Source organism: Carya illinoinensis, chromosome 7, assembly GCF_018687715.1.
Source record: "Carya illinoinensis cultivar Pawnee chromosome 7, C.illinoinensisPawnee_v1, whole genome shotgun sequence".
Classification (NCBI taxonomy): domain Eukaryota; kingdom Viridiplantae; phylum Streptophyta; class Magnoliopsida; order Fagales; family Juglandaceae; genus Carya; species Carya illinoinensis.
Window position 1 is genome coordinate 42,441,659 of NC_056758.1, and position 240,216 is coordinate 42,681,874.

Below are 240,216 nucleotides of genomic sequence, written 5' to 3' on the forward strand. Positions count from 1 at the left end.
TTCATATTTGTGTTTCTATCTTCTGGTATATGTTTTATGTACTCCATTTTATTTCTTTCAGGGATTTTCATATATATGACATGATCCAATGACTCATATAAATATGCATTTAATCATGCATATCCAAACTCTCAGTAATCTTCAAGTTAATAAAAACCTCAAGGAGTTCTACTGGTCTAGGACTAACTTACTTCTTTATAATCGCAACAATCAGTCATCTTCCTAGGTGGTACTTTGATAACTGACCAGTTAATAACTTAAACTTGAAACTTTCTCTCTTATGATTGTCATAACTCTTCTATCCATCATAAGTTATCAATTATTCTAACTCTAAATGATTTGTTCCTAATGTTCACATAAATCCTCAAGACCAAGATTTTACTCTCCATATAATAGTCTTCAAAAGAAGACCGATCTATGTATCCATAAAAATAGTGCTTTGTCAGAAATCATTTACTGGTGGCGTGGTAATACTATTATCATAAATAAATCCTACCAAGGCTAAAGTTTCTCCTAATCAAATTACTCTTCCAAACACAATTTCTATCGTATTCTCAGAATCAAAACAATTCTCCAAATATGTGGAATACCATTTATCAATCCTACATATCCTTTCTCATATTACTAAAAGGTATTCTATATCTACATTGGTATGAACAATAATACTTCTAATGAAAATTGTTACTCTTACTACTAGGGTAACAATTTAGCTTCCAAGCTGAATTCTCAAGCATCACAATTAATAGAAACAATGACTCGTTTGAATCAAACAATGTACAATTTACCAACTCCAATGACTTGACCTACTCCAAAATAACAATAATGCAATACTACCATCAATTGCAATCAGATCAACGTTAACTATGTTTACCTCAACTAATTCTTCATCCATCGGGAAATTCTGATCCTCTTGATTGTTATCTCCCTTAGGATTCCGAAATATTCTATCACGAGTCATGTGTCCCTTCTTGAAACACACGAGTATATATATTACAACCACATACTACCCTTTATACCTTAAGAAATTCAAGCCTACTGACGACTAAAATTTCAAGTCTAATGTTTGGTGCATTTCTTAAGGACATGTGGATTTACTGCCCAGAGACGTATTGCTCTGATACCACCCTGTGACGCCCCCAAATTCCGTTTGGGATCGGACGGACATTTGAAGCGTCGAGACATGCAACACAAGGTTACCTGCCCCCGTTCATGACATATAAGATGCAATAATCCTAACATGCATCTAGCATTATGCAATATTCGCAGCGGATAATTTTTTTTTTTAGCAATACTATGCACCAAACTGAAAATATCCCAATACTTGAAATATACTTCATACATAAAGATCCATTGAATAACTAAGATCACAGCACTATTCCAAAATAGTTATGATCCAATAGTACTGGAGATGCAACTCCATCGTACAAGTAGTAATTTAACTACTATATTAACATTAACGACGCACCGTCGTTCAGTCGACTGTGTCTAGTTGGTCAGCTCCTGATCCTCCTTCAGGTCCTGTAACAAGATCTACCATTCGGGGGGAATGGTAGTTGGGACTACCACAGTGAGATTTGATTACAAATCTCAGCAAGTTAACAAAAAACTTCCATACAGACTAATGATGCATGTATGACAGTAAAAGCATAAATGCATAATCAAATTCATAAGTAATTAAAGCATAACTTAGCGTACAACATAGCATAATTGACATAGCTTAAATTGAATCATGAACTGAACTTGACTTAGCATGAACTTGCTCTGAAACTTGAATTAACATGAAAAATACATACTCCACAGTTGTTGTGGCCCCATGTATTCTACGTGTAAATACATACTCCACAGTTGTTGTGGCCCCATGTATTCTACACAAACTTGACTTAACATTAAAAATACATACTCCACAGTTGTTGTGACCCCATGTATTCTACACAAACTTGACTTAACATGAAAAATACATACTCCACAGTTGTTGTGGCCCCATGTATTCTACGTGTAAATACATACTCCACAGTTGTTGTGGCCCCATGTATTCTACACAAACTTGACTTAACATTAAAAATACATACTCCACAGTTGTTGTGGCCCCATGTATTCTACAAAAACTTGACTTAATATGAAAAATACATACTCCACAGTTGTTGTGGCCCCATGTATTTTACGCATCACAATTGTAGTTAAATACATACTCCACAGTTGTTGTGGCCCCATGTATTCTACATAAACTGAATATACTCAAGATGAAACGTGACTGGAATATGAAAGGACTGAAGTTCTGACGTAACATAACGTGACTTGAACATAATTTGAAATACATAACCAACTTGAGATAATAACATTTCGTAACATGGCATAACATATAACAAACAACATATTTAGCATGACATATTTGTAATGTATAGTATACATGACAGAATGTATTGTGTAACAGAAAAAAATTGATGACAGAATAAATTCTGTATAATAGACAATTACATGATAACTTGGTATGGCATGACATATATGATAACATACATACATACACTGTAATTCTTTTACTTAGCACACATACACAGTAGACTGCTAGTAAGTTAAAAGCTAACTTACCTCGATCTCCGCGTTTCTTATAAAACTTCAAGTGCGATCACGAGGAACTGTAATTAGTGATTCTAAAAGTTAGAACTAAATCACTAATAATTTGAAATATGAAAAATACTAACTTAAAGAGTAAAATTTTCATTTTACTCTCTACATGTGGGAAAATGACCGTTTTACCCATAACTTAAGGATTTTGCATACTAACTCTAAAAGTTTCTAAAATTTACATTCCTCATGTAAATTTTATCCTAAACTTAAATATCAACCCAGAAAAATTTAAAACAAAACACAACTATGAAGAACACACTATGGTTGAAACATCCATAGGTCATTTCCCTTTATTTTTGTTGCAATTCCTTCCAACTTCAAAACTCATGCTTAAACCAAAATTTTGCAACAAACATCTTCCAATCATCAAAAACACACTTCTGATACCATAGTAAATAATAACACTAACTATGTAGTTAGACAAAAACCTATATGATTAATGGATTCGTGAAAACTTATGGGGTTTTCACGAGGTTCTTAAAGTTAATAGAAATTTCACAATTAAATTTCTAGCGGGCTGTTACACTTCATATTCAAATTTAAAAATATTCACATGTCAAAGATAACATCATTCACTTTTTAAAAAATTCAAATAAATGGTTCTTCTTTTTCAATTGTCAAAAACAACATCATTCATTTTTAAAAAACTTTAAACCTAATTTTTTTACGTTTGATATATGACAAAAGGAGCACACTTTACTTTTCAAATATTTCAAACCTAATTTTTTTACTTTTTGCATATGACAAAAGGAACACACTTTACTTTTCAAAATTTTCAAATCTAATCTTTTTAACTTTTTGCATATGACAAAAGGAGCACACTTTACTTTTCAAAAATTTCAAACAAAAACATTTACCTTTTGTATAAGTCAAAAAAAGGCATCAATCACTTTTGAAAATATTCAAATAAAACATGCACATGTGAAAGATAACAATCAATTATCTTTAATATTTTCAAAGTTCAAACCTTTAATCATGTAATACATATGTGAAAGATGACAATCAATCATCTTTCATAATTTTCAAATTTAATTTTCAAAATATCCATATACATGTTGAAAATGTATTTTAATACTTTATGATAAAATATTAATTTTAAGGCTTAATCCTAATTTCGAATTTTTAAAAGATTTACAACATTAGTCTATGACTTTAATGTGAACTTGTTCCCTTCTTACTCATGCTTGGTTCTTTGATGTGCTTGACTCCATTGTGTAGACAACTTGAACTTGAAACTCCTTTATTATTTGAATTTATTTGTTATCATCAAAATTTATGTGTAAATATATAATTACACGAAACTTAAAACCTTGGATTCAACAAGTACTTCCATAGATTCTCTAGATGGGGGAGCTTTGTATTTCATTAGCCTTAGTAGTGTTTTGCATTCCACGATTGACTCTTTTTTATCCCCGAATCCTTAAGAATCAAGAATCATCAATTCTAGTATATGATTCAGCTCGTCCAGCAACTTAACCATAGATATAAATGCCTGGCAGTTGAAAGCAATACAATATGTATGCATGCATAAAAAAAAAAAAATTAAACAGAAAGAAAGAGCGAGCTTAATTTTACTCTAGCCTAATTAGGCTCAATATAAGTACTATTAGTACATAATTCTTGATCAAAATGAAAAGGACTTTGTGATGGGTATTGATGATTCTCACCAGAATTCGTCATTACCAATATCAGGCCTTATTACTTCCGTGAAGCTTTTGAGGGAATCATAGTTAGAGCCATCTTCAATTGCAAAGGCCTCATTCAAGGGACTCGAAGAATTCGGTCCAATGTAGCCACGATGAGGTCTCGTTGCATTTGCTCCTTTCTGCTTGGCATCCACAGGAAGGTCAAAAAGCTGTCTGGCCTCTGAGAAAGTCTCAGTTCTTAATTCTATAGGTATCTTGTCATACATTACTTCGAAACATCCACAAGCCTCTCGAACTCTCTTGCACAAGTTGTGCCACCCTTCACTTCCTCGATTCAAGTCCGAGACCACTCAGAGCTTGATGACTGGAACCTGAATCTGAGAATCTGAGCCCATTTTTTATTGCCGCATTATTACAAATTTTGATCTCATATAAATAGATGCATGATGTAGCCTATGCCAATCTACAGTTAGAAGGCTTCCTTCGTTCCTTCACGGAGCACGTACATGCAGTACTTCTGATCAAGTTGACTATTATGAGATAAAACAGACGAGGGACTTGGAGAGTAAATTAATCATTGATGACTATCAGCAGCTAACTCACGACGTAACACCGATTGATTGAAGTGACAAAATAAATCACTGTTTAATTACAATATCCCACGTATATAGCTTAATTAAGCATCTCGATTGATCGGTATTTCTTAAGCAATATATATCTTCTATATATAAAAAGTGTGTATAAAACGAAAAATCTTGTTTTAACGGTTTTTCTTATTTTTCCGTTAAAGTTAACACCGTTTGTTTTAACGGTTTGACACTTAAAATGAAGACATAAATATTGAGAGAGATAGCATTCAATGTTGTTATATGATTTATTAATCTCAATAATTATAATACTTAATAGTTTATATAATAATAAGTAATTAAAGATTAGTTATTATATTTTTCTCTTTCTCCTTAACATATACACATGTATTAGGTGCATAAGACGTGAATCCCTAAATATAATATACGTGTATTATACGTTTCATTAACTCAAATTATTGAGTATTTCAAATTTAAAAATCTCATATAATATATAATATAAGTGTATTTAATCAAAGTATTTTTTTTTCCATGGTAGTAGGACGTAGCTTCCGCTAAGTCATATTCCATATGTGAGCTTGCTATGATAGGCACGTGACAAAGACCGTGATCCTTGAGCTAATCAAGAAAGAGTAAATTCGGCCAACAATTTCAAAATATATTTTATGATTTATATATATGCTATATATAGAAAATATTATACCACAAATTTTATAAAAAGATTATGTTTTAACTTTATGTTGTCCCTGATCGACTCAACCAACAGCAAAATAAGAATTTCAATGTTGTCTCTATTGATTGTCTACAGGATGACATAAATTGATAAATTATAATACAAACATCAAACGACACATATTTTGAACTACCATTTGTGTTAGACTTTTATTAAATTTTTCGTATATATTTTTGCTAAAATTATAAATGTTATAAACATGTATTGGATTATATGATACTTTGAACTAATTTTTTTTATTTTCTCCAATATGCCTTAAATTATTAAGTGACATCAATAATTTCTATAAAATATATATTATTTTTTACAAATAATCATTTCATAAAATTAGACAAACGTATTTTACACGTTACTCCCACCTAGTATATATATATATATATATATATATATAAATGCCTGTCAATTTTCATGTTTTAAAGATCGACCACAGCATATTATAATTCCAAAGTCTAAAGATATGCTTTTATGATCATGTTACGCATCTTGTTAACATATAGAATCATATAGTTCAAAACACATGGAAATATGAAAATATTTAAAACCAGGGTCCACTCAAGAAAAGTTCAGACAACCATATTATATATATATATATAGTAATAGGGCGCCACGTCATATATATATATATATATATATATATAATCATGTATACAGATATAATGCCTATTAATAATTAAGATATAATATTTTTTATATATATCAAAGACGTACGTTATAAGCTTAGATGATATATTTTTATTCGATAGAACAATTAGATCATGTAATTAAGGGCACATATATATATATATATATATATTATATATCGAATGCATGGCTAGCTGTTACAATTAAGCTGGGTTTCTTTTACGTTTTGGCATGGTTCACAAGTTGACACAGATAGAACCAAATTGCCGATTGGAATCTTACATCTAATCGCAGGACACGTAAGAGTGACGCCATTATAACACTCTAATTTAAAGGGGGGCCAACTAGGGTAGGCTGGGACTTGGAGAGTAAATTAATTAATTGACTAATGTTATACAGTTGTCAAATATGTAAGCATCGTATAATTATTTTGAAAATAAGTGAAATTTATAATTAAAAAATTAATATTTTTTTATTTGAATCTCGTATTTATTTATTTTTTTTTTAAATAATTATGCGGCGCTTACACACGACTGTAATGATCATTTCTTTTTTAAAAAAAATATGCTTCTATAAGCAAAAGCTGAATTCTAAAATATAGATTGAAACGAAAAAGACATGAAAATGAGTAAATATTTTACATTAGCAGGTTGATTCATGACAAGTTCAGACAATATATAAATGATAAACATGCATAAACATTTTATATATATAATGGTTACGGTTTTCTTGCTGATCGATCAATTCATGATTAATACATCCTAGCTATGCGTTGATCATATTTGATAAAAGAATGATTTCGGATACGTACCCAAATGAATCTTTGCTACGAATAGCACAGACACTTGCTCTTCTAATTCCCTCCAACGACTCATTGATATAACAACGTTATAAGTTAAAAATAAAATTAAAAAAAAATAAAAATAAAAATAAAATAAAATAAAAAAAAAAGAAGAAGGAGGAGGAGGAGGAGGAGGAGCAATATTTATGACGAGTTATTTATGGCAAGAATTATAACTACTTGCAATGAGATTCAATTCATATTGGTAGAAAATGATCATTTTTGTTGTTGCGGACATATTTCATATCACTGTCAATGATCTCCAGTATCTACTATCAGAAGGTAAGTGGGCTTGTGTGTGTGGGCCGGCCGCCGAACACCTCCGATGTCTAGCTAAGTCAGTACATACTCTGGATCAGAATATTTTAAAATTTCAAGGTGATCATAAGTTACCTTATGCTTTTTCTTTAACCTTTATTTATATGGATTGGTCATGTGATGAGAATGCTTGTTAGACAACATTCTATTGATCCTTGTTAGGTTACGGATCGTTAGGCATCTCAATCAACTGTTATGCTAGAGGGAATTAATATCCCAGGTGGGAATTATGGGCGTATATCCCGCTGGAGATTATTCGTCTATTATGTCATTAATCAGTATTTAATGACAGCTAGATTCGAATATCGTATTGGCACGCCTAGGTTGTTGGTCCTTTGATCACCGGATCACGTACGGGCCTTTAACCTTTGATCCGTGGCCTTCACAGTTGTGGATACGGCCCACTCTTTAAGAGAGACTATTTGACCCTCCATTTGTAGTAAATAACTCACCACAAATAAGTATTTTTCTTGCTTGTAGTTCGAGTGTTTTGCATTACGGTTTGACTCATGCATGGAATTCAAATTCTTATCTTTCAAGATCAATCTGAACAAAACCTTTTGATAATGATAAGTGGACACATGAACAACTAGTATAATTAACACACTCCAAAAACTCAATTTAGCCTTTTTTTTTAAAACGGCCTTTTAGTTGGGTGGAGAATTATATTGACAGCAAGCCCATTAACATGTTTTATAATTTAAGTTGTATGTAGGGGAGATTGTAGTAGCCGGATGATGTGAATTAATACTAAATATTGTAGTGATATATGGTTGTGGTTTTGTGGAGTCATGATTGTATTTATAAAGCTTTGTGATTGCGCTGTGTATATGTATAAATGATATGGATAGATCTTATGTATCAAATATGGAGGTTTCAATGAACTATGAAGAATTGAAGTAGTGATTTGAAACTTATCGTGGAGTACTATGTGTGTTTGCGGTAGATTGTGATTTTGAAATAAGTATATATATTACCAAGAGGCAATCTTAGCTCGCTAGGTTCTTCATAAAAAAGTGAATTCTAATATTATAAAATATATAAATTTTTTTTTTTATCTTTTCCACTGACCCCAATTCTCTTCAGAGAACTTATGCGAGACTCACACACTTATTCTTACTGTTATTAATTAGACCGACCACCTTTATACATGTTACATCCTTGTAAAACTGATCGAGCAGCACCATATGCCAGCCGCTAGTATTATTTTACTCATGCTTATAATAAGTCCGTAGTATGGCCAGTTTATTTAGCCAATTACTAGCGCTATATATATGTTACACGCATCATGCATGCATACATGCTTTAAACTGAGTATCACAGTACTGCGCGAATATTGGCAGTTCAATTTATAATATCCCTGCAAATGCGAAAATCGTCAATTCTGGGAGCTTGGCCCATTTAACTTCGAAATTTGAATTCATGAAGAAGTTCAAATAATCCGCGAAGTCAAACTCTCTAAGAACTTGGGGATGTTCTTCATCAATAAACTCTTTTGGTGCCTTGACAATGGTGCCATCTACAGGAAGTGCAAAAGCTCCGAAAGAATAACGGTCTTTATCCCCACCCATTGTCACTCTGTGCTTTACGGCATGCATTCTGCAATTACTCCATGCCTGCAAAATGATCGATCAATACCCACTATCAAACATGATGAAATATTTTTATCTGGCCCATATATTTTGTAACGTCTGGGTTAATGCCACTTAAGGAAACAAGCTGATTAATATATATAGAGTAGAGAATTATATGTACTTGTACCATTAGAGAATCTCCAACAAAACAGACGAAGGAGCTAGGAGATGGAGACAGTTTAATCCATTGCCCATCCTTGGTCTCAACTTCAAGGCCTGAAATTTGATCTTCACAGAGGATTGTAAACAATCCTTTATCAGTATGAGCCACGAATCCTTCCATAGATTCTCCTGATGGGGGAGCCTTGTATTTCATTAGCCTTAGTAGTGTAATTTTGCATTCCACGATTGACTTATTTTTCTCCCCCAAACCATAAGCATCAAGAATCATCAATTCTAGTATATGTTCCAGCTCGTCCAGCAACTTAACCGTAGAAGAAAATGCCTGGCTGTTGAAAGCAATACAACATGCATGCAATATGCATTATAAAAGATTAAATATACAGAAAGAAAGAGCAACCTTATTTTTTATTTTTATTTTTAGTTTAATTAGGCTCAATATAAGTACTTTATACTGGTACGTAGTACGAACTTCGAGTTCTTGATCGAACATGAAAATGACTTGTGATGAGTACTGATGATTCTCACCAGAATTGGTCATTACCAACTGGCCTTATTACTTCCGTGAAGCTTTTGAGGGAATCATAGTTAGAGCCATCTTCAATTGCAAAGGCCTCATTCAAGGGATTTGAAGAATTCGGTCCAATGTAGCCGCGATAAGGTTTCATTGGATTTGCACCTTTCTGCTTGGCATCCACAGGAAGGTCAAAAAGCTGTCTGGCCGCTGAGAAAGTCTCCGTTCTTAATTCTATGGGTATCTTGTCACAGATTACTTCGAAACATCCATAATTTTCACAAGCCTCTCGAACTCTCATGCACAAGTTGTGCCACCCTTCACTTCCTCGATCCAAGTCCGAGCCCATTGAGATCAGCTTGATGACTGGAACCTGAATCTGAGAATCTGAACCCATTTTTGATTGCCGCATTATTACAAATTTTGATCTCATATAAATAATGCATGTAGCCTATGTCTGTCAGTTAGAAGGCAGCTTCCTTCTTTCCTTCATGGTGCACATGCAGTTGATCTGATCAAGTTGACTATTATGAGATAAGACAAAACTGCCGGTTGGAATCTTACACCTAATAACAGAGATGGGGCAGTTGGAGAGTAAAGTAATCATTGATGACTGTCAGAAGCTACACCACTGTTTAATTACAATTAAGATCCCACTTATATAGCTTAATTAAGCATCTCGATCGATCGGTATTTCCTAAGCAATATATATATGTATATAAATGCCTGTCAATTTTCATGTTTTAAAGATGGACCACAGCATATAATACCAAAGTCTAAAGAAGATATGCTTTTATGATCATGTTACGCATCTTCTTAACATATAGAATCATATAATTCAAAACACATGGAAATATGAAAATATTTAAAACCAGGGTCCACTCAAGAAAATGAAGTTCAGACAACCATATTACATATATGGTAATAGGGCGCCACGTCATATATATATACAAAATCATGTAGACAGAAATAATGCCAATTAATAATAATTAAGATATTATATATTATACATATACCTAAGACGTACGTCATAAGCTTAGATGATATATTTTTATTCGATAAAACAATTAGATGTAATTAAGCGCACATATGTGTATTATATTATATATATCGTATGCATGGCTAGCTGTTACAATTAAGATAGGGTTTCTTTTACGTTTTGGCATGGTTCACAAGTTGACATTGAGATAGAACCAAATTGCCGATTATCTTAGTTAGATCTAATCGCAGGACAAGTAAGAGTGACACCATTACACTCTAATTTAGGGGGGGGGGGGGGGGGGGGGGGGGCTCAACTAGGGTAGGCTGGCACTTGGAGTTGGAGGGTAAATTAACTGACTAGAGGTATAAAACTAGTACTGGCTGTTTACAAGATCCAAAGTAGCTTAAGCTAGCAGATTTTGTTACTTTCCCTGTAACATTCCCTTTCGTATGTCAATTAATTTTATGTTTAAAATTTAAATGGCCCCAGATATTACAATAATATATATATGCTTTCAGAAGCAGCTAGCTAGAAGCTGTTCTAAAATATCGATTGAAACGCAAAACGTACACATGAAAATGAGTAAATATTAATTTGGAGCAGGTTGATTCATGACAATTAAGTTCAGACAATAATAATTATGATTATGATATAGATAAAGTATGTAATATATAAATGATAAACATGCATATATAGACATTTCATATATACAATGGATATGGTTTTCTTGCTGATCAATTCATGAATACATGCTGTTGATCATATCCACTGAATAGGGGTGTGCATGTGACATGCAGTACTTCATATAATATATATATACATACAAAATCATGTAGATACAAATATTAATTCCAATTAATAAGGTATATATTATTCTAACACGTACGTCATAAGCTTAGATGATATATTTTATTCAATAAAAAAATTAAACGTAATTAAGCAGCAGCACTTTGTCTTTTACATGAAGGTCAATGGTCTTCGTTTGTATTAATTAATCCGATTGATCAGTTATATATTTATGTAGTCGTGTTTCGGTGATATCATCAATTCCCATAAAAATATATTTAACGTACGTTATGTTAATCGAGTAGGTCTTTTTTCCACGCTATTGTATTATCTATGAATTAATATAGTACTTATGAAAGAAATAAATATTCTGTAAGTAACGTTGTCATCAGCGGCGCCTCAAAATATTGTTGACTCGTAACGCCTGCACAGATAATGCTCATTATTTGAGACAATTATATGTTATAATATTTGTTGATTATTTGGGAACAAAAATATCTTAAAAGGATAAAGAGGAATAAAACAGAACAGATTACAGTGAACGTTTTCCGATCTTGAATTGATCAGAAAGTAATAACCACATCAACCATCCCTAAGACAATTTTTAGATCCGGCGAGATAAACCTTCTATTTCCGACGATATTTTGATTTTATATAGTCTTGCGCAAATAAATATTTCCGATGGAATTATGAATCACCACAAAAGAGCTTTCCCAACGGTAAAAATCCACTGAAAACTACAAATCGCAGCGGTTGCAAAATTAGTTGTAAATATACATTTGATCATTTCCGTCTATGTCATTTCAACGATAAAAAGCTTATGCAACCACAGATCAGATTGTCAGCCCAACTATTTGTGTCGCTTATTATTTTTTTGCATCGCTTACTATTTTGTGTCAACAGATTAAATTAAAAATTGAATAAAATATATTAGAATATTATTTTTTAATATTATTATTATTTTAACATTTTAAAAAGTTGAATTGAGATTTGAAAAAATTAAATTATTTATTATATTTTGTGTAAAAATTTAAAAAACTTGAAATGGTAAGATGAAAAAAGAACAAGGAGAGAGAGAGATATATATGCTGGGTTTTGTAAATTTTTTTTTTTTTAAAAAAAAAAAGAAGGAAAAAAAGCAATTCATAACCATGCTGGCACCCGGTGTGTGGTGTAGGCAAATGAGTAACAGGACTGATCTATACACAAAATCATGTAAATACAAAAAATGCCAATTAATAATTAGCTGTATATATTAATATCTAACACGTCATAAGCTTAGATGACGATATATTTTATCCAATAAAACAATTAAATGTAATTAAGCAGTACTTTGTGCGCCCATTGCTAATTGCAATCTCATCTTTAATTATCATGGCAAGCTGGGTGTGAACTTAAAGTGCCCGAGCGTTTCATGTGATCTATCTTGTACGTGAAGGACGTCAATGTCTTCGTTTGTATTCCGATTGTTCATCAGTTATATTTTAGTAGCTAGCGGTTGGGTGATATCATCAATTCCCATAATAATAATAAAAAATTAAAAAAAGAAGAACTAACCTTTATGTACATGATGTTGTACGCCTTAATTTGTTGCCTAACCTGAAAGCTCCTTAATACCAATTTTTATATTTATTCAATTTAAAAAAAAAAAAAAGATTTTTTTTTTTTTTTTAAACTAGGTCGCCTCTGCAGGGAGATCAGTCAAGACACGAGACAACCATATAATACATCAATGAATACATAATCGTGATTGATGAATAGACATGATACTATATGGTACTGTCTTTTAACATGTTATGAATTTATATGATACGCCAAATTAGTTAATGCAACAGTACTTAATTTGTAATTAGGTCCGTGTGAATATAATATACCTTGTTGTAATCGCTTTAGTGAAAATTAGTGCCATGTGATTAAGTTCCTGAGTGAGTATGATTTTCTGTAAATTAGTACATTAATGGTCTTCGTTGCCAAATAATCTGCATGCATGCAGCTTGATGCTCCCACAGTATTCAGAAACCAAAAACAAAAACTTGCTACACGAACCTCAACCGAAAACATCTGGCTCATGACCAGTTCATCACCCAGATCATCCCCAATATTCAACAATGACCATTGAAGGCTGACAAACTTGGGCTCTCAGGCCCTTTAAAAAGCCAACCACCTTTAGTTTGCATTCTTAAACTACGTACCATCAACAGTTCCTAAATTCCAGCAAATGCGAACACTTGCTTATCTGAGTCTATGGCCCTTCCCTCCTCTGACAGGTGGAATCTGAAAAAATCCGTGAATTCAAACTCTTTAAGAAGTTGAGGATGTTCTTCATCAACAAGCTCTTTTTGTGCCTTGATGATGCTACCATCCACTGGAATTGCAAAAGCTCCGAAAGAATAACGGTCTTTATCCCCACTCATCATCACTCTATGCTTCACGGCACGCATTCTGCAATTACACCATGCCTGCAAACCAATGTCAACTATCAAATATCAGAAGCTGTTAATCTATGATTGGTAAAGTTTGGGTAGCTTAAGCATGCTCCAACCTCTACTTATGGTGTAGCCCAATAATGCGCCAGGACACACAAGTGATCAATCTTTTAAATGAAACCGCGAGTTTTACATACCATTAGACAATCCGGGACCATAAAGATGAAGGAACCAGGAGACGGAGACAATTTAACCCATTTTCCATCCTTAGTTTCAACTTCAAGGCCTGAAACTTCATCCTCGCATAGGATTGTGGTCCATATTTTATCAGTATGAGGTTGGAGCCCTTTCATATATTCCCCAGCTGGAGGAGCTCTGTATCTCATTACCCTCAGAAGTGTCTTACATGAAATAATTGACTCTGTTTTCTCTCCCAACCCATAACCGTCAAGAATCGCCCTTACTATTATATGATTCAGCTCTTCCAGCGACTTCAGTATAGAAATAACAGCTTGGCTATTGGAAACAATACAACATGCATAAAAAATTTATAAAAGTAAAGAAGAGTAAAGTAAGTTGAAGAAGTGCAAGAAGAATAGCTTTTTGCTTTTAGCTGTCTCGATGTAATAGTGCTCGACCTGAGGCCGAAGATAGTGAACCATTTTTGAAATCTTCTAAGAAAGAAAAGTGATATTCAAAGGGAGATTCTCACCAGAACTGATCATGACCACCAGGCCACATTAGCCCCGTGAAGCTTTTGAGGGATTCAAAGTTAGAGGCATCTTCAATGCCAAGGCTCTCGTACAAGGGAATTGCAGCAATCTGCCCACGGTAGCCAAGGGTAGGATATAGATTAACATTTTTCTGTTTTGTATACAATGGAAGGTCAAAAAGTTGTCGTATCGCTGAGAATGTTTCGGCTCTTGATTGTGTAGGTATCTTATCATACGCTACTTCAAAACATCCATAATTTTCACAAGCCTCTCGAACCCTCTTGCACAGCTTGTGCCAACCTTCAGTTCCTCGGTCCAAGTCATTTGAGCCCGTTGAGAACTTGATTACTGGAATCTGAGACTCAGGATCTGAACCCATTTTTATCGCCCTGTTTCAATGCATATATGTATTTTTGTATAGAGGATAATGTCTAGCTGTTAGAAGGCTTTCTCGAGTTGGATTGGATAATTTGTTTAACCAAGCAGTAGTTGCGAAAACCCAATCGACCAAATAAGAAAAACAGCGAATTAACCAAATTATGCAGATCAGCCAAGTGCTTGATGTTGATATGAAGATCAATTTCTAATAATAAAGAAGTCTTGAATGCTAACATAGACAAGCCATAGCTGGTGTATTTAAAACTCTTTCTAGTTAAGAGCAACTAAAAGCTAAATTTACAACCAATTTTACAAGGAGTTTTCAAATATTGATAGTTGAAAAATACATAACAAACTCAATTAATAGTTCAAATGTTTAACATATTTTTAGAGGGACCATTAGAAGAGAAATACCAAAAGCGTCATGATTTTTTTTCTCTTGGTTTTTCACATGTTTAGGGAGTCAGAGCCCTCTAGCCCTCTTTGGCTTCGTCCCCGGGATGGTACACGAGACATGATTCGAAGCGAAAATTAGCCCAAACCCCTTGGTTGGGCAGACGGTAGACACTAGACAGTCTTCTGCTTCAGAGAACATACGATATTTCATTCAAATAAACTATTTGGACACTCGGTACCCAGAAAGAAATTTAAAAAAAAAAAAAAACATGGAATCGTTTAGAATAGATCGGGTCTTCAGATGGGTTTGTGTGTTTGTGTGGTGCCCCAAAACAAGCGAACCTTGACGAATCTAAGCAGGCGAGTTGATGACGTGAACAATGAGCGGAGAAAGTGATTGTGTTTGACGGTGAAGACTCTTGAGTCAGAGAAACTAAGAAAGAGGGGAGAAAAAATCATAGAAGAAAGGGAAGATAGAGAAAATAGAATGTCCTCGCCTCTGTGACTCCGTCGGCGTGACAACCGTGACTGGCGAGAGGCTAGAGCTTGTTTCTGAGCGGGGCCGCGTCAGCTCCGCTTTCACGATGTTATGTTTGCACCGATTTTTGTCCAAGGCCCCTTTAGCATTGTCCTTCGAGATGTCTCACTTTACTATCTGAAATCGACCGCATAGTCAACGCGAATGAGTTTACCAGCTATTAAATCCTGTTCGAAATTTACAGTGGGGCTCTTTGACACCTGAGAAATACTTTTTGCAGTCAGGAAATACAGTCGACGTGCAGTCGTGGAGAAAAAAGTAAATTAATACGATACCTACATGAAAAAAAAAAAAATTATTTTTATAACTTTTTTTTATTCATGTAGGTCCTCCTGAATATAAAATAATTTTTTTATAATTTTTTTTATTCATTCCGTACAGCCGACTGCACGCCGACTGTATTTGACGACTGTATCTAGCAAAGCCCTTGACACCTATTGTGACGTCATCTACATTGACCAGATTTATTGGACAACATCGTAATCTACGATTTCTTCTTTGTAGTTTGTAACAGGTTGATAGGAATGGAAGTAATGTAACTAAGAAGATGAATGGGAAATTGATAGAAGTTTGTATTAATTCTGTAAATTCAAATGAACTACAGATGCCTTCTTCGAGGGAGGCTCCTCTGATTGTAAGAAAATAGAGAATTCTAGAATGTTTTTGGCATAATCGTTCTGTCAGAAGACAGGTGTTAAATACTATTGAAATTGAAAAGACTAAAGTGCCCCTTAACAGTTTATGAGCTTATGTTATTACATCATATAATTGCTATCAGGAAAATGAAGGGCGAGCTACGTTGAAGCCTGTGACCCACTTCTTCTCCTACGGCCCATGATGGCCCAACTCCAATTAACCTTCAGCTAACTCCCGTATGCCCCTTTTCTCGTAATCTCTTCTGCACTTTAACACTTCCGCCTGTCATCCACTCAGCCACACACATGCCCTAAGTCTTCTTCCTCTTGCTTCACTCACTACCCAGTTGTGTAACAAATCCCCCCCTTAAAGAACCTTGCCCACAAGGTGAGGGAAGTCTTCGGATAGCTGTCGGTATGGCTCCCATGAAGCTTCCTCTGCTGGTTGTCCCTGCCAATGGACAAGAAGCTCGACTACAGGTAAATTTTTTACCTTTCTCAACCTCCTGCTTATAATCTCTGCTGGTTCTGGTTTGAAAACACCCTTAGAATTCACTGGGGGTAACGTGGGAAGAGGGTTTATATGCTGGCCGAGTTTTTGCTTGAGTTGAGAAATGTGAAAAACATTGTGGATCTGTGTTGTCGGTGGTAGATGGAGTTTGTAAGCAACCTCCCCAATTCTCTCTAAGATTCGGAAAGGGCCATAGTAACGGAGAGACAGTTTAAAGTTTTGATGTTTATGGATGGAGGATTGCTGATATGGCTGTAGCCATAGATAGACCCAGTCCCCCACTTGGAATTGATGCTCTTTACGTCTTTGATCTGCATATTTTTTCATCTTATGCTGAGCTTTGGTGAGATTTTGTTTCAGTAAATGCCAAATGTGATCTCTTTGTTGCAATGTCATTTCTACCTCTCCTACTCTTGCTGTGTTGGGGAGATAACTAGTCTGTTTTGGGGGTTTGTATCCATAGAGGGCCTCAAATGGAGTAATCTTAGTTGAGGCATGTTGGGATGAATTGTAACACCACTCTGCCAAGGCAACCCAGTTAGACCAATCCTTAGGATTATCACTGACATAACTTCTAAGATAGTTCTCAACCCATTTATTCACGGCCTCTGTCTGACCGTCAGTTTGAGGGTGGTAGGCAATGTTGAAAGCCAGTTGAACACCCTGTAACGAGAACAGTTCTCTCCAGAATTTGCTAGTGAAAGTAGGGTCTCAATCTGAAACATTGGACTGAGACATTCCATGTAATTTGAAAATGTGCTTAACAAATAGTTGGGCTACCACCTTAGCTATGTAGGGATGGGAGATGGGTATGAAGTGGGCATACTTTGTGAATCTATCTACCACGATCCATCAGGCATTAAATCTTTGAGAGGTAGGTAACCCTTCCACAAAGTCCATTGATATACTGTCCAAGGGCTGGAAGGAATCGGGAGAAGCTGTAGAAGACCACTAGGAAGTGTATTGTCCACTTTAAATGTTTGACACGTGTCACAGCCCTTTAAAAAAACTTTCAAGTCCTTTTTGAATCCAGGCCAGAAAAAATCTTTCATGAGCCTGTGCAGTGTTTTATCAAATCCCAAATGACTCCTTAAAGGGCTGCTATGTACCAAGTGCAAGACTTTGTCAACAAGAACTGAGTTAGCTGGAATGTAAACTTGGTTCTTATAGAATAAAACCCCATCCTTGATCTCATAGGGAGGTGGAAGTTGGCTGTCTTGGTGTTTAAGAAATAAGGACTTAACTACTGAATCCAAGTCATATAGACTTTTAATTTCTGTGAGCCAATCGCAATTAGGAAGTGTAAGTAGAGCCAAGGTCCAAACCTTGTCTAGATAGAACATCTGCTACCAAGTTTTCTCTCCCTTTTTTATACTCCACTATAAAATCATATCCCATGAGTTTCAATATCCACTTTTGCTGCATTGGAGTGTCCACTCGCTGGTCCAGCAAAAATTTTAGACTTTGGTCTTCAGTTTTGACAACAAATGAGTGTCCCAACAGATAGGAGTGCCATTTCTGCACCGCTGAAACCAAGGTCATTAGCTCTTTTTCATAGGTTGACATAGCTAGGGCTCGGCCCTTGAGAGCTTGACTGAAAAAAGCTAGGGGTCTCCCTTCCTGCATCAGCACAGCCCCAATTGCTGCCCCCGAAGCATCACACTCAATTACAAACAGTAATTGAAAGTTAGGTAAGGCCAAGACTAGTGGCTGAGTCATGGCTTTTTTAAGCTGTTCAAAGACTGTTTGAGCTGTTTCAATCCACTTAAAGCTGTCTTTCTTTAGTAGTTCAGCGAGTTTGGCTACAATGGCTCCATAGCCTTTCACAAAACGGCGATAATACCCAGTGAGACCCAAAACACCTCTCAAGGCTTTAATAGATTTGGGCACAGGCCACTTGGTCATAGCTTGCAGTTTATCCGGGTCAGCTCTAATGCCCTAACCAGAGATAAGATGGCCCAAATATGAAATTTCTTGTTAACCAAAACAACACTTACTTAACTTGGCAAACAGTTGATGTTGTCTCAACAATGTAAAGGTGATTTTTAAGTGAGCTATGTGTGTCTCAACATCAGAACTGTAGATTAGTATATCATCAAAAAATACCAAAATAAAGTGACGTAAATAAGGTTTAAAAACCTGATTCATGAGGTTTTGAAATGTTGAGGGCGCGTTAGTTAAACCAAAAGGCATAACTAAAAATTCGTAGTGGCCTTCATGTGTGCGAAAGGCAGTTTTAGGGACATCTTCTGATCGCACCCTGATTTGATGGTAGCCCGACCTCAAATCAAGTTTCGAAAAAATTTTGGCTCCATGGAGCTCATCCATCAACTCATCTACAACTGGAATGAGATATTTATCCTTAATAGTAACACTGTTCAGCGTCTTGTAATCCACACATAATCGCCAAGATCCATCAGCCTTTCTCACCAAAAGGCATGGGGAAGAGTAGGGGCTTTGAGAGGGGTGAATAACTCCTGATTCTAGGAGTTCTTTAACAATCTTCTCAATTTCTTCCTTTTGAAAATAAGGATAACGGTATGGCCGGACAGAAATGGGTTTGGTATCGGGTTGTAGGGTGATAGAATGGTCATGGGTACGGGTAGGAGGAAGGCCTTTTGGAGTGGAGAAGATGTCTTGGAAACTGTCTAGGGGGTTTGTATAGATGGAGGGATAAGATGAGGGTTGTGAGAAGGTGATTCGTCAATTAATTGTAATAACAGCCCCTTATTCTCCATACTGTTAGCCCCATGTAGCACCTCCTTCTCAAGTAAGTGATGAGCATTCAGCCCTTTGAGGATGACAGCACTATTATTGTGTTGGAATTGCATTGTTAATTCCTGAAAGTTCCAAAGAATAGAGCCCAATCCTTGCAACCATTGGACTCCTAAGACCATGTCACAGCCAGCTAGTTCCAGTAAATACATGTCAACTAGAAAAACAGCACCCTGAATACTAACTTTGACACCCATTACCTTCCCTGCACTTTCAAGTTTATCACCATTAGTAACTTGAACCTTCACTTTCTGGTCAGATAAAATGACAAAGGTAACCTTGATATCAATGCAGCATCTAAGAAATTGTGTGTATTGCCGGAGTCAATAAGGATAGTGACCCCATGGTTGCCAATTCTTCCTTTCACCCTCATTGTTTTAGGATTAATGGAGCCAATAATAGCATGGAGTGAAATTTTGGGTTCTTTATCAGGTTGGGAAATGGTTTTGGGTGGTGCTTTTTCAGTTTGGGATAAATCTAACCAACATTCATCCGTGTCTATAAAGGAATCAGGGGGTCTCTCTATGAAGGTGTTATCCTCAATCACCTATTCAATGAGGTAGAGCTTTGGGTTTTGGCACCTATGGCCTGGGTGCCATTTAGAATCACAGCTGAAACAAAGGCCCTTAGCACGTCTCTCCTTCATTTGTGTTGAACTAATCTTGTGGACAGGTACAATAGCTTTTGGGTTGAAGTCAGGTGGGATGGGCTGAACTGGGAGGTTGGAAGGAAGTTTTAAGGGGTTGGGTTCATATGGGTGGAAATTATGGAACTTGGGAGTAAATTTCTTTTGAGGGAGATCTTTTCTTCTTGGATCTTGGCAAGGCCAAATGCAGAGTTTAGGTTGGTGGGATTGAACATGCAAACTGTCAACCTTATCTCATCTCGCAACCCACTTAAAAAACAGCTTAGTTTATACTGTTCAGATAGTGCCCGTAACCTGTTTGATAAGGACTCAAACTGAGCCTTGTAATCCTCAACCGAACCTGTTTGTCTGAGTCTAGTAAGCTGTTCCATTGGATCATCATAGCTACTTGGTCCAAAATGCAACAACAAAATTTTAACAAACACGTCCCAAGATCTTAATGCTCCAGACTCATCAAGGTCTTGGAACCATAGTAGGGCCTTGCCCTCCATATGGAATGAAGTCAGCGTCAAACGGTGTTGAGGTAGTGTATTATGAAAAGAGAAAAACTGAGTTACCTTATACAACCAGTCATGTGGATTCTCACCATTGAATGAAGGAAAATTCAACCATATAGCCCTTGTGTGTATTTCACCAGTGTGTAACACCATACCATTATTGTTATTAGAGCTTTCACCATTAAATGCATCCATTGACTTGTGAGTAACCAATTTTTGCAGATCTAAAGCCATAGTCGTAAACTGGGAATTCATATTTTGGATCATAGCCTCCATTTGCCATATAAGAGTTTGCATTTCAACCCCCATAGCTGTGAACTGAGAATCAGTGTGCTGCATGTGAGTTTCGGATAGGTGCTTGAAGGAATGGAATTCCTTGTGTAACTCCTGGGAGCAAGTACCTTCAGCCATTGTTTAATAGAGTAGGAAAGGGGCTCTGGATACCACTTGTAACAGGTGGATAGGAATGGAAGTAATGTAACTAAGAAGATGAATGGGAAATTGATAGAAGTTTGTATTAATTCTGTAAATTCAAAGGAACTACAGATGCCTTCTTCGAGGGAGGCTCCTTCGATTGTAAGAAAATAGAAAATAGAGAATTCTCGAATGTTTTTGGCATAACCGTTCTGTCAAAAGACAGATGCTAAATACTATTGAAATTGAAAAGACTAAAGTGCCCCTTAACAGTTTATGGGCTTATGTTATTACATCATATAATTGCTATCAGGATAATGATGGGCCAGCTGCGTTGAAGCCCGTGACCCACTTCTTCTCCTACGGCCCATGATGGCCCAACTCCAATTAACCTTCACCTAACTCCCGTATGCCCCTTTTCTCGTAATCCCTTTTGCACTTTAACACTTCCGCCTGTCATCCACTCAGCCACACGCATGCCCTAAGTCTTCTTCCTCTTGCTTCACTCACTACCCAGTTGTGTAACATAGTTAGCCTTTATGTTCCCCAAATCGGTTTCCTTTGACACCTACTACCACGTCTTGATAGTGTGCTTAGGTCATTGTAGTGGATGCTGTTGGAAAAGCAAATAGCGAGCAAAGTCGCGGGAGGAGGGTGGGGTTGCTCGGTGAAGCCCATAAACTATTTGACAAAATGTTTGAAAAAAAAAGAGAGAGTTGAACTGTACTCTGGGACACCAGGAATCATGATTGTGGCTAATGTGAATTCTAGAATGTCATCTGAGGCTGGAATATATTTTGATGAACTCCTAACAAACGATTTTTGCTTTTTAAGTTGTTGAGAAAAATGCCGCGAGAGGGTCGTCTATAACACAATTTTCAAAACTTTTTTCCCCCCCCCCCCATAAAATCATTATTTAAATACAAAAAACGTTTTGAAATAAAACATAAAATTCAATCCAACTTTTATATTCTTCAACACAAAATTAATATTAAAAAATTATATATCAAAAAATTTTTTAACTTTATAGTATTTTTATTCCAACTTTTCTCTCCCCTTTTTCAAAACTTTAAGAAAACCTTTTAATTCAAACAATTTTATTACCATCATAATCACGAGATTCTCCAAGCGTCCAAGGAGCCCAAAAACTGAGTCTAAACAAGCAGAGAGAATTGCGGATAACTTGAATTCTTGTTCATTTTGTTGTCATCTATTATATGTTTGCTATCTGTTGGGTTTTGAAGAAAATGGAGGACAGCTAACAAAAAGAAAATCAAGCTCTAAGCATGAAGGCATGACGAGAAACTGTAAAGATGGGGAAGAGACTGGCAAGGGACTCATAAAAGATTGTACTGAACGAGTCTTCTTCGATGAGTTCACTCTCCAAACGGTATAAATTTTTATAGGGAAAAAATAAACAAAGATCAACTTTATTGAAGATTTGAATCGGCTTGAAACCCACAGTTTTAAGCTTAACAAAAAGCGAAACTAGCTTTATTTTACATTCATAAACAGAGTAATTAACGCCAAGTCGTCCTATATTCCTGCAAATGGACTTTGGCAAACTGGAAGTAGAGGGAGGTATAGCAACTGAAAGTATCATATTCTTGACAGAGTACAGAATGTTGCTGGCTTTACTTAATAGAGTACAACATTTTACAAGCAGTCCAGAAGAAAGGGTTCATTACCCAGTCAAGACAGCATTAAACAAATCTCCAATTTAAGACAACAAATACAACTTGCATACAACAACAATACTACAAGGTTAGTTTCTGGGGTAAGTAAGAAGGAACGAGCTCTAAGTGATCCACAAGGAAAAATAAATATGTGAGCCAGATCAAGCAGCTGCAGCAGCAATCAAGAGACAAAACTACAAGCATCTGATCCACAGCCAACCAAAGAAAAATTAATCTCGTATTGCAAGTGCAGTTACTTGGAGACAATGTTATCACTTCCACAGCTTAACGAATTTGTCATGACTAGCTGAAGCAACCAAACCCGTCACAGTCGACACTGCCAATGCAGCAATAAGTCCTTCATGAGCCGATAGAGTCATTGTCTTATTCTCGGTCATGTTCCAAAGCTCCAAAGACTGCAGCAGTAAGGAATGTGATCATCCCGTGCATTGAACCAGACCGTGAATCAGGTAATAAAATAGAAAATAAGCCAGTGTCAGAACCCCCATTTCCAGCCACATTATTACTATTAGTTCATTTTACAGAAGAGGCCGCCTCTGTAAAATCACCAGATCATTACTTTTTCCACAAACTTCCACCACCAAAATAAGAGAAAAAATAATTTAGTTTGCAACTTATATGATCCCAATACTTAAAGCCCATATTCCTCTCAATAACAATTTATAAATGAGAAGCTCCAAAGACTTATGCGCACCTCAGCTTCAAGATTAAAATGGGCTGGAGAAAGTATACCCATACAATTATATATGCCAACCGAAGAAGATTGAAGGCCAATTTCAACTTATACATGCATAATATAGCGATTTGACAATTCAAGAAAGAAAAAGAGTCACCATAAAAATCTATATTGCCAACCTAAGAAGCTATTAATCATATAAAACAAACTAATACGAAGAAAAAGAGCCGATGCTTGCCTGATAGCAACCAATGACCAGCAATGAAGGATATGTAGGATGGAAAACACAGGAATGGAATAGATTGCCATTACAGCTGAGCTCATGTACACATTCTCCTTCGCTCCCTGATCCAAGGTTCCAAACTCTGACAGAGTCCTTGCTGACAGATGCTAAGAACTCACCAGAAGGGTCCCAGCACACAGAATGGATCTGCTTAGTATGTCCCTGCAATTACAAATCCACAATCAGGGGAAGAAGGTTAGCCATACCACATTTTAGGAGGTAGAATGCAGGAGAGAAAAGAATATAATCTTAAAAGACTGAAAAATCCAAAAAAGTGTTCAAGAACTTGTGAAAGAACAAAGAATCAATTAGAGTCACCAACAACAACAGAGATGCTTGCCACGAACGCATAAATTTTCTTCCTTTAACAAGCATCCCTGTTCTCAGTGAAACAAAACTGGCTTGCCTAAGAATCCAAGAAAGTAGATTATTGAAAGGAAAGAGAAAGAAAAGTAGAAGGGGCTATTAAAACTTGATTTAGTTTCATTTAATTCTAGAAGATGGGGGCTTTTGCTTTTTTAAATTTCTAGATATGGGCTGTAATTGCGGCCATAGGTCTCCCAATGAATTTTCACATATTACTAGGTTTTATTATTTACTTAGATTGATTCCATTAAAATCAGGTACCATATATGTATCCATATACAAACATCTTTTTTCTCATGTAGTTTGCTAGATTCTCTAATCAATAAAAATCTTGTTTACCACCAAAAAAAAAATCAATCTTATTAAGATTACACAAAATTAATCTACATATCAAATAGATTAAGATAACATTGTTTTTAATAATTGGTTAAGATAACATACGGACACAACATTTTATGTATAACGAATTTTTAGCATGAGAGACTCGAAGTGAAGATTTTAAGAGACAACTCCAATCAGTAACTATCCTACATGAAAAAGACTAGAAGTATTTGTAGGATCAAGCAGCACTTTCCATCTATTCTGCAGCATATTACTTCACATCTGCTCACAGAATTCATCCTTGGTCCGACTCAAAAATAATAAAAGTTAAACGGACCTTTAATGAGTGCCGACATGCTTGTGTCTCCACGTCCAGTATAGATAAAACGTTCTCTGCAGCTGCAGCAAGGTACCTTCCAAGGCGGGGTTGAAATCTCACTTGTGTCGTACCACCCTATTATATGTATAAAGTATTAATATTTTCTCCATTCACAAAACCAATAAGTATGTGGAAACCACCACTACCCAACACCAATCATACAAACATAGGCCTGCATCATAAGAATATTCTTTTTAAATTGGTAAGTTACACCCGTCCATTAGGAGACAAGATTCACTATTGCGTGATTGTGACGCCCAAGTGGAAGACCCAAACCACATGGCCTATACTCCAAAATAACAAATCAATGATATAATTAGAGCCTCATTAGAACATTATAAAGAGCAAGAACTTCTCCTTCCCAAGCAATGTGGGATCCTGTACATTACTTACCCTTATCCTTATCATATAGGGTATCGCAATCTCCCCCCTTAAATTCCCAACGTCCTCATCAAGTTAGTCCATCATAAGTGGCATGGTTCAAGTCCCACATTTTTAGTTGGGATAGGCTTTGGTACTATTTGTAACACCCCAATTGAAAGCTCAAACCACATGGCCTGTACTCCAAAGAATAATTCTGCTTATTATCCCCACACAGCGCACACACCACACCTGTTTTATTTTTATTTTTTCATTTTTTCTATAATAAATATGTGGTATATGGATGATAAGTAGAACAACTCAATTAGTTTAACAAAAATAAAATAAAATAAAAAATAATAAAAAGAAAAAATAATATTAAAATATGTAAAGTATATAGTGTGGAATTATTAGTAGCATCCCTCGTATTCCAAAAGATAGTCAATGATACAATTGGAGCCCCATTGGAACATTATAAAAAGCAAGAACTTCTCATTCCTAAGTAATGTGGGATCTCATAAACTACTTACCATTATCCTTATCATATGGGGTATCACAGTGATTAACCCCCATTGGTCTTTCTCGAGATCAATTATATATACATATATATTATATTAATATAATAAAAATTATTTTATACCGATTAAAAAAAAAAAAACTACATATTAACCTGGTGCGTCTTGAACCCACAGCCTCAATCTCTACCATATTCTAATGGCAAAGGAGCTGCCATTTGAACTAAAGCTATTTTTTTTTTTTTAAGAGAGATATATTATTGATCTGAATGAAATAGGCATAGCCTGTGTACACAGGAGAACTAAAGCTTATTGAACCAATAGTACATAAGACTCTACCTTGGACACCCTCGCACAGCTGCCATTGTTAATACTCCAGTATCGTATCTCACCATCTTCATCACAAGAGCAGAAGAGGTCATCTTTATTTGGGTGGAAGTCAAGTGACTTAACAGCGGCAGAATGCCCCGTAAATGTACGAAGTGAATAACCAGGCTGCATATAAGACATAAATAGAGTCACAAATATATCTGGTTCATTGAGGCATCATACTGCGAAGATATAAAATGCAAGTTCCTAGTAAATTTCAACCACCATAACACTCAACAAAGAAAACTAAAATAGCAGGCATTTAACAAACATTAAGATTAAATGATCTGACATATGATATGCTTTCATTATTGAAGCACAACTCATGAAATCTATTTTGCTAGATATTAAAGTAGGAAGTAAATTGAGACTAAGCACGAGTTTTCCACAAACATGATCAACACCAAAGCACCAAAAGAGCTAATTATCCACCAATATCTTGTTAGCAGGAACCGAAATTGTATACCTTTACATGCTAGTGGATTCAAGGTGACTATTATCCTAATTTAATTCTGAACCACCTCTTCACCAAAAATAGGCATATCCACAAGCCAATACCACTATACTTATCACCGGTCTATCTTAAATTGCTTTCAGAAATTTGAAATGTGAAAACTCAGTACCTTTTCAAAAGCAGCATTTGGAATATTTCAACAATTAAGGTAGCATATACATATTAATAAGTAGTTAAGTAGCTTGTATTGAAGTAAATCAATAGCCCCTCATGTAGATAGGGAATGTAACCCCTAGGGGTTGGCTCAAGTGGTAAAAGCCTTGGTCTTGGTGGTATACTCCCTCCAAGGTCTAAGGTTCAAATTCTTGGGTGCAAACAATCTCTAGGGGGCATTAGAAATAGGGAATTTTCCCATTGAATTACCAAGGTGCATTTGCAGGGAACTCCTTGCCGAGGGCCTGTGCACCTCCGGAATTAGTCGGGAAACTGTTCTCGGACACCCGATGCCAATAAAAAAAAATGTAGATAGGGAATGTGGACCAGAATTTCTCAAAAGATCGTCAGCCTGCATCATATAAGTATCAATTGATACTATCTATTTATAGTGAGTTTCCCTTGTCAAAACAATTCATAGTGAATTCCCCATTGTTGTGTAGTGTCTTCTAGAACCAGCTTTCATGTTGCAAACAACTACACAATTATTATGGAAGAAAAGTTGAGCAAGCAGCAACAAAGAATCCACAGTTTCATTTTTTTTTATAAGAACCCACAGTTTCGTAAACAGCAACCCAAGCCCATGTCCCTTTATTCCATGTCACCCTTGGATGTACCACCATTAATTTTCCATATTCTCGGTTCATAAGTTATAAAGGCACAGTTTTCTACCTTCATGCTGCTAATTGCATTAATATGAATTTTAAACCCCTAGATCCAAACCCACACTAATCTGCTCTCTCAGTAGTCAGCGAATGCTCTTTTTTTCTTTTTCTTTTGCAGAGAAAACCTGGCCAGGCATTAATAGCCCAGGGAGACGAAACTGGAACTTATGCACATCTAATTTTATTTTCTTTAACCAAACATCCATCCTCAAGATACAAGGAAAAAGAACCTGTAATTCAATAATTCACATTATTATGCACGATTAAACAGAAGAACATGACAAAAATGTAAGGCAAATGGCATAGTCAAATGTATAAAGATCAATACAAGAGAAATGAAGTATGAATTCAAATACTATTATGGATCAGGAAAAAAGGTTCAACTAACATTGTCGGCATCCCAAACCCTGACAGTTTTGTCAAATGAAGACGTTGCAAGACGTGGCATGCTTGGACTGAACCGGACATCAGTAATAAAAGAAGAATGCTCTTCAAGTGAGGTTTTTTGCTTTAAAGAATCCGTGTACCACAGTACAGCCTGTGTCACATGATCATCAAGTAAATAATTTCAGATGCTCTTATCTAGAAACAGCAGAGAAAAAAATCACTTATTTTTTTAAATTGGCACCAGGTGTGTTCAATTTAACATTCAGGAAATAAGTTTTCTAACACGGCAGCCACAGCACATATTTGATTATTTTAGATAATCGTTGCTCAATACATCACAAAATATTCGTCGAAACTCTTGCCCTCACCTTCTTATCGTGGCCACCGCTGGCAAGCAATTTCCCATCTGATGAGAAGTGGCAGCAGATGACTTTGCTTGTGCTTGCTCGAACAGAATTTACTTCTGAAAATGTGAACCCTAAAGACAAATGAAAGTAAATCATGGTAAAAACCAGCCCAAATTCAGATTAAAATCCAAATTTCACCAACTGCCCACCACCTACAGGTGGATGGGTTCGGCTAACAACATGTTTCATCACTAATCTTATGCTCCTGCTCCCATGAAAGCTTGTTACTCGCAGCACTGTAAGCACCATTTTGTCCTACTATGATCCTTTTCTAGGGCAAGAATTAAACTCGACCCATGAATTAAATAATTTGCAAACAGTTGTCACAATTAAGAAAAATATGGTACATAAACAGCACAAACTAATCATAAACTCTTGATCAAAAAATATATATCACAACCGCACCTTTGCTAACGTCCATACCACGACCCACAGCATCCCTAGGGTCGGTATCATCATGGGATAAAAATGATTCGACATTATCCTCATCCTCTACAAAACGATCAATGTCAGCCTGCAATTCAAGATCTTTATCATCCCACTGCCAAAATGGAATGCCAATGAGAATACACTGCAAGGAGTTTTTGAGGTCCTCAATACAAGATCACAACAAATACACTCACCAATTGATTTGATGGTGACGTAAGGGTGCCAGTAGTATCAGCACCAAACATCATCAATGGCTTGGAAGAACTACCACTGTGAGGCAAAGCAGGCATCGATATCACATCTCCAGGTGTATGCGTTGAAGGAGTTGAGGGTGCTGAACTTGGAGAGGGCCCCGCTGTGTTAGCAGTTCCTGAGCTATTGGCAGGGCCAGAAGATGACACTGGCTGTTTTCTCTTTCTCCCAGTCTGGGTTTTAGACGCCTTAAAACGAATTCAGGAAAAATGTTAGGAACCTCCCAAATTTTACAGAGCATATTTATATTAAAACTCAGAAATATCCCCTCCCCAAAGAAAAACACAACTATATTTTACCACAACCCAAGGTTCAATAACTGACCAATTCTAATTCAACCCTCTCAACCAAAAACTGGATGTAACCCCAACAATTCAGCACCACTGTTTTAGTTTCATCACATGAGATTTCAGCCACAATCTTTATATTAACTAGCATGGGTGAATGGAAATGGCTTCAAAAACCTGAAATCTTAGGGGAGAGAATTTATAAAAAGACGGCCGTATAGGACAGACATTACATGCGATAGGAACAAATTCTCCTCTACCTACTTTTCAAAATAGTAATGCTTACAATTCATACAGCTAAAACATGTCAAATGCAACCCTAAGAGAGAGTTGGGCACAGAGGTTTAAAAAAAAAGGAAGCGTTAATACCTAACAAGTAAAAAAAAGACATCATTCATATTGCTAAAACCCCAGTTAGATAATGTAGAATGGATGGCTGTGATCAACCTGTACAGATATGTCCCACAAGAGAGTCCAGATTGCTCCCACTAGGGCATTACCATATCATGGAACGTTAATTATTTGCATGACTGAGATTTTGCTAAGCAAGTCGTGTTGTACACATGAACAAGAAGGATTTCAAATCCAATCCAAAAACATGTTGATACGAGCGCAAGACAATGTGCAATTTACACGATCGTGGCACACCAGCAGACGGTATCAAGAGCAAAACATATCTCAAGCATATATTGCTAGAGGTGATATAAGGACTGACCTGATCATTTCCTCGAAAGGAGTTCGACATGCTACCATCCACAGTCCCACTGCCAGCACCTCCCATTTTATCTTGTTGGTGAAGACTCTGATTTGAGCTCTGAGATTGCTGATTTGAAAGAGCATGCTGCTGTGGATTATTGTTATGTTGCTGCTGTAGCCGAGCCATTTTTAACTACAGAAATAAACTCTTTAGTAACATCTTAAGCCCCCACTCATGGGGAGGGGGTGGACACAGAACAACCACGGTAGGCAACTAATGTAGGAAAAAATATGCCGAAAAAAGTTGTAGGAAAACATCTAACTGCAGATGAAGGGTAATTGACAGTGAAAAGGAGAACCTTAATTAGCATCTCTGTATCTCCACGAACCAAAAGAGGACCGCCAGATTGAAGAGGCGATCCAACGTTCGGAATCACATCACCAACAGAGTTTGTAAGGCCATCCTTCCCAAGACCAATGTTTCGATTATTCAAAAGCATTCTCAGTCTCCTATTTTCATCACTTGCAGATGGTGATGTCACGTTTTGCTGTGCAAGCATTAGCTGTTGCTGATGTGGTGACAACATCTGAAATTGATGAAAGGGCTGAGGTGCCTGCATGAAAGGCTTTTGTTGCTGAAGAATCCCAGTGCGAAGCTGATCAAGTCCCTAACAAATAAGCAAAAACGTTAAACTGTTACCAAATAACAACAATAATGGCAACAGCAGCAATAAAAATAATGATGATGATGATGATGATGATAAAACAACAACAATACGATGATCATAACTGCAATAAAAACCCAGAAAAAATAACAAATGTAAAGAACAGATATTTCAAACCAAAAAGAACTCACGAACTCGATACAGAGGGATAAACAATTGCCAAAAAGAGGAGTGGGAAGGGGATAAAAAGGAAAATCCAATCTTTAAAACAATGAAACAAAACAAAACAAAACGAACAAACATACCGTTAGGGGCCATCCTTTTAGAGTCAAATTATTACTACCTTGATTTGACCCTGAAACAACAGGAATTTTAGTATTAGATACAAGGATATTAATGCAATTACAATTAAAAATCTCATAAGATGTTGCGACTGTTAATTTCCAGAAGCTGTTCAGTCAACCGGGCTTGTTAATTAAAAGGAAAGAACACAGAAGGATTCATGTTTAATCGTGTCACAAGTGTTCCAATCATAATTCAAAGAATTTTTTTTATAAGTATTCGAGAATTGAAAATTTCAAAAGGCATAGCGCGCAAGTACATAGGACATGCACACAAAATTATTTCTAACAAAATTCAAAAGAACATGAATTAAATTAAAGAAGATAAAGAAATCAGGCAAAGAATACCAGGAATTCCCATCAATGATCCTTCAGGACCTGCAGCTCTGGGATTTAAAACCGGATTAATCTCACTCTTGATATCCTGATTCCACATTAAGTCAGAACAACACAAAGAATAAGAAAAATGAAAAATAATGAGGTCACTTGCATGAAAATACGATACCGGCATGGACCCTGGTAGTTGCTGATTGCGAGCTTGAACTTGTGGAGACATCCCACCAGCTGTGCCATGCAACACTTGCCTGAAATTAAGAATAATTAAATGAATATTGCTGCTAACGGGAACAGGAATAAGATGCTACATCTTTATTATTTAAACACAACATGGATAGGGAATGATTCCCTCAATTTTTATTTTTATTTTTATTTTATAAGTAAAAATATTATATATATCAAAAGGAGTAACCAAGTAGACTGAAAGAATACAAGAAAACACCTAGCCCATATTAGAGAGCCCCTAATAACCCAAAAAAGCCCATGAAAAACAACCCAAAATAAACTAATCCCAAAATACCCAAAAAAGTACACTGAACCTCAACCCCTTGTTTCCCGTAGAACTAATACCCAAGCCAAACCCCAACCCCAGCCCCAACCCCTTGTGTTTCCCATCTTCACACTGCCTGATTCCCTCAAATTAGCCATAGAAATTGAAGGTGCAAACACACATTCACACTTCACTGCCAAAAGACAAAGTAATCTTTATCAAAGATTCCAATATCCATCTCAAGCATTGTTTTTGTATGGTCTAAAGTTCTTGCACGTTCAGACAAATACAAGATCAATTAAAATTTTATGCAGAAATCACTTGATTTTATTTCCGACTGTACCCAAAGGCTATCAAGTACATATCTAGGGTCAAATTACATTTTAATCCCTCTAATTTTGGTGTTGCAATCAATATGATCTCTGAGCTTCTAATTTGAGAAATTACACCCTAAATTTTGGTTTTATTGTCAACATGGCCCATCCATCTGGTTCCATCGAAGCTTGGGACATTAAGCACCAAACCTTTCCATTCCTTTTTCTTTTCCTTCAACCCATCTCTCCTCTTCTCACAAACAAAAATCTTCCCTTGTTCCTCTCTTCTCAAACACCACACCCCCAACCTCCAAACCTTGTGTTCTCCGGCAGACCACCCTCACTCCACTCTCTCCTCTTAACACCACTAAACGCTACTCCAATGGTGAGTCCACAACCAGCCCATCTAGCTTTAATGCACCTGATAGTCTAGGGTCTTGCAGCAATCCAGTCAATATGTCTTAAAGACAGCATTTTGTTCATAGGAAAACAATTCATGGCCCTCCTTGAAAAAGCTACAGGAGCCTTAAGCAGTATTATAAGATCCAGCCTCCAAAAAGAAAATGCACTAAGCACAAGTTAGCATTCTCCAAGAGCTAACGTGTGCCTTTAAGATTTTCCTTAATACAATGGTTTCTCAACAACTCTTCTGAACCCTTAGGCCATGTTTGGCTGCAAAAAATTTTGGGAGTTTTTAGTTTTTTCATGAATATCAATAGACCTAATATTATTTTACACTTTTTTTACAACCAACCATTGTGATTGTGCCACCTCATCAAAAATAAGTTTACTTTATATGAATCTTTCAACTTACATAATTATCCTCAGAATAACAAGAAGTTGTAAGTGTATCATTACTCATTTCTTTTCACTTTCAATCCAGACATCTTCAAAATTTTCCATCCCTCAAAAAATCCCAATCTAATCATTTGACTCAATTAGACAACAAAAACACAAAAACTAGAACAAATTTCACAAAAAAAATCTCACAAAATTTTCTGGTCAAAAATATTTTCAATGGGCCCAACCACTTCACAAACCCCAGCATAACTTATCTCAATGATTTGAGAAATTTTTATGAAAACCTCAATCTTTCTATTTCTTGAGGTGGACACTAGAAATCACAATGTTTTGGGAAAGGACGATGTGGGTGTTAATAGAGGAATGGGAGGGAGTGCCTTTAGTTTAGAAAGGGTTGAAATTTTTTTGAGAATGAGAAAGGAGGGCCACATGAACAATAAACCAAACTTTAGGATGTAAATCTTAGAGACAAGTACCCTGAAGGCTGGCCAGTTGCTGCAGCTGACTTCAATATCGAGGCATGATTTGGATCCAAAAGCTGGCTCACATTGTCCCCAAATCTTGGCTGTAACGATTTCCTAAGATGGTTAAAGACTTAAATACAATAATAATCAGGCTATCCAGAAGACTAAATAGTCCACCAACCTTCATTGCTGCATCATCCAGAGAATCCCTCTGAAGAGGCAGTTTTAATTTTTCCTCGTACATCTTTGTTGCCAAGGCATTTGCAGTTCCCGGGTTCTGTCGCATAAGAGGGTCATTTCCAACAAGGCCATTTGTACTGCCATTAATAAGGTGAACCCCATCTCTTCGCTGCTGTTGCGGCGTTGGTGGCTGCTGCTGCTGCTGTGACTGCTGCTGTTGTTGTTGCTGCTGCTGTTGTTGTTGCTGCTGCTGCTGCTGCTGCCTCTGCAACAGGAGCTGTTGCATCTGCATATGATGCTGCTGCTGCTGCTGCTGTTGATGCTGGGGTTGTTGGGGTTGCTGCTGCTGTTGTTGATGCTGTTGTTGCTCCCTTGCTTTAAACAACTGTGTCTGCAATTTAATTTTTTTGATAAGTTATTTTATTGATATAAGGATGGGCATAGCCCAGGTACACTGGAAGTATACATGTGCATACACCCATTTAAGAGCTACATATAGATACAAGGAAATCATAAAAGCTGAGGCCATTAAAATCTAAAGCACTGGTCCACAAGAACAAAGACTTCCAGAAAAAACAACGATACTCTTTCGAGGAACGATCATGATCCTCAAATAGTCTCTCGTTTCTTTCATTCCAAATACACAAAAAAATACATATTGGAGCCATCTTCCACACCGCTGCAATCTGTGGTGTCCCAGTGATCCCTTTCCAGCTTGCTAGAAGATCAACCACCCTACCCGGCATAACCCATGGTATTCCCATTCTGTTGAAGAAGTAATTACATATCTCACTAGCAAACTCGCAATGTAGGACTAAATGGTCCACTATTTCACCATTGTGTCTAAACAAACAGCACCAGTCCAAAATTATTAGACCACTTCTCCTAAGATTCTCAATAGTCAGAATCTTCCCTAGAGCCACTGTCCATACAAAGAATGCGGCCTTGGTGAGTGCTTTACTTCTCCAAATATTCTTCCAAGGAAAATTGTGCCTTTGTTGCATGGTAATAACTTCATAAAAAGCGCATACCGAGAATTTCCCTTTTCTAGGACTCCATACCATCACATCTTCAGTTGTGCCAACAATAGGAATATAATACAACAAGTTAAGAAAATCCACCAAAGCATTCACTTCCCAATCATGTACATCCTTGATAAGGCTAAGATTCCACTCCTATGAGCCCTGATTTCTTTCCCTCAAATCAGCCACCGTAGCTTCTTTTTCGCATGCAATACTAAAAATTGTAGGATAAACATCTTTAGAGCCATGTCACCCACCCACCTATCCGTCAAAAAACCAATCCTACTACCATCCCCCAAACACAACCTGGTATTACTAAAAAAGAAGCCCCACCACTTCCTCATATACTTCCATAGGCCCACTCCATATGTCCCCCTACCCTCTTTAGAGCACCAACCCCCTCGTTCACTTCCATACTTCATGTTAATCACCTCTTTCCATAAGGCTTCCCTCTCATAGTTATAACGCCACAACCATTTACCCAACAAAACCTTATTAAAAGCCCTTACATTTCGAACCCCCAAGCCACCATCTCTCAAAGAAGAACATACCTTATCCCATCCCATCAAATGAAACTTAAACTCATCTCCTATACCACCCCATAAAAAATCTCGCTAGAGTTTCTCCATCCTCATCGCAATGCTAACGGGAAGTGAAAATAAGGATAAGTAGTATGTGGGAAGATTGGATAAAGTACTTTTAATGAGTGTGATCCACCCCCCTTTTGATAAATACATCTTTTTCCACTCAGCCAACCTATGCCTGTATTTTGCCAGCACCCCCTCCCAAATTGACTTTGCTTTGAAAGAAGTCCATTTAATAAGTCCATGAGTTCCCAAATAGCACTTTTTTCAAACTTTTTTTTCCCTTTGATACTTTCTAATTGTCGAAGAACTTCAACAAACACCATTGTACCATACAGGCAAAGTACAACAGACACAAAGTTCCACTTTGACCAAACTCCGAAAGCCATCAACTAGCCTAGGCATGTTGCCTGTTTTGCACCACAGCACCCAGGTACCCTGGTAAAGATTGACCTTAGGAGAAAAAATAATAATAATATAGACAAATGTGATTTTACTGGTACAGATTCCCACTAGGGGTAAGTAGGCACAATTCATACACAAGGCTAGAGACTTGAGCACAAGATGTGTATCAATGGGTAGTTGTGTGATGACTTCTCTGAAGATAACTAATGAAGCTTCAAACCCACAACCAAATCTTAAAAGACCAATTTCCACCGCATAACAACTGCCAAAGCAAAAGAAAGGCAAAGAAGAGAGACAATCAAGATATTTATCAGAACCTGTATGCATGTTTGACAGAACAGCATAGAGAAGTTAAGTGACTATTCTTTACTCAAACATCAAAGAGCAAATGATGCTTGAGCAAGGACTTACCTAGCACAGGTTTGTGAAGAGAGATGAGGGCGAGAAGTAACTACTGCCATAGTTAGGAAAAGAAAATAAAAACCAAGCAAGGAGAAGGAGAAACCACATCTCAAAAGGTACCCTTGTTGGGCTTCTTAGCATGTTAAGTATCCATCACAATCAAGGACAAACGCAAGAAAAAATTATCTAGCAACAACTGTAATTGGAGATGCAATGCCATAAAATGCCAAAAGCAGACACAGGAACCGAATCGGTTAGTCTCAATTTCTAGCAGCTGAGGGACAAAAATGAAGTGATTAATCAGAAATCCCATACTATTAACTACTACTGCAATAAACGCACGAGTAGCAGGAATAAAACAACAAATTTAGAACTACTGAATCAAAATATCAAGTATCAACTGATATCCAGGATTCCAATTTCCAACAACAACAAAATATCTAGGATACCATCAATAAACAATATTCTTTAAAATAATTTGAGTAACTTTGTTGACCCAAAAAATTAATCTACATGTAAAAAATGAGAATCTTGTTAATTCTATTCAAGAAGCTCAAAATCCATGCTTTTCATGAAAGCATCACGGCCTTAAGATGAAACAGATTGCATATACGTGGAAAAAGTGTTCTAATGGCGTTTGAACAGCAAGTTTCACTCCTCTCATCACACAGAATAGTTACCACATTTCCTCAGCAGCACTCTCTTCGTCGCAAACATAACCTAAAAAAGCATATCCAAGAATGATAATAAAATTTTCTTTAACCAACCTCAATGTAAGACGCGGCCGGCTCTGAGTGCTTTTCATTGGTCCTAGCAATGAATATATCCCAGAATACTGACCACCACTCAAAGAGAAACCCACCCGGGGCATCAATAGCTGTAAATCCATTTTCCAAAAACTTAAAGAGATCAAAATGTATAAAAGCAAAAAAAAATGTCTCAGAACTGAAAAATGTCTGTTTATGCACAAAACTCTTCCTGACTCTGGTTTTTTATAGCTAACTCTTCCTGACTATACATACCGACGGGATCAGACGATACTTTCCCTTCAGCTTGAAAAGCCTGTGCAGAAGCCTTTAAGTCCCTCTTCACTAGATAATCGTGGATATACACATCTAACCTGTTATTTAGCGGTGGGAAGAACATATTGTATCAATCATGCGTATTTGGGAAAAAAATAAAACTTTATGAACGACAATATCTAAAATAAAAATTAACCCCAAGTTTACTGTCAATATAGAGATGATAAGAAGCCAATAGAAAACAGTAACAAAAATTCAGAGACGAACCCCAAGCCAAGAGTTAAAATAACATATAAAAACATACATATGAAAGAACTACTAAATAAATCTAACTGCCTAAGTACGGAAAAAAACCCTAAATTACCCCCCACTTACATATACATAGTATCCATGGAATAAAGAACGAATCTAAAAAATCACACTCAGAACTCATAAATCCCAGTAACACGGAGCCCAGATCAAACAGGAGAAGACACGAGAAGAGCATTGAACGAGAGGAGAACAATACCCATAAATAACGAAAGGAGAACAATATGTAGAAACGAAAAAGCACTAACATTTTATCCGCTTCCCAGTTCGTCTGGGACATGGTGCTGAATTTAAGAGTTCGCACAAGCAGACGATAGTAAGGATTTTTGGTGGAAACACCCGCTTCTGCTTCCCTCTACCTCTGACTAAAATCAAGCCCAGAATAGCAGAAAAACAAATTCTTATCACTAAACATGAAAACCTGTTAAAGAAAGAAAGAGACGGTACAGAGACAGGGAGATAATCAATGTGAATGAACGGAAGCAAAGCCTCAAATCGTAGCGAATAGAATCGTAGAAAATAATCTAATATAATACGTCAAAACATTAATCTTATACTAAATTCAAAGAATAAATAGACAGTGAACAATGGATAGATATCATACACCTACAACTGCAACCAACCCCTCCCCCCGAAAAAAAAAAAAAAAAAAAACAGCTTTTTTGTTTGTAAACCTTTTATTTTATCTTTTTCTAAAAGATTTTTCTCATATCCCTTTGGTGGATTGAGTTGCTGTTGAAGGTACTATAATGCTTCAACCGAAATTACCAAATCAGCCCTCAAACCAGTCAAATTTTCGAAACCAGTCAACTTTTTACTTCCATTATTTTGTTTATAATTTTATTGTTTCTTATGATTATCATCGCTATACATTTGATTATAAATTCTTTTAAAATAATGTTTATTTAATTGAGCTGTAACATTTTTATATGTTGGGATTAATGTGTCAGAAATTTTGTCGTGCCCTTCATTCTGTTAATGTAATATGGAAAAAAGTACTTGATTGGAGAAAAAAAAAATGTCTAGCCTAGATAACGAAACAATAATATTGAAAATCTAGTGAAATAACACCCCTGTTTTTTCTATATTTATGAATTGATCCCTTTTCATTTTGGTTGTTACACTTTACAAGAATCTCCGTTTTGCCCGTCCTTGGACCGTGACATAACGTTAATCATTGGTTGGTAGCCCTTCCCTTGCTTATCAAGCACGAAATTACTATTTTGACAAAGTGTCGAGACGACTTATGCTTTTACAGTCTAAAATGGTTGAATTTTTGAGATCAAAAGTATGATTATTCAAAGGAAAAATGTCAATGGTATATTCTAATAAAATTGGGGCCTAAAGTTAATTTCAAGGAACTGAGGGATGAGTTTCGAATAATTTTATGATTGCGGGTCGCAATTTGTAGTGTATAATTAAGTCTTATAACACTTCACGACATGTTTAGTGCTATCCAAGCTCCTCCTCCTCGACCATGCGGTTATTAATCAATATAAATAAAAATGCACTACTTTACAATATAAGAATCAACAAATGCATGTGCTTCTTTAATTAATATGTTCAATCTTAATTGTGACGTGATGGATGGCAATATTAAATGAGATGATCATGATCAACATATATTTGTAAGGTTCCAAAATGTTATGCATTAAACGACACATTGTTGGACCCACAAAAAATTTTATAATTCTATGTAAAATACGAAGACTTTTAATTTATTTTATCATTGCACCCATTAAAAAATTTATTATTAAAAATAAAAAATTTTCACGCGAAACAAAAGTAGAATTTAAATTAAGTTGATATTTTTAAAAATGTAATTTCAACCCCCAAACAAATCTGCCATATTGTGGATTTAGACGGATGATAATATTATGTTTGAAAGCAACCAACAAAATATAGATGGGCCATCTGGATACCAAAATAAGTTGGGCTTTCTCTATCGGCCCATATTTTTCTCACCAATGAGTTATCCTGGGTTGGGCCAGTCAAACCCAATCTTGACTCGAATAGATTCAAACCAACTATGATTCATCATCAAACACCCTCGTTAAATCAGATTGATATAGTTGTGTCCAATATTCCAAATACGTTATATCAATACCTCTCTTGGAATTGCTTAAGATTGACATAATACCGTTGGACCGACTCTACAGAGTTGTTTATTTCATAGCCATATTCTCGTCTATTTTAGAGTTCCGATCTCAGACTTGAGAATCAATCCAGTGTGTCATGTTTTGGCCCCTTATGAACATTAGGATGCCAGATTAAAAGAGTGGGTAGGGGGCGGAAAAATCCAAACAGGCAACGTGGAAGAGAACAAGAAAGGGTTACCATTGTTAGGTCTCTCTCTTCCTATAGTCTTATATATATAATGGTAACCTTTCTCAATGTGTCAGCACGAGCTAAGCTGCTGCAAAAGCAACATGCCACTGAGATCCAAGTGGGCCCGAATCCAAGAGAATTCTCTCGGGGAACTTTTTCTTATATCATCATCGTCTCATCACTACTAAAAAAAACAAAAACACAACAAAACCAAGAATGCCAACAGTAAATGGCAATCTTCAATGTTGTCAGCGTGCATGTGTGTAATTTATTTATTTATTTAAAAAAAAAAATTGTATGGGGGATGGCATTGGCATGCATGCACGGGCACCAGTCTCTGATCAATACAATTGCATGCCATGTCATGCCAACCTATACTTGCTATATAGATACGCCCCCTGCAATATGCATCGAAGTCTGAGTAAATCCCACACAACGATTGATCCCTCCCTCAGCGCGTCCCCAACAACGAACGGCCTCGATAGCTCCTCCAACATGACTAGAATCAACAAAACAACACAACATTAATCCCATACATTATATTGGTCAAAAGTATGATCATAAATAAATAAATATAAAAAAAAAAAAACCAAGTAAATTTAGAACAATCCCACCGTATAAGTTAGGATCGAGAAATTAATGGAGACATTATCATGATCAAGCTGTACGCGTAAATTCTTTTATTTCGACCAAACTCAAAGAGTAATTACATTAGATAGCTAGCATCTTCAAACTTTAAATCATAGGCACGATCAAATCTAAACATGTATATATGGTCACCTGATATTTTCGAAACCCAATATTTGAAGGGCTTTAATCGTTTTGAAGTGACCTGATAATTAAACTAAGGATCAGAATTAAAGAGGAGAAAAACAAAGAAACAACCATATGTCATCTATATTCTATATAGTTTCAAGCTGCAAAGATAATAAATTTGCGTACCGCACACAGTTTTTGGAGAGAGTGCGGCGAGGGAGGGTGACCTCAGGTTTGCATGCAAAGAGTGATGAGATGAATCTATCAACGGTTAGAGAGAGAGAGAGAGAGAGAGAGAGAGAGAGAGAGGCTTGTTGAGGTTCTTCGATAAACCATGCAATCTGCCTCTCAGTCCTCTCTCTGCAAATTTGGGTCACTCGACTGATCAGCGGGACAGCGAAGGGAGGGAGGGAGAGAGAGAGAGAGAGACAGACACAGAGAGAAGATGCATGACGTAAGTGACACCGAAACGCGTGCTTGGAAGCGTGTGATGAGGATTTCGAATTCAATGCCTAAGAAAACCCTTCTTTAACTCACCCACTGGACCTTTTTCTCCACCCTCCCCAGAGTCTACCAATACACGAGTATTCAGTCTTACATATTCACCCCACTCCTTGTCTTATGGCGGCACACGCACAGAGAGATCAAGAAAGAAAGAGATTATAGACAATATTTTCTATATCCCAGAGAGAAGCTTAAGCTTGCATCAGCACCTAGCAGAGCAGAGGGGAGGGAGAGAAGAGGTACTGCAAGACTGAAACAGAGCTGTCAATCCGTTTCTGAGGCTTTCGTACATTTTTCTCTCCATGGCTTGAGAGGGCGTCAGAGCCCCATCATTGTCTCAATTATCAGCGTGAGAGAGAAGGAGAGAGAGAGAGAGAGAAATCAAAGGTAGCTAGCTACATACTATAAGGACCTTGGCATGCACCGTGCGTCATGCTTTCCGATTGATGCAAAAAAGAAAGTGTGTGCAGGAGCAGGCTTATACCCATGGGACCGCTTGCCCTTGGAGGACACGTACATGCCCTAATTTCTATTTCAAGACAGGGACAAAGGACACCAATCGTTTATAAACATGAAGAAATTGTTGCAGGTGGAGACAAAAATAGTGAACAATGCACCGTTGCACCGTTTACTCCTTTGTATTGTTAGGCACCGCCCCACCTTCCCAAGAATCATGCAGCAAATTGCTGCAACGTACTGATCTGTTCTCCTATAAATAGGAGAGCTTAAGTGTGTGGAGTGGGCAGCAGAGAAGTGCATAGAGAAAACAGAGAGTATGTGCTGCGTGTGTGCAGACAGTGTGTGAGAGAAAAAAAAAAGAAGAGAAGAGAGTGGGTGAGCAGAGAGAAAATTTTTTCTGTAAAAATCATTTCATAGTGAAATAACAGCAGCTGTGGACGTAGGCAATTGCCGAACCACGTTAAATTTCATCCCTCCTTTATTTAGAATCGTCTCTGTGTCAGAACAGCTCCCAACAACTGGTATCAGAGCACTGGTTCGAGCTGTCTGAAAATTCAAGTTGTTCAAAATCAATTTTTGACAACTCCACGGTGTTCCTCACGTCGAGACGAATCCGTTGCCACAAACGGAATAAAAAACGGAGGTCGGACGAGGCTACACGCCCCCCTAGAAGATCGGCGCGTGCATCTGCTGAAACCCACGCACCCCACGCGCTCCGGAGGTTGAAGACGCGTGCACCACACGCGCGCCAGAGGTTGAAGACGCGTGAAGGACATGTGCCCACACGCCCCCACACGCCCTAGAGAGGTTCGGCGCGTGTGTCACACGCGCCTCACTCTCCCCCACGCGCCACAGTACTGTATGCGCGTGTATTACACGCGCCCATGCGTTGCCCACGCGCACTGTGCAGCGCGTGTATCTCACGCGCCAGACAGATCAAAACCGTCCGTTTTTCAGATCTGTTTTTGGCTAGATCTAAGCCATTCGGAGTCCGATTTCGACGATCAAATAGTGTTTTCCAACTATTTGGATCATTCTGGACTCATCCGTACGGTCGAAATTTTGAGATTCGGCATCAGTACATTGGATCTGAACCATCCACGTGTTGCAGATCAATTTGGGCTAGATCACGTCAGTTGGAGTTCCATCGCGACGATCAAATAGTGCTGACAAACTATTTGGATCATTTCGGACTCGTTTCCAGCTAATTAGAGTGTTTCGGACGCAACGGTGATCTTTGTTTGTTTGAATTTGAACTCATTTGTAAAGTTATGGCTGGAGAAGAAGCTAAAGGTGTTGGTATCGAGAAATTTGACGGTACAGACTTTGCCTACTGGAGAATGCAGATAGAGGATTATCTCTATGGGAAGAAACTACATCTTCCACTCCTAGGAAGAAAGCCAGATGACATGAGCAATGAAGATTGGAGTTTCCTTGATAGACAAGTGTTGGGAGTCATTAGACTAACACTGTCAATATCAGTTGCACACAATGTGGGAAAGGAGAAGACCACGGCGGATTTGATGAAAGCTCTATCGGACATGTACGAGCAGCCATCAGCCAATAACAAAGTGCATTTGATGTACAAGCTATTCTACTTGAGAATGGCAGAAGGAACTCCAGTTATTCAGCATCTGAATGAGTTCAATACCATCATCAATCAATTAGCTTCAGTGGGGATTGAATTTAATGATGAAGTACGTGCACTGATTGCTCTAGCTCAATTACCAAAGAGCTGGGAGGCCATGAGAACAGCTGTCAGCAATTCTTATGGCAAAACAAAGATGAAGTATCAAGATATCCGGGACCATATTCTTAGCGAGGAAGTTCGCAGAAGAGATACAGGAAAAGCATCAACTTCCAGTTCTGCCTTAAACCTCGAGACGAGAGGTAGAGGAGCTAGTAGAAGTTCAAATCGGGGCAGATCGAAGTCCCGAAGAGGCAGAAGTAAATCTAGATCCGGAAAACAAGTACAGTGCTGGAATTGTGGCAAGATTGGCCACTTCAAAAATAATTACAAGGAAGTAAAGAAGAAGAATGAGCATGACTCTGTTAATGCCACAACAGAAGATCTCCAAGATGCCTTACTCCTTTCAGTCGACAACCAAATTGAATCTTGGGTGTTAGATTCAGGAGCCTCGTTCCACACTACAGCACATTTAGAAATCATGCAGAATTATGTCACTGGTGATTTCGGGAATGTGTACTTAGCAGATGGTGAAGCGTTGGAAATCGAAGGCATGGGAGATGTACCAATCAATCTGCCCAATGGAAGTGCATGGTTGCTACAGAAGGTGCGACATGTTCCCAAGCTCATGAGGAACCTGATTTCTGTAGGAAAACTTGATGCTGATGGGCATTCGGTACTATTTACCGGTGGCACGTGGAAGATAACAAAAGGAGCTATGGTAGTAGCTCGAGGTACAAAAACAGGTACTCTATACATGACGTAAAGTATTATAGATACTATTGCAATTGCTGATGCAAATGCCAACCTATGGCATCAAAGGCTTGGTCACATGAGTGAGAAAGGAATGAAAGTACTATTATCCAAGGGGAAGTTACCAAAGTTGGAATCCACTGATTTCGACATGTGTGAAGGTTGCATTTTTGGGAAACAGAAAAAAGTTAGTTTCCTGAAAAATGGTAGAACTCCAAAATCTACAAAGTTGGAGTTGGTGCACACAGATTTGTGGGGGCCATCCCCAGTCGCTTCTCTTGGAGGATCGCGGTACTATGTTTCATTTATTGATGACTCAAGCAGGAAAGTATGGGTTTATTTTTTGAAAAATAAATCTGACACATTTGATACTTTCAAGAAGTGGAAAGCCATGGTTGAAAATGAGACAGGCTTGAAGTTAAAATGTCTGAGGTCAGACAATGGAGGAGAGTACATCGACGGAGGGTTCAAAGAATTCTGTGCTGCAAATGGGATTAGATTTCAGAAGACTATTCCCGGGACACCGCAGCAGAATGGCGTAGCTGAACGCATGAACAGAACTCTCAACGAACGTGCCAGAAGCATGAGGCTGAATTCAGGATTGCCTGAATGTTTTTGGGCTGATGCAATTAACACTGCAGCCTATTTGATTAATCGGGGACCTTCAGTTCCCTTAAAGTTCGATCTACCAGAGGAAGTCTGGAGCGGAAAGAAGGTAAATCTTTCCCATTTGAAAGTTTTTGGCTGTTTATCATATGTTCACATAGATTCTACTGATCGTAACAAGTTAGAAGCCAAATCTAGAAAATGTTTTTTCATCGGTTATGGTAATGAAGAATTTGGCTATCGATTTTGGGATGATAAAAATCGCAAAATCATCAGAAGTAGAAATGTGATATTTAATGAGCAGATTCTGTACAAAGCTAAGTCACAAGCTGAATCTGAGGAACAGCCAAAGAAACCTGAGGTTGTTGATTTTGATGTTACTCGAGTCAACACTGATCAGAACGAGGATCAAGAAAATGATGATACACAGATCGAACAACGTACACTACTCACTGCTACTCGAAGATCTTCAAGAACAATTAGGCCACCACAGCGGTTCTCACCATCTCTATACTACATCTTGCTAACAGATAGTGGTGAACCGGAAAGTTATGATGAAGCTCTACGAATTGAAGATTCGATCAAGTGGGAGAAAGCCATGCAAGATGAGATGGAGTCACTGATGTCAAATCAGACATGGGAGCTAACTAAGCTTCCAAAAGGTAAGAAGGCTTTGCACAATAAATGGGTGTACAGAATTAAAGAAGAACACAATGGTAGCAAGCGCTACAAAGCCAGAATGGTCGTGAAGGGGTTTCAACAAAAGGAAGGTGTCGACTACACAGACATTTTCTCTCCAGTTGTAAAATTGACAACGATCAGGTTAGTGTTGGCAATTGTGACTGCAGAGAATCTACATCTTGAGCAGTTAGATGTGAAGACTGCATTCCTTCATGGTGATTTGGAGGAAGACATCTATATGCACCAGCCACAAGGATTCTCAGTGAAGGGAAAAGAGAATCTAGTTTGCAAACTGAAGAAGAGCTTGTATGACCTAAAACAAGTTTCACGACAATGGTACCGGAAGTTTGACAACTTCATGTGCAGTAATGGATTTACAAGACTGCAGGCTGACCATTGTTGCTATATGAAGAACTTTGACAAGTCTTATATTATCCTACTGTTGTATGTGGATGATATGCTCGTTGCAGGGTCAAGCATCGAGGAAATCAATGAACTGAAGAAGCAGTTGTCAAAGCGGTTTGAGATGAAGGATTTGGGTGCTGCAAAACAAATCCTTGGTATGAGAATTATTAGAGACAGGTCTAATGATACTCTCAAGCTCTCGCAGGAGGAGTATGTGAAGAAGGTGCTCAGAAGGTTTAACATGGACAAGGCGAAACCAGTGAGCACACCCTTAGCTAGTCACTTTCGACTAACTAAGGATCAGTCGCCAAAGACGAAGGAAGAGCAAGAATGCATGAACAGAATACCCTATGCATCTGCTATTGGTAGTCTTATGTACGCCATGGTCTGTACAAGGCCGGACATTGCACAAGCAGTGGGAGCTGTGAGCAGGTACATGAGTAATCCAGGAAAGCAGCATTGGGAAGCAGTCAAGTGGATTTTAAGATATCTACAAGGCTCTTCAGATACGTCACTATGCTTTACAAAAGCAAGTTTAAAACTACAGGGATATGTAGATGCTGATTTAGCAGGTGACGTTGACAGCAGAAAAAGTACTACTAGATTTGTGTATACGCTAGGTGGTACAGCTGTATCGTGGGCTTCTAAGTTACAGAAGATTGTTACTCTCTCAACTACAGAAGCGGAATACGTTGCTATAACTGAAGCAGGGAAGGAAATGGTTTGGTTACAGTCATTCTTGGATGAATTGGGAAAGAAGAATGAAAAAGGCATTCTGCACAGTGATAGTCAGAGTGCTATTTTTCTTGCAAAGAATCCAGCCTTTCATTCCAGAACAAAACACATACAGTTGCGATACCATTTTATCCGATCTCTTCTCGATAGTGGACAGTTGATACTTGAGAAGATTCGAGGAACAGAGAACCCAGCAGACATGTTCACAAAAGTAGTTACTGCTCACAAACTGAAGCTGTGTATAGCTTCAGTTGGATTTCGTACTTAAAGACATGACTTGAAGTTGCTGTGATAGTTGCTATGAAGATATGTAGACTCATTTGTCTCCAAGTGGGAGATTGTTGCAGGTGGAGACAAAAACAGTGAACAGTGCACCGAAAGACACCGAATGCACCGTTGCACCGTTTGCTCCTTTGTATTGTTAGGCACCTCCCCACCTCCCCAAGAATCATGCAGCAAATTGCTGCAACGTACTGATCTGCTCTCCTATAAATAGGAGAGCTTAAGTGTGTGGAGTGGGCAGCAGAGAAGTGCAGAGAGAAAACAGAGAGTGTGTGCTGCGTGTGTGCAGACAGTGTGTGAGAGAAAAAAAAAAGAAGAGAAGAGAGTGGGTGAGCAGAGAGAAAATTTTTTCTGTAAAAATCATTTCATAGTTAAATAACAGCAGCTGTGGACGTAGGCAATTGCCGAACCACGTTAAATTTCGTCCCTCCTTTATTTAGAATCGTCTCTGTGTCAGAACAGCTCCCAACAGAAATAAGGCGCAGAAAAGGCTAGATTTTAGTTTTACCTAGTATCATACTTTAAAGTTTAACTTCAATCGTTGTGTTGTGCTAAAGTTCTTGAAAATAAAAACTCTATTATTTGACATGGACATGTTTTTTTTTCCCAGTCTCTCGTCCCCTTTCATGTGGCTGTGCAGTTTTGTTTTGGTCGATAATACATGGAATTGAAACTATATATATATAGCTGCATGTCGTAAACAAGCTAGCTATCGGAACACCAAGTGTAGAAGTAGAAAGGTACACGATGACGACCTGCACCAACCTCTGAATAAAACGAAGCTATTGCGCATGCATTCCTGACCCTTCTGGCTAGAGGAGTCAGAACTACTACTGTTCTTTCAAATTACGTACGTGAGCTGTATTATATGTCTCTCTTTCGCCATGATTTTGAGTTTACTATCTTTATCCGTCTCAATATTCGTCTCACGTACGTACGTTACGTTGTTAATCTTGGAACTGTACGTATCATTATATATATTATAAGCTAACTTCAAAATATATAATTAACTGAAGTACTATTAATTCAGTTTATATCTTTAGAAAATAAAACAATTTCATTCATACTAATTTTCTATCATATTTTATTATTTTTAATGTGTTCCACCATTTTTTCAAATCCTGATTATTATAAAAAATTATCCTCATCACGTTTTCAAAACTTTATAAAACACATGTATAAATAAATTTCTTGTAAAAACTAATTCAGAACTTTTCAAATAATTCTTACGGGTCTAAGAGAATTGTTAATGGATTATGTATATATAAATGATATTTTTGATCATGAATATAAGATTAATTTAGATTTTAACTATTCCATTTCTATAAATCTTTATATTAGAATAGCTATTTTTTTATTATATAACAATAAAATAATATGAGATGAATTTAACTTTAACTATTCACATCAAATTTTCATATTGAATTATCTATTTATTTATTATATAGTAATGAGTAATTAATAATTACAAAAATATTTAATTTTTTTAATTATTAATTTATTTAATTTTATTATATTTTACTATTCTACCTATTATATGTTAATTAGTACTAATCATATTCTAATTAAATTATCTAAATATTTATAGATATAGATAGAGAGAAGGGAGATTGTTATAAAAAATAATAAAATATATATTTACTCATTCAATAATAACCATCAAATTTAGATTTCAATTTACAAATAGTGTAAGTCATAATCAAATTATTTAAGTTTGCATAATCTATTCTGACCCATTTTTCATCCCTAATAGCTAAAAAGTACCATTTGTTTTAGATATAGACAAACCAATGAAACTTCAGTACTAAACATCCATAATTTTAGAGTTAATTATAACTCAGCCACCCTAGCGGAAGGAAGAGGAACGATGAGAAATTAAATAGAAGAAGAATGGAATTATGCCTGACAATACTCTATGTCGATTAATGGGCATTGAGTCCCCAGTAATAGATCTAATTATGGACAATAATAAAGATCGTACGTTACACCCATATATTAATTAATGGGCATTATTCTTAAATTTAACCTTCCTGCTAGCTAGATACAGTCAGGGAAATAAAACAATTTAATATGGCATGTTCCATTGTGAGTAAGTTGAAGAATTGACATAATTTCTTGTAATTTTTTAGATTATATAGTTATTTTTATTATAAAATATATCTAACACATCATATAAAATCATATCAGTTTATAATATTATTTTTATAAAATTTATTTATAGCTAAAGAAATTCTTTAATTCGAACGAGACTCTAATAATTAAAATGCATGATAAATAGAATTCAACAAATTAACAATTTACCATTCCTTGTGCAATGAAAAGGCATTGATCTATTGATTTAATTAATTGCATTTATACAAAGTTACAAACTAACAAAACCTCGTGATAAGATAAGGGGATTTACACCGCCCTGGCAAAATTGACAAATATACAAGTCCTGAAAAAGTGAAGAAAAATTATCCCATTTTACAACCAACCCTACCCTAACCCCCGATTTATGTTTCTCTGATCTAGATCATCTACTTCTTCTTCAACTACAAGTTTATTTTTGTTACGATTTTTCAGTAGGATAATATGGGAATTACAACAGTCCTTGATTGTCCTCCACTGATCAGCAACGTCGTTTGCAATTCTCACGGCGTCCGAGGCCGTCCCAAGAAGACCTCTTCTCGTGAAGCCAACTGTATACAATCCGTTCTCTCCCTTCCAACCGTTGGGAAACGGCGTTTGGGGCATCCCATCTTTTGTGAAGAAGCCACAGCCCTGAGTTCCCAAACAAAAATGGGCAAAATATTAATTAATTATTTCAAGAAATTAAGAGATATCAGAATCCTTTTTATGTAATATATGCTAATATCACTCAGGCATGCATAAATAAATATTTTGTGAAAATGCTAAAAACAGAATACAGAATCCTTATTCTCCAAACTAGAAGTAAGAGTTAAAAAGGGATACTTTCTAAGGCTATCTTTGTTGTAAACTGCAACTCTGCGCGCAGAGCTCAACATTTCACGATAGTCACACATCACAAAAATCCACAAAGCAATACTTTATTTTTTTTTTTCCCAGAAAAATGGAATAAAAAAAAAGGTATATAATATATAGGATGACCCAAGCAAACCAAAATAATTTTATTCCTTTTTGCATGGAGAAAAGAAGAGGTGTGGAGGTTGTTACCCTCTGTGCATGAGCCCAACGAAAGGGATAGGCGATTCATGAATCATAACACGATAGAAGTAAAACTAAAAAAAAATGCAACAGGCCATGCTTACCTTGAGCCAAGTAGGCACATTGCTCTTGTACCCAGTTGCTAAGATTATAGAATCGAACTCCTTTTCTTGTCCATCCATAAACTTGGCTCCATTTCTTGTTATCTCCCTCACACCTTCCATCACCTGATGCCCTAAGAAAATCAGCTGAAGGTATAGAGAAATAACATGCGCAGAGATAGGCACAGAAACCGTGTTTATGGGTATTTTTACCTTTATTTTACCGGATTTAATTTGAGATAATGCTCCCACGTCGAGGACTGGGGTCTTCCCGGTAACGTTTTTTAGCTCAATTGGACCGGTTTTCGGCCGGTGGAGGCCTAACTGGTCTGTGTTTCCGATGGTGAAGTTCGCTGCTAGTAGGAGGAGTCTATCTACTAGCTTTAGAGGAAACCATCTGAGAAGTGCCATTATTATTCCAAATGTTGAGAAGCCAAACATTTCTCGCGGGAGTACATGCACCTTTATCATCGAGATTACAGACGAAAGTTAGCAAAAATCGAATGTTTTTCCTCATTTTCCTTTTCTTTTATATGGAAAGTAGGAAGCATACGCACCCAGATTGAATGAATAGCTCTTGAAACAATGTAAAAAAAAGTGAACCTATATCTATTAAATATGATTTTGATGAAAGTGTACAAAATTTCAGAACAAGATCAAAGAAGAGATTTGGAGAGGAATAAACCAACTCACAGTATTTCTCACAACCATATGAGGTACAGCGCTGTGTCTGCAGAGGTCCAAGCTAACTTCCATGCCAGAATTGCCACAGCCAACAACCAAAACCTTCTGGTTTGCGAAATCAGAGCCAGACTTGTACGCTGTTGTATGAACAATGGGACCACGAAACCGCTCCATACCAACAATTTCGGGTATCACCGGTTCGGCATTCTCGCCAGTAGCGACAATAAGCCACCGGGAAATGTACTCCAAGTCATGAGTCTTAACCCTCCAAAACCCACGGCTGGAATCGAACTCAGCGCTCTGGACGGACTGGTTGAACCTTGGCTGGATTGAGAAGTGTGCGGCATAAGACTCCATGTATGAGATGAACTGATCCCTTGTTGGGTACATGGGGAAATGTTCAGGGAAACCTAGTAATGGGAGGGCGCAATACTTCTTGGGAAGGTGCAGTTTGAGACGGTCATAGGTCTTGTGCTGCCAAAGAGAAGCTATGCAGTTGCTTCGCTCAAGAATCACAGAAGGAACCCCATGTTCATAGAGGCAAGCAGAGGCTGCTAGACCAGATGGTCCAGCCCCTACGATGATGGGCCCAGGAACCCGCACACGCTTTGCTGGTTCTTCTTTTTCTGTGCAAGAACCCATGTAGGAGAACCGCAAGAAAAGTGAGAGAGAGAGAGAGAGAGAGAGAGAGAGAGAGAGAGAAGAAAAGGAGAGAAAATAAAAGAATCCTCTGTTTTTTTGTTCTTTTTACTTGCCCTGTATTTTTTTCCCCACTCCCTAAAGCCTAATAAGCATATACTGGGGGATGGGGTGGGAAGTTTAAAGAGAGGAGGAAAGCGGTGAAGTAAACAAATTTCGAAAGACTAGTCTCTGGGGAAGAGTCAATGAGAAGAGAATCAGGGGGTGTGGTCACTGTGGTGTGGTCTGTGGACTGAGGCTTTTAAATGCACACGCACACGCACAGACACACACACATATATATATATATATAACGGAGAGATAAGCAGAGTTTTTATGAGAAGTGAGAGGTGGACAGAGAAAAATCTGAGGGAGATTTAAATTTTACGAGAGAGAGAGAGAGAGAGAGAGGGAGATTTGTTTTAATGGAGGCGTGAAGGTTAAGGAAAGGATTTGGTTCTCTTTCTCGAGCCTTTCTTCACGGCGCGTCTGCGCTAGGGTGGGTGTAGGAGAGGGGCCATGGGCAAAGAGAAGATACAATATATACATCGATCGGTATGAATATATGCCGTAATTTAGTTTATTAAAGTTAGGAGCTGGGATTTCTATCCTACTCGCATTTCTCAAACTGAAATTTATACGCTCTAGACAGACCCTTTTACGCCCATTGTTTGGATGGTCAATCTCTCTCTCTCTCCTACGTGAAAAATTCTATACATTATATTCATCTTATTTTTATCTTATTAAATATAATGTAACATATTAATCATTATTAAATAATTATTTATTACGTATTTTTTTCATTCAATAATAATAAATTACTTACATCTTATTTAATAAGATAAAAATAGAATAAGAGTATAGTATACAATATTACTCTCTATATTTTTATATATTCTATTATAATAAGTGACTATCTAATCATAGATAATAATTTTTCTTATTTTTCTATTAATTTTTCTTATTTTTTCGTTAAGTCATATTTTACCAAAAGGCTTTGAAATCCTTGACCATTTGATGTATAGCTCCCTTATAAAATTTAATGAATGACTATTTTACTATTATTACATATATACCCTTTAGTGTTTAAGACATTGCTAAATTGTTTCTGGACTAATGGTTTACGCGGGCTTAATTTCTTTGATCATCTTAAGTTTTTACAAAATTAATAAGTTATTTTATATTATAATCGAACTCACGTATTTTAAGTTAGTTTTATTCCGTCGTAGGCATTGTCCTGAGACTCAATATTTGTATTTGCATAAATAATAGTTTTATTTAAGTTATATTATTAATTATTATTCTACTACAACTAAATTTAGTAGTAATAATAATAATAATAAATTAAAAATTATTTGAATAGATTAGTCTATTTTGTCAAACAAGATATTTACTGTATAGTTTAATGGAATTTGATATAATTATTTACTATGTTGTTAATTGAAAATTAAGATATATTATTTTCTTAAAAATATTCATTTCACCCAATTAAAAAAAAGTACATTGCACGTTGATCATGTCCTAATATATGTATATGGTTAAAAATAAATAATAAGTATGGCAAATGACTTTTGCTATCCAACATTTGTCTCATATTAATCTAAAAGAGTTCATACCAAACTGATATAATATTTTTGTCATGTTATCTTTTTTTTTTCTTCTTAGCAAATAGGACATTTATAAATAAACTAACGGATATAATATATAAGTTCAATTGGGTAGAAGTCCCCTACAGTCTTCTTAAAGTCAGCACACATTACAACACGGATGAAAAAGAAAAAAATGGGGTAATCAAAGCTAAAATATTAGCTCCCATCCAATTCCCAAAAAGGGAGACTGTTAGGTGACGGTTTTTAAATAGTCTGATAAACAGATTATAAAGCTGCAGCTAAAAGCCACAGTTAAAAAAGGTAAGCTCAACGTGTTGGTCTGGATTGACTGGAAGGAACTGCAACAATCACTTTCACTCGATCTTTAATTAGGGAAAGTGGGAGTATAAGAAAGTAATAAAGAATTGAGACAAATCGCCAGTGAGAGACCACCACTAGTGGGAACATTATCTAACATAGCTCATACCAAGATTATATGATAATTATATAATATATTTATCACATTATCTATGAGCCTTCCTTATCTCATCACCAACATATATAATTAGAAGGATAGCAAATCCAAAATGTTATCACATTGTCTATGTGCCATTTTTAACTCAATATCTCTTTATATATGAGATTTACAACTTTTTTCATATTCTTATCAATAAATTTAAGCCTATCTTAACATCCACACACATTTAAACTCACTTAGGTAGCTCCATAAAAATCACTCATTCATCTCAATTCACTACTATTCATAAATAATTTAACTTATTTCAGCTCAACTTAACATACAAACGCTGTCTTAATATCCAGGATGTCCAATCATAGTGTGTATACATGTGTGTGTGTGATGATCACCCAAATATTTTATTCTAACAAGTGATCTTTATTCCTAAAAATATGGATGAAGTCATAAATATTATCTAGAGATTGTCCAGATATATATGATATGAGATAGATCTAAAAATAATTTTTTAAAAGTTGATTACTGCACAAAAGCATGACGTTAATATACTATTACTTGTATCAAGAAATTATATATATGTGTGTATTTATATATATACATGTTTGCTAAAACTCAAATTTCAAAATCATGTCAAATTATTCTTTTGAAGCAAAGATAGACAGATTACATTTCTCCATTTTACCTTAGCCAGTTAGCCAGCTTCCCTCAACGTACGAAACATCTTACATGCATTGTTTGCCAGTAGTTAGCGGAAGAAAGCAATGGGGTCGAGGTAGTTGATCTAGTACTATATAACGGTGTATATATATATTATATTGGCAGCTAGGGGTGTCTAAATTTAGTATACGTACGTAGGTATAAGATTCATATATAGCAGTAGTACTGTAAACGTAGTTATGGAGAGAGTGACACGAAGACATGAATGGAAATTACAGAAATTAGAAGCGAATTCAGTGTACGTGCGGACCACCACATCAACATGCATCGTTCCGATATGATGTGCGTTGTTTTAAGAAATAAATAAGTCGATGTTGATTAATTTGGTGAATATTTATTTATTTATCCAGGTGATCTATCTAAAAAATAGCACACTTATACAGCCGCCAGCTTTGATCGATGTTGGTAGACATGTACACGACAATATACATAATCAAAATGTGCTTGTCCTGTCCAAAGCTCACGCGCAGGGACAATATCAAAATTAAGACAAGCAGAACAGAGTTACGGGTCAAACTTAGATATAAGATCCAGTTGTTTATTATTCTATTTTATTTCTTTTCAGTGTATTATTGTTTTGGACTTTCCATTTGAACTCTTTGTACTTTTGTGTATTTGGCACTTCAGCTATATATATACATTCTCAGTTCCCTAGTAGTTAACCGCAGTTTTTATGGAAGACGACATCAGGAGATGCGAGCGCATCATGTCGATCTTCTGGAATATGTCGTGATCCGCACATCCCACGCACCAACTATGCGATATACATGGCTAGCATATAATAGGATCGCGATCGTTATTGGTATCCAAATTCCCGGACAAGACATGATGTGGAACATATTATTCCAATAAAAATAAATACTTTAGTCAGTGGTGGCATCACGAATTTTTTTTAGAGGCGAAATTTTGTAGTGTGATACATTAAAATTTCAAAATGATAAAAACATAAATATATATAAAATTTGATCTCGATAATTTACTATATATACATAAAAATAAAATTCTAAAAATAAAATATTTTAATATATGTCTTAAATTTTTGATGAAAATATTTTATGAAATAATATTCATCTATTATTATTTTTATAATAAAATATTTAAAATTTGTTTATTTCATATAAACTATCAAGTGAATTTTTAGAATGTCATCTTTCATTTTAGTATACATGTAAGCTAGTTAATTAATTTTTATGTAAAATATAGATATTTTCATGTTACATTAAGCATATAATATTATAATAGAGATCTTAAATAAGATTTTTCTTACTCAACGAAATCTAGAGGATAAACCTCACAACTATTTTCCATATGGATAACCAATCTTAAATATTTTTTCTTATATTTTTATTTTTGATTCCAAATTAAGAAGCCTACTACTGTATAACAAAAAACTTTTGAATTCATATTAATAAGTTTATTATTTCTCATAAACTTAGTTTTGATTTAATTTTGGTGAGACCATGCTCTTGAAAATAAATAATATATATGAATTATACAAAATTTTGAAACTATAGAAAAAAAAAATTGGAAAGACATTTCTAAATATTAAAATTTTATAGAATATATAGAGATTATAAATTTTTTTGAAGGGGCTATTTTCTATATTTATAAAATTATAAATAAAAACTAAAATATATTTTTATTTTTTTTAAATGTTGGGGTGCCATGATCCCCTTTAGTTGCATGTGGTTTCGCCATTGACTTTAGCCACAAAATGTTTATATATAAAAATAAACTCATAAATTAATATATTTTAATGTAATATGTCAAGTTGTAAAATTACTGTTATAGTAAAATAGATATAATAAATCATATTACGTTACGTCATGAATTTATATTTATATTTATATGTAATTTTTTTATATTTGAACATCTCTATTTAAAAATTCTTCAACCAACAAGCGTTACAAATGTTTTTGTGCAATTGAATGTCAAACTTTTGGAACCTAATAATTTTTGCCAATAAAACTGCCACCCAGCTACTAGCTGTATATATATATACATACATACAATATTAGTTATCATTATTTATTCACAAGCCTTTGAAGGCTTTGATGACTCAAGGTTCATATATATTAGGGAAAGGAGAGTGAGGGGAAGAGACCGGGCCAACCCTTTGGGCGCCCTATCATCCAATTCGCTCAAATTTTGTCACTTTTGTGTACCTACTGGATAATATTTTTTTTTTAGTACTATATTTAGATGTTGGGTTGAGTTAAATTAAGCTTAATTATTTATGAATAGTAATGAATTGAGATGATGAAATAAATTCTATAAGATCCATCTAACATGAGTTTATATGTGTTTAGATGTTAAGATAAACTTAATACTATTTTATGAAAAATTATAAAAGGTTGTGGGTTTTACGTGTAAATAAGTTTTGAATTGAGATGAATTTAATAACTTGAGAATTGTGTGTTTAAATATTAAATTCAATTTAAAATTAAATTATACTAAAATTATCTTAATACAGTCAAATAATCAAACGGGACCTTAGAATTCCTTATTTAGCACCACATAATAGAGGTTAAACGAATTATACTTAAAAAGACGATAAATAACATTTTCATCTATCTTTCTCTAAAGTCTGCATGTTTGCACGTTGCATACAATATATAATTTTATCTTCTTTTATAACTATATAATATATTATATAAATTCCTATCCTACTTAATTTCGTTCAATTATAGATGATGATGCAACATCAATATGAGAAGGATACAAATGTTGTACGTACGTATGTAATAATTTTTTTTTTTATATATGTAATATATAAAATGTGTGATGTGTAATGTGTGTAGATAATAAATAATAAAATTATTATAAAAAATTAGATTTATTTGAGGGTACAAAACTATTTTCTATTTAATTTGTCGGCCTTGAATCGATCGATAATCGACACCGGACAGATTACGTGAGACAGATCACTTGGGCCTTGGGAGAATTTAGACCACAGTCAACAGGCGTCAACGTGTCGTCTGCACCCAGGCCCGAAAGGCGAGGATGATGTCACGTGATCTATCTCCACAGTCACTCCGGCCTGTCACGTGGTAGGTACTTGACTCTCTTTTCTTTTTTCTTTTTTTATTTGCACACGTGGCGTGATTTATTCCTCTCAACCAAAAGAATCTCTGTGTGTATTGCATCACCGTTGGGCCCACCTCTTGAATGACCGAAACGACCCTGACACCATCACACGGTCACATTGACAGCAATACAGCAAACAGAACACGTTTTAGACTGAGATGACCCGAAAATATCCGTAAAAGGATTAGAGCATATTGATTTGACGGTGAGGGCATTTTCGTCACCTTGACAAGACGACACGTGTCACGACACTTTGATCGAGTTCTTCGTTATGAAAAGATTTTGACCGAAAGTAAGGCTGCGTTTCCGCGATCCGCGATAAGTATAGTAGTGGTATTGAATTGGGATGGAAGTAAAAAATTAAATAAAATATTATTTTTTTAAATTATTAATATTTTAAAATTTTGAAAAGTTAAATTATTTATTATATTTATGTTAAAATTAAAAAAATTATAATAATTAAATAAGATAAATTTAGATGAATTGAATAATCAAACTGATTGACTCTGGGCCGTCCGATTTTACTGAAAAGAATATACACGGACCCAAGGCCGATCGCCCGGCTGGGGTTACATTAGGGCTTTTCCATGAGGCTTTTTTCTTCTATCCTGACATACTTTTTGATCGGCTTTGTTAATTAAATGGGATGCCGTACTTAGGTTGTTCATGAATCATGCACACAAGGTGATGACATCACACCAATTTTGACTTTGCTGATATCTTGTTTTTCGGGAGAATCACAATATTTATTCACAATTTGATCCGTATCAATTTATTTATTGATTTTTATGAATATTAATTTTTGTCATTAATATATCAAAGCTCGTAGAAATTCGAAAAAGAAAAAAAAAAGGCCTTAAAAGGCCCATTATATTCACGGCCCAATATGAGTTGTATTTACAATCTCTTGACGTTTCAATCGTGAGCAGTTCCTCAAACCCGCAATGATCTAGCCGACGATCTTTTAAATCTTAAAAAATAAAAAGGCCAACGACAATGAACATAATGAAAATCGGCTATAACTCTGTAACATATTACATCTATACAGGTTTATAATGTGCAGAACTCGTATTAATTTTGCACGTGAGCATGGTGAGGTCCTTATCGGGGGCCAGAATCATGACACGTGATCTCAGACGTTATTATATGATCTAATTAGAATATTCATGAGAAAAATCATACCGAGAAGAGAAAGAAAGAAGAAGGTTTGCTGGCCTGAAGCATCGATAAAAGTAGTAATTCTTCGTGGTGATCATGCATGGCCGCGTGATTCATGTCTTTTGCGACTGTCGAACAGTTAGACCCCACCGTTGGATACACAAGAAGATTTTTTGGACGCAATGGGTGATATAATTTTTGTCGGATTAGCAGATTGGGAAGGAATATACTCTCTAATGGGATATTGATCACTCAAAGTTTCTGCAAACCTAGGTCTGAGTATTTTAGGCCATATCTTAGCCAACCTGCAACCCTTCCAAGCTAGTGGGATACGCACCATGCAGCTTGATCTGCCAATATTTCGCAAAACAACTGTGGGCAATTAATGACTCCATCACCATGGTATACAATATTATAATTATCTAATTTCTACAAGTTGCGTACATGTCAGTGGCTTTTTCTGTTTTTGTGGGGCCACATACCAGGGAAAGATAAATCTAGATGACCTATAATTAATATTATTTTCCATTCTGTTCATCCTGATCAATTTATTATTGTTTGGGTGATCATTTGCACGTACTCCATCGATTTGAAAGGAAACGAGAAAGGAAGGAAGGAATGAAGACTGTACTGAAGAAGGGAAAACTTGATGACGTGCATGATTGCATGCATGGTATATCGATCAGTATTCTAACCTAATTAATTAAAAATCGATCGTCTGAATGAACAAGGGAAGCTGGTTTTGTGGGAAAAGTTCATTGACGTTGGAGGATTATTGCAAGACTTAACCCCCAGAAAGAAATTATTAACGGCGTGCGTGCATGCATGCTTTCAAAGATGAATCTATTTGATCTCATGCATGAATGGTTTCAAAGAAAAAGCCTTGACGCACAGCTCGGCGGGGAGTTAAGACTTTAGATACCTATTCATAACGAGGGTAACAGATGTATAAATGTGTCAGCTTTGTTTCTCGTGGAAAATCTGAAATCCGGTGCAAGTGGAGCTGTAGCAATTAATATTATTGTCAAAGAAGTAGTACTATAAAGGTAGAAGAACGAACGATGGAACAGCATTATACAAATTTACTTTGACATAGGGTTTTCAGTTTGGTACGTGATAAAGAAAAGTCATTACAGGCGAAGGACAATCACATGGTATCTAGCTAGCCAGCTAGCTAGATATAATGATGTACAAGCTAGATATAGAAACTTATTAGACGACGGGGTTCGTCCAAAGTGGCTGGTCATTCAAGTCTTCTACACCGAATTGGGCAGACAGATTCAGAGAAATAGGGATCACTGTAGTAGTGGCGAAAAGAAGACCTAAAAATTCATAATTTGGGTGATCTATGATAGAATATTTAGCTTCCATCGTGCTTGTTTCAAAGAAACAATCACCTCAAATTGAAGTGCTTGCTGCATGTAGACAAACAATGCGTGCTAGATTTCTCTTTTTTTTTTGCTTTTTCAATGGAAATATCCTACTTTCAGATTCCTCCCATCATTTCCTACCTAAGCTTAGCTAGCTACAAGAATCTCAAAGTCTCGCATGCAGGAAAAGTACTCTCGTTTATTTGAAAAAAAAGAATCAAATTAATGTTTAACGTGACAAATTAATCGATTAGTCGTGATACATGATGAGTTTGTGAATACAAATATAGGAGAAAAGAATTCAAAAGATAGATGCGTTAATTAAAAAATAATAATAAAACGAATTACTAATCCGTCGTTAATTAATTTGAGAATGGGCTGTTGATTCGTGAACTAATTTCGTTTCGGGCAAGCCCAACATTCCGAAACATATCAGAAACGTTGTTTAGGCCGACTAGTCTGCTATTATCTGTCGCCTGTCGGCCACGGGATGAATCGCGGGCCAGACTGCTATAATTCAATGTTATGGGTTAAATATCATCGTGGCCCAGCCAGAGTGATGCCCAAATTTGCAAATATACAGAAAGCCAATCAGATTTAGAAGCCCTCCTGCATTATCAACTGTTATGGCAGGTCGATTTTGTATGCTGTCCAATTTCAATAGGAGGAGCCGAGCTGTGTGCATGGTTGAGCTCAATAGATTTTGAAGTCTATGACAATAAGTTAAAATGATGTCTTTTTCTTCTATCAAATTAAATTAAGTTATATCTAATTATATTTTTATTTAAAAATTATTTTTCTTATTTTTTGAGATGCAAAATTGCTAATTAAATTTTTATAATCAAGTTCTTCTAATATCTCATTATCAATTGATATTATGGCCAATCTATTTAATCTTTCATGAGACGTTATTGATCTTAGATAAGATTTTATCAATTTTAATTTATAAAAATTTCTTTTTGTAGAAGCCACAATAATAGATATTGTCAAAAAGATTATATAAGCGATACATGCATTTGGAAAAGAATAAAGTCTTTTTATATAATTTAATATATCAATTAGATTATTTTCTTCTATTGGTAAAATTTATTTTAAATCTTTTAGTTTAGAAAACAAATCTAAATCATCGTTATCATATTTCAAAAAGCTTTCAAGACTGAGATCCTTTTTTTTTTTTTTGCAAACGACCATATATCTTCAAGTAATTTCAATTTTTTTAAATTAAATAAAAAATAAAACATATTTTCATATATTTGAAATTGTTCAAACCTTTTTTGAATTGAAGAAATTGTTTGATCTACTATAAATAAAAAATAATTAATTCTAAAAAATTCTTCGACATATTGTGTGGTTTCTCTATTGACATTTTCATCGAGCTATTTTTTTTTATGAATTATTCGCTTTTCTCTAAATAATATTCTAATTCCAGACGAATTGTAATATCTTTCAATGAAATCATAGCAGATTTAAATCCATTTTGTCTATAATCTTAGAAAAAAGAAATAAGACCTTTTAATTGATTAGTGGGAACATCTATATGCATATATTTGGATTGCATACTTTTACTTTAGAGTATTGACCACAAATAATATATCATACCATATGGTCATACCTAATATGAATTCAAAATTCTCAATTTCATATGCTGCTATACAACTAGCTTCATTCTTGGCTTTAGGATTTTCAGTTATTTTTGCTAGTTGCAATAAAAATTATATTATTTGTGGAGTTTGAAATTTTATTACTTTGATACTTTCGATTCGACTTTCCCAACATGTTTGTGAGAGTGACTTAAGAGTTAGAATCGACACGTTATATTGCAAAATTTTCCATCGTTTTGTTGATGAAGAAAACAAAGAATAAATATGTTAGACCATTCCAAAAAATGAGATAGTTTTACGGTAAGAATTAGCTATGTCACATATAACAAAATTAAAATTATGACAAGCACATGACATGTAAAATGCTTTGGAGTTTATATCAAGCAATTTTCTTTGCACCAATTGCTATTTGTCTTTCATATTAGACCTATTATCATAACCTTATCTTCGAAATATTATTAATATCAAGTTTAAGATTTTTTATTGTATTTAATAATTCATTGAAAATACATTTTTCACTAGTATCATCTACTTTAATAAATTTTAGAAAATGTTCTTCTATTTTTATTGGGCTTATTGAAATATTAACACATCTTAGTACGAGAGACATTTGTTCTTGATAACTTGCATCTGGGGTATAATCAAGTATAATTGAAAAAGATTTTACTTTCTTGACTTTTTTAATAATATGATTTTTAAGTTTAGTTGCTAGCAAGTATATTAATTCATTTTATATATTATGTCTAAGATAATGATTATGAATTTTACTATCTTGAATATGTCGAATGTGTTTTTGCATTACTGGATCAAACTCATAAATCATCTTAATCAAACTTAAAAAATTTCCATTATTTTCTTGGTACATCTTTTTATTTTGTCCTCGAAATGAAAAATTATGTTTACCAAGGGTTTTTACTACAACAACGATTCCCATTAATACTTTTTTCCAATGATCTATATATCCTCAATATTTTTATTTTCTTCTACATTTTTCACAAATTCTCCAACAAGAACTGTAGCAGTACATGCTTAAGCACTATTATCAGATCCAGTTTGTTGGATTGTTTCATTATCCCAATATCCTTTTTATTTCTTGATTTATTTTGTTATCTTTTGGTCATTTTTTGTGTATTTCATTATCATCTATAAATGTTTCATCTAAATTTTATGCTATATTTTGTTTATTGCTAGTAACAAATTATTTAAAAACAAAATTTTGGATTCAATCAAATTTTCTATTATTCTCTTTTTAAGTTTTTCATATCCAGATGCATATTTTCTATTAAATATATTTTATAGTAAAAAAGAACAATATCTACCTATATAAATTCTACTATACTTATGAATATTTTAGAATAAAATAAATATTAATATAAAACAATTAAGCGAGAAAATAGGCTTCACTTTAATATAACAAATGAATATAAAACTGTTAATCTGTATAATAAAATAAAATATATTAATATCAATATACAAAATCAAAAAAATAGATTAACATTAGAGAAATTGGAAAAAAAAAAAAATGGTAAAAAGTCAATGAATGCATGGCCGCCATGTGAAATCGTCGGTTGAAGAAGAAGACAAAAAAAAAAAAAAAAAAAGATCAAAGATGTTCTAGACTTTAGAGACTAGAAGACAAATGTGGCTATTTTATTATCACAAAATTTTACTGTATAGTGTACATATAAAACAAAATTTCTAGCTTTAATTTACATTCGTTGACCATAACACAATAGAGATGTTGCTCAACATCTGCAAGTGCGATGCAGTGATGAGAGAGGTTGCCAATGTCACATACAAGCAAGTTGAATGTAGGACAGTTCGAGATTAGAGACTGGAGTCTAAATTACAAGAAAAAAGATGAAATAAAATTTATAAATTTAAAGTATAAAAAGAGAGTATTTAGATGTTCTGAAATTTTGTTTACAGATAAATTGCAACATATTTTTTTAAAGTTCTTGTGACTTTTGATTTTTCCAAATGAAATTATAGAGATTATCTAAAATCTGTTAATATTTATTTATTTTTTAACCCACGTGGAGTTGAGAATTGATTTTTTTTTTCAATTTTCAAGTTTAACCTAATTTAGTTTAGATATTTTTTTAATAATTAAATTTTTATTATTTTTTAGACATTTTTGCAATGTGGGGCCTTAAGCAACGCCTACCTGACTTATGGACCGATTGAGGCCTCCAATTTTGTACTGCACACACGTACTTGTTGAGTACTGCTTTGTACTACATCTAGCGACATTTCAAATTATGTCTAGTGCAACAGAAGAAAAAGAAAAATATCTAAAGAACCTTACAGACGAGAATTAATATAGTGATTAGAAACTTAGAAAAATAATATATCATAAATTCATAAGTTATTAGTTTCCATTATATACAAATATTATTACATTTATAATGTGGTGTACGTGACACATTGTAAATTTGGTCACAGAGAAAAGCAGTTGGGGCTGCTGCTAGTTTGGACGACAGCCACTTTAACCGGAGGGGCAGTCTTCGAATCGTACCCAATTGCCTCCCATCTCCTGCGGGCCGACGGGCGGGGGAGGTTCTCTGGCACAATGGTCTCCAGCGAATTCACTCGCCAAGCTGGGCAACTTCGTTTATCGCTCCATTTCGTGGCCTTCCCGCGGCCGTTCGATTCTGCTACGACCAACGTCGTCGACGACGAAGACGTACTGTATTCATTGGCGGCAATATGGGTCACCGAGACGTTGCTCATTTCTAATCCGATTATCATGCAAGCTGAAGCCATGCCTATTAGAACACACGGGTTCGATGATCTGCACGATTCTAATTCATTCTTCTTCCTGCACCGTAAATGCACACATGCACACAGATATTGGTTTATTAAGTAGTTGGTTAAGGAGGGTGCATACTTAATAACTAATGACCAAAATTTCCAAAGCGGTCTCACTTACCATGCAACTTGAGGCGCTTTTGAAGTAGGTGAGACATTTAGGCAGCAACTGGTTGTAAACACCATCTCTCTCTCTCTCTCTCTCTCTCTCTCTCTCTCTCTCTCTCCCCGAGTTAAAATAATAATAATAATTATTATAGAGGAGAACGATTGCATTATTATATGCATGAGCGTATGTTGAGAGAGAGAGAGAGAGAGAAGGGTTTCGTGGTTGGTCAGATTAAGGTAGCTGAAAAGGACGGCAACGGTGGCCCTTTGATTCAGGACACGTGGGTTTGGAGTCTTTGGACCCTGTGGCTGTGGCCTTAGTCAGTCGAAGACGCTACCTTGCTTGCCGTGACTCATGGTACACCACTTGGGAAGGTTCTCTTCTCTTGTCGCACTTGGGAAGGTTCTCTTCTCTTGTCGCAAATCTTGGGTAATTTGGGTCGGCCCACTAAAGCCCACTTTCAACTCATTTTGAAGATCTTATTGGATCGGGGAAGTAACAGATAACACACGACCACAGGGTTCTCTCCGTGCTTTTTATTTTCCCCTTAAAATGTAGTTTTCGTCCAGTTAGGAGTATTCTCATTTTAGAAGAATGTTGGATAAGGTAGTAAATAGAGTGATGTGTAAAAATTAGGAAGTTTGTCTCTCTCTCTAGTTTTGGAAAACCTCTCCATTCTTTCTAAAAAACACCCACCCACGTATCTCGATCATAGGGGGTGGGAGCTTCGGCTCCTTTCCCCCTCCCTCCATCTCCCCGCCTCCCTCCCCCTCCTCCCTCTGTTTTTGTGATTTCATTTTCTGTTTTTTGTTTTTTTAGCCAAATAAGGAAATCGCAGATCTTGAAGACTCTGGCGACCACCGACCAACACGGGCCACTTCATGGCGTTGCCCAGCCATTGAATACGGTGCCAAACGGAGCGGCAAAGGGCCCGCACACGCGGGTCAATTTTTCCGGCGTTCCTGCGCGTGGCTCTCACGCGCCACCGGGAATCCCTCTGCCGACGTCACGAGCGGCGTTTCTGGTGCTTGTGAGTCGGGGACTACCAAGATCTGCTGTTGGTTTCCTCCTAGCGTGGCGCGTGTACGACACGCGCTACAGTACTCACTGGTTCACTGGTTTTTCGTGTACAGTGATTCCAGTATTTTTTGTCTTGTGTCTTGTTTTTTATTTCCTATAAATAAAAATTCAAAAAAATAGTGCCATCGGACTTTTGTCCTGTTGGAGTAGTCCCCCCTCCTCTTTGCGGTGCTTGGTGAGGTTTGGTGCCCCATATTCCGCTTAGTCGGGTATGGAGATTTGGTAACTCTATTGTAGATAGAGTTGAGCTGTCTCTTAGACTTAGGTCTTTAGAGTTTAGCGTCTGGACTAGACTATGTCAACCACATAAGTGTGTTGAGAAGCTATTAATGTTTGTAACTGACTTGATATTTTAAGTCAAAGTTGTATGTCCTCTTTAAATGAATGGATGTGATCTGTTATTCAAAATAGAGTGATGTGTAATACCAAACTTTGTGTTGATGGAAAAAAGGATAATGTCGGCCCGTCGGGTATAAATAATAGGCACTGTCGTTGATTTATTACATAACAACTTAAATTTTGCAAATATTTATCACCAAAGAAATATTGTATTCATCTTAATGCTATTATTTTATTTATTTCTTATCTAATATCACATATTAAAAAATATTATTTTATTATTATTTTTATTAATCATTTGATATCATCTTTCGATATAATATTAAATATCCAAAAATTTATTTATTAATTATTTCATAAAAGGATAAAAGTATAAATTATAAGATAAAATTAATAAATGATAAATAATATTTTCTTTTATACATATTTTTGATAAATCAACCACCGGTTATTGCAGAAGCATAAAAAATAAAAATAAAAACACAGTGAAAACCACTCCCCTCATGCAAATCATCTCATATCTGTCTTGCAAATTTAGGGAGATTTTGTTCTCTTTGGTGACCTTGCATTGGTAATGGGCTAGCCATTATTTAAAATATAAGGAAAAATCTAATTATAAGTATAATTATGTATTAATATGTGTATCAATTTATTGTGATTAATAAAAAAGTAGATTTTATTAAAAACAGTACTAATTTAAATTTTAAATATGAAAGAATCAGTATTGATACGCAGATTAGTACGCGACTTTATTTGTATGTAGCAAAACTCTAGATAGAACTCTAATATAGTCTTTTAGTTATAATATGGACTCCTAGCTAAATTAATCCATATTGGATTAACTATTTTAAATTCTAAATAATAATATAATATTATATATTTTAATAATATTTGATAAATTTTTTAATATGTTACAAATGCACTTCATAAATTAATTAATAACTTTATTAAAAAAAATAAAATTATTCTTTTTCAACTATTGTTTCCCTCAATCTAATTATTCAATAAATATATTTTACCAATCATTTATCCAACAATTACATATTTATGATGTACTTTATTTAATGTGAATTAATGTAAGTATAATTTTTTGAACAATATCATATAAATATTAAAAAAATCACAGATTATGTGCATCATCCAAGGTCAATGACTTGTGTATAAATATTAAAATATTCATTTAACTTAGAATAATCATTCTTCAAACATAAAGAGATCCTAACATTTACTGTAGCTAACATGTCAAACTTTCACATTATAACTAAGCCAATGCAGTAAGTATTTCTCTTATTTTCATTTAATTTGGACTTGCATTGGGCAATGAGGCCATTGCCAATGCTCAATAGGCGTTCCGTTCCGCCTTTGTCTACGTAAATTGTAGTCTTGTAAGTTTTCTGCAAAAAGTGAGAGAAAGAATCGGAATAAGTAGAGGGCAGAGTATAAAAAAAATGTCCCGGCGGCCCCACTACCCTATTTTCTATGTGTTCTCCTCTTCCCCTCTTTCTGTACATATATATATATATATATTTTATTAAGGTCTTTTGAATCCTCTTGAAAACCCTTGGTACATTTTTTTCGTTTCAATCAGTGAAAATTTGAGTAATTGCCTTCAAATCACACCAAGTCGTCTCATTGATGAATTGCTTAATGATTCGATTTCAAATCCCCAAGAGTGCTTCTGCTTCTGCTTTTTTTGTTGGGACTGGAGTTTTCTTAGCAAGCAGACTGCTATGGCCACCGCGGGGGGCTCCCGTTGGGAGCTTCCGTTAGGCTAATTTTTTTTTTTTTTTTTTTTTTTTTTTTTTTTTTTAAATTTTCACATCATTTTTTGAATATTTTTAAATATTTAAAAAAATATAAAAAATTCACAATAATATTAAATAATTTTTACTTAACCATTAAGAAAAAAAAAAAAAAAAAAAAAAACTGGGAGCCCAGCAGGATCTCCCAGCGAGGGATATAGCATTTTCCTTCTTAGCAATCTCCTGATTTGGAAACTCCAAAAACCCTATATTCGAAACTCGAGCTTTTATCAAGCTCTTATTTTGCTTTCGATTTTCCTGGTCGTGCTAACTGAGTAACCCACATTGCCCGCTTGGGTCTTGACTTGGAGGATGTGATGGTTGAAAAAAATGGAGGGGGAAAGTAAGGGGCGTTTTAGCGGAGAGAATGGGAGTTCGAGCATTTTGGCTGAGAATGGGCGTTGCTAAATAGTGATGATATTCAAAATTAGTATATTATTGTCTGCCTAGGTGTTTGATGGACATGGGGAAAAAACATGCTGATGACTTTCCTTGCTATCGTTTGCCAAAGTTCATTGTTGAGGATGAAGACTTTCCAAGAGATATTAAGAAGGTTGTTGCTTCAGCATTTTTGCAAACTGACGCTGCCTTTGCATGCTTACTCTTTGGATGCGGCCCTTGCATCTAGCACTACTGCTTTAGCAGCTCTTGTCGTTGGAAGGTTAGGGGTGTTCTACCGCCACATATATATTCACATTTACCCCTTCATGTAGATGTATTATATTTTAATTTCACGTTTTTAGTAGTTTTCATATGAATTTATGTTATCTTTCAATTTAGTCAGTCATGGGTTAGTGATACTCTAACCAATCAAAAGCTGTTGTAGTTCCCTGACTTGATTGCCCATTGATGTCTACAAAACTGACAGAGGAAGGCGAATTCCTTATCATGGGCTGTGATGGGATCTGAGATGTGTTTGTGAGCCAGAATGCTTTAGATTTTGCTCAGCGAAGTGTCACGGACTTAGAATTTCTTTACTCGACCCGTGCGGCCTTAGGAGGCTTTCTCTCCCACAAAGCTCCTAAGTAAGCCTTCTAAAGGACTCAAGACAATAGAGAACAAACTAGAGAGAGAAGATAGAGAGAGATGCTCTAGAGAACTTGTTTCTCTTATTGCTTGGTGATTTATACAAATGAGAGCCCCTCTATTTATAGGGAACTCTTGGTACAAAGAATGGTTAGGATTGTGACACTTGTCACCAATCCAAGAGTAAAGAACTTTCTAGATTCCTACTCTAGAATTGTCTATAACGCTCTTTCTAGAACACTACTCTAGAATTGTCTATAACGCCCCTTCTAGATGACTTTACACAATTCCACAAGATTACAAAGGACTGGGAGGCATCTAGAAGGTTAGGAAATTCTCTAGAAAAATCTAGGTGGTGACATTCTCCCCCACCAAGCTTCGCGACGTCCTCGACGCGGTGTCTTCATGGAACCTTCGGATGTGATCTTCAAACTGCCACAATGACTCATTTGGTTCCCAAGTTGTCTCACTTTCGGGCAATCCCTTCCACTTGATCAAGTATTCTTGGCGTGGCATATGACTCTTTCGCCTGATGACACAGTCCGCCAAGATTTCTTCTACTTCTTTGTCGAAAGTGGTAGTTATGCCCAATGACGCACGCTTGGACTCTCCTCGTGTTGGCTCCTCTTCATCACCATGGTAAGGCTTCAAACAGCTGACATGGAAAACTGGATGAAGTTTGAACTTGGAGGGTAGGTCCAGCTTGTAGGAGACCTTCCCTATTTTCTTGATGATTGGGAATGGTCCTTCATAACGTCGTACAAGCCCCTTGTGTAGCTTTCTTGTGAACTTGTGTTGGCTCGACAAGATCTTTACTAACACCAAGTCGCCTATACGATATTCTGCGTGCCTCATCTTCTGATCAGCCCACTTCTTCATCTTCTTGGTTGCTTTGTCTAAGTAGGAACGGGTCACATCCAATTGCTCGTTCCAAGACTTAGCAACCTTGAAGGCTGTCGGACAATTCCCCGCGTAGCTTGTCTCCAATGACTGGGGAGTAAGTGGCTGCTGTCCCATTACAATCTCAAATGGGCTTTTTCTTGTGGATTCGCTCCTTTGTAAATTGTAGGAGAATTGAGCGACATCCAGTAACTTGGCCCAATCGGATTGATTGGCACTTACAAAGTGTCTCAAGTATAACTTTAACAAGGCATTCACCCTCTCAGTTTGCCCATCTGTCTGTGGGTGAAAGCTGGTAGAGAAATGTAGGGCAGACCCCATAAGCTTGAATAGTCCTGACCAGAACTTTCCTGTGAAGCGAGGGTCTCGATCACTAATAATGCTCCGTGGTAAGCCCCAATACTTCACCACATGCTTGAAGAATAAATTTGCAGTTTCTTCAGCGGAGCAATCTTTAGGAGCCGCGATGAAGGTGCCATACTTGGAGAATCGATCTACCACCACAATGAGGGTACCGCAACCCTCGGATTTGGGTAGAGCCACTATAAAATCCATGCTCACACTTTCCCATGGGTGAGAAGGAATGGGTAGTGGTTCTAGTAATCCTGCAGGACTTTGATTCTCCACCTTGTCTTGTTGACACACAAGACAAGTCTTCACATAGAGTTCCACCTCATCTCTCAATTGAGGCCACTAGTAGGAAGCTTCCAGCAAAGCTCGAGTACGTCGTTGGCCCGGGTGTCCAGCCCACAAGGAATCATGGCATTCCTTGATAAGGTTCCTCCGTAGGTTTCCCCACTTTGGAACATAGATTCGCCGCTTGATGGTGTAGAGAAAACCGTCTTCTACCCAGAATCTCTTGGTTTTCCCTTCCTTAGCCATGTTCACCAAGTTCTTGGCTAAGGGATCATGCTCCATGCCTTCTCGGATCACATCGAGTAGCTCCCCTTGAGCTTGAGTGATAGCAGCAAGTTCACCCTTCCTACTTAGTGCATCAGCAACGAGGTTGGCCTTGTCCGGTTTGTACTCCAAGACAAAGTCAAATTCTGCCAAGAAGTCTTGCCACCTAGCTTGCTTTGGGCTTAGTTTCTTCTGACTTTGGAAGTAACTAGTGGCAATATTGTCTGTCTTGACTACAAAATGAGAGCCAAGCAGATAGTGTCGCCAAACTCTGAGGCAATGGATGATGGCCGTCATCTCCTTCTCTTGCACGGTGTATCTCCTTTCAGTCTCATTGAGTTTGCGACTCTCATATGCAATGGGATGTCCCTCTTGCATGAGAACTCCCCCTATGGCAAAATCTAATGCATCTGATTGTACCTCAAAAGGCTTGGTACAATCTGGTAAGGCCATGACCGGTTCCTCCGTGATGGCTGTCTTCAGATCGTCAACGGCTTCCTGACACCTTGATGACCACTCCCAGGCCCTGTTCTTCTTGAGCAAGTCGGTGAGGGGGGATGCTCTTGTGGAGTATCCCTTTATAAACCTCCTATAATAGTTGACAAGCCCAAGGAAGGATCGGAGCTCGGTAACCTTAGTGGGAGGCTCCCACTTCTTGATTGCCTCAATTTTTCCCTCCTCCATGCTGAGTTTTCCCCCTTGGATTTTGTGGCCAAGGAAATGGACTTCGTTTAGAGTGAATGAGCACTTCTCCTTCTTGACATAGAGTTGGTTTTCCCTTAAGACACGGAAAACAACCCTTAGATGCTCCACATGTTCTTCAAGGGTAGAACTATAGATGACGATATCATCTAAATAGACTACCACAAATTAATCAAGATAGGGATGGAAGATCTTGTTCATGAGAGTACAGAAGGTGGCTGGAGCATTTGTGAGGCCAAATGGCATTACTAGGAACTCGTATGCTCCATAGCGAGTTACACAAGTTGTCTTTGCTTCATCCCCTTCCGCAATCCTCACTTGATAATATCCCGATCTTAGATCAAGCTTGGAGAAGTACTTTGCATGACCCAATTGATCAAACAAATCAGCAATTAAATGAATAGGATACTTGTTCTTGATGGTTACCTTATTTAGGGCCCGGTAGTCAATGCACAGCCGCAAAGACCCATCATGCTTTCTTTGAAACAACACGGGTGCCCCGTATGGTGCCTTGGAGGGTTGGATGAATCCGGCATCAAGTAGCTCCTTGAGTTGCCTCCTTAGTTCTTCAAGCTCTGGAGGTGACATGCGATAAGGGGCTTTGGCGGGTGGTTTGGCGCCGGGTTCCATCTCGATCTGATGATCCACCTCTCTCATAGGTGGTAGTTGCTTGGGCAACTCGGGAGGCATGACGTCCTCATAGTCCCTGAGGACCCTTTGGATCTCCTTGGGTGGAGGGGAGGAACTCTTCACTTCATCCTCCTCCATGGAGGCCAAGTAAGACACATCTCCCTTCTTCCATCCTTTCTTGAATTGCATGGCGGATAGAAGTTGGGTGGTGTTTGGCTTGGACACGGTGGGTATCATGCATGGACCCCCTTCCAAGATGCACACTGAGTTATAGTGGGGAAGAGACACTACATTGAACTGTCTCAAGAATTCCATCCCCAACACGATGTCGAAATGATCCATAGGAGCGACCGAGAAATCCACCGTACCTTTCCACGTGCCAAGTTGTAGCTCCACCCCCTTGAGCTACGCCATCAAGGGGTTTGGCCTCAGAATTCACGGTCTTCAGCCATCCTTGACCCTTCTTAAGAGGAATTCCTAGCCGTGTGGTCTCTTCCTTCTTAATGAAGTTATGAGAAGCTCCTGAGTCAACCATGGCGCGACTCTTCTTCCCATTAACGCACCTCTACAAACATCAAAGACCCATCCTTGGTGGTTGGCTTCGTGCTTGCCTTGAGAGAGTTGAGAAGTTGTAGACATCCCAGGTGCGACTTCTCTTGAACTTCCTTCTCCTCCAACATAGCGTTGAAGGCCTTCCTCTTGGGACAATCTCTAGCCCAATGTGGGCCGTTACAAAGGAAACAAGCAACCTTTGGCTTCTTGTCCTTAGAGTAGTCCTTCTTGCCCTCCTTTGATGTTGAAGGCTTGTCACCTCGATCTTTATACTGTGGAGGCTTGAACCCCTTCGCTCTCCCACACTTAGTGTGATTATCCTTCGAAGACTTGGATTTTGAAGAGTTGTTGTGACGCCCCCAAATTCCGTTTGGGATCGGACGGACATTTGAAGCGTCGAGACATGTAACACAAGGTTACCTGCCCCCGTTCATGACATATAAGATGCAATAATCCTAACATGCATCTAACATTATGCAATATTCGCAGCGGATAATTTTTTTCTTTAGCAATACTATGCACCAAACTGAAAATATCCCAATACTTAAAACATACTTCATACATAAAGATCTATTGAATAACTAAGATCACAACACTATTCCAAAATAGTTATGATCCAAAAGTACTGGAGATGCAACTCTATCGTACAAGTAGTAATTTAACTACTATATTAACATTAATGACGCACCGTCGTTCAGTCGACTGTGTCTAGTTGGTCAGCTCCTGATCCTCCTTCAGGTCCTGTAACAAGATCTACCATTCGGGGGAATGGTAGTTGGGACTACTACAGTGAGATTTGATTACAAATCTCAGCAAGTTAACAAAAAACTTCCATACAGACTAATGATGCATGTATGACAGTAAAAGCATAAATGCATAATCAAATTCATAAGTAATTAAAGCATAACTTAGCGTACAACATAACATAATTGACATAGCTTAAATTGAATCATGAATTGAACTTGACTTGATATGAACTTGATCTGAAACTTGACTTAGCATGAACTTGCTCTGAAACTTGAATTAACATGAAAAATACATACTCCACAGTTGTTGTGGCCCCATGTATTCTACGTATAAATACATACTCCACAGTTGTTGTGGCCCCATGTATTCTATGTGTAAATACATACTCCACAGTTGTTGTGGCCCCATGTATTCTACACATCACTATGCAGTTAAATACATACTCCACAGTTGTTGTGGCCCCATGTATTCTACATAAACTTGACTTAACATGAAAAATACATACTCCACAGTTGTTGTGGTCCCATGTATTCTATATGTAAATACATACTCCACAGTTGTTGTGGTCCCATGTATTCTATATGTAAATACATACTCCACAGTTGTTGTGGCCCCATGTATTCTACATAAACTGAATGTGCTCAAGATGAAACGTGACTGGAATATGAAAGGACTGAACCCCTGACGTAACATAACGTGACTTGAACATAATTTGAAATACATAACCAACTTGAGATAGTAACATTTCGTAACATGGCATAACATATAACAGACAACATATTTAACATGACATATTTGTAATGTATAGTAATACATGACAGAATATATTGTGTAACAGATAAAAATTGATGACAGAATAAATTCTGTATAATAGACAATTACATGATAACTTGGCATGGCATGACATATATGATAACATACATACATACACTGTAATTCTTTTACTTAGCACACATACACAGTAGACTGCTAGTAAGTTAAAAGCTAACTTACCTCGATCTCCGCATTTCTTATAAAACTTCAAGTGCGATCACGAGAAACTGTAATTAGTGATTCTAAAAGTTAGAACCAAATCACTAATAATTTGAAATTTAGAAAATACTAACTTAAAGAGTAAAATGAAAATTTTACTCTCTACATGTGGGAAAATGACCGTTTTACCCATAACTTAAGGATTTTGCATACTAATTTCAAAAGTTTCCAAAATTTACATTCCTCATGTAAATTTTGTTCTAAACTTAAATATCAACTCAGAAAAATTTAAAACAAAACACAACTATGGAAAACACACTATGGCCGAAACATCCATAGGCCATTTCCCTTGATTTTTGTTGCAATTCCTTCCAACTTCAAAACTCATGCTTAAACCAAAATTTTGCAACAAACATCTTCCAATTCTAAGTTCAAAACCATACTTAAAACATCCATTTAGAAAAAGCTAATAATTAACACCAAACTTTTTTGTAAAAAGATCCAAGCACTTGAATAACAAGTTTTGACCTTAAATCAAAACATCTCCAAGAATTTCAAAAATCAAATCTTACTTCTAACATATTAATAATATCATCCTAACATCAACCATGCTTTAAATCATCGAACTAAAGTCACCAAAATTACAAAATAACATTTGGAGTTTTTGGTTTTACACTTAGTCCAAAAACATAAACTTTTTCCTCAACTAGTTTTGATAAATCTCTTGATCTATGACTTATATTTATATGATCTTCAAACCAAACCATCACATGGTTTAAAAAGATATCCTAAAACATATATAAGCTTCTAATTCAAGATCACATGGTTAGAAATTAACCAAAACATAAATTTAGCCAAGAATATCCACACTTTGGCTTATTTGAATATCTCTTTGCATAAAATTTCATATCTTTGAAACTAACATCAAATATCTTCAAAATAATAATATAACATGTATATAAGATACTTAGTATCCTCCAATAAAATTATTAAAGTCATTAGAATAGGTTTAGACCACCAAAGAGTTAAACTTTCTCAAAACAGAAACTGTTTTTCCTCTTCCAGTTTCTAAGTTTCTAAATCTAAGAAAATCTTTCATCAAAACCTTTAATCATGCAAAAATCCTCAACCAATAGTCATATATACATGTTAACAATACTCCATAAAAATTTCGGACCAATATCTATCCATTAGCTTGGTCAAAAACTCCAAACTATAACATACTCTCCAGATTCACGCCCAGAATGACATTTCCATGGTTAAAAATACTTTTGACTGACCAAATGACCATGGAATGATACGAAAAATACATCTACGGAAACTAGACTCAAAGAGGAACAACTTATATGAAGGAGACTTTATGATAAAACACTTACAAAAGCTTCGAAATGGGTGTGCAAAAGAACTCCTAAAAGCTGTCCGAGAGAGAGTGTTTGGTATTCTTTCAATGGAAAGCATAAATGAAGATAATTTCGTGGGGAGGGGTGGCTGGAGATACTTGTGGATAAGATATGGAAGAGATGAGGCTGGAGTGAGAGTTAAGTGTAGGACTCTCTTACCCGGAGTGAGAGTTAAGTGTAGGACTCTCTTACCGGAGTGAGAGTGGAGTGTAGGACTCTCTTACCTAATAATATCTACAAAAATCAACTCAAAATATTTTTACCCAATAATATCCACAAAATTAGTTTAAAATATTTTCTAAATGTGGAGTAGATTTGGAAGAGTAAGGTGGTTAAAATCTTTCCATGTGTATTTTAAATCTATGTTCTTAAGATATTTTTCAAATGTGTATTTTGCTTAGGTGTCATGATCTCACACCTTGATTTCTTTCACAATTCCATCTAATGGTTTCTCTTTATGCTAAGTATCTAATACTATTCATTATGTGTGGTTAAGATCTTGCCAAGTATCCAAATAAAATTTCGTTAACCTAATTTGGACATTTCACACTGTGATTTTGAAAACACTGCGTTTAGTACGTTTACCGAGATTACTATTCACTCCAAAAATAAACGTAATAAACTTAGTACTGAAAAATCTTAAATATTCAATTAAGCCTAGTGGTGTAGACTATAATGTATTCTGACACTTCTAACTATCTCAAATAATTAAAAACGCATTTCTTGCACCATAGTGAGTGATAACACTAACTATGTTGACATGCTAAAACCTATGCGATTAGTCGATTCGTGTAAACTTACGAAATTTTCACGAGATTCTTAAGGTCAAAAGAAATTCCACAATTGAATTTCTAGCGGGTTGTTACAGTTGTCACTCTTATGATACTCAAATTCTTCTAAGGTTTCTGCCACGGTCAGGGCGGTGGAGATGTCGTTGACTCCACGACGCTTGAGTTCTTGAGCCACCCAAGATTTGAGACCGTCGATGAAGTTGAAGAGGAGATCTTCTTCACTCATGTTTGTAATTTTAAGCATGAGGGCAGAAAATTCCTCAACATAGTTGCGGATAGAAGAAGTGTGCTTCAACTCATTCATTCTCTTCCGCGCATGAATTGCCACATTCTCGGGATAGAATTGCCTCTTGGGTTCACGCTTGAACTCTTCCCAAGAATCAATGGAGCAAGTACCCTTCTCTAACTCACTATGCTTACGACGCCACCAAGTACCAGCAAGATTTGTAAGATAGAGGGAAGCAGTACGTACCTTGACACGCTCGTCTTGCATGTTCAAAGCTTCAAAGTAGCGCTCCATGTGCCACATGTAGTTGTCAAGTTCTTTGGCATCCCGCTTGCCATCGAACTCTTTTGGTTTGGGGGTATCCACCCTTGGTGTCGCCATCATTCCAGCTCCGACAACGCCCCCATTGGCCACTGCACACTTGCATATAGCCCAATCCGCCTTGGTCTCCTCCAGACCGACGCGGTATTCCTCCATTTGTCCTTGGAGTTTCGTTAACTCCCCCAAGACCCGGTCTTGGAAAGCAACGTTCTCAACACGTTGTGCCTCGATGGTAGGGTGGATGGTGCTTAGAATGGACTCCTTGAGCGATTCGGATTGTCCCTCCAATCCTAGCTCCTCCAAACCTTGCTCCACGATGTCAAGTCGGTCCCTGACATCCGCTACCGCCACCTCCATCCTGATCACCGTGTTGTCAAGGGTGCTCACCTCCCTGTGAGACTGATCCCATTCCTCGATCTTGGCCAATATCTTGGCCATGGCCCTCTCGATCCCATCGAGACGAGACTCCATAGATGAGCTTGAGTCCTTCGACCTCTTGCTCTTTCTTGTCTCCTAGACCTCCATGGTGATCTCACTTGGATCTGCCATCCCAACCTGGATAGCTCTGATACCAACTGTCACGGACTTAGAATTTCTTCACTCGACCCGTGCGGCCTTAGGAGGCTTTCTCTCCCACAAAACTCCTACGTAAGCCTTCTAAAGGACTCAAGACAATAGAGAACAAACTGGAGAGAGAAGATAGAGAGAGATGCTCTAGAGAACTTGTTTCTCTTATTGCTTTGTGATTTATACAAATGAGAGCCCCTCTATTTATAGGGAACTCTTGGTACAAAGAATGGTTAGGATTGTGACACTTGTCACCAATCCAAGGGTAAAGAACTTTCTAGATTCCTACTCTAGAATTGTCTATAATGCCCTTTCTAAAACACTACTCTAGAATTGTCTATAACGTCCCTTCTAGATGACTCTACACAATTCTACAAGATTACAAAGGACTAGGAGGCATTTAGATGGTTAGAAAATTCTCTAAAAAAATCTAGGTGGTGACAGAAGGCTTCAGGAGCACAATGACCCAGCCTTGTCTAGTAAGGATATGGTTGATGAGGCTATGAAGAGGAAAAGTGGGGATAATTTAGCTGTTGTCGTGGTCTGCTTTCAACACCAGCCTCCCTCGAACTTGATTGCCCCACGCTCTAGAGTGCATAGGAGCTTTTCTGCGAAAGGTTTGAGGTAGTTGCAAAGCTTTTTAGATAGCCTGAAAAATTAACATGGTGGGTGATAAATGCCTTTTTTAATTTTTAAGAAAAAAAAATTCAATTTAGAAATTTATCTGCAGTTTTAGATTGCTAGAGAATTTTGACTTCCAAGTTTTCAACTATAACATATATGCGGCAACAATTCAATTAAAATAATTTTTTGTTTTCTTTGACTACATTTATTTTCCATCCACACATGTTCGGGCATTTTTTTAATTTACAGTTACGTTTATTCCATCCAAAGAATTAGAAGAGCTGTTCAACATTATCGTTTCTGCTGCCGAAATTTGGCAGTCTGATCAACGTACGAACTGAAAGTAGTGAGTGACACTTGGCAGATTCAGATGCTTTGGGGAACTTCAAGTAATTCTAGATGCCTTGCATGGCCTTCAGTCTCATTTGGTTTGAAAGTTTAATGCCTTTATGGAGAAGGCAAAGATGGATGCAAAGAGCACCGGGATCCCAACAAGCACGACCGCAATGACACCCACAAACTCAATTCTAAACCCAAAATAACTCCTGACAAAGTCCTCCACTGTTTCACCAGACTCGAGTTTGTCCTTTACATCTCCATATTGTGAAACCACCAATCCGTACAAGGTCCAAGCAACGGGGCAAGCCCAGTAGTACCATTTCCACCATATTGGAATCCTCTGCCACAAAGAAAAGGTTCGAAACTCTTGATATATGGATTTATTTCATGTGTCTATGTATGTTGGCATGCAAAAGATTGGTATTTACCGTTTGGGGGATAACGAATCCAGAGAAAATGTTCCATATTGCATAGAAGGAAGATGAAAGTATGGTGGCAATGTTGTGGTTGGGAGTTATAGCCACGGTCATCATCCCATAGAATGTGAAATATAATAAGGTGAAGTACATGAAGAAAAGATACCATAAGAACTTGCCCACTTTCCATTCGAATCCCATCATGGCATATACTATAACCCCATAAATGACAGTCTGAAGGAAACTGTACGGAAGCTCAATAACAACCTGCAAAACCACAACTTATTGCTCCATGATAACCACAAAAATGACCAGATCAATTTCCTAATGGAAAGTAGACCACCTAGCTGAATTCCATATGCTAAAATAAGAACTTCACCTGTCCAATGGCATATGGCAGAGCAGAATACATTCCAGCTGCTCTTTCTCTATAAAATACCGTTCTCTCAGTACCCACAACTGGCTGCACCGACATACCATTTTGTACTCCAAGAAACAGAACAGCGGTGTACATGGAACCCATTGCATTGAACAGATCTTGTTGTCTTCTCCTGTACTTCCCCGAAAGCCAGCACATATTAGTTATAGACAGTAGAGATTTAGATGCAATTTTCATGACTTGAGTTTGTTTTGCCGCCATACCTTTTGGAACCAATATCCCAGAATATCATCCCAAACAACAGAGCTATCATACTTGTAAATAAGAGTCTCACAGCATTATATGATGGATTTCGCCAATACGACCAATGCTGTTTCCATAGGCAAGCGGTGCATTGGGTGAAGAACGATTGTGAGTACTGAGTATGGAAGAATAGATCTTTGGAATCCAGTGGCGGTGCACTTAGTTCCTTGATCAATGCTTTGTTTCTCCTGATTACCAGAGAAATATATACCGTATACATCAATATCATATTCTGACAAATGTCGAACAATCTAAAATTATCATAGGCCATATCAACAACTTTCCACATTTTGAAGCTTTTTGCTTGCTAATATTTCTTACGATTTCTCTGGGGTCATGACCAAAATGAAAATTTAGAAGATTTATAACAAAAGCTTTACCTATATAGTTCCGAGTTCTTGTACACATCAGTGAAATTTAAACCAAGAGATGCTTCTTGCCCTGCTGAAGTAACCTCCAACATCCAAGTTGCAGGGTTATAGCCGTCTCTAATTTTAGGAACTCCATTTAATTCCTTATGAGCCAAAACTCAAATATGTTAGGAGTTATGTGACAAATGTGGGGGTTCAATCTCATATGTTAAGTAGCCTGACCTCGAAGTACTTGATCAGATGTGAAGACTGGCAGCCTAATGGACCAGCATATATTTGCTCCCCTCCCACTTTCAAAAGAAGTAACTGAAAGGCAACATTTAACTACTCAATGCTGGAATACTTCCAGCGAGCAAAACAAATTATCGGTTCATTATTCTCGAAAACATATGTAACAATTCTAACCTCATCAAAGGCATCAAATATATCAATGCTTGGCTGATGAATTGTGCAAACCACTGTTCTTCCTGTGTCCACAGTGTTCCTCACTGCTCTCATTACTATTGCTGCTGCCCTGGCATCAAGGCCAGAGGTTGGCTCATCCATGAATATTATAGCTGGGTTGGCAACAAGCTCAACTGCAATTGTCAGCCTCTTGCGCTGCTCGGTTGAGAGGCCACTCACACCTGGCAGTCCAACTAGTGCTTCTCTTAATGAGGTCAGCTCCACGAGCTCTATGACTTCCTCAATGAACATCTGCAGTCCGCAACCAGAGTTTTAGTCAATATCCCTGATAACACTGAACATATGTCATGTCTTTTGTGGCTAAATCTTGACTTTATCCAACTTTTCTCTCGGTGTGAGATTGGAATATGCAATCCTCATTTGATTGTGGTTTTACCTGCCTGCACATTGCTCCTGATTAAAAGACAAGGGAATAAAGAATGGAAGCTATACCATTCTTGTTGAAGAGTCAACTTCAGGGGCTAACCGAAGCCATGCAGAATATTGCAAAGACTCATAGACTGTAACATAAGGAGAGTGGATATCAGTTTGTTCACAGTATCCTGATATGCGGGCAAATGTTTCTTGCTTCTTTGGATACCCAGAAATTTTGATGCTTCCCTGGATATATCCACTGGTTTTCCTTCCGGCTAAGACATCCATTAGTGTGGTCTTACCAGCACCAGTAACACCCATTAGAGCTGTTAGGACTCCTGGCCTGAAAGCACCACTCACACCCTTCAAAAGTTCAAGTTGATCCTCATGAGTACATTGATTTTTCATTTCCTGAAAAGCATTGGAAAAAATTCATAGGTCAGATGTTATTTGGCTTTGGAATAATTTGAAAAATATATTCAAGTCTGTTGGTGATGATGGTAATTAAGAGTATAAGGAGAAGCAAGAAAACAAAAGGTTGAAATGTCGGTACGACCTATAATTTGGCAGTATCACGAATAGTCCACAACAATTGTGCAATATAAACAGGTTAAGAAACTAAATAATAAAATGGAGATTCTGTACCAGTAAAACCACCAATTATGCAAATAGCAACAATTCAAGCACTTAAGCACAAATATCACCTAAGTACTTCCATCTTTTTACTGAACTTGAAGGTACCTGTGGCATGTCTACAGCATATCTGATTTCATCAAAAGTGAGGGATAGGGGTTCAAAAGGAAGAACCATTCCTCGCTTCCTGTTTTGATAAGCTTGATCAATTCTACCCACCCTTGCAGATAGAGAGCAGGATGATATACTTCCTAGAGCTTCAGTCCCTTGTTCTGTATTTTTTTCACAGTAAATATGTTATAGTCTATACCAGAAGGTGAGAAAAGTAAACAAGGAATCTAGGAGCTTACTGACTCACCGGGAGAGCCTTTTCCTCTAGATGATAGCTCAATGAACTGTTCAGATCTGTTAACGTTTCTATCAGCCAAGGTCTCTTTCGACATCACTGCCTGAGACTTACCAAAAGCTGCAACAAATTATTCCGTTTGTCAGAAAAATAAGTCCAATTTCAAAACAAGCAAGAAATGAAATAAAATACTTACGATTGAGATACTGTAGAGCCAAAGTGAAAAGGAAATTGAACACAAAAATATACGCAATCAAAGCTCCTACTCCAATCCAATACCAATCTGCCCGTGGAAAAATCCCGCGAGACTTTAAGATCAAAACTCCTAACGGTTCTGATGAATTAGGAGGTACCTACAATGTAAACATTCCGCATTAACCAGCGAGACAAAATAAATTGAAACCTTCCGTATACTCAAATTATTGATAAAAATTTTTTAGCCCAATATTTTCCTTTGATTTCCTTTTCTTTTAAAACTTCATAAAAGGATGTGTACATGTCTCCAACTCTTCCCAAGAAATTCGTTTACAGATATGGCATTCTGTCCATACATCAGCGGGGAGACCCAATAACCCCAGTACCAACATTTCTGCACATCGTCTGAGATTAAAAAAAAAAAAAAAAATCAGAAATCAGATCTGATTGGCTTGAAGATTAGAAACCTTATAATCAAGATTCGAGACCAGATTATGTTATTAAATCACCTCGAGATATGATGAATCCTCCCAGAACCTGCACTGCAAGTAAAGCGAATGCACCAACTGTGCTGGCCACAATCGCGTTCCTTCCTAATGCAGCCATAAATCGGAACAATCCAGATGCCATCTGGTTAATGCACATGATCAAAAAATATTGTTTGAAAAACCTGCAATTAGGAGCTTTGATCATATTCCCGAAACCCAAAATGTGAACTTAAAATTGAATCATGCCTGTTTCTTTTTCTCACCGTCCAATGTCTGGATCAAAGCCTACAACATAATAAGTCATGACCACCCAAACGGCAGCCTCTACAAAGGTAATTGGAATCTTTAGGAGCCATGCGGGTAGAGCGTATGCCCACGAAGGATAGAAGAAAAGGTCTCTTTGCTTGTAGAAAATGGGAAGTTTGATAACAGCCATATTGAGCTCTGATATTCCGTTAAACATGGCTACAAGTACCGTAAAGAAAAGAGCACCCAAATAGATACCACCGTCTGTTATTGTATCTCTATGCATCTCAGTTCGCAAAAACAATGTCATTGTTATGAAAGCCAAGAAAGTGAGCTGAACATGCGAGAAATAAAGGAAAAATAATCAATAATAACATATTGGGGGGCCATCGAACCTTTTGACAAACAAGAGTGGAACAACCCTAAAAAAATGAATTCAAAGTTTGATCAAAACCGAAACTTAATCTCACTTCAATTTGATCGAAACCGACAATTTAAATGGTACTCACATTGCTTATTTTGAAGATGTAGACAAATGAGTTTCTCTTCATCAGTAGGAACTCTCTCCAAACACAAGCTCTCAATAGCTCTTTCTTGCTAACACCGTACTTGTTAGCAGTTAAAACAGCAGGGTGGCTTTTGGACTTGTTAAATGGAGTAGCAAGCTCGTCGTCAAGTTTGCAACCGATGTGAAATGAGCGAAATGCTTTGGCAAAGTCTTTCACAGTAACAAAGCTGTAAGGCGCATCTTTACGTGCCCAGTACTGCTCCTGATCTTTTCTTGATGTTACCTATTGCAACCCCACAAGGAAGACAGATTAAAAAAGAAAAAAAAAAAATAGAGAGAGAGAGAGAGAGAGTTACTTCTTGTAAGAAGTCCGCAACTCCTTTCCTCGCAGGACATTTGAAACCCATATATCGAAAAAACTCAAGGACATTTTCGCGGGGACCTTGATACACAATTTGCCCATCCGAGAGGAGAACTATATCATCAAATAATTCGTAAGTTTCTGGAGGTGGCTGGAGAAGAGAGATAACTGCAGTTCCACTGAGAATGTGGATGGTCTGCCTCAGTGAATTTACAATCTGAAAAGTTGTTGAGCTGTCCAAACCAGTGGATATCTCATCCATGAACAATGCTATTGCTGGTCCAACCAGCATCTCCCCTATATCATATTGACCCGAAAATTTAAGTACACAACGAGAATGTGGGGTGTTGTTAAACATACGATGCTTTGTTTTATGTTTTACCTGTTGTGACTCGTTTTTTCTGTCCACCAGAAATGCCTCTTAACATTTCATCCCCCACGATAATATCAGCGCAGACTTCAAGCCCCAAAATCTGCAATGTTTAAGCAGAAACCTTAGAATGATACATATGTTCACATCGTTAAGCGCATTGGATTTCAAAGTGGTACCTTGAGAACGTAGTCAGTAACTATACTGGTCTCCAGTCCTTCTAGTGCTGCTGCCTGAAGAGAGAGTTTGCTTGACATGTCAATATTTATTTATTTATTTTATTAATGATCATTCAACATATAATTTACACAGAAAAGACAATCTATTTTTGCCACCTTCATATAGATATCAAGATCAGGATCTGGCTTAATATTTGCAGCCTTCTCTCTTCTTAATAATTCTGCCAATGTCTCTGCAAATTTGTAAAAGTTTAAAATTCAAAATTCAAACCCACGAAAGAAACTTCTTGGACCATAAATCTTTTAATAATTCTACTTATCATCCCAAATATCAAATACTACACTTATTTTATTTTTTATTTTCTCTATAACAAATATGTAGTGTATGGATAATAAATAAATAACTTAATTAGTTTAACAAAAATAAAAGAAAATAAAAAATTATAAAAAAAATTAAAATATATATAATATGTGATGTGAGATGGTAATTAGCATCCATCCATCGTCTTAAGAATTGATGGTGTATCAATTTGACTGACCATAACGTGGACCAACCCCCTGACATCTCGCTGCAAAAGCCAGTGTTTCTCTCACTGTCATTTCTCCTATGTGGAGATCATGTTGACTTATATAAGCCGATGTCCTCTGCGGCACAAAATCTTCCATTCCATGTCCGTTGTAGGTAACACTTCCCGAAAACTGAAGTTCATGAGTTTCTGTATCAGATCATAAGGCAACAACAATAACGTAAATACATTTGACACTTGGTTTTCTCACTTTTAAATCTTTATCGAGTTTTCCAGCCAAAGCTAGCAATAGTGTGGTCTTTCCAGAGCTCGGGGGGCCTAAAAGCAATGTCATTCTGCGAAGATTTGACGAACAAAATGGGACAAATTAATGGTTTGGAAACTGTAAAAAATAGCTGGGATGAATTTTACATGAACTCACCTCTGAGGCTTGATGATGCCACTAACGTCTTGAAGGATTGGTAAGGGTATCTTTCTACTTTGATGAATGGGAAGATAGTTTAAGAATCCCTTCAGAGATATGAGAATGCGAGAGTCGAGAGATCAGACGACGAGAATGCGTAGAGATAATAATTGTAGTTACATAATATAACTTAAAGTTCATTTACCTCTAACATATTGACCAAGAAGTTACATATTGTAGGCAATGCTCTGCTTCCAACATAAATTTCAGCCTCCACATTTAGGTACTCAAACCGAACTTCAACAGTAGGAATATCAAGTCCAACTCTGGATATGGATTTTTTTTTAAAAAAAAAAAATAACAAATAAACAAGGATTCCAAACAATTTCAGAGAAATAAGAGGGGAAAGAAACGAAGAACCTGTAGTGTCTAGAAACCAAAATCCCTCTTACAAGCTAAAGATCAAACATGAAACAAACACAGACACAAGAATATTCCATGATTTTAGGAGCCAAAGATGATCAATCTCACCTAACTATGCGATCCTTGAGCTTTAACAAGAACTTCTCATTATCTTTTTCTGCAATTTCCACCAGCCTATCTAGCAAAGCCTTTCTCTCCAGTAATCCAAGAGTCTTTATGTCAATCTCTCTGGCTTGACCCTCTGCATTAGTGAGTACACCTCTCCTTATACGGTCATAAGTAGGCAGCCTCTCTAAAGCAGCCCATTTGAGAGCTTCTTCATCGTCTTCTTGTCGCGAAGACCTTGAGAAAATTTCCATGGAACTGTTCCTCCAGATGTTAGGGCTGCATGTCGGCGGACTACTACCTCTGTAAATTTCACGACTCTCCATTGACCCAACTATTGCAACAATTTTTCCATATATACAACACGTACACAGTCACTACAGCTCTATCTTCATTGCGATCTCGACCAGGGCTTTATCTCTTCCGTACTCAAACGGCGCCTACGTCTTTCAAACCACTCTCGCTTTTCAATAACAAAATCGGCGTCCTCGCCTTTTGTTCCAGTCCCCAATCTTTCCCACAAATCACCGATTCTTCCTCGTCAGTCCCCGAAGAATCATCCAAACGCGTAAGCTCACGCTTTCCTTTTTCATCTTTTTGTCCTTTTAAACAATTTTTTTCTTCTTCTCCCAGCAGGGCGTCCTTAAGCCTGGCGTATATCTAGTGGGAACACCGATTGGAAATCTTGAGGATATCACCTTATGGGACTTGCTTATATACACACAATCTAAGAAACTGTTTGGCTATTGACTTGGCGGATTTTTATGTGTCTGTTTCGCGAATGCAGTGATCTCCGAGTGTTAAGATCGGCTGCTGTGATACTTTCAGAGGACACGAGGCATACGGGGAAGCTGCTTCACCATCACAATATCAAACCCCCCTCCCCCACCCCCCCTTTCCCTCCCCTGTGAGTATTTTTCATTTTTTTTTTTAAATTTAAACTTGCATGCAATGAAACTCAACTTTAGAGCTGAAAGCCTGAGAGAGAGAGAGAGAGAGAGAGAGAGAGAGAGAGAGCGCAATGCCCGTACGTTGCTTAAGGTATAGAGGTCCAGAAGTGAAGTTATCATGATAGAGGAACGATGAGCGTACATGGCATTCTCAACAATGATAATCTTTTATTATGGATTTTATCATCTCATCATTATGTATTGCTGTGGTCCATTTTATCAACCAATAAAAATAAAATAAAATTCAAAATTAAGAATAATATTTTTTTAAAAAAACAAATAATAAAGCAAAGCAGTTGAAAAAAAATAATTTTATTAAAATAAATGATCGAATTAATGCAAAATATAACACGATCAATAAAAAAATAAAAATATTGTTTTCTTCATAAAAAACTATTTCTGGTAGAGAAAAGGTTTAATATTTCTTAATTTACTATATATAATATAATAAAATATAAAGCTTAAATGTTTCATAGAAAATAATAAAAGACAATTTGATGTTGGTATCATTGACTACGAGGATACGGATATGATATGATATGAATTGGTTGAGGAGTGGAATACAGCCACCAAAACTAACAAAATTTCAGCAAGCTTTTTTGACTGATGCTGAGGGTTCTTAATCACCAACTGAAAAAAGCAGAAGTTGCTGAAGAAAAAGACAGAAAAATAGCCGGAGTTGATGCTGCGTCATATCCCCACCAGTTCAATATGATTCAAATTCTACAAATTTTTGGACGTAACACCTCGATCCCACGCGAAAAATAAGACTATTTTTTTTTTTATATATAATTACACCAAATACAAAAATTCTACCAAAAAATAAAATCATTCTTTATTAAAATTTTAAGGAGTTTTGTTCGAGTGCACTTTGTCAATTAAATTCGCGTACCGATGATATTTTTTATTTAAAAAAATATAAAAAAAATTTTAAAAAAATAAAAATATCTCCATCTTATAAAAATTGTTTTCATTTTTAATTCACATCATTTCGTTAAAAATATACCTTACATATCAATATTGGTATACAAAATATGCTTGTAAGAAAATTTTATCAATTTTAAGATCATAAGAAAGAGTGTGAAGAAACATTTATTAAAATTTCTAAAAGTCTATGTCATAAAAATCATAACTTTGTATATAATCTAGACTACTATCACGTCTCTTTAAACTAAGTCTCTTCCTGTAGCTCTACTTTTTATAAATATTCTGACATATGATAGTTTACAAATATAAAATAATTAAAATGAGTTGATGACTCAATAAGAAATCTATCATAACATAAACATACTTAAAATAAGATTTTTCATAAAATATTTTATGTCGAGAACTTAAAATCATGATCATTCATACGTATGCTTATATCGCGCATAACTTGTCTTGAGTTATGTGACTTATCATACTTATCTTACTAGCCCACATACTTAACCATGTGTGTAAGATTGTGTACCGGTCTCACATCCTGCTGCAGCAAGGGAAGCCGCTAATAATATTCTAGTATATTATAGTGGACCACACTTAGATCCATGGCTTGCATGCACTTAGATCCATGGCTTGCATGTTCACTCATAAATTTGCATTGGTGCCAAGCATTTGAATGACCATCTAGTTAACTATTCTTAGCTTATCTCAATCTTATGAAACTTACGTGTTTTATATAACGTGAGATGCATGAAATGCATAATACTATACATGACTATAATATATGGAATGAAACATAATAAATTGTATATTTGCAAATATCATGACATGTGTGGTACATGAACATTGGCTTTTAAAAAATTGGTTTTAATAATAATATAAATAACTAGCTAATGTATGTTAATCCTTTCATGGGCACGACACTGGTTAGAGAGAAAAATAGATTAACCGAAAACTTGAGGGAAAACAAATGTGAGAGAGAAGGAGAGACAAAATGCAAGAGATGCTATGAGAGGAATGATGTAGCTGTGGGATATGCATGATGTTGGACTAGATATCTTGGGTTTGGCCCTGCATTTACGGAGATTTATGGCTTTTTCAAATAACACATAAGGAAAGATATTTATAGAGAGATTTAAGAGAGGGTGCTAATGAGTTTGAGTTAGACTCGGTCACGATCATTCAAGAAGAGAGTTTGAATTTAAAAATATGATCTAGTAGTTCATTCAATATAGAATTGACAATGATTGAGACTGCAATTAGTGATGATTTTAAATTGATAGAAATTTCTAATAGCCGATTTTTAAATTTTAAAATGAGTCAAACTAGTTCAATAAATAATAATGTAATTTAACTTAATTATTGAGCCTAATCAAAATTCTTAAATAACCTCAATAAATTATCATTCATGGACTTATTCAATAGGACTCATTAAATATAATTTAAGTCCAATAAATATTATCAATATTCTAACGTTAGAATTATTAGATCGAGTGATTACATTGAACCTTATACATGGAAATCAATGCACATTCTCTTAAAGCAGCTTTAAATTCTAGCATGCTAATAATTGAAACTCGCAACAACATGATTTCCTTTGTATTGAGTTTTAAAAAACCCAGGAAAAAGACAGAAGAAGAAGAAGATGTCGTCTATCTCTTTTGGAAGTTAAATGCCTTAATCGAATAGGCAAAGGTGAACCCAAAGAGCACTGGGAATCCAACAATCGCAACAGCCACAACCCCCAGAAACTCATGTCTATACCCAAAATAACTCCTCAAAAAGTCTTCTACCGTTTCACCCGTATCAAGTTTGTCTTTAATGTCTCCAAACTGTGAAGCAGTCAATCCGTACAAGGTCCAAGAGACGGGACAAACCCAAAAGTACCATCTCCACCAGATTGGCATCCTCTGTTCAGAAGGCAAAATTCATTTGTACACTGTAAGTTATGGGGTTTGATCTGTGTATATATATATATATATATGTACAGAAAAGCATGCATAGGGATTCTTCAAACTTACTGTCCTGGGCAATACAAATCCTGAGAAAAGATTCCATATTGCATAGAAGGCTGAAGAAACTATAGATGCTATGCTGTGGTTTGGAGTAACGGCCACGGCCATCATGCCGTAGAAAGTGAAGTATAAGAAAGTGAAGTACATGAAGAAGATGTACCATAAGAATTTGCTTAATGTCCAGTCAAACCCAATCATGGCGTACACTATAATCCCATATATGATAGTCTGGACGAAAATATATGGGAGCTCAATGACAACCTGCAAAACAGTGGATCAGGTGACTGGCTCTGCACATTTCAATCATATGCCTCATCTTTTGTACATTTCAGACAATCCTAAAATCCCAATTTCTGAACTTGTTGCTTGACAAAGACCACAGATATGATGGGGTTGTCTCTAAAAAAGAAACTCTTGAACTTCATAGATCAGGTAACATACCTGTCCAAAAGCGTATGGCAAAGCAGAATACATTCCAGCAGCTCTCTCTCTGTAGAAGACTGTTCTCTCAATGGCCACAACTGGCTGCACTGATGAGGCGTTTTGTATACCTATGAAGAGAACAGCAGCATACATGGAACCCATTGCATTGAGAAGATCTTGTGGGTTTCGCCTGCATTTCCAACAGTAATTGCACCCAGTTTAGGGACAGAGGGATGAGAAGAATGTAAAATTTCTTAGATGGTTCTCAGGTAATATGTTCTAGTTTTCATCTTTTTATACCTTTTTGAGCCAAGATTCCAGAAGATTGTCCCAAACATTAAAGCTATGAAAGTTGTGAATAAGAGTCTGACGGCACTGTATGGCGGGTTTCTCCAATATGATAAGTGTTGTTTCCACAGGCAAGCCATGCATTGGGTAAAGAAAGACTGTGAGTATTGCGTAGGGAAGTACAAGTCTTTTGAACCTGGTGTAGCTGTACTTAGTTCCTTGATCAAGGCCTTGTTTCTCCTGAATCAATCACAGACAGAATTAATTGCTATAGAAACGAAGTTTACATAATTGCATTAAACGTCTTTTGGAGAACTTTGGCATTTCTCTTCAAAATCGAGGACATTTCAAAGGCTTTGAAAATATTTGTCTCATCACGAAAAGGGCAAAAAAAAAAAAAAAAACGTTTCATTCACGATTGTGTTCCTACCTATAAAGTTCTGAGTTCTTGTAAATTTCCGTGAAATTAACCCCTAGGGCTGCTTCTTGTCCTGCTGAAGTAACCTCCAACATCCAGGTTGCAGGATTGTACTTTTCCTTAATATTAGGAACTCCATCAATTCCCTAGACAAAAGAAAAACAACACATTTATATCAGTACAGTGCCAAACAGGGTGCTAAGTGTTTGTACTAATTATTGATTCATTGCCTAACCTCAAAGTGGTTGATTAAATGGGAAGAATGGCGGCCCAATGGGCCCACATATATCTCTTCACCTCCACGTTTCAAGAGAAATAACTGCAAAGCAATAATGAAACACTTAAGTTCTCTCTAACATATAAAGTTAAAGTATACTTTAACACAATAAATTTTGGATCCAACCATTGGAAAAGGAAATCTCACCTCATCAAAAGCATCAAATATATCAATGCTGGGCTGGTGTATGGTGCAGACCACCGTTCTCCCCGTGTCTACGGTGTTCCTCACTGTTCTCATTACAATTGCAGCTGCCCTGGCATCAAGACCAGAGGTGGGTTCATCCATGAATATTATAGAAGGGTTCGCAACAAGCTCAACTGCAATTGTCAGCCTTTTGCGCTGCTCTGTTGATAGTCCATTTATGCCTGGCAGTCCCACAAGCGCTTCTCTCAAAGTGGTTAGCTCCACCAGCTCCATCACTTCCTCAAGGAACATCTGTTACCCATCAATCAGATTTGTAATCAACAACTGCATTTAGATTTTAGTGTTTTGGGAAGATAAATGTGGATGTCTTTAAGTGAGACCATAGCATAACATAGCATTAATGCTGCAATATAATTTACATAATTAAATGAGAGTATTACACCTACTTATTAAGAAAGAGTCTCCCCCAAAAACTGTACCTTTCTGGTTGCAGAGTCAACCTCAAGTGGTAAACGTAGCCATGCAGAGTACAGCAAAGACTCGTAGACTGTAACATGAGGAGAGTGGATATCTGTTTGTTCGCAGTAACCTGAAATGCGGGCAAATGTTTCTTGCTTTTTGGGATAACCGGATATGGTGATGGTTCCCTCAATATATCCACCGGTTTTCCTTCCCGCCAACACATCCAACAGAGTTGTCTTTCCAGCACCACTCACACCCATTAGAGCTGTTAGGACTCCTGGCCTAAAAGCACCGCTCACCCCCTTCAAGAGTTCCAGCCGATCCTCAGGAACTCCCTGAACTTTCATTTCCTGCAATTATGAAATTTAGTATCCTCCTAAATTCTTACTATGATGTTGGCTCTTAATAAAGGATAAAGATACCTGCGGCATGTCTATAGCATATCTGATTTCATCAAATGTGATGGTAAGGGGTTCAAAGGGTAGGACCATCCCCCGTTTGTTGTGTTGTTTAGCTTCATTAATGCTGCTCAGTCTTGCAGACAACGTCCTGGATGATACGCTTCTATTGATTTCATTCCCTTTCTCTGCATTGTTATCATAACGTTTATATTATAGTTAGAATGCAACAGATAAGAAACACAAACGTAAATCTGAGAGCTTGATGACCCACCAAAAGAGCTCCTTCTTGTTGATGATAGCTCAATGACCTGTCCAGTTCTGTTCGCAATTTTCTCAGCCAAGGCCTCTCTGGATTGTACTGCCTGAGGCTTCCCAAATGCTGCAGCAAAGTAGTCCAATCATTAGAAACCTTATCTTCAATTATGAAAACTGAAATTTGTACACAAGTAGGGTACATACGATCGAGATATTTTAGGGCCAATGTGTAGAGGAAATTGAATAGAAAAATATATCCAATTATTGCTCCAACTCCAATCCAATACCAGTATGCTTCTGTGAATACTCCACGAGATTTCAAGATTAAAATTCCTAGCGGTTCTGTTGCATTGGGAGGAATCTGTGACACATAACTTCCCCATACTTATTAGCTGGAATTGATAGATAATTTTTCCCCTGTTCTCTTCTCTTCTAATTTATTTTTATTTTGTAACAACTCAAGAAATTGATGCTTACATGTCTCCAACTATTCCCGAGAAACTCATTGACAGCTATAGCGTTCTGCCCATACATCATTGGGGAGAACCAGTAACCCCATAACCACCATTTCTGTACATCCTCTGATGCAAAAGAACAAAGTATTTTATTTTTTAACCATCAGCATATCTAACAAATAACCGAGAAGTACTGGGGATTTGTTCAAGCGTAAATGGTATCAATAACTCACCTCGAGATAAAATAAATCCACCCATAACCAGAACTGCAAGTAAAGCAAAAGACCCAAATGTGTTGGCAATAATCATATTCCTTCCTAATGCACCTATCAATCGGAACAGTCCAGATGCCATCTGGTTAATACATAGGAGTAACAGAAATTGTTTGAAAAACCTGCCATAAAGAATTTCCATCAAATCCTGCAACATAGAAAATCTAGAACTTAATTGAATTGTATTCCCTTTTCCCCTCACCGTTCGATGTTTGGATCGAAGCCTATGCCGTAATAAGTCATTAGTACCCAAATGGCAACTTCCATCAATGTTATAGGCATCCTAAGGATCCATTTAGGGAGAGAGTATGCCCAAGACGGATAGAAGAGGAGGTCCCTTTGCTTGTAGAAGACAGGAAGTTTCATAATGGTCATGGCAAGCTCCGAGAATCCATTAAACATTATAATGATGATTGCAAAGAACATAGCACCCATATAAATCCCACCATCTGTAGTTGTTTCTCGGCGCATCTCAGTCCGAATAAATAAGGTCATTGTTATAAAAGAAGATAGGATTAACTGATAACCCCCAAAAAAAAAAAATAATAATAATTAAATTGTAATCTTGAAGATTCACAATGCTCTTCCCATTACTTGTCAAGAGGAAGTAAAATTCTTGAATACCACTTACTTGGAACATCTTGAAAATGTAGACAAATGAATTCCTTTTCATAAGTAAAAACTCTCTAGATGCACAAGCTTTGAACAGTTCCTTCTTGCTAATTCCATACTTCTTAGTTGTTAAAGCAGCGGGATGGCCTCTGGACTTGTCAAAAGGAGTAGCAAGCTCGTCACCTAGTTTTCGACCAACGTGAAATGACTGAAATGCTTCAGCAAATTCCTTTACTGAAACGAAGTTATAAGGCTCATCTTTGTTTGCCCAATACTGCTCTTGATCTTTCCTTGATGTCACCTATCACAAAATTTTGTATTTAAAAAAATTAAGTTAGGAACGAGTTCAATTTCTTCTAAAGAATGAATTGAGGCACGTGAGGGATACAATATGTGAATTACTTCTTGTAAGAAGTCAGCAACTCCTTTCCTCTCTGGACACTTGAATCCCATGCATTCAAAGAATTCGAGCACATTTTCACGAGGACCCTGATACACGATTTGACCGTCTGAAAGCATAATTATATCATCAAATAGGTCGTAGGTTTCTGGTGCAGGCTGGAGGAGAGAGATAACTGCTGTTCCATTGAGGATGTGGATGGACTGTCTGAGTGAGTTTACTATCTGAAAAGTTGTTGAACTATCCAGACCAGTCGAGATCTCATCCATGAAAAGAGCTCTTGCAGGTCCAACCAGCATTTCCCCTGGAATTAATTGGCCATGCATTCCCAATCAACTCAAAGTTGTGACGACTTCCTCAGTCACTATGCAAAGAGGTGCGTGCGTGTGTGTGTGCCAGAGCTGTTCTATGCTCTTACCTGTAGTGACTCGCTTCTTTTGTCCGCCAGATATACCTCGTAACATCTCATCCCCCACCATGGTATCAGCACAGACTTCTAGTCCAAGAATCTTCAAAAAACAAAAATCAAAATTAAAATCAATAACGGAAATTATATAATCATTGTGTTTGTCTTTACGTTTTAACCCTTTAGAGTTGGGTATTAAATTTGTACCTTGATTATGTAATCTGTTTCGACACTGGCTTCAGGTCCATCAAGTGCTGAAGCCTGCAAGATTTGAGGTGTTAAGCAATCGTACACAATGAAATGCATTTTCCGCAAACAAATTTCAACGGTTGCAGATATAATATACCAACAAACAAAAAAACTTTACACTTATCCCAACGTTCTATCTTCTCCAGCTTTTCTCTCACCTTCATATAGATATCAAGATCAGGATCTGGCTTAATGTTTGCGGTCTTCTCTCTCCTCGATAATTCTGCCAACATCTCTGCAAATTTTCCGGTGCAAAAGATTCAATTAGACTTCTATATCATATAAGTTCTTCATGAATGGGATTGAAATCTCAATATTAATGGTGTTTTCAGCTGACCATAACGTGGCCCGACCCCTTGACATCTTGCAGAAAAAGCTAGCGTTTCTCTCACAGTCATTTCTCCAATATGGACATCATGTTGACTTATATAAGCAGATGTTCTCTGGGGTACAAACTCTTCCATTCCATGTCCATTGTACGTCACTCTCCCTGAAGCCTGGAATTCAAAATCTCTTGCATGAAATCCTAGAGAAGTGAAAAAGAATTTCCCCAATCAAGCAGGTGAAACGGATTAAAATCTAATTTCCTTACTTTCAATTCTTTCCCAAGTTTTCCTGCCAAAGCTAACAGTAACGTGGTCTTCCCGGAGCTTGGGGGGCCTAAGAGCAGCGTCATTCTGCAGAATCCGGATCAACCGATTAACATATTGACATTTTTAATGGTCTATGATGGGTTTTTTTTTTTTTTTAATAATATCTTGTCTCTAACTACTAACCTTCTAGGCTTGATGATTCCGCTTAAATCATGAAGAATCGGTAGTGGTTTCTTTCTACTCGGAAGAATGTGAAGACAACTCACGAACCCCTATATATACATAGATGGAGAGAGAGACAAGGAGTGAGTGTATAATACTGGACTAATTAAATTCAAGGATAAGGAAGTTAACAGGATGAATTATATACCTCTAGCATATTAACACAATAGTTGAAAATGGTGGGTAATGCCCTGCTTCCAACATAAGCTTCTGCTTCCACATATAAATGCTCAAACCGGACTTCAATGGTCGGAAACTCAAGTCCAACCCTGCGTTTTGATCAGAACAAACACATTATGATTTTTCTTGAACCACTCCATTAACATCAGATCTTAATCAGTCATTGAATTTTAGAAGCTTGGGTTTCAAGTTATTTCAAATGGACTATAAAACATCGAATAAGCAAACATAGACACGAAAAACTTTAAACCGAGCTAAGCTTTCGAGAAAATTTGGCCGAATTTACCGTTCAATGCGGTCCTTGAGCTTCAACAGGAAGTTCTCGTTATCCTCCTCTGCAATTTTTAATAGCCTCTCTATTAAATTCTTTCTATCTAGCAGCCCAAGATTCTTGATGTCAATCTCTCTGGCTTGACCCTCTTCTTCAGTGAGTATGCCTCTCCTTATACGCAAATAAGTGGGCAGTTTCTCGATAGCTGCCCATTTCAGAGCTTCTTCGTCGTTTTCATCCAGCGATGACCTGGAAAAAACCTCCATGCCATTATTCCTCCAGATGCTAGAGCTGCTTAGACGTGCACTACTCACTCTCAGTATATCACCACCTTCCATTTGATCAACTGCCAAAAGTTTTTTCTTTTTTTCAATATGGGCCTGCAAGCGTAACCCAGAAAGTTGCCTCTAACTTTCATGCAAGAAAACTTGAGAGCATGGATATTCGAGCAGAAAACAGCTCAATTTCTGACATGGGTGTCTGTCATCTTTCTCAGAGATGAGTGTTTGTTAATGGACAGAAAGATAGAACAATGTCTGTGTCTTTAGCTGTCCTTTCAGTAGGAGGGATCTTGTGGGAAATTGGTTTTTTCACTTTAGGAACATGATACGAGAGAAGGGTATATATATTCACGCAAGTATAGCTGGAAAACGTTGTATACATATCTTCGGGAGTACACGAACTACTATAGGTCCACTTCTTTCTACTTTTATAATGGATATGATGTAATTGCATATCGCATATAGACAGGACATACCTTCGCCGGAATCATCATCATACTGATTTTATTTATATTTCTCCGATCTAATATTTCATCATCATCGTGATCATCATACACGAATTATTGAGATTTTGAAGTTTGTTCTCAACTTATCAATTTTTTTTTGGTTTGACTTTTCTCTTATTCTTCATAATTTGGAAACTTTTTCTAGAATATTTCCGAGTATGAGTGAAAAAAATATTATATATCATAATTTTTAGATTTAATTTATAATAAAAATAGTTTTATAATTTAATGTACTGTATAAAATTAAGTCAATTTATCGATTTATTTTCATGAGATGTCTTTGTTATTTGCCATTCGATCATAATTTTATATAAAAAAAAATCTATTCATCATCTATTTTTTTATTATCTTATAATGTGAGATTAAATAATAAATTTATAAATAAAATATAATAAATAAGTTTTAATTATTTAATATCATATTATAAGATAATAAAAAAATAATAAATTTAAATGATGAATAGCATTAGCCTTTTTACACAGAGTAGTTGATTAGTATTACTATTTTGAGCTGTCAAAGAACAATAAATTAATGAAAAACCCAAGTGCCGACTTAGTGTATATTTTATTTTGAATGATGGAGGGATAAGCAAAAGGAAAGATACTGTCGGAAAATAGAATGAAAACTAAAGAAAATAATTCAGAAGAGAGGTATATGTACAGCACTTGCCAGTACAGGTACCTTCAGATAGATCAGTCTTCATTAATACCTTGATCCCCGGTGATTATTTTTTTCCCAAAATAAACATATTAATTTGTAAATCATTGTTCATTAAGTTACAAACAAAACATGCATGGCAAAATGAAATTAGATTAAATTAGGTCTCGTTTGGATTGAGATATGAGATAAGATGGTTTTAGAAAAAAATTAAAAATTAAAGAAAATATTATTATTATTTTAAAACTTAAAAAAATTAAATTATTTATTATATTCTATATAAATTTTTTAAAAATTATAATAATAAAATAAAATATTTCAAACCATTTATAAATTGAGTTTTGCTATATACAAACACAGTCGCGTATTAATATGTGTACTAATACTGATTCATTCATACTTAAAATTTAAATTAATACTATTTTCAATAAAATCTACTTTTTAACCAATCACATCATATTAGTGCACAGATTAGTACACAATTGTGCTTGCAATTATATTTTTCCTAATTTTTATTAATTATCTTGCATGTTGGAAATCGCAATTTAACTCCAGATCGAAAGTTTTTTGAATTTTTTAAAAAATTATTTAATATTGAATGTTGATCAAAATATTTAAAAATTATCTATGTAATTTTATTTTTAAATTTTTTTAAAAATATAAAAGAGAAAAGCTTCCAACCAATCGAGTGTAAACCCAAATTTAACACCAGCTAATAAAAATCTCTCTAGCAAATCACTACTATCATCTTTGTCTGTTTTTGGAACACCATGCCGACCCGTCCAAATCTCCAATGCTCATGCTATGCACCTTCCACTAGCCACAATCAGGAGAAAAATAAGAAGAATTTGTGAACACTGTCATTTTATTTATTTTTTCATTTTCCTTAATTTTTTGCCTCCAGACGAAATTAAAGAAATGAAATGTTATACAAAAAAGTTGCCCAAACCAATTCATCTGTACAAATGATCTTCACTGTGACTTCAAGACCAGAAAGTTAAATCTCTACTTTCTACCAAAGTTCTATAACTCACGTACCCCCTTCTCCGAAACAAGCACCCTGCACAAATTTATCATTTTCAGTACACAAAATGTATGTTAGATGGATGAATCACATACTCACCATGGCAACGCTTTGCTTAGTTCGTCGTCCACCCATCACATATTATTTACGGTACAAAGATAACATGCTCGTTTTAGGCTGGGAAGCAGAAGACGTACGAGGCCTACCAGTACTACCATGCAGTATAACAAGTGGAAGGGTAAGAGAGAGAGTGACAATCATTTTGTTCCGTAGATAGCGATAATAGGAAATTTAGTGCATATGGGCGCAGATGAAGATTTTCAGCACATCTTAGGCAGTAGAATTTTATTCAATGGTGTTAAATTTGAGTTTACATCCTATTGGCTTGAAGCTTTTCTCAATTAATAAACTTATTAATTAAACCTTATAAAATTCACAAAAAATCTAGAGATATTCACTGCAGCATGTATTTTTTACATATAATATAAGATAATTGATTTTTAGTTAAAAAAAAAATTGTTTAAATATTTAACAGTTAATAATCCACTGCATGGAATATTAGGTATGTCGATTCAAACGGTTGAGATCAACCCTAGAAGTCAAAACTTCATATGCAACGTACGTATCTATTCTAACCCATACATAAATGATACAAAATCAGACGATAATTCTAACTGATCAATATACCGAGATCTGACCCCATAATATTTAATTAATAACAAAAGTTAATAGCTCATGTAGACGTTCGCCCTTACTTCAGATTTAAATTATTTAATTTTTTTATTTTAAAAAAATAATACTTGCAATCAAGAATATATAAATATTGTATAATTATTTAAAAAAAACTAATAGATACGAGACTTATAAAAAAAATTAATAAATTATATTATACTTACATATTTTATAATTATATATAGTATTATTCTTTATTTTTCCAATCCATTATTGAAGAGAATGGTACTAGCAAGGACGGGGATTTAAGGCTTCCGCGCTGACCACAGCTCTGTGATCTTATGTCAGATTGATGATCCAATGACTAAAGTTCGTATATTTTTGTTCTATGGGTAAGTTTTTCTCGAAGAGTTCATAATTTAACATATGATCAAACGCAGTCTTATTTTGCTAATTGTAAATATAATATATATTTTTTATTTTAAAATCGTGACATATTTTAAGTTGTTTGATATGTCAATTACTTACTAGTTAATTTAATTTTTTTTATGTGAATCTAAAATGTAAACAAATTTTTCAAAAAATAGTGTGCGAGACTTGTAAATTCTAAGAGTCTCAACTTTAGTTATACTCAAGAATAATGAATTTTGTTACGTATAGTTACTTTTGAATATTGTTTAGTAATGTGATTGGCTGTATTATTATTTTTAAATATAAAAAAATAATACAGCCGATTAGGTCACCATTATATAAAAAAATGATTGTATAAAAAATTTTGAAAAATAATTAAGGTACAAGTGAGTGTCCCAAAGCCATCCATGTCTTTAGATATACATGAGAATAATGCTGATGGAAGGCGACCCAAAAGATAACAAGTATTGAGCGTATAACAAACAGGATGGCATATCAATTCCACCCAAACCCGGCATGAAAACCAGTTGGATCTATGATCATACTTCCCATGTGTATACAATCCCCATATATCCGGAGAAGATCCGTCGGCACAGAGTCAACAAATTTCATTTTTTTTTTAACAGAATATTTAATATTTTTTAACAGCTATTTAGGATACATGCATGATCATCCAAGTGGGAGGTTTGCGTAAACGACTCCAAAAAAGCATAATATTCTCTTCGTTGTAAGACATTATGTGACACCTTTATTTCATCCCCCTAGCTCTAGATTTGTGATTTTCATAATGAAGGCGAGTCGAAACGTTTCTTCGTCTTAATCCATGCTACTTTTTGCCTTTTATCTTTTAACTACTCTACTGATTGAACTTGTATAAATGAATTTAAAATTTAAGTGAATTTTGTTTTTTTTTTTTTTTTAAATGTATAAGATTTGTATATTCTAAGATTGTATCTAGCGTCACTCTTTATATTATTTTCATAAAAATTTTAAAATTAGTACGGACTTTTATTTTTTATTTGTCTACGGTTTATTTTTTATTTTTTTTGGGTTTTCATTACTATTTAAATACGATTAGCTCAGTTCCAAAGGGTTTTGGAGGGAATCTTTAGTGAATGCAAATGTGGTATATTTCCATCTTAGAACATGCGTGTATATATATAATATATTTATATAGTTGATTCAAAACTCTTACATTATTGGTGTTGATATAAAATTATTGTTTAAAATCCTGGAAAACTTATACTTGTTCATCACCTATTGGGCTTCATTCGAGTTCATCACAACCCATTAAATGATGTTTTTCAACGTTCATTATATGGCCGGGTTGAATATGGGTGAGATCAGGATGGAAATGGATTTTAAATAATCATATTTTATTTATTTATTATCTTATATATTAGTAAAATACTGTCACTAAGAATGACAAAAATATGTTTTTTTTCTCACCAGTCCACGTCAAAGAAAGGTTAGTAACATTACAAAAGTTTTATTATATTTATTTATAGTTTTTAACTGATAGAAGTTGTATTTAGAACAGAGTTATCTGAGTTAGGATAGAAAAAGATAGTCGACTTTAAAATTGATCTATTATACGTGACCTATGAAAATAAATTTTATTTAAAGGTCATGCACTTCAATTTAAAGATCGGATTAAATTAAACAAATGAAGACGTATGAAATTAAAGGGCAGACAGACAAAATTCAAAACATTGTAGAAAAACCTTGGGACAGTTTCAAGTGTAGTGTGTGTATTGGTGGAGGAAGAAGTTTCGGTTGTAAGATGGCTGTCGATACCAAGAGCTCAAAATTAAAAGTAATGGGATGGTTGCTTTGTTCATATTCACTTAGACATGTCACTTTCTTGTGGGCATTAAACCAAACAAATGCATAAAGCCAAATGCAGGCAAAATCTCTCTCTCTCTCTCTCTCTCTCTGTGAAGTCATATATATAAATATATATATCATTGACAAAAGGGATTTTTCATTGTTATTTAATTTTGATTGTAGTGGTGGGTCAAAGTAAAGGCTTTTATAATGTATGTTAAGCTTGTTGTTCTAAAGGTTTTACATACTTGTTCTTTTTGTTTTAATTTGCAGGAGTCAATCTACCATTGCCAACTTGCTATAAAACAACTACACTAATTGCATGTCAATGATGCTTTCGACTTTCATAGCTAGTTAGCTTTCGTACTTGAATGTGCGTGTCCACGACATGATGCTTATATCGCACCAACAGGCCGCAACGACAGATGAATGCAACATTAGGGACAGCCCGTTCCTTTGTTTATTGCTTTAAAATATAACTGACCAAAATTGTCTTCACCTGGTTCTGCATGTGGTCACCATAGACATGACGACATGTGTTCACTTTTTTATTTACAATTTACTGAAAGCTCTATTAGATGGATCAGTCTTTCGTACCATTTATTATAAATCTATATTCCTCAAATAACACTAATCATGACAAGTTCTGTAGCTAAATTTTTTTTTAATATAAAAATAAACTCACATTCTCTCCTGATTTTATATTATACGTTAAATCTATTTTATAATAAAAATATTTTTATAATTTAATATATAATATCAAATTAAGTCAGTATATAAATTTATTTTTATAAATTTTTTTTGTGGTAAAAACATTTCGCTTAAATGTGTAAAATCTGTATATTGTGTCTGCATCTCTACTAATTGCAGAAAAATATTCCAACTAACTGGATAATTGTAGGAAATTTTAATTATTGTTTGATCAAGCAACACATATTTTGTATATAATTGTTGGGTATGTCATCAAGAGATTCCCATAAAATAAAAATTTGGCACCAAATTCAAACTACTAATTATGGGTTAAATTGGAACGTCTCGTATCAAGCAAAATAATTTCTATTTACTCACTCGTCAAAATGGTAGGAGAAAATTGCAAAATCAATTACAATTACGTTTGGATTTAGATGTTAAGATGAGATGAAAAATTTGTGCATAGTAATAAAATTATTTATAAATAATAATGAAATAATTTGAGTTAAGATATTTTTTTGACTTTTAAAAAATGAGAGAAAAAGTTTAATATAAATATTATAGAGTTAAAATATTGTTAAAATATCATTTTTATTTTTAAATTTGAAAAAATTGAATTATTTTTTATATTTTGTTAGGAAGATTGGAAACATTATAATAATTTGGTAATGATTAAATGAAAAAAAATTGAAAATTTATAATTGAAAAACATTTTTATTTGAGTGATGTTTGAAAAGAAAGTAAGATAAGATGAGATAAAATAATACAGGTTGAGATAACTATTCAGAAAAGGTATTGAATTCATAATTCAACTCATCTCAAATCATCTAATTATTACAACTTTTCTTAATTCTTAAACAAAATATAATAAATAATTTAACTTTTTTAAATATTAAAATAAAAAAATAAAAAATAATAGTATAATAATATTAGCAAGACAGTTGCCACTTTGCCCAACGAATCCTGGTTGGGCGGAGCCGGATAGATGAAAACCTGCCCCACTCTTCAAACTGGCTCATAATAAAACGAAACTCGGTTTAATCGGTGCCTCTCAACGAATTACGCCGAATATATATATATTCTAAGACTCTCGATTTTAGTTATACTCAAGAAAAATGAATTTTGTTAGATATAATTACTTTTGGGTATTGTTTAGTAATGTGATTAGCTGTATTATTATTTTTAAATATAAAAAAATAATACAGCCGATCACATCACTATGATATAAAAACATGACTGTATAAAAAATTTTGAGAAATAATTAAGGTACAAGTGAGTGTCCCAAAGCCATCCATGTCTTTAGATATACATGAGAATAATGCTGATGGAAGGTGACCCAAAAGATAACAAGTATTGAGCGTATAACAAACAGGATGGCATATCAATTCCACCCAAACCCGGCATGAAAACCAGTTGGATCTATGATCATACTTCCCATGTGTATACAATCCCCATATATTATAAATCTATATTCCTCAAATAACACTAATCATGACAAGTTCTGTAGCTAAAATTTTTTTTAATATAAAAATAAACTCACGTTTTCTTCTGATTTTATATTATACGTTAAATCTATTTTATAATAAAAATATTTTTATAATTTTATATATAATATCAAATTACGTCTATATATGAGTTTATTTTTATAAATTTTTGTTGTGGTAAAAACATTTGGCTTAAATATGTAAAATCTGTATATTGTGTCTGCATCTCTACTAATTGCAGAAAAATATTCCAACTAACTGGATAATTGTAGGAAATTTTAATTATTGTTTGATCAAGCAACACATATTTTGTATATAATTTTGGGGTATTTCATCAAGAGATTCCCATAAAATAAAAATTTGGCACCAAATTCAAACTACTAATTATGGGTTAAATTGGAACGTCTCGTATCAAGCAAAATAATTTCTATTTACTCACTCGTCAAAATGGTAGGAGAAAATTGCAAAATCAGTTACAATTACGTTTGGATTTAGATGTTAAGATGAGATGAAAAATTTGTGCATAGTAATAAAATTATTTATAAATAGTAATGAAATAATTTGAGTTAAGATATTTTATTGAGTTTTGAAAAATGAGAGAAAAAGTTTAATACAAATATTATAGAGTTAAAATATTGTTAAGATATAATTTTTTAATATAATTTTTATTTTTGAATTTGAAAAAATTGAATTATTTTTTATATTTTGTTAAGAATATTGGAAACATTATAATAATTATATAAGAACAATGCTACATACAGTCTCAAAATGGGGATTGCAATACAGTCATAGACAATTTTATTTTTAAAAATTTTTAAAATTACTAAAACATCCCTCCTAAAATGATTTTTTTTTCTTTTTTAATAAAGGGTCTGCACATGGGGGACTGTAAATAAAATTTCTCATTTGACAATGATTAAATGAAAAAAATTGAAGATTTAAAATTTAAAAATATTTTTATTTAAGTGATGCTTAGGGAGAAAATAAAATGAAATGAAATAAGATAATCTAGGTTGAGATAGCTATTCAAAAAAGGCATTGGATTCATAACTCAACTAATCTCAAATCATCTAATCATTACAATTTTTTTAAATTCTTAAATAAAATATAATAAACAATTCAATATTTTTAAATATTAAAATAAAAAATATTATAATAATATTTTATTCAACTTTAATCTCATATCGCAATTCAATTTTCTCATTCTTTACGCAGCTTAACTACCTCAGCCTCTCGGAAGCAAGACAGTTACCACTTTGCCCAACGAATCCTGCTTGGGCGGAGCCGGATAGATGAAAACCTGCCCCACTCTTCAAACTGGCTCATAATAATACGAAACTCGGTTTGATCGGTGCCCTTCAACGAATTACGCCGAATATATATATATATATATATATATATATATATGTCCAAAAGTTCCAAGTTAGCACAAATTAAATCAGAAATTACTTGTCAACGGAGGTGATTGGCTAGCATTGCGTTCAAGCCCTACATATGGCTTCTCTCCTACAGCTTGAATCCCCTTACTGTCCATTTTTGCCACCACTTCTCTCCTACAGCCCAACATACAGCTTGTGATAACTCATATTCTTGTTATAAACTGTCCGAATCGACCTTGTTATAAACCATGCAATTCCCAAAAAGAGAATCAAAAAATTATATATCTAAGCCCAAAGCTTTTCCTAGGATCCAAATAAATAGACATGTTTACTAGCTCATTTCTCAAACCTTTAACCTTGCTAACACAATCCCCAAAAAGCCCACTTAAGGCCTCGGGGGGACAGTCTAGGCTTGTTTGGTGCTGCAATAGACTGCGCCATGTCCATGTAGGCTTGGACCATGTGGTCGGAAAACGCCAGGATTAGAGTTGTGTGTTTAGCTAGCATAGGAGGATGGAGCGGAGTTTTTAATGGATAATTTGTTGTGATCAATTAAGGTAGTGTAAAGGCTTGTGGTTAAGAATCTTGTTACTAGGTCTTCAGGTCAGCAGTAGTGTAGCCAATCCTTCACGCTCCCCTTGGGCCTTTGCTTCCCCCATTCTCACTTCAACATCGTTACACTTTGTCATTCCTTATTGACCTTTTCCAGTCATGATCAGAAAATGCGTAAGCACTTTCGAGATAGACTCTCCAAGCCTTTCGATTCTCACTTCCACCTTTGTATCCCCCAATGACCCATTTGTAGTGGTATACTATCATAGATTCATAAGGTGGCCTTCCTCCACCTGGCGGTCCAGGACCGATAAGGGGGTAGCATGTTCCGGGTTGGATTGGTTTGGTGCTGACCACAGTGCATTTGCAAATGTATGTATTTGATCTCGGCCATCTTTAGTGGACTCTGGCAGAGTTTTGGTTTGTTTTTCAGTGGAATTTTTTAGTGAGATATGTGGGGGTGAAGAGTCCTTTTGTGTGGGTATCAAAAAACATGACCCTTTTGCTTTGTTTTTGACGAAAGTGAGGTTGACATGATCCGTGAAGTTGCCAGATTTTCAGTTCAAGTTTCCTAGCACTCAAAGGGTTGTTTACGAGTAGGGTTACTTGGGTGGTTTAATCCTCCATTTTCCCTCAACCTAAGCCCAAACGATGACAAAAGACGCGAGCCATAGAGGCAGAGATATATAAAATTAAGGAACGATGGAAGCATTTTTGGTCCTCTAGCAATTAGCACAGAAAAATTCACACAATCTCATTTCATGCCTTCAAAAAATTGAAGCCGTCACAATCTGGGAATCACCTTTGTTGGAATGGAAAGGCTTCTCTTCTAAGATTTGGATGTTGAGAAATGTTGAAAAGAGTTATAAATAGTAGGAAAAAATATGTGAAAAGTAATAATAAAGTAATAAATAGTAATAAAAAGTATATGAAAAGTAATGAATAGTAATAAAAGTACGTGAAAAGTAATGATAAAGTAAGGAATGGTAGTGAGAAATAAACGCAACCTTAACCTCACACGAAAGCAAATGCAGCCGAAGAACTCTTATTTATTTATTTGGCTGGAATACAGCCTAAGGAACAAGGGCACATGTAGCTCAAGACCAATTTTAACATGCCGTCAATTTCATATCCATCTACAGAAAATACAGACCAAGATTGAAATAGGGGATAATCTATCTCCACACCAATTTTAATATCCCAGTTAGTAACGACTAAAAGCACGAAACAGAGTCGGTTTACCATGCACAAACATTGAGAACAGCAAAATTACACTGTTTTTGCTGGCCATGATGCTTGAGCTGACATAATAATTCCCACAATCACTCCAAATAACCCAAGTGCACTACCAAAGATTTCAATCACAAGAATCTTCACAAAAAGAGTGGAGTTTTGAGCATCAGACAACGCGCAACTGCTACCAATGATTCCCACACATACCCTGTTTTCAAAGAAGGATCGAAATGGATGTAAGATGAAGCCCCAGATGTGTTAATTATGAGGATTCCATTGGAAAATGCAAGAGTAAAAGAGAGGAGATATTAACCCGCAGACAAGGTTTGCAAAGCCCACAATAATCCCAGATGCGAAGATTGCATATCCTGCTCTAAGAGACTCGGGTGCATAAATCTGTGATGCTGGAACACTTTCTAATTTTGTTTGTAGAATAATTGCCACGATAACGCCATATATAGCAACAGCTTCACAAAAGATAACACTGAAATAACCAAAGAATTGTAGCCATTAATACTTAGTACCTGATCAAGTGAAGATATTGGAGACATCATCAGAGGGTTATACAATAAGTATCTCTACTTTAGAAGTCTTAACTGGAACCATTAAACATTACAAGGATTACTAAGAGAGCTTTACTAAAACTTAACGTGCAACAATAACTTCGACGACGTGGGGCACTCTACCTCTTAGGCTTAAAGATTATCATGCATGCTAAACCCCCAAGAAAACACTTTAAGCCACCCGTGGATAAGACAGATAACATCATTCTCATCGTATCTATCCCAAATCTTCTTAATTTTTCTGCTATGTCATCTTTGATCATTCATTATGCTTGCCCAGAGGATTTCCCAATTTTTCAGTTGGTTCTATTATGAAGATTGCCAGATTGGAAAAGTGAATCCACCACAAAATAAGGATTTTTCGGAAACATACAAAAATAACTGCTTAAAAGAAAATATATACGATGCGTCTAAGTTCAATAAAAAAGTATTAATCTGGGACAACTACGGTTTTGGCCAGTTTACTTTACTCTAAGCACCAGAAAGAAAGCCCAAGGAAATAGAACGCTTCAAATAGGGTGTCCTAATTATACTGATAAAGAAAGAAAATCGGGATTGAATTTATCAGAGGAGAGTAAAAGAACTTGCAATAAAAGATACCAAAATTACCCAACTAATAACAATCAAGTTTAGATCAAATTTTACCGAAAATTAAAAGCTGAAATGGACATCTACTAGATAGTTAGCCAGTAATAAAACACCACTTTGTAAACAACCATGAACTTGCATTCAACTCTAGAGACAGTCATCCAAGTATTCTGAATCAATCGCAAGGTAAATTTATCAATTCAGAGAACAGCACAACTATTCCGAAAAACTAAAATGAAAAGAGAAAGGCATCGACCATGCTACCTAATTAGATTCTTGGAAGTAATACGGGGAGCTTTGATTGCCGCACCGATCAAACTGCTTCCGGTGATATAAATACCCCTAACAAATCCAAGTATTTAGAGATAGTTTTCCAGAAATCAGAAATTGAAGGGAAAAATCATAGATTACAAGCATTCAGAAAGAGTAGTAGTACCAGGCGGCGCCGAGGACGGAAACGCCTATGGCGATGGCGATACCGATGGCGGAGAAGGTGTATGGCGAGATCTTTACGAGAGCGTGGGCCCAAGTGGTCGGACTTCCCGCCATTGCTGGTGAGACTGACATGGTTCTTTCTCTTCTCGGTCCGATCTGGTGTTGGTTGAGCTTCGAGGGTTCTTTGTACTGGATTAGGAGATCCTAATCTAATTGATCCTTCGTAGTTCGTCGCCCTGATAGAAAGATGTTGTGGCGGAGGACGAACATGGATATCGCACGTATTTATGTTTTTGCATACGTTTCAGCTGGAGCTTTCCGGTGTTTTACAAACGGCGTCGTTTAAGGTCGATAACATTTTTTGTGCTTTCTTTTAAAATAAGTAAAATTATTTGCTATTAAAATTGAAAAAAAAAAATATTAGTTTATGTCTAATGAATAGTAATTAGTACGGAGGGAACAAAGAATAATACTTATAATTTGAGTCCAAACTCCAAGCAGACTCTAAAAATTGATTTGGATTAAGAAATAAGATAAGAAAATATGATTTTAGATAAAAGATGAAAATTAAATAAAATATTATCAAAATATTATTTTTTAATATTATTATTATTTTGAGATTTAAAAAAATTAAATTAATTATTATATTTTATATAAAAATTTAAAAAAATTATAATGATAAGATGATATAAAATGCTTTCCAAATCCGTCTAATTGTCGTCTTCAACTTGAACAAATAAATAGCAAAAGATCTTGTAGGGTTGATGGCTTTTCTACTTGGAATAAATAAATAAAACTAATGGGCTTGATATACATGCAAAATTATTTACTCTTTTCGGCCAGAAAGATGCATCTTGAGGAAGGAGGGGAGAAAGAGCATTATTTTGGCTGGCTCTTCAATAAAGTTGTACAATGGCGCCCCACATTCGATAGCGTATACGCCAAAGACAAACGGAAGAGGAATCTCGCGGAACCAGAAAAATCACTTCCTTTCTTTTTTATTTTTGGGGGTTTTTTTTTTTTTTTTTTTTTTGTTGTTTGGGGGGGGGGGGGGGGGGGGGGGGGAGGAGCAAAATTATTAAAAGAGAATATTTGGGGGAGCGGGCAAATTTGATTTGTTCATTATTTATCTTACAAAAATACCTTGAAAATTTATTTTTTGACAACTTATTAAAATTTAAAGGAAAAAGAAATGATTTGTAGTTAAGGGTTTGATTAAAAAACTTATTGAATTAGAATCCAGTGAGGTGATTAAAATGATTTTTTGGTACAGGTTTCTGGTTGTTTGGGGGTATAACCTAAAATCCAGCCGAGCCTTTTGTTTAGAAGACGGTAAAGTACACCGGGAGGGCAGATCAAAGTCAGGGTAGAGGAGCATTTCCCAAGCTCATATTACACTCCCAGAATGTCAATGTGTTGGTTTCCAAATTCTCATCTCCTGGAGGAAGAAAAGAAATTAAAACCAAAACAAAAAAATATACATCTATGCACTGAAGCCTGTCTATCACAACAAATTTTCAAGATGAAGTAACCTATTAACTCCACCAGTTCATGAAATACCAAGTCATAGCAACTTAGAGCATTGAAGCATTTAACAAAAGATGGTGCCCTCGTGATGAACAGATGACAGTGCAGATAGGTATTCCATCCGAGCATAGGAGCATACCAGAATAAACTGATATGGTAGTTAATCCAAAATAAGGTTTTCTGTTTGGTCAATAAATAGTGTTATTGTAAGAATCTATGACTAAAGCTCACATGACAAAGGATGAGTGAAAACTTGCAAGGAAAATAACTCAGCTTCTTTTAGTGGCAGAGAATACGCCACTTTTGAGCAACTAAACAGAGAAAAATATCACATTAGTATCATGGGAACATCGTTAAAGAAGGGCATATTCTGCTGTTGTAGATCTTGACAATCCTCTGATGTAGCAGTCTTTGGATCAAAAGGCTCGCGATCAGGAAGAAGCAAACCTTGTTTTATGCGGCCCATTCGCCTAGCATGCAGAACTTGCTTGGAAACGACTGGAAGCCGAATTGACTGATATTCTCTTAGAGCTGACTGCAAATTTTCTGTTCCCCACTTAGCGAGGCATTTTCCCAAAACTGCTGCATCCAATATTGACATGTTTGTGCTTCTCAGGCCATGAGGAGTGGTTGGGTGAGCCGCGTCTCCAACTAAAACCACATTGTCCCAAAAGATTTGTTCCAAGGGATCAGCATCATATATGAAATTTAAGAAGGGGTCCTTTGTTTCTTTCATGACTCCTACCAACTCAGGAACCCAAACCTTCTCTGCTTCTTGATGCATCTTATGGAGCATCTCACTGCTTACTTGCATGGTTACTGATTTTCTCTATATTTTGTTTACAATGAACAATTATCAGCTCTATTTGACAGCACCAGAAAGTTCCAAATCAATAGATACTTCCCTTTTTTGATATGATGGATCAAACTTATTTATTTATAGGGTTATTAGCTATCAAGCTGCTACGTCATGGGATGAACGCCCATGTTAACAACTTATTAAAACCATGTGTCCTATCTGCACCCAACTGTATACATGGCCTTGCCAATGAATGTTAACCGTCCTTACTTTTTCAGCTCGTATACCTCTAATTCCTACGAGGCCACTAACATACAGGCAACGTTCTAAAGTCTAGACGGTGCTTTACTTCAACATAATCCATAACACTCAATTTCTTACCAGTAAATTCAAAAGCAAATTTGCAACAAGTTTTAGAATAGGATGTAATATATGGGGCGAGAGTAAGCAATCACCTGCAGTTCGGGCTCGGCTTGGTTGACGTACCAAATCCAATTGAGCCTTCTGTTCTGAAGCTCATAAAGCACACCGTGAGTGCAAGAACCTAAGTCGAAGTACAAGCATTTCCCCAGTTCAGGGTATGCCCTGCGGATCCCCGTTACGGTTTCCGAATTCTCATTTCCTGTGAAATCAAGTACTCCTCTCCATGCACAATAACCCGAATACCTATCGAGGAAAATTTCAGGAATAACTTCAAATCGCAATGGCAAAAAAACAAAGAAGTAAATATGCAAATTCTGGTTTATTCTTAGTCACAAACCTCAATTTAAAATCGGGAAGAAAATTCTGGCGAATAGAAGAGAGACACCCATCTGCTGCAACCAGCAAATTCCCCGCTATTTCAATTATTTCATCGGTCTGTAGAACCTTGGCCTTAATCTTAACACATTTCTTGTCATCAGAAGTACAAAACGAAAGGAAAAGGTGACCCCAGAAAAATATGTTTGAGGGCAATAAATTGTAAAGAAGGGCATGGAGATCAGCCCACAGTGCAGCTCTGAACTTCAAATTCTCATCTCTTGCCAGCGTCCAGCTGACCTTCTTCTCGCTATCAGTTGCTTGGTTCTGTTCGAACGAACAAAAATCCATAAGGTGCGGGAAATATAACATTCGAAACCAAATTGGAAACGAAAAAACCAGAGAGATAGAGAGAAAGAATTTGGTATGGTTGAACCAGATCGACAGTGAGGGGCAAGGTGGAGTTGTGGAGAAGGTCTGGTCGTCCAAGCCAGGACTGAACGAGTCGCTGAGCCAGAGGGTCGAGTCCGAGTCCAGCACCAGTCGGGCTCCGAGTATTGGTTGTGCTGCTCGATTTCTCAAGCACAACAACTTCCCAACCAGCTGTAATCAGCGAGTGCGCGCATGCCACACCCGCTATGCTCCCTCCCACCACGACTGCCTTCGGTTTTTCCTTCTCGCTCATCTGAATTCTGATGTTTCTCGCGCTCGTTGATTAGGCATTTTTGTGATTTTATTTCCGTCCCCGGTCTCGATCCTACCCACAGTCACTGACTCACACTCACTAATGTACGTTTTAAGCAACACTCCAAAAAAAAAATCTAAAAAATCTAAATTGTAAAGTAACAATACCCCCATTATTTGTTTATTTTAAGAGTGGTGGCGAATCAATTAAAAATATTTTAATATTTTAAATATTTCTTTTATATTTTTAAATATTTTTTTAAAACTAACAAAATTCACAACATCACTAAAAAATAATTTCTTAATTATTAAGTAAAAAAAACACATTCAAGACACTACTTCGGGTCCCAAAATATTTCTATTATTTTAAAAAATAATGATATAAACAAGTATAAATTTCTCACAATTTTCTTTTTAAAAAAGTGAATTTCAGTATAAAAAATATAAAAATTTTACTCTTATTTTTGTGGTGTCATTTTTTTTAATAAAAGATTTGCATAAGATTTATACATTTGAAACTTATCCACAATATTACTCTTGAAGAATTATTACAAACAGTGCTATAGAGCGTTTCTTCCACGTACTCCACCTCTTCAATTTAACAAGAAAAAATCCAAATTGGATTTGAGATTGAAATGAGAAGTTTCGCTTGAATGCTAAGAGTATTCCAAATCATTTGTAAATATTAATGAAATAATTTTTTAATAGTAATAAAATAGTAATAAGAAGTTAGTAAATAATTTGTGAATAATAATAATAATATTTTAGAACAATTGTGAATAATAGAAAAAAATCATTTTTATACACAATCCATAAAAAATTAATACAACATTGAATCTACTTAAATAATCAATTATAATAAATTTAAATTGATTATTTGAGGGACTACAAAAATACATTAAAATGGATATAATTTTCGATATTCAAATTGAATTGACTAAGGCCCTGCTTGGTTAATCAAAATAAAAAATTTTATATCTTCTGATCTTAATTTATCATTATAATTTTTTCAAATCCCTATATAAAATATAATAAATAATTTAACCTTTTCAAATCTCAATATAAAATTAATATTAAAAAATTAAATTATAATAATATTTTATTTATTATTATTCAAAACATTTTATCTGTGTAACCAAACATGACCTAAATCGAATTGAATCAAACAATTTTTCAAGCTATGATTTAAGTTAAGTAAATTCAAACACTCAAATACAACATTGTTTAAACTACAATATTCTTATTTGATTAGAGATAAAACAGTATGTTAAATATCATCATTTCATTTTCTTTAATATATGATATCAAATTCTTGGTATAAAAATAAAAATAAAAATTATTTTTTTAATAATATGACATTGGATGGTGACGTAAAAGAATAATACTGTTGATTGAAATCAGAAAGTTGAGCCATGCAATAAACTATTTGGGCTCATTTTTGCAATTGGAAATTAGAAAACCCAAAACTTAACCCAACTCGGGGGCCCAACGACCCTCAGAATTTCCGCGCAACGAAACAGAACCTACACGTAACTAGGCCGAGGGAATCAAGTCATCACCCCCGAGGAAAAGTCTCTGTTACAAAAACCCCCAATTCTCCACTTCGCGTCCGTCTCCCTCTGGCCCCAACCTCTCGGTTTCTCTGCTAAAGCCTTCGTGTATCAAATACAATTCCTCCGAGCCGCAAAAAAAGCAAAGAACTAGAGTACAGATTTCTGTAGAAAAAGACATGGGAGCTGGGCGTGCCGTGCCAATATCGCTGGACGGAGTGAGGGACAAGAACTTGATGCAGCTGAAGAAGCTCAACACGGTTCTCTTCCCTGTCCGCTACAATGACAAGTACTACGCCGATGCCCTTGCTTCGGGCGAGTTCACCAAGCTAGGTTCGTCTTTTTTGGCATCTGGTTCTAGCTTATTACCCCATCTGTGTTCTTCAGATTTTCTTCATTTTGATTATTTTTTGTCCTGGAATACGATTTTTTTGTTCCATTCTCTGATATCTATCAGGGGCTTGTTTTTTTGTTTATCTTTTTCTGTCCATATACGATGGGTTTTATTGGTTTAGGCTCGTAGTGGTTCCTATTGTTCTCAGTGGCGGTTGTTATGGATTCTTTGGTAATTCTTATTATTTCAATATAATTACTGAGCCTTGCTTCCTGTTTGAAATCTATGATGTGTTTTATTTGGTTAGGCTCATAATAGTTACTGTTGTTCCCGTTTTCTGCTATGGATTCTTTGAACGTTGTAATTTATTTTGGGACCCTTTTGTACTTCTTCAGTACATTATGAAAGGATTCTCTGACTGCTTTGGGTTTCGAGATCGGACTTTTGGAAAAGGGTCAATGGTCTCTGTTTTCTATAACTGAAAAAACAGACAATGCTGCCGAAAAGCTGTGGGGTAGCCGGGAGGCCCTACTTTTTTATTAGTAGGTTGATAATAAGATAGGCTCTAGTTTTTTCTTATGAAATAAGTACCTTGACAGAGTAACGAGAATCTGTTTAATTTGTTATTTTATCGCCAAGGCCATTGATGGCTTGTATTAACAACATAAGGCTGTATTATCAGTGGAGAAATTTTTTTTTTTTTGGTCACGGCATCATTTTATTTTTATTTTTTTGTAGTTTTAGACATGGATTCTGAGGTCTGTATGTGATGCATTTGGAACGTCTGGACCTTAGGCTTAAATTAATCCCTTGTATGTCCTCTTTGAGATGCTCAAATCCCAGAGAGAGTTAGAGTAATGAAGATAAAAGAATCAAAACCAATTTGTTCATGCCCATTTTTTTCTTGGTAAAAGATTGTGTTAACATTGTATGTGCTTTTTATTGGAGGCACTATGCTGATTATTCTGTGACACAGATCTTCAGTGATTATTGAGACAGCCAATTTATTTCTCAACTTTCACCAGAGAATCTCATACTTCCTGATCACCTATGAATTCCCAGCCCTAAATTTCAGCGGACCTTTGTTTTGCAAAATATTGTGTTACATTATATGTACCTTCCTTGATACACTATAGTAAATCATTATTATGGAAGAGAACGGAAATGATTATGAAGACCATTCTAATTTTATTAGACAATGGATTATCGTTGGAACTTATTCAATGCTGGAAATAATATTTCAGTAGCAAGATATTCAGAAGTAGCATTGCTTTAAGGTAACCCAGGGTCCAACTTTCCTGTAACCTCTTTTCCTGGCTCCTGTATTCACAACTTTTAGCGTCAAATAATTCCCGAGACATAGATTTGTTGCTATGAATGAATGAAGGTTGCTTACACAACATTTGTGTTCTCATGTCTCCATTTCCAATACAGACTATTATTGTTCTTTGTTTAATGGTTCATGCGGCCATTTTTTTTTATTAAAGAGTTTATGGTGCCACTTGTTTTTGAGCACATATTTATTTACATTGCATATGATGTATGTGGAATATAATTTTATATGGATCCTTCGTGGGTGTAATGCGTGCAAAGAAAAACACAACTGAACTCAACTTGATGAAGCCTTAGTCCCAACTAATTAGGGTTGGTGACATGGATTTTTAACAATAGGATCGTGTATAAGGAATACTATATAGATAAATGTGCATGGCACTAGTAAAACACAACTTTTCTAAAAGAAGAAAAGCATGGAGAAATTATGTACGGTGAAGCACGCTGCAAAAAATCTTATGCATAGCTATGTTTCGGTTTCGCACACCAACGATTGAACTTTAAACTCTATTTTTGTGGCCCTTACTGATAAATGTATTGGTCATCCTAAGGTGTCACTCCTTTTTTTTCCTCAGCATACTACAGCGATATCTGTGTTGGTTCTATTGCTTGCCGGCTTGAGAAGAAGGACGGTGGGGCTGTTCGTGTTTATATCATGACATTGGGTGTCTTAGCACCATATCGTGGATTAGGCATTGGTGAGCATGCAACCTATCTCTCTCTCTCTCTCTCTCTCTCTCTCTCTCTCTCTCTCTCTCTCTCTTTTAATGTAACTTTTGTATGGAGATTGTTTGAGAAGCCACAGAATTGCTTATTGATTTTTCTCTTTGGTTAGTGTGCTTAAAAAAAAAAAAAAAAAAACATAGTCTAAATTGGTATACCATCTTTGGGGAACAAGAGCTTCAGGTATACCACCTGTTAAAACAGTAGAGTTGCTGGTTGATCATCTGAAGACTGAAACAAAAACTAGCTGTGGATTTTAAGAAACAAATATGAAGAACAAACCCACATACTTCATATGGCATCTAAAACTTTAAATTCTCTCTGGCCATGAACCGTACCCACTTTCATTTGGATGTGAAAAGTTTTTGCTGAAATCATTCAATCCTGATGTTATATTAACACTAAGTTTTGCAACCAGTTTTTTTTTTTTTTGACAGAAGTTTTGCAACCGGTTAAAAAATAGCGTTACTGGTTGATTAGTCAAAGTTCTGTGAAATGAAATACTAATTATGCAGTGTCTGTTCTTATCAGTTTAATATCTGATGCCAGGTCCAAATGGGCCACAAGATATTAAATTAATTTTTAAAGGGGGAAGGCCGCCGCAGTAGCTTGCTGCTGGGGCCTGCCAGCGTCGCCCATGCATTGCACTACTGCACAGGCCTGGCGCACCCCCACCCAAAAAAGTCTTAAAACGGTTCATTTTGAATGAGAAAGAAAAAGGAAATACTAATTGTGGAAATTGAGAAATCAAGAAGAAAAAATCCACATACTTGTAGTTAGGACGTTATATACTTTTGGTATCACTCTTTGTGTAAAAAACTCCTGTCCACATGATTTGGACAATTTTTTTGTTATTTACAAATGTAGTAACTTAATCGTGGGATTTGGCAGGTACGAAGCTGTTGAACCATGTTCTTGATCTCAGCTCCAAGCAAAACATGTCTGAGGTTTACTTGCATGTGCAGACAAACAACGAGGATGCCATAAATTTTTACAAGAAATTTGGGTTTGAAATCACGGACACTATCCAGAACTACTATACAAACATTACCCCACCAGACTGCTATGTTCTTACCAAGTATATCAGTCAAACGAAGAAATAGTGTTTCAAAGCTATTTCTGATGGGAGGAGTCCTTGCTTGTTGTGGTATTATTAATTGAACCGAATTTGCATCTATACTGGAGTTTCGGCATTTAAAAGTTGAGGTTCTTTACACCCTAAAATGCATTGGTCACGTAGCTGGTTGATACTTTGGCTGCTTTCTGGTTAGTAAACGATTTTTTATTATTATTTTTTAATTGATTAGTATTCAGCCATTTGAAAAATCTGAATTGTGTCCGTGCCAGAGAAAGTTTCCACAAGGTAAACATTTTGGAAGATGTCATTCGATTTTAATTGCTTAGACGATATTGATTGCAAAATGAAAATGGTCCTGACAATTTGTCAATTAGGTTTGTTTCCAAATGGCTTCAAATGTTGTGCTGAATTCAGTTTGTTCCAGATGAGATATAGATCAGTAACAAATGTGGCATCTTAAGTCCAAAGAACAAAGAGTGCCAGAATCTGCAAATTACCCTGGACATAGATAACTTGGACGCCATAATCTTGACGTGGATGACCATTGTATTTGAATTTTGAGTGCGTCAAGAGTTAGGATAGACTGAGAAGCAACAGAGACGGAATGATGCCGCTCTGTGCTTATGTTGCATGGCAGGAGAGATTACATCTAATCTTTGGACCAAAAGGTCTCTTATTGCGAGATCCAAGCCTGCGAAGCAAAAGACACAGCGTACTTTAATACGGATGAGTTTTGTTATATACAAATACAGTCGCGTACTAATCTGTATATCAATACTGATTTATTCATACTTAAAATTTAAATTAATACTATTTTTAATAAAATCTATTTTTTGATCAATCACATCATATTAGTACACAGATTAGTACACAATTATGTTAGTAATTATATTTTTTGTTAGTATATAGTAGTAAAAAAAAAAAAGAAAAAAAAAAAAAAAGAAGAACGGTGGATGTATATGGGCCGGGCAATCTAAAAGCAAATGTGACCCAAAAGCAATCTAAAGCCTCTAACATAACCCAACGCTTTTAACGAAGATGTTTGGTTGTTCTAATCTTATGGGGGGAAATATTTCAACTCATTCTTCCAAGGCGTGCGAAGTTCAAGAATTGGTTTTACGTACGAAGTCACCGAACTTCACGTACAAATTGGTTTTTGATTAAATATATATATATATATATATATATATGAATAATGCTACATATAGTCTTAAGGTATATAAGTTTTATGTACTCATTTTGAAAAAAAGTGAGATTTATAATTTGAAAAATGATTTTTTCATGTGTATTTTATATTTATCTATATTTTTTAAGTACGCGAGATTTGTATATTATAAGATTGTAAATATCATTTTGTTATATATATACGCCTGTGTGTACCCATTGCATGTATCGGTGGGCAGATGACATCGTACTACAAAGACAACCTTATGTAAGTCCAACTTAGGAAGCTACCAAAAAAAAGATCCCAGCAGTTCCACAAGCGACTATGCACGTGCTACATACATAAACAGAAGGAATTCTGAAGCGAGAGGTTGCCGGGGCTCTGCTGGTTTTGCAGAAGAAAGGCAAGCACCGGGTAACGAGAAAAATGAACACTACGACTCTCTCTCTCTCTCTCTCTCTCTCTGTGTAAGGTTGTAATGGATGGAAAAAGAATGCGAGGAAATGGAAACGATTGGACGATGGTGATTTTTGTTTTGATGGAGCCGTCCCTTGCTAGCTGTCCCTTGCTCTGACAGAATCGGATTGCACTCTTACATAGTTGACACGCGGAAAATACAGCAACGACATTGTCAGTTACAAAAAATAAAATAAAATAAAATCAGCCTCCCCGGCCATAGTATATATAAATAATAGAAAACGAAAAAAAAATATAAAAAAAAAAGACAAGGTCGGTGTGCTGCATGGAGGAGGGTGCCCACCCTTGACCCTAGACTCGCTCGGTCACTGCAACGGTAACTGTCTTTCTTTCGATGAGGCGTTTCCGCCCTGCTGCTGCCAACGACATCTCCTCAACCACCATGTCTTCTCGCCCTACCGTACTCTCTCCCTCTCTCTCGATTCGTAAACTTAAATAGCATGCCTTCAATTTTCTTTAATTTCTCCATTTTTGTTGCAGTCCCGAGGTGGTCGCTGGAGGGGCTTCTCCGACCGTTCTCACACCGGAGGGAGAGGCCAAGGGGACCATTTCGTGACTGGAGACTCGCACTTCCGCTCAGTACGCGACGCCAACCTAGGGTTCCGCCGAGGTGATTTGGCAAGTTTCGCCGACCAAACCGGGTTTCGCCCTCCACCTCTCAACCCTAGACCACATCCGTATACTCAAAACGCACAGTTTCGTCAGCCGCCTCCTCCCCCTTACAACAATCAAAACCAACGGTACAGGCAGCCTCCACCTTATAATAATCAAAGCCAGCAGTTTCGGCAGCATTTGCGGTTCGATCCGAACCAGGCGTTTCGTCCACCACAGCAATTCCGGCCGAAGCCCTTGGATTATCGGAATTGGGAGTATGCGACGCAGGCACCCTCTCCTAATTGTGGTAGATGAACATTGCGTGCTTTCGTTTATTTCTATATCGGAATATTTATCTTCTTTAGTTGTAAAAAGCATTGTCCTAGTTTTAGCCTTCTGTTTCCTAGAGTGATGCGGGTTCTGTTGGTTTAACCTTGTTATAATATATTTTGCGCTTTACAGAGAGGTTTGTGGTTCTTTCGTATAACATATTGGCTGACTACCTTGCTATTAACCACCGGAGCAAGCTTTACTTTCACATACCCCGTCATATGTTGGACTGGGAGTGGAGAAAGAAAAATATACTTTTTGAGCTTGGATTATGGTCAGCTGACGTAATGTGCTTCCAGGTTAATAGTCTGCTACGTCTCATACACCATCATGTTTAGTCCTAGAAGAAGTTTGTGCCTCTTCTTACTTTTATCTCTTAAGTTCATTCTAAACTTGAACATTTTAGTGTGTATCATGAGAGAATTCAACATTTGGTTCGAATTTGTTTTAGATTATATCAAATTTATCATATAAACAGTTAGACAGATGATGCATTACTAGAAAATCTCCTTCACTTTTAACGCATGACTACCTGCATGAAAATGTTGCGTATTGTACATAAAATTTCTACGTGTAATTTCTAAGAAGTAATCGCCATGTTTTAACATCTTGTTTGGATTATTTTTGGTTGGATATGAGTCTTCTGCCTCAAATTTTTAGTAGAAGTGAGGAGCCTATTAATGCTTGTTACAGGATGATTTTAAATAGTTAACAATTGGATCTGCGTATCATTGAATTGTACATAAATAATTTTATTCAGAGTAGTTTAAGGTCATGGGTTTGGGTCAATATGGTTTCTGCTCCTCTGTTCCCTCTGCAGTTTGTAAGCCATCATGTCAAATTGCATGTTGCTGACTTGTTTTTGTGCAACATTTGATAAATAAGTCGTTTTGCTGCTTGTGGTCCGGAAACTATTTATTCTCTTACAATATTATTTTCAGGAGGTTGATAGATTTCAGGAATTAGAAGAGGAGTTGAAGCTTAGGGGGTACAGTGGCATTTGGAAGGTGCGTTTTCCCTGCATTTATGTAACAAGGACATTCATATTTTCATCTCTTTGTGCTAGTTTGTCACAAAGGCATGTCTGGATGTAGATACTATTTCAAACACCAATATGCATTTTTGGTAACTTTGTCATCTGAGTATTTTTTTTTTTTTATTGGTAAAAAGAAGTTTTATTAATCTACGTAATTAGGCAAAATTCAAGTACATAGGAAGTATACAAGAAAAAGCCAATTACAAAATTATGGGCTACTGATAGTAGCATACAAATCATTTAGACTCGTTCAATTCCATACAATAGAAGAGGTCCAAAGCAACAAAGTATGAAAGAAAAAGTCCCTAAAACTGTCCGGGGAGCACTCCCTATCCTCAAAACAACGGTCATTTCTTTCGTTTCATGTGCACCACATTAAGCATAAAGGTATAATTTTCCATATTGCAGCGATTTGGCGATTGCCCCTTATCCCTCACCAACAAGACAATAGATCTATCACCCTCTTAGGCATGACTCATGCAATACCAAGTCTCGAGAAGATTGCATCCCAAAATACCTTAATTACTTCGCAATGAAGAAGAAGGTGATCTGCTGATTTGCCATTACGTTTGCACATGTAGCACCAATCCGTTATGTAGAGTCCACACTTTCTTAACTTCTTGATTGTTAAGATTTTGCCATGGGAGGCCATTCACCCAAAGAAAGCAACTTTGAGGGGAACATTGCTCCTCCAAATGCTCTTCCAAGGGAAGTCATTGAAGGAGTGGATCGACAAGGCTTTGTGATATGAACGAATTGAAAATTTCTTGTTTCCTGTGCAGGTCCAGAGTAATTTCTCCTCCTTTCCCGCCCTTAATTTCAGCGCATGTAACACTCTGTCAGTGATGTCTCTCATCTTATAATCCTGTACAGCTCTAGTGAATCTCACAGACCAAGTAATGGAATCAGAATTATTGCACATATTATAAGCCACGGAAGAGCTTTGATCCAACGCAATCCAATAAAGAGAGGGGAAAGCATTTTTCAAAGCCACATTCCCGCACCAAATATTATGCCAAAATTTGATCCATGTGCCCCTTCCCACCTCAAACTTGTAGTTGCCGAGAAATCATCTCAGCCCTTCCGGATAAGTTTCCAAACTCCCACGCCATAAGCCCCTCTGACTTCATTAGAACACCAACCTCCCCATACACTCTCATATTTGACGTCTAAAATATTTCTCCAAAGAGCGTCTCTCTCAAGGTGAAAACACCATAACCATCTACCGAGAAGTGCCTTGTCGAAGGTTCTCAAATTTCTTAAGCCCAACCTGCCGCAAGACAGCGGCGCGCATAGTTTATCCCATTTGATCAAATGGAATTTCTTTGTATCCTCTAGCCCTCCCCATAAGAAATCACGAAAAATCTTTTCTAGTCTATTCGACACCCCTGCAGGCACTGGAAATAAGGAAAGAAAATACGTTGGGAGATTGGATAACGTACTCTTAATAAGTGTGATTCTCCCGCCCTTAGACAAGTAAATTATCTTCCATCCCGCCAGTTTGCCTTCAATTTTCTCAACAATCCCTTCCCACATTACCTTAGAATTATGAGGGGCTCCCAATGGGAGTCCAAGATACTTCATTGGTAAGGATGTGACCTTGCATTCCAAGATGGCAGCCACCTCCCCTAAGTTGCTGACCAAGCCAACGGGGACTACTTTCGACTTCGATAAGTTCACCTTAAGGTCAGATTCGGCTTCAAAGCAAAGTATAAATACTCTGAGGGAGCGAATCTGATCTACATCCGGGTCACAAAGAATCAACATATCATTGGCGAAAAGAAGATGAGAAACCATCAAGCTTCCATGAGTAGAACCACCCACCGAGTAACTCGAGATGAAACCCATATCCACTGCCCTTTCCATCATTCTGCTTAACACTTCAATGACAAGAATAAATAAGAGTGGGGATAATGGATCCCCATGTCTCAATCCCCGAAAGCTGTTGAAGAAACCTTTGGGAGTGTCATTGACCAGAACAGAGAATCTGACAGTTGTAATACAGTGCTTGATCCACTAACACCAACTTACCCCAAAGCCATACCTACTAAGAATATACGACAAAAAGTCCCAATTTACATGATCAAATGCCTTTTCCATATCCAGTTTACACAAAATACCTGGAATACCAGCTCTGACTCTGCTTTCCAGATATTAGTTAGTAATGAGGGCCGAGTTTAGTATTTGCCTTTCTTTCACAAATGCATTTTGTGACTTCGAGATGATCTTCCCCATGACCTCGCTCAACCGCTTCGCTAAAACTTTAGAGATAATCTTGTAAACCCCACTTATCAAACTTATGGGCCGAAAATCATTCACTTCCATTGACCTTGCCCTCTTGGGAATAAGTGCGATGCAAGAGACCTTAAGGCTCTTCTGAAATTTCATAAAAGAATGAAATTCCAAAAAAACCTTAATTATGTGCTCTTTAACAGTGTCCCAACAAGCGTGAAAAAAAGTTATTGGAAAGCCATCTGGTCCTGGGGCTTTATTTTTGTTCATACATTTTAACACGCCAAACACCTCTTCTTATTCGAAAGGCCTCTCCAACCAAGGCGTGCTTGTGTGGTCGATGGAATCGATAGCTAGTCCGTCCATCTTGGGCCTCCAAAAGTACTTCTCTGTCAAAAGCTTATCGTAGGAATGGACAATATGGTCCTTAATAGCATTTCTACCCAATATAGCCCTGCCCTCCTCATAGAGGACCTCAATGGTGTTGTTCCTTCTATGGGAGTTTGCGACCCTATGAAAAAATTTTGTGCTCCTATCCCCTTCATTCAACCAAAGAGCCCGTGATTTTTGCTTCTACGATATTTCCTCCATAAGGGTGATTTTTTCCAGCTCAGCAACTACAAAGTCTTCTTATCCTATCCTCAAGTGATAATGCCCTTTCCGCTTCTTTCTTATCAAGTTGCTACAACTCCGTAAAAAGTTTGTCCCACTGGTCATTGATGTTTCCAAAGACTTCTAAATTCCATTTTCTGAGATCATTCTTCAACGCTTTAAGCTTCCCCGCTAGAATAAAACTAGGAGTGCCTGAGAGCTAATAGGAGGCCCACCATGAGGACTTTTTCGACGAACCCATCCACCTTTAATCGCATGTTCTCAAACTTAAAGTATCTCCGTCCCTCCTGAAGACCGCCACAATCTAGTGATAGGGGAAAATGATCATAGCAAAGTTGAGGAAGCCGTTTTTGACACAAATTGGGAAAGTGAATCTCCCAGGAATGAGAGACAACTAACCTATCTAGCCTCGACCAGGCTCTTCCGAAAAAAAAAAAAAAAAAAAATAGAAGAAGAAGTTTGCCACTACTGTTTAACCGTCACCTTGAATTGTTTTTATAAGTAAATAGTTAAATTATATTAATACGAATAGGCATAGCCCAAGTATATAGGGGGTATACAAGAGATAACAATTATTCGGGAGGAAGAAATAGAAATAAGAAAATCATGAAAATCAAGGCTATTGAAATCTACAGCTTTGGCCCAAAGAAACAAAGTCCTAACAAATAGTAATCTAATCTCCAATGAACATTCCTATCTTCGAACGTCTGGTCATTTGTTCCTTCCAAATGCACCATAGAATACAGATAGAAATCATCTTCCACACATTTTTCCCCTGCTTGCCTATTACTTGTATCCTAAGATGATCCCTCTCCTCTCCTAAACAATCAACCATTCCCCTTACAAAGTTCGGTTGGAAGTGCTCAATTGAAAGAAGAACATGCACTATATTCCATTTCACTCTATGAAAGTGAAACTTATGACTAGGGCACCTTAAGAAATTGGCTGCAACTGCTCCATCTATTTTTCCATAAGTGGTAGATTGAGTACTCTTGATTAACCTTGAGCCATACTTAGAAAGTGCTTTAAGATTGTAATTATCATTCGCACTAATATCTGTAGGTGTTTATCAATCCACATGCAAATTAATTTTTTCTTTTTTAATAAGTATCAATCTATATGCAAATTATTTGAGATTATGATTATGAATTTACGGTATTTACCAACTTATTACTGAGATGTGACAGTGTTTTTTTTTGATGTCGGGGAACCTCTCCAAGGCAGGGCCCTTTGGACCCACCCCTGCAGAATAAACCCCAGTCCCGTGCACCGCACCCTCGGAAGTTTCCCTACACGGAATTGGTTAAATCGCTGGCTTTTCACCAGGGGGTGTGGCCCCAAAGGATTGTTTGCACCCATGAGGTGTTGAACCTAGGACCTTGAAGGGAATGAGACCCCAAGACCAAGGCCTTCACCACTTGGGCCAACCCTTTGGGGTTATTACTGAGATGTGACAGTAATTATCTTGCTAATTAAAAATCTGAAATATATATAAATATATACATGCATGTATATATATATTTACATGGTAGTTCTTCTTACTTACCTATCGAAAAAAAAGTTCTTATGGATAAGAGAATTCTGACCATGCTCGGGTCAATATATAGATGCGTACTGGCACTCCAGTTGATGGCTGTGCAATCTTTTGGCGAATGTCAAGGTAAATTATGTGTGCAGCTTATATCATCTCTTATCAGTATGCATTAATTTTTGTGCAAAGGACATATACCCAGAAGAGTGGTCTGATTTTCTGTGTAATTTTGAATCAATATATGATATTGTCCTGACTAATCTAGACAAATAAATGTTCTTGTAAGATGATAGTTTATTCTAGTAGTAACTAATAGGGGTGGCAATATGTTACACGAGCAGTTAAACTAACACGAACACGACACAATAATAACGGGTTCGGGTCAAAACAGGTTGACCCGTTAAGACACGATTGCTTAACTGGTTGATAACATGTCAACCCGTTTTGATCTGTTATAACTCGTTATGACACGTTAAGAAAGTTAAAATTACAAGTATATCCTTCTACCAAAAAGTAAAATTGAGAATTTTAATTTTGATATTTTTATTGTTTGGATTGTAATTTTGGACTTGTAATTAGTTTTATAATTTTTATAGATATTGTAATTTTAATATTTATATAAAATTATGCTAAATTTAATTAGGTCAAACGAGTTAATTTCGAACCTATTCAACTTATTTACATAAACAGTTTGAAACGCTATTTCACAATATTCACTAATAGGTCCAAACGAATTGACATGACACAATCCGTTATTTTAATGGGTCGTGTTAGGGTTTGAGATTTTGATACAATAAGTTTAACGGGTCGGGTTAAGGTTGACCTATATAGTATATTACATGAACATGACCCGTTAATACGATTTGACACCTCTAGTAACTAGTTGGATTTTTCAGTTTGTCCTTGCAGGGCTAAAATTGATTTTGTAAATTCTATTTAGTTCTCCTATCCTGGATTTTTTAGATATTATAATTTTTTGTATGTTGTATTGTGTTCCCTTCGACTTAAATTTGTTGCATCCTTGCCATCTTCTATCCAAGTTTCTATATTAATTTTTTCAGTTTTGGTTTTTCTTTTCTATTTCGGTGTACAATCAAATGGTGAAGTGCGTAATTAGCACTGTGATGTGCTTTCATCTCTTTGTTGCTAGCATTGTCTAAAGTAGGATTTTCTGTTTTTCCTTTTTGTTCTAAATAATTCATTTTGATGTTATCATGTCTATCTTCAAGCAAATTGGTCTTGATGGTATTTTCTGAAAGTTAGTATTATGTTCTCTGCATTAGATTCAAGTTGCTTCATGAGGAATGCATCGAGTTCAATAAGCTTGGACTTAGGGATAATGTTGCTCAGATATGTGTGCTGGAGGTACGTCAGATCTTTACAACCACTAACCTGAAACATGATGGTTTTGGTTGACTTTAACTTCATTTCCCTGCTCCCCCCCCTACCATGCATTTTAGCCAATAAAGCGATGTTACTTTTTTGTCAACAGTTGGTGAATAAAAATTCAAGTGAAGAGACTTTAGCTCTACCAATAAGGTAATTTATGCTTAAGTAGTCTATAAAATGTATGTTTACATAACTTAACCTTTGCATGTGTTCCAAATGAAACATCATTAATCTGCTTCTGAATTTTAAAAACAAAAATTTTTCAATCTCCTTATGATGTGTTTTTCTTCATAATCAAGTACTCATGAGACAAGGATCTTTATGGATAGAAAGATTTTTAATGTCATTGAAGTTTATATTTTCTCCCCATTTCATTGTGAATTTACGATGATGATTATAATTCTATGGCTAAAATGAGATCCTAAAACCAGTGATTGTTCCTGCTCCACAGTTGAATTTTAGAAACCCTAAACTTGAGTTTAAATATGTTCTTGTTAAAAAAAAATTAGTTAACTCGATGAGCTTGTGTATTTCTGGATACTGGGTTTCTTAACAATTTAAGGGGTGAGGGAGAGATGAGACTAGGTTAATATGACCCATTTATTTATCAATTATAAACAAGCACCAGTCCATTTCTAATTAATTAATATTCTTTTCTCTGAAAAAATTATAGTTGCTCCTTGGCTTTTCTTCTCCCTGCTTCTATAAGCTTACATAATATACGTATCTATATGTATGCACATATATATATTTAAGTGATAACTTTTCCGACAACCTTGGCTCCTATGCTGATTAATGATTTAATATGCAGGTTGCCACTTCTTTTGTAATTAGATGCTTGTAGCATTTCTTTTTCATTGATGCTTTATGCCACTTACTGATTCAGTTTTCTGCGCTATTGTTGTACGTTTATTGTGATTTTTAATGTTTTTATGCGATGAACCTATATTTGCATGCATGCTTGAGTATAAGTTTAATATCTGTATCTGCAGCTCAAAAGGTTCCAGTAAGGTTGTCGTATGTAATATCCATGTGCTTTACAATCCAAAAAGAGGAGAAATTAAGCTTGGCCAGGTATTCAGTCTGTGGTGCTGGTCACTCCGATTTTTCTCTGGCAATTTTTCTTGTATATGACCCGTGTACTGGGACTTTTGCCTATTCCTACGATAATAAAATCTTATTTACCAATATTAAAAAAAATATTGTCTTTTCTTTATCTATAATGGATTGATGTGACCATGGGGAAATGGTTAATCACTTGACATATCTATGTACTATGATGTTTGATGTTGTTGGTGCATCTGATATTGCTGTGGTTCTGCTGCAACGCTATATAACATTGTTATAGGAATGTTGTTTCCACATGTTAATATTTGACGACATGCTGTTAGACTGTGTCACGGAACAGATATTTTCTTCATTTATTTTTCCATCCTTGCCCCCCTTCTAGTTCCATTATTTTAGAATGCATGACTGCCAACACTGTACTGATCCCTGTTGCTCTCTTTTTTTATCTGTTCAAAATTTGAAACTGTGTTTCACAATATTTGTCCCATATGTGCAGTTATTACTACCACACTGTCAAGAAAATTGTGTTTTATGTGCTTTCTAGATGTGAAGTATTATCTAGAAACAAGAAAAAATGTGCTTTCACGCCAATGTATTATCAATTTGGTGGCACTAGGAGACTAGTTGGACTATTGCATATAATCATTGATTTGTTGTGGATAGTAGGTCCATTGCACTAGATCACTCATCTTGGTTTTTGACACGCTGTGGCTGGCACATAAGCTGAAGCTGTGCTTCTGTATCACATTGCACATAAACCTGTTTTGTAACTATTGTGTTATCAGATAAAGAGATTTGGTGTAACATTCATCCTAATTCTTGTCCCACGACAATGCTAATCATTCTCTTCAGTTCTATCTGTAATTGATTTCCTGCCTTCTCTTTTTTTAACAGGTCAGGGCGCTCCTAAATAGGGCCCATTCTGTTTCAAAACTCTGGGATGATGCTCCAGTTGTTATATGTGGGGATTTTAATTGTACCCCCAAGGTTATAACTTCTTTCATGCTTCAATTTTTACTTTTTGCTCAGGTGTGAAGTGATCTTTGAGTTCAATTTCTGTTATTATTATGTATCATGACATCTACATTCTGATTTTTACATCAGAGTCCATTGTACAACTTTATTTCTGGAAGGAAGGTAAGCTTTTTATATTCTATTTTTAATGATGGATATGCTAATAATTAACTATATATATAGATACATATATAATTTTTCAGTATGTTGCAGCTAGATTTGTCTGGAGTGGGTAGAGATAAGGTGTCAGGACAAGCTACTGCAGAAATATCTGCACAAAGGTCATATAATTCTAATTATGGGTAGGGTCTGTACTCGTTAGATGTTCATTTATGTGAGCTAAGCTAGTTTATTGCGTTGTCCTGAGCATTTAAGCTTGCAAATTATTGCAGGACCAGGTCTGCTAATAATTCGAGTAATGATCCATCATTGACAGATAGAACGGAAATTGACAACAAGGTCAGTGTTTCGGTTTCAGATAAGAAGCTGGATGATCTAGACTGCACTGAGGATAGTGTTCCAGGAATGAGCAACTCACAGCTTGAACGTGTTAACACTGTCTTGGATCCATCTGATGAATCTTGCTCTGACATGCAAAGCCGAAGCGAAAAGGATGGTGGGGCATTGCAGAATGAAGCGAGAAAAGAAACTCAGCAGAGTGCTGTGGATGGCTTTAAGGAGTTATATGAATCAAGTTCTCGTGATGCAGTTGATGGATCCAGGGGAGACTCAAGTGCTTCTCACAGTGAAGGTGGGTTTTCTGATAAATATACTCATCCAGTAGCTTCTGATCACGAAGAAGTTTACTCTAATGTTATTCACAGTGGATACAGTGAAGAAGTAAATGACCCCCCTCATTCACATGATGGATCATTAAGTGAATATGCTGAGTCCAATGACAATGTAGAAAATGTAGTTGAAGTCTTTCCTCCAGGCAATCCATCATCCCATCCAGTTGGGAATGATGATTATGCTAGCTCTCTGAGCCAATATCAAGCCAGCATTTCATGCCCATCTACTAGCATTGACTTTATAGCAGATGAGAAACTGGAGAATTTATCTCAAAATGGGCCTGATAAAGCCGTGGCAGAAGATGGAGATGTAGGTGAAGATGAAAGCACATTTTTATCTTCATTGCATGACACTGAAGATGTCTTCCGATCTGATTTTGATCAATTAAGATCAAACCTTGCAGTATCAGATCAGTCCAAGGAGCTTGAGTCCTTTCCCCACAATTCACCGTCAAATTCACTAAGCAATGAAATTGAGAATGATTTATCCCCAAGCTTGGATTATGTGCCTGTTGCTATGGAAAACACTGCTTATGATCCTTCATCATGGACTCCAATGGAAATAGAAATGGCTACGGGCAATGCAGACTGCACCCTTTTGGACCACCCTCTAATGCTCAGTAGCACATACACAGAGGTTAAGGTAGATCAAGTGATGTTTTTTGCTCTTAGTCTGGAACTATCTGTTTGTGCATAACAGATAGATTTTGTAAAAATTTGCAGCTCTTACATATTACGTATTCTTCATTACTCATTAAGGATCTGCCATTACAGCTTGTACTTTTATGCATTTTTGTAGGATTGTTCAGGGACTAGAGACTCAAATGGGGAGCCCTTAGTTACCAGTTACAACAGGTGTTTTCTGGGCACGGTTGATTACATATGGTAAGTGCTCTTTAAGATTCTGCCGTTCCCAGTATAGTCTTCCATGAAATGCTGCTTGTCAAATTGGAAGTTGGATAGGATTAATCACACATGATGAACATATTCTCTGATATAATCATACAAAATAGTGTGTGGATACATGTCTTGGAAATTTTTTGATGAGTATATCTCAGGGAAATTTGAAGCGTATTCACCTTTATTTGACATCCAGGCGTTCTGAAGGTCTCCAGACTGTTCGGGCTCTTGCTCCAATACCAAATCATGCAATGCAATGGACTCCGGGGTTCCCAACGAAGGTATAATAGGTGATTATGTTTGTTCACTTTGAAGGTGTGGTAGGTGATGCTAACAATAAAATATCAGCAGAGATCAAGGGATCTAGATGGTTCAAGTATTAAACTATAGTTATATATTTTTCTTTTAAATTATAAAGCCATTTTTTGACAGTGTGTCTGTGCATAAAAAATAAAAATTGGTTCTGTTTATTCCGATATTTTGCAAGACAAACACCTGTTCTTTGGATAAACATGTCACTTGTTTTTTCGCCAACAGAAATACCAATCCCAGTTTAGAATTCCAGACTTTAAGATCATACAATGTTAACAAATGTGAATCATTCCTGCAACTAGGCTCACTTTAGCATAGCTTTACTATAATGTAGTCATATTCCAGCTTAAGGTATATATAATTTACCATGTTCTTCAGAAATGGGGTAGTGATCATATTGCACTGGCTGCTGAATTGGTGCTTGTGAAAGATGGGGAGTAATCACAACACAGAATCTCTCTTGATATTTGAGGTTTAGAAAGTTGTGGGACTGGTGCACCAGCTCATCCAATGTTTTTTCACCCCATAGCAGCAAGATTTGGCTTGTGGAGAGGTCTGCAGTTTTAAGGTCAGTGATAGTCCTCTATATATCCCCTTTTGTTTGTATGTATTCAGTTACCAATTAATGCTCAATTGATTTCATATATGATCTGATTTTGACCAAGAGAAATATATTAATGACTTCTTTTGCCGCACAAATTGTTGCTTGGATTGTAGCATTCATGCATATTACTGGATAAATATGTTATAATCCTTGTACATTGATCTCTTACTTCTCCACTTTTTCACTGATATGACCTTGTCACTACATGGGACAAGTTATGAATTCGTCTGAAGTGATTTGAGAATTTCTGAAAAGCGTTGGATTGGGACCAGCTCATACAACTCGTTTGACTTTATTGTTTTAAGTTTGAGTTTATGAGAAATTGGATGGTTTTTGAGCTTGGCTTGTTTGGCTTCGTTTAGGTTAAAGCTCACTCTCATGTTCATGTTCATGCTCAAGCTCATGAACTTGTTCGGCTTCGTTTAGGTTAAAGTACACGCTCTCTCATGTTGAGTCAATCACATGTTTGTCAAGAGGATTAAAATGAGAGTTAAGCCCATGCCTCAGCCCATTTGTTTGAACCTAGCTACTTACAATACATATATAACCAACAAATACAAAAATTATTACTATTTTAAAATAATTTTTAGGAATAGATTTTGCTTTCACGTCATCGCACTTTGTATTATTGAGCATATACCCAAAAAAGTCAAGTATTTACAATGCAAAGATGTGGGAGGATTTGAAGAATTGGTTGCTGTCCATCATGCTATGATGATATGCGCACGTCGTCAAGGATAGGGTTGTTCTATTATATTCTTGTTTTATGTCATCTCTTTGTTGTGACCACCTCCATGGCTCCTCCCTTCTTTATACTCGTTATATTTTTTAATCGAATAAGATATATTATTATAATTTATAACACGTAATTTCTGATGGTTTTATAATTCATAATGTAATGATTATATCGTTTATTCTAATTAGATTGATAAAATCTAAGTACAATAATTAACCCCTGTTTGGATTGGAAGAGATGAAGAAAAAATGAATAATTTGTAGATGTTTGGATTAATTTTTGCCCGAGGAATGAGACAAATCGGGATGTGAAAATAATGACTGTTTGGGGGGAGAGAGAGTAAGTTTAAAAAAGTGGATACTTTAGTTACTGTTCACGTGTATCTACATTGAGTTTAAAAGTTTAAATAGTTATTAGATATCTAATTTAACATGGATCACTTTTAAATTTGAATCCGTCAAAATTTAACTTTTCAAAACAGAAGGCTACGGTAACAACGAAACGAGAATGGTACTAATAGCTAGGCCTGCAACTCGGGCTGTGTTTGGACCTGACCTGACCCGATCCAATTCTCAGAAGAATAAAACACAACTCAATCCGACTAAAGTCGGATCAACCCGACTTCACTCAGAATATCAGAATAGGCACAAAACTCGCCGGTTCTCCACCACGAACTTGGTGTAGCAGAAAACATACAGTATAGTGGATACGCCGGCCGAACAATAAGACGACGACAACCTGCGTTTTCCTTGGCCTCGTACCCTGTAAGAACGAAGACATTACCGCCAATGACACACTGATGAGGAACCACATGAGGTCCCACCACGTGAACGTCTTCTTCATCTCATGCTGGCTTCGAGCCTTCCGTCGAGTCCATGAACCGAGTCAAGACCCGATCCCTCAACTTCAACAAAGTCTCCATGAGCGCCCTCCCATATTTTCCCTAGCTCTGAAACCATCTCTTGGGGAGAACTCATCCCACCACGTGAACGTCTTCTTCATCTCATGCGGGCTCCGAGCCTTTCGTCGAGTCCATGAATCGAGTCAAGATCCGATCTCTCAACCTCAACAAAGTCTCCATGAGGGCCCTCCCATAGTTTCCCCATCTCAGAAAGAATCTCTTGACTTGTTGGCACGAACACCCTCCTTCTTGAAAATTTGAGATCTAAAAAGAAAATAAAGAAGACGAAGACGGGTTGAGCAAATTGTACGGGTTGAATCCGATCACTAGCCAAAACCGTTCTTCTTGAATCAGGTCGGGTCGGTGTTCACGGACGGGCTGGGTCGCTCAGTTTCCTGTACAGGCCTACTAATAGCGTGCTAAGTAATGTACTCATGATATATTTATAACTTCTCTTTATAATTTTGATATAATTGTGTTGAATTGAGAATATTTATATAAAGGAATGATATTTTTGAAGTTGTTTTATATAAAAAAAAAAAAAAATTATTTAAAATATTGTTGTAAAAATATAAAAAAAAAAAGTTAAAAGTGAATCATTTTCCTAGCTGAGGTCGGGGCCGTACAGGTATCTTTCCTTTACAGCACTGATGCAGACTGGGAGCAAAAAGCGCTATGTATTGTCAATGATCTTTACGGGGTCCACATGCAATTCATTTCTGCGGGATTTACGTAATGCAATGATTTATTGCCCGAAAAATAAATAAAAGAAAGGACAGGACACTCCCTTTTTTTAGGGCAATTGTATCATTTGCATGGAAGAATACCGACGTACTTTTCGTATTCTTCTTTTTAATTTTCAGGTAGAGAAATGATAGTCTACCGAGCATTTGCACCGATTGGTGTATTTTTATTTTTAATTTTTTTAATGTTAAGAAATACATTGAAAAAAAAAATAAAAAAATAAAACAATAAGAAAGGGAGTCATATTAAATTGTCCGATTTGATTTGGCTGATGGGTTGGTGGTAAGGTTTTGGATGGTCTGAATCTTTTTTCTTTTTACTTTTTTAAATTACCAAGTGTTAAATAGGTCTTATTGATTGAAGATTCATGGGACCGCTGCTCAGAAAAAAGTAAAAAAAGAAAGAAAAAGAAAAAGGGCAAAACAATAAAGAAACAACGACGACGACAACAAAACCAACAGAGATAACAGGTTCGTCCCAAAAAAAAAAAAAAAACAGAGATAACAGGTAGTATGCCACATGCAGTGGTCAGTGAACTTTTTCTCAAGATTTAGAAAGCATCACGTGGTGTTCTTTTCTTACCTGGTATTCGCTTTCAACCTTAAGAATATACAAGTTTACAAACATGAATAATCAGTGGCCGAATTAGTAATTTTTACGAGTGGCTCAACTTTTCTACCGTGTGACAAGTATATATAAAATAAAAAGAAATTAAAAAAAAAACATAAAAACATAACTATAGATAAGATATAAAATGAGATGAAAAATATTTATAATTATCTTTAAATCTCACGAAATTATAAAAAGTGAATGTTTATGAATGTAAATTAAAGGGGGACCTGTACTTTCGGTCTAGTTCCTCTGTTTCAAGATCCGAGAGGAACCTTTGAAGAAACTGCACCGGAGACAACGCATTTAAAACGGAGCATGTTACAAAAATATGAAGTCCAGCATAGCACAGTGCACACCGCCACACTCAGAAGGCCTCTCTCTCTCTCTCTAGTCTCTACACCACCATACTCAGAAGTTCTCTGCTTAGATATCACATTCAAGGTAAGGTTATTTCATCTGGGCCTCTTGCATTGCTTGAAGAATCTCTCTTCTGCATTCTTCAAGCAATGGTATCTCATTTTCTTTCTCTTCTTGCTCTCTTCGTTAAAGAAACTTTAGTTCGAACCCATCCTGTAAATGTGGCATCCAAAACTTCAATAAATATCTTTAAAAGCTTAGTCTTTTGTAGGTGATGCATCAATATCATTGTGTTCGTTTTCATCTTTTACAGGGATACGTTGGGTTCTTTGAGCAGCATTCCCCGATTATTTGTTTAGGAAGATCTCATTGTGGTTCATAAAGCCTTCTCGGTATACCCTTTCTTATCCCGAAATTCAGGGACACTCCAATTCCAAATACATTTAGATTTTGTTTAATCGGAAATCTGAGAAACTCCGACTCAACCTACCAACCTAAAATCTATTTTATTAATTACCCAGTCATACATTCCGATTTCCTCACAAATGAGCTTTCCGTGACCTAAAATTCACAAAACTTTTGCTTCAAAGGAAAAGGGGTTCATGCTCTTTTTCTCCACTTTCCATTTGGATCTCCGGAAAGTCGTTAGATTTTTTCAACTGTGACTGTTCCTTTCCTGTTAGTCTATATTCAAATTTTTACCAAAAAAATGTCGGAGACATATCCAAATTCCAATCCAAACAAGCCGTTGATTCAACAGTCAACATATTCGCGAATGCTTCCGGATTTCAAACAATCCGTGAAGCTGAAATATGTGAAACTTGGCTACCACTACCTCATCACCCATGGAATGTACCTGTTTGTATCGCCTCTCGTTGTTGTGGTCGTAGCACAGCTCTCTACATTTTCACTCCAAGGTCTTTATGAGCTTTGGGACCATCTCCGCTACAATCTCATATCCGTCGTTCTATGCTCAACTCTCCTCGTCTTCTTATCCACCCTTTATTTCCTCACTCGTCCCCGCCCTGTTTACCTCGTTGATTTTTCATGCTATAAGCCTGAGGATGCCCGGAAATGCACTAGGCAGATATTCATGGATCGGTCCTGTTTGACGGGGACATTCACTGAGGAAAACCTCGAGTTCCAAAGGAAGATTCTTGAGCGGTCGGGTCTTGGGGAGTCGACATATCTCCCTGAAGCGGTTTTGAAGGTTCCTCCTAATCCATCAATGGCGGAGGCACGGAGAGAAGCTGAGGCAGTGATGTTCGGTGCCCTTGATCAGCTTTTTGAGAAGACGTGTCTGAAACCAAAAGATATTGGGATTTTGATTGTGAATTGTAGCTTGTTTAATCCAACTCCATCAGTGTCTGCAATGGTTATTAACCATTATAAGCTTCGAGGGAATATTGTTAGTTATAATCTGGGTGGGATGGGTTGCAGTGCTGGTTTGATCTCAATTGATCTTGCTAAAGATCTTCTTCAAGTTCATCCCAATTCATATGCTTTGGTGATTAGCATGGAGAACATCACTCTGAATTGGTATTTTGGGAATGATAGATCCATGCTTGTTTCAAATTGCTTGTTTAGAATGGGAGGAGCTGCAATATTGCTTTCGAACAAGAGGTCTGATAGACTTCGGTCCAAGTATCAATTGGTTCATACAGTTCGAACCCACAAAGGTGCTGATGATAAGTGCTTTTCTTGTGTTACTCAACAGGAGGATCCCACTGGGAAGATTGGAGTTTCTTTATCTAAGGATCTAATGGCAGTTGCTGGGAATGCTTTGAAGACTAACATCACTACGTTGGGACCTCTTGTGTTGCCAATGTCTGAACAATTACTCTTCTTTGCCACATTGGTTGGGAGAAAACTTTTCAAGATGAAGGTGAAGCCTTATATCCCAGATTTCAAACTGGCTTTTGAGCATTTCTGCATTCATGCTGGAGGAAGGGCTGTGCTGGATGAGTTGCAGAAGAATTTACAGCTTTCAGATTGGCATATGGAACCTTCAAGGATGACACTTTATCGTTTTGGCAACACCTCCAGCAGCTCTCTTTGGTATGAATTGGCTTATACAGAATCCAAGGGGAGGGTGAAGAGAGGAGACAGAATATGGCAGATTGCATTTGGGTCTGGGTTCAAATGTAACAGTGCAGTTTGGAAGGCTCTACGGAGTGTGAACCCGGTGAAGGAGAAGAACCCATGGATGGAAGAGATCCACCAGTTTCCGGTGAACGTTCCTAAGGTCTCAGCCATTTGATTTCAAGTGCTTCTTTTCCTTTGTGGCAGTATGATGGTGACAGCCCTCTTGCTCGTTGCTCTGTAAAACCTTTTTGTTCTGTTTCACGGTTCTGGGATATGGTGATCTTTTGGTGGAAAGATGCTAGGAATGGTTGTGCATTTTCCTTTTCTAAGGAGAGGGATATGGTGATTTTATTTGGTTGGGATTAGCTGTTACTGTTTGGTAGGATATTGAGAAGGTCAGTCTTTTTTCTTTTCCTCGGCTGAGAATGCCGGTGTCTGATTTGCTGTGAGCCTGTGATCCCAGATCTGTGTCCATTTAGTTCCAGTCCGAAACTGGGGTTTTGAATTGTGACGTCTGGCTATTTTACCAGGTAAGTGTTTCGAGATAGAACCAGGCTAGAAGGTTGTTTTTTTCACATTGACTCTGAAAGTCTGATGGCATTAGGATCGATCTTTATTGAATGGAATGTAGCTCTTAACTATTCTTCATCATTTGGATACGTTAAATTGATGTCATGATCCTTTTCATCAGATGGAACAGCAAGCCTCCATTTGGAATAATATTCATATTTTGGTCTTACAGCACTATAATCTTCAACGAGAAAGTAAAATAGCACGCATATACAAATACACATCCAGAGATGCGAATCCATGATCAAGATATAATCTGCCTAAAACGTGTATATATATATATATGCATGTAAATATTCAGACTGCATTACTATTACACAACCATGCAAAATGTCCCCCAACCACCACTTCAGAGGGCGATATCCTTTAATTACTGCAGAAGAAACCTCAAGGATTAATAAGATGTCACAAAATGGAGACAGCAATCTCATTCTACCAAAGTTAGTTAACAATATACGAATCCATTATAATTTCAATCCTTGGAGGACTTGTTGATGAGTGATTTGTGAATGTGAGGAATCACGCCACCTCCAGCTATTGTTCCTTTGATGAGTGTATCAAGTTCTTCGTCACCACGAATTGCAAGCTGCAGATGCCTAGGCGTTATGCGCTTAACCTTCAGATCTTTACTTGCATTACCTGCCAGCTCCAAAACTTCAGCAGTCAGATATTCCAAGATCGCAGCAGAGTATACAGCAGCCGTTGCACCAACTCTTCCATGGGCTGTGGCCCTTGTCTTGAGGAGCCGGTGAATTCGACCAACAGGGAACTGCATGGTCAGATGTATAAGGTTGAGTCTATGGTGATTACTAGCACAATGAATATAAGATATCTTCCTCTCTCTTTTTCCCCTTTTCGGTGATTACAATGAATAAACTCAACAAACTTAATGTAATTAAATAAAAACACATGTAACACAAAAATCGTCCATTTATTGTGTATAACATCCATCAATTATATGTTTGGTTCGATCAGGAAAGAACCAAACCCTCCAAAACATCTAGGGCCATCCAAGAATTGTACAGTTCAGACCTAGCAGAACATACAGCTGACAAAATTTTGTTCTGAAGAATCAGATTCTTGTAATGTTTATGTGGATAGATATTGTTGCTAGCCAAGGATGGGGCATATTAAGCAAATTGGTTTCGTATCAATGGTAGGAAGCACAGGGTCCAAACTGCTACTTACATTGATGCCTAGAATCACACACAATGATGTTTCAAGTGGAAGATAGAGATTAGATGTGAAGTTTTAGACAAAATTAAGTGAAAAGCTAGTCTCTTAGGTAATGAGAGACCTTATATTTAGAACAATATGAAATATGATTACGAATAATCTAATGGTTATTTCCATTTGCTTTCATATTCTTTCTCCAACAGGTTCTCGGCAGTCACATGAATTATTATTATTATTATTTTTTTTTTAATTTTTATTTATTATTTATAAAGACATGAATTGTATTAAAAAAGAAAAAGAAGAAGAATCTTACAAAACATGAAGCAACTATGATCCTTTAACCGGAATCCAGATTAAAGCCAATTAATGAACAAGAACCAAAAGAATTAAGAATAAACCACCGGACAATTCAAAATATACAGATCATCCGTATTAAGGTAAAAATCCGATCTTGAGAACTGAAACCCAGGCACCCAAACCCGGAAATGAAAACCCATCAACCAAAAACCAATAATAAACGAGAAAGATTGACAAAAAACGGATTATAGTTTAGAGAGAGAGAGGGGGGGGACCTGAAGACCGGCCCGAGAGGAGCGAGTGGTAGACTTCTTCTTGTCCTTGTTTAGGGCAGGGGTTTTGCCCATTATCAAACCCTTTGCGCCTTTCCCCGACATTCTTTCCGCTCTTCAATTACCAACTGGCGACAGATAGATCGACCTCCTCTGCGTGAAAGATTTCGGAGACAAGGAAAAAGAGTACGAAAAGGTTGGAGACTGGAGTTGGAGGTAGATAGGCATAAAAACAAAAAACAAAAATAATCAATAATAAATATATATGTATATATATTAGAAACGTAGTTTGGGCCTTATTCTAAATGGGCCTACTCGTACCATTCTCGAATTTATCATCTCTCTTTTTTAAAAATAAAAGAATTTGAATATAAAATATATACAAGTACATGTTCATGTTGGATTGTATATTGCCATGCTGGCCCAAGCCCGTTCATCACTGATTACCTTTCTTCTGGGTTGAAACGGAAAAAAAAGGACTACTACTCTAAAGTAGTAAAAAGCAGGCCGATTAAAGGCCAACATGTAAAGGTTAGGAAGTCCAAAACAGAAAACTTATTTTTGGACTATGATTTTTCTTTCCTCGTCCCGTCGGAGAAAGATGCTCTTCGGTCTCCAGAGATTATGCTTTATTTGTCTCCACTGTAGACTGTAACACTCGTTCTAATCAATTATTCTGCCATCTAGTTTATTCTCAGCCGTTTATGACCGAGAAGTGAGAAGTGAGAACATATCCTGTGGCCTTTCCTGTGTCGCATCTTTGCATTTTCAAACTTTCTGGTCCCTCAAAATCCTGAAATTTTTCACTTTGGCACTCTTCATTTTTTCGCGTGTACACCTTTTTATACCTTTCTTTCAGTTATATTCCTGCAAGTGAGGTTTCAAGCTGCGCCTTTTATTGAAATTGATCGGTTTTGGAGGGTTGGGCCTTTGTTTTTGAAGATGGGTACTGCCTCTGCTGGGTGTCCGTTTGGAATTTCTTCTCATTCCTATAAAAAAACTAGCGCTTTGCCTCACAGGATGGACTGCGCAAGCTCTGGTTTCCCTCTTAATGTCCAAGTCGCGAGAATTAATATCTATCCTAGTTCCGGTTCCTCCATTACTTCCAAGGTATGCCGAACTTTCCTCCCACTTCTCTTGTTTATATGCTACAATCCTCTGTTTGGTTGCCGGGATACTTAATAGAAGAAGGAAAAGATAATCGTGAGCATCCCATGTCTTTGTTATTCTCTTTTATCAAGGAATGTGGTGGTGGCAGAAGATGCTAAAGGCGCAAGTGTAAACCTGAGACATCTGATCTTTCTTGATGCAGGGAGTTGTCAGTCGATTGGGGTCATTACCTGATATTGATGATTTCTTTTGGGAGAAAGTCCCAACACCCATACTTGATGTAGTTGAAAACCCAATCCACTTGAAGAATTTGTCTCCTAAGGTAGTTTAGAAGCATTGACACTCTTTTATTTTATTTTTTGAACTGGCAAGCTCACACTTCTATACTCACTCAAGAGTGGTATTTGTATTTGTAGGAACTGAAACAATTATCAGATGAAATTCGTTTGGAACTATCTTCTATAATGTCAAAAGCGCACAAATCATTTAAATCGAGTTTGTCGGTGGTGGAGCTGACAGTTGCAATACACCATGTTTTCAATGCACCAGTTGATAAGATCCTGTGGGATGACGGGGACCAAGTAAGATCATAATCCATTCCTTTCTTAGAATGAGATTGCTTCATTGTAGGAGAGAGAGAGAGGTATTAATTATAGCTCATCTATTGTATTTATCTTATGGGATATGTTACATGGCAAAATGCTGTGATGAAGGAGAGCAATAGAACTTGTGGGTTTGTACCTTATCATTTATAAATGAAAATCTGACGTATAGTTATGCCTATGCATTTTCTTTTGTTGGCAGACATACGTGCACAAGATTCTTACCGGAAGGCGGACCCTCATGCACACAGTGCGAAAAAAGAATGGGCTTTCTGGTTTTACATCTCGATTTGAGAGTGATTACGATCCTTTTGGTGCGGGCCATGGCTGCAACAGCATTTCTGCTGGACTTGGTAGTATTTACCTTTCATTCATACATATTTTGACTTGTTACTCAACCACTTTATAATGTTTATTTTTTTTTTCAGCCTTTGCTTGCTTTTCATACACTCATCTGCACGCATTTATCTAGTAATTATATTTCTTTTTGGATATCTATTTTTATGTTAGTTGGTTAGTTTATCAATGTGACTTTTGAAGGTTTGGCTCCCTTGGCTTTAACATATTGACACCCAATTATCTTAACTTCAGGTATGGCGATTGCTAGGGATATTAAAGGGAAACGGGAGCGTATAGTTGCTGTCATCAGCAATGGGACAACCATGGCAGGTCAGGTCTATGAGGCAATGAGTAATGTGGGCTATCTGGACTCAAATGTGGTGGTGATTTTAAATGACAGCCGTCACTCTCTACACCCAAAGACTGAAGAGGGCCCCAAGACATCCATTAATGCTCTATCCAGTACTCTAAGTAGGCTCCAGTCAAGTAAATCCTTCCGGAAGTTTAGAGAAGCTGCTAAGGTTTTTCTCTGGTTTTCTTATTAATTGACTAAACCCGTGGAGGATGTACTTCAACACTTTTATAAAGGGGATAGGAAGTTTTTAGACCATTAAATATGCATATTTTATGTAGTCAGAGCAGATTAAGTTCTCACTAAATTTACCACCCAAAAAATGTTTTCAATAAATTCTACAGTTGTCTTTTCTTCTAGTCACTTAGACGTAGGGGCTACACAGCTGGTGGTACCCCCTCCCTACTCTCTCTTTCCCCAGCAAGAGGGGAATATGAAAAATCATTTTACCGGGTTTGATCAGAGGTCTCAAGGCACAATCCCGTGAGACTCATTTAGCTTAAGCTAACTTATACCCGTTCATGATACCTTGCTTGGTCTCTAATGTATACTATGGAGCTTTTGGTCTCTCATTATGTGCCTTGGGAAACACCTTTTTGTCAACGTATAACAGTCCAGCTTTTATTTGTAATATCTGTAATACTATACAATTGTAGTAGTTTAGTTTATATATATAGGTAGGCTAGTCAAAGCTGCTAAATAGGGGGAGGCTACATACGGCGCTGCGGCCTAAATATCAGGCGTAATTGTAGGGGCTCTTCCCGCTCAAATTAGACAGTACATAGTCATGTACTGATGTTCTATATAAGGGGATAAAATCCTCAGAAAGGATATTGAATAAAATCCATTTTGACATGGTATCAGAGCTTTCTTGAAATTTTTTCGGTCTATCTCTATTGTTGTGGTCCTACAGAAATTTTTTTTACAGAAATTCTCACCGAGCTACCGCTGAAGCTCTTCAGAAATCCAGCTCTTCAGAAAGCTTTGGTCTCTTCTTTTTCCTTCTCCCGGTTCTCTGTATAAGCTCTTCAGAAATCCAGCTCTTCAGAAAGTTTCGGTCTCTTTTTTTTCCTTCTCCTCCCGGTTCTCTGTACAAGACCCAACCTATTCTCTCTCTTGTGCGCGCTCTCTGTTCTTCCATAGATTCCAGTTACGGCACCATCAGCTCAACAATCAGTGCTCTGCACCCAAGGTAGCTGTCGGCACAGCTTCTGGAGGTATTATTTCTTTTGGTACCTCACTTTCACGTGACTTGCTTTTGGTTGGTACTCTTTCACGTGGCTTGCTTTTGGTTGCTTCTGGTTGGTTGACTTCTTTGACTTCCTCCATACCCCACATGGTTTCTAACTCATTCTTTTCTTGCAAAAAGCATTCTAATCTCTTCACATCGACAATCTGCTGAGTGATTCCCGGCTTTATTGTCTCAGTTTCGGTTTATCACTTTTACTTTCACGGTCCTTCAGGTTTCGGTCAACTTGCTTATAATTCTCGGTTAATCACGGTCCTTTGCTTATAATTCTCGGTTATTTTTTTCTTTCTGTAGTAACACGGTTTCAGTCAATTTTTTTCTTTCAGTCTCAGCTCTCAGGTTCTCGGTGCCTTCCTTTATTTATCATTCTCGGTTATTTTTTTTTCTGTCATTATCAGTTGGTCGGCCACAATTTTTTTTATTTCACCTTTCTAGTTTCTCAGCCTTTTTTTTAACCGTGGTCAATTTTTTGTGGGTTTGCCTTCGGATATAATATTCTATCGTGGGTATTATAGTTTATTAGTCTTGTCTCGGGTTCTATTTAATCTTCTTCTCAGATTTAATTTTTTCGACCTTTAACATGGACACTGTACCTGTATGTACCAAGTTTTCGGGAAATAATTATTCTACGTGGGCATTTCAATTTGAACTTTTTCTTAAAGGAAAAGATCTTTGGGGGCATATTGATGGCACTGATTGTGCATCTAATCCTGATAAATCCAAGGATTGGGATGTGCTTGATGCTCGAATTATGTCTTGGCTTCTTGGCTCAGTTGAGCCACATATTATCACCCACTTACGGCCTCATCGTACTGCTCATTTCATGTGGACTTACTTAAAGAAAGTATATCATCAAGATAATGGTGCTCGTCGTTTTCAGTTAGAGCATACAATTGCCCTGTTTTCACATGACAATCGTTCCATCCAAGACTATTATTCAGCGTTTCTGACTCTTTGGAACGAATATTCTGATTTGGTTATTGCGGATGTTCCTGTTGCCTCTCTTTCCACTATTCAAAGTCTTCACGAGACTCGTCGTCGTGATCAATTTCTTATGAAACTCCGCCCCGAGTATGAATCTGTTCGCTCTTTTCTGCTGAATCGCTCGCCTGTTCCTTCTCTTGATGTTTGTTTTGGTGAGTTACTTCGTGAAGAACAAAGGCTCAGTACTCAAGCCTCTCTGGAACAATCTCATGGTAGTTCAGGGTTCCCTCCTATGGCTTATGCTGCTCAACGACGAGGACCACCTGTTCATTCTCGCACCTTACAGTGTTTCTGCTGCAAGGAATACGGACATATTGCTGCTAATTGTCCTAAGAAATACTGTTCTTATTGCAAGAAGAAGGGTCACATTATCAAAGACTGTCGTATACGCCCTCAGAATCGTCAGGCTCAATCATTTCAAACTTCTGTAGCACACGGCTCTTCCTCAGGTGCTTCCTCAGATCTTGCACCTCCTGCAACAAATTACTGCACACCATAAATGGTGCAACAAATGCTAGTTTCGGCATTATCTGCAATGGGGTTTCAAGGTAAAAATACAACTAAACTTTGGTATGTAGACTCGGGTGCTTCTAATCATATGACGAATACTCCTGCTGCTTTATGTCATGTTCGGCCCTATGCTGGTCAATCTGCCATTCAGACTGCCAATGGTAGTGCTTTGCCAATAGCCGCTATCGGAGATGCCTCTTCTCAATTTACTGATGTGTTTCTTGCTCCTCAACTTTCCACCAATCTTATTTCTGTTGGTCAATTAGTTGATAAAAATTATGCTGTTCATTTTTCTGGTGATGGATGTGTTGTGCAGGACCAGGTAACGGGGAAGCCGATCGCGAAGGGACCTAAAGTGGGGCGTCTATTTCCACTATTTTTACCTGTTCCACTACTTTCTTCAGTTTCGTCTATTAAGTCATTTACTTGTCATAATGTTCCAGCTTTGAGTATGATGTGGCATCGTCGTTTAGGCCATCCCAATGCTCAGATTTTATCTCATGTATTGCACTCGGGTTTTCTTGATAATGAAGAACGTTCTTCTTTATCTCTTCAATGTGATTCTTGTAAACTTGGTAAAAGTAAAATTCTTCCATTTCCGTTACATGCTAGTAGAGCTTCTCACTGTTTTGATCTTATCCATAGTGATGTTTGGGAACCTTCCCCGGTTAGTTCACGTGAAAAATTTAAATATTATGTGACTTTCATTGATGATTATAGCAGATTCACTTGGGTTTATTTTTTTCGCTCTAAATCTGAGGTTTTTCGTACTTTCACTGAGTTTTTTGCGTATATTGACAATCAATTCTCTGCGACTATTAAGACATTACGCACAGATTCTGGTGGTGAATATTTGTCTGCAGAGTTTCAGGCATTCTTGGCTTCTAAAGGTACTATTCATCAACGTTCATGGCCTGCTACTCCCCAACAAAATGGAGTAGCCGAACGCAAAAATCGGCATCTTCTTGATGTGGTACGTACTCTTGTTAGAATCATTTGTTCCATCCATGTTCTGGGTCGAGGCTCTGAAAACTGCTACTCACTTGATTAATCGTTTACCTTCCCAAGTCTTACACATGGAGTCTCCCTATTTTCGCTTGTTTGCTAAACAACCGAGTTATGATAATCTTCATATCTTTGGTTGTGTATGTTTTGTCCATTTACCTCCTCATGAGCGACATAAATTATCTGCTCAATCTGTTAAATGTGCATTCTTGGGATATAATGTGTGTCAAAAGGGATTTGTTTGCTATGATCCCACTTTACATCGTACGCGCATTTCTCGGAATGTTATTTTCTTTGAAAATCAACATTTCTTTCCTGTGTCTTCTATACCTTCTTCTTCTACTGTGGTCCTCCCATCTTTTGAACAGCAGGTCTCAGATCTTCATCTAGTCAGCTCCCGTTTTAAACCAGGTATTGTGTATACAAGACGCTCCCACTCACAGTCTCTTCCGGTGGCTCAACCAATATCTGATCCTACCATACTCCAGGATCAATCAGTTGCAGCACCTTCAGAGCACTTGGTACGTCGCTCTTCTCGAATATCAGTACCTCCGGATAGGTATGGGTGGTTTGCTTCTGCTCTTACTACTACATTATCCAATTTTGATATTCCCACATGCTACTCACAAGCTGTCAAGCATGATTATTGGCGACAAGCTATGTAGGAAGAAATTGACGCTTTAAAGGCCAACCACATCTGGGACATTGAGCCGTGTCCTCCTACCATTGTTCCTCTGGGTTGCAAATGGGTTTATTCAGTCAAAATCCAATCTGATGGAAGTTTAGATCGTTACAAAGCTCGGCTTGTTGCACTCGGGAATAATCAAGAATATGGTGTCAATTATGAAGAGACCTTTGCTCCTGTGGCTAAGATGACTACTGTTCGTATAATTTTAGCTCTTGCTGCTTCCAGTGATTGGCCACTACATCAGATGGATGTTAAGAATGCTTTCCTTCATGGAGATCTTAAAGAGTGTATTTATATGAAGCCACCCCCGGGATTGTTCACCTCTTCGACTTCACATGTGTGTAAGCTTCGTCGCTCTCTTTATGGTCTCAAACAGGCTCCAAGGGCTTGGTTTGATAAATTCCGCACAACTTTATTACAATTTTCATTCAAGCAGAGCAAGTATGATACTTCATTGTTTCTTCGGAAATCAGACATGGGTATTGTTGTTCTTTTAGTCTATGTTGATGATATTGTGATCACTGGTTCCGATTCTGTCTTACTTGGCCAGCTCAAGACTCATCTCTTAGAGTCCTTTCATATGAAAGATCTTGGATCTCTCACATATTTTCTTGGTCTTGAGGTGCATCGTAGTCCCTCTGGTATTTCACTCAATCAACATAAGTATGCTAGTGACTTGGTGGCTACAGCTGGTCTACAGGAGGCTACTTTTGTGGATACTCCTATGGAATTAAATGTCAAGCTTCGCAAAGAGGAGTGTGACTTGCTTTCTGATCCCAGTTTATATCGAAAGTTGGTGGGTAGTCTTGTCTATCTCACTATTACTAGACCAGACATTTCTTTTGCTGTACAGCAAGTCAGTCAGTTTCTTCAAACTCCTCGTCATCTTCATCTGGCTACTGTTCGTAGGATCATACGATATGTTAATGGCACTTCTGCTCGTGGTTTATTCTTCCCAGCCGGCAACTCGACTCGTCTTGCTGCTTATAGCGATGCTGATTGGGCTGGTTGTGCGGATACACGTCGTTCCATCACTGGTTGGTGTGTGTTCTTAGGTAATGCATTGGTCTCTTGGAAGAGTAAGAAACAAGACCGAGTTTCTAAGTCTTCTACGGAATCTGAATACCGAGCGATGTATTTGGCTTGTTCTGAAATTATTTGGCTTCGAGGTATGCTTGCTGAGCTAGATTTTTCTGAGACCGATCCCACACCTCTACATGCCGATAATACGAGTGCTATTCAGATCACTGCCAATCCTGTCTATCATGAACGCACGAAACATATTGAAGTCGATTGTCACTCTATCCGTGAAGCATTTGAAGCTCGTGTTATCACTCTTCCACATGTTTCTACTGAACTACAAATTGCTGATATTTTCACCAAGGCTCTCACTCGTCATCGACATTGCTTCCTAAGTAGCAAATTGATACTTGTTGATCTACGGGCATCAATTTGAGGGGGGCTGTCAACGTATAACAGTCCAGCTTTTATTTGTAATATCTGTAATACTATACAATTGTAGTAGTTTAGTTTATATATATAGGTAGGCTAGTCAAAGCTGCTAAATAGGGGGAGGCTACATACGGCGCTGCGGCCTAAATATCAGGCGTAATTGTAGGGGCTCTTCCCGCTCAAATTAGACAGTACATAGTCATGTACTGATGTTCTATATAAGGGGATAAAATCCTCAGAAAGGATATTGAATAAAATCCATTTTGACACTTTTTTATCATTAATAAAATTTATAAAAATAAATGTGTATAATGGAGCTTTTGATGTTTCAATATTGCATATGTTTCAATTTAGCTTAAGCTAACTTACACCCGTTCATGATACCTTGCTTGGTCTCTAACGTATACTATGGAGCTTTTGGTCTCTCATTATGTGCCCCGTGTACTTGGGAAACACCTTTTTTATCATTAATAAAATTTATAAAAATAAATGTGTATAATGGAGCTTTTGATGTTTCAAAATTGCATATGCTCCTGGGCCTGGTATCTTATGCTATTCTGCCCTTTGGCATAATTTTTTTCTCTGGTAGCAGATGTTGGATCTTCAGTTAATAGACTGTTCTCAGGCATATAGTACCTTATCGACAAATTACGTATTGTGTCTGTGGTTGGAGTCTGAGGGAACATTGGGAAATTTTTATAAATTCTAGAAAAACTTATGTCAATCTTAGTATGAGGGAATAATTTGAGTAGTTGTAAAATCATAGGGGATGCATTTGGAGGCCTTCTGGTTGGATATGCTTAAAGAAAAGTAAACTTTATTGTTTGGCTTTTGGGCACTTGAAATTTCTATTGCAATATCTAGGCAAATTAAAATAGATGTCTTGAGATGAAATAATATATATATGGATCCTATTTACAATAAAACTAACATTTGTTTCTGGTCAGGGTGTTACTAAAAGGATTGGTAGTGGTATGCATGAGTTGGCGGCCAAAGTTGATGAGTATGCACGTGGTATGATGGGTCCACTGGGATCAACTCTTTTTGAAGAGCTTGGATTGTATTACATAGGCCCCGTTGATGGGCATAATATTGAAGACCTGATTTGTGTTCTGCAAGAAGTAGCATCTCTGGATTCAATGGGTCCTGTGTTGGTTCATGTGATAACAGAGGAAAATCAGGGACCAGAAAATAATCAGAAGATTGATATTTCAGGCAAGAACCTTGAAGGCAGATTCAATTATCTCTATTTTCCCCAATTTTTTATTTGGTTCCATAATGTTTTTGTTTTTGGTTTTCTGCTGTAAGTCATGAGAGTCATGAGTCCTTTGTTGTAAGTAATAGCTGACTTTGGTTTTCTTTTCCTGAGCTTTTTCTCAGCTATGCACAGCAGAGTGTGGCTCTTTATGCTATCGCTTTCTTGGCATGACTGTTTCTTTATGAAATAACTATTTCTTTATATTCACCTTCAGTTAGATTCAACATTTTGATGGTTTTCCCCTTCTCACACTTTGCAGATTTAAGTAATTTTGGTTCATTACCATCTAGGATCCACTCATTGACATACAGTGATTGCTTTGTGGAGGCTTTAGTTTTCGAGGCAGAGAAGGATAAAGATATCGTGACAGTTCATGCAGGAATGCAAATTGAACCATCACTTCAATTATTTCAGGAAAAATTTCCTGACAAGTTTTTTGACATGGGAATTGCTGAGCAACATGCAGTTACATTTTCTGCTGGTTTGTCTTGTGGTGGATTGAAGCCATTTTGCATAATCCCATCCACCTTTCTGCAAAGAGCTTATGATCAGGTCCTCTCTCTGTCCATCTCTCTCTACAGTTTATCATGTGTTCCACTTGTTTTGCATAGTACTTCCTCATTGGAAAAGATTTCACCGAAATTGAATTTTCTTCCTACGGTATACTATTTGGGCGTTTGACTTGAATAATGAAATTCTACCAATTTCCTGAAGCGTTTTTCCTTATTTGCCATTCAGGTGATCCATGATGTAGATCGGCAGAGAATTCCAGTGCGTTTCATCATTACAAGTGCAGGACTTGTAGGGTCTGATGGCCCATTGCAGTGTGGGGCATTCGATATAACATTAATGTCATGCTTGCCAAACATGATAGTAATGGCACCATCCGATGAGGATGAACTTGTCCACATGGTGGCCACAGCAGCCCAAATTAATGATCGACCTATTTGCTTCAGATATCCTAGGGGTGCAATTGTAGGGGTAGGCTACCCTATATGCAGTGGAATTCCCATTGAGGTAATCCCTTGGCACCTCAGAGATTTTGCTTATATTTACTTTGAAAACTTCTCAACTACTATTGCTTCGCAAACGTGCGGGGCTAGTTACTTGTAGTTGCTCAAAAGTTAAAGCTAGTTACATGCTATTCTTCTTTGTTTTCTTAAGGTGTGAAAATCTCAACTTCCTGATGCCTTGTGTTTGCCCACAATGTCTTCTGAATCAGATTGGAAGAGGGAGAGTTCTTGCTGAGGGTAAAGATGTTGCTTTGCTTGGCTATGGAGCAATGGTTCAGAATTGTCTGAGGGCTCGCTCCCTTCTCTCAAAGCTTGGCCTTGAGGTAACAGTGGCAGATGCAAGGTTCTGTAAGCCCCTAGATATCAAGCTTCTGAGGCATCTGTGTGAAAATCACGCATTTCTGATCACCGTTGAGGAGGGCTCTATTGGGGGATTTGGATCCCATGTTGCACAGTTTCTCACACTTGATGGACAACTCGATGGAAGAATTAAGGTAACAATTTCAATAGACATGTAGAAGATAATTAGTTCATTTTCCTGCTGAGAGAGAGAAGTTGGGAACTAGGTTATATCTTACTTGGATTTTGTTTTGATAGATCTAAGATATAGATGGGGGTAGAGGGAGGCATGGGTGGGTGTCATCTCAACAAGATGGGTGTGAAACCTAGAGTAGGTTTAACAAGAACAGAGTAAAGTACATATGACCTACGTAATTAAAGTATAGACTATAGATATAACATTATTTTTTTCACTCACAAAAGCATGCATAGACATTTTATCTTTAGTAACTAAACTGGTTTTTGAATTTTATTTGCAGTTATGCGTTGGCATACATATGAGAAATTACGCGTGAACATATTTTATGCATGCATTAATTTGTGGGTAGTTACCTTGATGCTTCCTTTTCTGGTTTTCAATATGTATCATGAGTTCAGTGCAATATAAATGCCTGATGCAAAGCCAAGAATTTCTTTTTTAAATTAGCTATTAGCCATTATCATCCAAGGCCTAATTTTTTTTCGTTGAAATTTTCTGGATCAACTTTTCAAGTGGCGTCCAATTGTTCTACCAGACAACTACATAGAACATGCATCAGCAGATGAACAGCTTGCTCTTGCTGGGTTGACTGGTCATCACATAGCTGCAACAGCATTAAGTTTGCTTGGCCGCAATCGTGAAGCCCTCCTCTTGATGTGCTAGAAAGCTGTACTTTTCTTATCCTTGTTGGAATACTATGGTAGATTGAAGAACGGTTAGCAGAAGAAAGGAAAAGATGCTAATATATTGCCAATCAAGCAGGAGAAGGAAAAGATATATTGAAGCTCAATACAGCATCGTCTCTACCAAGTTTTAGTTTCTAGTTCTAGTAATCTCTGTCTCTCTTTCAAATTCTTTGTATATATCACAGCAAGCATCAAGTAGATGGTAATTGTATAGTACTGATGCCATTACGGAGACATACTTAGAAGATACTAAGCTACAAGTCGATTCATTCATAAACATGAGACCTCGAAGCTCTCGATCGCTCAATGCTTATTTAGGTCATGTGATAATCACACAAAACAAGTCACCTGATGCACTCGTTTCAGACAAATACACGTGTAATGGAAGAACTTGTTCACGAAAAATGCAAAGGTCGGTGTTGTGGTGCATGAACACAAACAAACACATGTTAAAGGGTGATGGCCAACTCGGTGGCGGGTTGTGGTACCAGCAGAAATGGGAAGATGATCTGGGTGAACATGGAGCGGGTCCCATTAACCTAAGCTTTTGCAGTCTGCAGGTGCTAATCGTGCGTGGATGCGAATGAGTGAGTTCGAACTGTGGTGTAGATGACAAAATCAGCTGTCAGTCCTAGTTGTCAGTACAAGTAATCAAAGCTAAACAAGACATTGACTGCGGTCTTTACTCACTTCGGCGGCTTTCAAGTCCATCTACTCTACCAAAGATACGCGGAAACGCAAGGTGGTTAGGGGTCTCACGGGAGGCAAACAATGAAAGGAAAGATATATGAACGATTTCTGGTGGTTGTCCTCGTACTCGACTGCAGAAGACGAGCATCTATAATTTTTTAACAAAATGTTCTAAAAAGATTAAATAATATCCGTAATTAACGTGAATCTCAACTTAAATACAGCTCAAGTTTATTTCTTTTTAATTTTAGAAAATAATTTTAAATGATACATTAGAGTGATTTTATAATAAAAATAAATTTATATAATTTAAAATATCACGTCATGTCATTTCACATTAATTAATAAATATATTTTTTAATAATCAAAGTATTTATAAATTATAAATCCTTTGAAGATAAGATAATTGAACTATTCTTACGAGTTAGGAAGGAGGAGGTGAAGACCCATGAACGTGCAATATTTCTAATATTAATTAGATCTAGAAGCGACAATGTCAAAATAATCGGGAGTCCGAAAGCAGAAATTTGCTAAATATAAGTAACATTCGCTCGCGACATTCCAGTTGCTAGCAAGGTGACGAACAGACCAAAATACACTCCCGAGTCCCGACAAATTTACGCGCCATTGGAGCCATGCATTGCAACAATACCCCCGCTGACGTGGTGTCCGAATCATATTTAGCCACGTTATCAATCCCACCTCGCAGCACCCACGTCTAGACTCTAACCCACCACCGTCTCGACTCCTACAAATCCCGCCTTCTCAGTTTCGGACTCTCCCACCTGTTCCCTTCACTCCGCGTTTCTCGCATCCAGAGACAGAGGGGAGAGAGAGAGAGACATAGAGAGAGGGAGAGGTTGAGAGACAGAGAAAGAGAAAGAGGGGGAGAGAAAGAGAGATTGATTACCCTTACGGCTCACCCCCACCGGAATCTGACTCTCCGGCGGTGGGATTTTCCTACATTTTCTTTCTTTCTATCTTTCCAGGTCTGTATATTAGTTTTGCATTACTGAATCGGAAAATGTACTCATTCTTTTCTCTGTTTCTTCTTCTTCCTTTCTTCATTTATAAAGCTCTGCTATGATTTTCTGGCTATTGTACTTTTTATTTATAATCGACTGTACGATTATTAGGACTTTGTTCTTGCACGAACGTGAAAGTTTAGTTATTTACGTGCATGGAGGTTCGAATGATGTATATTTCATTAAATATCGGGTTGATTTCATAAAATACCACGGGAAAACAGAGTTTTACGTCATTCAGTGCTTTATTCGGCAAGAGAATCGTATCAATGCCACATTTCTTAAATAAATCATGGTTTTTCTACTTTGAATCTAAAACAAAAGAAAATATTGGGATTTGATTTTGTTTTCCTCCGCAATGTCTCTTCTTTTTTATTGGTTACTCACCAATGGAACAGTGTATTGAGGCTCTTCATTTATGGAAATGTGGAACTTATGGGTTTAACTCTCTCCTTTTTTCTACCGTTCTCAGAGTTCACATAGTTTAATCTTCTTCTTTTTTTTTTTCAGATTTATGAGTCTTTCTTTTTTCTTTTTCTTTTTTTTTTCTTTTTTTCCAAGGGATCTAGGTATGAATGATTTTTTCTTTGTTTTCTTCACGGTTGGATCCACGAAAATCTCGCAGTATGCTGGTTTATGTATACGATGCTTTTCTTCCCCTTAATTAGCAACTCATCCAACTTGGTGAAATTCACTGATTCAATTTATATAGCCTTACAATGTGCTGTGATAAATGGATTTGTAGCATCTTTGCATTTGTTCAATGTAAGGTACCAGTTGATGAATCCAAATTCCAGAGTCTATGGCATCAGCAATGGAAAATGTCAGAACTCCATTCAACGGGATAATTAAAGATATCAAAGGAAGGGCTGCATGCTATAAGGAAGATTGGGTTTGTGCACTTTGCCCAGGCATCAGGTATAATCCCCTTTTTTCTGCGATAAATAACACAATAGGAATTGCATTTTCTTCTTCTGGCGTCTCATAATTTTCATTGATCAATCATTTAATCAATGTCAGGATATTTGCTCCAACTGCCTACATCTTCTTCGCTTCTGCTCTCCCCGTTATTGCCTTTGGGGAGCAACTGAGTAGAGAAACAGGTATTACTTTTTTCTCTCATTACCACGAAAATTTTAAACAGGTATATAGAGGTTACTTTTAATGCAAAGAGTCTAAATATTTCCTGGTCTTTTCATGAATTTGAGCCTCAGCTTATGCTTGTTTTATGTCAGATGGAAGCTTAAGCGCAGTGGAAACATTAGCTTCTACTGCTATTTGTGGAATCATCCACTCAATTTTTGGGGGACAGCCTTTATTGATTTTAGGAGTTGCAGAACCCACAGTTATAATGTACACTTACTTATACAACTTCAGCAAAGGACGGCCAGGGTTGGGGAGAAAGCTGTATTTGGCATGGGCTGGGTGGTATGGGATTAATCCTTTGTCAACGTTATCTAGATTATTCAATGTTTTAATAGAATTCTGAATTGGTATATATGGCTCGTATCTTTAAGAGGGTACCTATATATACAGGGTTTGCATCTGGACGGGTCTCCTGTTGCTTTTTCTTGCGGTATTTAATGCATGTACCATCATTACTAAATTTACGAGGATAGCAGGAGAACTTTTTAGCATGCTGATTGCTGTTCTTTTTATGCAAGAAGCTGTTAAGGTATTGATTGATTTTTAGAGGAACAAAAAAAGGTTGTGGATTTTGTTAAAGCGGTTGCTAAATTTGACAATTCACAGGGAGTGATCGGTGAATTCAGTGTTCCCAAATCTGAAGATCGGGCATTAGAAAAGTATCAATTCGAGTGGTTGTATACAAATGGGTTGCTTGCCATCATTTTCTCTTCTGGTCTACTTTTCACTGCACGTAAGAGCAGAAGAGCAAGATCATGGCTCTATGGCACAGGTAAATGAAATGAAATTCAGCTGCTTCTTCAATTTACAGAAGTTTGTCTGAATTAGATCTAGTTCTTTTTACTATCTTACGATCTTGGATTCAGGGTGGCTCCGAGGTTTCATTGCAGACTATGGGGTTCCATTGATGGTCTTGTTGTGGTCAGCATTATCTTATGCTGTACCAGGAGAAGTTCCGGATGGAGTTCCCAGGAGGCTCTTTTGTCCACTTCCCTGGGAATCTGCATCATTGTACCATTGGACAGTAATCAAGGTACTAAAAATTCTGATGAATAATTTGTTTATATAGGCACGGAATTATCTTTAAACTGCCTTCTAGAACTTCAAGGCAAGGAGATATTAATAACCTACCATGTAAAAAAAACCTCACCAAACTATACACAGAATTATCTACCATATACGTTAAGATTTCAGAGTGTCAGTTATACACTGAATTATTTACTTCATTCACTGGAATTTCAGGATATGGGAAAGGTCCCACTGTTGTACATTTTTGCTGCTTTTATTCCGGCCATGATGATAGCAGGCCTATACTTCTTTGACCACAGTGTTGCTTCTCAGATGGCACAACAGAATGAGTTTAATCTCCAAAAACCTTCTGCATACCATTATGATATTTTATTGCTTGGAATAATGGTATGTAGCGGAATAATGGAACATTCTATTTGTTTTTCAATTCCTTACTTTGTAATCTTGTATAGAACTTATATTTTTTTTGATAAGTTGATATCGAATTTCCATGGTTTCAGACTATGATCTGTGGGTTGCTTGGACTTCCTCCTTCAAATGGAGTCCTCCCGCAGTCCCCCATGCACACCAAAAGTCTGGCAGTTCTGAATAAGCAGGTAGGCTGGTGTAAATGTTCAGAGATTTCTCTTCATTGGTAAAGCCAAGATCACTCATTAAATTCTTATATGATATAAGCCATGATTTGCAGTTGATTCGAAAGAAGATGGTAAAGCATGCCAAGGAATGTATTAAACAACAAGCAAGCAACTCTGAAATCTATGGAACGATGCAAGCCGTGTTCATAGAAATGGACACAGCTCCAACTGTAAGTGCAAGGCTCATATAATCTTTGCATGCATGCCCGCGTGAGAGAGAGAGAGAGAGCTTTTATAGGTCTAATAGGCATATTGTGGATTTTCTTGTAGACCAAAGAGTTGGAGAACTTGAAGGAGGCTGTAATGAAAGCTGATGATGAGGGAGATGCAAAGGGCAAATTTGATCCGGAAAAACACATTGACGCTTATTTGCCTGTCCGGGTTAATGAGCAAAGAGCAAGCAACTTATTCCAGTCTTTGCTTGTGGGACTATTAATTTGTGCTATCTCGGTAATCAAAAGGATACCTACCTCAGTTCTATGGGGATACTTTGCCTACATGGCCATTGATAGCCTCCCTGGGAATCAGTTCTGGGAAAGGATGTTACTCCTCTTCATCGCCCCGAGACGTCGTTACAAGTAAGTCATGTTATAAGTGGTACGGAACTTTTGTTAAACTAGACTTTATTGTTTAATCTATTTCATGATGAGCAGTAGGTTCCCATGGGAATGGCAGGTGTCAATTTCTTATCCATAGCCAATACATGCTGGTTTTTCAGGGAAAGATGACTTGTTCCATATCTGCTAAACGGAAGCAAAAAAAAACTGATTTTAGTTCTTGTTAACATACGAATGTGAATAAGAAGCAAAATGTGCTTGTGCTATACTTTCCGTGGTGTCTGAGCACCATTAAATTAAAAGTCTGTTTTACTTTATATTTTAGCTGAGCTCCATAACCTTATTTCTTTTCTTATGGTGGGCATTGTGCTGGGCAGAATCTTGGAAGGCACTCATGCTTCCTTTGTCGAGTCAGTGCCATTCAAATCCATCGCTTTATTTACACTCTTCCAATTAGCGTATTTTCTGGTCTGTTTTGGAGTGACGTGGATACCTGTAGCTGGAATAATGTTCCCACTGCCATTCTTCCTTCTCATAAGCATCAGACAGCGCCTGCTTCCCAAGCTGTTTGACCCTAGCCATCTTAAGGAACTGGATGCTTCTGGGTATGAAGAAATTGCCGGTGCCCCACAGCATAAACGAAGCCACTCAATAACGGTATGCTTATGGTTCCTCCCGTTCTGATTTATCTGCAGACTAGTTTATTAATCCATTAAAGTTTTTTGTTTACAATTTTCTAACCAATAAGGTCTCTGACAGAAGTGTGGGCAGGAAAAGGACTTGCCTGATTCTGTTAGTGAGGAGAGTTCACTAGGATTCCATGATGCGGAGATTTTGGATGAGTTGACAACCAATAGAGGGGAGGTCAAGCTTAGAACCGTAAGCTGGAATGATGAAAGGTTGTTTCAGGTAACATAACAAAAGTCTCTTTTGTGTTATTGTAAATATAGTTTCATGCATCTATAAGTTAGAAAATGGGATTGTTTACAGGTTTACCCAGATGGTGTCCGAAGGCAATGAAAGCCTCTATATAGTGTTGGGATATAAACTGTGCTTGTAATAATGAGAGTTGAGCATGGTCCTGTGAAGATGGGATGAAATGTGAGTCTTCTTCGCGATAGTCAGCTAAGAGGAGATGATATGAGAAATACATAATATCTACACAACCACCAGCAAAAAATACAAAAGCCAAACGAAACAAAAGGGAAAGATGAGGAAGCAATGGAGAGAAGAAAGCATTTTCATTTTCTGTAGGAAAAAACATTAGAATGTATAAAGTGAGCTCATTTAGCCCTCCATTCATTTGCCTATTGCTGTACTAGCAAATCACGTGACAAATGTAGCTATTTTTCTTTTTTCTTTTTTTAATTTCCAAATTTGATTACTAGAATTTTATCAATTTCTTATTGGATTCTATTAGTTGCACACGAGTTTGTACAAAGATTGTAATGCAAAAAATCAGATTAGATGTTGATATTTAAGTAGGAATCCCATCTTTCTTGGCATTGCATTGGTAATTTCAAACCAAGGCTGCCTTTTATTTTATTTGTTTTTCTCTTCTAGCCCTCTGGGTAAACTAGGCAGGCTCAAACTCAGAAGAACCAGAGTAAGTCAGAATTAGGCAGAAGGCAAAAGAAATGGTAGAAGAAAAAAAGCTAATCATGCAGCTTCTTCATTCTACATGGAACGATAAAATAAATTATCTTAACGAAAAAAGCACATGGAGAAGGAAGAAGACGAAATGTTCAATGACAAGATGCTAGGAAGTCTCAAGCCATGTCTTTAACTATGAAAAGTTACATATAACATTACTAACACGCAAGTCTTTATCTTTTTGGAATCGAAAGGAAAACCCACACAAAATGGGGATCAAAGACCTCGGACACCCCTGTTTCTGTTTCCAAGTACGGTGGATTTGATTTTATTAAGTGCGGTAAGTACGTCTTTCGTTTCAGGTCTTTTATCCCACTCTTCAGAGCACTTCATGCCTAATTCCAGGATGGACAAAACTACACTTTGCAAATCAATGGCATCTCTCTCATCTTCAATTCTTAATAAACAGTCGTCCACAACCTCAATCGTTCTGTCAGGAAGTGATGCGTTTATCCATAGCCTCAAATTCAATTCTCCAACAAACATCTCGTCCGTGGGTTTCTTCCTTGTCATCATCTCCAACAATATGATGCCATAGCTATACATGTCCCCTTTTATAGACACTTTTCCCTCATAGCCGTACTCTGTCCATGCTCACAAATTAGTCATAAAAACTTAAGTCAGTGAGCCAAATAACACACACACACACATATATGCACAAGTAACCCACATATCCACTAAAAGAAACTTAAGTTAGTACTCTGTCCCCACCCCACAACCCCCACCCCCTCCCCCGCATCCCCTCCTTTTTTCTGTCATTTGAGGAAAACTTTACGGTTCCAGTACTTCAATTATGAAATTCTAATCGGTCCATATCATAAAGTTACCCCATAATATAATAAAATATAGAATAATCATCGATTGATATATGAGAGAAATAAAGATGTAATTATTGATTCACCAGGCAATCATAGTTTTGTAACATTTAATTCTTCTGCATTTTCATGTCTAAGATCTATAAAGAACTTAGCTGATGAAAATTTTCGTAGAATTTGTTACTTACTCCGTTGTCATGTTCAAAGTTAGCTATGTATTAGTTTATTATACTGTTCAGCACTGAAATAAATACCAGGAGGAGAATTTCATGTACCTGGTGCAATGTAGCCAAGTGTCCCAAGAGTTTTGGTTTGTGTTGTGTCCTTGTTTTCGACTAAAATCTTTGCAATGCCAAAATCACTCATATGTGCAACCATGTCCTCATCCAACAGGATATTGTTAGGCTTCAAATCACAATGCACCACGGGTTCCGACTGATCATGATGGAGATATTCCAATGCTAATGCAACATCAATCATGATGTTTACCCTTTGGAGAAGATTCAAGCAATAGTTTTGGTGGTATAAGTACCTTTCAAGGCTGCCATTAGCCATGTACTGTAGTATCAAAGCTCTGAACTCTGGGTTGGAGCATGTACTTATGACTTTAACAAGATTCCTATGCCGAATTGTTCGTAAAACCTTGCATTCCACATCAAAGCTTTTGAAAGCAACATCTAATTGCAAATTTAGAGCTTTGACAACAACAATGGTCCCGTCAGAAAGGATCCCTTTGTACACACAGGAAAAACCTCCAGTTCCAAGTTGCTTTGACAAAAGGTGTTGGTCCCTCGGCTAAGCTCTTGATACGATATCATTCTATTCTCCAACATGGATACCATACTAGGTGAACTTTCGATTCTGCGTCTTTCTTTTTCAGTGTTTTTTCAGCATATAAACCAATGCTGCAAATATTATTACTGATGAAATAATTGGAAGAACATATTTAAGAACAATTTGTCTCGCTCCTGATTCTTGGGAGCTTGTCTTTGTGCAAGTTCGAACTCCAAAAATTGAATTTCCACAAAGGCCTTTATTACCTAGGAATAACTCGGCTGTGAAGTTTGCAAAAAACCCATTGTATGGAATCTGTCCTGATGGCTTATTGAAAGACACATTCAAATACTTGAGATGTGAAAGTACCTCAAGAGATTTTGGAATTGTACCTGAGAGATTATTGTACGAGAGGTTTAACATATCCAATCCTTTCAAGTCTCCAAAAGATTGAGGAATGTCTTCTTCAAATGAGTTCATGGACAAGTCAAGATAACTGAGGTGTTGGAAAGCTCCAATGATGCTTGGAATACTTCCATCAATTTGGTTTTGAGATAAATCCACGTATTCAATAACATCCAACTTTTTCATGTTTAGAGCCAGATTTCCTCTCAGGAAACTTAATGATAAATCCAAAAACAACAAATTTTGAAGGCTCCACATATTTAATGGTATTGATGCTTCCAGCCTATTAGAATTTAGATTGAGACTCTGCAGGAGACTAAGCTTCTCAATGCAATTGGTGTCAATACTATACAGTCCGGCTGTCAATACTATACAGTCCATCAAGTTGTAGTAGTTTAGATTATATATATTTATAGGTAGGCTAGTCAAAGCTGCTAAGTAGAGGGAGGCTACATACGGTGCCGCGGTCTAAACATCAGCCGTAATTTTAAGGACTCTTCCCGCTCAAATTAGACTGTGTATAGCCATATAAAGAGATTCTATATAAGAAAGATAAATCCTCAAAAAGAGGAATCGAATCCATTTAACATGGTATCAGAGCTCTCTTAAATTTTTCTGATCAATTTCTTATGTTTCGGTCAATCTCTAGTGTACTGATTTTGTTGTGTTTCGGTCAATTTCTTGTGTTTCTGGTCTCTTACTGGCTTTGTTGTTCTCGGCACAGTGGTTTATTCTGCAGGTTCTCAGCACCATCATTTCGGAACAGTACTCTGCAGGTGCTCTGCAGGTTCTCGGCCTTTCATCTGGTGCTCTTCTCGGCAATTTCTGAAGCAGTTGTTCTTCACGTGTTGTGCAGTAGTTCTTCAGTTCTTCTAGCACGTGGGTTAGAGTCGGCTGGGATTAATTTCTCAGGCAGTGTGTCGGTCTGTAGAGAGGAGGAGAGTATTGACGTGGGAGAGAAAGTAAAGTGTGAGTTAGTTGGGATTTATTTTAGAGGTGTCGTGCGTGAGTTTTCAACCAAGGGAGGATATATATATATATATTTTTTTTTTTCTGAGCAAACGTACGTGTAGGGACATGAGGGGAGAGTTGGACATGCAGGTGCTTTATTAGGTGAGAAAAAAAAAAGCAGGTGCTTTATTAGGTGAGAAAAAAAAAAAAAAAAAAAAAAACGGAGGAGGGGTGTACTTAAGGAACGTTTGAGTGGAGACAAAATGTGTCGGTCATTTTTCTAGTGATTTAATTGAAGAGGACGTTGGGATTTTTTTTTTTTTTTTGAGGGAGTCAGTAAAGGGGAGTTTTCGTCCAGACCTGCTGGGTTTATTTTTATTTTCTGCAATTCAACGACAGCGTGGGTTTTATTTTTTTTCTATAGATTCTGCACCTGTGTGTACCAAATTTACAGGCAACAATTATTCTACGTGGGCATTTCAGTTTGAACTTTTTCTTAAGGAAAAAGATCTTTGGGGTCATATTGATGGCACTGATTGTGCACCAAATCCTGATAAATCCAAGGATTGGACTATGCTTGATGCTCGAATTATATCTTGGCTTCTTGGTTCAGTTGAGCCACATGTTGTCACCCACTTACGGCCTCATCGCACCGCTCAATTCATGTGGACTTACTTAAAGAAAGTATATCATCAAGATAATGCTGCTCGCCGTTTTTAGTTAGAGCATACGATTGCCATGTTTTCACATGACAATCGTTCCATCCAAGATTATTATTCGGCGTTCCTGACTCTTTAGAACGAATATTCTGATTTGGTTACTGTAGATGTTCATGTTGCCTCTCTTTCCACTATTCAAAGTCTTCACGAGACTCGTCGTCGTGATCAGTTTCTTATGAAACTCCGCCCCGAGTATGAATCTGTTCGCTCTTCTCTGCTGAATCGCTCTTCTATTCCTTCTCTTGATGTTTGTTTTGGTGAGTTACTTCGTGAAGAACAAAGGCTTAGTACTCAAGCCTCTTTGGAACAATCTCATGGTAGTTCAGGGTTCCCTCCGATGGCTTATGCTGCTCAACGACGAGGATCGCATGTACATTCTAGCTTACAGTGTTTCTGCTGCAAGAAATATGGGCATATTGCTGCTAATTGCCCTAAGAAATACTGTTCTTATTGTAAGAAGAAGGGTCACATTATCAAAGAATGTCGTATACGCCCCTAAAATCGTCAGGTTCAAGCATTTCAGACTTCTATAGCACATGGCTCTTCCTCCGGTGCTTCCTCTAATCTTGCACCTCCTGCAACAAATTATTGCACACCAGAAATGGTGCAACAGATGCTAATTTTGGCATTATCTACAATGGGGTTTCAAGGTAAAAATACAACTAAACTCTGGTATGTAGACTCGGGTGCTTCTAATCACATGACGAATACTCCTACCACTCTGTGTCATGTTCGGCCCTATGCTGGTCAATCTGCCATTCAGACTGCCAATGGTAGCTCTTTGCCAATAGCTGCTGTCGGAGATGCCTCTTCTCAATTTACTGATGTGTTTTTTGCTCCTCAACTTTCCACAAATCTTATTTCTGTTGGTCAATTAGTTGATAACAATTGTGCTGTTCATTTTTCTGGTGATGATTGTGTTGTGCAGGACCAGGTAACGGGGGAGCCGATCGCGAAGGGACCTAAAGTGGGGCGTTTGTTTCCACTATGTTTACCTATTCCAGTACTTTCTTCAGTTTCTTTTATTAAGTCTTTTACTTGTCATAATGTTCCTAATCTAAGTATGATGTGGCATCGTCGTTTAGGTCATCCCAATGCTCAGATCTTATCTCATGTATTGCACTCAGTTTTTCTTGATAATGAAGAACGTTCTTCTTTATCTCTTCAATGTGATTCTTGTAAACTTGGTAAAAGTAAAATTCTTCCATTTCCTTTGCATGCTAGTAGAGCTTCTCACTGCTTTGATCTTATCCATAGTGATGTTTGGGGACCTTCCCCAGTTAGTTCACATGAAAAATTTAAATATTATGTGACTTTCATTGATGATTATAGCAGATTCACTTGGGTTTATTTTCTTCGCTCTAAATCTGAAGTTTTTCGTACTTTCACTGAGTTTTTTGCGTATATTGATAATCAATTCTCTACGACTATTAAGACATTACGCACAGATTCTGGTGGTGAATATTTGTCTACTGAGTTTCAGGCATTCTTGGCTTCTAAAGGTATTATTCATCAACGTTCATGTCCTGCTACTCTTCAACAGAATGGAGTAGCCGAACACAAAAATCGTCATCTTCTTGATGTGGTACGTACTCTTTTATTAGAATCCTCTGTTCCATCCATGTTCTGGGTCGAGGCTCTGAAAACTGCTACTCACTTGATTAATCGTTTACCTACCCAAGTCTTACACATGGAGTCTCCCTATTTCCGCTTGTTTGCTAAACAATCTAGTTATGATAATCTTCGTATCTTTGGTTGTGTATGTTTTTTCATTTACCTCCTCATGAGCGACATAAATTATCTGCTCAATCAGTTAGATGTGCGTTCTTGGGATATAATGTGTGCCAAAAAGGATTTGTTTGCTATGATGCTACTTCACATCGTACACGCATTTCTAGGAATGTTATTTTTTTTGAAAATCAACATTTCTTTCCTGTGTCCTCTATACCCTCTTCTTCTACTGTGGTCCTTCCTCCTTTTGACCAACAGTTCTCAGATCTTCATCCAGGCAACTCTCGTTTTAAACCAAGTATTGTGTATACGAGACGCTCCCGCCCACAGTCTCTTCTGGTGGCTCAACCGATATCTGATCCTACCATGCTCCAGGACCAGTCAATTGTAGCACCTTCAGAGCACTTGATACGTCGCTCTTCTCGAGTGTCAGTACCTCCGGATAGGTATGGGTGGTTTGCTTCTGCTCTTATTGCTACATTATCCAATTTTGATATTCCCACATGCTACTCATATGCTGTCAAGCATGATTGTTGGCGACAAGCTATGCAGGAAGAAATTGCCGCTTCAGAGGCCAATCACACCTGGGACATTGAGCCATGTCCTCCCACCATTGTTCCTCTAGGTTGCAAGTGGGTTTATTCAATCAAAGTCCAATCTAATGGAAGTTTGGATCGTTACAAAGTTCGGCTTGTTGCACTTGGAAATAATCAAGAATATGGTGTCAATTATGAAGAGACCTTTACTCCCATGGCTAAGATGACTACTGTTCGTACGATTCTAGCTCTTGCTACTTCTAGTGATTGGCCACTACATCAGATGGATGTTAAGAATGCTTTCCTTCATGGGGATCTTAAAGAGAGTATTTATATGAAGCCACCCCCGGGATTGTTCACTTCTCCGACTTCACATGTGTGTAAGCTTCGTCGCTTTCTTTATGGTCTTAAACAAGCTCCGAGGGCCTGGTTTGATAAATTCCGCACAACTTTATTACAATTTTCATTCAAGCAGAGTAAGTATGATACTTCATTATTTTTTCGAAAATCAGACATGGGTATTGTTGTTCTTTTAGTTTATGTTGATGATATTGTGATCACTGGTTCCGATTCTGTTTTACTTAACCAGCTCAAGACTCATCTCTTAGAGTCATTTCATATGAAAGATCTTGGATCTCTCACATATTTTCTTGGTCTTGAGGTGCATCGTAGTCCCTCTGGTATTTCACTCAATCAACATAAGTATGCTAGTGACTTGGTGGCTACAACTGGCCCACAGGAGGCTACTTCTGTTGATACACCTATGGAATTAAATGTCAAGCTTCGCAAAGAGGAGGGTGACTTACTTGTTGATCCCAGTTTATATCGAAAGTTGGTGGGTAGCCTTGTTTATCTCACCATTACTAGACCAGACATTTCTTTTGCTGTACAGCAAGTCAGTCAATTTCTTCAGACTCCTCGTCATCTTCATTTGGCTGCTGTTCGTAGGATCATACGCTATGTTCAAGGCACTTCTACCCGTGGTTTATTCTTCCCGGCTGGCAACTCTACTCGTCTTGCTGCTTATAACGATGCTGATTGGGCTGGTTGTGCGGATACACGTCGCTCCATCACTGGTTGGTGTGTGTTCTTAGGTAATGCATTGATCTCTTGGAAGAGTAAGAAGTAAGACAAAGTTTCTAAGTCATCTACGGAATCTGAACACCAGGCGATGTCTTTAGCTTGTTCTGAAATTATTTGGCTTCGAGGTATGCTTGCTGAACTAGATTTTTCAGAGACCGATCCCACACCTTTACATGCCGATAATACAAGTGCTATTCAGATCACAGCCAATCCTGTCTATCATGAGCGCACGAAGCATATTGAAGTCAATTGTCACTCTATCCGTGAAGCATTTGAAGCTCGTGTTATTACTCTTCCACATATTTCTACTGAACTACAAATTGCTGATATCTTCACCAAGGCTCTCACTCGTCATCGACATTACTTCCTAAGTAGCAAATTGATGCTTGTTGATCTACGGGCATCAATTTGAGGGGGGCTGTCAATACTATACAGTCCAGCTGTCAATACTATACAGTCTATCAAGTTGTAGTAGTTTAGATTATATATATTTATAGGTAGGCTAGTCAAAGCTGCTAAGTAGAGGGAGGCTACATACGGCGCCACGGTCTAAACATCAGCCGTAATTTTAGGGACTCTTCCCGCTCAAATTAGACTGTACATAGCCATGTAAAGAGGTTCTATATAAGGAGGATAAATCCTCAGAAAGAGAGATCGAATCCATTTAACAATTGGGAATGGATCCAGAGATTTTGTTATTTGAGAGAAATAATTCTCCCAGATTCCTTAACTGACATAGGTCATCAGGAATGATTCCTTCAAGCTTGTTATCTCGAAGATACAATCTTTGCAAGCCCTCAATTCCTCCTAGTGTTGATGGTATGCTTCCACTCAAATTATTGTTACTCAAATCGAGGAAGGTCAAGCCTTTCAAGGAACTGATTCCCATAGGAATATGACCCTTTAGTTGGCTTTGAGATGCATCTATTGTTTTTAGTGAAGCAGAAAAGTTTCCTACTGAATCTGGAATTATAATGTTCAAGGGATTGAAGGACATAGTCAGCCGTTCCAAAAATCTACAATTAGATAAAGTTGAAAGGAAGCTAAGCACTTGATCTCCAGATTTTCCTGTTAGCTTATTGCCATCCAATGAAAGTACTTGGAGGTCTTCCAAGGTTCCGAAACACTTTGGTATTGGTCCAGAAAATAAGTTTGCGCTGAAATCTAGATAGATGAGCTTGAAACAATTTGAAAGATAGTATGGGATATGGCCGCTAAGGCTATTGCCAGCAGCCAACAGAAGTTCAAGATTAGGACAAGAAAGCTCAGAATCTAATGGAAGATACCCAGATAAGGAATTTCCCATTAAGAAAATTCTTCACAGGGAGGAAATGTTGAATATGTTTTGGGGTATTATCCCTGTTAAATAATTTCTCCCAAATTCAACAAAATCATGTTTTGAAGACGCCATAAATCACTTGGAATGCTTCCTTTAATGTGGTTACGGGAATGGAAAGGCTCTTGTAACCTCGACAAGTTACTTATGGTAGTAGGTATATTACCAGTTATGTTGTTGCTGTGCCTCCGGCCTGTCCAAAAATCACACAAGACAATTTTAAAGTGGTTCAGCAAATTGCTTACGTCCACTGGAGCCTCTTTTATAGAATTTGTACGAGATTTACAAAACACTCTACGAAATTCTATTTCTCTCTCTCACGTCCATCTTTTTCTCTTCACCCACTGCTTTCTCTTTGCATCTGAGCTCTCTCCTATTTATAGAAGAGAGCAGCCCACCATTTGCAGCTTCTTCTGACTTGGGAGAGGGTGGGTGGCCTAACAATGGTGGGTGGTGGTGGGTGAGCGTGAGTTGGTGGCTGCAAACCCAAACCCATTTCACACTTGGGGGGTTTATTCAAATGTTGTTACCTCCGAGGTGTAGCACTTCAAGCTTTTCTAAACTCCCAAAACCTTCGGCAATGCTTCCGTTGAACTTATTGTATGACAGAGATAGGATTACAAGCTCTCTACATGAGAGATTCAGTTGTGAAGGAAGCTGACCGCTGAATTCATTGGACGAAAGATAAAGTCCTTGAAGATTAGGACAGTGGCTGTACAGATTCGTTGGAAGATTTCCTGAGAGGTGATTATCTGTAAGAGCAATTACGATTAGAGAAGATATGTTGAAGATGCCTAAAGCAACTGGACCGCTTAAGCTATTGCCTTCCAAATTCAAGAGCTCTAACGACGACATGTTTCTGAATGACGATGGAATTGCACCCGTAAGATAGTTCCCACGAAGATATACTCGGCGAAGCTCCCGGCATTGATGTATACTTGGTGGGATGCGTCCTTCCAATTTGTTGAATGACAATCGGAGGATTCTCAAGCGACGTAGACTCCTGATTTCATGAGGGAGAAAACCAGAGAAACTGTTGTTGGAAAGATCGAGCAAGACTAGGAAAGAAAGGTTGCCGATACGAGGAGAAATGGTTGCTTGGAGACACAGGTAGGAAAGGTTCAAAGCCGTGACTCTCTGCCTGCGTCGACTGCAGGCCCACAGGATACCCCAATCCAAGTGCAGAAATTTGTTTCGGCGGACCAGTTAGCAGACAAGACACTAGCGTTTCGGCCGAAATTGATTTGGGAATTGAAGGCAATGAGGGCCGATGTATAGGTACTAAAGTTGGTGGAAGCTTAAGCCGGTTGAAGCAGGCTGCATGGCTGCAGTACTAACAGAGAACCCAAGAGCAGGAGAATCCATTGTCTGTCTGTCACCATGATCATTAGTACTGGATATCGTGAAAAGGTAAGCGAGAAAACAGTCCGATCGCTATGTCGAGAAACTACATAATATATAGACTTCTACTAAACATGACTTTAATAATGCGCATGCAAGTAGTAATCATGGAAGAGAGGCTGACAACGAAGAAGAATCGCTGCTATTTTGAGGCATCGAATCTTAGGGGGCATGACTTTAGGAGTCCCATCGAAGACTTGAGACTTCAGAGGCACTTTCCATATGTAATGTCAGTATACCTACAAAAAATATCGTGCTTATTTTTTACTTTGGTTGCTCAATATCAGTCCAAAGTCTTAGAAAAAGAGGTGAGAGTCAAACAAACTTGGAAAATCACGTGATCTATGAATTCGAATAACATTTTTGTTCTGTCTTTGTATTGGTCGATATTTGTACGTTGTAGATTCATTGCTAGTAAGAAACATTTTTATAATCTGTCGTCTGTAATTCTTATCAAAAAAATCTGTTGTCTGTAATTACCTTAAATTGCAGGAAACCCAAATCCCACTTGTAATTCGCTTTCTTCTTCTAACAACCCCCCCAAAATCTATAAGGGTGTCCAAAGAAATAAGTTACAAAATCTGGAAGTAAAAAGGGAAGAAGAAGAAGAAGGAAATATCAGAAGTAAATATTCAATGTACGTCTGTCCCACTCCCTTGGCTCAAAATGCTCGGGGAGTATTGTATCACCAATTGTAACAAGTATAACAGACCTAAGGACTCTCGGAGGTTGGCCCCAACTCTTCAGTCGTGTGGCATTTTTCACTTCCTGTATCACTAACTAGAACAAGATAATCACCATCTCTAATAAGTTCTATATCTTCTATTTCAGCTCCTTCTTTAGTTAAAACTTTGGTTGGAGAGATCCCAAATCTTTTGGCACCAATATCAAGTAGTTCTTGAAGGGAATGAGGCAGGAGCACAAGCTTTCTAGCAACTTCATCTTTCTCTGGACAACTAAGAGTAACTCTAGCTGGGAAGTTGTTCATACTCCGCATACTGCCAAAACTTGCCGCAGATGTAAGAAGTTCTCCTCCACCTGCATGTTTTGAAGTTTCAGTTTTGTCACTTAAACTGTGAATACTTCAATTGGAAACTTAATGGTCACTTAAATTTATCAAAGAGCATCAACTGCAGGTGTTCATCAAGGTCACAAAATAAGATCTGGGGTTGGGTAAAACCACGTTCATACAGGAGCCTCAGAATAAAAATCTAAGATAACATGACTTCTTAAAAGTGCCCATGCTGAGGTTTGTTGTCTACCATTGCTTTTTTTTTTTTTTTTTTTTTTTGGCCGCGGGGGGGGGGGGGGGGTGCTGAAATTCAATCAGAAATCAAACAACATGACAAGATTTGCAGTTTCTTCAAATTACGCTTGGCTCTGACGGCTCGGCTCATTTTATTGTAAACCAATGGTATTCGAGATCGTTTAGTTATCTGTAGAAGCCTACAATCATTTATATTAAAAAAGAATTGAAAGGCTTTCTGAATACTTCTCAACTGACAGTATGTGCTTTCTTATTTCAACCATGCATTTATTGGTTCCTCAATCAAGTTTTTAGCTTGGTACATGATCTTGATATATTGACGACGGTTGAAGTTAACCACACCAGTGTATGACACCCAAATCACAGTAATGATATTCTGACTTGGAAGGTGATAGAATTTTCAGAGAAATCCTAAGTATGCAAAACAGATCAAGATGCAAACTCACCAGCATTAGCAGCTCCAGAATTAGCAGCAGACATGACCCCAAAAAGTGAATTGCAAAAATTGTTAGCCCTTCGCCTTGGACGACTGTCTGACCATGTCACCTCCCGGGTAGCTGGAAGGCTTTCATGGCCGTATGGAAGCATTGTGGGCTCGCTCTGGTACTTCCCAAGGAATGACATACCTGGTTTCTTTTGAACTGGTGGGATAGCTAGCGGTTTCTTGATCCCTTCTTTCTTGCTCTGAAATAAGTACTTAATATCTTCATGGCCCTGATGATCCGCCAAAGCCCTAGGGGTCCATCCACTTTTATCTGGTTTATCAATGTCTGCTCCTTGGTCCAACAGAAACTTAACTATCTCAGTACTTCCTTCGCATACTGCTGCATGAAGAGCTGTAGTTTCATTGCTATTGGGCAGTGTCACGATCCCACCATATTGGACAATGTCCTTGAGCAATTCCAAGTTGTTACGCTCAACAGCAGCGCATGCATAATTACCCACATTACCAGAAGATATCTCTGCTCCATTGTCTATGAGAAGTTTAGTCACAGATTCGTGCCTCCCCGATATTGCTTCCCATAAAGGAATGCTGCCATCTGAATCTGCAAAACAGAGAGTAGATAACGATAGAGAAACGGCAATGTTTCTTCTTTTTTCTTGGCCGGATTTTGAAGAGGCACGTAGCCTCAGTTACAGGGTAACAAACCTTGAACCAGGAACCCCACCGTTCCTAAGGATGGAGGGAAGCGCCACGCTAAGGCCATTGGCAATAAACGGCAATGTTTTCTCCAATATAAGCTCAACTCAAGTCAATTAAATATGATTTGTACAGGCCTTAAATAGTCTCGCGCAAGCCTTTATATAAAAGTGGACTCCACATTAAAAAAGTGTAAAAAAAAACTATTATTTATTAGTGGGAGCCACTTTCTTAGAAAGGGCTTCTACAGATCTTGTCTATTTGGGTATTGTACCTAGTTTACTCAATTTTTTAATTTCATAGATGAAATCGGCTATGTACATTAAATCTCTAGTTTATATATTAAACATCAAGCCTGGCTTCCCAATTTTCTAAATCTATATTAAGAAAGTATAAAATCAACCTAGAAAGAACCTAGAGCAGAAAGTAAAAGATCATAAGAACTTCACGCAAATGTATCAAGGGATACATATTTTGCCACACGCTAGAGGATACCTTTGATGTTAGGATCTGCTCCATACTCTAGAAGTAGAACTACACAAAGCTCACTTCCATTAGCTGCTGCAGTGTGCTGTTGCAATGGAGCAAAGAAAGCTCAGCCTCTGATTCAAAGATTACCTTGAGAAAAAAAAATGTGCATAGTAAAGATGATCTCCACACCAGTGCAGTCCGTCCTCCATTGTCTGTCTCATTTGGATCAGAACCACGCCTCAGCAACTGATGCAGCAGCAGATCATCACCTCTGGCTGCTGCAAAGCATAAACTAAGAGGCAAACCCATCCTGCCTTGGGCTAGCATATGCTCTGTATCAATTAGAACTCCTTCCATCAGTGGATGATCCCTCAAATCTTTCAAATGCTGCATCAAATGAAAAACTCCATCGATAAAGAAGATAAACATTCCTCCTCTTGAACCGTACAACTATCATTTAGTTAGACTTATACGTCTTTTCTTCAAAATCTTATTATTGTTATTATTATTATTTTTATCAAACACAAATAATTAAAATGTTGTGTTGTATGACTGAAGCACTTGGAATAATGGGAGGAACAAGGTGTCCAACTTAGCCTCGTTCCTTGAAGTAACATCCCTCACCTTCATTTCAAAGAAAGAAAACTATCCTAAGAAACCATTAATTTCATTTCAAATAAAGACATAGTAATATTAGGAGATACAGAAACCCAAAGAAATGAGTATTTATAGTTTATATATCAAATAACACCCTCCCCCACCCCTAAAATAAAGGAAAAAGAAAGTGAATGAGCGGCAAAACCTTTACTGACCTGAAGAAGATTGTTCATGATTATTGTCCCATCTCCAACATTTGCCTGAACTATATTTAAAAAAGCGGTACGGTTCAAACGCAGCAGCTGACTCAATCGTTTGGTCCGAACTGTAAACGGCTGGGGCCTGTAACAGAGCATGCCTATCTCACCAATAACATCTCCCGTCATAGCCTCGTCAACAGTCTGCAACCATCCGTTACATAGAACATATTAAACTCCTAGACACTGCGGTGAAGAAAAATGGTGAAAAAATTATAAAAAGATATCTATCATTGTACTTGCCTTTTCTGTTCCGTTCCCCTCCACAATGAGTTCCTGAGAGAGAGAGGGAGAGAGAGAGAGAGAGAGAGAGAGAGAGTTTAACGACAAAGTCAAACAAAGGAGAAAAAGAAAAGTGGCATGTGCTTAATTTCCCGGTAAATTACATTCATAAAATATAAATTAGATTTTAGGAATTCAATTATTCACAGACTGCAGCATAAATCCATTAAACAAGACTTGCAAGCTATGTTCTAAGTACAATTTCTCTTTTGTAAGGGGATTTTAGTTCTTACCGCGGCACCAGTAACCAGTATGTACAAGTCTGTGGGTGCTTCATTCTGCAAAATCACATCTTCTTTGGGAGGAAAATATTCAGCCTTCATCTCCGAGACCTTTAAGACAAGAAATCAAGACAAAGAAATGATACAAAGTGTGCGAAATATAAAGGAGACCCGTTGGTGGTTTGAACTTTTAGATACCGCTTTCGTGTTAAATCTGAAAACATAGTTTGATACCCCATGAAAACACCATCAGAGATTATGAAACAAAGTTAGCAGCATTACCAGTTGAAAAAGCAAGTCATGCGATACCCCACGGAACAAGTACACCTTATCAACAAGTGAATAGAAGAGAAAGTGTGAGATACTAGAACGAATGGCTTTAGGAAGGGAATCAAGAATCTCTTGCTGCTGCAGCCCTTCTGAATAAGCTCTGTACTTCAAACATAAATTATCAAGCATCTGCTGTTGCAAGCGAACAGGTAGGTCATTCCTTTGTGCAAAGCTCGTGGCTGCCTGAATGGTGTCTCTCTGAAATTTCATACAAATAAGACCGCTAAAATAAAGAAATTAAAAATTCGAGAGTTCTCAAGTTATGGGTGCTCGTTTAATTGAAAAGTTCGTAAGGGTGATTTAGAAATTTGGGAGAAACTCATAACGCTAGAACAATTCTAAACAAGCTTATAAGCCCTTTCCAATATCATAGTCAAGTAAAGTAACAAGAGATTGCAATAGAGGGTTTGGATTACAAGTTGCAACAACAAGAGGGGCAAAGTGGCATTCTAGCTAATTAAGTGGTTCACTTGTCTAACTCGAGCTCATTTCAGAAGCTCAAATTCCTTACAACCATCATGGAGAAAAAAAAATTCATCCTCTAGGAAAAGTAGCATGAAACAAAGGGTTTTCCCAAAGCCAATTGAACCATACTTGACCCAAAAAAAGCATTCTGACACAGAAAGCATTTATCCAGTCAGAAAATAGTATTTGGAAAGAATTTACTCACAAATCTCCTTGTTCGACTGGTCCCATGGACAACCAGATTTGTCATATTTCCAATAATATAGGATGTTAGACCAAGATCAAAAAGCATGTAGAAGATATCAAATATCATTTCCTTGGTATTCGTAGCATGCAAGTCACCATAGCCAGTGGTTGTAAGAGTGGTAATGGACCAATAAACTGAGGTCACATATTGGATAAACAAACCCTGATCATGAAAGTTTTCCAAGATTAGTGAGATCCATGTCCTACTTGGGTCGGTATTTCGTGCAGCAATAAGATAGAAGCAGCAGGCTGCACAATGAACTGCAAAGAGAGTAACCTAGGAGGTCGCAAAAGCACGATAAAATATATATCATTATTGAGAATCTCGATAATTCAATGGAAATGACCAGATATTGGTAGCAGATACTGACAAAAATAAGCTTTGCACATCGAACCCAAAAGTAGCTGAATTTCCTGTCTTTTTCCAATCTGACATGATCAAAGAAGAGAATTTCATGAGCAACTACTGTAAATAGACAATCTGGGGAAGAAGGGAGGAGATGAAAAATAACTCCTAAGAGAAAAAGAGGCCACTTCTTTCATGATGTACAGAAATTACTTTAGATTGATGCATAATACGAGACATCAGGGAATACAGCCAGCTTGCATTCCAAAAGCAACTCCAGAAAACCAAATGTATAGATACATGAGTATGAAGGGATTTGTATTTTGTGCCCCTTCATGTTTACCCTAAAGGGACTTAAGGAGATGAGTCTTCTTGTATTGACCATCATGGAATTTGTTCTCAACTAAACAATGGACACTGCATCCTTTCTAAATTCTATTACTCTTCTGGAGATAATACATTTTCCACCCACGGACAACCAAGTATTTTTCACTTTGCATCCCAAACTACCAAGAGTTTGGATTTGCATCCTAGATACCTATATTTTCAAAATTTCAACTTCGATGGAGATCTGGCCTTTAATATGAGTTCAGTATTGTGTAGAAATGTCAATATGGGAATTCCCAGTTACCTGGCAAACATTTTACTAACCCTTCGGAGACGCCAGAGGCGGAGCAAATTGAAGAACCCGTATGTTTGTAGGGCCGGGGCCAATATACTCCTAGCAACTTCAGAAGGGATTGTAGAGATGACATCGAATGCCAACCAAGTCCTGGTGTACCTCCAAGCAATCAGTTTCCGGTTGTCAATGAGGAGATAAGAAGCCTTATCCAGGTATGCCACAAAGAAAGTCAATACAATGTCAACGGCGAAAAAACTGTTGACCACGTTATCGATTACAGCAAGAGGTCCCCTTGGTTTCTCAAGGAACCCAAATTCAAATGGAGATACCCATGCCGTGTAGAAGACTAGAAACACCAGAAATGTCTCCCAGAGTCTGCAATATCAGTCAAAAGAGGCGTGTCTAGATCATTTCATCTCCAATAAATAAAACAAACATTGTGTGAAGTACACCACAATATAAAACGAGCAGTTTGAATCCTAGAAAGAAACAACATAGCCGCAAAATAAAATGGCAAAAGATTCAACGGAAAAAGAAATGGTAATTCAATCGAACATTTAAAAATCAAAGGAAGAAAAATAAGAGAGAAAGGGAGAAGGAAAGAGAGGAAAGGGGGAAGAATGAACTTGTAGCGGGGATCGAATGGGGAGACAATGAAGGGTCGGAGCTTGACGTGGCGAGTCTTGAAAGCGGTGGCCCCGAGAGGAGGAAGAAGGCCAGCTGTGAGGCTGTAATGGCTGCCATCGTCCCTCGGGTGCTGCTGATCCTCTGCTCCTTCTCCTCCCCGCCCGCACATCGAACTTCTCAACACCTCTCCCAGCTTCTGCCTCGGCTTCGGCGTCGACATTGCCGAGTTTTAGCCCCCCGATCTCTATCTCTCTATTTCTACATCATGCAGCCATTACTTACACCAGATCCAGCACCCAGGTCAGGTTCTCTGTCTCTCTCCCCCCCTCCCTCTCTCTGTCTCTCTCTCTCTCTCTGTTTTCCTTTCATATCTTCAAACTGTACCCAACTGTCGTTTCGTTTGCGTCCCTTCCGTGTTATAGTTAGAACTAATGTCCTTCGTCCAAAATTTCAAAATTTCCATTTTTTTTCGCATAATTATCGAAGCTTATGCACTTATTCCATTTTTTAATTTGCCCATAAAAAATATTCCGATTGTTAATTCAGTTCTAATGATAATAATAATAATAAATTGTTAATTCGGTTTATCTGTAACCAGAAAAGGCATAATTATAGTATTATCTCTTAAAATATTAATCAAAAAATAAAATAAATTTTAAAAAATTGAAACTGAATATAGTTAAATACTAATATCTAGTCCTAAGGCTAAACGTACGGATCTACCTCATTTTCATTACCTGTAGATATACTATGAAATTAATTATTGCCCATAATAGATTGAAAAGATCTATTTGCTTAATAAAATTTTTATATACAATCATTTTTACGTACTATTTACGCATTATATTAATATGATTGACTATAACAAATATAATTAATTTCTCACATTTTCCTTAAATTTGTATTCGCTTTTTTAAATTAATTAAATTAGACCCCTTTAAAAAATTAAAATAAATAAATAAATGAACTCCTCTTCTTATTTCGACCATATTATAAGGACATTCTATGAAGACCAACCACTTGTTTTATTAAAATGTATATTTATTATGAGTTTTCATTTTTCATTAATTAGAGAGAATATAAACTATTTATATCAATCATTCGTCTCAAAAATATTCCAAATATTGAAACTATAGATCTTTATTTCGATGCAAACATGTCGTGTGGCTATAAGAAAAGCAAGGAATATTAAAGCATTTTCTTTTCTTGATGTTGTTTTTTCTTCACCTGTTGGAGTTGGCGAACGCATATCACCAGTTTTAACTGCTTTTTGCCTTTGAATCAGTTCCCTCAAGCAAAGTAAATTACCTAGATCCTCAATGTTTAATGGGCCATGCATGCATGCAGCCTGATGTGACGTACGTACGTACGTACGTAACGTAGCTTGAAAGGAAAGGCAATGACTATAAGTTACGAGAAATGATATTTGTAGTCGTAATTGTGCAAGCGATATGTAGTTACTTTGAAAAAAATAAATTAATATGGGATCCATATGAAAAAAAAATTAACTTTTTAATTATGGACCACACTTTTTTTCAAAATAATTATGTAACGTTTATAATTTTATGACTGTATATAACATTACTTATAAACTATAGAATAATCAGCAATACTGGCTTGTAGATCATAATTAACATCTCGATCGTAATTGATCAGAAACATGCAGTACAGTTGATCTGCCGACAAGTAAGTACATCTCATTGCGGACGTCATCTCCATATTAATTAAGTAACCTCAGACATGGCATGCATGCATGATTATTTGAGGAATTAGAAGTCGTGAGAACATTAGAGACAGACTTGTAATAAGTTGTAATATATATTTAAATATTAAAAAAAGAAAGTTTATGACATTTTTAAAAAAATCTGTATGAACCAAGTAGAGAAAATTATGAAAAATAAAATAAAAATATATTTGGAGGCTGATTGGATTCCAATCAGTGCACAGAATGGAGAAGAGATGCATCTCAACCACTGAGCTGGCGCATCACTTCAGTTTTAAATGTAACCGTTATATTATTTAAACATATTTCAAATGGTTAAGTTATAAAAAGATACAATTTTTCACAGGTGTCTCATCAAGCCTATAAAGCAGTGTTTGTACGATAATCTTTTTCTTCATTGTCCCAGTTTCGTAGTTCACCATAAAAATTTAAGAACTCTCCAAAATTACTATTTGTATAGTTATAGGCTTTGTTGTATTCGGGAGATGATTTGTTAGCAGCCTATTAGCAAATTTTGATTGAGTGGGGTTTTTATATGCCTCAAAGCCTACAAATTCCTCATATTCTTTTTTCAATTCCTTATTTCCCAACAAGACCTCGTCTATATTCTTTGGTCTTTGGTAGCTCTTTAAGTAACGCATAATTAATATTATATCATTGCATATATGCTATGCATGTGAGTTGTGACCCTTTTTCTAGATCTTTCCCTTTCCCATTGTTTGGACGTTGGAAATTCATCATGTAAATGGGATATCTGTGATCGTAAATTGAGTCAAAGATCACGTACATTTGCTAAAATCTAAATGGTCGGGCATCTATATTTGTTTGTCTACGTCCCCACATCGACGCTGGTGTAAAGTGAGCCAACTTACTGCATCGACCAAAAAAAAGGTTTTAAATAAACTATATGTTGGGGGATTTTTTCCGGACCTGAAGCCCAGGAAGGTTGGCCAAGACCAGGCATCAACGACGCATGGAACTCACGACCCATGTAAGTCGGGTATACTTGTCCGGGTCAGAATATGACATTATGCAAAGAACACAAAAACAAAACCAGTACAAAGGAAGGAAAGCACGCTAGAAAGAAGGGACGAGACACTAAAATAACACCACGAAATCACGTCGCATTAATTATTTTATTATATAATCACACCGCATTAAATGAGATTTGTCAGGAAACACTCATCCTTTCAATCACAAGTCATGAAGCCCCTAGATGCAAGTATAAAAGTAGCCCTCAAGTACCGAAATGAGGGCTTCCCTTTTTTCCTCTCTGAACTCTATAAAGAGGAATCCTCCCAACTGATAATTTTACTTGCTATATTTCTTACTTAATGAAATACCCACCATAGCCGTTGGGCTCAGGAGTTATCTTGTGTTCGCAAAAATAAATTGAAGACCCAAGTTGCCGAGGCCCAAGCTCAAGAGCGTACGAAACATGCCATCAACACTATATGAAAGGGGATTTTTCCATGGGTCTAAAACAAACTTAAATACGGGAAGTCCAACCCTATTATGAAATATGACGTTAATACTATATATTTTAATTAATCTCAAATTATAGAACACAACAGTTTGAGATTGGAAAAAAAAAATATTATTTATTTTTTCATGCATGTTCAACACATTTTAACTGCAACGATTCATTATAAATTATAGGATGATTTATTAATTAAATCAACATCAATATTAGTAAATTAATATATTGAGATGTAATAAATATCGCAAGTTACTGAACAGAATTAACAATTCCTGATTAGAGCTGATATGTAAATTATTTTTATTTTTTATTTTTTTTTAAAAAGAGCTGATATGTGCTATGGTTGGGCCATACTGCTACATGGACCTTGACTTACTAAATTGATAAAATTGCCTCTCAAGTTTTAAATGGACCAAGACTGTAAGAACTCTTCGTTTAGAGGCCTCATTTTGGTCCACTATTGGGCCGATGAATTGATAATGGGCCTAGTTTGACATCTTCATTTTTTATGTTTTTTTCCCCAGCTGAATATCTGCCTTCTGGGGTGGACGTATCTTAAATCTTTCAGAAGAGAATTCCGATCGGCAATAGCACATTCCGACGCGAGGATGTCGTCTTTTTTGCAGACATTTCTGGACCCAAAGAAGAACTGGTTTGCAGCTCAGCACATGAAAACCCTATCCAAACGCCTCCGCAAATACGGTCCGCCTTTTCTCAGAAACCCTAAAAAATTTTCTGTCCTCGATGCATATGTTTATCCACTTTTTTTTTTCTTTTTTGCGTAATTTGAAATGAAATATAGGGCTTCGATACGACGATCTGCACGATCCGTACTACGATCTTGATGTGAAGGAGGCACTGAATCGGCTGCCAAGGGAGATAGTGGACGCGCGCAATCAGCGACTCAAGCGCGCCATGGACCTCTCCATGAAGCACGAGTACCTCCCAGAGAACCTTCAGGTTTTTTTTAACCCTTTTCTTCTTACGTTAAGAGTATTTTAAAAAAAATTATTGTTATTGTTATCTCCGTCCGTTTTATTTTATTTGTCTAAAATCACTTGGATTTGCTGCTGGGAATTTTATTTGTACTAAAGGTTCTCAAAACAAGTTTTCTGGTATGGAGACTTGGTTTATTACTGGGGGAAAAATGTATTTTACTGTTTACAGGTTGAGAGATGGATAAATGCGTATTGGTTAATAGCACTAATAGTTGTTGCTGAAGTGTTTTTTATTTTTTATTTCTTTTCTCGACTACTTTGTACTGTTTTTGGGTTTCATGAACCATATCGTTTTGTTGAAAAATTAGGTTACACAAGTATTCAGTGATTGTGTCCCCATACTCGTCAACTTTGTTTCTGGAAAGGCATAAAGGAATATGTGTCATAAGCTTTCTCGTGAGGCTTTCGGATGTGCATCTTTCATTCTTTAAGCAACATATTTTAAGTTTTAATTGTGTCAATTTCGATATGCCTTTATTGCTGTTTTTACTCTTGTGCAGGCAATGCAAACGCCATTCAGGAGCTACCTTCAAGAGATGCTAGACCTTGTAAGTGGAGATGAAAAATATAAAATGAGATTTATGGAACTTACATGCTTTGCTGATCATGTCACTCTCTTTTGCTGGGATTATCTCCCTAACATCCTTATCTCATGATTCTTGTTGTATTGCTAACAAATGGAGATGGCGGCAGGTTTGAACCTTTACTGATCAAGAAAGTAAGAAGAAAGGCTTCCAAAATATCTATAACCTCAATGGGACTGCTGTTATTGAGTTTGGCATGTTCTTTCTCGCACATTTTCAGAGCATCTACTCCTCCTTTTTTAACTGCATGTTTGTCTAGGTCTAGGCTATGTTTTCTTTATTTCAATGGAAAATCAAATAAGGTATTGGATCAAATATGCATAGGATGTCCATAACTCATTATGGTGGCATGTTCCTACCAATGAATTGGTGGACAGTATGGGATGAATTTCTTGGTAATTACCGTATTTTTAAATTTACTGATATAAAGTCACCTGTTAGGTTCAGTTTAGTGTTCAAAGGGTGGGTCTGAAGGCCCTTGCCTTGGTAAGGTGCCACATCATTAAAACAAATACTGGTAAAGCTTATAAAGTTCGTCCTCCAAAAGGTCAGGTAAAAAAAATTGTGTAGATTACCAATAAAGATTACTTATTTCAAGAATTTCTTATTTAAGTGAACAAAACAATGAAATGGTTTGGGTGGAAGGTAGCATAATCAAACAGAAGTCTTCCAGTCAAGATATCTAAACATGACATCAAACATTTCAAAAAAGCAATAGATAAGGTTGAAATATATGATCAAATGACTTGCTTCATGTTTTGCAGGTGAAAAGAGAGAAGGCTGAACGTGAAGCTTTGGGAGCTTTACCTTTCTATCAGCGTACCATTCCCTGAGCATCTTCGTTCCTCATATCAGTATGCTTGACCAGAGTAGAAGTCTTTATGATATTATGTTGGTACGGGCGGTAAATTCTTTTTGTAGTAGGAATGGGAGATGGTCTACGTCCCTGTTTCAGAATTGGATTTCCAAAATTTTGGTATTTGAATGGCATCAATTGTTCATTCTCATGTACTGGCTGGCCTTTTATCTCTATAATTGAGTATAACACGGTAACACTGCTTATTTTGTGTTGATGAAAATACAATAAACCTGTTTCGATGGTAAAGTGGGTGCCTTCTATTTATGCAAGGATGTTGATCCAGAAAATAGGGTTTCCAAGTTTGTTAAATACTCTAGTTATAAAGGGATTACACAAAACTAATCCTACAAACTGATGTAGTTTAATTTGATTCGTCAGATTGTAAAGTTATTTTTATTATAAAATAGATCTAACAAATCAAATGAAATCATATAAGTTTGTGGGTTTATTCTGTGTAATTCTTTTGTGGATGTAATAGTACTTATCCGGTTTTGATGTTCACCATCTATAGGCATGTTAACAAGAGGGAAGAAATAGCCGATAATTTTTATAGTTTTTATTAGGAAGTGGGTGCGTTCTTTCTCTCGAAACTGTAATTCAGATGAGTTTGAATCTCTCTCTCTCTCTCTCTCTCTCTCTCTCTCTCTCTCTCTCTCTCTCTCTCTGTGGGGAAAATTTTTCAGTCATTGAGCTCGAGTCTTGATCGATCTGTTCTAGTTTAGTTTACGTTTGATGTAACACGTTAACCAACTCATTCATAATCTGGAATTTGGGGTTGCTATCATACAGGCCTGATTTCTAGCAAAATTCGGATGTGTCATCCCAAACTATATGGTTGCCAGTTGCCACTAGATAGCCGCTGTGGGAATACTAGATAGCATATAGATGCATAAATACACACGCTCACACACACACACGTGTATGTGTGTATATATATATCAATCTTATCACAGTCGCGTGCAATTATTCGAGTTCTTATCCACCAAACAAATTCGCGTCCACAAGCTTCTCCCTCAGTCTGTCAATCATGCAATGCCATGTTTCCATAAATGTGTGCATCTGCAAATGTTTTTGGTTGTCCATTTTGCACGGGCACCAACCTTTTAAGTGATTGAAAGTCCTGGCTGTTTTATTTGCAATCTCAATTTAGAGAGAGAGAGAGAGAGACAGAGTAGTGGACAAGAGTGCTCGTTCTAGGAATGATTTGGTTGTGGTTGTGGCTAAAACAATGGTGACCCAAGGACTAGTGCACAGAGGAATTGAATAGATTGGCGTAATCAGAATAAAATCAACCTCCAATTAGAAATATAAAAATGAAAGAGAAGATAACACAAAACCGATTCTTTTAAAGAAGTAAATTATGTCAGTGTAAATAATAGAGCTTTTTGTTCCCTGAGATCGATATTCCTGTCTTCTTCTTCTTTCCTTCACCTTAATATTTGCACGTAGATCTCTTGTACGTGTTTACCAAGTTGGAAGAACAGATGTACTCCATGCAATTAGGACCTACAACTACAAGCACCAAAGAGGGTAGTCACCAGAAATCACCTTTTTTTTTTCTCTCTGTTTTTTTGTGGTATGGTCATAAATTTCCAAAAAGGTTTCCTTCCACTCCTCATGGAATTATTATTATTTATCTACGGATGGACATTCCATGTGATACCAGACCCATGTTTTAATGGAGGAGTGTTGTAGCAATTATAAACCATCCTCCTCCCTGTCTCTTTGGGTACGTATATCATATCTAAACAACCCCATCTCATTGATTTAGGGAGAAAGACTAGTAGCTCATGAAGGGGCTAAAAGAAAAGTTCCAGACTTTATCTGCAACACAAGCCAAAAAGAACTTTCGAAGCCAAGGACAATGCAACATCCGCTTGAACTAGCATATCAATAAGGGTTATATTGCTGGCATTATTTTCAGCTTTTGGGATGTAGAAAATAACCATCTCAAGCTGCATTAATCTTCTGATCCAAGTAATATAAAAAGAAGATTATTATATATTTCTTGTGAACTCTGAATGTTCTTTATATTTCTTCTTCTTTTCAGAAAAAGTAAACGATATCTCTTCTCTAAATTGGCAATGCACGTTGACGTGTGATGTCAAGACAACTTCAATTAATGCTAGCATATGGATATATATACTACTGTCGCCGTATTAGCCCAACGTGTAGCACGTCAGTTGGCTCGTTCCTTTCTATCAAGGATAGTGATAGGCTTACTACTCTATTATTATTTATTTACTACTTATAAGTTATTAGAATTTTTTTATTTTTTTATCATTTTCTTTTAAATATTTTTTTAACATCCTTAACCATTAAGAAAAAATTAAAAAAATATATAATTTTACTAATAGTCACTTTTTTAATCATTAAGTAAAATAAAAAATTTTAAAAAAATAAAATACAAAATGAGTAATAAATAGATAGTAAAAGAGTAGTAACCTATCATTTTCCTTCTATCAATTGCCAGAAAAATGATAATGCGTCAACAAACTCAAACCGTCAACAGTTAGTCGCCGCCGACCGACGCCACTTCTCAAGTTGACACTTTTAAAATATTTTTCCCTTTCTTCTTTATTATTTCTCCGCTGTTTGGATTTTAATGTTGTTGTTGTTGTTTAAGTTTCATTCTAAAATTTATTCTTTTCAATTCTATTAATTAATATGTCATAATTTAATTAATTAATATTATTTGTTATGTCGATCGCTTAAATAATTTTTTTTTTTTAAATTGTTGCAGTAAATTATTTAAAATATATTATATCAATTAATGTGATTGAGAATAATAAAATTAAAGATAAATAAATAGTCATTGACATCTAAATTCTAAACGGTAACTAAGCATGCACATGCATGAACCTAAAAGTGGATCTCAACATTTTTCTGTGCCGAACCCAACATGACACATCAGATCTGTCTCTTTTTGAATCCCAGTCATGTTCATACAACTAAGAATTATAAAGAAAACGAAAGGAAGAAAAAGCCAGCCCTCTTTGTGAACAACAACCCAACACCGCCCTTTCCCTTGAAATCCAAAAGGGAATTTGGAAATCTCTTTTTACAACTTATGAGCACACTCAAAACAATACTTGTGGCTGAAGATTTTGACAGTGACAGCTAGTGGGTCAATGATTTTAATATTTATATCACTATTAATACATATTATAAAATAAGAGTATTTTTACAAAATAATATTATTTTTATAAGATATTTTACAAAAATGACATTCATTTTAAAATATTCTTACATAAAATATTGTAAAAAAATGAATATCAGTCTGTTTCGATTAACGTACGTAGGACCAATCAATGCTCATCGGATCCATCCAACTGCCGAGTATCATGGGCTTCCTTATTCATTCAATACGCGTACTAATTATTATTTATAGGAATCTAACATATATGCATACCAGCCGACAATAATATAAGCCTTGAACTACCGAATATGGATTTTTACTAAAATAAAACAAAAATAAGTAATAAAAAAATAAAGAAAATCAAATCAAAGAAGAAGAAGAGAGTAAATTTAAGTCAATATAAATGAATATATATTTAGAGAGAGAGATATATATATATATATATATATGTACAAAAAGAGGAAGGCACCCCGATATCCGGCCGAAGCTGGGGCGTCCACATGGAGGCGATCAGAGAGTCGACCCCCTCCCGATGCTGTATTATTTATGATATGAGATCAAGAGGTTGCAGGCCCACATGACTCTTTTATGGTGCAAGCCCAGAAGCAGGCAGGCCACGACCATTGCGCATGCTTTAACCATGAGATTAGGTCAGCTTCGATTTTCATTATCCCTCCCTTGTCTCGCTATGATCTAATGTGGGCCATATTTCTGAACCCCACCCTCCTCACTGCCTGGCCCACTTTCCCCGTGATATGTTCTTGGAGGTTTTCCATCTTTCATTTTTTTTTTTTTCAAGTTAGTTTTCCCCCCATGATCGATGCAGCTAGCTAGCAAGCTTTGGATGGTTTCACTAATTGCGGAACATGCATGCACGTACACTAGATCCATCTGTGTTCATTCAAAATTATATGTGCTGTAGTATTACTATTTTTACCCAGTATGATGTGATTCATTCATCATCACACTTGGCTCGAGTTCAAATTTGGGATCATGATGCTTGGCAGCTCAGTGCCTCTGCCCCTATGTCTTTTTTAAAGTTTATTAACCTTATTCCAATTATCTTAAAGTCGGCAGATCTAATTATTCTTATATATATGTCAAGTTTGACATGTATATATAGATCAAACGACTGTAGGATTATGATTTATATGGTAACGACAAATTAGATGATGATGGACCATAATTTAGTTGAAAACTGAAAAGTTGTCAATTTTTTTTTTTTTTAATGAAAAAAGAAGGGTAATTTCGGCATGTAGTTCTGCGTAGACAGGTAGTGCGTGTATATATATTTTTTATCGTTATTTTTATGGTGTATAGGACGACACAACAAAGTAATTAGAGTGACATGTTTCATCGATCGAACAATGACAGGTGGATTTTGGCACGAGGTAGACTGACATGAGAAGAATGGATATACCTTGGATAGAGCAGGTTCATGGCAAATCATCCAAGCCCATGTCCGGCCAACATCCTCAATTATCTAGCTAAAATTAGACGTTATTATCTATCACACGGTTCAGACCAACGTTATGAGATCGGCTGCACCAAAATCCAAATAAATATTAAAGGGTAATGATATGTATAAACACAAATAGATAAATTTTAAGTACTTTATTCAAAAATAAATCTCACTAAAAAAGGAAAATATTCTAGTCATTTACATAAAAGCAATCACACAAATTGATATAGTTTGATATAGATTTATCGTATAATTATAAAATTACTTTTATTATAAAGTAGATTTAACAGATCGATCAAATAAATCTATATCAATTTGTAAAATTATTTTATATAATTATTTCATAGATGTAGCAGTAATCCTCAAAAATAATAAAGATTTTTACACTTTTTAATCATTACTCAATAATAAAACAACGGATTTGTAAGCAGGTTAGTTGGCAGGATTGACAACTCTTTGCCAAGTTCAGGGACCTAACGTTCTAATCTTTGTAATGGGAGGATATATTAGCTAGGTTTCTTGGCGTGGTCTTAGTTTAATATAGGCCTATTTTAGTCATTCAAGGTCGATAATAATTTTATCGGAACTCGGGAATCCAAAACGCACATACATTTAAATTTTATTCATTCTTCTTGCTTGGTGCATTTAAATACACCATTATGACCAAAATGACCGGTAACTACGTACCTTAGCAAAAAGTAAGCAAAGCAAAAGCAGTGTCGAGTACGGCTGGCTTGCATATCGGCTTTGGGGGAGGAAAACCCATGTGACTTCGAACACCTATCTGTCTTCAACCTCCCGCTACAAGACGTCTCGATCTTAGTCATATTATTATTAATAATGGCAAAACAGATGTTTCGTAGAAATCCGAGGGCTTCTTGCTAGCTTGTCATGCATATTAGGCATGGCTCACACTCCCTTGGCTCAATGCGTTCTACACCAATATCTCAATCGTCGGCTGTCTCCAAAAATTGCGCAGAGCTCCTTCACTATGCGAGGGATCGCCTTTCTGTCGGTGCTATTGTGCGCCACCTTCCACATCGCCTTATCCCTCACCGACGGTACTGACTAATTAATTCAATTGCATACACACATATATATGTATCAGTATGTTTTACGTACATTATATGCATGTATACTACATATATGGTGCTACATCTGCTTCTTTCAAAAGAAACTGGCTTACAAAGTATGATATCATGTTGGGCTTGGGCTATCTTGTTTTCAAAGGAGTGATGCATGGTTGTGATTTGAGATTTCAGTACTGGTTTTCTTAGTTCTTAATTTCCAGCTACAAAACTAGTCCACACTGTGGTTTGCAGGATTAATTTCTTCAGTCAGATTCATCCTATATATATAGCTAATTTGAATTAAGTCGTGATCAAGGTCGACATAGATGTGGAAAGTTTTGAGTATTTCAAATTTTTTTCATGGCGCATAGTTAGGGTGAAACTTGAGATTTCAAGTGAGCAGTAAGCTGCAAACTGTTTCAAACAGAATTGCAAACCGGTAGGTTTGGATATTAAGAAGAGTTGTAAATAGTAATAAAAAGTAAGTTAAAAATAGTAATAAAATAATAAAAATAATAATAAAATATGTGAAAAGTAATAATAAAATAATAAAAAATATGTAAAAAGTAATAAATAGTAATAAAAATAAATAAAAAAATAATAAATAATAATAAGAAGTGTACTTCAATAGTGTAGTAATAATAATATTGAATAATAGTAATAAAAATATATTAAAATAATAATAAAATAATAAACAGCAGCGTAGAAAGTAAAGTGGTCAACACCCCAACACTTAAACCTCTGCATGGGACCAGTGTTTACCCTGCTTTGCCGGATTCCACGTGACGGTGGATTGTTATGTTTTGTCAGAGGTGACGTTGAATTTACAGTTTTCATTCGAACGTAAATTGATGCTCTGGTTGAAATTAACTCGAAAATTACTTCCTTTGTTTTCGGTCGAGCTAATGTAGGTTTGCACCTTTCATAATTCGAATACCTTAAGCATGCTGCAACCGACATAATTCCAATGAACGCCTTTTTTTTGTTTTCCTATGCAGGATTATTACCAAATGGGAACTTCGAGTATGGCCCAAAACCCGCTGACATGAAGGGAACGGTGGTGAAGGGGCGGCATGCCATACCAGAGTGGGAAGTTTCAGGGTTTGTGGAGTACATAAAATCGGGCCAAAAGCAAGGGGACATGATGCTGGTGGTGCCAGAGGGAGCCTTTGCGGTGAGGCTTGGGAACGAGGCGTCGATCAAGCAAAGCATGAAAGTGATCAAGGGAATGTATTATTCGCTCACGTTCAGCGCCGCCCGCACCTGCGCTCAAGAGGAGCGGCTAAACGTGTCGGTGGCACCAGATTGGGGCGTGCTGCCAATGCAAACACTGTATAGCAGTAATGGGTGGGACTCGTATGCGTGGGCGTTCCAAGCCGAGAGCGATGTTGCGGCCATCGTGCTTCATAATCCAGGAGTGGAGGAGGATCCTGCATGTGGCCCTCTTATTGATTCAATTGCAATTAAAGCCTTATACCCTCCTAGACTAACCAACAGTGAGTTCTTTCTAGCATTGACATGATGATCATATTTCGCGCCCACATCCACTCACATGAATGCACGGCTACCCTGACTTTGATATTTCCTTCTACGGGATCTTGCATAAAAATCCATGTGCCTCTGTTTTGGGCTTTATGGACATCCATGATTAAGGTCCCATAGCAGCTATAGCCCAAAGGACCACTTTTTTTCAGTCGCTCGCTTTACCCGCTGGAAGTAGGTAGCAGGTGCCCCTCGTATATATCTGTTTGCAACTTTTGGCACAAGATAGTACTAGAATCCGGCATTTGGGCTCAATTAATGGTTTAGGCACTTTATATATATGAATACGGCGAATTCAGACGTTCGTGGCCATCACTGTCCAAGTAGTGGCAGCTTGCAGCAACTTGGAACATGTCAGAACATCGAGTTAATGAGAGTCTGCAAATCTACCTAACATTAATTTACAGCTTGCCCCAACTGGCTGTCCTATTAGATAGACATTCCTATACAACATATTAGATCTGTAGCATGTCATAATTTATTCTCGTCCCCTAAACTTTTTATGCCATAAACACAGATTTGGTTCAAATGTCAGTCACTTTTATTTTCGGTCATTTAAATATTGAATATCAAAACTTTCACATGGTTCTCTTCAAATTATGATGTTATATTAATCTTTTGATAGCCGACAAGCTTATTTATTTGGACTTTGTGATTGCGTAGAAAACTTACTGAAGAATCCGGATTTCGAAGAAGGACCGTATATATTCCCCAACACGTCCTGGGGAGTCCTCATCCCACCAAACATCGAGGATGACCACTCTCCACTGCCAGGTTGGATGGTGGAGTCACTCAAAGCCGTCAAATACATAGACTCGGACCATTTCTCGGTACCGCAAGGCAAACGAGCCGTAGAACTTGTCGCTGGAAAAGAAAGCGCCATCGCACAAGTGGCCAGGACCATCCCCGGAAAGACCTACGTTCTCTCTTTTGCCGTGGGCGACGCCAGCAACTCCTGTGAAGGGTCCATGATCGTCGAGGCATTTGCCGGCAAGGACACAGTAAAAGTTCCTTACGAATCCAAGGGCAAAGGTGGATACAAGCGTGCTGTACTCAAGTTTGTGGCTACTTCTCCACGAACTCGTATAATGTTCCTCAGCACATTTTACACCATGAGAAGTGATGACTTTTCTTCACTGTGCGGCCCTGTTCTGGATGATGTGAAGCTGTTGAGTGTTCGTAATCCAAGGCGTATGTGATCAGGCCAATGTTAACGTATATTTGGGATCTTTGTGGTCGATACTATGAGTAATTTTGTTTGTAAGGAAGCATTATGGGGTTTTTTAGAGTATAATTCGAAAATAAAAATATATATATACATGATTTGTAAGGATAGAATATATTGGGCATCATGTACTTTAGCAGAATAAATGAGTAAAATGGATATTACATATTCATGATATGTCTTGAAGGTACAAGAAAAAATGTGGTGCCCCTTTCTTTTTAATTTGTTTTTCCAACTAATGAATAATTTTATTTACTCGCTAAACTAAATCTGAACCGGTGCCATACCTCAAAATCATTGAAAATTTATATATTTATTGAACATTTAATAGGACGTGTTTTAATGTAGGGCTTTCATTGAGGCACCATACCTCAAAATCATTGGAAATTTGGAATCTTATGTTATTCATGGATTGATCTTCCCACAACCTGTAAAATATATAAATAGGAGCAATAGTGCTTTTTATTATATAAATCACGTTGGAATTTTATTATTAATTTTAAGTGACTTTAAATTAATTATAAAAAATCACTTAAAAGAAGATATTTTGATTAGAAGTGTTCCAAATATAAAGAAATTTTACAAAGCTTTTTTGCAAAAATACATTTAAAAATTGATATGTTGACATAGTTTCATTTGATATCTTATATGTGTTTTATAATAAAAATAATTTTATAATTTGACGTATCACGTTAAATCACGTTAGCTTGTAAATTTATTTTTATAAATCCTCTTAATAACTAAAATATTTTTTTTATTGATTTAGATCCCGTTTGGATTTGGAAAGTATTTTATCTCATCATTAGAAATTTTCTAAATTTTTATACAAAATATAATAAACGATTTAATTTTTTCAAATTCTAAAATAATAATGATATTAAAAAATAATATTATAATATTATTTTATTCAACTTTTATTTTTCATTTAAAACTATCTCATCTTATCTCTAAACCTAAACTAGTCCTTAAACAAAAATAAATAATTTGAATTTAGAAATAAGATAAAATGAGATGAAATGATTTTAGTTAAAAGATGAAAATTGAATAAAATATTATTAAAATATTATTTTTTTAATATTATTATTGTTTTAAGATTTAAAAAAATTAAATTGAAATTTAAAAAAATTAAATTATTTATTATATTTTATATAAAAATTTAAAAAATATAATAATAAAATAAATTTAGATACTATTCGAATCCAAACGGTCAAGCTAGACGAAAGAGTGGAGAGAGAAGGTGGATGCACAGGCCCAGCTTTTCAGCCCACAGGATTAGACTAACGAGTCGAGAGAGAACAACCTCAATTGGTCGGCCACACGTAGACTTCATTACTCCAGGACTAAAATCGGACGGCCCAGACAACTGCGTCAGCCTGAAGCTAACCTGGAAAGCAAGCGTTAGGGCCTCTCCTCCAGCTCCTCCCTCCGTAATATAAAACCCTCAAAAATCCCAAATGCTCGTTCCTCTCTCGCTCTCTCTCTCTCTCTCTGTGGAATTTGCTCTCCGCGCTACAGACAGGGACTTACATCTGAAAGACGAACAAATGGTATAGCTCTACTCTCGTATTTCCTCCCAGAATATTCCTTTCTTTTGTTTGATCTTCGACTTCATGCCATGTTTCGGCCGTTTTCCATTTCTTATTCTGATTTTGCGTGGCATTTGATCTGTTGCTTTCGTCTTTCAGGCTTTGCCGAATCAACAGACCGTAGATTATCCGAGCTTTAAGCTTGTGATTGTTGGCGATGGTGGAACCGGTAATTTTTTTCTTTAATAGAGTATTTTTCCTTCAAGATCTGTGTGGTTCACTGGTTGTAGGGAAAATTTGGGACAGGAAAATAAAGATATCTAATACAACTAATCCGTGCTGGTCTTGGTTACAAGGCCTCCTTATTTATAGGGTTTCAATTGAAACTACTCGTAAGAAAAAATCTTTAGGGTGAAACTAAGAAAAAGAAGAGAACTTTTCGCAATCTTGATGATTTTCTTATCAAACTAATAACCATTCCTCGTTCTTTTAGGAGTGAGTGGTATTCTTTGCCATTTCCATTTTTGTCAGTTGGATTTCCGTGTGATATATTAATTGCCTTGAATTTTGTGACTATTTCCGAACTCACTGAGTTGTTAAAGCATTTGTATTTTATTACTCTCGATTTTGCTTATTAAATTCCTAATGTTTAAATAATCAAAAATAATGCAGGAAAAACAACGTTTGTGAAAAGGCATCTTACTGGGGAGTTTGAGAAGAAATATGAACGTGAGTTTCATGAATTCGTTTTCATATTTTGGTCCGTTTACTTTGTATTTTGGAAGTATCAAAACCTTGCTGTAAGTGCAAAGTTAAGTATCAAAACCTTGTTGTTTTGTGGGGGCTGATCTTTCATTTGGTGGACAGCGACCATTGGTGTGGAAGTCCATCCATTGGACTTTTTCACCAACTGCGGGAAAATTCGTTTCTACTGCTGGGATACGGCCGGGCAAGAGAAGTTTGGCGGCCTTAGAGATGGTTATTAGTGAGTATTCTGTATAATGAGTTTTGGACAAGATTCTTTATATCCAACTTTCTATTTTGCATAGGTGAGATGTATCTGTTGGGTACCATTGTCGTCTTTAAATCATTTAATGCTTGTAGGCAATAGCTATACTTGTGATTCCTATAAAATAGCCGTTTCATATAAAACACTTGTTTCATAAGAATAGTTGTTTGAACTTTCTTGTGTTCTTGAGATCTACATAATGCCAAGTTGTTTTGTTTTATAATTCAAGAAATAGTAACTTCCATTGTGGTTTTAGGCATGATTTACGAGTTAAGGATAATAATTCTGTTTTTTCTTTTTTTGAAAGTAAGAAGTTTATTGAAATACGTAATTAGGCCTAAGGATAATAATCTTGTTTTTATGCACTTGGATATGGTTTGCAATTTCAACCTACTTGGTGGTTGCGTCTTCTCTGATTACATTCTTCAGTGATTCCAATGTTTTCTCCGTGATATTAATCTGAACTTATCTGAATGTTTGTACGACACTTGGTGTTGTTTATCTAAGCTATGTGAACAACATTATATATACATACATATGTATATATAATATATTGGAGTAAAAATTTTCGGCTTTAGTATCAATTTTCTTGATAATTTTCTGCTGTCAGGACTCTCCCTGAATTTATTTTTGTTTCTTTTTCCTCTTTTATTTTTTTGGTCTTAATATCACTGTAGTCTGATGTTCAGCCTCTTTTGCCTATGTATAAAAACCATTCTCATTGTGCAGCATCCATGGGCAATGTGCAATCATCATGTTTGATGTTACTGCTAGGTTGACATACAAGAATGTTCCAACATGGCACCGCGACCTTTGCCGGTCTGTCCAGAAATCCTGACTGATCACTTGTTAAGTTTTAATGCCTTTTCAAGGCTTCATTGGGATTCATGGCCGCTTTGGCACTTCCTATGTTGTCATTTTTCAGTGTGTGTGAAAACATCCCAATTGTTCTTTGCGGAAACAAGGTTGATGTGAAGAACAGGCAGGTGAAGGCAAAGCAGGTTACTTTCCACCGGAAGAAGAATTTGCAGTATTATGAGATATCGGCCAAGAGCAATTATAACTTTGAGAAGCCCTTCTTATACCTTACCAGGAAACTTGCAGGGTAAATACTTGTTACTTTCTGTAGGGTATACTTTCCCATTCACTTTCAGCGTTCCTGCTAATTCTGCAATATGCTTCTTGTTTTAGGGATCCTAATCTGCATTTTGTTGAAACTCCTGCCCTGGCTCCTCCAGAAGTGCAAATTGACTTGGCTGCACAGCAACAGTAAGCCTTTGTTTATAACTAGAATTCTCTCTCTCTTTCTCTAATGGGGCGCGTATCGCTGTTCCTGTATTTTCTGGGTATCAGTGTGATATAACTAATTGTCATATTTGATTCTGTACTCTTAAGTGCTTCCGTTATATCCTTGGATTTCTCACAGAAAATTCTTGATTTTTGCTTTGAATAAGCTGGATTCCTTGACCCCTCTCTCTGGTCCAATGCATCACAATTGACATTAGCAGTTTAATTTCAGTAATAAATTACTGGATAAGTTTTTATTTAAAAAATATATTACTGATACGTGTGGTGCTCAGAGTTCTTCCTTTCGAGTCTCACTAATTAGTTTGGATCTTAACCTTTGTAATTTTTTTTTTCACAGGCACGAGGCTGAGCTTGCTGCTGCTGCCAGTCAGCCCCTTCCAGATGACGATGATGACACCTTTGAGTAAATTGGGTGATTCTTCTCGCCAGGCTTTCTTACCAAGATTTGCAAGTCCATTGGCCATTTATTTTCTTTTCCCCTACCCCCTCCCAACCCCATAATTGCTGGCATTTGTGAAGGTTGAGAATATATTTTTGGTTGTACAATCTTGAGGACGTGGAGCTGTACCAGTGTGTTGCTTTGTTTTGGTTTTTATGCCTTTAGGCGCGACATTTATATATATTCACTTGGCAATTACATATTTTTCAGAATTTGGCTTCAATCGAGTTTGTGGCCGGCCCCTTTTAAGAGTTTCTAGTTGCCTAATCATTTTCATTGAATGCAAGATATTTTCCTTGAATTTCCCAATGCGACAATACGCCTGAAATTACGCACATACGGTATATTGTAATATACAAGTAATATGTCACAATAAAATGGTTGTGTTGGTCTTGATTATCATATTCTCAAGTATGTTTTAACGTACAAGTGTTGTGAAAAGTATTGTGTTTATCATTTTTCTTAAAAAATAAGACTACAAAGACACTGACTGTAGGGGATCAAAGACTTCCTCCCATCTTACAAGCCTATCGATTTGGTTTCAGCAGTCCACTTGGCAATTACAAGTGCTTGTCGACTAACAACTCTAGGAATCCATATGAACTTCCAAATTCTTTTTCACAGAGGTATCCATCAACATGGTCAACCTAGCCTCTCAATCTTCATGTATTCGGCTTGGCGGTCTGATTGATGGCTTTGTAAACTCTCATGGAGTCGCCTTTAAACTGTACTTTACCAAAACAAGTTTTTCTGCAAGAAGACGCGCCAATATCGCAGCTCTACCTTCGCCCTCGCAGCACGACGTTGTTGGAATTGTTGGAATCTTTTCCATCCATGCATGGTGGATATGTCCTGATGAGTCCCTTGATACTGCAGCAACGAATGATTACTTTCTAGTTGATTTTCCATTTGTCCTCTTCAGGGAGGATCTAGCATTTTTCCTTTTCCATATTCTCAACTTTCTGTACTCCACTCTGTTCTTCTATTCTGTGTTTTACTCTAGTGATCATCTGCATAATAGCATGATAGTGGCTGGAACAAGGGTGAAATCTTATTCTTTTTCCATATCTACGTTCAGTTCTTGTTTGGACTGTACTTTATCGAGTGTAAGATACAGTAGTAATATGGTGGATGATAATAAGAAGGAACTATATATTTTAGTTTTTTAACACTTCGGTGCTCCCTTTTGTTCGAGAGGTACCAGTGGGAGCAAAATAAAATATTCTTGTCCGAAACTGGGACCCCCGATGGCTTAATTCTTTGCGTAAGACAGTGAAGAATATTGATCACGACACCATTGACACGTACTGCATGCTTGCATGCATCCCTAGGAAAAAAGGAAGTTGATTCTCACGTCCACATGGAATATCTTTTACGCTCATCTGGATGGCCATCCTATCTATTATAGATGTTGATGGCATGGAGATTAATTTCCTTGATGTTCACACACGCAGCTGGATGGATGGATGGCTGCTGGAGTCGGAGTGTATGGTTGAAATTGAAGCTTAGAATTTAAGCGGGGGATCTAACGGCATACAAAATTGCGTCCAACAAAAGTCGATCCCATCCCATATATAATATATATGTGTATAAACACTTCACGGCCTCCAACACACTCTTCATCATTCAATAGTCCATACCAAACCAAAACCCTCTGCCAATCTGTATCTCTCCCACCCGTACGCCCTCCCCATAAATGGTGAGCCTCTCTCTCTCTCTCTCTCTCTCTCTCTCTCTCTCTCTCTCTCTACATATATGTACATATATGTGTGTATATATATTACGTACTTGCTACAGTTTTCTTCATGTATATAAGTTGCATGTCATGGTGACATTGCTCTATTTATTTGGCGCTTTCGAATCAGCAACCCGTGGCTCACCCTTCCTTTAAGCTCGTGATCGTCGGTGATGGTGGAACTGGTACTCTCTCTCTCTCTCTCTCCCGAATCTTGTCTTGTCCGTTGTTCTTTTAATATGTTTCTCAAGACCATTCTGTTTCTTATTCACTTTTATGCTTTGTTGGCAACCAAATGGGGCGTATGACCTCTCCAGGCTCTCCTACCCCCCACCTCCCCTTTCTCTTAAATCTAAATGAAGCGTTTTTTATTCTGTACAGGCAAGACTACGTTTGTCAAACGTCATCTTACCGGAGAGTTCGAGAAGAGATATGAGCGTATGGACTCTTTTCTCTTTCTATTTTTCTAACATTCGTTGTTGTGATTGTTTGGACTCTGTTTGTGTGTGCTCCCGCTCCAGACTTGATGATAAATATGTAACTTGTGAAATCTTCAACATCCCTATCTACAGCCACAATCGGTGTGGAAGTTCATCCGCTGGATTTCTTCACGAATTTCGGGAAGATCAGGTTCGACTGCTGGGATACTGCTGGCCAGGAGAAGTTTGGTGGACTCAGAGATGGTTACTAGTATGCATTTTTACCCTGTTTTACAATAAACTATAGTGATTACAGCGTACGTGGATCATATTGGCATTGTTAACTTGGATGATCCGCTACATCTTTCCGCAAGTTTACTGCAACACTTGAATATCAGGGGCATTGTGTTCTTTAGTTGTTGATACTGCAGAGAGAGAACTTGGAATTAGTGCTTATTGCTGATTCTGTTTACTTACATTCACGTTAAGTTTGTAAAAGAACAATAGAGGAGATATCTGAACAAAACCAAATCTCTTGATGTGACATTGTGGTAGAACAATCTGGCCATCTTGTGTTTGTCGGTTTGATAAGAGAGTTCTGGGTATACGATTTTTGTCAAAGATTTGAATTGATTCATTGCGACTCTGTTTAATCTGGGACTTTTGTGGTTGTGAATATGTTATGAATTGTGCATGACAGTGTGCATCTAAATTTCTGGATCAGTCTTTCATTCATTCTTTTTTGACACTTGTTATGCCTACTTTTTTTATTTTCAGTATTCATGGACAATGTGCCATAATCATGTTTGATGTCACTGCTCGCCTGACATACAAAAATGTCCCAACATGGCACCGCGATCTTTGCAGGTGAGTTGGTGATGCCTTTTCTTTTCATTGTTTTGATTTTCTGTTTCCCCTTATTTCCTATATTGTACTACTGTCTAACTCTCCGTGTTTCTCTTTTACTAAGCAAAAACGCCCTTCTAAGTGGGTTCTTTGTTGCTATTTTATCAGGGTCTGTGACAACATTCCCATAGTTTTGTGTGGTAACAAGGTCGATGTCAAAAACAGGCAGGTCAAAGCAAAGCAGGTTACCTTTCACAGAAAGAAAAACCTGCAGTATTATGAAATTTCTGCAAAGAGCAATTACAACTTTGAGAAACCTTTCTTGTATCTTGCCCGAAAGCTAGCAGGGTAATGTTCTCGTGAATTCATTTCATTGTTATTTTTGCATTTCGGTTTTGGTTCTTTACTGCCTCTTGCAGGCAGATATATGGGAAGATAGTTTAACTAAGCAACTGGTAACTGCAGAAATCTTGATCTACACTTTGTTGAATCGCCTGCTCTTGCTCCTCCTGAAGTTCAAATTGACATGGCTGCACAAGCACAGTAAGTGATTATGCCTTTTTCCCTGATTCATGTTAGCTTTTCCTTTCTCATCTCTTCGAACTTTGGCCACCGAAGCTTTATTTTTTGAGACAATTAAATTCTTCCAATCATATTATAGTATCTATACACTGAGGCAGCTTTGTTCCCTCATCAATGAATAGATTGTATTCTGCTGCCACTTTTATGAATCCTCAGTGAACTCGTGCTGATACAAATTATTGTGGAATTATTGTTCAGACATGAAGCCGAGCTAAATTATGCAGTTGCACAGCCTCTTCCGGATGAAGACGATGATTTTATTGAGCCGGTCTATTTTGTTTAGACCGATAGTCTTGCTGGATTTAGGTTGTTTGGACAGGTTACTTTGCAATATTGCTTGGGTATCCTCTGTAGATTAAGGTTGGTTATTGTAGTTTTTTTTTTTTTTTTTTGGGTTCAAAGCTCAGATGCCTTTTTCTCAGGTCATATAGGGTTTACTTTTCTAGTACTCTCCGTTGATGCGTTGGTGGGTCATGGGTGGGTGTTTGATGTGCACAGATGTTCGGAACCACGATTCTTGTGTTGTCAAGTTATTACCTTGTAGCTAGAGAACCGAGGTCATATTGAGGAAGGTGATATCAATTGAATTGCTCCATTTTAGAAATTCTTCCTTGTGAAAGGATTCGATTCCCCTGAACAGCATGCTAGGTTTGAAAAACCATGAGACCTCCTTTTTGGACAGAGCACGGGCAATGTAACAATATATGTTACAAGACATGAAAACACGAGAAAGTTTACAGACCATTAGCTCACCATACAGGATAATAGTCTAAGATACACTTTCCCTTTCAAATTCCCAAGTTAGAATCATCCAAACACCCACTCTTACTAATAATGGAAAGAGGTTCGACGCAGATCATTTGTCATTAAAAAGACCGTAATAATCCCAACTAATGCGACCGGAACTATCCATTCCAAATCATCTTTGCAAGACAATGCTGTTGATCAGTCCATCGATCTCTAGAACAATTATCAATTATAGCATGTGTTTGCTCTTCAGTATCAGTCAGATTGTCACCCGTCTATGCAGTCCTCTTCAGCTTACCTTTTCCAATGTTGAGGTGCTTCAATGTCCATATATTCCCTATGAATATCGTCCAAATCTTCGCACTGCGTCCTTCTACAAGTTGGGAAAACTACTTGGTTTTAAGAAACAGAGATGCCTTTAGTTACTTTGTCAATTTGACCGAACAGTAAGAATTCCAAGACCTAAAATTCACTGAATAATTGGATTTCATGAAATTCGCCCTCCATTGGATCAGCTATCGTACTCATCATCAGCAAACCCCGAGGAACTCCATGGTTGGACTTGATAATCAAGTGACCTGCAAACATCCATATTCAGGATAAGTTTGAACTCGATAATCAAGTCTTAAGCCTGAAATAATGGGATCAACCGACCACTCAGTTTTCAAAGTTCAAGACAGTATATCTACAGCTCATTAAGTGGTTTGTACAATGATAATGATACAAGAAGAGTAGCATTATGTAGTGCGTTGTGAGATTATAAATAAATAACAGAGAAAAATAATAATAACACCCCCTCAAGCAAAATTTGAGTCCTCTAAAGCAAAATTAAACGGACAGTGAAGAGTAAATACAGAAACCAAAAATTGTCTGCGTCCAATATCAATCTCATTTGGCAAAAATGCATACTACCACCAAAAAGCTCCCCAAGTCCTCTAGAATGGATTCTAAGAAGGTAACTGAGGCAAGAAAAGACATGCCCATGTCTTCCTTCACTAATAAAGAAAACTTATGTTCACAGAAATGAAATAAGTGACATTTGTAGGCAGGAAAAAAGTGTAATCGAGTTCGCTATCACTTCTTAAAGTTAATTAAAAAAAAAAAACAACCGAAGTACCCATTGCACCTTGATCAGCAAATATTTCAAGTCAATGTTTGGCACACTTTTCTCCAAGCACACAACATTTCCTTTCTCCGTTTGCTTCTTTTAACCAGGCTGTTGATGGTCACTAATTTTTTAATAAATGTCAACTCCCTCCAGTGTCATAATCATATGAGGGCATGCAACAAATCTTTAATCATATAGTGATCAACCCAGAGTACATCACTATGCATCCATAGTTCATTATAATGATAGCTTCTTATCATTCAATTTTATAATTGAACGATCAGGTTTGTTGCTTTTTGAGTATAACTATGAACAATAATTAAGGTCTCTATTCTCCCTCCAAATAAGAATTCCATGGTATGGCTGGGGTTTTATGAAAAACCCAAGTCATCATGCCCCAAGTAACAGAGTGAAAGAAACCACTTCCTATTACTGATTAGCAGATATCCACCATGAAAAGTATAAAGAGGGAAGTTCCTAAAAGGGAAGCAAGGAAGTAGGGTATTCGAAGGGAGCTTTGAAATATTGTCCCAGGTCTTTAACAAAAGTGCAAGGATTGTGGGTTGACTTCAGTAACACAATAGGACTTCCAGAAACATTAATAAAGTTTCTTAAAGCAGTGTATTCACATGTATACTCCCAGTGTACCTGGCTTACACCTTCTTTACATTAATAAAGTTTAATATTCCTTATAAAAAATAAAATAAAAATAAATAAAAAAAGGACTTCCAGAAACATAGATTATCATCCAAGTCGATCATATGGATTATAACAGTCACTGAAGGTAGCATCAAATCTATCAAATATTAAATGCAATAGAAAACTAGAAAAATTCATACCTGTCAATTTGGAGAAATGATTGGAAATTAAACTAAATTAACAGAAACGTATCCATAAGAGAAAACTTTATATACTAAATAAAGATTTTATATGTAAGAAAACATGGTGATGTGAATTATTTGAAAAAGAAGTTTAATAAGAAGACCTTCATATCAAGATTGATCTCCCAGCTGTTTCAAAAACTGATTTCACATTGGCACCACGTGTGTCCATGGTTCCAAGCAGACCTGAAATCAACTATATCATTGAACCAGATTAAATAATGATACCACACGGTGGAAATCTATCATCTTGTGTAAAATTGGATGCAGTTCTTGCCCAAATTGTATAATCCCAGAGAAAGGCAGCAAAACCCAGCATCATCTTCAGACCTTTGGAAGCAAGGCATGCAAGCCTCCAACTTTGGCCCTGGAAAAAGTAGGGGTTTCATCAATAACACTCCTGAAACAGAATACCCAGTGCTATATGGTGAGGCCATCAAGCAAGACCATGTTAAAATCAAAATGTTTATACAAAGGAGCACAAAATAGCTTTCTTTTTACTCCCTTGTTTGTACGACAAGTCAATTGATGTTATGACTACTACTGCATGAAATGAAATGGAATACTGATATATTGAGGGAAAGGGATAACAATAATATCCATGGGCTAGAAGATTTAAGAAAATCTCAATCCCCAGGATTCAAATTCCACATGTCTACGAATAAACAACTGAAGATCTTCCACCATTCTTTCTAATACCACATTGGTCAACCCGCCAAACATGATAAAAGACAGGCAAAACACACCAATATTCTACGCAAATGGACATATGGGTCAGACTGAAAATTGTCATTTACATATCCAGAACACCAGATATAGCACATGCTATTCAAGCTCTCTCTCTCCAATCTACAAGCTGCAAATTCAGAGGTCAACAAGAGCTTTCAAAAGATATGAAAGCCAAATGTCTCTGGTGATTGAAAACAAATTCATGATCTTTGCTTGAACATAATTAGAATCATAAATCCACCCCCAAAATTCAATAACATAAGTACATAACACATGAACAAGAGAAAAAAATAAGAGCACCACAATGAGCCTGGAAATATTCATTTCTGTATAAAAGTATTTGGTACATAATTTCCAAACTACTGATTGACCACCAAGACCAACGCTACAAAATGAACCCATTTCTCCAGCTTCTTACAATGATCCAGGGCCTTAAAGCCAACAGTGAATATCTCATTCTAAGGTAAAACAAAATACCCTGATTATTAGTTAACTACAATAAATGCCAGTTCGGGCTGATTTTAAATTCCTTATCTCCATCAAATGTTCATCATTAGAAATGTTGAGTGAAATACGGAGATTTGTCAATAGAGCTTCCTGTTCCCAACTTAAGGACCCAGAAGCATATATTGCTTCTAGAGTGCAGCGATAAGCATGCAACTCTAATATATGGATTCTTGCCGCTACATCGTCATTCATGGAAATAAGACATTTTCCTTCCTCATATCCACGGTTATCAAAGGAATTTGCATCTTGAGCATGGCCTGATAAAATATGACCAGACAACTTATTTGGACTGTCACTAACAACACTACAACTACCAACAGAAGATGAAACACTACCACAATCAATAGGTTCCGAACTTCTTTCATGAAGACAAAAAATTGAACCATTCTGATTGCCCCTCTTCAATTCAAAATATCCAGTTTCATTATTAGAGGAAGCATGCATGTATGTTTCACCCGGATTTACTCGTGGGTAAGCAACAGCATCTACCTTTTCCAGCAATGGGGATACAGACTCTGAAATCAGTCTTCTATGCTCACCCTCTTTCTGGATTCCTCTCACTTTTTTGGTATTTGCTTCAATATGAGAGGAGAAATAAGGGGAAAATCTCTTCAATGTTCTTGATGAGACAATATGAGACTCCTGGAAACAAGTATTGTCTTGAGCAGCTAAACAATTATTTCCTGTCTGCATCTTTCTCCTTGTATTAAATTGCGGAAACTCAGAAGTCATATGATGACAGTTCAAGCTAGACGGCTTGTCACGTTTCACCACCTCAAAACTCCCTTGACCCTGTGAACAAAAGCCAAAATAAAATCAGTCAATGCAGAGGCAAGGATACTGCATACTGATTCGGTGCCACTATGGTCCTGGGAAAAACACCATGCAAACAATGATAGGCAGTGTTTCTCGATCAAAGTGCAAACTATTCACTGACTGTTACACAGAAATTCAACTACCAAGTGAGAAAAATTATCGGGGACACACTAGAAAAGCAAGAACCATCAAATGTTCTCACTGAAGTCTGATTGAAACTCAGCATAATAACAAACCAAGGCAAGATAAAAACAGAAACTCACCTTTCCAAGCACAAACCATTCATTATCTTGCCAAGACTGACGCACCCGGATGTTGGATTTGTGAACTTTGAACTCCTCATGAGATCCCAATAGCCTAGCCAAATAATAATCCCAGCTTAAGACCTTCGAAACCATGGCTATTTTCCACGAACCAACATCAAACACTTCCACCACATCTCCAACCGCCCAACTCTCCACACTTCCCACCGGAGGGCAAGGCCTAATGGCATTCCTTGGCACTCGCTCCACAAGTGCCTCACTTCCCATGCTGCAAGAACCTTCGAATACAACACTGTAAGTGCGCCCATTATCTGAGATAATCCTAGCACAATGCCACTCACCTGGAGGCACCTCTTTCTTTATCAGTACCTCAACTTTACCCCCCTTCGTGAATCTCATGATTGTTATGCTACCACAAAACTCAAAATCACAAAACCTGTACCAACAAAGAAAATTATATGTTACAATCAGAGGAATCTATTTTTAATCAAAACATTTCAAATAGCACACTTTTCATCCAATGGGCCATTGATTGCAATAGCCATAAAGAAATGCAGAAGCAATTCCAAGAGCAGTTAGCAGTAACATCATGCTGTGCGAACTGTTTATATGATGTTGACAATTAAACATAAAATTTAACTTCTTTTCAGAAAAAAGCCAATCATTCTGATGTTTATTGGAACAACCATCGTGTGTGTGCAAGTGTATATATATAATTTAACTTCTTTTTATTGTGTGCTTTAACTTGAAATCATAATCTGATAATCTCTTTTCACAGAGAACTAACAATCCAATAAAACCAATGAAATGTTAACAGAATCAGGAAAAATAATAATAATAATAATAAAATTAAAAATTAAAAAAATAAAATAAAAATCTAGAATACGGTTGCTAGATCATGCACAAATTAATTACACAACAATTAGTTTCAATAGAACATCTTACAACCCAAATATATACAACAGAACTACTAAATCAAAGGCCAAGATAGCATATATTTAAATAAATCGATAATCCAAATAAAATAAAATTAAAAAATCATCAAAAGACAAACATGTCCTGTGCAACCACTGGATTTAAAAAAAAAAAAAAAAAAAAAAAAACAACTAGAAGCCAAAGATAAAACTTTCATTCTTTAGGCATGCAGAGAACATCAAACTCAAAAGAACGAGAGAAAAAAGAGCCAAAGTATTTGAGCTTGTACCAAAATAAATCCAGATAGGATCAAAATAAACAAGTATTCAGAGAAATAATCAAAACCCTAGAACTCGAATTGAGGAGAAAATTCACTGACCTTCCTCGATGATCGTGCGGAATTCGGTCACTGGGGAATCTTGCTTTCTTGTCTTGATCGAGTTGTGCTTCTCATTCAAATGGATTTGTGTTTCTTGTGATCTGTGGCTTGAAAGGGGGAAAAAATCTAGGGTTTGTGAAAATAAAAATATCGTATATTCGTATATTTAAACTTTTAATTACCCAATAAATAGGTGTTTTTTCTTTCGTGTGTTTTAAGTTTTGAAATATCGCCATCAAAATAAAATAAGAATTTTTTTTTGAAATATCCACCATATAAAGTAGGGATGCTACATCTAAAAAAAAAAAAAGTAGGGATGCGCAGTGCGCACACCTAGTCTTCTTCTTTTTAATTTTTATTTTTTTTCTAAAAATTTGTAGACGGAGTGTCATTTAATTGATAAATTCTGTTATATATAATTATTTTTATATATTTTATTAATGTAATTAATTAAAATAATTATTTTATATTTTAAAAAATAACATATTCAATCATAGAGTACATAAATAAATACATAAAAATAACTGATCATAAAATTTTTGTTAATTCAAATTGACTTATAAACACAAAAGATGTCTCAACGCTACTGCTACATTGAGAAATTTTCGACATTTCTGATAAATGAAAAAATATTGTTGTACGATGAGCACAAAAAAAAAAAAAAAAAAGGGAATTTCACGTTTTTTTCTTGCAATTTTATCTCTATATTTTTTGGGAAATTGAATATATTAAGCATATGAAGTATCGGGTCAGATACCTTTCCAAGATATGTCGTTGGGTGCCAACGAAAAAAGTAAAAAGAATTAAAAAAAAAAAAGTTTTATTACGTACAAGCATAGTCGTGCACTAATTTATATATTAATATTGATTTATTTATACTTAAAATTTAAATTAATATTATTTTTAATAAAATTTATTTTTTAACCAATCACATCATATTAATGTATAAATTAATATACAATCGTGCTTGTAATTATATTCTTCTAATAAAAAAAAACTCAGGTTGTTGGGTGGAATATCATTTCCTATATGTTGCTCATACTAAACTTGTACTCGAAGTCGGAGAATAGCATCCTCTCACAAAGCATTTAACCATAAAAATTTGGTGCGATTACTTTGTTTTTTGTTTTTTTCACGTGTTTAACACTTCGTTGTACAAAGTTAAAGGCACGACAGTGGAAATCCTCGAGATAAGGTGTGTTTAACACTTCTTTTTTTTCAGTTGGATTTTAAAAGATTTTCTCACATCCTCTTCATATTTATTTATTTTTATTTAGAAAATACATACAGACTGTGAATTATAATTGACAGTCTTTTATATTTTTAGATTGAACCATTATTCTCTTAATTATTATTAATTTTTTATAATTATAGAATTTTTAGATCAGTAATTAGATCTTTAATAATTAATATCAAAGAAAAAATCACGTCAAATTAGTTCAAATCATGGAGAGGGTAACTTATAAAATAGATTAAACTGTCTTAATACTATGTATGAGTATAACGTTAAGTCATTGAATATTGATAAATGACTAAAGCCACCAAAAGGAGAGATACCACCATGTTAGTGTCGATAAATGTAGACATCGGATTCGAAGTCGTGATGGAATGTTATGGTCCTGAGGATTAAAATTTTAACCAAATTAATATCTAATAATCTTAGAACTTTTAGATCAATAATTGAGTATTTAGTATATTCTCTTATAATTTAACTGTAAGATAACTTGATATAGTTTTTTAGAATTACAATATGAAAAATTATATTTGTCATCACATACACTACACACAAATATGTAATTTATCAATTTTATCATTTTATTTAAACACACACATATTAATATGTAAACACGTGTGTTTAAATATAAAAAAATAAAAATAAAAAATTACATGTTAATATATGGTGCGAGGATGATGGGTAGTATTCTTCTTTAGTGAAAACTATTATCCGCATGAACATTGTAATACAATATTATAAAAGGAATAGTTTTTACTAAGTTTGGTTTGAATTAAGAGGGGCCCTTAATTCATATCATTATTACAATTTTCACACAAAATATAATAAAGAATTTAAAATTTTCAAATATCAAAATAATAATATTATTAAAAAGTAATATTCTAATAATATTTTATTCAATTTTTAACTTTCATCTCAATCCATTATCTAAACCTAACCTTAAACACCTGGGGTGAGAACGAATCGCCCCAAAAGCACTAATTAAGCATATTTTGAGCAGCTTTATGAGTTGTTGGAAACAAAATTTTGAATACCATTTTGGTCATCATTTCGGTTAAGACACTGGAACGAAATATTTCGATACCGATACCATTTTAAGATAATCTATATATAATAAATTAATTTTATATGTATGTATGATATTTCAAACTAATATTAATGCAAATCTTAAAAAGTTAAAACACATATTTATAAAACTCAATATAACTTCTACATTCTCAATCTAACTATTTAAAAAAGTAATCACTTATTTTTATCACCAAAATGAGAGTAGGAATTTGATTTTCAGTTATTGAGAAAATAATTTTCATATGTGAGAATTGAAGTGAAAATTATAAAAAAAAAAAATCTTAATTTCTTATATTAAAAATAAAAATTCATTAATTTCGTTGGGCACATTGAAAACCAATTGGTATTGACCAAAATATATCGGTAATGCCAGCCGTATCAGCCCGTACGAAATTTAAAACACTGGGACTCGGAAAGCCCACCAAAATGTGAAGCTAAACGCAGAAGGAATCTACACTTCTAACAAAGCCTCGATTCATCTCGGCCCATTTGAAGTACCTCAAAGCGGAGCCGACCTTGGCTCGCTCGTGCGAGTTTGGAAAACAAACAAAATTATAAAGGGTAAAGATTTAAAAAAAAAAAAAAATATTTTTACATCACAACGATGACAATAATGTCAATAAAGCCAACTGTTTTTCACCTCTTCTTCGGAGATGAGTATCCATATCCCAACCATCATTGTAAAAAGGAATTAAAAAAAAAGAGTTCCCCATAAGGTTTTGCAACATTTAATTTCAGATTCGACTTGCTCAATCCTTTCAGCTCGGAGTTTAATCGATCTTGTCAGATGAATCGAGCCCGTAATCGAAGCAATGCATAATTACTCGTTCTTGGTTTATCAACTGAAAACTAATAAAACATTCGCTGCTGCCCTCGGACACTCCCGGGTCTCGTTTGTTTTCTTAACGACGTTAATCTTTCACCCACGAAGGCGGATGAGGGAGGACTGAGTAGTAGTTTGCCTTACAGACATGCATGTCACTGAACAATGCAAAAAGACATTTGATACCGCATCTTGCTTGTCTTCATGAACTGTTCTCTAATATGCGACTCTTGACCGAATCACCTGTCTTCTACAGCATTTTGAATGTGTACGTGCAACTTATCCTCAACATTTGTTTTGTCTTACAACAGTGGCAACATCTTGAATCACTAACAGGCTTTTGAACCTCCTAGACAATGCGAATAGGAAATATGGGGTGGACATTAGATTGATACCTAGATTGTAACTATTTCAAAAGTAGTGGCACTACTTAAAATTATCAGGTCGATCTTGTTGCAATCTAGAAAGTTAGGCATGGGTATCGCCTCACCAAATGGGAAAATCTGCATCTTTTAAACAGATGGCTCGGCAAATAGATATCTGATTAAGGGAGAAACCACTGCTATGCTTAAACTGTTACCCAGCAATGCGTACCTGCAGCAAAAGAAACAAAATTATTTCACATATTGGCCCAATAGAGTCTTCTTCTACAATGAGATGTTCAGAGGTAGTAACTGATTCTTCATAAATAGAAGAATCAGAAGAGTAAAATAAGGCAACAATTAAATTCGTGAATTGCGTACCGTTGTCTAAGGCTTACGTGCTGTGGAAAGTGAAAGTCTTCCGGAAATGAATGTAGATTGGCAACCTAATTATTGTGTGGGTGGTGTTTTGAGAGGAGGGGGAGGGGGGGATCTCTCACAATTAGCAAAAATGAAATTGGAAAATGTAAACAACCAAAAGAAAAGTGAAACAAACACACAGACACACATAGCATAATGCACATACCTCCCTAGGAGTAAAAAATCTAAGGCATTGCTCTTTCAGCGGAGATGATTTACCTTTCTTCTTTGGCTGCATGTTCACCAATTTATATAAGTCATGGCTACGGAAAAACCATAACAAAATACTATTAAAAAGCTCTCAGTAAAACAAGAGGATAAAATCAAGAGGTGTGAATTTTCTTGCCCAAACTAGATATAATAAGGTGTAACATAATCATTCAGAGCCCTGTAATATATACCAGAATATGACATAAAGTAGCTAATTTGATCCAAACAGTCATTTTATTGAAAGTAAGTTTTGACCTGGCAAGTGTTTAGAATACTATTGAAAGCATTTTTCTTACGCAATCTCCTATTAGCTCTATTTGTGGTCCCAACTCCAAGTGCGTGGTTATGTACTTATGTACCTACCCACAACATTCAATAAAACCCTACCTGGACAGTAGCCAAAAGAGAGCCAGTCCCTTTCACATATCGATAGTAACTTTTGGTAAAACAACAGCAACGCTTTGAATCAAGATAGACAATATCTGAAGTCTTTTTAAGGATATAGTTAGACAAAGAGGGAGAGAGAACAAGATTTGGTTTATGAATAATGACATAAAAAATAGAAGGTGTCAATAATGACTACGAAAAGAAATTAAGGATACCCATAACACTTCCCCACCGCTCTATCAAGCTCAGTGGAACAAGGTACTGGTCTAAAGAGCTACGATCATGTCCATTCACATTATCATTTTTCTCTAGGGATCCATAAGCATCTGTAGGAACATTGGCGCTGTCCAAGAAACCAGATTTGGTACCTGTTTGATCACCGTGATTCTTGAATTCAAGAAATTTCTCCACTGGCTCGCAGGACTGCAGCACTTTGTCCCAGCTCTCCTCTGATTGATCATGTTCATTGGCCACTGTGTTATCATCATGCCCAAACAGTGGGCTTGGAGACAAAAGCAGCCTGTTATTGAGAAGTTGATTTTGGAAAGATGAAGGTCTTCTTTTTGCCTATAAAGTAAAGAAGATCGATTATGCAGCTATATTAAGAATCTTGGGAAGATGAAAAAACAAACGGATCCAAAATCCTGGATAACTAAAAATCTTCTACAATATGTTTTTCAACAAACTTATCCATAAACATGGTTAGTCAACCATGAAGTGGGAAACAGGAGCTTCAATAGTCACATTGAATATTGATAAAGATATCAATCATACCATGACCAGTCTTCAATACCTTTACAATATAAGTGGAAAGGTGCTTCTTACTTGGCTTTTAAGCAAGAATTTTTTATTTTGTGACTGGCAAAAGAATATATCATTCATATACACAGAGTTGGTACAATAAATATTTTCTGAAAATAAAAACAAAATTTAACAGAAATCAATTACTTGATAATTTTATATCCACTCTCCATGTTTAGAAAAAATATGTGGGAAGACGTCATAAATCTTAGAAATGCAAGCATCTTGCAGTCACTTCCCCAACTAAAATCAAATTACCAAAGCCTATACATGTTCCACTAGGCATATCATTTTTAAGATTCTATCATGCCTAGGGGCAAAAGTATTGAGTCTCTCCAGCCAACTAAACCAAATTCATCACTTGAATATCTATCTGTCAAAATGAAACTCAATTTCGTTCAAAACTAAATAAAGGTTATCATCAAACACTGTTCCTGCCTAAATAGGTCCTCGGAGGGTAGGGCTTGGAGTCAGTCCCACCCTTCAACAATTCTCGCATGAAGTGGCCACCTTCATGTATTTTACCCACACACACACACTTAGTAGCCCGAAACCCTTACCACAGCACCAGAAAAAGGCCCCTTATGAAGTTCAACTGTTTTAAAAATAGATAAACCTCAGCTCAATTCATTGGGCGTTAAAAACTAACTAAATTCATCTGCTCCACAGTTTAGGAGAGTATTTTTTAGAATCAAGGTGAAAAAAATAATGATAAAAAAAATCTACTAATAGCAATTCAAATAGAGAGAGAGAGAGATAGGATACCAGGCAAAAATAACGTGGCCTGGAATATGGGACACCAAATTGTAAAGGGCTCAATATAAACTCCTGTACAACAAAGTTTGTTTTTGCCAATATATCAATCATTTTTGTATGTGTATTAGATGTCTGCGAAGAAGGAAAAAAAGGTCAGCAGAAGGAAAAAGAAAATCTTCAACAGAAAAGGACGTATGCCTATCACCAAGTGAGAAATTTAACTTCAGGTAATGAGCAGAAATATAAAGAACAAACCTCAAATCCAACGACATTTTCCACTAGTAACATATTTGGAGGCTTTGAAGTGTGTGGAATAAGTTCAAGAATCTTGAGAAAAGAGAACGCCCTAGCATCACCAGAATCCTTTTGGAGACCTAATCATAAGATGTTTGCTGAAACGATTGAGCAATTAACAACATCATCGATAGAATATAGCGATGATGAGTTTTGCTACATACAAGCACAGTTGCGGACTAATCTGTGTACCAATACTGATTTATTCATATTTAAAATTTAAATTAACACTATTTTTAATAAAATCTACTTTTTGACCAATCACATCACATTAGTGGACAGATTAGTGCACAATTGTGCTTGCAACTATATTTTTCCAGCGACGATTTACCTTGCCGAGTGTAAGGTTGACAGGGAGGAGAAAGAAGCCATGCGTGTGCCCCATAGCCGTCAAGATCGGCAGCAGTCAAGCTCTGAATATTACCCTGTGCCAATCAACAAATTTACAAGACAAACTCTGTTACTTCAGAAAACTTTGTCTTGGCAAGAGAAAATCCAAACCCCAACAATTTGAAAAAAGAAGTAGCTTAAAGGCAAGGTCCAGACTTTGGACAAAGAAGAAATCCTCGTTTTGAGCAGCTTAAAGCACAAATACAAACTAGTATTTTAACCAGGGACGATATGAGTAGTAACAAACTAGCCTTTCTGGAGCAGCTTAAAGATGAACACCCAAAATGTCTCATTTTTCAAATAGCAAAATCCATTTTCAAAAACCCAATGCCAAATATTCAAAATTGGGTACTGATGACAGACGAAATATCAAAGTTAACCGGGGACAATATGTGGCCAACCTAGAGTTTGCATTAAGGGAAAAACTACATTAACCTCCATGAGTATAATCAAGGTGAACAGTCAAGCAAATAATTCAGTAGCAAAAAGTTGCAGTGTCCTTGTAAACTGGAGAAATGAGAGTTAAAATGGAAAGAGTTTTTAGATTGAAAATGTTACACGGTAAGCTGGGTGTACCGGTATTAAAACTTGACCCCATCATCCTACTCATGAAAGCAAAACAATCAGTATATACTATTTTTCTGAAAGAGCAAACCTGACGGGGACGGTGGCCAAAATTGAGCTCGTAAACATCGTTAGCTTTGTCATTTATATCGAACGCGTCTACTACTTTTGCATTTACACCCGACTTCATTAGCGAGTACCTCTAACCAAACCATAAACAGATTAATTTCAAAACACACACATACAGCGAGAGAATAAAAGTTTAGGTTGAGAATTTATATTACCAGGCCCCCAATACCGCTGTAGAATTCGAGAACTCTCCAGGGCTTATCTACTTGCTTGAGAGAACCCTCCGCCATGGGATCGGGTTGTTGTCTCCGACTAAGGGGGCCGTTTTTCTCATACAAGACGGGGCGATAAAGAAGTAGCCTATTCGATTTGGTTGAGCGGTGAAATACCGGCGGTTCCAATCACTAGGTTTTTGTCACGGAAAACGCCACTTCCACAGTAACCGAAATTATCTACCGAATTTCATTTTATTTAATGATTAATAAAGTATTTTTAAATGAATTTATAAATTTCTTTATTTTTGAAAAATATTTAAATAATTTTAAAAAGTGTTGGTAAAAAAATATATATTTGGCTGATAGTTAAAGGATTCTCTGCGGATATAGTAATTTCCTTTTATCACAATTTGGTATATAAGCATTCAGGAGGTTTCGGGAAGAAAATCTTAATCCTATTTAGACATTAAGTTAAGTTCTTTATAAATAATAATGAGTTAAGAAGGTGAAATAAGTTTTATGAGACTCGCTTAAAATGAGTTTAGATATTTTTAGATATTAAAATAAGTTTATAAATATTTATGAGAAGTTAAAAAAATTTGTGGATCTCACGTATAAATAAGTTTTGAATTAAGATAAGTTTTTAATAATTTAAAAATTAAGTATTTAAATGTTAAATTCAGTTTAAAATTATATTGAATTAAACCTAACAACCAGACCAGACATAGTTAAATTGAAGTACTGCTACACTTGCGTTGAGGATGGGCTGGGGTCAGTGACTTCTATAGGCTCGGATGGTTAATGTCTTCTTTACAAGTTTTATTGTATTTCCGTATCCGAGCTAGGTTTGTGTTAATAAGCCTAGTTGCTTTACCCTCATTTATGTTTATTTGCTGTTAAAACATCCATGACCTCTACTATGCTCTACGTGGGATTTGTAAAGATTTTTATTGGAGTACATATACCATGCTGAATAGTGTAATACATTCTGGAAAATTATTGAATTTTCTGTCATTTCCTCTCATTTTTTCTTTTCTTTTATTGGAATAGTACTCATCAAATAGAGCAAATCAGTATTATCTTATTGAGTTCTTGAGGTGTGTTACAGTTTTGGATCGAACATATACATATTAGAGTTAGATCCATCCAGCTCCAATAGAGCAAACCAATTTGAATTTGAATTTCATTTAAAAATAATAATTTTTTTTATTCATTTTTAATATGCTATAAGTCATATTATTTATAAAGAATTATTGATATATCAATAATTATATTTACAAATAAATTTATTCTTCTTTTCTTTCTAAGTTCTCTATCTTTCATTTATTTTAATTTTTTTTCTTTTATTTTGACTTGTTAGAGGAATTACAATTGTAGCTATGCAAATGGGCTTTTTTGCTATTTGAAACGACGCTGTTGTTTTGTACTTATAACCCTTATCTTAAAATGTGTTTTTAATAAATTGTAGTATTTAATTACAATTTACAGTCCTAATTACAACAAATGAGACAATAATTGATTATTGTTCTCTAAATTTTGTTTGAATAATGAGATGAGATGAAAAAATTTTTAAAATTTTTTATTTCATTAGTAGAATATAAAATACATTTTAATTTCAAAATTTTAACATTTTCATTTAATTATTACTTAATCTTTACAACTTTTACAAATTTTAAAATAAAATATAAAAACTTTTAAAAATAAAAATAATATTAAAAAATTATATTCAAATAATTTTATAATATGTTTATTCAATTATTCATCTCTCATTTATTAAAATTTTATAAAATATTTTATATCAAATCATTTTATTACTATTCACATAATTATAAAATACTTTAGCGTCGAAATATGCTCTAAGTGTTATATTTTATAAAATAAAATTGCACAAATATCATTCTTTTATAAAAATACTCTTTATTTAAAAGACACCCAAGTTTTTTTTTTAATAAAAGTCCAGTCCGGGGATGTTATCGTCATTGGGTGCCCCCCCGGCCCAAACTCCAGGAAAGACCAGGGATAGTCTAGTAACTTCAGCGATCCAGCAGAAGCAGCGAGGCTCCTCCATATATAAAAGCCTAGGTTTTACTATCAGCGAGCGCTCTCTCGCTAATCTTGTCGTCACGGTTCTGTGGTTCTGCGTCTCTCAGGTGCTCTTTAGGGTTTCCCTGAGCTCTTCGTCTTTGGCGTCTAAAATTATATTAATTTTATTTTTTACTTTTTCGAGCTCATGAGTTTGATCGGTGGCCTTTAATCTTCTACCCAAACCCCTTGTTGTTTTTGTTCTTAAAGTATTACGTTATTCAAATTTTGCACATGTATATCCTTTAATCACAGAGCGAATAGTATCGGAATGTAATTTCGGTTTGGTTTGATGTATTAGTTCTCATTCACTTCCATTTCACGTGTTTACCCTAGGTTTTGTGAAAATTTCCGCCAGGGTTTAAGGTCTTCAGCTTAACCTGCCCCCGGTATGGTGAATGCATCTCAAGTTGATTCGGATTATTGTGTATCCAGTCGAAGGCTTCTTAGGTTAACTGTGTTTTCGCTTCGCAATCTGATTAAGCACGTATTCTAGATACATTTCAAGTTGTGTTGGCTTGTTGTGACTCCAATGGAAGGGTTCTTGCCTCCTTGAGCCCATTATGTTTTCACAAGTTTGTTAACATTTAACAAAAAACTGGCTATAGTTGTGACGCTTAGGATTGGGTCTGTGCCAGTCTTAAAACTAAAAGAATGTGGACTAGCTTATTTTTTTGAAGGGATTGGCTTAGTACGCAATTGTTGATTTGCTCAGTATTGTTAGGGTACTAGATTTTTTGGGTTTTGTGGTTCTCATGCCGCAGGAGGCTACGAAAAATTGCATGTTTGTTACCAAATAGCTGACTTGTAGTGGAAATTCTCATGTGATCAACTTTTGAGAATTATATACTCATTGCTTGTCCGATACGCATACTTGCAAATGTTTTGAGTTGCTAATTGGGGTTTTTTCAACTGATACACGAACCTAGCTTTCTTTTCAATTTTTTATCTTCCTGTCCTCTAATACATGAGGACCGTCCTCATGTACATATGTGGTTTGTTTAACAACAAGAGTTAGGTAAATTGGGGGATTGTGGATGCAGAGCTCCCAGTAGTCAGTTAAGGTCTATTAAGTTTGAAAAATGTTTCAATGGTAACTTGAAAACGAATTGAAAATCATTTATTTTCTAAGAGATTCTCTCTTAGAAAGTGGGATTTCCCCTGCTGCTTCCCTAGACCCCTCATTTTGGCATGTATTGTTGACGTTTTCTTACCTATGGCATGTATTGTCAAACAGATAGTATCTGTGACTTGAGTTGAATTTGAGATACATGGAAAGCTTAGTTTGTGAAAGTCCAGTCTCATAAAATTCGCACTTCAGGAGGTCCTATTGGCTTATTGTTTCTAGTAACATGGTTGTTAGTGACTGACAATAAATGTGCATGCATTCCTCCAGACAAATGGTTCTGCTGGCCTGAGTTTTGATACTAAAAAATGAAGAAAATGGCAAAGAAGAAGGGCCCATTGGTTTTTATGGATGTGTCCGTTGATGGGGATCCTGCTGAAAGAATGGTTTTTGAGGTATTATTAATATCAATTTCGTATTTGGCGGTATTATTAATATTAGTTCCATATAAAGCTAAGCATTCTACAGTATTTTTTTTTCTTGCTTCTGTTGCTGTTGTAGTGTGATTAATGGATAGTAGATATACTTATTGGGTATCTTTGGTCTTACAGCTTTTCCCTGACGTTGCTCCTAAGACTGCAGAAAATTTTCGTGCACTTTGTACTGGTAATAATGCATTCATGTTTACATATGGAATTTTATTACTTCATCATCCCTCTAGGTGGTACATTATCTTATTTCTTACCTGTATAGTTAATGTAGCACCATAATCATTTAGTGCCACTCTGGTCTTATTTCCTCCTTGACGTGAAAATTGTTGTACACACATGTAGGTATATAGCTTCCCATATTTGCATGATATTGCACTTTCGTCTTTTTCCCTTTGTCCGTTCAGGAATTAAATTTTTATCATTGGGTATTTTCTAGTTTGTATGATCTTTCTTTTCATTTTCAGGAGAAAAGGGTATTGGCCCCAAGAGTGGAAGACCACTGACCTACAAGGGATCCTTTTTCCATTACATTCTAAAGGGTTCCTTTGCACAGGTATGATATTTATATTTTACATTTGGATATTTTTTCTTTAGATTTGGCTTCTGTGCAAAGTTTCTGGTTGAGCATGACTTAGAAGGGGTCTGTATTTTAGTCAGTTACCCTTGTTTATGCTGTAGGATACAGGGCTGATGGTCACGACTGCTTTTCTTGTGATATAGTTTTAAGGTTGTATTTACGAAGTTGTCAATCCTCAAGATTTTACTAAGCTTACCCGTGCCCAACCCACTTTTGCACAGAGTCTTTCTGTTTTTTACCGCATTAATTTCTGGTTTATATTTTGCAGGGTGGCGATTTTGTCAAACGAGATGGTATGCATAATTTTTTTTTTCTTCTTGATAAGTAAGAAGATACTTTATTGATATAAAGATAGGCATAGCCCAAGGACATCGGAAGTGTACATGTGAATACACCAATTTAGGAACTAGAAGCTATTACAAGGAAATCATGGAAGTTGAGATCATTTAAATCTAAAGCAATGACCCACATAAATAAAGTCTTCCAGAAAAAATTCCTAAACTCTTCCAAGGAGCATTCATGATCCTCAAAATGTCTATCGTTTCTTTCACTCCAAATGCACCAAAGAATACTTATGGGAGCCATCTTTCACAAGACTGTAATATGTGGTGTCCTTGTGATCCCTCTCCAACTTGCTAGTAGTTCAACCTCCCTTCCCGGCATTACCCATGCTAATCCCATTCTGCTGAAAAAGTAATTCCATATGGCCTTAACAAACTCACAACGTAAGAGTAAATGGTCCACTGTTTCACCACTATTTCTGCACATACAGCACCAGTGAGTGATTATAAGTCCGCGTCTTCTTAGGTTATCAATGGTCATAAACTTCCTTAAGTGGTATGCATAAATCTTTTTGAGAAAGTAAGAAGGTATATTAAAAAAGAATAGGCAAAATGCCACGTTCAGTACAAAGAATGTCCTACACTACGTAGGATCAAAAGAAATAAGAAACTCATGTAAATTTTGTCCATTAAAACTAACAGCAATAGCCCAAGTACAGAGAGTTCTAAAAAAGAAGACTTTCAGCTCCTCCATTGATCTCTCTTTATCCTCGAATGTCCGTTCATTGCGTTCTTGCCACACACACCACATAATGCATATTGGGATCATCTTCCAAATTGCCTTAATCTGGTTGTTGCCTCTCAGACCTGTCCAGCTAGCAAGAACCGCCACAACTGTTTCCAGCATAACCTAACCCAAGTCTAGTCTACAAAAAATCTCGTTCCATAACCCTCGAGCTACCTCACAATGTAATAAAAGATGGTCAACGGTATGCATAAATCTTGAAGCCATTTTCTTTCATATATTTTTTTCTTGATGATGTGGAACCTCATATATGTTAAAGGTACTCCAAATATATTAAGAGGATGGTGAACTGTTGATAAAATGGCACGCGAGTCAAGAAGAACTGTATTGCACTCAATGCAATGATGTATTGAGCCTCAAAATAGATTATTAGATTTAAAATAATTTTTTTTAGGGATAATAATCCATGGTATCTGTTGTGTGGCTGCTGCTTCTGTAAATTTTAATTTCGATTTGCTTCTCCTGGTTGTTTCTTTATCATCTTGAGTCTTTTCTCGGCTCCTGGCTTCAAGTGTTGTTTATTATGCCTTGCCGAACTGGTTTTGTTAAGTAATATTCTGACAAACTTTGTATTGATATACTAGATCATATCACAAATGGTGTCTAACATGATGCTTTATCTGCGAAGTCAATGGAGTTGTTTGGACCAATAGCTTTCTGTTGGATAACCATTAGTGCTCATGTTTCAAATTTCCAACAATGTATGTAGGGAGCTATGAATGTAAATTATGTTATGGTTGTACTTGCTTCTGCCTTGTTAATGTGACCCTTTTTGACAACCAATTTTGTAATTTTTCTGCTACCAATTTGTTGAATTTTATTGGATTGCCAGTTGTATTTGTTATGGCCTATGGTAAGAATAGTTGTATTCGAAACTAAAGGGTTGGAAGTTGACTCTGTGTTACTGGTATGAAGACGTAGAAACATAAGTTGTGCTCAAGTTTACATTCTTCTTGTAAGGGTAGAATGGCGGTGTTGGTAGGTAGATGCCAACCAACATGTGCTCCTCATCCACTGTAAACTTTCTAAATTATTGTTCTCCCTCACCGTAGCTAGGTGTTCTCTTTTGTATACTACATGTGTACTTGGAGTGGTCCCTTGTTGCTCTTTTTATAATATTTTGGTATCTTAAAAAAATCCAAGTACATGATAATGAGTTTATTACTTTTTATTGCTATGCAAATTTTTTTGGTTTTGGTTCCCCTATCCCCCCTTGGGCCCAAATGGCATGGGGCCACCTCAGATAAAAAAGAAAGAAAAGAGGAGGGTTATGTTCTAAATGGATTTTGGGGAAGATGTTTTGTCGCCCTTTGACAATCTTTTATATTGATTTGCTTGAAGTGGGTGAGATTTATGTTTTCAGTCTCCATGTTCTTACCAATTTGTAAATTCATCCAAAGTGAACAATATTTTAGGAATGCTCTCTATCTTTGTGATGAAATGACAGAAGATGCGAACCAATAGTTAATACTGATTCCGTTTGTAATATGTAGTTGAAATGTGCAAATATGAGATTTTTTTTTTGTTACTGGCTCTTGAATTATATTTCTTTATTTTTTCTTAGGTACCAGTGGAGAAAGTATATACGGGGAAGAGTTTCCAGGTTAGAGCACTATACCTATCTTAAAACAAAAATCTCAAACCATATATATTGCCCAAAATCATTTATAGGATTGTTTGGAAAGTGGGAACTTTGAAAGAACAATTTAGAAATTATTTTGAATATATATAATATACATTTATGGCTACCTGAACCTGGTAAATGTTTATAAATTTAATTTTCTGTTGGATTTGTGCTCATAATGGCCCACAATTAGGATCAAATTATAACTTTATTTAATTAGTTCAATATTTATACCTATGAACAAAATAAGTTCAATATTTGTGAAGTTAATAAGTAATTCATTCACTCTTTCTAGTCAGGTTTAATTGTAAAATGCTTGGTTGTCCTGCTAGATGGCAATTTTTTTTTTTTTCAATTTTCATCATTGCATGCTAATTTATTTTTGGGCCTACATGTCGGGTTGGGAGTAATTTTGTTTCATATGGTCTCTTAGGATCTCCAATGAATGCATCTCCATGGCTCTTTTCTATTGTTTGTGATTCTATTGCATGGATTTATTTGTTGTGTTAATATGCGATGGATAAGTTCTCTTGTGCATATGACGCAATATGTTTTTCCCTTTATGTCTTATATTGGGCCGAAGGTGCTGCGGATGAGTTCTGCACATACCAATCTTGGCATGTGCAAATTGATGAACCATTTGGATGCATTGTATATGTTGGTTCTCTCAATTTGTCTATGTTGGTTCTCTTTATTTGTATAAGTCTGTTCGCATTATTTGTATATGTTGGTTCTCTGCATTTATGGACATATGATGCAAACCCTCATATTTTTTAGTCTAGTGATTGTGCTAAGTGACAATTGGGTTGGTTTTTTGTTTCAGATGAGTTGCCCACCCTAAAGCATGATGGACCTGGTCTTTTATCAATGGCAATTGCTGATCGAGATACTTTAGGTTCTCATTTTATTATAACCTTTGAGGCTGACCATCATCTTGACAGGTTAGTTTATGTAGTTTACGTTGTCTTAAAGGTATTTCTATTAATCTTATACGGTGCTTATCGTGTGTACTCTCTTTATCATGTTCTATAGCCATATAGTTTTTCTTTCAACAAATAAGATTTAAATCTGTTATTATATTGACAGGAAGCATGTTGTCTTTGGGAAACTTGTTTATGGACATGAAGTACTGAGGAAAATTGAAAATGCGGGTGATGAAGATGGGAGGCCAACTGTGACTGTTAAAATCATCAACTGCGGTGAATTTAGTGAGAGTAAGAGTCATATAGCTACACGATCTAATTTTTATCTATAACAGTTGTAGATGAAGTAATTACTGATGTTACAAAATGAGAGTCCCTTGTAGAGGATTAAACTTTTCCTTGAATGAAAAGGGATATACGTCACTTATCAAAAAAGAAAAGAAAAGGGATATATGCCACTTATCAAAAAAAGAAAAGGGATATACGTTCAAAACTATCATTTGAACGCTAGAAAATTTTGAGTTTGTTTGGGCAGATTTTTTTTTTTTTTTGGGGGGGGGGGGGGGGTTGGGTGGGTGTGTGCGCTAGTGATTAAGGTTTCCGAGATTATTTGATAGCCCTAGGTTTTGAAGTGTGTTGTATGGAATATTTTTTATACTTTATTTTTCTCTCCTTTTTACTTATTAAAAAAAATATATTTTTTATACTTTCAGTACTTATCTGCTCTAGCTTATGAGTTATTCTCTTTTGTATATGTTTTGTTTACTCTATGTGCAGGCAGGAAAAAAGCCAATAAATTTAAAGTAGGAAAAGATGCGTCTTCTGATGCAAATAATCATGAAGCACGGCGAAGGGGAAAGCACAAGAAATCCTCTAGGGATAGAAGGAAAAGAAGAAGAAGATACTATTCATCCGACACGGAGAGTTCCTCAGATACTGAGTTGGAATCATCTGAATCGGATAGTGATTCTGACTTGTATTTGTCGTCTTCCTCTTACACCAGTTCTTCAAGTGATGACAGGCGGAAGAAGAGAAAGCGATCAACTAAACGAGACAAACATAGACGGGGGAAAAGAAGTGACAAACGTCGTGACAAAAGGCGAAGGAAGCGCGATAAGAGATCCAAGCGCAGAGCAAGAAGGTGTTGTGCATAATATCCAAAACTTTTAAAACGTCTTTGTATTGTTTATTCTCGATTTTATTCTAGTTGTTACATGTGTGCTTCTTCTCATTGTTTTTCAAAGTGCTGTTTTGTTTTCTAGCTAGCACACTCTGGCTCAGTTGTCATTTCCTCCCACATAAGAACCCACGCCGGGGCAGGGTGACATAGTTTGAAAACTCACTGAATATGTGTGTACATACCAATAAAAAAGCTTTTTGGTTTTAATTGTATAAAAAAGATACATCTCATCTTTTATCTCTCTTTTTCCCCCGTGGTGCAGCATGCTTTTTTGCTTCTTGTATATGCTAGGCCTTGTGAAATTCTGATGACAGGCAACATGCCTATGCGCGTTAGTGGTATATACATTGGTTCTGTCTACTATCTCTCTTGTACTAATTGTGCGCCTAGTTTTCATTCATAGTTTTCTTCAGTTATGTGACATATAATTCATGTTGGGTGTGCTCTGGTTGATGAGTCAATTTTCTTTTGCAGCTGTTCTTTTTAGTGACTTGTAGTGTTGTACTTTTTGTTCTTTTTTCAGTTTTTGTTGGGAGGAGAAAAGGGGGCATAGGTTTGTGGTTGGGGGGTTGTTTATATAACTTTATTTGTGTTTATGCATATTGTAGTTATGGAAAATATCTTGATCTCACCTGTGGCGTGTGGGGTGAGGGATTCACAATGTGGAGTTGGTTATATATATGGGCAATCTCTTGATCACCATGTTATGTGGATAATCAATTTTTTCCATTCACAACATGAATAGGTGCTTTTTTACTAGACAATGATTTTTTATTTTATTTTATTTTGTGTATATGATCTTCCAATGAACAACATGCTGAATTCTGCCTTTCTATTCTGTAGAGCATCAGATAGTACTACGGATACTGAGAGCGGGAGTGAAAGTGAAAGTAGCTCTGATAGTGATGGAATTGATGTTCCTGGAAAAGATCAGAAGCAGAATGACCGTACTCAGAAGACTGGTAATGCTTTATGCCATTGTGTCTTTATCTTCTCAAAGATTTGCATTCTACCAGATCTATTCAATTAATTTGTCTCTACTTGGATGGCTATTATGAGATATAACCCAACAGGGAACTAGAAGGTATAGTTTTGTGGGTAGTTATTGATAAAAGAGAATTTAAATATACATTCTCCCGTTGGTATAAACATCAGTATGATTCACTGGTGTTTGGGAATAGATATCAAATCCAGATTTTTGAGCTCAAGGATATTCAAATATTACTTTTAAAATACGCGAGGTTATGAGATGCCTAGTTTATGAGAGATCTGTCTTCCTCTCTTTTTCAAGTTATCATTTTTTCTCACCTTTGTAACTTGTCATTTTTTTTTTCTCTCACCTTTGTACATGCGGTGCTGCTTTTTTGTGATGCAGCTACAGACCAGCCTCCTTCGGTTGTCGTGAAAGAACTTGCTTCCGTCCATCGTAAAAAGAGGGAGGGAAAATCCCCCAAAGAGAATGGAGAGAAGAGAAGCAATGGCATTGAAGCTGATGCCAACTCTGACAGGAGCAGAGATAGACAACCTGATGTAGTAGATGATCACCCAGGAAAATCTAGGTCTACTTTCCATTCTTGTCACACCTAAGTTATTCTTTGTTCTTATCGATTGTTGTAGATGTGGTATTATATTCAAAGTTGATGAGCAGGAGCCGAAGCATTAGTCCTAAAAGGACCATGAGTAAGAGTATGAGTATTAGTCCCAGGAGTCTGAGCAGAAGCCCAAGTGTTAGTCCAAAACGGAAGATAAGCAGAAGTCCCAGTCGTAGCCTTAGTAGAAGCCCCTCTCTTGGACGAGCAAGGAGCATCAGCAGAAGTCCTGTGAGAAGTCCTGCTAGAAGTGTCAGCAGAAGTCCAGCAAGTGGAAGGAAAGAGAGAAGTATCAGTAGGAGCCCAGTGGTAGCTCGGTCTCAGAGAAGTGTGAGTGACAGCCCTGTGAGGTCCCCATTGCGGAGAAGCCAAAGCAGGAGTCCACTGAGAACCTCGTCAAGAAAATCAATTAGCAGAAGCCCTATTAGAGTTTCTAGAAGAAGCATGAGTAGAAGCCCAGTTAAATCTCCAAGAAGCACGAGCAGAAGCTCAGGTAGGGCCCCTTCAAGGAGGATTAGCCGAAGTCCTATTAGGGCACCAATCCGAAATAATCGTCGCAGTTATTCCAGGAGCCCTACTCCTGTACGGAGAGCTAGGTCACCTCCTGACCGAGGAAGGAGTTTATCAAGAAGTGTTTCCCCAGATGGATCTCCCAAGCGAATCAGAAGGGGGCGTGGCTTTAGTCAGCGGTACTCTTATGCACGACGGTACAGAACCCCGTCTACATCTCCTGTGAGGTCTTATCGATATGGTGGTAGAGGTGACCGCGACAGGTAAGTGGCAACTAGTTGTGAATTCTTTGACCACCAAAAGTATGATTAGATAATGTTTTCTGGATCAGTGCCAAAGTTGATTATGCATCCCTGCTTTTCTAGATATTCAAGTTACAGAAGGTATTCCCCTAGACGGTATCGAAGCCCACCAAGAGTGAGAAGTCCTCCGAGGTCTGTGGTCCAAGCCTTTATATAGTTTCTAGTTTTGTCAAAAATACTGACTACATTTTTAATGAGTTTTATTACTTGTACACAGTGTTCTTTCTTCATTTATGAGCCTATATTTACTTCTTTTTTTGTTCTTTGTTTTTTTTTTTTTGGGGGGGGGGGGGGGGGTTTCAAGAAGCATAAGGGGAGTGAGTAGGCAAGGCAGTTTTTATGTTGAGATTGTTTTGTTGGTGAATGAGCTGGATTCCTTCGAGAGAATGCTGAGTGAATTCTTTTTCTTTTTTTTGGGGGGGGGGGGGGGGGGGGGGTGGTTTTAAAAAGCAGAGAGAGAGAGAGAAAAAAAAAGAGAAAGGGGGGGGGGGGGGGGGGGGAGGGGGGGAAGGCTGTTGTTATGTTGAGATTGTTTTGTTGGTGAATGAGCTGGATTCCTTAGAGAGAATGCTGAGTGAAGTCAAACGCCAACTCTCTCCCTTTCCTAGCAATTGGCCACTAGTACACTGCCATGTTTATTCTGGTCATTCTCTGTTTTTTTTTTTTTTTTTTTTTTAATGAATGGTTTACCTGGCCTGTGGGGGGGGAGGGTGGGAAGGCTGTTGTTATGTTGAGATTGTTTTGTTGGTGAATGAGCTGGATTCCTTAGAGAGAATGCTGAGTGAAGTCAAACGCCAACTCTCTCCCTTTCCTAGCAATTGGCCACTAGTACACTGCCATGTTTATTCTGGTCATTCTCTGTTTTTTTTTTTTTTTTTTTTTTTTTAATGAATGGTTTACCTGGCCTGTGTGCAGATACAGAAGCAGGAGGAGTCGAACACGATCTGCATCACGGAGCCCACCCTACCGTAATCGGCGTTACAGTCGCAGCCGTAGCCCCATTCGCAGCCGTTCGCCAGTTGAGCCCTATAGATCTCGTGTCTCTCCACGGGCTGAGAGATCACTTTCTAGGAGCAGGAGCCTATCAGAATCGAAGTCCTCCCTGGACTCTCAATCTCCTAGGCAGGCTAGCAAAGACAGGTCAAGGTCGTCGTCCGGCAGTCTGGATGGGAAGAAGGGCCTGGTCTCTTATGGAGATGGTTCTCCTGACTCGGCCGAAAGATGAAATTATAGAGCAGTGAAGGCATTGTTCTTGACGAACTCATGTTGTCTTTTTATGGATTGGAGGCTTGCGTTTTTAAGCTGGACCCTGAACTTCTGTTTTCCGGTGTTTCTAGATTATATAGTTGCTAGTAAAATATTCAGCTGTGATGCTGCTATTTAGAATTTTATCATTGCTGGATGTTTGGTAAATGAAGAATAATATGTATAACTCGGATCGTTTGATGCTCAGGAGGGAAAAACTTATCATTGAAGAAGCCATTTCAAGGTCTTGAGGACATCCATAACCTTGAAATGTCGTGCTGTTGCATTCATTGCATGGGTTTTAAGTTCTTGCTTAATACGCGAAGAGAGAAATGTCGTCCGAAGTGGGACAGCCCCTAATTCTAGTGTGCTGTGCTTAAGCTGTTAAGCATATAATTTCTATCTTGTACGATTCATATAACTTTGTTTTTCACCTAAAAATAAATAAATCTGACCTTTACGCTGACATTGTTGAAACTAGGGATTATTCGGCTTGAAATGTGGAAACAATTCTGAAATGGAGGATTTATCAGGGGAAACGTTGTTATAGGCAGACAAAAAGAAAATTCAGAGTGCATTTCCCAGAAGTTGGATGTAGGTCAAGGAAAAGAAAAAGAGAAGGAAGTAGGGAGGAAACGTAGTTTTAAAAATTGACATGTTGATAGGTCTTAGATGATTCAAGTCAAAATCTAGAACATTTTTCGGTGCCAAGGATCGGACCCACAAAAAAATAATTCTATTCTAAAATTATCTCACACGATTATGGGTTCACCTTCGAATCTGTAATCTCTCACGTTAATTCATTTAGTTCTTGTTGAGTTAAATAAAATATTATAATAGAATTTTTATTTTATAATTTAAAGATTTTGAATTTTTTATATTATTTTATATGTATGAGTTTAAAAAAATTATGATGATTATATGAGATAACATTGTTTGGTTTGTGTAAAAATGCTATTATGCTTTTGGGAACAACTATGATTAATTGGGAAATGAGACTACATCACGTATAATGTTACAACCGTCTTGTCATCATTTAGTAAAAATCTTATTCCAATAAAATTCTTCCAAGGCGGATCGCTGGTGATCATCATCTCCATGGCCACGGGATGATCTCCAGGGCCAAGCACTTCCAGCTAAAAAACAGAAACAGTATCATGTGAAGCTTCTTGTATTACTTCAAAAATACCCACAGTAAGATAAGATGTATAGTAAATTAAAAAAATAACAACTAAAATGGAAACTGGAATAAATTACCATGAAATGTTGCGAACGGATGGGGCATTCATGCGGCTTGCTTTTCTCCAACCAAAACGACACAACATCATGCTCATCTTCTGTGAAATTCATACAAATTTCAAAACACTGTCAAGAACTAAAGTAAAGGAATTCTGCTATTGCATTAATAAGAGGGAGATTTCGATAAATGAGAAGAATGTGTACCTTGCTCACCACCAGGGCATCTGACTATTATTTTGTCAAAAAACAGACTTGATGACAGCAGGTGTTTCCTACAAGCAGAAAAAATTACAGAAACTAGGCATTTGAGGACATCTTTCAATCTCTATAAACCAGATTAGTTTTTTTTTTTTTTTGACAAAAAGACCAATCCAGATTATGCCAAATAGTCATATGTATGATTTTAGGTTCCTAGTTCGAAAGAAGTTTCAGAAAATTAATTTTTAATAGAACGAAAAATAATTGCCCAGATTTCCCAAAAATAAATATTGCACCTTTGCATAGTTAGCAATTATTATCTACTTTTTAAAATCTTACTTTGTTATAGATATTACATCAATTAAAATTGATGCTTAAATAAATAATTTTAATTATATGACATGTTGTGACAAGATGAGAGTATCTCGTCATCTATAGTCGAGAGTGACTAATTATTTAAGATATTTGTCCCATACAAGAAGGTTAGGCTCGAGGCAAAGGTGTAGGTTGTTCATCTCAAATTCATCTGTGGGAGGTATCTTTCCACCGTAGGTTGTTCATCTCAAATCCATCCTCCTGGACCTCCCCATCGATCTATTAATATCATAAAGCTACGAATCTTAAATCATTATCGTCCTATTTGATTCTGTAATAAACTAGAGATATACCATTCAGTACGAGGGCATTGAACTTGGACAGAAGCTTAGACGGTTCTTGCAAGAAAAGGAAAAAAATAATACGAAAACGAAAACGAGATATGACTGTGACCATTGCCGAAGGGTAATCTTCGTGGAGAGACTAGGAATCAGAAAGATCATTTGAATTACCATGCTCGAAAGTTCGAAACCGATAAAATGTTACAAAACAATGCACGAAATGACTGTCTCAATTTCAAATTTGTTGTTCCTCTTTTTTCTTTTTCATTTTTTTCCTTCAAGAGGTCACGAGCCTCAAGCAGTGACATGGGATCGATCTGCGCATCATGTTGCTGCCTTCATCGATGTGGCTAAAGCATTGGAACCATTAATGCAGGTCATGGGTTTTATGTCTTTACGTAAAGCAGAGATTAAAGTACTCTTAAGTACCACGAAGCACTCAAAATTGAAGCTAGTTAGGTTATAAAAAAAAACCCTAGTGAGAGAAGCTCCATCTTCTCTCTAGAAACAAGGCAGATTTTCTTCCGTCCAAGGGAGGCTTCCACCTCCCTCCATCTCTTTGTTTTCCCGTATAGCTTAGTTCCTTTTCTGTTATCTTTTTCCTCTGTTTTGTAGCCTTTAGTTTTCTGTTTTCAATCAAGCGTCGTTTGGGCGGTGGTTTCGGTGGTCGAAAGCTCCACCTCCTGGTCAAGGAGCCCGAAGTCTTTCTCCAATATATCTCGCAGAGTGGTGGTTGCACGGTGGAGGAGGAGGGCATCGTCTGCGTTTTGGTCTTGGCATGGTGTGGTTTGAAGTGTCTTTTCTGAGTTTTGACCACCATTTTATACCACGTAGCTGGGCGTGGTGGAAAACAGAGTCTCTGGTGTGGACGGAGTTCGGGTGCTTTTGCCGCCAGAGGTATTTTGGTTTCTTGCAGGCTTGGATGTAATCCTGTGGGATTTAAGGTGCTCTATTTCATCCATGGAAAATAGAGTGGTTTTCAGGATTCAGGCTAAGGTGCATGGGAGGATAAGGTGAGCTTCTGGGGTGGAGTCCGAACGTAACCCAGCGTGGAGACTCTTTGGGTGGCGGCTGGAGCGGGGAAGGCGCAGTTTTTTTGAGGTTTTTTTACTTTCGGTTATGGTTTGTTTCTAGAATAAATTATGTGCTGGTCTCCGATTTTGTTTCTGATTCCGTTTCATCTAGCCGATGTGGTGTATGGGCTGGAGGGCTGTTATGGTTATGGGGATGAAGCCAACGATGGTGAGAAGCCCTTGTGACCTTGATCGGTATATCTTGCTTTTTCAAAATGATGGGTTGGCGATGGTGACGGGATGCAGAAAGTGGTTTGTTTTGGCTGGTTTGTTGTGAGCAACCCTTGTGCAGGAAATGCGTGGTGCAGGCTGACAGATGCGCAGAAAGTGGTTGGGCAAAAGGAGTAAGCGTACGACGCTGAAGAGAGCATAGAGTGTTATCAATTTTTTTTTTATTAGTCTGTTATGGGTGTTTTTAATCAGGATTTTAATAAATATTTTAGAAATAGGTAAGTACCTCTCATCTTTGAGGATGAGGGTTGTGAGTCTTCTCCTCTTATAGAGGGTGAAGGTTAGGTAGTGCCTCTCCTCATTTGGAGGGTGATGATGTTTTAGTGTTGTTTTCTCGCAGACGAGCCAAGATGAACACTTCTGTTTTTAACAGAGTCTTACATCTCAGTATGGCGTCGTCATTGGAGAGTTTAGAAGTTTTAGATATAGTCCGACGTAATGAAAATTATGTACGGAGGAGCGTACAACCGATAGTAGTTGGCTTGTAATCGAGACTTGGTACCCGTAATTATTGGTCACAGCTATAACTTTCTTCATTCAGTAATGAATTGAAGTCTATTTCAAAAAAAAAATACCAAGAAGCACTCATGCATGGCGCAATTTGATTTGGTAAGACGTATTATTAAGAAAAAGATGAAGTACGAGCTACAAAAGATTGATAGACAAGATGGAGTGTGATATCCCATATATTTCACATTATTTGAGAATCTTTTTATAAAATTTCAATGAGTTTCAATTATATCATTAATTAATTTTTTTTATAATATAAATTATGTGATTTATGTTATAAACTATCTTGAATTGTATGACCACATTTAGCTGGCCGTCAAATGTATAGTGCTAGTAGTCAAATGCATAGTGCTAGTGCATAGTGCTAGTCATAAAATGCATGGTGCTAGTCGTCAAAAGCATAGTCTCTTTTATACTCCTATATATATTGTTGTATCTTTTAAAGAATTCATAAGTTTTCATAACCTCTCTGAACTCTATCTCTTTCTCTCTCCTTTTGAAAGTTTTATAACACGTTATGGCTCTCTCTTTTCAATGATTTCATAACACGTTATCAGCACGAAAGTTTTGACGATTTTAAAGCTAGTAGTCCTCTACTTCAAGTAAGTTTTTCAATATATTTTTGTAGTTTCCAAAATTAATATGAAATGTTACATTACTTAATGAAAACTCTATACTTATGTTCCTGATTTATATATGTAAAAAATGTCAAATCTTACAAAATTGGAATTCGTTGCTCTTGACATTTCTGAGAAAAATTATTTATCTTGGATCCTTGATGCTGAGATCCATCTGGATGCGATGAACCTGGGAAATACAATTAAAGAAGGAAATCAAGGGTCCCTGCAGGACTGTGCTAAGGCAATGATTTTCTTTCGGCACCATCTTCATGAAGAATTAAAAACTGAGTATCTAACGGTGAAAGATCCACTTATTTTATGGAATGATTTAAGGGAGAGATATGAACACCATAAAACTGTAATTCTCCCAAAAGCTTGTCATGATTAGATGCACCTGAGATTGCAAGACTTCAAGATTGTTAGTGAGTATAACTCTGCACTCTTTAAAATAAGCTCGCTATTGAAATTATGTGGTGAAAAAGTCACTGATGATGACTTGTTAGAGAAGACATATACTAATTTTCACGCCTCGAATGTGCTCCTGCAGCAGCAGTATCGAGAGCGAAAGTTCAAAAAATATTCTGAACTTATATTTTGTCTTCTATTAGCTGAGCAAAATAATGAGCTTTTGTTAAGAAATCACCAGTCACGTCCTACTGGTTCTATATCATTCCCTGAAGTGAATGATACTAGATTTACATCATTCCCATAAGCGAATGATGCATCTTTTCAAAGAAAACGAGGACGTGGACATAGTAGGAAAAATTATAAAAGTGCAGGTCTTAGAAGTGACCACACTAAAAGGGACAATAATAGATATACACCGTACCACCAGAAGTGGTTCAACTCAGAGAAGAGCAAAGGTTCTCAAAACAAATTTTTAAAAAAAGATGAAGATGGATGCCATAGATGTGGTATGACTGGACATTGGGCTCGTGTCTGTCGTACAGATAAGTATTTGGTTGACTTATACCAATCTTCTATAAAAGAAAAAACAAAAAAATTTGAAACAAATTTTTCTGAACTATCATATGCTTTAGATTCTATAGATGGAGAAGATATTACAAGTTTTGATGTTTCTGATTTCTTTGAGGATTCTAGTGGTAGAGTTGATCATGGAAGTATTCTTTTTTAATTAATGTATTTCCTTTATCTTATTATAAAATATTTTTATATCCTGCAATGTTTTGTAATAATGAAAGTTTTATTTATTCTTTTATACTTGTTATAAATTATTGATGATATGATTTATCTGAGAATGGAAATGGAGCATCCCTGAAGGATCGCCCTAAATCAATAATTTTATTGAGTATCTCATATGAGTGATATTTGTACCAAAAGCTCATTATGATTTATGCACCTGAAGTTGCATAATTGAAATTGTGGAAAGAATATATATTTGAATGAACGTCTCGAATGTGCTCCTGAAGTAGCAATATCGAGTATACTCCTGAAATAGCAATATGAAATGCAAACGTTCACAATGTATTCTAAATTTGTATCAGGTCTTTTAGTGACTGAGCAAAATAATGGGCTTTTGATAAGAATCATTAGTCACGTCTTACTAGATCTATATCATTCCCTGAAGTGAATGATAATGAATTTATATCGTTCTATTCCCTGAAGTGAAAAGAATGATGCGTTTCATTCAAATAAACTAAGAAATTGGACGTGATAATGAATATCTTTTCAGGTCAGAAGCTCGTATTGGAAAAGCTATAAGCTTTCTCTTTGAGATGATATTATACAAATTATTGAAGTAAATATTATGATGCATCAAAAGGTGATATAATTCAAAATATTTGTATCTTTTCATGGTTATCTTGATCATCTAAAATCAATTACGATAAATCGAATGATTTTCATATGGACGTCCATAAAAGAAGCAGAAGATTCTTTTATTATAAAGTCTTACCACCAGAAGTGGAAAGAAAAATTTGCTTGAAGCAAATAAGATGAAATTATTCGACGTTATCTTGATTATCATATGTGAACCAGAAGTTCAAATGATAATTAAATTTTGGATGCAATAAGATAAAAATGTCTCATATTCTAGCTGCTAAAATCCCAGCGAGGATTGAAGTCCCTGTAGGACAATTAAGAAATTCAGCAGTCTGAAAGCATGTGAGACCTATTGATACAAAAGGTACTGCATCTCAAAAGAGAAATGTACAAATAATTTGGCGCCCCTGAAGAGGCCATACCCACAAAACAAGTAATAAAATCCATCCAAATTTTTTGTATAAAATTCTCCTATATAAACTCTTGAAGAGTGCCTCCTGAAAAGGTTTTTCATGAAAATGTCTTCTCTTGAAGAGGGACAGATACCTGAAAATAACAAGATCTCGTTACATTTCATGAATAATAGAGAAATTATGGATAGAAATAAAATCATTGTCGACAACGTATTTCCATATGAGATGGCAATTGACATTACTAGAAGTAATGATGAAAGTGAATCAAGAATCGTCGAAGAATACGACGTAAAATATTGGCCAAATTTGAAAGAAACAATTCTTGCAGAATTGATTCACTAATAAAATATGATGCATCGGGACTTATAGTTCAAACACCTAAAGAGGTGATGCTTGTTGAATGTTAGTGGGTATTTATGGAAAGGAAATAAAAATGTGATATATAAATCACGAGTCAGTTTTTCAATTCCTGCAAAATTGATATCACTAAGTAAAATGTGATAAATATGGACTTGAAATCCAAACACCTAAAGAGGTGATTTTTGTTAAATATCAGTGGATATTTATATACATGGTATAAAAAGTCTAAAACTTTTAATATGAAAATGTGATATAGAAATCACAAGTTAATTTCTCGAAGAAACAATATTGATATGATTTTAAAGTGGTTGAAATCATATTGAGATTTTTATTAGCTTGAAAGTTACCGAGAGTTTGGATATGCATGATTAACTGCATATTTATATGGATCATTGGATTATGATATATATATGAAAATCCCTGAAGGATAGAAAATTTCTGAAGCTTCTAATATGAATACATTTGGAAATATGTATTCTATCAAGTTTCAAAGATCCTTATATGATCTAAAGCAATCCAAACGCAAATAGAAACAAGCTATTATTGCCGTTTATATATATGATTTAAATATCATTGAGACTCCAGAAGAGCTCATGAAAACTGCACATATTTGAAATATAAATCTGAAACCCTTGCGGCTTCAAGGGGAAGATGGATGATGTTATTAGTCATGAAATACCATCTTTTAATACAATTAGTATTTCATATTCATATTATGGGTTTGATAAGAAGTGTGCATTATTAAAGAAGAAATAAAAGGGAACACACAGAACATCTACCAAAAGATAGAAACACAAATATAAATATTTGTGAAATATTATTTTATTATCGTGAAGCAAGAATTACAGAAATTTGAGGCACTTTGCCTCATTCTTCAAACGCTCTCGTTCTTCAAGAATCTGCATGGCATCCCTATCTAAAGGGGTGGGCAATCGAAAAGAAGATTTAAGTAAGGATTTTAAATTCCTATTCTGTTGTTTTATTGATTCTATCTTCATGTTGGACTCCAGAAGAAGTCGCTGAAGTATAGTAATATTTTCGTGGAGATTGTCAACTCCACAAGTTCTGGATTGCAGTTGCTGAGAAAATGCGACAATGGATGATGAGTATCGGGTACCAAGACTCACAAGCTCATAGAAAGTTTCATTATCTGACCTATGAGTCAGATCATTATATTGCATGATAGCCCGCCTGACACCTACAGAGGAGTTGAAAATCAGTTGTGCTTGTCTGATCTTAAAAGGTTGGCCACCGTTTTTATTAAAAAATGAGGTTAGCGGTTTAATGTTGATGAATTCTCCACTAACTGTGTTATTTACAAGGACTCCAGAAGAGTACAACTCCAGAAGAGTAGTGATGAGCAGAAAGATCCAGTTGTGATTATTTTATCAACGTGGATCAAGTCCACAGTTAGTTGGATGTACATATACGAGTTATCTTTCAGATACACATAAGAAGATCATTGCAATTCATGAGAAGAAAGTTAAAATTGATATCAAGAAGGTACGGTCAAGTAAAAATCTGGCAGATTTATTCACTAAAACATTACCAACTGCAACATTTAAGAAGATTATGCAGAACATTGGAATGCGGAGGTTTGAAGACCTATTATCATACACTTTTCAGGGGAAGTAATGTCTTGAAGACTTGTGTTGATTGTACTCTTTTTCCTTCGTTAAGGTTTTATCCCACTGGGTTTTCCTTTGTAAGGTTTTAATGAGGCAATCCTAAAGCACTCGGCGATACACATGAATACTGTACTTTTTTTCTTCGCCATTGGTTTTTTCCCACATGGTTTTTCCTTGGCAAGCTTTTAACAAGGCATATTCTTTAAATATGGTCATCCAAAGGGGAAGTGTTATAAACTATATTGAATTGTATGACCACATTTAGCTAGCTGTCAAATGCATAGTACTAGTGCATAGTGCTAGTCGTCAAATGCATAGTGCTAGTCGTCAAAAGCATAGTCTCTTTTCTACTCCTATATATATCGCCGTATTTTTTAAGAAATTCATAAGTTTTCATAACCTCTCTGAGCTCTATCTCTTTCTCTCTCATTTTGAAAGTTTTATAACACGTTATGGTTCTCTCTTTTCAACGATTTCATAACAATTTAGACATTCTATTAAGGTGTTTACATTGAGAATCTTCAGCATGGCAGCTATATATTGCCAGCCCCAAGGATCGTTGTTTAATGAAAGACGAAAGGAATATTTTTCTCTTTTTTTCTCTGGGTAGAAAGATGAGAGGAGCCTGAGAGAGGAGGTAGGGGTAGATTGGGTGTTAATGAAAACTTTCCTTCATTCACCCTACTACTTTTTAATTAGCATCTAATTTCCAATCAGTCTCGTCTGATTAAAAATAAGGAAAATGCTAGGATGCTCCTTCCCCGTGTCCTCTCAAAGTGACCGTTGGTCACAAATTTATTTTTTTATATATTTTTTTTACTTAGTGATTAAGGAAGTGATTTTAAGTGTATTGGTATTTTTTTATATTTTTTAAAAATATTTAAATATATTAAAAAAATCTGAAAAAAAATGAAAAAAAAAAATTTTGCTGTGCGGTCAAAAGGAACGGTGCATTTTGGGCGGCAGAGTAGCATTGTCTTAAAAGTAATAGTTTTTTAAACAAAAAAAAAAAAAAGTGGTATAAAAAATATTTGAGTCTTTTTTGTGTGGAACAATGTGAAAAAAACTTTATGACAATCAGAATGGTATAAGTTTAAAAAGTATGGGCCTGCTGCATCACAATTACCCAGAGAACTAAGCATTTGACAGAATCAACTTAAATAAATAAATGAATGGACTTTGTAATGATACAGCCAGCATGCATACAGCTATACTACTAGAAGATGCTCTGCTGCTTTCACCTGTTCTGATTAATCTTTGACACGTCCAGCATGTTGTCAATGAAAAAAACCTTAAAACATATGTTATCGTAAAAATATTATTGGTGCTTTTAATTTTTTTAAAATGGTAATAAACTCCGCAATTAGTAATGCATTTAGCAATTTACACACCAATCTGTCTGTGGAAAAATTAAAAATAGCTGTTGCTGCAATATTTTATATGATAAAGATAATAGTAAGTAGTATATGAAATCTCACATTATTTAAAAATAAAATATTCTTATTTTTTAGACTATAAATTATGTGATTTAAATCTTCTATTAAAGCGTTATAGCCGCCATGAATACTTTTAGATGTATTAAATATATATATATATATATATATATTTATATATATGCTTTCCTTAGCAAGTTGGTTAAAAGCGAACTGAAAAGCGGTGGTAGCTCATGGGTTTGATCAATCATCTTCTGCATAAAAACTGGCACATTACTTTGAGCATATGAGAGCTTGAAAAGATGTCAGAACAGGGACAATATTTGTGGTGAACATGTGGAATGTCTCAGTAATTTAAAATACCCAAAAATTCCCAACAAACCATATATTTATAATAAACTAATCTGATCTAACTTTTTGTCCAATCTTCATTCTCAGCCATCCTTCTGTCACATTTAAATTAGTTTCTTAATTGTGTTATAGACTTTGTACCAAAATCAGTGGTATCAGCATATATATATATATATAGATAGATAGATATGTATCAACTTGTTTAAATAATGTTGCAAACCAGTTCCAATATCTCCTGATTATAATTTATTCCCAAGGCAAAGGCTACCTACATCTACGTATACCCAACTGATTTTACGTAAATATTAATTTGTGTATGATTCTGATTCTCCCACTTATGCTGTGGATGGTCTAGAAAGAGATCGATGACCATTTGAAAGGGTAAAATGTTGTAAAGCCTTTATGGCTTTATAAAAGGCTACCATTTTTTTTAGTCTTTGAACTTTTTTTTCTTTTAATATTGTGGTGAAGGATTAGAAAATTTCGACCCTTTATTTATGTATTTTTTTCTGTGGTAAAAAGCTCGTGAATTTCTGTCCATAAACATTTCATTTTCATTTTTATAAAATTTACGAGAACAAAGATAATCTAACTATAACATATTTCTTAATGTGATATTTAGATAGTGAGTTGAGATGAGATAAAAATTAAATAAAAGATTATTTTTTAATATTATTATTATTTTAAAATTTTAAAAAGTTGAATTGTATATTATATTTTATATGAAAATTTAAAAAATTTATAATAATTATATGAAATGAGATAAGATAAGTTAATACTAATACTCTATAATCTTCAACCTTCATTGCCTATATATGCCAATGACAATATTATTATAAAAGAACTGCTACAGACATAAATATATTATATAAAAATAAATTTATAAATTGATGTAATTTTATGTGATCTGTTAGATTTAATTTATAATAAAAATAATTTTATAATTTAATATATTATATTAAATCATATTATGAATAAAATCAATACATATCTAAAGTATTTATCTTATTATAAGCATATGCACCAAGGTCGTGGATGGGATCCAATTCTTGTTGAAATATCTCATGAAAGATGTGCATGAATGGAATGACGTATCCAATCTCTGTTAGGTGATCGTCAGTTAATGCCACTTGATGGGTAATAAATATCTCTACAAACAGAAGAAATTAATGAAGCCAAACACTGGATATGAGTAAATACATGTCTCAATCACACGACTTGTGACAGATGACCCTCCATGAATCGAGATGCAAGTGACACACATTCTTCAAAAATGTTTGGCCCCCCATTATGATAATACACTTCATGTTTGGAAAAGACAGCCTCAACCTTTCTTCAAGTGCTACGTGACTGCACAAATTTGTCACCTAGTGTAGTTCATGGACCTTAACTTCTCTCTACTTGCCATCACATCTTTAAAGAAGAATTGGACTAATAATTATGTAACGACTTTCTTAAAGTCATGTCGCAAAGAGATTATAATTTGTAATTGTTGTTTCTAATTGTTTTCTGGTCTGACGTATGGAAAATGACAGGGATTCCGCTTCATCTATCCCACTCTAATTTTTTTTTTTAATTTTTTATATAATAATTAAGAAAATATTATTTAATAATATTATGAATTTTTTTATTTTTTAAAAATATTTAAAAGTACTTTTTTATATATTTTTTAACACTTTTAAATATTTAAAAAAGAATAAAATTCACAATATTATTAAACAATATTTTCTTAATCATAATGTAAAAAAAATTTGAAAAAAAAATTCATCAGGATGCTTTAATGAGATAGGGATCCCTAGTATTATTCCTGACAAATTTTACAGAAATTATATAAAAATAAATTTATAAATTAATATAATTTATATGATACTTTAAATTTATTTATAATAAAAATAATTTATTTATTAAAATAAGTTTGAGATTGAGATTTCGAAAAGAAATGTCACTTTCCTGTTCGAAGTTTATGATTAGGGTTTGGGATTATAAAGAAAAACAAAATTGTAAATATGCACATATCCGAAGGGTATTTTAGTCATAAAAATAGTATTTGTAAGGAAATACAAGGGCAGTTTCGTCATGTAAACATTATTTTGTAATGAAGTGACGGGGGGTTTATTTCTGTCTGTAGTAATAGTATGAACAAACAAAAGTGAAGGAGGTGACTCAGGGGAGGGAAAGTTGTGGGAAACAAAGAAAAGCAAATCAAACTATCAAAGAGGAAAGAGAAAAAGCCCATATGCTTTTGTGTTTGTTCCGCCCCAGGTTGGTACAAAAAGCTTAAACCCCACTTTACCTTTTCGAGTCTTCGACTCTCCATATTCAATTTCATTGTTTTATCAGATCTTTTCTACACCTGCAAGTTCTTGCCGCTTTCATGACGACCTCATTGGCTTTGTGAATGTAGAATTTCTGGGTTCGTTAGCTAATGGTCATCTTCATCCAGAATAACCAAAATTTTTAAGTAAACGCTTTTGTGCGTGTGAAATGGGAGGGGGAAAGATTTTTTCTTTGTTACACGGGGTTAATATTCTTTGTTGCTGTAGTTGAGGTACTTTACTTTACATACTGTCCACTAGCATTGATTCCCTCACTCTGTGCATTGCAAACCAGAACTCTGTTTGCTCATTTTCTACATTGATATGTTTGTGGATTCTTCGCTCATAAAGAGTTCCTGCCCTTTTCCTTTTTGCCCCCTCCCCCCCCCCCCCCCCCCCCTTCTCTCTCTCTTCTCTCTCTCCTTTTTTTTGGGTGCCTTTCACTTTCTATATGTTTTTTGGGAAGTTTCAGACCATGCATAAATGTTGCAAACAGCAATAGCTGATGCAGATTCGTGGGTTTCATTTCCATTTCCACCCTCCCATAAGGGTATAAGTAGAGATAGTCAGTGTTGATTTTCTTCATTGCAGGAGCTCGTCTTAACCATTGCAACACGTAACCTCCAACGTGCAAACATTCGAGTGGGAAAGAATGAGTTACGGCAGCTCCGATATAGGTTCTGGTTAGTTTTTGTCCCTGCCAATGTCTCTGTTATCTATATACGTATGAAGCTCATGCAATTTTCAGTGAAGAGTAATGCTGTTAGTGCTATCCAGTTAATTAATCTTTAATCCTTCTGGGTCTTGGGATAATAACTCTGTCGCTTCAATGTTTTAGGTAGTGGAACTGCTACAAGGACATTTGAGTTCGGAAGGACCCATGTGGTGAGGCCTAAGGGGATGCACCAGGCCACTATAATTTGGCTGCATGGCCTTGGTGATAAGGGCTCAAGGTATTAATGCTAGTTCTTTACTGTATCTACCCTTGCTGAAACTAGCAATTTTGAAATAAGGGGTTTTTGGGGTGGTTCTTCTCTTTAGCAGTATCCTTCTTATTTTTTTCCCATTTTTTATGAAAAGTCCGTGAAGGAAGTACTATACCATTTTATAAGTTGGGTGGTAAGTGGATTTGGAAGTCATACACGTGCTTGACTTAACCATACCATTATGTGGTTAAACTATCACGCTTTTGCTCATCAATGGTTCTGTGAACGTGCATGGATCAATAATTATTGAAAATTGTGTGGGTTAACAATCAGCTAAATGAATGTATTTATTCCATACTTTTTAGCAGCATTTGGTTTAAGACTTGATCTCTTTCTCTTTTCCTTGAACATATGCCTTCTTTGAAGTCGTCAACTTCTTTTCCGCCCGAAAAAAAAAAAAAAAACCCAGAGGGAATCAGAGAATGTCAATGCCTTGTCCTGTTCTGCTGAAGTTTTTTTTTTTTTTTGATAATTAAGTTTTTGACCTCAACATCCCTTTCTGGAAGGATTATCATTATGGTTGATTTGAAAGGGAAGGGCAATGGTGCCATCAACCAAAACAAGTCTATTTGTCCTATTCTTCCTTCGAGGTCTTTCTGATTCCATGCTATTCTGGAAAGCCTTGAATCCAAAAACTTTATATGCCAATGCCTGGACTGAGGGACCACTTCTTGACTAACTTGGTTGTCCTTTAAACATGGCAACAGAAATATATTACCCATTAATGTTATATATCATACTAAGGCTTAAGTTAATTAGATCCTATTTTGCTAAAATATAAAAAGACCATATTGAGCAGAAAGATATATCGGCATATTGTATGATTTGTAACATTTTTTTGAAGGCCTGTTCTCAACTTTGTAAGTGGTCCCAAATTTAGAAAGTTAATATGATTATATATAGTTTATCAGATGGTTGTTGGTCTCCAAACTTCATGAGGTGTTCTGGCAACCATCTCAGTATTCTATCATTTTGTTATTCCTGCAAGTATGTTGTCAGTTTAAATGAAGTTAGCCAACAATGACTAAAGTTAATTTATATATCTTTGCTTTACTTTGCAGCTGGTCCCAGCTCTTGGAAGCCCTTCCTCTACCAAATGTAAGTATGTGTATGTTTTTACCATTGTTTATAGTTTCTAAATGCATGCACATGCATTACCCGCAGCCCTAATATCTGTTTCTCTTGAAATTTATGTTTCAGATAAAATGGATTTGCCCCACAGCTCCTACACGACCGGTAAAATTATTTGGCGGATTTCCTTGCACTGCCTGTAAGATTTACTGCTTTAAAAATAGCAACTTTGTTTTATTCTGTTCAATGATGCCTTTAATTTCGTGTTAACTGCATGTCTAAGATTTTGGCAGTGCATGCACAAGAGATAAGTTATCCAGACATTTATGGCTGGTTCTGTCCCAACAACTTAATGTCAATTCCATATTACCCTTTCTCTTTGGAACTTTGAAGAACATGGTTTAAAGTGCTTTGGCCATTTCTATCAGGGTTTGACGTTGGAGATTTTTCAGAAGATGCCCCTGATGATTTGGAGGGATTGGATGCTTCAGCAGCACATGTTGCCAACCTATTGTCGACTGAGCCTGCTGATAGTAGGTTTCTCCTTTGAATCCTCGATAGGTTTAAACACACTCTTCTTTTAGACTTGGCATAATTTTGTCAATAAGACAATTAAAATGTCTTTCCCTGATGCTTAGTAAATATCAAGGTGATCAAACATTGGGAACTACCTTGTCTGTCTTTAAGGCCCTCAAAACTGTAGTTTTCCTTATTCTCAAATTTACTAAAAAGATAAGCTAGTTTGTACATCTGACAGTAAATGATATCAGGTTGTTGAAAGTTTGACGTGTGTGATTGTGTTTGGTAAAAAAATATTGATTTAAGAAAATTATCGAGTCCGTGTAATTTGGACCCAACATGCGCATGTGCACACGCACACGCATGCATTTATCAATGCATAGTAAATGACATCAGACAGTTGAAAGTTTGACATACGTGATTGCTTTTGGTAAAAAATATTGATTTAGCAGCAAAATTATCGAGTTGGTGTAACTTGAACCCTACCTGTAAAAATATATATACATACATGTGTATTTGTGTGCATGTATGTATCTTTAATCGACTGGGAAATGAAGAGTTTTGAAGCTCTGTGAAAGCTGTGGAAAGATTCGTGCCTTATCATCCCCTTCTGATGAAGAAAACTAAATTTGAATTACAGTATTTCTTTCCACCACTTACTTTACAGTGCTATCTATTGCTTATACTATGTTATTTTGCCTTTACAGTCAAACTTGGTGTTGGGGGCTTCAGTATGGGTGCTGCAACTGCACTCCACTCTGCCATGTGCTTTGTTTCAGGAAGCTATGCAAATGGAAACCTTTACCAGGTCAACCTAAGTGCAATTGTTGGTCTTAGTGGCTGGCTCTCATGTTCAAGGTTTGACTTCTATGATATATATGTACACGGGCAAACGTGTAATAAACCAACACACCGGCTTGTAAACATGACCATCATATCCTCTTTGTTATCAGGTTTATCCAAACAAAAAACATCCTCTTTGCTATCAAGGAATATATTCAGTGTATCAGCCAATGTTTTTTTGTAGGATCTTGAGGAGCCGAGTGGAAGGGTCACATGAGGCAGCAAGGCGGGCAGCATCATTACCTGTTTTTCTCTGTCATGGGCTAGGTATACATATTAATCCTTCAGGTTTTTGTTATGTGATTTAAACTCATTTTACTGGAACTTTTTTCCCCTTTTTTTGCTAATTTCTGCTGGTGGGGGTTTAAAGTTATTCATTCCTATCACTCAAGTCATACCAAGGAGCAGCAAAGCTGCTGAAACACTTCTGTTGATACGAAGTTGAATATTTGTTATTAATTACACTTTACCCTAAATCTTTGAAAATCTGCTTTTTAACGATAGAACTGTTTGTGATGATGGGAAAAAATGCACTCTAGTATACACCCACACATACAGATACGCCACGCCACTATTCACACGGACAAATATATCCTTGCTGGAGCTTTCCATGGAAACTTATTGTTTGGCGATTACCAATCTTCTCATTGCTAGTTTTGTCACTCAGTTATCCATCTCAACAACTTCATCTATCTAAATTTGTTGATGACCCTTGATCGTGTAAAATTGTGTTACTACTGCTTTATTTTTCATCTGGCCAAGTTTCTTGATTACGTCTTGATTCTGCAGCTCAACTTGTATGATGTGGCTTTTAGTCAAGTTCATGTATATTTGTGTTCCATTGTATTTCTCCTATTCAAAGCACAACAAGAGACGAGACCAAAAGAAAAAAATTCATAATCACAGTGCTTTTGAACAAAACAAAGCAAAACGAAAATGAAATTGCTCTCTATAAATGGAAATACATTTCATTCTGATGCCATAGGTGATGATGTCGTTGCATACGAACATGGAAAGAGATCAGCGCAGACGTTAAGCTCAGCTGGATTTCAAAATCTCACATTTAGAACTTATAATGGGTACTCAAACTACCTTCAGCATGGAGTGAGGAGACTGATATTTGTTCTTTCTGAAAAGTTAGTCTCTCATGTGCAATATTGCTATGCAGGTTAGGTCATTACACAATCCCGGAAGAGACCGATGAAGTCTGTAGTTGGTTGACTGCAACGTTGGGACTCGAGGGATCTTGATCGTACTGGTGGGATAGGATGGAAGGAAAGCATATAAAATAGGGGTTCGGAGTGGCACTCCAGAATAGATTGAATGGATAGTATGATTGGCGGGCACGGTTGCTCTTTTCCTAAATAAGCTTTTTAACCGAAGCTCTCTTTGTATTTGGTTTTTGTTGGTCACTAGGGAATTTACGTTGTTGGTTTTTCTTGTCCTTTTAAAAATAAACTTACGAGGAGTGTGGAGTTCAATCGCAAGGATACTCAAGGACAAAGTGGGAAGATGGGGGTGTAGTCTACATGAATAGAATTTTTGTTTTTGATAATGATGAAACGTCCTAATGTTTTTTATACGAGTAATGTTATATATAATTATAGAGTATATAAATATCGTGCAGTCATTTAAAAAAGAGTGAAATTTATTATTAAAAAATTAATAATTTTTTATGTAAATTTTATATTTATTTATTTTTTTAAAATAATTATACAATATTTATATACTTACAATTTTAATTATCATTTTATTTTTGCAGTATTGGAGAAAATTTTGAATGAAGGAGAAAATGCTTGAAATTATGGGCTCAGACTTGGGCAGTGCTCGGTCCAAGTTGTAATAGGCCGAGGTCAGAGTAGAAGAGTTGGTCATACCAAGGGTCAGAATATTCTGTCCTGTGGCCTTCACTATTATATATATTGGGTTAAAATATCCCAAATTTGAGCAGTGTCTGCCAATGACGGGAGGATGTATCCTTTGTCAATAAAATGTAGATGATTCAACTTTCGAGATGGGTGGGTGGGGCTACCTC

The 240,216-nt window shown here is 36.4% G+C and overlaps 25 protein-coding genes, 1 long non-coding RNA gene and 1 pseudogene across 60 annotated transcripts; 12 read left to right on the forward strand and 15 right to left on the reverse strand.

Annotated features, from left to right (window-relative positions):
- Positions 1–8,477: 8,477 nt before the first annotated feature.
- LOC122317238 (probable 2-oxoglutarate-dependent dioxygenase AOP1) lies at positions 8,478–10,042 on the reverse strand. Its single transcript, XM_043134213.1, has 3 exons — positions 9,654–10,042; positions 9,133–9,454; positions 8,478–8,987 (listed from the first exon to the last, which is right to left on the reverse strand). Exons 1-3 carry the CDS (start codon positions 10,034–10,036, stop codon positions 8,721–8,723), a joined length of 972 nt encoding a protein of 323 aa, XP_042990147.1. The 5' UTR covers positions 10,037–10,042; the 3' UTR covers positions 8,478–8,720.
- A 3,275-nt stretch (positions 10,043–13,317) lies between these two features.
- LOC122314815 (probable 2-oxoglutarate-dependent dioxygenase AOP1) lies at positions 13,318–15,980 on the reverse strand. The gene is made up of 4 exons (XM_043130424.1): positions 15,818–15,980; positions 14,546–14,935; positions 14,031–14,349; positions 13,318–13,866 (listed from the first exon to the last, which is right to left on the reverse strand). Exons 2-4 carry the CDS (start codon positions 14,923–14,925, stop codon positions 13,612–13,614), a joined length of 954 nt encoding a protein of 317 aa, XP_042986358.1. The 5' UTR covers positions 14,926–14,935; positions 15,818–15,980; the 3' UTR covers positions 13,318–13,611.
- A 6,963-nt stretch (positions 15,981–22,943) lies between these two features.
- LOC122315001 (transcriptional corepressor LEUNIG-like) lies at positions 22,944–38,116 on the reverse strand. Of its 6 annotated transcripts, none has more exons than XM_043130672.1 (19): positions 38,032–38,116; positions 37,676–37,848; positions 37,119–37,216; positions 36,864–36,973; positions 33,685–34,074; positions 33,516–33,604; positions 31,589–31,682; positions 31,447–31,522; positions 31,063–31,112; positions 30,452–30,760; positions 30,112–30,285; positions 29,052–29,297; positions 28,834–28,969; positions 28,390–28,499; positions 28,023–28,172; positions 26,273–26,428; positions 25,017–25,133; positions 23,948–24,154; positions 22,944–23,428 (listed from the first exon to the last, which is right to left on the reverse strand). In XM_043130672.1, exons 2-19 carry the CDS (start codon positions 37,705–37,707, stop codon positions 23,285–23,287), a joined length of 2,688 nt encoding a protein of 895 aa, XP_042986606.1. In that variant the 5' UTR covers positions 37,708–37,848; positions 38,032–38,116; the 3' UTR covers positions 22,944–23,284. The 6 variants fall into 6 exon arrangements, 5 of the variants coding, with proteins under 5 accessions (XP_042986606.1, XP_042986607.1, XP_042986610.1 ...); XM_043130673.1 differs by having other exon boundaries at positions 37,676–37,792; positions 38,032–38,066; XM_043130676.1 differs by lacking the exon at positions 38,032–38,116 and having other exon boundaries at positions 28,834–28,942; positions 31,604–31,682; positions 37,676–38,023.
- Positions 38,117–39,874: 1,758 nt separating this feature from the next.
- On the reverse strand, positions 39,875–41,401 carry LOC122315351. The gene is made up of 3 exons (XR_006244015.1): positions 40,698–41,401; positions 40,536–40,587; positions 39,875–40,254 (listed from the first exon to the last, which is right to left on the reverse strand). It is a non-coding gene; the product is annotated as an uncharacterized LOC122315351 (long non-coding RNA).
- Positions 41,402–48,903: 7,502 nt separating this feature from the next.
- On the reverse strand, positions 48,904–51,530 carry LOC122316877 (probable indole-3-pyruvate monooxygenase YUCCA4). Its single transcript, XM_043133707.1, has 4 exons — positions 50,586–51,530; positions 50,106–50,354; positions 49,896–50,018; positions 48,904–49,386 (listed from the first exon to the last, which is right to left on the reverse strand). Exons 1-4 carry the CDS (start codon positions 51,216–51,218, stop codon positions 49,102–49,104), a joined length of 1,290 nt encoding a protein of 429 aa, XP_042989641.1. The 5' UTR covers positions 51,219–51,530; the 3' UTR covers positions 48,904–49,101.
- A 26,388-nt stretch (positions 51,531–77,918) lies between these two features.
- Positions 77,919–86,065, reverse strand: LOC122315570 (pleiotropic drug resistance protein 1-like). 2 transcript variants are annotated; one of them, XM_043131552.1, is made up of 24 exons: positions 85,165–86,065; positions 84,839–84,959; positions 84,652–84,740; positions 84,481–84,565; positions 84,243–84,402; positions 83,860–83,936; positions 83,704–83,757; positions 83,537–83,627; positions 83,150–83,451; positions 82,795–83,076; positions 82,303–82,619; positions 82,061–82,221; positions 81,853–81,956; positions 81,553–81,709; positions 81,369–81,476; positions 81,119–81,282; positions 80,456–80,788; positions 79,964–80,254; positions 79,781–79,882; positions 79,568–79,701; positions 79,148–79,375; positions 78,885–79,056; positions 78,518–78,772; positions 77,919–78,429 (listed from the first exon to the last, which is right to left on the reverse strand). In XM_043131552.1, the coding sequence occupies exons 1-24, from the start codon at positions 85,485–85,487 to the stop codon at positions 78,172–78,174; spliced, it is 4,368 nt and encodes a 1,455-aa protein (XP_042987486.1). In that variant the 5' UTR covers positions 85,488–86,065; the 3' UTR covers positions 77,919–78,171. The 2 variants fall into 2 exon arrangements, with proteins under 2 accessions (XP_042987486.1, XP_042987487.1); XM_043131553.1 differs by having other exon boundaries at positions 79,781–79,864; positions 85,165–86,062.
- A 2,345-nt stretch (positions 86,066–88,410) lies between these two features.
- On the reverse strand, positions 88,411–95,948 carry LOC122315571 (pleiotropic drug resistance protein 1-like). The gene is made up of 24 exons (XM_043131555.1): positions 95,394–95,948; positions 95,076–95,196; positions 94,889–94,977; positions 94,705–94,789; positions 94,450–94,609; positions 94,271–94,347; positions 94,071–94,124; positions 93,876–93,966; positions 93,460–93,761; positions 93,077–93,358; positions 92,648–92,964; positions 92,407–92,567; positions 92,196–92,299; positions 91,923–92,079; positions 91,735–91,842; positions 91,485–91,648; positions 91,080–91,412; positions 90,601–90,891; positions 90,412–90,495; positions 90,189–90,322; positions 89,771–89,998; positions 89,489–89,660; positions 89,054–89,308; positions 88,411–88,942 (listed from the first exon to the last, which is right to left on the reverse strand). Exons 1-24 carry the CDS (start codon positions 95,714–95,716, stop codon positions 88,685–88,687), a joined length of 4,350 nt encoding a protein of 1,449 aa, XP_042987489.1. The 5' UTR covers positions 95,717–95,948; the 3' UTR covers positions 88,411–88,684.
- A 9,942-nt stretch (positions 95,949–105,890) lies between these two features.
- On the reverse strand, positions 105,891–107,949 carry LOC122316956 (V-type proton ATPase subunit c''2-like). The gene is made up of 4 exons (XM_043133825.1): positions 107,682–107,949; positions 107,510–107,587; positions 106,408–106,578; positions 105,891–106,302 (listed from the first exon to the last, which is right to left on the reverse strand). The coding sequence occupies exons 1-4, from the start codon at positions 107,810–107,812 to the stop codon at positions 106,131–106,133; spliced, it is 552 nt and encodes a 183-aa protein (XP_042989759.1). The 5' UTR covers positions 107,813–107,949; the 3' UTR covers positions 105,891–106,130.
- Positions 107,950–109,296: 1,347 nt separating this feature from the next.
- LOC122316957 (6-hydroxynicotinate 3-monooxygenase) lies at positions 109,297–111,511 on the reverse strand. 2 transcript variants are annotated; one of them, XM_043133827.1, is made up of 4 exons: positions 111,190–111,511; positions 110,767–111,071; positions 110,462–110,672; positions 109,297–110,036 (listed from the first exon to the last, which is right to left on the reverse strand). In XM_043133827.1, exons 1-4 carry the CDS (start codon positions 111,427–111,429, stop codon positions 109,536–109,538), a joined length of 1,257 nt encoding a protein of 418 aa, XP_042989761.1. In that variant the 5' UTR covers positions 111,430–111,511; the 3' UTR covers positions 109,297–109,535. The 2 variants fall into 2 exon arrangements, with proteins under 2 accessions (XP_042989761.1, XP_042989760.1); XM_043133826.1 differs by having other exon boundaries at positions 111,181–111,510.
- Positions 111,512–112,967: 1,456 nt separating this feature from the next.
- On the forward strand, positions 112,968–116,693 carry LOC122316958 (probable N-acetyltransferase san). Its single transcript, XM_043133828.1, has 3 exons — positions 112,968–113,311; positions 115,220–115,342; positions 116,259–116,693. Exons 1-3 carry the CDS (start codon positions 113,158–113,160, stop codon positions 116,468–116,470), a joined length of 489 nt encoding a protein of 162 aa, XP_042989762.1. The 5' UTR covers positions 112,968–113,157; the 3' UTR covers positions 116,471–116,693.
- On the forward strand, positions 115,827–116,041 carry LOC122317661 (annotated as a pseudogene).
- Positions 116,694–118,308: 1,615 nt separating the features above from the next.
- LOC122316959 (carbon catabolite repressor protein 4 homolog 6) lies at positions 118,309–135,706 on the forward strand. 4 transcript variants are annotated; one of them, XR_006244332.1, is made up of 16 exons: positions 118,309–118,487; positions 118,568–118,988; positions 119,144–119,310; positions 119,953–120,018; positions 124,499–124,551; positions 125,706–125,787; positions 125,915–125,961; positions 126,804–126,885; positions 127,774–127,866; positions 127,984–128,016; positions 128,107–128,195; positions 128,286–129,327; positions 129,484–129,569; positions 129,781–129,865; positions 130,275–130,464; positions 135,568–135,706. XR_006244332.1 is itself a non-coding variant. In XM_043133830.1 (15 exons), exons 1-15 carry the CDS (start codon positions 118,422–118,424, stop codon positions 130,335–130,337), a joined length of 2,454 nt encoding a protein of 817 aa, XP_042989764.1. In that variant the 5' UTR covers positions 118,309–118,421; the 3' UTR covers positions 130,338–130,840. The 4 variants fall into 4 exon arrangements, 2 of the variants coding, with proteins under 2 accessions (XP_042989764.1, XP_042989763.1); XR_006244333.1 differs by lacking the exon at positions 135,568–135,706 and adding an exon at positions 131,718–133,378; XM_043133830.1 differs by lacking the exon at positions 135,568–135,706 and having other exon boundaries at positions 128,107–128,174; positions 130,275–130,840.
- LOC122316961 (3-ketoacyl-CoA synthase 11-like) lies at positions 133,778–136,586 on the forward strand. Its single transcript, XM_043133834.1, has 2 exons — positions 133,778–133,934; positions 134,164–136,586. Exon 2 carries the CDS (start codon positions 134,560–134,562, stop codon positions 136,108–136,110), a length of 1,551 nt encoding a protein of 516 aa, XP_042989768.1. The 5' UTR covers positions 133,778–133,934; positions 134,164–134,559; the 3' UTR covers positions 136,111–136,586.
- A 176-nt stretch (positions 136,587–136,762) lies between these two features.
- Positions 136,763–138,490, reverse strand: LOC122316962 (probable histone H2A variant 3). Its single transcript, XM_043133835.1, has 2 exons — positions 138,254–138,490; positions 136,763–137,274 (listed from the first exon to the last, which is right to left on the reverse strand). The coding sequence occupies exons 1-2, from the start codon at positions 138,353–138,355 to the stop codon at positions 136,978–136,980; spliced, it is 399 nt and encodes a 132-aa protein (XP_042989769.1). The 5' UTR covers positions 138,356–138,490; the 3' UTR covers positions 136,763–136,977.
- A 299-nt stretch (positions 138,491–138,789) lies between these two features.
- LOC122316960 (probable 1-deoxy-D-xylulose-5-phosphate synthase, chloroplastic) lies at positions 138,790–150,343 on the forward strand. 2 transcript variants are annotated; one of them, XM_043133832.1, is made up of 10 exons: positions 138,792–139,360; positions 139,563–139,682; positions 139,777–139,941; positions 140,165–140,315; positions 140,554–140,822; positions 147,489–147,756; positions 148,059–148,351; positions 148,538–148,816; positions 149,022–149,306; positions 149,864–150,343. In XM_043133832.1, the coding sequence occupies exons 1-10, from the start codon at positions 139,193–139,195 to the stop codon at positions 150,011–150,013; spliced, it is 2,148 nt and encodes a 715-aa protein (XP_042989766.1). In that variant the 5' UTR covers positions 138,792–139,192; the 3' UTR covers positions 150,014–150,343. The 2 variants fall into 2 exon arrangements, with proteins under 2 accessions (XP_042989767.1, XP_042989766.1); XM_043133833.1 differs by lacking the exon at positions 149,864–150,343 and having other exon boundaries at positions 138,790–139,360; positions 148,964–149,050.
- An 896-nt stretch (positions 150,344–151,239) lies between these two features.
- On the forward strand, positions 151,240–156,606 carry LOC122315166 (probable boron transporter 7). Of its 5 annotated transcripts, none has more exons than XM_043130953.1 (14): positions 151,240–151,715; positions 152,497–152,669; positions 152,772–152,854; positions 152,987–153,179; positions 153,288–153,426; positions 153,504–153,669; positions 153,764–153,930; positions 154,140–154,313; positions 154,427–154,522; positions 154,615–154,731; positions 154,832–155,139; positions 155,496–155,775; positions 155,878–156,027; positions 156,109–156,606. In XM_043130953.1, the coding sequence occupies exons 2-14, from the start codon at positions 152,554–152,556 to the stop codon at positions 156,136–156,138; spliced, it is 2,019 nt and encodes a 672-aa protein (XP_042986887.1). In that variant the 5' UTR covers positions 151,240–151,715; positions 152,497–152,553; the 3' UTR covers positions 156,139–156,606. The 5 variants fall into 5 exon arrangements, with proteins under 5 accessions (XP_042986887.1, XP_042986890.1, XP_042986889.1 ...); XM_043130956.1 differs by having other exon boundaries at positions 152,522–152,669; XM_043130955.1 differs by having other exon boundaries at positions 152,529–152,669.
- A 157-nt stretch (positions 156,607–156,763) lies between these two features.
- Positions 156,764–158,951, reverse strand: LOC122316424 (putative leucine-rich repeat receptor-like serine/threonine-protein kinase At2g24130). The gene is made up of 3 exons (XM_043132941.1): positions 158,627–158,951; positions 157,862–158,317; positions 156,764–157,355 (listed from the first exon to the last, which is right to left on the reverse strand). Exons 1-3 carry the CDS (start codon positions 158,949–158,951, stop codon positions 156,988–156,990), a joined length of 1,149 nt encoding a protein of 382 aa, XP_042988875.1. The 3' UTR covers positions 156,764–156,987.
- A 5,498-nt stretch (positions 158,952–164,449) lies between these two features.
- Positions 164,450–166,486, reverse strand: LOC122316425 (LRR receptor-like serine/threonine-protein kinase RGI1). Its single transcript, XM_043132942.1, has 4 exons — positions 166,404–166,486; positions 165,652–166,271; positions 165,204–165,314; positions 164,450–165,057 (listed from the first exon to the last, which is right to left on the reverse strand). The coding sequence occupies exons 1-4, from the start codon at positions 166,484–166,486 to the stop codon at positions 164,450–164,452; spliced, it is 1,422 nt and encodes a 473-aa protein (XP_042988876.1).
- A 522-nt stretch (positions 166,487–167,008) lies between these two features.
- Positions 167,009–173,790, reverse strand: LOC122315631 (potassium channel AKT1-like). Of its 4 annotated transcripts, none has more exons than XM_043131661.1 (12): positions 173,394–173,790; positions 172,777–173,142; positions 172,171–172,228; positions 171,759–171,962; positions 171,041–171,286; positions 170,771–170,869; positions 170,499–170,531; positions 170,214–170,399; positions 169,591–169,788; positions 169,426–169,501; positions 168,236–168,835; positions 167,009–167,560 (listed from the first exon to the last, which is right to left on the reverse strand). In XM_043131661.1, the coding sequence occupies exons 1-12, from the start codon at positions 173,612–173,614 to the stop codon at positions 167,235–167,237; spliced, it is 2,613 nt and encodes an 870-aa protein (XP_042987595.1). In that variant the 5' UTR covers positions 173,615–173,790; the 3' UTR covers positions 167,009–167,234. The 4 variants fall into 4 exon arrangements, with proteins under 4 accessions (XP_042987595.1, XP_042987594.1, XP_042987597.1 ...); XM_043131660.1 differs by having other exon boundaries at positions 171,759–172,076; XM_043131663.1 differs by lacking the exon at positions 173,394–173,790 and having other exon boundaries at positions 172,797–173,044.
- Positions 173,791–177,119: 3,329 nt separating this feature from the next.
- LOC122315632 (cytochrome b-c1 complex subunit 7-2, mitochondrial-like) lies at positions 177,120–179,284 on the forward strand. Of its 6 annotated transcripts, XM_043131668.1 has the most exons (5): positions 177,121–177,299; positions 177,400–177,557; positions 178,096–178,143; positions 178,289–178,313; positions 178,944–179,284. In XM_043131668.1, the coding sequence occupies exons 1-4, from the start codon at positions 177,206–177,208 to the stop codon at positions 178,292–178,294; spliced, it is 306 nt and encodes a 101-aa protein (XP_042987602.1). In that variant the 5' UTR covers positions 177,121–177,205; the 3' UTR covers positions 178,295–178,313; positions 178,944–179,284. The 6 variants fall into 6 exon arrangements, 5 of the variants coding, with proteins under 5 accessions (XP_042987598.1, XP_042987600.1, XP_042987602.1 ...); XR_006244076.1 differs by having other exon boundaries at positions 177,120–177,299; positions 178,096–178,313; XM_043131667.1 differs by having other exon boundaries at positions 178,289–179,284.
- Positions 179,285–184,534: 5,250 nt separating this feature from the next.
- Positions 184,535–187,653, forward strand: LOC122315634. The gene is made up of 3 exons (XM_043131669.1): positions 184,535–184,700; positions 185,708–186,205; positions 186,915–187,653. Exons 1-3 carry the CDS (start codon positions 184,544–184,546, stop codon positions 187,448–187,450), a joined length of 1,191 nt encoding a protein of 396 aa, XP_042987603.1. The 5' UTR covers positions 184,535–184,543; the 3' UTR covers positions 187,451–187,653.
- Positions 187,654–188,860: 1,207 nt separating this feature from the next.
- LOC122315636 (GTP-binding nuclear protein Ran-3) lies at positions 188,861–191,981 on the forward strand. Its single transcript, XM_043131674.1, has 8 exons — positions 188,861–189,023; positions 189,162–189,231; positions 189,675–189,731; positions 189,870–189,987; positions 190,741–190,830; positions 190,937–191,116; positions 191,203–191,280; positions 191,657–191,981. Exons 1-8 carry the CDS (start codon positions 188,931–188,933, stop codon positions 191,724–191,726), a joined length of 756 nt encoding a protein of 251 aa, XP_042987608.1. The 5' UTR covers positions 188,861–188,930; the 3' UTR covers positions 191,727–191,981.
- A 1,335-nt stretch (positions 191,982–193,316) lies between these two features.
- LOC122315637 (GTP-binding nuclear protein Ran1A-like) lies at positions 193,317–195,944 on the forward strand. The gene is made up of 8 exons (XM_043131675.1): positions 193,317–193,457; positions 193,624–193,678; positions 193,875–193,931; positions 194,066–194,183; positions 194,690–194,779; positions 194,927–195,106; positions 195,224–195,301; positions 195,539–195,944. The coding sequence occupies exons 1-8, from the start codon at positions 193,455–193,457 to the stop codon at positions 195,621–195,623; spliced, it is 666 nt and encodes a 221-aa protein (XP_042987609.1). The 5' UTR covers positions 193,317–193,454; the 3' UTR covers positions 195,624–195,944.
- Positions 195,945–196,011: 67 nt separating this feature from the next.
- LOC122315635 (protein AGENET DOMAIN (AGD)-CONTAINING P1-like) lies at positions 196,012–201,921 on the reverse strand. Of its 4 annotated transcripts, none has more exons than XM_043131673.1 (6): positions 201,686–201,917; positions 200,392–200,827; positions 199,802–200,104; positions 198,354–198,443; positions 198,181–198,262; positions 196,012–196,665 (listed from the first exon to the last, which is right to left on the reverse strand). In XM_043131673.1, the coding sequence occupies exons 2-5, from the start codon at positions 200,788–200,790 to the stop codon at positions 198,224–198,226; spliced, it is 831 nt and encodes a 276-aa protein (XP_042987607.1). In that variant the 5' UTR covers positions 200,791–200,827; positions 201,686–201,917; the 3' UTR covers positions 196,012–196,665; positions 198,181–198,223. The 4 variants fall into 4 exon arrangements, 3 of the variants coding, with proteins under 3 accessions (XP_042987607.1, XP_042987606.1, XP_042987605.1); XM_043131672.1 differs by having other exon boundaries at positions 198,181–198,272; XR_006244077.1 differs by having other exon boundaries at positions 198,181–198,476; positions 201,686–201,915.
- Positions 201,922–204,555: 2,634 nt separating this feature from the next.
- LOC122317087 (tRNA (cytosine(38)-C(5))-methyltransferase 2) lies at positions 204,556–209,503 on the reverse strand. Of its 3 annotated transcripts, XM_043134000.1 has the most exons (11): positions 209,279–209,502; positions 209,086–209,196; positions 208,372–208,465; positions 208,002–208,120; positions 207,756–207,878; positions 206,405–206,756; positions 206,190–206,284; positions 205,759–205,824; positions 205,554–205,618; positions 205,301–205,404; positions 204,556–205,159 (listed from the first exon to the last, which is right to left on the reverse strand). In XM_043134000.1, the coding sequence occupies exons 1-10, from the start codon at positions 209,351–209,353 to the stop codon at positions 205,323–205,325; spliced, it is 1,182 nt and encodes a 393-aa protein (XP_042989934.1). In that variant the 5' UTR covers positions 209,354–209,502; the 3' UTR covers positions 204,556–205,159; positions 205,301–205,322. The 3 variants fall into 3 exon arrangements, with proteins under 3 accessions (XP_042989934.1, XP_042989935.1, XP_042989933.1); XM_043134001.1 differs by having other exon boundaries at positions 204,556–205,404; positions 207,756–207,818; positions 209,279–209,503; XM_043133999.1 differs by having other exon boundaries at positions 204,556–205,404.
- Positions 209,504–211,271: 1,768 nt separating this feature from the next.
- Positions 211,272–222,243, forward strand: LOC122315420 (peptidyl-prolyl cis-trans isomerase CYP95). 4 transcript variants are annotated; one of them, XM_043131296.1, is made up of 15 exons: positions 211,328–211,428; positions 211,697–211,749; positions 212,757–212,881; positions 213,038–213,092; positions 213,382–213,470; positions 213,763–213,787; positions 216,145–216,183; positions 217,028–217,145; positions 217,291–217,418; positions 217,905–218,268; positions 219,151–219,269; positions 219,683–219,866; positions 219,956–220,669; positions 220,772–220,840; positions 221,624–222,243. In XM_043131296.1, exons 3-15 carry the CDS (start codon positions 212,795–212,797, stop codon positions 221,931–221,933), a joined length of 2,301 nt encoding a protein of 766 aa, XP_042987230.1. In that variant the 5' UTR covers positions 211,328–211,428; positions 211,697–211,749; positions 212,757–212,794; the 3' UTR covers positions 221,934–222,243. The 4 variants fall into 4 exon arrangements, with proteins under 4 accessions (XP_042987229.1, XP_042987230.1, XP_042987231.1 ...); XM_043131297.1 differs by having other exon boundaries at positions 211,412–211,428; positions 211,697–211,810; XM_043131295.1 differs by lacking the exon at positions 211,697–211,749 and having other exon boundaries at positions 211,272–211,428.
- A 12,321-nt stretch (positions 222,244–234,564) lies between these two features.
- LOC122314717 (acyl-protein thioesterase 1-like) lies at positions 234,565–239,761 on the forward strand. Of its 4 annotated transcripts, none has more exons than XM_043130271.1 (10): positions 234,565–234,709; positions 235,354–235,445; positions 235,601–235,715; positions 236,810–236,846; positions 236,949–237,018; positions 237,248–237,352; positions 238,046–238,196; positions 238,366–238,448; positions 239,167–239,260; positions 239,350–239,761. In XM_043130271.1, the coding sequence occupies exons 2-10, from the start codon at positions 235,415–235,417 to the stop codon at positions 239,429–239,431; spliced, it is 768 nt and encodes a 255-aa protein (XP_042986205.1). In that variant the 5' UTR covers positions 234,565–234,709; positions 235,354–235,414; the 3' UTR covers positions 239,432–239,761. The 4 variants fall into 4 exon arrangements, with proteins under 4 accessions (XP_042986205.1, XP_042986206.1, XP_042986208.1 ...); XM_043130272.1 differs by lacking the exon at positions 234,565–234,709 and adding an exon at positions 234,729–234,995; XM_043130274.1 differs by lacking the exon at positions 234,565–234,709 and adding an exon at positions 234,821–234,860.
- Positions 239,762–240,216: the final 455 nt, after the last annotated feature.

Coding starts and splice junctions, on each gene's coding strand:
- LOC122315634 (XM_043131669.1), top strand. CDS start 184,544: ATGGCTCACACTCCCTTGGCTCAATGCGTTCTACACCAATATCTCAAT. Junction 184,701..185,707: donor CGCCTTATCCCTCACCGACG/GTACTGACTAAT, acceptor TTTCCTATGCAG/GATTATTACCAAATGGGAAC. Junction 186,206..186,914: donor CCCTCCTAGACTAACCAACA/GTGAGTTCTTTC, acceptor GTGATTGCGTAG/AAAACTTACTGAAGAATCCG.
- LOC122316957 (XM_043133826.1), bottom strand. CDS start 111,429: ATGAGCGAGAAGGAAAAACCGAAGGCAGTCGTGGTGGGAGGGAGCATA. Junction 110,673..110,766: donor CTTCCCGATTTTAAATTGAG/GTTTGTGACTAA, acceptor TTTCCTCGATAG/GTATTCGGGTTATTGTGCAT. Junction 110,037..110,461: donor AAGCCGAGCCCGAACTGCAG/GTGATTGCTTAC, acceptor AACAAAATATAG/AGAAAATCAGTAACCATGCA.
- LOC122315001 (XM_043130672.1), bottom strand. CDS start 37,707: ATGTCCCAGACGAACTGGGAAGCGGATAAAAT. Junction 31,683..33,515: donor GCAACTGGCCAGCCTTCAGG/GTACTTGTCTCT, acceptor TCTTAATTTCAG/GCAAGTGTTGCATGGCACAG. Junction 29,298..30,111: donor CCTTTCGAGGAAATGATCAG/GTCAGTCCTTAT, acceptor ATTCGTTTTAAG/GCGTCTAAAACCCAGACTGG.
- LOC122314815 (XM_043130424.1), bottom strand. CDS start 14,925: ATGGGTTCAGATCCTGAGTCTCAGATTCCAGTAATCAAGTTCTCAACG. Junction 14,350..14,545: donor GGTGGTCATGATCAGTTCTG/GTGAGAATCTCC, acceptor TGTTTCCAATAG/CCAAGCTGTTATTTCTATAC. Junction 13,867..14,030: donor TGGTCCCGGATTGTCTAATG/GTATGTAAAACT, acceptor ATTGGTTTGCAG/GCATGGTGTAATTGCAGAAT.
- LOC122316958 (XM_043133828.1), top strand. CDS start 113,158: ATGGGAGCTGGGCGTGCCGTGCCAATATCGCTGGACGGAGTGAGGGAC. Junction 113,312..115,219: donor GGGCGAGTTCACCAAGCTAG/GTTCGTCTTTTT, acceptor TTTTTTCCTCAG/CATACTACAGCGATATCTGT. Junction 115,343..116,258: donor ATATCGTGGATTAGGCATTG/GTGAGCATGCAA, acceptor GGGATTTGGCAG/GTACGAAGCTGTTGAACCAT.
- LOC122316956 (XM_043133825.1), bottom strand. CDS start 107,812: ATGTCAGTCTCACCAGCAATGGCGGGAAGTCCGACCACTTGGGCCCAC. Junction 107,588..107,681: donor TCCGTCCTCGGCGCCGCCTG/GTACTACTACTC, acceptor TGGATTTGTTAG/GGGTATTTATATCACCGGAA. Junction 106,579..107,509: donor ACTTCCAAGAATCTAATTAG/GTAGCATGGTCG, acceptor TGGTTATTTCAG/TGTTATCTTTTGTGAAGCTG.
- LOC122315632 (XM_043131664.1), top strand. CDS start 177,206: ATGTCGTCTTTTTTGCAGACATTTCTGGACCCAAAGAAGAACTGGTTT. Junction 177,300..177,399: donor CAAACGCCTCCGCAAATACG/GTCCGCCTTTTC, acceptor AATGAAATATAG/GGCTTCGATACGACGATCTG. Junction 177,558..178,095: donor ACCTCCCAGAGAACCTTCAG/GTTTTTTTTAAC, acceptor ACTCTTGTGCAG/GCAATGCAAACGCCATTCAG.
- LOC122315631 (XM_043131660.1), bottom strand. CDS start 173,614: ATGTCGACGCCGAAGCCGAGGCAGAAGCTGGGAGAGGTGTTGAGAAGT. Junction 172,077..172,170: donor GATGTGCAAAGCTTATTTTT/GTCAGTATCTGC, acceptor GCGACCTCCTAG/GTTACTCTCTTTGCAGTTCA. Junction 170,400..170,498: donor AGGGGAACGGAACAGAAAAG/GCAAGTACAATG, acceptor GGATGGTTGCAG/ACTGTTGACGAGGCTATGAC.
- LOC122316961 (XM_043133834.1), top strand. CDS start 134,560: ATGTCGGAGACATATCCAAATTCCAATCCAAACAAGCCGTTGATTCAA.
- LOC122316425 (XM_043132942.1), bottom strand. CDS start 166,486: ATGGATTCTCCTGCTCTTGGGTTCTCTGTTAGTACTGCAGCCATGCAG. Junction 166,272..166,403: donor TTAAGCTTCCACCAACTTTA/GTACCTATACAT, acceptor GTGGGCCTGCAG/TCGACGCAGGCAGAGAGTCA. Junction 165,315..165,651: donor TGAAGTGCTACACCTCGGAG/GTAACAACATTT, acceptor ATTTTTGGACAG/GCCGGAGGCACAGCAACAAC.
- LOC122316424 (XM_043132941.1), bottom strand. CDS start 158,951: ATGAAAAAGTTGGATGTTATTGAATACGTGGATTTATCTCAAAACCAA. Junction 158,318..158,626: donor CACAGCCGAGTTATTCCTAG/GTAATAAAGGCC, acceptor GTGTGTACAAAG/GGATCCTTTCTGACGGGACC. Junction 157,356..157,861: donor ACTTGGCTACATTGCACCAG/GTACATGAAATT, acceptor GAGCATGGACAG/AGTACGGCTATGAGGGAAAA.
- LOC122315571 (XM_043131555.1), bottom strand. CDS start 95,716: ATGGAAGGTGGTGATATACTGAGAGTGAGTAGTGCACGTCTAAGCAGC. Junction 95,197..95,393: donor CTCAAGGACCGCATTGAACG/GTAAATTCGGCC, acceptor ATCAAAACGCAG/GGTTGGACTTGAGTTTCCGA. Junction 94,348..94,449: donor AGGGGTCGGGCCACGTTATG/GTCAGCTGAAAA, acceptor GAAAATTTGCAG/AGATGTTGGCAGAATTATCG.
- LOC122315570 (XM_043131552.1), bottom strand. CDS start 85,487: ATGGAGAGTCGTGAAATTTACAGAGGTAGTAGTCCGCCGACATGCAGC. Junction 81,957..82,060: donor AGGATTCATCATATCTCGAG/GTGATTTAATAA, acceptor TTTTAATCTCAG/ACGATGTGCAGAAATGTTGG. Junction 80,255..80,455: donor TTGACTCTTCAACAAGAATG/GTATAGCTTCCA, acceptor TGCGGACTGCAG/ATGTTCATTGAGGAAGTCAT.
- LOC122315420 (XM_043131295.1), top strand. CDS start 212,795: ATGAAGAAAATGGCAAAGAAGAAGGGCCCATTGGTTTTTATGGATGTG. Junction 217,419..217,904: donor CTGCGGTGAATTTAGTGAGA/GTAAGAGTCATA, acceptor CTCTATGTGCAG/GCAGGAAAAAAGCCAATAAA. Junction 220,670..220,771: donor GGTAGAGGTGACCGCGACAG/GTAAGTGGCAAC, acceptor CTGCTTTTCTAG/ATATTCAAGTTACAGAAGGT.
- LOC122316960 (XM_043133832.1), top strand. CDS start 139,193: ATGGGTACTGCCTCTGCTGGGTGTCCGTTTGGAATTTCTTCTCATTCC. Junction 139,361..139,562: donor GTTCCTCCATTACTTCCAAG/GTATGCCGAACT, acceptor TTCTTGATGCAG/GGAGTTGTCAGTCGATTGGG. Junction 147,757..148,058: donor TCAGAAGATTGATATTTCAG/GCAAGAACCTTG, acceptor CACACTTTGCAG/ATTTAAGTAATTTTGGTTCA.
- LOC122316877 (XM_043133707.1), bottom strand. CDS start 51,218: ATGGGTTCTTGCACAGAAAAAGAAGAACCAGCAAAGCGTGTGCGGGTT. Junction 50,355..50,585: donor ATATGGTTGTGAGAAATACT/GTGAGTTGGTTT, acceptor TCGATGATAAAG/GTGCATGTACTCCCGCGAGA. Junction 50,019..50,105: donor TTAAATCCGGTAAAATAAAG/GTAAAAATACCC, acceptor TTAGGGCATCAG/GTGATGGAAGGTGTGAGGGA.
- LOC122316959 (XM_043133829.1), top strand. CDS start 118,422: ATGAGGCGTTTCCGCCCTGCTGCTGCCAACGACATCTCCTCAACCACC. Junction 120,019..124,498: donor GGTACAGTGGCATTTGGAAG/GTGCGTTTTCCC, acceptor GTCAATATATAG/ATGCGTACTGGCACTCCAGT. Junction 125,962..126,803: donor ACTTTAGCTCTACCAATAAG/GTAATTTATGCT, acceptor CTGTATCTGCAG/CTCAAAAGGTTCCAGTAAGG.
- LOC122315636 (XM_043131674.1), top strand. CDS start 188,931: ATGCTCGTTCCTCTCTCGCTCTCTCTCTCTCTCTCTGTGGAATTTGCT. Junction 189,232..189,674: donor TGTTGGCGATGGTGGAACCG/GTAATTTTTTTC, acceptor AAAATAATGCAG/GAAAAACAACGTTTGTGAAA. Junction 189,988..190,740: donor GGCCTTAGAGATGGTTATTA/GTGAGTATTCTG, acceptor CTCATTGTGCAG/CATCCATGGGCAATGTGCAA.
- LOC122315637 (XM_043131675.1), top strand. Junction 195,107..195,223: donor CTTGCCCGAAAGCTAGCAGG/GTAATGTTCTCG, acceptor TGGTAACTGCAG/AAATCTTGATCTACACTTTG. Junction 195,302..195,538: donor GACATGGCTGCACAAGCACA/GTAAGTGATTAT, acceptor ATTATTGTTCAG/ACATGAAGCCGAGCTAAATT.
- LOC122317087 (XM_043134000.1), bottom strand. CDS start 209,353: ATGGCGGAGGGTTCTCTCAAGCAAGTAGATAAGCCCTGGAGAGTTCTC. Junction 207,879..208,001: donor AAAATGTCGTTGGATTTGAG/GTTTGTTCTTTA, acceptor CCTTCTTCGCAG/ACATCTAATACACATACAAA. Junction 205,619..205,758: donor GATTTTTTACTCCTAGGGAG/GTATGTGCATTA, acceptor CACAATAATTAG/GTTGCCAATCTACATTCATT.
- LOC122317238 (XM_043134213.1), bottom strand. CDS start 10,036: ATGGGTTCAGATTCTCAGATTCAGGTTCCAGTCATCAAGCTGATCTCA. Junction 9,455..9,653: donor GTTGGTAATGACCAATTCTG/GTGAGAATCATC, acceptor TGCTTTCAACAG/CCAGGCATTTTCTTCTACGG. Junction 8,988..9,132: donor TTGTTGGAGATTCTCTAATG/GTACAAGTACAT, acceptor ATCATTTTGCAG/GCATGGAGTAATTGCAGAAT.
- LOC122314717 (XM_043130271.1), top strand. CDS start 235,415: ATGAGTTACGGCAGCTCCGATATAGGTTCTG. Junction 238,197..238,365: donor GGCTGGCTCTCATGTTCAAG/GTTTGACTTCTA, acceptor GTTTTTTTGTAG/GATCTTGAGGAGCCGAGTGG. Junction 238,449..239,166: donor TTTTCTCTGTCATGGGCTAG/GTATACATATTA, acceptor CTGATGCCATAG/GTGATGATGTCGTTGCATAC.
- LOC122315635 (XM_043131671.1), bottom strand. CDS start 200,790: ATGAGATTCACGAAGGGGGGTAAAGTTGAGGTACTGATAAAGAAAGAG. Junction 200,105..200,391: donor AATGGTTTGTGCTTGGAAAG/GTGAGTTTCTGT, acceptor TTTTGTTCACAG/GGTCAAGGGAGTTTTGAGGT.
- LOC122315166 (XM_043130953.1), top strand. CDS start 152,554: ATGGCATCAGCAATGGAAAATGTCAGAACTCCATTCAACGGGATAATT. Junction 153,180..153,287: donor TATTTGGCATGGGCTGGGTG/GTATGGGATTAA, acceptor CTATATATACAG/GGTTTGCATCTGGACGGGTC. Junction 153,670..153,763: donor ATCATGGCTCTATGGCACAG/GTAAATGAAATG, acceptor TCTTGGATTCAG/GGTGGCTCCGAGGTTTCATT.
- LOC122316962 (XM_043133835.1), bottom strand. CDS start 138,355: ATGTCGGGGAAAGGCGCAAAGGGTTTGATAATGGGCAAAACCCCTGCC. Junction 137,275..138,253: donor CCTCTCGGGCCGGTCTTCAG/GTCCCCCCCCTC, acceptor CTGACCATGCAG/TTCCCTGTTGGTCGAATTCA.